Source organism: Hyperolius riggenbachi, chromosome 2, assembly GCF_040937935.1.
Source record: "Hyperolius riggenbachi isolate aHypRig1 chromosome 2, aHypRig1.pri, whole genome shotgun sequence".
NCBI classification, from domain to species: Eukaryota; Metazoa; Chordata; class Amphibia; order Anura; family Hyperoliidae; genus Hyperolius; species Hyperolius riggenbachi.
In genome coordinates, this window is record NC_090647.1 from 436119778 (window position 1) to 436408135 (window position 288358).

The 288358-nt window shown below is 44.3% G+C and overlaps 1 long non-coding RNA gene across 2 annotated transcripts; it reads right to left on the reverse strand.

The window, feature by feature from the left end:
- Positions 1-9043: 9043 nt before the first annotated feature.
- On the reverse strand, positions 9044-175299 carry LOC137544547 (uncharacterized). Of its 2 annotated transcripts, XR_011025906.1 has the most exons (6): positions 175203-175299; positions 161048-161240; positions 160747-160836; positions 54296-54438; positions 9672-9756; positions 9044-9259 (listed from the first exon to the last, which is right to left on the reverse strand). It is a non-coding gene; the product is annotated as an uncharacterized lncRNA (long non-coding RNA). The 2 variants fall into 2 exon arrangements; XR_011025907.1 differs by lacking the exon at positions 54296-54438.
- Between the last annotated feature and the right edge of the window lie 113059 nt (positions 175300-288358).

A 288358-nucleotide genomic window follows, 5' to 3' on the forward strand; every position in this document is an offset into this window, starting at 1 on the left:
ACTGTATTAGTGTAATTTGCCTTTTTAAAACAGAAGCAAATCTGCAATAATTCAGCTATAAGTGAACATTTGTGGTTACCCACAATGCACTGCTACTAAATATGCAAATTACCCCTTTACCCCCTTGGTAAGCCAAGCAAGCATCCAGAGCCGTGGGTGTACAGCTGGCATATAGCTTTAAATTTTACACAGTCATATCAAACCCACATGTAGACAGCCTGTTTCAGACTTTTGGTCCTCATCAGTACATGGCAAGGATTGATAGGGCTGTATGAGATAGGGCTTGGACCAGTACAACAGAGTAACCAGGCAGCCCAGGGTGACCCAAACCACTCAGAATTTGTATAGGGGGATAAAAGGGATCAAAAAGACCTCATACTAAAAAAAAAGCAAAGCTTGGTGTAATTTGCCTTCCTAAAACAGAAGGAAATATGCAATAATTCAGCTATTAGTGAACATTTGTGGTTACCCACAATGCACTGCTACTAAATATGCAAATAATTCCTTTTCACCTTTAGTAAGCCAAGCAAGCATCCAGAACCACTGGTGTATAGCAAGCCTACAGCTTTAAATTTTACACAGCCATATCAAACCCACATGTAAAAGCATGTTTCAGACTTTTGGTCCTCATCTGTACTTGGCAAGGATTAATATGGCTGTATGAGATAGGGCTTGGACCAGTACAACAGAGTAACCAAGCAGCTCAGGGTGACCCAAACCACTCGGAATGTATAGGGCGATAAAAGGGACCAAAAAGCCCTACTACTAAAAAAAAAGCAAAGCTTGGTGTAATTTGCCTTCCTAAAACAGAAGGAAATCTGCAATAACTCAGCTATAAGTGAACATGTGTGGTTACCTACAATGCACTGCTACTAAATATGCAAATTACCCCTTTTCCCCTTTAGTAAGCCAAGCAAGCATCCAGAGCCACTGGTGTATAGCAAGCATATAGCTTTAAATTTTACACAGTCATATCAAACCCACATGTAGACAGCCTGTTTCAGACTTTTGGTCCTCATCAGTACATGGCAAGGATTAATATGGCTGTATGAGATAGGGCTTGGACCAGTAAAACAGAGTAACCAGGCAGCTCAGGGTGACCCAAACCACTCTGAATGTATAGGGGGATAAAAGGGACCAAAAAGACCTCATACTAAAAAAAAGCAAAGCTTGGTGTAATTTGCCTTCCTAAAACAGAAGGAAATATGCAATAATTCCGCTATTAGTGAACATTTGTGGTTAGGTTACCCACAATGCACTGCTACTAAATATGCAAATAATTCCTTTTCACCATTAGTAAGCCAAGCAAGCATCCAGAACCACTGGTGTATAGCAAGCCTATAGCTTTAAATTTTACACAGCCATATCAAACCCACATGTGACAGCCTGTTTCAGACTTTTGGTCCTCATCTGTACTTGGCAAGGATTGATCTGGCTGTATGAGATAGGGCTTGGACCAGTACAACAGAGTAACCAAGCAGCTCAGGGTGACCCAAACCACTCAGAGTGTATAGGGGGATAAAAGGGACCAAAAAGACCTCCTACTAAAAAAAGCAAAGCTTGGTGTAATTTGCCTTCCTAAAACAGAAGGAAATATGCAATAATTCAGCTATAAGTGAACATTTGCGATTACCCACAATGCACCACTACTAAATATTCAAATAATTCTTTTTCACCCTTGGTAAGTCAAGCAAGCCTATAGCTTTAAATTTTACACAGTCATATCAAACCCACATGTAGACAGCCTGTTTCAGACTTTTGGTCCTCATCAGTACATGGCAAGGATTGATATGGCTGTATGAGATAGGGCTTGGACCAGTACAACAGAGTAACCAAGCAGCTCAGGGTGACCCAAACTACTAAGCATGTATAGGAGGATAAAAGAGACCAAAAAGCCCTCCTACTAAGAAAAGCAAAGCTTGGTGTAATTTTCCTTCTTAAAACAGAAGCAAATATGCAATAATTCAGCTATAAGTGAACATCTGTGGTTACCCACAATGCACTACTACTGAATATGCAAATTATCCCTCTTTGCCCTTGGTTTGATATGACACTACTTCTTCTCCTTGCTTGGACCAGCCCCTTCTTCTTGCTTGGATCGGCCCTGGGGGCAGGGCGCTACTTCTTCTTCTTGCTTGAAGGTTGAGGCACTTTATTATATATATAGATGATATAACCACACATTACACATTGATTACACATTGGTAATAATTATGTGAACACGCATTACGCATTGTAAAAGAAAAAACGAGAGGTGCCCAAAAAAGAGGTCTAAATTGCTGGAATAAAACCAAACACAAATAATAATAATAATAATAATAATAATACTGGTAAGACTCTACCAAAAGATAGTAGCGGGGGAAAAATCTATTGCAGAGTGGGAAGTTCAAAAATAGAAAATTAATCAGGAACTTATTGAATTGCACCATGTAATTCATTCATGTTGTTTGGTCCACCCTCTGCCTGCTGGTAATCATTTTTATTACTGGCAGCCATAAAAAAAAACAGCACCAACTGCCATTGTCTATAAACACACCCAGTAAAGATGTGATAGGCTAAAGGTTGGGGAAACAGCTGTTATTTCCCACAATGCAATTAGGTTCACAGTAAACTCTCAGGGACATGGCCCTGAAATGACACTGGGGGAGGAGTTTTACCACAGTATCAGCCCTACATACTCCCCCCGATGAGTCATTTGAGAAAAAATAAAGATTTCTCGTGGGTAGGTGGGATATGTCACTGATTGGTATGAAGTTAAATGCTGAGTTAAAGTTCCTCTTTAAACTATGGTTTGAGCTCTCGTCCCTCAAAGGAACATATTTTGAATCAAAGTTAAGTGGGTACTGTAAAGTTGCTATAGGACAAATAACAAATGGTGAATGAGGTAGTCCCTTTTAGAGCATTGCAAGTGGAGAGGTAATGTCTCATTCAATTTTAGATAATGTGAAATGATAAAATCTCACTCAAACATAATCACTATTTCATTGTAAGCTGGGGGCTGAAAAAGCAATAAATACATCTGGCAGGGGCTAGGAAATGCAGCATTCAGCACTTGGCTTATTTGACCTTTTCACTGCCCAATGCAAAATGTAAAATAAAATAATCTACATCTTTACTTTAAAGCACCTAATGTTGTCTCTGTTACAATTATAACAAAGCCCTTATTGATACAGTTATTGTAATTTAGAAGAAATGGAGACTTCAGTGGGGAATTCAATTTTGCAATTGTAATAAAACACTCAAGGGTAGACCTTTTCCTGTAGTGGCTTTGAAGAAATAAAAAAAAAACCTATACACCATTCAACAATACTCACTTAACTCAAACAGAAATTAGAGACTGAAAGCATGTGAGACAACCAAAAGAAACTTATACATAAAATTGTTCTGCTAAAAGCATTGAAAAGCCAGATATTATCTTTTTAAAATACAAGTTCATTGCAGGTTACCATTTTCATGTGTCTAAAAAGGTAGATTACAGTGCTTCATGTTAGGAAAGGGGGTGGAATAATGCAAATCAGAACTTTTCAACCTTGCAAGTGAAGAATGAATTCAAAACCTTTGTCTTATAGGACAACTTTATCCTCTAATGTAGCCAACTTTTATACAGCTATTTCAGCATATTTGCCATTTCTTAGCGCAAAATATGAATTATACATGAATCTATGGATATATTTTACTAGGGTACCATACAGTGATGATTCTTAGAGGTCACTGGTAAACAAAAGTTACTCTGCAAATCTAGCATTGATTTTAACACTTCCCACTGTGCACAGTGTCAGACAAACAATAGGGATTATGAAGAAATCCAATGTTTTCAGGGAAGCAAAAATCCTTGCAAGCTATAAGTGTCCATATTATTTATGCACAAAAGTTTAAATATCCTTTAAAGAACAGCTATTAGCAGTGATGTCATTAGCTCAAGTGATTCAGGGCTTATGCCCAGGAACATTGCTAGGGTGCTCCAGATTTTTTTCTTTATTTTTTATTTTAAAGGATTTTAGTGAAAATGAAACAGTAGTATAATATAGAATAGTGCATCTAGTAAAGAGCCAAACTTTATCACATGGGTGTAACTACAAAGCATGGGGCCCCCAGCAAAAGTTTGATTGGGTCCCCTTAATGTTCCCAACTCACAACTCCTTGGGTGACCCTTACACCATGGGAATCCATCAAACAAGGGTCATAAAACAAGTAGGACCATCAGGATCATCACACCCATAACATATATAACCACAAAAACACCTGATTGGGAGTATAAGAGAAAGGGAAGGTTAGTAGTTGGGGCCCTCCAACACTCTGCTGCCCCTAGTTACGTATGTGCTTTACACCTGGAAAGAAAATTGCTATTTCATTCCATAACATAACTCATATTGTAGCCAGAGCTGTGCACAAGCCCAGCTGTTTCATAAATAGAAATAAGTAGATCACAACAACCTGTTCACTATAAACCTTTATCCTCACCCACAGTCCTCTCTTTGTCGCAGTGATTCTCAGAACATCACCAAAACAACAAAAAAGGAAAGATACACAAATAAATAAATCAGAGCTCCCCACACCAAAAAGAGCCCCAAGAACAGAAAGCCTCAATGGTGTCAAAACTTACACTCTCAGTATCAATAGCAGCAATACACCCCCTGTCCCAAGCGGACTGCATCAGATATTAAATGCCCAAGAACCTGTTCCCTGCCTCTGATTCTCTATATATGTACCAAAACAACCATGAATTCTCATGGTCAGACACTCATGTGTCAGAGGCCTACTGTGAGATTCCTGAACTATTCTTCAATGCATTCTATAAAGTCAATTTCTTTCAACCAATCCAGTTGTAAGCTAAGTTCACATGCTCTTAAGTTTTGTCTATTATTTGGCTTGCCTAATCAGTTCATGGCCACACCTAGATTTTGTTAAGCACACTATATATCTACCTAATGTTTAGTGTCCAGAGATGCTCCAGATTTCTGCGCCACCAGCAATGCCCTTGAATAGAAAACATTTCTCCTAAAAAATTTGAAATAGTTTAGTAAACATTAACAAGTGCTAATTCAGGGCAGAAGAAAGAGCTATAAGGATTTTCATCTATTGATTTTACCTATTGCTAAAGCATTATTTAGAATCATTTGGTGTTGTTGGGTAGGGCTGTGTTGCCAGTAGAGATTATCAATGAGATACAATTTTTTCCATCATTAAATTGGACCATTCATGTAGTTGCTGCTGATTTCAAATGAATTATTGTAAACTGCATAGAAATGCATCAAAATATACAGGGTGGGCCATTTCTATGGATACACCTTAATAAAATGGGAAAGGTTGGTGATATTAACTTCCTGTTTGTGGCACATTAGTATAAAATGTGTTCAATGTGCTGCTCATTGTATTGGATTGTCAATGCAACCCTCTTCTCCCACTCTTCACATACTGATAGCAACACCACAGGAGAAATGCTAGCACAGGATTCCAGTATCCTTAGTTTCAGGTGCTGCACATCTCGTATCATAGACAGCATAGACAATTGCCTTCAGATGACCCCAAAGATAAAAGTCTAAGGGGGTCAGATCGGGAGACCATAGGGGCCATTCAAATGGCCCACAACAACCAATCCACTTTCCAGGAAACTGTTTGTCTAGGAATGCTCGGACCTGACACCCATAGTGTGGTGGTGCACCATCTTGCTGGAAAAACTCAGGGAATGTGCCAGCTTCAGTGCCTAAAGAGGGTAACACATCGTCATGTAGCAATTTCGCTGGCCCCCAAGGTCTCTTGATCTGACTCCCTTAGACTTTTATCTTTGGGGTCATCTGAAGGCAATTGTCTATGCTGTGAAGATACAAGATGTGCAGCACCTGAAACTACGGATACTGGAAGCCTGTGGTAGCATTTCTCCTGTGGTGTTGCTATCAGTGTGTGAAGAGTGGGAGAAGAGGGTTTCATTGACAATCCAACACAATGGGCAGCACATTGAACTCATTTTATAAGTGGTCAGAAACTTGTAAATAACTCATGAAAGAATAAAGTTACGTTAAAACCAAGCACACCATTGTTTTTCTTGTGAAATTCCCAATAAGTTTGATGAGTCACATGACCCTCTTCCTATTGAAAAAACAAAAGTTGGATTCAAAATGGCCAACTTCAAAATGGCCGCCATGGTCACCACCCATCTTGAAAAGTTTTCCCCCCTCACAAATACTAATGTGCCACAAACAGGAAGTTAATATCACCAACCATTCCCATTTTATTAAGGTGTATCCATATAAATGGCCCATCCTGTAAATCAGTAAGAAAAAGTTGCCCGTTATTAAACATCTCTTGCCAAGGGTGGTTTCATATAGTTCTTATTTTCTGGTAATAAACCATTCCCATGTTTTTCTGCAAATAGTTGACTGCTGGGAAAAAATAAATAACCACAGCTATAGGAAACTTTCATATACATCAACCGGACACAAGCACTTACACACAACATATCTCTACACTGTTATCCCTTCACTGTCTCCTGTTCACATGACACATTGACTGCAAGTGCCTAACAGTTATTTTAAAGATTATATCTTAAAATGGCATCACACAATACAATAAAATTATCTAATTTTACAGGAATTCAATAAAAATTATTGGTTGTGCCAAAAAAGTGTAAGCTTTTTTTTATTTGATCAAGAAATTCAATAGGATTTCCCATTTTTACTCAACATAAGTCGATCAGGAGTGGTGAATTTTTTGGATCAATTTTCATGAAAATTGAATGGTGTAGGTTAGGTTGTCAATTTCCTTGTGTATATACTCTCAAGCAATTTTCTAAGACTTTTCAATCTTTTTTTTTTTTTCAAAATTGGGGAAAATTGAACACGTGTGTGGTACATTGGTCAGAATTTTTTAATGTTACAATCAATCAGAAAAATTGATTGTAAACTTTGAATTGAAAAGAAATGTAAAAAAAAATTGCGTTGTGTTTGGCCACCTTAATAAGATGTTCAAATATATTTATTCAAGGTAATCATCACCAGGTATCGCATTAAACCATTTCCTACACTCAGAATGGTCTAACAAATACCAGATTCTGGATGGATGCTGCTAGCAATACACTCCATACATAAATGAGAACAAAGGTTGGACGGTTTGAGTATTAACAATTAAGTATGACTATTAATCATTTGCCTTTTGTGGCCTTGTGGCACATCCAGGCAAGCCTTAAATATTCACATGTCTATCATGATCATATGCAAGAGCATACTGAAGGGGGAGAAAGATATAAATAATATCTGGGCTAACTTAGTGAGAGTGAAATGATTTTATATTAGTTAAAGGGGTTTAACAAAGTATGGAAGTGAAACTTATACATATACAATTTTTATGTTAATTGGTTCATACCAAATATATATTTTCTATGAGACATTGATTGAATAGAATAGAATAAAAACATGTTCTAAAAGTGAGACTGACAAGCAAAAAGAGGTACCGTAATGACATATAGTAGAATAAAATATATTATTCAGGATACCTATTTTTACATTACCGTATATACTCGCAAGCAAGCCGACCCGCATGTAAGCCGACCCCCCCACTTTTACCCCAAAAAAACAGGAAAAAATGATTGACCCTCATGTAAGCCGGGGGTAGGAAACGCTGGCCGCGTGATCCCCCCAGTATGTCCCAGTATAGCTAGTATAGTGCTCAGTATAGCTAGTATAGTGCTCATTATAGCTAGTGAAGTGCCCCAGTTTAGCTAGTATAGTGCTCAGTATAGGTAGGTAGTACTCAGTATAGCTAGTAAAATGCCCCAGTATAGCTAGTATAGTGCTCAGTATAGCTAGTATAGTGCTCAGTATAGCTAGTATAGTGCTCAGTATAGCTAGTATAGTGCTCAGTATAGCTAGTGAAGTGCCCCAGTTTAGCTAGTATAGTGCTCAGTATAGTTAGTATAGTGCCCCCAGTATAGCTAGTATAGTGCCCCCAGTATAGCTAGTATAGTGCCCCCAGTATAGCTAGTATAGTGCCCCCAGTATAGCTAGTATAGTGCCCCATTATAGCTAGTATAGTGCCCCCAGTATAGCTAGTATAGTGCCCCCAGTATAGCTAGTATAGTGCCCCCAGTATAGTGCCCCATTATAGCTAGTATAGTGCCCCCAGTATAGCTAGTATAGTGCCCCCAGTATAGCTAGTATAGTGCCCCATTATAGCTAGTATAGTGCCCCATATAGCTAGCATAATGCCCCAGTATGGGTGGGTAGGTGCTGTCCCTCCCCGCTCCCCCTGCGGCCGCCGCTGCTGCTATTACCTCAGGCGGCGCCGCTTCCTCTATCCCCGTCCTCCTCCGGTAGTAACTCATTCACAGCAGCGCGCCTCTCGCTGCTGTGATGACGAGGAAACCATAGAGAGCGGCTTCCTGTAGCGTGATGCCGTTACTATGGGAACCGCTCTCTATGGTTTCCTGCGTCATCACAGCAGCGGGGGGCGCGCTGCTGTGAATGAGTTACCGGAGGAGGACGGGGATAGAGGCAGCGGCGCCGCCTAAGGTAATAGCAGCAGCGGTGGCCGCGGGGGGAGCGGGGAGGGACAGCACCTATCCACCCACCCACCCACACATGACTCGCAAGCAAGCCGACCCCCCAACTTTTGGCCCACTTTTGGGGGGTCAAAAATTCGGCTTGCTTGCGAGTATATACGGTAATTATCCTGGTTTCAGCATCAGAAATGCTTTTTATATCTATATATTTCTTTATATAAGTGTGTAACCTCATGCTCCCAGTGATGCTTAGCCAAGGCTATGATGTCACACAGCCGTCTGCCCCAGAGCACTTTACTTTGGGTAAAAAAATAAATAAATAAACAGGGATTCTCCTTGCCAGAGTAAAGGTGTAAAAAGTAAGTAAAGATGCCACCATATATTTAAAAATGTAAATCAGGATGAGGACATATTTTACAATGCGTAAACATTGACCAAATAATTTATGAAGTAATACTGTAAAAAAAATAAATAAGCAATTGTATGCATTAAATTTTCTCTTTAAGATGCAGCTACTTTATTATACAGTGAGTTATATTCAGGCTACTATATTTTTGGTTTACTTTATTTTTATGCTCTTATCTTGTCAAGTACCTCCAATAAGGCAAGTTTTCATACGCTGCTTGGTTTTTGCTCATAAATTTTACAAGACTGTTGATTTCATTGAAATATTTATCAATCTGCCAAGGTGCTTCTTGTGGGAGTCATATTTCTGTCACTCCACTTCTTCATCTTTTCTTTCTAGCAGATACAGTGTACCCATTCCTTGTGATCAATGAGGATATAGTGTACAAAGTGTAATCCAAGTCCACAGGAAAAAAAAACAAGGATAAATAATAACAGTAAGCATCAGCTACAAATTAAAAATAAAAGAGTTAAGTAATGATTTATGTTTCATAATATTGAAACAAAAGAAAACTGGTGACAGTGGTTGTAGCCTTATGTGGGTTAAGGTCATTACTAGAAAAATGCTTTAAGAAAATCCTGTAATGAATAATTACAGAGTGCCTGATGTTAGTAAACAGTCCCAAAATTCTGAAAAACCTTTAATTTTAGCAGCAAAAAATATTGTAAAATTACAGGTTGTTTGTGCTGTAATATGTACGAACAGAGCCGCCAAGCAGAGTAAAACAATGTTCTAAAAATGATAAAAAGAGGGAAGTCGAGGTGGACTTACCTCTCTCTGGTAGTGGACATATACTCAAATGCAGAGTAAAAAATATACAATTTATTCACAGGTTGTTTGTGTGATATCTGATAGCCTGCAAAAGTAAAACACAAATGCAAAATGCAGCATAAACAAATATACACAAATATACTGTACATAAAAATAAAGTGTTCATTTTTTTATTGAAAGCAGGAACATTCTCAAAAAAATGCATTTTACATCCTGCAGAGAAATTATTCAGGGAGATGGGAAGTGAAAAGGAGCAGTGGAATGAAGGCTTATTGAAGTCAACCATCTACTTCAATCAACTACTGCAATATTCCGAAGTTGAATTTCTAGCAGAGAGAGGGAGAACTTTCCAGTTCTGGCTCTTAAAGTATCAGTATGCAACTGGAGACATGGACATGAAAAGATGAGCCATGAGAAGTGTCCACCCAAGCTTAGCAAGTACCACCCAAGCTCAGCAAGGACCACCCAAGCTCAGTCCTTGCCATAAATACCAACAGAGTCATGTTTGAAGGGTTTAATTTATCTGCTGAAAATGATATTGGTTAACAGAAGCTATTAGGTGGCTTGGAGGAGCTGAAGGTAATGCTATGCAGCTTTCAAGTACAGACCGACATTTACTTTTTGATGGGCAAGAACTAGAAATTGGGAATTTGGGATAACTGAGCTTTATTAGCTGTTATAGCACAGTCATAATTAAACTTACATTCTCTTTACTGAAACCATTGGTCCACATTAATGTTGAGCGAACACCTGGATGTTCGGGTTCGGGTCCGTTCTGCCAAACATGGGCCAGATGTTCGGCATGTTCGGCCCGAACCCCGAACTCAATGGAAGTCAATGGGACCCCCGAACATGCCGCTTTTGGGGGCCCTATGGGGTCGCAGGCATAAGGGGGGAGCATGCCCCGATCGCAGGGGGGTTGGAAATTCCCCCCACCCCCTCCGCTAGCGCTCCCCCCTCTGCCCGCTTCCCCATAAAAAAAGTTTGCGGAAAGTTAATAGTACCTGGTGGCTGGCTGGCTAGCTGGCAGTGGTGAGATGAGTGAGGAGGAGTCCGACTAAGAGACGCGTTGAGGCCGGGCAGCGGGCGGTTCAGCGGTAGTACCCTTGTGGTACTTCCGCCCTTTCTCTGACCTCACGTCCTCTACGTGATGACGCATACGAGGGTACGCGTGACGCGCACCCTCGTATGCGTCATCACGTAGAGGACGTGAGGTCAGAGAAAGGGCGGAAGTACCACAAGGGTACTACCGCTGAACCGCCCGCTGCCCGGCCTCAACGCATCTCCTAGTCACTGCCAGCCAGCCAGCCACCAGGTACTATTAACTTTCCGCAAACTTTTTTTATGGGGAAGCGGGCAGAGGGGGGAGCGCTAGCGGAGGGGGTGGGGGGAATTTCCGACCCCCGCCCCCCGCGATCGGGGCATGCTCCCCCCTTATGCCTGCGACCCCATAGGGGGGCCGTATTCGGGCGAACAGGGCCCTGTTCGGGGGGCATTGAGTAGTTCGGGCGAACCCGAACTAAAAGGCTGAACACCATCAGGTGTTCGGTCGAACTCGAACAGCACCCGAACAGGGTGATGTTCTGCAGAACCCGAACAGTGGCGAACACTGTTCGCCCAACACTAGTCCACATAGAAGTATCCAGAAACTTTTTTGGCCAATAAAAAAAATCCTGACCTCTTTTGTAAATCAAAAAATTGCTACATCAGGAGAAAATCTGCCCCGAATATGAACCATAGAACACACTACACTAGTAGGTCATGGCAGGGCTGCCATCAGAAGTGGACAAACATCACTACAGTAAAGGGCCCCGGGACCCCCCAAAGCACTAGCATTAATACCATGATCTTTTTCTGCTGGAATCCTACTTTGCACTGTTTAATCACACAGACACAGGCTGGCTGTGTCTGCGTGCAGAGCGAGTGTGAGTGAATCCCTCCCCCACCCCCTGCACTTTGACAGCTCAGTGGGAGGCATGGAGAGGATCTATTCCACATTGGCTGCTCATCCAACTAGCCCTGCCCCCCACAGAGAAGAGCTAGAGATGCAAGGCAGAAGTGTATGAACAGAGAGAGGAACTAATTGTGTCAGCCTTCTTTGAACTATGCCATTACCTGCAGGGACAAAGCAGAGGGCCAGAGCAAAATGTAGAATGTGTGATATTGCATTTACTATCAGCCCACACTGTCTGCCCTTCCTCAGTATGGGCACTATTTCTGCTTGCTGCATCTCTTTTCCACATTTGCACCCTCAATGTCCCCTTATTCTGCTCCTAGCTCCTAGCACCGTTCACTCTGCTCCTAGGTCCCCTCAATTTGCTCACACCCCCTCACTCTGCTCCTAGCACCCCCCCCCCCCCCCACACACACACACACTCTGCTCCTAGCACCCCCACTCTGCTCCAACCCCCCTTTTCACTCTGCTGCTAGCACCCCCTCAATCTTCTCCTAGCACCCCTCACTCTGCTCCTAGCACCCTTCTCACTCTGCTCCTAGCACCCCCTCAATCTGCTCCTAGCACCACTCACTATGCTCTTTTCTCCCCAGCACCCTCAATGCATTTCTTAGGGAGAAACTGTCTAAATATGTTTGAGGGACTATGCCTAATTATGTTTTGAATTTGAAAGAATTCACTTGGCCAGGAGGGATCACTATGCACAGGCCCACTACATAGTTGTGATGTCACAACTACATAGTGTGCCTGTCCAGCACGTTCATTCCAGGCCATGTGAATGCAAAGTAAGTTCAGGGGTCGCTACTGACTAACAGAGGGGGTCGGAGGAGAACAGGGGAGTGGTGGGCATGAGCCCACTAAACATGCCTGCTCCCTCCGTTTTTCATTTTATTTTCCACTAAGGTATTAATGCCAGCGCATTGAGGGAAGGCCCAGGCCTGATGATGTGTGAGGGGCCACAACATTTCTGATGGCGACCCTGGGTCATGGTGCTAGATCTTGTACTGTGAGTCACCTTATAGTGTTTCTCTCCAATGCTCCATCTACAATTGATTCCGTCAGCTGGATCTCATAATTACAGCATGAATCTTCAGTTAGTGCTGCACCATCCTAGTTGGAACCAAATGCAGCCATGTACAGCTCAGAATCTGTCTAATATTATATTTTATTTTTGGTTATATATATATTTATTAAGGATTCTTCACCAGCTCTTTGTTTTACTTTAGTGGTTTTAAATGGGGGAACCATCTTTTATTACTTACTGATTGTCTTGTCCCCTTTCTGATCCACTTATGAACAAAGGATATCTGAACAAATTCTGTTCCATACTATGGCAGGGGAATAATAAAATATTCTCAACCTTCGATTGAAAAACACTTTACCACCAGTTTTTTATCTTTATTTTATTAATATTACTTTTTTTTTGTACCTATGCAAAATTTTGACCACACAGTGGATAAGTTTATAATTCAGTATTTTCTTTGGTTAGTTTTGTCATTCACCCATTATCTTCCTAACTTCAGTGTCATTATTTTCAAAACACCTTCCAAATGCTTGACAGTAACCTGCTCCTTTATTTATTAAAGCCACTTCCTAAGGTCTAACCTTAACCTCTTTCACTAGCACACAACTTGTTTCCTGCTGTTGCTGCAAACCTTGTCCCTCATGCGTAACTTTAACCCTGCTCCAACATAATGCATACATGAAAAAAGGTGGTCTGGAAAACACAGGGCTTTCCACCAGTATAAAATTGCTAAAATGACTGAACATTTGCGATATTTGACTACTGGATTCCAATAGTAAAATATTGGTAATCTTTACCAATATTTTACTTTGACTAAACCCTACTCTCCCACAGAACCCTCCTTCTAACGATGCAACCCCCCCTGGCAGTACTAAACCCTAACCCCACAGGTGGTACCTAACCCTAAACCCTAAACCCTAACCCCATAGGTGGTACCTAACCCTAAACCCTCCCCTGGGGGGCCTAAACCTTGACCGCCCCTTGCCACGGTCACTATGCAAATCTGCAATTTGCATAGTGACAAGACTCAGCACCCGCTACTGTATTGCCCAAGTTTCCTCCCATTGCCACAAATCATGGTTCTTATAATGGTAGCCTATGGCATCACCCTTTTTTCCAAGGCGCCTGGGGTGCCATTTTTCCTGTTCCGAACATAACATCCTTCCTGATGCCTAATCTTGACTTTCTAACCCTATTCTACCATTATTAGCAAGCATCCCTGTGAGACCCTCTGATGTTATAATGAAGGCATCCAATGACATTTGTTTGCAGAACAATGTATCACTTTTTAATGTCTAGTGTATATAAACTGTGTTCTAAATGATGTCAGTAAACAGGTAATCAAGTCTGAGGAAGGGTTCATAACTGAAAGCTTACTCCTTTTCTTTTAAGTTAGCCAATAAGTGGTATAATCCTGATTCAAAACTTTTTGTTATTCCTGACTTATTAAGTTAGTCTTCTCCCTACACTCCCCTTAACTCAGGCTCTCTGAGTAGTCTTTTAACCCTAAATCCTCTCACCTGACCCGTCACCCTAGTTAAATCTACCATTTCATTGTCTTTGTTTATGATTTTGGCCCCTGTTCCGTTGTCCAATACAATACTCAGCTGAAATCCTCTCAACCACATAACCAAAGTAATTTTGGAAATAGCTTCAAACATCCAACTCACTACCACAAAAGATATTTAAGATATTTTGATGAAGCACAGACACCCAAACCTAGGACTGTTTAAAAATATGTAAATACATTTTTTTATATAAATATAAATGTTGGTAATGAAAAAATACAAGAATTTAAAGTAAACCAAATAAGTCCTTATTCACTCCAAACTACAGATGATAGCATAATAAAATATAGTCACATTTATTCTACCCTATTACTAACATATGTATTACAAAAAATGCTGATGAAGATGTCATTATGTTTGTAAAAAGTGGGGAAAATGTATTTTATTTCCACAGGTTTGTTGCAGTTAATCCTAATTTGAATAATAACACAACAGTGTGGAGGGCTTTTTAAGATTTTTAAAACACTGCCAATTTTGTGGCATGGTTTTCTGGGTCAATTTAGCTAACTAATCATGTCTTGTGACACAAATGATGTTTTATTAATTAATGTTATGCCTAAAGGAGACCATGGTGTAAAGTAATGGGATCCTCACCAAATCAATGCAATTTTAATTCATTTTAAGTACCAGTGTTATCAAAAACAAATCATTTGACAACCTTTTTCAATTATGTTGTCTGACTGCTGCCATTTTAGTAATTAAATTAAATAGTGCTGAAAACAAAACAAAAAAATTGCTCATTTGATTGCTTGGTTTATAATATACAGCATGAAGCATTCTTCTGTTACCATATGTACTCGAGTATAAGCCAACCCAAGCATAAGCCGACCCCCAACTCTTATTCTCAAAACCAGGAAAAAAACTATTGACCCGAGTATAAGCCTGAGGCAGGATATGAATCAGCTATAAATTATTTTTGCTGTACTCCCTGTAAGCCCTATGTGGTTAAACAAAACTGAAATCTATTAAAAAATACTAATACTCAGTATTCCCTTTGTCCATGCCTAGTAGATGGGAAAACTGCATGAAAGTGTTAAAGTAGTCTTTTGTCCTTTGAGGTCTCTGGAAAAACATTAGTGGAAGTGAAACCTGGATCCAGATCTGGTGCAGTAAGATGGGTAGTAAATTACTATGGCCTCAATTAATAAAGCATTACCGCATACGGTAATGCTGAAAACAGCTGACTTTATCGAGCACTTAGGAAAGTGTCAATTCGTAAATGCTGTTACCGCATGAAAAGCTCAAATTACCAAGCAGTGAGATAACTTACTGACTTCAGTGGTGAACTCCTCTAGCACATGCCAGTAAATGTCAGGAAATGTCAATTCATAAAAGATTAGAGCAGGCGGTATTGACATGGAGAATACCGCCTGCTGTGAGGAGGTGATAACAGTGATAACAGAGAGCTACTGTGTAAAAAGCCAGCAGCAGAGTGATCTGAACAAACAAGGCTTAACTGAATACCCCAGGCTGTGTTTTTAACCTCTTGGGTACCTGTTTCAGATGTTATTTCACATCAGAAAGCCTGCATGTGTAAAGTTTCTTGAAGTTCTTCTAAGCTGTGGCAATTAAATATATTGTTTAGAAAGACTAATAAACAGATATAGGCCTGGTGCACACCAGAGGAGTTTTTCTAAACGTTTTGAGTTTGTAAATCTGCTGCTAATGTTATCCTATGTGTCTGTGCACACTGGAGCAATGAGGTTTTGTAAAAAAAAACCATAGCATTACATTGAGAAGAGCTTTTAGAGGTTTCAAAAGCTCTTCCCAATGTAATGCTATGGGTTTTTTTTACAAAACCTCATTGTGTGCACAGACACATAGGATAACATTAGCAGCAGATTTAAAAACTCAAAACGCTCAGAAAAACTCCTCTGGTGTGCACCAGGCCTCAGAGCATATTCAGGGCAAGGAGACACAGTATAACCATACATGCACATCTAAAGGGAAGTTGGGGATGCCCCTTTTATTGTAATGCTGTCTCTGCACGGAGAACAGCCAAATGTAACAAATCAGCCAGCTCATTAATGTAACAACTCAGTCAGCTTACGTTCCTCATACCGCTAGCTCAGTTCGGAAAATCCCCACATTTCTACCGCACCTGTGAAATTGTTTCTGAATTAGCACACAGAAGTCTAAAATACTGAATGCTGTATTTTCCCTCCCAGATTTTTTAACTCCAAAGCCTTTTATGAATCAAGACCCATGTGTTTCTTTGAGAGTGCAGTCATGTAGAAAGTCATATGCAATAAATATGAGGCAAGACACAGCTGTAGAAAAGTCCCATACATAGATGACCTCCAACAGTCAGCAGAAGTTAATGCAAATTGCAGAATTCAGTTCCTGCAGATATAGCATATGCTGGGAATATGGGTTTGCAAAGAGCAGTGTACAAAAAGGCAGCAGCAGCGATAAAAGATTGCAAGGCAAAGTCACTTTGTTAGGCACCTGTTTTGGCTTGTAACCCGCTCCGCTCATCTGCTACCTGAAATACTGGATGCTCTACCAACTGCAGCCTGAGATTCAGCAGGAGCTCCTGCAAGGATATATCAAATGCACAGACGCTATCCGCTGACAGACATGCTAGTTTGCCCAGCCTTATGAGGTCCAACCCCCCCTCCCCCCTAGTCTCCAAACCCCTCACCGGGCAGAGCAGAGCGGTATAGTATTCTCTGGCTGTGTCCCCTCCCTCCGGCATAAGCAGACTCCTGTACAGTGGGAGTTTTCACTCATCGGTCTTCGCTGTCAGGATTCCTATGCATGTCTGTCACTGTCTCACTCCTATCAAATACGTTTTCAGGATCCGCACCATCTAAAATCTTCTTTTTATTTATAGCTCATTAAAAACATCACACAAGGCATAAAAATGTGTGTATCACACCACCATGATGCACGGCGTTTCAAAATAGTTCTTTCTTCAGATAACGTCAGGTACACACTCACAATACAATCAGAAAGCTTCCTACTTATAGTACTAGGGAGGACCTGATGGAAGACTTCAAATTAACATACATCCACAAACCAATAAGGTCACTTTATACAAAAATCACCAAATAAACATTGTACAATTACAAAGATTTTCTTAAAAATCATTAGCTGGAGAGAGCATTATTAACGTTTTAGCCTCATAGGAGTATATTGCATACTCAGATACATAAACCACACTTATATGTGCAATAACAGTATCAATCATTGTACTTTACTGCTCCAATCAGCAGTGCAGGGTCAGCCAATCAAATTCAAGCCGATAATAGCTTGGCGGATGAGCTTTTTGTCCCTAGGCCTTCTCAAAGGACTAGAGGACATGATCTGCGCATGGAGGAAAAACGTTTTAGCCATTTATTTAGGAAAGGGTTCTTTACAGTTAGAGTGATTAAGATGTGGAATGCATTGCCACAGGAAGTCGTTATGGCAAACTCTATACCTGCATTTAAAGGGGGCTTAGATGCTTTCCTTGCGTTGAAAGACATCCATGGCTACAATTACTAGGTAATGCCTAATGATGTTGATCCAGGGATTTTATCTGATTGCCATCTGGAGTCGGGAAGGAATTTTTCCCTTTAGGGGCTAATTAGACCATGCCTTGTAAGGGTTTTTTCGCCTTCCTCTGGATCAACAGGGATATGTGAGGGAGCAGGCTGGTGTTGTACTTTATACTGGTTGAACTCGATGGACGTATGTCTTTTTTCAACCAAAATAACTATGTAACTATGTAACATCCGCTCAGCTTCTCATTGCCTCTGCCTTCTCCAGCCAATCCTGTATGCAGCTACAACGTCCGCTTGAGGACTACGTCTGCCGCCCACAGATCACCTCCAAAGCGACAGTGTCCACCTGATGACTTAAACCGCTGCACGCGTATATTCAATGCGGCCAATCCGCATGAATGAGCCGATCACTTGAGCGACAGCGTCTGCATAAAGACTTCAACCGCTACACACGTATAGTCAATGCGGCCAAACCCATGAATGCACCAATCATTTGTAAAGCGACAACATCCGCAATACAACTTCATGCGTATATTCAATGCAGCCAATCCGCATTATCACAACACAAAGGCTAACCAATAGGATGATGTGCGACAGCGTCCACTTCAGTTGTAAGACTGCAAAATACTCACTCAATATACATTAATACTATTATACATATGTTCAATAATTCCAAAGATTAAGGTTCACTATAAATATACATTAAACATTATGAGAATCTCCAACTATACTGTTCTCACTAGGGCAAACTACTCATTATATCATAATCTCTATTTAACCATTTGGGTTCAAGGGTATCCAGTTGTTTTATCCAATAATGTTCTCTCTTAAATCATTGCTTATGTCTATCACCCCCTCTTCTTGGGCCAGGAACCCCCTTTAACACTTGCACCCTAAGCTGCCACAATCTATGATTAAATATAGTAAAATGATGAGATACTAACAAATCCAATTTTTTATTCCTAATACTAGATTTATGGGATGCAATCCTATCTTTAAGGGCCTGGGTTGTTTTTTCCAACATACCCAACCCCACAGGGGCACTTCAACAAATAAACTACAAACCTAGAGTCACAAGTATAATGACCCTTTATTTAAAACTTGGTGCCCCTGCAGGGATGGGTAAAGGTGTCACCTTTAGTTATATAGCTGCATAAGTGGCAGTTTAAACATGGGTAGGTTCCATTTCTTGCTGATTCCTTTATTTTTTTCTTTTTTTTTTAAATCAGCCTTTATTGAAAATATTAAAGGAGCAATTACAGAGAAAATATTCATACTATTTCTTAACACCCTAACACAGCAGCAGAGCAATGCTCAACCAGTGAGCCAAAAATATAGATTTTACATAGCTTAAACATACACCACCTTTCTTTTTCCGAAATGTCATACTTGCCTCATAACCTTGAGGTATCTGGATACTATCTTCTCTTAGAGTACATGAATGACAACTGAACATGTGAGCTATTCTGGACTTTCCTATTCACTTTGTTGTATACCCCCTAATATTCTATCTTGTATCATGGAAAATTCAGCCAAACCTGGAGTGTCCAGCCACCCACTCCAGATTTTTTCATATTTATGAGGGGCATCTCTATGAGCGTATATTAATTTTTCCATCTTAAAATAAGAATTGACTTGATTAATCCACATCTTTTTTGTAGGTGGGTTCGGATCTTTCCACATTACTAATATAAGTTTTCTTGCTTGGAATAATAAACGGTGAGTAATTAATTGTATGTGGTCCTGGCTATCTACCCCTTGTAGTATTCCCAATATGCATGTTTTAACTGAGCTGGCAACCTGTTGATTTGAAATTAGTTTTATAACATCCAGTACCTCTCCCCAATATCTTTGCAGTTTTGGGCATTTCCACAGCATGTGGAGCAGATCTCTATGGTCTCTCCTACATTTTGGACATAGTGGATCCTCTCGCCTATTCATTGCAAACATTCTTTGAGGGGGTTAGTAAATTTCTGTAAATAATATTCAATTGTGACAGTTTTTGGGAGGCATTTGACGATACCAGTGGGACCGCAGCTAATATATCTGCCCATTCTTCCTTTGTCAGTTCCCCCAATTCCTGCACCCAGTGATTATAGCATTTAAGAGGGAATTTCATTAAAAATTGCCCAAGGATCCTAGCGTAGCATGTTGAAATAAATCCACTTCTTACATTGTACTGTGCTATAAGATTAAAAATAGGCGATGGGTATACTAGTAGGGAATGCGATTCTTTTTGCTTATGCAATGCGTGTGACAGTTGTAGATATTGGTATTCTAGCAAGGGTGTTCTTTCCTTTTTACCCATTAGATCTAGTATTTCAGATAATGCTTTTAAGGACCCTCTCTCTAATATATTTCCCAAGGAGGAAATTCCCTCCTTGGCCCATGTCTTCAAAAAGGTTAATTTTGATATTTCTATCATCCGTCTATTATCATGCAGGGGCATATACGTTGTTATACCCTTTATGTCTTGCATAGTGCGTAAGCGGTTCCATATTTTATGTATCATCAAGATAGTTGGGGGTGTACTAGGGGATAGTCCCCGATTGCCTGCTTCTAAAGCTGCATATATGGATCTATTCCCCAAAAAATAATTAAGTAGTAACCTGCTAGAATCTATCAGCTCTTCATTTTCCCATCCCACCAAATGTTGGACCTGTGCCGCTAAATAGTACACCCATGGGTTTGGGACTGCCAACCCACCTTCTTCTTTCGTATTTTGTAGATATTGGAGCTTTATTTTAATTCTACCCTCACCCCATATAAATTGTCTAAATATTTTGTCCAGGGTTTTAAACAGCTTAAGGTTGAGCCATGTTGGTGCATTGTGAAGGACATATAATAGCTGGGGCATGGTCACCATTTTTAGCAGGTTTATTCTTGCCACCGGAGAGAGAGGTAGTTTTGACCAGGTTTTTAGTTTTTGCCTTATTTTGCTCAATAATGGGCTGATATTATATTGTTCATATAGAGTGACATCTGGAGTAATTATGATTCCAAGATATTTGAAGGATGTTACTTTAGGGATTTGATCACAGTTAATCGGCAGAACCTCATCTAGTTTGTCTATTAGCATAATTGAAGATTTATCCCAATTTACCTTCAGTCCTGAAAATTCCCCAAATCTACTAATAGTGGACATTGCTGCAGTCAACGAATCCCCTGCGTCTTGCAGATACAGGAGGGTATCGTCGGCATACATTGCAACCTTTTCCTCCACCTGCCCCCGCCATATTTAAACCCCTGAATTAATTCATTTGATCTTATTAATTCAGCCAAAGGCTCAATCGCAATTGCAAAGAGCAATGGTGACAAGGGGCACCCTTGCCTTGTTCCTCTTTCTAAGTTAAATTTACATGTCATAGAACCATTAACCCGAAGACGTGCCGTTGGGGAGGTATATAGAATTTTTACCCATCTACAGAACACTGGGCCAAATTGCATCTCTTGTAGCACACCATGTAGATAGATCCACTCTACACTATCAAATGCTTTAGCTATATCGAGCGCCAATATCGCCCTCTTCCCTATGTTGTCTGCTTGTAACTGAAGATTCAAAAAAGTCCGCCTAATATTTATTGCTGTGGATTTGGATGGTATAAAACCCGATTGGTCTGACTTGATAACAGTGGTAATTATCTTGGCCAACCTATTGGCCAGCATTTTGGCCAATATTTTGACATCTGCAGTCAATAGAGAGATGGGCCTGTACGATCTGCTTTAAGAATGTCCTTGCCTGGTTTTGGAAGCAGAATAATTGCTGCTTCCGACATTGATGGTGCTAATGCTTCCTTAATGTAGATTTCCTCGTATACCTCCAGCAATTGTGGAAGTAATACTTCTGCATACCTTTTGTATATTTCAACTGGAAGTCCATCGCACCCCGGCGCTTTATTCGCCGGAAACGATGCGACCGCTATTTCCATCTCTTCTAATGTAATGGGTACATCCAACATGGCTCTATCCTCATCACTGAGTTTCAAAAGGGGAATAGTATTCAAAAAGCAAGCCAGTTCATCCATCTCGTAGTTTACTTTGGAGCTATATATTTCCTTATAGAAACCATACAGCTCCCCCAGTATATTCGTATTGTCCGTAACCACCTCTCCTGAACTATTCATCAACGCACCGATGTGTGTTGACGGTCCCTGTGACTTGGTGATGACTGATAACAGGTGACCCGTCTGGTCTCCTTGCTCAAAAAAGGCCTGTTTCGTAAAGAAGCGTTTGTGGTTGGCTTTAGTCATAAGATATTCATTCAGGATTTCCTGTGCCTGAAGCCAACTGGATCTTAACTCATCAGTGGGGTCCGCAATAAATGTAGCTTCCGAGTCCATTACCCCCTTAACATATATCTCATGTCTCTCTCTAGACTTCGATCTCAGAGTATTAATTTCTTTAATAAATATTCCCCTTAAGTATGCTTTCAAAGTCTCCCAGACCAGAATGTGATTAGTGGAGTCGTTATTTATCTGTAAGAAACTATTAATCTCGTGAATTATATGGGTATGTGTGGTTAGCAATGAAAGCCAATATGGATTTAGTTTCGGAGACTTCTCCCTCTAGCGGCTGACGTCACTTCCGGAAGTGACGTCAGCCGCTAGAGGGAGAAGTCTCCGATGGAACGCACGGAAGCAGGTATGTATCTGCCCGCCGCTCGCTGCCCACCACAGCCCCACAGACACTTACGAGCTGGAGGGGAGCGCAGAGGGGAGAGCCCCGAGGTGAGGGAGAGGGGGGAACTACCCCTCTCCCCGCCGACTGTGGGCAAGGCTTTCCCCTCATGCTGCCACCCCTCCAGCACCCACAAAACGGCTTCCCTGTCCTGGTAGTTTAGTAATCTAGCAAGAATCGGTCTTGGTGCAGCCCCTGGTTTAGGAGGACGTGTGGGAACTCTGTGTGCTCTTTCTATTGCATAAAGATTAGAAAAGGATTCTCTGCCAAACACTTCTATAAGCCATTGTTCTATAAATGCAGTAGGTTCCAGCTTTTCCACCTTTTCCGGAAGTCCAACGATTCTGACATTATTTCTGCGCATTCTGTTCTCCATATCGTCTGCCTTATCAGTGTTTGCAATTGAATGTTTAATTACTCTTTTTAAGTCCCTTAGCGCTGGAGCTAGAGAGTCCTCCAGCCCACTGACCCTGTTTTCCACTGCAGATGTTCTTGCTCTAATGTTAGACATGTCCTGCCGAATGAGTATTAATTCTTCTTTTAGTCCACCCGTCTGCTGAGTTAAAGATTGAATGGCCATGTTGCAGCACTGTACAGCAGCAAATATATCACTTAAAGATGGTTCTTTGGGTGTAGGAGTAGTGTCCTGCTCCACTGTACTGTCACTATTATCCGCTGCAGCAGGTACTCCTGACTAGTGCTGGGCGAACACCTGGATGTTCGGGTTCGGGAAAGTTCGCCGAACATGGCCGCAATGTTCGGCATGTTCGGGCCGAACCCCGAACTCCCCGAACATCCCGCTTTTGGGGGCCCTATGGGGTCGCAGGCATAAGGGGGGAGCATACCCCGATCGCGGGGGGGTCGGAAATTCCCCCCACCCCCTCCGCTAGCGCTCCCCCCTCTGCCCGCTTCCCCATACAAAAGTTTCAGGAAGTACCGGTCCGGTGGTAGTGGGTGGCTGGCAGTGGGCGGCACTGTGAAGTGAGTGACTGAGGAGGAGGAGTCCGGAGAGTGACGCGTTGAGGGAGGCCGGGCAGCGGGCGGTTCAGCAGTAGTACGGTACTACTGCTGAACCGCCCGCTGCCCGGCCTCCCTCAACGCGTCACTCTCCGGACTCCTCCTCCTCAGTCACTCACTTCACAGTGCCGCCCACTGCCAGCCACCCACTACCACCGGACCGGTACTTCCTGAAACTTTTGTATGGGGAAGCGGGCAGAGGGGGTGCGCTAGCGGAGGGGGTGGGGGGAATTTCCGACCCCCCCGCGATCGGGGCATGCTCCCCCCTTATGCCTGCGACCCCATAGGGGGGCAGTATTCGGCCAAACAGGGCCCTGTTCGGCCGAACAGGGGCCCTGTTCGGCGGCCAATTAGTAGTTCGTGGCGAACCCGAACTTAAAAGGCCGAACACCATCAGGTGTTCGGCCGAACTCGAACATCACCCGAACAGGGTGATGTTCTGCAGAACCCGAACAGTGGCGAACACTGTTCGCCCAACACTACTCCTGACATGCTGTCAGTTTCCCACACTAGCTCTGCAGCCTCAGCGCCATCTTGGCTAGGAGCTTCTGCCACTTGTTCCCCCTGTGCCTCTACACCCACCTCATTCGGCTGCTGCGCGTCCTCCTTCACGGCGTTCTTCTGTGTCCTGGCATCTTTGTGCGCATATTTTTCCAGCCGGGCCGCTACCTCCTCGCTGGCTGCACTCATTGCCTGTGACCGGGTCTGCTTTGAGACGGCGCCATCTTGCTTGCGCGGCGTCTCTGCTAGGCCCTTTTCAGCCTTTCCTTTGGTCATTGCGGCTGGGTTGCGGTGTCGATCAGCCCAGAATGATTGCGCCCGTTTCCCCTGGCTCTGGGGCTGTTCTTGGTTCTGATCCGAGGTCTGGTGCCTCCACGCAGGATCAATTTTCCAGGATTAAGCCGGGAGCTGTGTGAGACACGTCTGCTCACATCGCCTGCTGGCCACGCCCCCTTATTTTTTTCAGAACCAATATCACCCTTAACAATAGTAACTCTCAATGAAGGTGCTCATTTATATGACATTAGACACTCAAGTGATTGGCTCATTCATGCGCATTGGCCGCATTGAATATACGAGTGTAGCGGTTTAAATCTTCATGTGGACGCTGTCTCTTTGGAGGTGATTGGTGGGCAGCAGACGTAGTCCTCAAGCAGAAGTTGTAGCTGCATACAGGATTGGCTGGAGGAGGCAGAGGCAATGAGAAGCTGAGCGGACGTTGTCGGCTTGAATTTAATTGGCTGACCCTGCACTGCTGATTGGAGCAGTAAAGTACAATGATTGATACTGTTATTGCACATATAAGTGTGGTTTATGTATCTGAGTATGCAATTTACTCCTATGCTTCTAAAGCTTTAATTATGCTCTCTCCAGCTAATGATTTTTAAGAAAATCTTCGTAATTGTACAATGTTTATTTGGTGATTTTTGTATAAAGTGACCTTATTGGTTTGTGGATATCATGTATATTTATGTATGTTAATGTAAAGTCTTCCATCAAGTCCTCCCTAGTACTATAAGTAGGAGGCTTTCTGATTGTATTGTGAGTGTGTACCTGTGCTATCTGAAGAAAGAACTATTCTGAAACACCGTGCGTCATGGTGGTGTGATACACACATTGTTATGCCTTGTGTGATGTTCTTAATGAGCTATAAATAAAAAGAAGATTTTAGATGGTGTGGATCCTGAAAACGTATTTGCAAGGATATCCCTGTGCACTCCAAGGGTGATCACTGCACATCATTAACCATTGGTGCAGTCCCAATTGAAGAACCGTCTCACTCCTATGACACCCTGAAGTGGCGCTTCACTACTAGAGGGCGTCATAGGAGTGAGACGGTGACAGGCATGCAGAGTAATCCTGACGGTGGGGACCGGTGAGTGAAAACTCCCACTGCACAGGGAGGGGACACAGCTGGAGAATACTGTACCACTCCGCTCTGCCCAGTGGGGGGCTTGGAGATCCTCGGGGAACCTCGTAAGGCTGGGCAAACTAGCATGCCTGTCAGCAGATAGCTCCAGGCTGCTCCACTCTGCAGGTTGGGGGGGGACTGTCACCTCACTGAAATTCTGCCTGCACAATGCTGCTGGCATATACAGAAGGGTCACTCCCCATGGGGGACTGGTAACTTGGGTGGGGGACAGATCACTTCTGCCCTTCTCATATGGCAGGGGCATTGGCAGCATGACTCAATTATAAGCCGAAACCCCCACTTTTCGGCCATTTTTGTTCCAAAAACTCAATAGTATGCAAAAGAAAATTACACAAGGACTCTTGTGGCCAAATAGTAAACTTACATCTACATACATTTTTTTTAATAAAAAGACCTACATGTAATGTAAAATTAACGCCTTACCTCCCACACACTCCCATAAATGCCCAAATAAAAAATTTGCATACAAAATTTACAATAAAAAATACATAATTAGTTACCTTAGGGACTGAACTGTTTTAATAATTGTGCCAAAAAGGTATATTACTGTTATTTTTGAAAATATAGGCTTGTAAATAGTGATGGATGCAAAACTGAAAAAAATTCACCTTTATTTCCAAATATAATATTGGTACCATACATTGTGATAGGGAGATCATGTAAATGGCATAATAACCAGGGTACATGTGCAAATAAAATATGTGGGTTTTATTTATGGTAGTAGCAAATTTTGGATGCAGAAAAACTAACTCCAAGGAATGCATATGGGCCCATTTCCACTAAATACAATTTTTCCGAAGCAGAAAATTCATGCATGACATATTGCAGATTTCTGCATTATGCATTCGTTTTTCCTTACAATGATGTAATAATTTAAGCCATAGACCCTGAATAAGCATGCAGATCCAATGTCTATGACAAATCTGACAAGATTAGCTGCATAGTTGTTTCAGTTGTGTGTGTGTCAGACACTAATGACCAGAAAGATCAGCAGGATTGCCAGGCAACTGGTATTGTTTAAAATGAAATAAATAGGGCAGTTTCCATAGGTCTCACACCTTTTAAAGGTACTTTGCCCTTGGGATATGCTATGATTTGGATGAATGAGAATATTAACATAAAGAACTGAATATGATTTTAGTCTTTCTATCAATAGTAAAATAATTTAAATATCTGTTTTTTCATAGATCTGTATAAAAATTTGAATTAAAATTACTATGGACCTCAGTAACTTAAATGCATGCAGGAGAGCATTGAAAAAGAATGTAAAACAAAAATAATGTTGTTAATTCTGTTTGTATCTTTTCTTAACTTTCTGCTGTAATGTAGGAAAAATTCCGTTAATACATAGCAGTCAGTATACATAACCTATACTGACCCTGCATGCTTGCCATAGATGTCTAAGTAGTAAACCTTTGGGGAAAAAAATATTTGTCACAACGGGCTACAAACAACCAACTGAGCTTGTCCTTCTTTTAAAACCTAATACTAGTGTACAAAGATGCCATGCACTATTTAGGATGGAAATTACATACAAATAGCCAAAACTGTTTATCTAATCAGAGGTTGGAACTTCAAATATTGTTTATAAAAATAAGATTTTAGCTAAGATGCTGAAAGTAAATTAGAATGAAATCCCCTTGGGAGAAGTAGATCACCATTTTAGATTTCAGACTAAATAGAGTCAGCTCAGCAGGAGGTAGGATGACACTGCAATGACCAAGAATGACATACTCTAGAAGGAGACAAACATTTCATATACCATCATTTGTATTGAAATTGTATTATTTGCAGTGGTGCTCATCACGAGCTCGTGATCACGAGTAACTCGTGATCACGGGCCATTTTTTGCGATCACGAGGTAGTAATCGGCATTAGTGATCTGCTCTCGATCATGAATGCCAATCACAAATGCACTTGTGATTGCACACATTACCCAACGCGTGATCATGAGTTACTTATGATCACTAGTCGGTATTCGTGATTAAAAACCTACCGACAAGAAGAACAATGAGAACAAGAGGAAAACATTTTTCAAAAAGACCCTACTTTTTTAGAAAATGTATTTTAAAGTTTCAAAGGAAAAAAGTATACATTTAAATGTGGTAAATGACAGTCGATGTAGCAAACCTAATGGTAGTGTAAATTTTCATATATTAAAAGAAAGAGCAATTAATTTCCTGACGGGGTTTCCAGGGGGTCCTTATGCAGTGCGTACGGATCCCCTGGAAACCTCTTCAGAGCCGCAACTCTTTGGCCAGAGATTGCTAAACAGCCGCAATATGGCTGTGTAAAGAACCCTGGCAACTTTTCCTATTTTTTTTAACTTTTTTATTTATGTTCAGAGGGTGGGAAATAAAAAAATGACATGGGGTCCCCCCTCCTGAGGCTCTTTAAACCCTTGTCCCCATGCAGGCTGGGATAGCCAGAATGCGGATCCCCAGCCAACTGGGGCTTCGCCTTTTTGAGCTATACCAGCCTGCATGGTCTATGGTATGGGGGGGCTCCGGGGAGAGGTGCAGCCAAGCCTTCCCTTTCCCCTGGAGCCCTTGTCCAATCCATGGACAAGGGGCTCTTCCCCACCTCCGGTGCCCCAAGGGGAGGTGGGGGTCACCAACTCTCTGGGGAGGGTTCATGTTGTCATCTGGGAGCCCCCTTTAGGAAGGGGAACCCCAGATGCCTGCCCCCTCCCAGGAGAAAGGAGTATAGGGGTACAAATTACCTCTTATCCATTTCCATAAAGGGTTAAATGAAATAAAAACACAACCATGAGAAAAGTCCTTTATTGTTCTTAATGAATCAGAAACACTTACCTGTAACTTTAAAAAATTGTTCCCCTGCCAATATCCTTGGAAAAGGTCCCACGCCAATATCCTCTTTCTTGTGACCTCGGGAGGGGGGACCCCACATCATTTTTTTTTTATTTTCCACTCTCTGAACATAAAAAAAAAGTTTAAAAAATTGGAAAAGTTGCCAGGGATCTTTATACAGCCATATAGCGGCTGTATAGCGATCCCTGGACAAAGCGTTGCAGCTCTGGAGGAGGGGTTTCCAGGGGTTCCATTGCTCTTTTTTTATATATGTAAATTTACACTACTGTTAGGTTTGCTACATTAACTGTCATTTACCGCATTTAAATGTATACTTTTTTCCTTTGAAACTTTAAAAACGATGTTCTCAAAAACTATAAGGTCTTTTTTAAAATAGTTTTTCCTCTTGTTCCCACTGTTCTTCTTAACATATCCAGCAAATTTGATGTTTCTAGCATGTAAGGGGGCTTTGCTATTAACCACTAAAGTCAGTGTTTTTTTAATCACGAATCACAACTCGTGATTTGTGATTACATGCGGTTATTCGACTCAAAACTGTACTCAAGTCAGATATCCGTTTATATTTGTGATCATGATCATGAGTCAATTCGTAAGGGGTAGAGTCAAATTAATGATTACTCAAATACGTGATTGGGGGTATCTGAGCACCACTGGTTATTTGAACATTTGACTCAGGCTGTTTTACCACTTGTTGCCATTCCATGTGTGGCCAGCAGGAGCGGACAGTGTAGTGTCCACCCTGATGATCCGCCGTGGTCTGGCTGGAGCCCAGGGATGTACTTCCCCATAAGCTATACGGGGGAACGCACCCACCAACTGCACAGAAGTGTGCGTTTAGCTGGACTACCCCTACGTCGACTGGTCCCGACTAGATGAATTACCGGGCATCTCATTAGACGCTGCGGTTTTTCTGAGTTCAAGAAGTTCCCCGTCTTCATTCTTCTTCCTGGGAGCGAAATGGATTGCTTCCAGGACTTTTTGACTTAAATAAATACATTTTAACATTTAAAATTAGCTGTTTACCTCCCACATCAAAAAATACCCAAATATTTTTGCTTAGAATTACACAGTGATGTGTTTGAAAAAAAAGGCACCACTTTTTTTCTCCACAATGCCCAGCATTACCTTTCAGCTAAGGCAGCGCTGGGCAAACTATGGCATGCATGCGCTGTTACTCCGGCCTGCCGACAGGTGGCCAAATTCCTCTCCTCCCTCCCTGCAGAGTCACAAGAAAGCGGAAAGAGGGCTACTTAAAACTCATCTGATAGCCGATTCCAGTATTTTGTCTATATGGCAACAGGGTGTCACATATCATGACGTCAGGACGTGCCAGTGTAGTACACGCTTGCTGCCAGTGTGTAATATGCTGGCAGGTCCTGACGTCGTGTCATGTAATGCCTTGTTGCCATGGAGATGAGACGAGACACTGGATTCGGTGATCAGGTGAGTTTTAAAGGACCACTATCATGAAAAATTGTAAAATTTAAAATGCATAAAAACACATACAAAAAAAGAAGTAAATTTCTTTTAAAGTAATATGAGCCATAAATTACTTTTCACCTATGTTGCTGTTACTTGCAATAGGTAGTAGAAATCTGACATTACCAACAGGTTTTGGACTAGCCCATCTCTTCATGGGAGATTCTCAGGGTTTTGTTTATTTTCAAAAGCACTTAGTGAATGGCGGTTGCTCCGTCCAACTGCCAAAAAAGTGTACAGCAAGCAGGGAGGCTGGCCAGAATCTTTGTATAAATCCTTTTCAAGGAGTGCTGAGTGCAATGCTGAGAATCTCCTATGGAGAGATGGACTAGTCCAAAACCTGTCAGTAATGTCAGATTTCTACTTCCTACTGTAAGTGACAGCAACATAGGAGAAAAGTAATTAATGGCTCATTTTAATTCAAAAGAAACATACTTCTTATTTGTACCTGTTTACATATATTTTAAATTTTACAATTTTTCTGTGAAAGTGGTACTTTAAGTTCTCCTCTTTCTACCTGCTCACGACTCTGAAGCGCAGGGGGGAGAGGAATTTAGGAATGTTGCCCATTGTCTGCAGCATGCAGCCCAGGCCACGTAAAGTTTACCAAGCACTAAACTAAGGTCAGCTGGACATTAATAGAAAATTGAAGTTGTGTATGCAAAAATTGTTATCCAACTATTTTTATCCACATATAAGCCTTAATTTCTATGTGACGTAGGTGCTAACTGTGCATGGGGGTAGTTTCAGGGTAGATTCACTATACTGCAGTAAGTAGAATAATGTGCATAAAGACTTCCTTCACAATGAGTAGAGTGTAATTATGCAACACATACATACATACACACTGTACATTCATACATACATAGATACATACAATGCACTCTATACTCATGCAGTAAAAAATATCTTCTCCTCCAAAGGAGAAAACTTAGGGGGAAAAATGAAAGACATATTATTCTGTTTACTTCAGTTTAGTGAATCTACCCCGTGGTTGTTACTTAGGGAGAGCTGTGTTAGCTCTCTCTCATTAGTTTATGGACAGTGGGGATGCTCATTCTGATTCTACGGAAATTGGCAATTCCACATCGGAATACAGAAATACTAGTGCGATAATGCGGATTTCAGTGGAAACTGCGGAAATTTCCACAGAAAATCCGCTTACCGATATGTGGTAATTTTAAGTTCAGAAGACTCAGTATGAACAAACCAATCAGAGGATGTGTATTTTGGCGAAAATTTTGGTGTAAAATCCACATGACCAATATTTGGTTATTTTAAGCCAATCAGAAGACTCAGAAAGTTGGAATGAATATTGGTAAGTGGATTTCCTTGAAAAACCGCATTCTCTGATTGGTTTATTCAGAACAAGTCAATCCGTCAATTAGAGAATGCGGTTTTTCACAGAAATCCACTTACCAATATTTTGTAATTCTAAGCCAATCAGAAGACTCAGAAAAATAAGCCAATCAGAGAATGCAGGCATTTTGGCAGAAATGTTTGGCAGAAAATGTGCATTGAAATGCGGAAATCAGCAGAAAGCGGTAGCGGTAATTGGCATTAGAGGAAAGCGTAGTTTCCACGGAGTTGGAAATCAGAATTTCTGACCATCCCTAATGGACACACACTTACAGTATTTTTCTTATAGGAACTCCTGCAGTAGCAAATGACATTCTTATGAAATATAATGTAACCTAACTGCCTCTGGATTTACCCAGAAATATGGCTGTCTTTGAAGGGGAGAAGAATAATCTGAATTCTCCTCCTCCTTACACCCACCCCTTCATTTTACTAGCCCCTACATTGACTTCATGGACTGATCTGCTGATCTGGGTGTTAATAACTATTTTATTGGAAAATGTATATTAGTATTTTAATTTATTAAAAAACACAGTATTTCATGTTTCTAAACTGTAATTAAAATTGTCAGTAAATGTAATAAACTAGAAGAAAAAAACTCAATACATATGAGCACGTTTTATGTGTTAAGAAATATCACTTTTTTCAACCTTGTTATTGATTAAAGAGATATAACGTCAGGCATTATTACAGCAACATATATTGATTACTATTTATATTGATTACTATACTTCACGTAAAAGCTGGTTTAATGTGTTTAGATTGATCTTTGCCTGCACAACATAACAGGCAAGCTGGGTCTTCATAAAAAGACGTCTTTGCTCTTTAACTGTGAACACAACACTACCTTTTATTTAATGGAATAGCATTTTTAGAGCTTCCTAAGTGCAGATATTGAGTCTATTGGCATTAGATCTCAGATCAGCTACACTAAGCGGCCTTTCAGATGATAGAAAGTTACAACAGTAATATAGCTAATGGACTCTCCTGAAATGACTGCCTTGTGTTTGAAGAAAAACAAGGTATAATACCTTTTATTATGCTTAGGATACCAACCCTTTTTTTTTTATTAATTAATGGTTTACTTCATTTTTATTTTAACCAATTCACCACTGAGGGTTTTTTCCCCTTATAGACCAGAGCAATTTTCACCTTCCGGTGCATCTACCTTTCATTCGCCAATAAAATAATACCTTGTTTTTTCTTCCACCAATTAGACTTTCTTTGGGTAGTACACTTTGCTAAGAATTATTTTAGAAGCCAACAACGCATTCCACGCGGAAGTACCGGCTGGACCCGCGTGGCATCCACCACAGGGACCCAAGGCGTGCCTTCTTGCCCCTCTGATGAGGCCCCTGGCAACTATGGGCGAAATGGCTGTTAGGGCAGCAAACCTGGAACATCCCTAAGCACACCCACACTTCCATTGCAATCCATGCCTGTCACCACATGTCTACAGTAACGCAAGTATAGCCTTCACTGCTTGTTTTTCTTGCTCCTTGCATGCTTTCTGGCTTGGCTCTAAGCTTTGCAAGTTTAATGATGTGCTGATGGACTGATCAAGTCACATTTGCTTAAATGCATAGAAGTGATTTTGTTTGGACATTTTGCAGCTATCAGATATGTGTATGAAATACAATAAATGGTGTCAGTTTTATACTGAGAGTGCCTGCCAGCCTTTCCTTTTGTGTGAACAATTATTTTATTATAAATGCATTTTAATGGGGATAATGAGGAAAAAAAAGGGAAAAAGTTCATTATTTCTCAATTTTCAGCCATTATAGTTTTAAAATAATACGTGCTACCGTAATTAAAACTCACAAATTGTATTTGCCCATTTGTGCCGGTTATTACACCATTTAATTGTTGTCCATTTCACAATGTACGATGCCAATATTTTATTTGGAAATAAATGTGCATTTTTTCAATTTTACGTCCATCACTATTTACAAGCCCATATTTAAAAAAAATAACAGTAATTGTACCCTCTTGATATACATATTTAAAAAGTTAGTCCTTAAGTTAACTATTCATGAGTTTTTGTATGCTTATCTTTTATTTGGGTGTTTATGGAAGAGTGTGGAAGGTTTAGGAGTTTTAAATTATGTGTTGGTCTTTTATTGAAATAAATGTGTATAGGTGTAATTGTACTATTTGGTCACAAGATGTCCTCACTCATTTTCTTTCTGCCGCGTACTAATAGTACGTGAACAGGAAGTAATGCATGCAAGTTTGTAACAATGACGCAAGCATCTCATTAAACCCTGCGATCATTGACACGGGAACTTAGCTCAATGAATGGGAACTGCATAGCCATATATTGTTAACTCCTCTAGCTATTGACGGTAAGAACGTGCGCAGGAATGGTCACAGGAGCATGCAGAAGTTGTATATCTATGCCCCTGGATTGGGACAGTCTTCCCACGGAGTGACAAGTGGTTAAGTTAGCAGATACAGTGCTGCCCATAATTATTCATACCCCTGTCAAGTTTTGACTTAAAGTTACTTTTGTTCAACCAGCAAGTCATTTTTTGATGGAAAATGACATACAGTAAGTGTCTCCCAAAAGATATTACGATGATGTACAAGAGGCATTTTTGTGGGGAAAAAAACATTTCTCAGCTTTTATTTACATTTGAGCAAAAAGTGTCTAGTCCAAAATGATGTATACCCTTCACAAACTGTCACAGTCTGTGAAAAAATCCAAAGTTCTATATAGTCCAAGCTGGTCTAAAGCATCCTAATTACCCTAATTAATTGGGAACAGCTGTTTTAATCAACTCAACAGGTGAAAAACAGCAGCTCCCTGCAGTTGGTTTGGAGACAGTCGTGGCTAAGACAAAGGAGCTCAGTGAGGACCTGCGGCTCAGCATTTTGGCTGCTCACAAGTCAAGAAAGGGATGCCTCTTGTACGTTGTCTTATTATCTTTTGGGAGACACCTATGTCATTTCCCATCAAAAATTTAGTTGCTGGTTGAATAAAAGTAATGTTAAGTCAAAATATGCTAGGGGTATGAATAATTATGGGCAGCACTGTAGATACCCAGTCCAAAGTGTCTAATGGTTTATTGTTGGTTAGGACTGGGCTACTTCCATAGATATATTTACCACACTATGGGCCATATACAATTAACTTTTCCTCCTGAGTTTTCTGCTAGGAGATAATTTTTAATCTTCGATTTAGGATAACTTTCTGAAGTTGGCAATGGATAAAGTATGAAAAAGTATGTGAGATCTGCTATCAAAATGATTTTGAGTATTTTTTTGTTTGCTGTTGATTTAATAGATTTAATGGACATTTACAAGTTTGAAAATATCACCTAGGTGAAAAAGTTAATTGCATATGGGCCTATGGGGTTGATTCACAAGGCTTACTTATTTTTCATCTTAAAGGGACTCCGAGTACCTCTCATGGGCACGTCTTTAAAGAGACTCCGACCAGTACTGCAAAGTACTTAAAGATGCATACCTTTCTGTAGCTTGTACTCTCCTTTTTCATTTGATGCCTAAATCGCCATTCTACACCAAATAGTTTCCATTCAATTTCAATTTAAAAACGTGCCTGCCATATTGGCTATGTTACAGCTTCCGGGTCACCTCATCTTCTCTGTTAGAGAAGTGCATCACTGAATGAAGCAGGAAGAGGAAGTGACATGCATGGCCATCGCAAGAGGCTCCTCCAGAGGGGTCAAAGCACGACTTTGTTGGAAGTCGTCTGGCTTAAAGGCATACCCATGAGAGGTGCTCGGAGTCCCTTTAATTGTAGGGAGAGCTAACTCGTGAAATAGGCAAATAAGGAGAGATAATTTATGAGAGAATGGCCTAAATTCACTAAGCTTAACTCCTGTCTTTAATAACTCTACTGAGCTGTTTTACAGTTATCACCATGGTGATATGATTGTGATAGCTGTAAAACAGCTCAGAAGAGTTATTAAAGACAGGAGTTTAGCTTAGTGAATTGAGGCCATAGTCAGTTAAGGAGAGATAAATCATGAGTTAAGTTACATAAGGAGAGATGAATCATGAGTAAAAAGTCAACTGAAGTGAGAATGATATGGAGGCTACATTTCCTTTTAAACAATACTAGTTGCCTGACAATCCTGCTTATTACTTTGGCTGCAGTATTGTCTGAATCACACACCTGTAACAAGCGTGCAGATAATATTGTCAGATTTTTTGTCAGAAATATCTGATCTGAATGTTGGTTAAGGGTCTATGGCAAACATTATTAAAAGCAGTGGATCAACAGGGCAGCCAGGCAATGTGCTTTGTTTAAAATGAAATACATATGGCAGCCTCTGTATCCCTTTCACTTTAGTTGTCCTGGGGCAGCACGGTGGCGTAGTGGTTAGCGCACTTGCCTTGCAGTACTGGGTCTCTGGTTCAAATCCCAGCCAAGTCAACATCTGCAAGGAGTTTGTATGTTCTCCCCGTGTCTGCGTGGGTTTCCTCCGGGCACTCCGGTTTCCTCCCACATCCCAAAAACATAGAGATAAGTTAATTGGCTTCCCCCTAAATTGGCCCTAGACTACGATACATTCACTACACGATATAGACATATGACTATGGTAGAGACTAGATTGTGAGCTCCTCTGAGGTACATTTAGTGCCAAGGCTATATATACACTGTACAGCGCTACGTAAGATGTCGGCGCTATATAAATACTAAATAATAATTTAAAAAATTAATTTAAAGAGAGATAAATTGTGAGTTAATACTGTAAGTAAGGTGAGATTATTCAGCAGAAAAGCTTTGGGAATCAGCCCCTATTATATTCAATATTCAATTTACCTTTTCTCCTGAGTTATCTCTTAGGTGATATTCCACAACGCATTGTCAATAAAATACCTTTTAAGCCACCAGCAAGTAAGGACACTTTTTGACATTTTATGGCATTATTTACCTGAGAAGAACATTCCTGTAATGGATTGCGGAGATGCCGCCGTGCGGTCTGGCAGCGGGGCGGCTGTCTCCGCATTCAGACCGGCGGTTTCCGCACAGCAGCATGCGTCTGGTTTGCCTGGGCCTTCTAGTGCACACAGATGGAGAGCTACGTGCGCGCGCGCTAGAAGGCAAGCCTTTTAAGCCAGTAGGAGAGCGATCAGCTGATCAGGTCTATCAGCTGATCCCAGCGCACTTACTGATTGGCTGAGTGGTGCAGGGCGGCGCGGAGGAGCGCTGCAGTATATATAGATCTTGCTGGTCAGTCTCAGGTTGTCTGCCGTTGCGAATACTTACGTGTGAGCACTCAGACCTCAGTCAGATCCCACAGTGTGTTAGAACCAGGTGGACCTGGGAATTCACACTTAGCCATATTACTGCTGTGTTATACTTTAGACCAGTTCTGGGGTGTTGAGACCAAGGACCTCACACCCAAGCTTAGGATTACTGTGTCATTACTGTGTTACACTTTAGACCAGATCTGGGGTGTTGAGATCAAGGACCTCACACCCAAGCTTAGGATTACTGTGTCATTGCTGAGTTATTCTCTAGACTAGTTCCTGGGTGTTGAGACCAAGGACCTCACACCTCAGACTAGGACTGTGCTTTATATCTCTTATGACTATTTGCTCTGTCGACCTCTCTCTTGCTTTCTGCTTCGGTACCTCTGCATATCTGCCTACCTGTTGCCAAACCCTGCCTGTACCCGGTTACCGAATCAGCCTTCTGTCTCTGTACCTTATCTGCTCGTGTGTTGCCGACCTGGCCTGCCTGACCCTCCAGGCTGTCACTCATCCCTTGAGTGCTCAGTCTATCTGTACTAGCTGTGACACTATTCCACCAAGTGTCAGTTAGCTGTTAGGACTCCTGCTCCTCATAGAGTCCGGCCTGCTAGCAGCCAGTGGCCTCTACTCCTCTGGAGTCCCCTGGCTGCAGTACAGTCTATTATCTGATCACCAAGTATCACTGGTTGCAAGGTTCTCTCTATTCCCTCTCTCAAGGAGATAGTCCCTGCACAGCCGAGGGCCACCTGCCCCTCAGGTGGTTCCTGGCCGAGCTGCCTGTGTCTCCCGCCTCATGGGAGATAGCCTACAGTTACACCAAACACTTACACTTCATTTGGTGTCCTGAGGTTAGTCATACTTGTATTATTGGTGATTCTGCAGATCATCCATAATCAAGTATACATCTGTATTATTGATGATTCTGCAGATCATCAATAATCAGATTCTCTCTGTGTGCTGACACCAATCGTTACAATTTCCTCTTACAAAAACTTAGCAAGATCAAGGCCAGAGTCTACGGTGACAGAATTCCTGACACTATCAGCACATGCCACACCTAGGTCATGCCTTCTTTTTGCTTGTAAAACAAAAATTAATCACACAGAGACAAATTAAATTTTAAAAAGAAATTTTAGCAGTGCCATACAATAACCCTATATGTATCCTTATTATCCAAGGAACTGGTCGCTGCAACCACTCCACCTGCTGTGATCGGGAGCAGAACACCAAAAAGCCAGGTAAATGTAGTAAATAAGAATTCTGCTGCACCGATCTCAGGATAAAAGTTCAATTTTTATTAAGGCGATTGTGGACAAACAGCAATACAGCTCACGCAAATTGGAGCAAACTTATGGCTCCTTAGTTAGCAACTGTGCATGTGCGGCCTGGCCATGATCCCAGCATGAACACACACTTGTTGCCATAATCCTGCTGCCTATGTGTGGTTGTCATAGTACTGAACTGCACATGCGCAGGAGGCTTACGGCAAAGCGTGTGTGATCGAGACAGGAGCACGGCCAGGCCATGCATGTGCAGTTGTGTACGACTTTGACCAAAGTCACCGCACTAATGGGACTGCCAGAGGGACCACAGGGGGACCCAGAGGACGCTGAGGGACCTCACGGGCTACGGGGGGGGAGGGGGGGCTGGAGGAAGCCCCAGGTAAGTGCCGATGGTTGGTCAAACCAGCCATTAATGTTTCGTAGTCTCGGTTTTAAGGCCACTGGTAAGTTCTGGGTCATTCTGTTTAGATATTTATTTTATTGCTGTCAATATGTCTGCAACAATAAGAAAAACACCAGTATGAATGTGCCTGCATTACTGACTGGAAGACATCAAGCATATCTTTATCTGTCATGTTTATCATTTCATTTCATTTTTGCAAATAACGACAATTTAGTTCACTTAATATAAAGTCACATCTTTCAGCTCTGTTACCTTGTAGCATTTCATAACTTGCAGAATAAAATGGAACCCTTAACTAAGACAAAGATTTGGACAAACATTGATCACCTTATAAAATACAGCAATTTTAAAAGACAGTCAGACATGAGTGCTTGTCACCAAAATGCATGGGCCACTTATAAGCGATATGGCTTCACAGCAAGAAAGTCAACGTGAGTTCTTCTATGTCATAACGCTATTGTGAAGTGCTTTTGCAACCGCTCGTCTGACTGTGAGCTTTGATGCACTAGAAATGATACTGCTAAACTGGGGTCATCAGTTAGAAGAAAACAATTTCCTTCACACAGAGAAGCAGGCTTACCACTGTGCTCTTGACACAAACTGATTGGTTAAAAAGGAAATGGCAGAATGCGTGCACTTGTACACCAGTCTGAAGAATAGTGACTGCAGTGGAACGAATACTTAACACCAAAGACCGAAGGAAAAAAACGTTAAAGTAAATAAATTACCTCATAGTTTAATGGGTGCATATACCTGGGCTGACAGAATGACAGCTTCATGTTGCTCCATATTTACACTTTAATGTGCAATTGCTTTGATTTACCTGCCTTTTTAAAGAAAACACTTCCACAGAAGTGTTCAAACGCAGTGTTTTCCGCCGGCCTGGATTAGGAATTCCGGTGATTTAAACCCATATTTTGTTTCTGGGTTATAAAGTGAGATTTAAGAAGCCATCTCACTTTTGTAATTTAAAAAAAACTTTAATGCACAAATTGGTTTTCTTCGAGCTCCAAGACAGATGTGGTGACCATAAGTGACACAAAAAAAAACAACCCTAAACAACTTTATAAATATTACATATGTTTTGCAAGAACAATTAAGGTCACATATTTCAGCTGTCACTGATGGCTGCTCTAAAATACATAGTGCACAGTTGGCAAGACAGATTGAAATAAATGTAAAACAATTATATTAATCCAAGTTGATTTTTCATAGGGATGTGTACGTACTGTCTGGAAAAACATAATGTCATTTGCTTGCAGTTTATGTGTGAAACTGTTGTATATATTCATTAAATTAAGGCATCAGCTTTGTCTTAACTTCTAACACTTTGCATAGATCTTGATTAGATGCTTGTGCTTTGTGGAATCGGTTATGGCACATCTGTAGCTTAGCTAAAGTCTCTTTAGTATTCTTAGTTAGTAATATAGTGTCAACTGTAGTATTCAGGAGAGATCTGCAGCGGCCTGTAATTTGATGAATTTGCATTAGTCCCCAACATTGAACTGGTGCAAAATCATTTCTAATTGATTTGTATGGATTTACTGTACACTGCTGTATTGTGCACTTACTAATAAGAGATACAGTACAGATAGTCTGTTACAATATTATTATGTTGTTTAACCTCCTAACGACCGCGTCACGCCGATGGGTGTGAATGTGGCGGCTCCCCCAAGACCACCTAACGCCGATTGGCGTCAAGTCCTGGGGAGTGTTTTGCAGTAGATCGCATGCCGATGAACGCTCATCTCCGCTTGAATGACGATGCTCTGCTCCATCATCAGTCTTCAAGCAGCGATCGCCACTAGGAGACTGTTATACAGTGAAAATTTACAATGTACAGTGCTGCGATCTAAGGCTGAACTGGGGACAGCGGTGACACTCAGCTGTCCCCCTGGGGGGCTCAGGGAGCCATCGGCTCTCATAGGCTGATGCCTATGAGAGCCGATCGCATTATCAAATTTATTTTGAGTATTTTCTTTCTTGCTGGGGGCTTAAAAGGTATTTCATTGACAAGGTATAACTTAGGAGAAAAAGTTAAGTGCATATGGGCCCTAGTCTTAAAGCATAGCTAAAAGTCCAAAGCAGATGATTTTGGTGTTGGTGGTGCTTGGTACTCGGCACCTCTATACACCCCAATGCAAATTTGTGGCTATGGTGGGCTGTGGGGTTAGTTCAGGCATAAGCATTTGGCTATGAGATAGCCAAGCACACAGAATGTTAATCAGATCAGCTACACTGTAGCAAAACTTAGATAGTGGCAGGGATGGCTCACGGTTAAGTAAGGCATTTGTTAATGTGTAATGAATGTGACAGCACTCGTGGTGAGGACAATGCACAGAACAGTAATGAGTTTGTCTACACTGTAGGTGAATTAACATTGTAGCAGGTCAGTAGGTTAATGTAAGGGGATAGAAACAGGGTTCACAATGTAGCTGAGTCCCAAGGGTTAGTGTTAGGCAGTATGGTAGTGAGGAGAAAGGATATTTGTGAGGTATTAGACACAGGCAGTGTTGTTCTTGCATGTCAGACTACATATGAAAAGCTGTGGTGACAGGTTTCACACACAATTACAAATGTTTATGCTGCACTTACCCAAGATAAATTTCTTCTGTGCAGACAGCTCAGTCAGAGACACAAGCATCTGCAGTTCAGCTAGTGAGACTTATCTCACACACAGGGTTAACAGATGTAGTGTGAGGGAATCTCTCCTCCCCTCGTGGTTCACTGGTCCATCAGATTTGGTATCAGTGAAAAGTGAAAATATTGTAAATCCAATACTGCTGCGCTTGTAATCCTCATATGTATCCAATAGTATCACATGTGGGAGAAAAACAAAGAGAAGCAAAGATAGGGTGTAACGTATATACTAAGTACACCCAGTGCCACTTAACACACTTCCAGGAATAGTGAATAAGCCCAGAACAGACAGGGGTAGTCTCCACTGCTCCCTATAGAGTGGTCGCTTACCCACAGTACTCTTGTTTTCAAGCACAATCCCTGGCAGCCATTGCCTTGAAAGTAAACATCCTAGAGCAGGGGTCTCAAACTCAATTTACCTGGGGGGCCGCAGGAGGCAAAGTCAGGATGAGGCTGGGCCGCATAAGGGATTTCACAATCGCAGCGCATTGCCGCCTCTGCCCGCCCCTCTCACTCTTCCTTCACAGAGAGGGGCGGCAGAGGTGTCTATCCGCCGCGATTGACGTCAGGAGGGGCAGAGCTGAAGCTGAAAGCTCTGCCCCTTCCAGGAAATGCCGGCGAATTGCCCCCCGGGCGATTTGGGGGCTCTGCAGCCCTCGTTTAGCGGCGGGGATGCGGCGGATTACTTGGGAGCACTGAAGCGAACTATAAGGAAGCTTTTGCCGGTGAGGGCCACAAAATATTGTATCGAGGGCCGCAAATGGCCCGCGGGCCGCGAGTTTGAGGCCCCTGTCCTAGAGCCAGTGTAAAAGTAAACATAGCGTAATCCTGTTTATTCAGACAATAAAAACCCTGCTAAAGAACTGCTTACAGTGTATAATCTTGTAACATCAACGCGTCCGCCGGCCGGGTTTAGTTAGCTGTCCTCGCTCCTTGGTGTGTGTGCGTGCGTGCATCCAAGCTCCGCCCTACGCGTTTCGCCAGGAGGTGTGACTCATCAGGGGCTGGACGCACGCCCATTCTAGCCGCACATTTATGCACAGTGTTACTTGCACGCTGTCTATGATAGGCCAGCTATTGCATACGTCATAGTAACCATACATATTCATAGTAACCATACATATTCATGCCCTAACATTGTTATACGTCATTCTATCAGACATAAAATAAGAAAATAAAATGCACGCACATAGGAACATTACATGCGGCCCATATACATATAAAAATAGTAAAAAATTGGTTAAAAAAATAGAACCGCTCATATGCTCATACTAATAGGCTGTAAATTCATATGCCCTTGTGCTGGGCTACTGTATCATATCCACGTGGTTGCAATGATGGTGTAGCAACACCCAATATTGCAAACCACTTACAGTAATGTTTCCCAGTATTTTGTGCACTGCGGTGATGATGTAGCAACACCCAATACCGCTGCGTACACATATGAAGATTCCAGACCTGTACTGTCTTAAAGGAAAAGTACTTAGAACTATTATTCTTGGGGGGCGCAAACTGGAGACCTTTGTCCAAAGTTCTAAGCTCTGCTCTGCCCAATTGGGCTTTACTCAAATTAAAGATCCCCTACCAGTTCCTTAGCCTTTTGTGCTCTCCTTCCTGCTCTACGTCCCCTTCTGCTCTGTGTTTTATGTCTTTTCCTGGGGTGTGGGATATTTGGGCGTAGTGATTTTCCCTCTCTGGACAGTTATCCTCCTGTACTTGCTGTATAGGGTAGCTTGTAATGTTCCTATGTGCGTACATTTTATTTTCTTATTTTATGACTGATAGAATGACGTATACCAATGTTAGGGCATGAATATGTATGGTTACTATGAATATGTATGGTTACTATGATGTATGCCATAGCTGGCCTATCATAGGCAGCGTGCGAATAACACTGTGGATAAACGTGCGGCTAGAATGGGCGTGCGTCCAGCCCCTGATGAGTCATGCCCTGTGACGAAATGCGTAGGGCGGAGCTTGGACGCACGCACATACGCTAAGGAGCGAGGACAGCTAACTACTCCCGGCCGGCGGACACGCTGAAGTTGCGGTGCAGTATGATAACTGTGATATGCTCATTTACAAGATTATACACTGTAAACAGTATTTTTAGCAGGGTTTTTATTGTCTGAATAAACAGGATTATGCTATGTTTACGTTTACACTGGTTCTAGGATGTTTACTTTAAAGGCAATGGCTGCCAGGGATTGTGCTTGAAAACAAGAGTACTGAGGGTAAGCGGACACTCTATATGGAGCAGTAGAGGCTACCCCTGTCTGTTCTGGGCTTATTCACTATTCCTGGAAGTGTGTGAAGTGGCACTAAGGGTGTACTTAGTATATACGTTACACCCTATGTTTGCTTCTCGTTTTTCTCCCACATGTGATACTATTGGCGAGCACTGCTATGTAAGGCATGCATTAGCGGCTGCTTCTTCACATTAAGGTGCGCTGCTTTAGCAGTGCACCTTAATGAATCAAGCCCATAATGTGAAACAAAAATGTTGGCAATGCATTAACATCCCCCATTACCAATGGCGTGGAAATTAGGACTCTCCCTGATAGCTGACAGTCATACCATTAATTTAAAAGTTTCAGTTTTAATGTTTATCATTAAAGCGGAATGAAACCCAGCATTTCTTCTTTGCTCTAAAAACGATTTACAGCATATTATATACTACCATCATTTTTTTTTACTAGAACAGCATTCAATTAGTTAAACACAGGACTTAAAAGTTCAGTGCAGAGAAATCTGGATGCATCCTAAGGGCCGGTTCAGACGGACGCCTAGTGGCGTCTACCGCCAAGCGTTCAGGACCCATCGGCTAAACGCTCCCATTCAAGTGAATGGGAGCATTTAGCATTGCGCGGTTACCGTCGATTACCGTCGTTTGCATAAACGCGGCATTCCGATCCCGATTTAAAACGTCGTTTCGGCCATCCCTAGAAGCCGCATGCAATGTCCAGGGGCGGCTAGCCGACGTGGCTGAGAAACGCCGATCGCGACAATCTCCATACTGCCGCCACCGAACGAGATGTCACAGGACGACGCAACTTCCTGGCCGCCCCAACGCCGCCTGTCGTCCATGTGAACCGGCCCTCAGTGAGAGAGAGTGAGAGATAATGTTATCTTGTGTTTACTTAATTGTATCAAGTGAGGAATGTGACACATTCTCTGACTGTGCAGAAGCTCCTGGACACAGAGAGACACTGAAAGCATTTCTGCCTTCAATACAACATGAATAAAACCAGTTATGAATAAAAAGCAAAGGCAGCTCTCAAAGCAAAAAACTGTACTTTTAGGAACTTGTAATTTCTAAATGAATAATAATACTTATGCACAAATGCAAATATGATAACCGTATGGCCTATAAAAAGTAGGAAAACATGATTTTATTGAATATTATGTCAGGGTTTTATACCGTTTTAATACATGTGCAAACGGTCAAATTCCAATAGATCGCGGCTAAATCCACATACTATCTCCCAGGGATATAACCAGTAGGGTCTAAATTCCTGATGAACCAAAGTAGAAATCCACATGAAGAAAGAACCGGGACTAGCTGACACACTGACTACTTTACGTTGTATCAAAGTGCCAGTGTTGTCCCATGAAAAGATATCATAAAATATTTACAAAAATATGAGAGGTGTACTCAATTTTGTGAGATACTGTATATAGGTAAAAATGGTGCTATGCATTATTTATATTGCAGCCTGCAAGCATATTCCTTGATGAATCTGGATGGCTTGCTAGATTCTGCTACAGATGTCTTTGGTGCTCCAAAGGGGCAACAAATAAGGATATAGCAGCCATAGCCTGAGCATTAAGTGGCCTGTCGCCCACGCGCAAGTACTCTACTTATCCATTGATGTGATCCGTAGTGACAAACTGCTGTTGAAACCCCATGTACAAGGAACACTCTGTGATAGAGGCTGAGATAGAGGCTGAGCTATAAATAATTGATTGTACCATTATAACCTATGCAAATATTATCACGGTGCATTTGCTTCAAGTTTGGCTCTGATCTCCCATCATAGCCAGCACATCAATGTATAAATTCATTCTTGCTTCCCACACTACTGCAAACTCTGCTTTTCCTCCTTTGATAAGCTTATGCACACATGCAATGTGTATGCCTTTCAATATCTGCAAAAGAAGGGGCTTATAATTAGAGTTGCATAACTTTGTTTCTGCTTAGTTCAGGTTGCTGCCTGGCAGATATCTATACCTGCACTCCAAAATATTTGAAAGATATCTTTTTAGGGTACAGTTGTTATACTGCCCTATGTGGTTAATCTAATGGAAAAGAGTGGTCTGTACATGCACATAGGCACCCTTTATAACAAGTAAGAACTCTTAACTGTAAAAAAACATGCAGAGATAAAGCATACACTACCACCAGGTAATGTAGCTTACTTAGATAAAAGAGGAACACAAAGTGAATACAGGAAATCACCATACTATACAGATCTTTACATCATTCTACAGACAGTGAAATCCTGTGGTTGCTTTACTATACTGCAGTTTAAAGTAATTCTGTTGATACTGCCAACGTAATCATCTGTCTGCTCTGATTTGGATTAAAAACTAGTTGCTTCTTTTACATATAGCAACTTACAATAGAGGAACAAGAAGTACCGTTTTTTTGTTGTTGTTTTATTGTATTTTTTTTATTGGGGGAGGGGCTTTGTAAAATAACAGAATTATTCACAAGTGAAAAAAAAATCCCACTTGCAGATTTGCTAAAGAAATGTTTGCTAAAGAAATGTTTGCTAATGTTTGCTAAAGAAATATTACACAACTCCCAGCCATCACAAAAGTCTTGGCTATGGCTGCAGTAATCTTCAGCTATTAGCTGCCAATGCTGCTTTTCCATTAAAAATGATATAGGAATGTTTTATATAAAACCCTTCTGCAAGCTACACAATTTAGTATTTTTTTTTATATTAAAAGGAAATATACATGCAGCCCCTCCCCCCTCCTCTGAACACACACCCTGTGCATGACAACTTTACTATACTTTCAGTAAATGCTCCAATGCCCAAAGGACATTCAAAAACTGCCAGTGAGTCTTCCTCTTCATCCTCTCAACTGATATTTAGAACCCCCTTTTCAAATGCCTTATCCATTAAATGATTTATAATTGTGTCCAATCAGCCCTGCAATTTAGAGAGCCCACTGACACAAAAAAGGCCACCATAGGAAGTCTTGTGACCTTACCCTTCTAATTGAGCCACTCGACATGGACTCCAGTACAGTTCTTCATATTCATGTGTTTGAAAAATATTATAATACTAATATTTAATATTGCATTGAACATTTCAATAAAAAATAAGTATTTTTTAATGCTGAATGAATCAATGCTTTCAAGTTGTCCAAGGAGAGCAGATGGAGATTACAATGGGGCACCTGTAAGTTTGTATAATTTCTAGATACGCATTATTTAACTTTTTTGAAACTGCTTTTATGTGCGCAAAAAGCTTTCCAATGATTTTCTAACTGACACTGGAAGATAGGAATCTCGAAGTTGCTGCTAATCAATGAAATAGTGCAGGTGTAAACAATACATACTAATTGTTCCTTCTCTGTGCAGCTAATTGCTCCTACAGCAAAATGGGAGACTATCAGCAGAATATTGTTGCCATGATTTCAGTTTAAGCTTATTGGTAGCTTTTGACAGTGCTTTCTTACTGCAAACTAAAATGGAGACATGCTTTTTAAATAAAATTAAATTAGAAAAAGATTAGTGTAGCAGCAATCTATGTTTATGGCTATATTGCAGCAAAAGTATATTTTCTCTACAATTGATGATATCACTATTCTGCTGCAACCTTTTGTGAGGGAGTGGCTCACAGTGCAATCCCGACCCCTTCTCTTTCCGACTGCAAGGATTACATGAAGCTGATCTAGAGCCAGATACTTTACTGATTAGCTTATACAAATTGCAAGTAATGATTACGAAGTTAAATTGCAATTTTTTATTTAGCTAGTGCTCAGTGTAAATGTCTAAAATGTTTACCTATCAGCCACAACATTAAAACCAGCAACAGGTAGTGTAAACATCAGTATTTCTCTTGTTATTATATGTTCTATGGGATGGTATAGTATACAGTGGTGTGAAAAACTATTTGCCCCCTTCCTGATTTCTTATTCTTTTGCATGTTTGTCACACTTAAATGTTTCTGCTCATCAAAAACCGTTAACTATTAGTCAAAGATAACATAATTGAACACAAAATGCAGTTTTAAATGATGGTTTTTATTATTTAGTGAGGAAAAAAAACTCAAAACCTACATGGCCCTGTGTGAAAAAAGTGATTGCCCCCCTTGTTAAAAAATAACTTAACTGTGGTTTATCACACCTGAGTTCAATTTCTGTAGTCACCCCCAGGCCTGATTACTGCCACACCTGTTTCAATCAAGAAATCACTTAAATAGGAGCTATCTGACACAGAGAAGTAGACCAAAAGCACCTCAAAAGCTAGACATCATGCCAAGATCCAAAGAAATTCAGGAACAAATGAGAACAAAAGTACTGTAATTGAGATATATCAGTCTGGTAAAGGTTATAAAGCCATTTTTAAAGCTTTGGGACTCCAGCGAACCACAGTGAGAGCCATTATTCACAAATGGCAAAAACATGGAACAGTGATGAACCTTCCCAGGAGTGGCTGGCCGACCAAAATTACCCCAAGAGCGCAGGGAAAACTCATCCGAGAGGCAACAAAAGACCCCAGGACAACATCTAAAGTACTGCAGGCCTCACTTGCCTCAATTAAGGTCAGTGTTCACAACTCCACCATAAGAAAGAGACTGGGCAAAAACGGGCTGCATGGCAGATATCCAAGGCGCAAACCACTTTTAAGCAAAAAGAACATTAAGGCTCGTCTCAATTTTGCTAAAAAAAACATCTCAATGATTGCCAAGACTTGTGGGAAAATACCTTGTGGACCGCCGAGACAAAAGTTGAACTTTTTGGAAGGTGCGTGTCCTGTTAAATCTGTCGTAGAAGTAACACAGCATTTCAGCAAAAGAACATCATACCAACAGTAAAATATGGTGGTGGTAGTGTGATGGTCTGGGGTTGTTTTGCTGCTTCAGGACCTGGAAGGCTTGCTGTGATAGATGGAACCATGAATTCTACTGTCTACCAAAAAATCCTGAAGGAGAATGTCCGGCCATCTGTTCGTCAACTCAAGCTGAAGCGATCTTGGGTGCTGCAGCAGGACAATTATCCAAAAGACACCTGCAAATCCACCTCTGGATGGCTGAAGAAAAACAAAATGAAGACTTTGGAGTGGCCTAGTCAAAGCCCTGACCTAAATCCTATTGAGATGTTGTGGCATGACCTTAAAAAGGCAGTTCATGCTAGAAAACCCTCAAATAAAGCTGAATTACAACAATTCTGCAAAGATGAGTGGGCCAAAATTCCTCCAGAGTGCTGTAAAAGACTTGTTGCAAGTTATCGCAAACGCTTGATTGCAGTTATTGCTGCTAAGGGTGGCCCAACCAGTTATTAGGTTCAGGGGGCAATTTCTTTTTCACACAGGGCCATGTAGGTTTTGAGTTTTTTTTCTCACTAAATAATAAAAACCATCATTTAAAACTGCATTTTGTGTTCAATTATGTTATCTTTAACTAATGGTTAACGGTTTTTGATGAGCAGAAACATTTAAGTGTGACAAACATGCAAAAGAATAAGAAATCAGGAAGGGGGCAAATAGTTTTTCACACCACTGTATATAAAGGCCCATACATAGTGATGATCGTAATCAGCTAATTACAATGACGCAAATTTTTGCGTACATATTTGCAATTTTGCCTACACGCTATGATTTGTACATTTCATTGATTTTATATAGTCATTTAATTTAAATTTTGCGTAATTTTCGCCTAATTTCATGCCAGCTTTGGTAGTGAATAGCAAAGCCCTCATATATGTTATAGACACCACAATTGGTACACAAGTTAAGGAGAATAGTGGATACAAGTCAAAAAAGAATTTCCAAAAAGTCCTTGTAGTTTTTGAGAAAATGGATTTTAAGTACCTGCTGCCCGCGTCACGCCAGTAGGCGTGGCCGCGGCGGCAGCCCCAGGACCGCCTAACGCCGATTGACGGAAGGTCCTTTCCGTGTACAATGCGGGTGATAGCGCGCACATGCGCGCGCACATCGCCCGGCATCCCTTGCGGCCCCCCTGTGTCATCAGCCCGCCGGCCAATTAGCAGCGCCGGCGGGCTGCGATCGTTCAAACAGCCCAATCCTATGCGTATAATACATGTTGTTATGTAAACAACGTGTATTATACTGGCTGCTTCCTCCTCTCCTGGTCACAGCGTTCCCGGACCACCAGGGGAGAGGACGGCAGCCCTGCTCACTAAGACCCGCACGTTTCCCTGCTCGATCCCCCCCGCGATCGCCGCTGATCACCCCCCACAGCCCCCCTCACTGCCCTGCCAAGGCGTCTGACTGAGGTCTGAGTGTCATCTGGTCGCCTGTCACAGCTCTGATCGAGGTCTGAGTGACATGTGAGTGACATCTATTGCCTGTGCACTGATTTTTAACATCAGATTGATTGATTGATTGATGTATTGATTGCATTGTAATTGGTTTATGATCATCTGTGATTGCCCTGTGAGTTTACATTGGTTGGCATCTGACAGCTGCACTGTGGTTGATATCTGGTCGCCTGGCACATTTCTGATCAAGGTCTGAGTGACATGTGAGTCTGAGTGAGATCTGAGTGACATCAATTGCCTGTGCACTGTTTTTTGGCCAGTGAGTTAGCTAGGCTTTGTTAGGTAGTTAGCGCCCAGCCCACTACACCGCAGTCACTAATAAGTCGCTGATTAGCGTCATCACTGTCGCTAATCAGCATTGGTACTATATAGTATCTGTAAGTGATCAGTACTGATCTCAGTCAGATCTATATAAGTACGTTAGGGTCACCTTAGAGTAGGCTCCACTAAAAACGCAGTGTTTGCCCGATCAGGCCTGATCGTTCTGCCGCACTTGCATTCAGCCCGCCCCACCAAGTGAAAGAAATTTTTGTTTTCTGATCACTGCAAAAAACCAACACAATAGTTGCGACGCTATAAAGATCCGTTTTGATTTTTTTTTTTTTATCAAAACTGAGCGATCGCAGCTGATTACTTAACAAATACTCCCATTTGCTAGACAGGTGCATTTTTTTCCTGGGTGGTCTCAGAGGAATACCCCCTAAATTTTGCAGCCCAAAATGGCAAAAAAGATGTATTCCCTGCAAGAGGCCTACAGTATTATGGCCGAGTCGGGTGAGAGTGATTGGGACTTCTCATCCGATGAATCCGGCTCAGAATATGAACCTGTAGAGGACAGTGACTCTCTGACCGATAGTTCTGATGACGAGGTTGTGGTCCCTGCTAGCGCCAGGCGTACCCGACCCCATGTCAGTGGACCGCAGGTTGCGCAGGATCAACCTCAAGGGCAGCAGAGTGGTGCTAGCGCTGATCCAGATTTTGATGGTGAGGCATGCACCAACAGCGCAGCACATCCTGGACTTGAAACCAGTACTGCCGTAGACCCTGGTGAAGTGGCGAGCACCAGCATGGCAGTTGAAACTGGTTTGGTGGTACGTGCAGTAAGACCCCAGTCGCAGCCACCAGAAACACGGGCCCGTAGTACCCCTAGGCTCCCAGAGGTGCTGGCAAACCCTCATTGGAAGTTCCCTAATTCCACCGCACCCGTAGTGCTCCCTTTCACCGCCCAGTCTGGAGTCCAGGTGGAGACAGATCATCTAGGATCGGCCCTAGATCTTCACCGAGGATCTCTACGACTTAGTCGTGGCAGAGACCAACTATAAGGCCACACAATTTATCACCGCCAATCCGAACAGCTCCCATGCCCAGCCTTTTCGGTGGAAACAGGTCACAGTTTTCGAATTTAAAATCTTTTTGGGCCTTCTCCTTAACATGGGTCTAACTAAAAAAAATGTATTGCGGTCCTATTGGTCTACGCACCCAATACATCACATGCCCATGTACTCTGCTGCCATGTCCAGGTCACGGTTTGAGGACATCCTGCGCTTCCTGCACTTTAATGATGATACAACCTGTCATGAAAGAGGCCACGCTGACTATGACCGGCTCCACAAATTTCAGCCCCTCATAGACCACCTGTCATCCAAAATATGCAGATGCTTACACCCCGGAACAGAACATCTGTATAGACGAGTCCCTCGTACATTTTACCGGGCGCCTTGTCATTAAGCAGTACATCCCAACCAAGCGCGCCCGGTATGGGGTCAAGCTGTATAAGCTCTGTGAAAGGGCCACAGGCTATACATATCGCTTTAGGGTCTATGAGGGAAAAGACACAAAATTGGAGCCGGTCGGATGCCCTGACTACCTGGGGTGCAGTGGCAAGATTGTGTGGGACTTGGTGTCACCCTTATTCCACAAGGGGTACCATCTCTATGTGGACAACTACTACACAAGTGTGGCCCTCTATCAGCATTTGAAGATACTCGGAATTCCCTGCTGTGGCACCGTGCGGCCTAGTCGCCGGGGCTTCCCCCAATATCTCACTGCTACCCGACTTGCACGGGGGGAGAGGGCTGCCTTGTGTAATGACGACCTTCTTGCAGTGAAATGGAAGGACAAGAGGGACGTTTACCTTCTGTCGACCATTCACGGAGACACAGTCCAAATTCAGCGAGCAACTGAGGTTGTTGAGAAACCCCTCGCCGTCCACGACTATAATTTAAACATGGGAGGGGTGGACTTCAATGACCAGATGTTGGCTCCCTATTTAGTTTCCCGAAGGACCAGCCGCTGGTATAAGAAAGTGGCTATTTACTTGATTCAATTGGCAGTGTACAACAGTTTTGTTCTCTACAGTAAGGCTGGGAGAACAGCATCCTTCCTTAAATTTCAGGAAGAGATCATTTCAGAACTCCTGTATCCAGGAGGGGCCGTGGCCAATCCCCCTAATGTAGTTAGCCGGCTACATGAAAGACACTATGCTTATGCTGGGTGGGAGAAATATCTCTGTAAATGACAACTTTTTCCATTTTTTTACACACAATTGTCCATTTACAGAGATATTTCTCCCACCCAGCAAGGGTATGTGTAAAAATACACCGCATAACACATTATACTACTTCTCCTGAGTAAAGGCGATACCACATGTGTGGCACTTTTTTGCACCCTAACTGCGCTAAGGGGCCCAAAGTCCAATGAGTACCTTTAGGATTTCACAGGTCATTTTGAGAAATTAGGTTTAAAGACTACTCCTCACGGTTTAGGGCCCCTAAAATGCCAGGGCAGTATAGGAACCCCACAAATGACCCCATTTTAGAAAGGAGACACCCCAAGGTATTCCGTTAGGAGTATGGTAAGTTCATAGAAGATTTTATTTTTTGTCACTAGTTAGAGGAAAATGACACTTTGTGAAAAAAACAATAAAAAACAGTTTCCGCTAACTTGTGACAAAAAAATAAAATCTTCTATGAACTCACCATACTCCTAACAAAATACCTTGGGGTGTCTTCTTTCTATAATGGGGTCATTTGTGGTGTTCCTATACTGTCCTGGCATTTTAGGGGTCCTAAACCGTGAGGAGTAGTCTTGAAACCAAATGTCTCAAAATGACCTGTGAAATCCTAAAGGTACTCATTGGACTTTGGGCCCCTTAGCGCAGTTAGGGTGCAAAAAAGTGCCACACATGTGGTATCGCTGTACTCGGGAGAAGTAGTATAATGTGTTTTGGGGTGTATTTTTACACATACCTATGCTGGGTGGGAGAAATATCTTTGTAAATGGACAGTTGTGTGTAAAAAAAAATCTAAAAAATCTCATTTACAGAGATTTCTCCCACCCAGCATGGGTATGTGTAAAAATACACCCCAAAACACATTATACTATTTCTCCTGAGTACGGCGATACCACATGTGTGACACTTTTTTGCAGCCTAGGTGCGCTAAGGGGCCTAAAGTCCTATGAGCACCTTTAGGCTTTACAGGGGTGCTTACAATTTAGCACCCCCCAAAATGCCAGGACAGTAAACACACCCCACAAATGACCCCATTTTGGAAAGTAGACATCCCAAAGTATTCAGAGAGGGGCATGGTGAGTCTGTGGCAGATTTCATTTTTTTTTGTCACAAGTTAGCAGAAATGGAAACTTTTTATTATTTATTTTTTTTGTCACAAAGTTTCATTTTCCGCTAACTTGTGACAAAAAATAAAATCTTCTATGAACTCACTATGCCTCTCAGTGAATACTTTGGGATGTCTTCTTTCCAAAATGGGGTCATTTGGGGGGTATTTATACTATCCTTGAATTCTAGCCCCTCATGAATCATGACAGGGGGTCAGAAAAGTCATAGATACTTGAAAATGGGAAAATTCACTTTTTGCACCATAGTTTGTAAACGCTATAACTTTTACCCAAACCAATAAATATACACTGAATGGGTTTTTTTTAATCAAAAACATGTTTGTCCACATTTTTCGCGCTGCATGTATACAGAAATTTTACTTTATTTGAAAAATGTCAGCACAGAAAGTTAAAAAAAAATCATTTTTTTGACAAAATTCCTGTATTTTTTGATGAATATAATAAAAAGTAAAAATCGCAGCAGCAATCAAATAGCACCAACAGAAAGCTGTGTTAGTGAGAAGAAAAGGACGTAAAATTTGTTTGGGTGGTAAGTTGTATAACCGAGCAATAAACAGTTATAACTGCAGTGGTCTGAATTGTAAAAAATGGCCTGGTCTTTAGGGGGGTTTAGCACTGCAGTCTTCAAGTGGTTAAAAATGCAAAGAAAAATGATTTTCAAACTCAGAAAAGCAACAGTTTAAAAAACATTTTTCTTTGCATATTTAAAATTGATTTTCTCAGAAACTAATAAAGTCTTTTTGAAAAATTATTTTTATGACTTTTACCCACTATTCTACTTAAAATATTTAACACATTTTGTAGCAATAGCATGTATGGGGGCTTTGCTATTAACCACTAAAGCTGGCACAAAATTATGCAAAATGTCACGAAAAATTACATGAAATTATTATTTTCTCTGAAATTTCGTATTACAATTACAATGGATAATTGTGAATTTCGAAGCGAAATTTTGCATATGCAAAATTTCAGCTCACCACTACCCACACACACACGCCTGACTAAGGCAGCCAATTAGGGCCACCTCAGCCAATAGTCAGGTGTGTGTACAGCGGCCGCCGGCCACCACTCCGCAATCGATAAGCCTAGCAGGTCAACTCACCCCCGCAATTACATTTTGTGTGCCTCTCCCCTGCCCACCACATGACGTCATGTACACGCTGTTCCGACATCCATCAGCAACAGAAGACATCATCAGCTACATAACAGACACACGTCTGTACAGACTGGCCAGCATTGTCAGGTTAGGGTAAGGATTGAAGCAAATCAAGGCATGCAGTGGTTAATACTTACCAAAAGTGGTCAAAGAAGGACAAATGGTGAACTATCAACAAGGCCAGGGACTCCTAGGATTTATCGGAGCACATAGGGAGCACTAGCTAGCTCATTTGGTACTATCCCACTGAAAAGCTACTGTGGCACAAGTTCTTACAAAATATGCTAACCATGAAAGAAAGATGTTACAGCAAACAGTGCATCACAGCCTGTTGTATATGGGGCTGCATAGGCACAGACCTCTGAAAGACAAGACAAAGGGCAAGTGAGCATCAGAACTAGACCATGGAGCAAGCGAAGACGGTTACCTTGTCTCAGATTTCATATTTTACTTTGGGGGAGGACTGACATTCTTCACATCTCAGTCTGATCAAACAAGTGTGGTAAAGCTGGAAAGTTTGATACAAGGATGTCACACTATTTAACCACTTCACGTCCAAGGGTTTTTCCCCTTAAAAAACAGAGCAATTTTCACCTGTTAGCATTCCTTCCATTCATTTGCCTATAACTTTATTACTACTTATCACAACAAAATAATCTATATCTTGTTTTTTCGCCATCAATTAGGCTTTTTTGGGGGGTACTTTTTTCTAAGAATTTTTTTATTCTAAGTGTTTTAACAGAAAAAATAAGAAAAAATGGAAAAAAATGTATTATTTCTCAGTTTTCGTCCATTATAGTTTTAAAATAACACATGCTACCGTAATTAAAACCCACACATTCTATTTGCCCATTTGTCCCGATTATTGCAACATTTTAAATTTTCCCCTCGTACAATGTTTGATGCAATATTTTATTTGGAAATAAAGGTGCCATCCCTAGTTACAAGCCCATCATTTATAAATTATTGGTAACATACCCTCCTGACATACATATTAAAAAAGTTTAGTCCCTAAGTTAACTATATATGTATTTTTTTTTATTTATAATTTTTTTTTGAAACATTTTTTGGCAGTAACTTTTGGTGTGTGTGAGGTAGTGTTGGGCCGAACAGTTCGCCTGGCGAACCTCTCTGGGCCTCTTACTACTTCCGGGTCGCAATGACCCGGAGTAGTACGCCTGCGCTGCCCGGCGGAGCGCGTCCTAGATCGCGCTCCTGTTGCCGGGCACTCTCTGCGCATGAGCGTGACGTCACTCATGACGTCACGCACATGCGCAAAGAGTGCCCGGCAACGGGAGCGCGATCTAGGACGCGCTCCGCCGGGCAGCGCAGGCGTACTACTCCGGGTCATTGTGACCCGGAAGTAGTAAGAGGCCCATGGATTTAGAGATGTTCGCCGGCGAACGGTTCGGGAACCGTTCGCCACATTTCTAGTGTGAGGTCAAGGGTTAATTTGAAATGTAAAAATAATGTCAAAATAGGTATTTTATTGAAAAAAAATGTAGATGTAATTTTACTATTTTGCCACATGATGTCCTTGCGCCTGACTTCCTTATGCATAGTATTACTATGCAAAGAGGAAGTGATGAGTGGATGTCTTTGTTAATGGCGGCGCTGTCGCATGGATGGCTGCGTTCATTCACACAGGGACTTAGATCAATGAATGGGAACTACGTAACAATGATCGGCAGTGGTAACAAGCATGGGGGGCACAGGGGGGCAAGCAAGAATGTGCGGCAGGGTTGGACATAGTGGCTACACCCATGCAAGCAGTTATGGCATTTTGCAGGGACATAGTTACTTGCCCTGGGGGAGGGGAAGTGGTTAAGTTCTGAGGACGTAAAATATCTGCTGCTAATGTTTTGGTGCCAGATGCCACTGGGCACCTCAAAGTTCTTGTGTAGTCCTCACCTCAATGGGTTAGAGCTTTTTTATTGGCAGAAGGGGGGCCTATGTATGTGTATATGTATGTATGTGTTAGCAAGATTTTTCATTAAAGAGAGCCAAAGCCGGAATTTTATATATAAAAAAAAAACAACATACTATCAGATCGGGGGGCTGGCTGGATAAGTAGAGACCGATACAGCTGCTCCCCATGCTCCTACAGTAAGTCATCCTTCAGCTTTATTTAAAAAAATGGCCGCAACCCTGGGGTCACAACACTACAGACAAGCTCCTTGCTTCTCTTCGGACTTCACAAGGCTCAGGGAGGAGAAGAGAGGCTATAAAGCGGCAGGGAAAAGGTAGAAAATGGCCAAGGAGAGGCAGGGATGGGTCCTGGCAGCAATGGTTCCTCTCCCGCAAAGGACATCGCTTCCCCTGTTAGTCTACCAACAAGCAAATTGTTGGAAGATTTGGGTGGTTGCAGTGCAGAGCAGGAACAGAGAGCACCGAAGAGAGAAGACACAGAGGCATGTTAGTGAGCACGGAACATGTCTCTGTGTCCCATCCCCCCCCCCCTCCATCCACCTCGGGTACACTTTAAGTCATCTACACATAAAGCTTTCTCCAGAATAGATAAAGCGTCTCAACCTCAGACTTTGAAAATGTTTAGTTATAGAGCATCAGCAATGAGCTCTTTGCGTGGAATACAAAAGGTAACATATTACACCATCCTTAATTTGTCAAGAAGACAAAGCTTCAAATTTAACATTTAATAAAATCAATGTTAGACATGTTGAAGTTAATATTCAAAAACATATTATATCAATATTTCTTTGTGTGTATAATTCATACATACTATGATCTGATATGTATGAATTTTATTTTTTAAAGAACATTTGCGTTTAACTTCCTCTGCACGTCTGCCCTTCAAATGCAGTTTTTTAGTAACAAATTGTCAGTTCTTCTGATGGGAAATGTTTCAGGACTGTAGTGTCAGCACTCTTAATTTCATTTTATTAAGTAGTACATGAATTAATGAAGTCTAGCTTGACATACTTTAGATAAATATTGATAAATATAATTCTAAATAGCTGCTGTTAGCAATAAAATTATGTAATATTTCAATATGGGATCTACTGTAATAATAATTGTACACATTACAGTTTGCATAATGGTTGAAAAAATTAACTACCTTCTTTATTTATCTATCGATATAGCAAACCTAGAATAGAGTGATCAGGCAAAATAGAGTGGTCAGGCAGGAAAATAAAAAAGCTGAAAAAAGAATAAACTAAATTAATCAAAAGTATGTAACCCACGATCAAAATGATTATGATTGTTTGAGCCAATTCCACCACCGAGAACCCATACAAAACATGTTCATACACACAGAGACTACACATATATACTAGATGTTGTTCCAGCCATCTTGCATCCATCTCTTGCTCCTAAGGTTTAGGTAGACTACACCAACACTACCTACATTCCAGACCTCAAGCTCAAAGAAACTGGAAATATCAGCAATACAATCATCCAAACAACAAGGAATTGGCTCTTTCCAATCCAGTCAATCTGAGGAGTTCTAATCAGGTGTTGTAGAAAGCTTCCATGTTCTTCCAGAAATGTTAATTAATTAGGCACTAGAGGTGGCCCGAACAGTTCGCCGGCGAATTCGTTCGTGCGAACATTGCTGGTTCGATCGAACGCGCACTTTATGCAAGTTTGGCCTGCCCCCTATACTACTTAATTGGGCGAAACTTTGACCCTCTACACCACAGTCAGGCACATGGCAGCCAATCAGGCTGCACTCCCTCCTGGAGCCCCCCCCCCCCACCTTATAAAAGGCAGCAGCGTCGGCCATGTTGTCACTCTGTGTGCTGCAGTATTAGTGAGAGAAGGGAGAGACATTGGAGAGATAGGGAAAGCGATAGTTAGGAGGTCTGTTAGCTTGCTCCTTGCTGATATTTGTTGCTGAAAAGCACCACCAAAACAGCTCTTTGGAGAGCTAATGTTCTTGTGATGTGGTTTTTTTTGTGTGGCCCACTGACACTTGCATATACAGCCCTGTCTGTCACAGCTGGCCCTTGCTAATTGATATACTGTGCCAGGCCCAGCATATTCAGTGCCTACCTTTTCACTGCACCTGTGTGTGTGAAAACTGCACATTGTACTGTAATACCAGTCACTGTATACCTTTAACTGCACCTGTGTGACAGCATGCAGTTTTATATACTAGTCACTGCATACCTGTTCACTGCACCTGTGTGACCACACGCTGTTTTATATACCAGTCCGTGCATACCTGTTAACTGCATCTGTGTGACAGCTGCACATTGTATTGTAATACCAGTCACTGTATACCTTTCACTGCACCTGTGTGACAGCACACAGTTTTATATACCAGTCCGTACATCCCTGTTAACTGCACCTGTGTGAAAGCTGCACATTGTATTGTAATACCAGTCACTGCATACCTTTCACTGCATCTGTGACTGCACATAGTATTATACCAGCTATTATACCAGCTATTATTCTCTGCGGCAGTGGGGAGAGCGGGCATAGTAGTTAAAACTCACCTGTCTTCCACTGATGCTCACAGCTTTCATCTCTTTCCTCTCCCAGCATCCGACGTATTGGTAACAGTGCCCCATGTGATGACGTGATCGCATGTCACCACAGGGGGCGCTGTTACCAATACGCAGATGCCGGGACAGGAAGGAGATGGAAGCTGTGAGCATCGGCGGAAGAAAGGTGAGTTTTAACTACTATGCCCACTCTCCCCACCGCTGCACACACCTACCTATCTAACCTGTACTGCAGGGCACCTACCTATCTAATCTATATTGCAGGCTGGCACCTATATAATCTGTACTGCAGGCACCTATCTAATCTATACTCCGGGGCACCTACCTATCTAATCTATACTGCAGGCACCTATCTAATCTATACAGCGGGGTACCTACCTAACTAATCTATACTGCAGGTGTCAGTAACAGCAAAATTACCTCTGCAGCAGAGAGCGATGCGGCCACCGCTCTCGCATCTGACGTCACGGCGGATTCCGCCGCTGCCTCCTCGGCATCGTTTCCCACCAGGTCAGGTCTTTCCAGAGTCCATCAAAGCAGGGCAGCACTCGCGCGCACCAGGAGACAGGACCTTTATGCTTTGAGGAGGCGGGTCAGCTGACCTGCCGGTCAGCTGACAGGGCGGGCACTGATTGGCTGGAATCTGCTGGGCGGAACTTGTGAAGGCTCTGTCTGTATTTAAGGCCTAAACTGTCAGTGCATCATTGTCTGCTGTTGCTGAAACTTTGCGGTTAAGCTCTCAGACCTTAGATAGTTCCGATGTGCTTTGATCCGGGAGGAAACCGGGGATTTCACACAAGATAGGAATTGTTTGATAGCTATAATTATAATTGATATTATTGTCTTTATGTGTATGAACCTTGCCTGAACTCTCGACTATCTTTTGCCTCACGATTCTGTACTCTGCCTATCTGTCTTGTTGCCGACCCCGGCCTGACCTCGACTCTGCTCTTGCCTCATGATTCTGTACTTCCGCATATCTGATTGTTGCCGATCCCGGCCCGACCTCGACTCTGCTCTTGCCTTCTGATTCTGTACTTCCGTATATCTGATTGTTGCCGACCTTAGCTACCCTCTGACTACGTTCTGTTTGCCGATTTTGTACTGCTGCGCTGCCTGACCGACCAGTTACTGACTCTGCCTGTACGACCTCTCCTGTCCTGTTGATAGTCCCACAGCCAGAGGATTTCACTTGGGAGTGCTCCTGTGCACCTGAACACGTGTGATCACTCTGATTAAAGTACTGACATTTCTGTTACTATTTCTGCATTATTGGTGATTCTGCAGATCACCGCATAATCAGATATAGTTTCTGTATTATTGGTGATACTGCAGATCACCAAATAATCAGAACTCTGACACTAACCGTTACATAACAGCAGACCAAAAGTTGTTATGGAGGCTCAGATTCAAGCATTAACCGCAGCCGTAGCGCAGTTAAATGCTACTGTGACATCACAACAGGCTCAGTTGAACGCTTTGACTGAAGCCGTTAATCGTTCACAGAGATCTGCATCATCATCGCCTCCCTCTCTGGTCCGTGAGCCTAAAATGGCTCTACCTGAGAAATTTTCAGGGCATAAGTCAGACTTCAGAAATTTTAGAAATAGGTGCAAATCATACTTTGAAATGAGACCCATTGCATCAGGCTCTGAGTTTCAGCGGGTAACATTAATTAAAACCTTGCTGACTGGGGATTCGCAGACATGGGCCTACAACCTGCCTGAGGGTCATGAGGTTTTAAATTCAGTTCAGGCTTTCTTTGATGCCATGGCGGTCATATACGATGACCCAGTGTGAGAGATCGTGGAAAAACCGCCGCGTGTGCTACTGGGGAGGCGGCTGATTCCGCGTCCTGCGCGGCGGTTTGCACGCGGAAGCGTGTGTCTAGTGGCAAGGTGGAACGCGGAAAAGCCGCCACATGCAACAACAGTCAGGCAGCTGGTTCCGCGTCCAGTGCGGCGGTTTGCACGCGGCAGCGTGTGTCTGGTGTGGCTGGGTCTGTTAGTGCACACAGACTTAGGAATACACGTGTGCACGCTGAGAGGCAGAAATCTTATACTAGGCAGGGAGAGTCAGCTGACCACGCCGATCAGCTGACTCCTGAGCAGGATACTATTGGTTGAGCAATTAGGGGTGGTGCTGGTGAGCACTACTCCATATATAGTTTCTGCTGGCCAGTTGCAGGTTGTCTGCTGTTGCGATCACTACGTGGAAGCACTCAGACCTCAGTCAGATCTTATAGTGTGTTTGAACCAGGTGGACCTGGGAATTCACACTTAGCCAGATTACTTGAACTGTTATTCTGTTTATGCTCAGACTAGTTCCAGGGTGTAGATACCAAGGACCTCACACCCAGCTTAGGGAACTGTACTATCATTTGTGTTATACTCCAGACTAGTTCCAGGGTGTAGAGACCAAGGACCTCACACCCAGCTTAGAGAACTGTACTATCATTTGTGTTATACTCCAGACTAGTTCCAGGGTGTAGAGACCAAGGACCTCACACCCAGATTAGGGAACTGTATTACCATCTGTGTTATTCTTCAGATTAGTTCCAGGGTGCTGAGACCACGGACCTCGTATCCAGACTAGGGAACTTTATTACCATCTGTGTATTCTTCAGACTAGTTCCAGGGTGCTGAGACCACGGACCTCGCACCCAGATTAGGCATTGTTTGATATCTGTTATGACTTATTGCTTTTCTGACTACTCTTCTGTCTTCTGATTCGGTACCTCGCATATCTGATATTCCGTTGCCAGACCCTGCTTTGCCTTGGATACCAAATCAGCCTTCTGTCTTTGTACTTATCTGTCAGTGTGTTGCCAACCTGGCGAGCCCGACCTCGCGAGCTATCTCTCCTACTAAGAGATAGTCTCCAGACCAAATAGTGACATCCACCTTCAGGTGTCACTCACTCTCTGGCCTTCCCTATCTTCAGCCTGACTCCACCCCTTGAGGAGTCTCAGGCTGCTGGAAGGTTCCTGTGCTCTCAGAGCAGTGTCTCTTTACTGCTCATTATCACCTGCTCAGCAGGTGCATTACTCAAAGTACTACTGTTGCACCAAACACTCACATACCAAAAGGTGTCCAGAGGTTAGCAATATATCTGTATTATCGGTGATTCTGCAGATCATCAATAATCAGGTATATATCTGCATTCTTGGTGATACTGCAGATCACCAATAATCAGATTCTCTCTGCGTGCTGACACCAATCGTTACAGAACGGCAGACCCAACCCAAATGGATGCACTCCGCAGCCGCCTCGATGTACTCACCACTACGGTGGAAAATTACACCCGAGTACTGGACAGTCACCAGACTCAACTCAACACTTTGTCTGGGACTGTACAAGTTTATCAGACGGCTGTGGATACCGTGCAATCTCCTACTAGCACAGACATACGTATGCCTGTACCTGAAAGGTTTTCTGGTGACAGATCTGACTTCCGGAATTTTAGAAACAGAGTGTTATCATTCTTTGAGTTAAGACCTAATTCCTCAGGAACCATGGCACAGAGAGTAACCTTCATTAAGACTCTATTGTCAGGGGATTCCCAGACTTGGGCGTATAGTCTTCCCACGGGGGATAAGGCCCTGACCTCGGTAGAGGAATTTTTTAAAGCTATGGCTATAATTTATGATGACCCGGACATTGCCTCGACCGCTGAGCAGAAGCTCAAGTTGCTACGGCAGGGTAAAGGTCCGGTAGAGAACTATGCTGCGGAGTTTAAAAAGTGGGCAGTGTCAGCTCGATGGGACTCATTTGCTCTTTTAGACTGTTTCTTATCAGGGTTGTCAGACGCAGTTTCTGATCTAATGTTGGGTCATCCTGAGCCCAAATCCATCGATGAGGCCATTTCATCGGCCATCAGAATTTATCGTCGTTTACGATACCAAAGACAGACCCGGGGTAGGAACAATGTGAGGTACTTGTCCTACGCAGCGTCTCCTTCTGCTCTATCTCCACTTGAGTCACCCCTACCGGAATCAATGCAGATTGGTCAGTCGAGATTGTCTCAGGTGGAACGGAGATGCAGGGAAACAGAGCAGCTCTGTCTTTACTGTGCAGAGGGGGGTCATAAGGTACAGAATTGTCCCAAGAAGTCGGGAAATGCTGCCGCCTAGGTGTAGTCGGAGGTAATACCCTAGGCGTGCAGTCATTACCTCTCGATGACAAATGTTTTCTTCTCCCTTGCAGTATATACTGGCAAGATAAGACAGAGACTACTGAGGCCTTCATAGATTCTGGCTCAGCAGCTAATTTTATAGATTATAAATTTGCCAAGAGATTGGGGATTCCGATCTCCCCACTAAAACAACAGATTCGGGTCACTGCGGTGGATGATTCCCCTCTGCAAAGTAATCATCACCCTCTTTCCCAGACCCCAGACTTGGGGGTCACAATAGGGGTGTTGCATAAAGAAAGTTTATCATTTTTTGTGTTATGAATGGCAACCTCCACGATCATTCTTGGCATGCCATGGTTACAAATCCACTCGCCTCAGATCAATTGGGCTTCGGGTCAGCTAACAAACTGGTCTGCCCATTGCTATCATCATTGTCTTGCGAAAGTAACCTTTGGAAAAACCAAGATTCACATGGAGGGATTGCCAGATCAATATTCAGAATTTGCAGACGTGTTCTGTCCCAAGTCAGCAGATAAGCTTCCTCCACACCGTCCCTTTGATTGCCCCATTGATCTCAGGTCTGGTTGTATGCCCCCTAGAGGTCACCTCTATAATTTATCTGGGCCAGAGAAATTGGCCATGCAGGAATACATTCGAGAAAACTTAGCTAAAGGTTTTATTCTCCCTTCTCTATCCCCGGCCGGGGCAGAGTTCTTTTTTGTGAAAAAGAAAGATGGAGGCCTCCGGCCTTGCATTGATTATCGGGGACTAAATAAAATTACAGTAAATAATCGCTATCCTTTGCCATTAATAGATGATTTGTTTACTCAAGTCACCAATGCTAAGATTTTTTCAAAACTAGATTTGAGGGGTGCTTACAACCTTGTGCGGATTAGGGACGGTGATAAATGGAAGACGGCCTTTAACACACCCGACGGGCATTACGAGTACCTGGTGATGCCCTTCGGGTTGTCTTTCAAGAGCTGATTAACGAGGTCTTTAGAGAGGTGTTGGGCAAATTTGTCTTGGTATACTTAGACGACATATTAATTTTCTCGTCCAACCTCTCCGAGCACAGAGATCATGTTAAGTTTGTGTTACGGAAGTTGAGACAAAACATGCTGTACGCTAAGCTGGAGAAATGCATTTTCGAGGTGACCTCTGTTGCCTTTCTGGGGTACATAATTTCAACCTCTGGCCTCTCCATGGACCCTGGAAAAGTTTCAGCTTTTTTAGAGTGGCCTCAACCTGTGGGACTGAAGGCTCTCCAGAGGTTTCTGGGGTTCGCTTACTACTATAGAAGGTTCATAAAGGGGTACTCTACGGTGATCTCACCTCTCACTAGTCTCACAAAGAAAGGGGCAGATACTCACCACTGGTCCCCTGAGGCCCATGCTGCTTTCTCCACTCTAAAGAAATTGTTCTGTACTGCACCCATTTTGAGACATGTCGACACCACCTTCCCCTTTATCGTGGAGGTAGATGCCTCAGAGGTAGGGGTAGGGGCTGTGCTGTCTCAGCGTTCTGGGTTGCAGGGAAAGTTACACCCCTGTGCCTATTTTTCCCCTAGGTTTTCACCTGCAGAGAAGAATTACGATATAGGCAATAGGGAACGTCTAGCCATTAAGTTGGCCTTTGAGGAATGGCGACATTGGCTAGAGGGTGCAGAACATACCATTACTGTCTATACTGACCACAAGAATTTGGAGTACATTGAGGGCGCTAAGAGACTTAGCCCCCGACAGGCTCGGTGGTCATTGTTCTTCTCGAGATTCCGATTTGTAATCACGTATACCCCGGGTAGTAAGAACATCAAAGCTGATGCTTTGTCCAAATGTTTTGAACCCAAGACAGCACAGCACTCAGACCCGGAAACCATTCTGCCGCAGAAAGTGGTTCTGGCCGCCACTGAGACCTGGAGGGACTGGACAAAAACATTGAGTCCGTTCCAACAGGATGTACCTGAGGGAAAGCCTGAAGGGGTCAAGTTTGTACCACTGCCTTTTCGTCTACAAATACTGCAGTTGTTTCATTCCCACAAGAATGCTGGGCATCCTGGGGCCACCAGAACTCAGGACCTCATAGCAAGATGTGCCTGGTGGCCATCATTGGCAACTGACTGCAATGAGTATGTAAGAGAATGTGCAGTGTGTGCTAGAAGCAAACCCTCCCGTCAGGCACCTGTTGGAACATTGCAATCATTATCAGTCCCGAGTGAGCCATGGACCCATCTGTCCATGGATTTTGTGGGCGAACTTCCCAGGTCTGAGGGCATGACGGTCATTTGTGTGGTAGTCTATCGTTTCAGCAAGATGGCCCATTTTGCCCCCCTGAAAGGACTCCCCTCGGCCCAGGAATTGGCTGATCTCTTCATCCAACATATTTTACGGCTGCATGGTATTCCGGAAAATATAGTGTCGGATCGGGGAGTCCAATTTGTTTCAAAATTTTGGAGGGCATTCTGCCATCAGTTAGACATGGAGCTATCTTTTTCATCAGGCTACCACCCACAGACCAATGGCCAGACCGAGAGAACCAATCAGTCTCTGGAACAGTTTCTGAGATGTTATGTGGCAGATGTTCAAACTGACTGGGTCAAATTCCTGCCATTTGCAGAATTTGCACACAACAACTTGAAGAGCTCCTCCTCGGGTTTTTCTCCATTCCAGGTGGTAACAGGAAGGTCACCTAAGTTCACCCTATTGTCAGTGGCTGCCACTCCGTTTCCAGCCCTGGAAGATTGGCAGAGGTCCTTGAAGCAGACTTGGGGAATGGTAGAAATAAATCTGAGGAGGGATTTCCAGAGTCAGAAGAAACAAGCCGATAAAAGATGTTCCATAGAATGGGAATTCTTTCCAGGAGACTTGGTCTGGGTGTCCACACGACATTTGGCTCTGAAGCAACTGTCTCCCAAGTTAGGTCCCAGATTTGTGGGTCCGTTTCCTGTGAGCAGGAAAATCAATGATGTCACTTATGCCATTGATCTCCCCACCAGCATGCGAGGTGTGAGATCGTTCCATGTGTCCTTGCTCAAGCCAGCAGTGCACGTGGATTCCGCCCCCCCCCCTGTGTTGATTGTTGACCAACCTGAATATGAAATTGAGAAGATTCTAGACACCCGGCTTGTGCAGAATTCCGTGCAGTATTTAGTGCATTGGAAAGGGTATGGCATTGAGGAGAGAACTTGGGTGCCAGAATGTCGCATGCATGCAGAGGAGTTGAAAAAGGAGTTTCATAACTTACATCCTGAGAAGCCGGGCAGGAGATGTCTAGAGTCCACTCCTCGGGGGGGGGGGTTACTGTGAGAGATCGCGTAAAAGCCGCCGCGTGAGCTACTGTGAGAGATTGCGTAAAAGCCGCCGCGTGTGCTACTGAGGAGGCGGCTGATTCCGCGTCCTGCGCGGCGGTTTGCGCGTGGAAGCGTGTGTCTAGTGGCAAGGCGGAACGCGGAAAAGCCGCCGCATGCAACAACAGTCAGGCGGCTAGTTCTGCGTCCAGCGAGGCGGTTTGCACGCGGCAGCATGTGTTTGATGTGGCTGGGTCTGTTAGTGCACACAGGCTTAGGAATACACGCGCGCGCGCTGAGAGGCAGAATTCTTATACTAGGCAGGGAGAGTCAGCTGACCACGCCGATCAGCTGACTCCTGAGCAGGATACTATTGGTTGAGCAATTAGGGGTGGTGCTGGTGAGCACTACTCCATATATAGTTTCTGCTGGCCAGTTGCAAGTTGTCTGCCATTGCGATCACTACGTGGAAGCACTCAGACCTCAGTCAGATCCTACAGTGTGTTTGAACCAGGTGGACCTGGGAATTCACACTTAGCCAGATTAGTTGAACTGTTATTCTGTTTATGCTCAGACTAGTTCCAGGGTGTAGAGACCAAGGACCTCACACCCAGCTTAGGGAACTGTGCTATCATTTGTGTTATACTCCAGACTAGTTCTAGGGTGTAGAGACCAAGGACCTCACACCCAGCTTAGGGAACTGTACTATCATTTGTGTTATACTCCAGACTAGTTCCAGGGTGTTGAGACCAAGGACCTCCCACCCAGATTAGGGAACTGTATTACCATCTGTGTATTCTTCAGACTAGTTCCAGGGTGCTGAGACCATGGACCTCGCACCCAGACTAGGCATTGTTTGATATCTGTTATGACTTATTGCTACCTCGCATATCTGATATTCCGTTGCCAGACCCTGCTTTGCCTTGGATACCGAATCAGCCTTCTGTCTTTGTACTTATCTGTCAGTGTGTTGCCGACCTGGCGAGTCCGACCTCGAGAGCTATCTCTCCTAATAAGAGATAGTCTCCAGACCAGATAGTGACATCCACCTTCAGGTGTCACTCACTCTCTGGCCTTCCCTATCTTCAGCCTGACTCCACCCCTTGAGTAGTCTCAGGCTTCTGGAAGGTTCCTGTGCTCTCAGAGCAGTGTCTCTTTACTGCTCATTATCACCTGCTCAGCAGGTGTATTACTCAAAGTACTACTGTTGCACCAAACACTCACATACCAAAAGGTGTCCAGAGGTTAGCAATTTATCTGTATTATCGGTGAACGGTGATTCTGTAGATCATCAATAATCAGGTATATATCTGCATTCTTGGTGGTACTGCAGATCACCAATAATCAGATTCTCTCTGCGTGCTGACACCAATCGTTACACCCAGATATTGCAGCCACGGCAGAAAGGAATTTAAAAAGACTACGCCAAGGGCATGGTACTGTGGAAGATTACGCCTCACAGTTCAGAAAGTGGGCGGTCTCTTCCAGATGGGAACATTATGCTTTATTGGACTGTATTTTGTCAGGGTTGTCTGATTCAGTTAGTGACATCATGATCAGCCATCCTGAACCCAAGTCATTAGATGAGGCTATTTCTTTAGCTATAAAAACGGGTACGGTATTATAAACAAGGCAGGTCACGGGGGGTTCCCAGAACTGTTGTCTCCACCCCACTGGTCACGACTACTTTGGATGAGCCAATGCAGATCGGTCACTCAAAGTTGTCAGAGACAGAGAAGGCATGGAGGCGTAAGGAGGGCCTTTGTTTGTACTGTGGAGAAAAAGGGCATCTCATACAGAATTGCAGTAAGAAGGCGGAAAACTTCTCCGCCTAGGTGTAGTTGGAGGTACTACGCTAGGCGAACCTGTTTTAACTCCGAAGTTTTCCAAAGTGTTATTGCCTTGTTCTGTGACATGGAAGGGTCAGGAGTTTAGTACGCAGGCCTTTGTGGATTCGGGTTCTGCAGCTAACTTTATTGATCTGAGTCTGGTTTCTTAGTGGGACATTCCTATACTCCCCTTAGATGGGCAGATCTACATTACCGCTATTAATGACTCTCCACTGCAGAACAAGCAACCCCTCTTGCAAACTGTCTGTCGGAGTTTTGCATATGGAGAAACTGCAATACTATGTGCTAATGATGTCCTCCGCATTGATTGTTTTAGGGCTCCCATGGTTACGACAACACTCTCCCAAAATTGACTTGAACACGGGACAATTACTGGTCTGGTCCCCCGCTTGTCAATCTTCCTGTCTAGAGAAAGTTTCCCTGTGTTCCACTGAGGTTGTTATGGAGGGTGTTCCTTCTCCTTATTGAAATTCTCAGATGTTTTCTGCCCACAAGCAGCTGATAAGCTTCCCCCACACAGAGAGTTTGATTGCCCCATTGATCTGAGGCCAGGTACCATGCCCCCCAGGGGACACTTGTATAACCTCTCAGGTACAGAACAACTTGCGATGAAAGATTACATTAAAGAGAACCTTGAGAAAGGGTTTATCCGTCCCTCTAAGTCACCAGCAGGGGCGGGTGTTTTCTTTGTCCAGAAAAAACATGGTGGATTGCACCCGTGTATTGATTATAGGGCACTTAGTAAGATAACGATTCCCAACTGTTATCCACTACCCTTAATTGATGATTTGTTTTCTCAAGTTTCTGGGGTGCAAGTGTTCTCCAAACTGGACCTGAGAGGGGCATATAACTTGACTCGAATCAGACAGGGGGATGAATGGAAGATCGTGTTCAACACACCCAATGGGCATTACGAGTACTTGGTGATGCCTTTCGGGTTGTGTAATGCCCCTGCGGTCTTCCAGGAATTTGTTAATGAAATTTTTAGGGATGTCTTGGGACGGTTTGTCATCATATATTTGGAGGACATCCTGATATTCTATCGCAACCTTGAGGAACACAGGGATCACATAAAGTTTGTATTGAGTAAGCTCCGAGAGAATCGTTTGTATGCAAAACTGGAGAAGTGTCTGTTTGAGGTGTCTGAGATCGCCTTCTTGGGGTACATCATCTCCTCGCATGGTTTATCTATGGACCCCAAGAAAGTTTCCGCAGTGCTGGAGTGGCCTCAGCCTGCTGGTCTGAAGGCGCTCCAATGCTTCCTGGGTTTTGCAAACTACTATAGAAAGTTCATCAAGGGATTTTCATCAGTAGTGGCACCTCTCACCAATTTAACTAAGAAAGGGGCTGATACTTATAATTGGTCTCAGGAAGCCTGTGAGGCCTTTAATCAGCTTAAATCCCTGTTCTGTGCTGCTCCCATTTTACATCATGTAGACATCTCACGCCCATTTATTGTGAAAGTAGATGCCTCCGAAGTTGGGGTGGGGGCTGTACTGTCCCAATATTCGGGGTCTCAGGGGTGGTTGCACCCCTGTGCTTTCTTTTCCTGTAAGTTCTCGCCAGCAGAGAGAAATTACGACATCGGCAACAGGGAGCTCTTGGCCATAAAAATGGCATTTGAGGAGTGGCGACACTGGCTGGAGGGGGCAGAACATGTTATTACAGTTTACACATATGACAAGAATCTGGAATATATTGAAGGTGCCAAGAGGCTTAATCCGAGACAAGCTCGATGGGCACTCTTCTTTTCACGATTCCGATTCATAATTACGTATAAAGCAGGTAATAAGAATGTGAAGGCTGATGCATTATCCCGTTGTTTAGAACCAGAGACAGTACAGCCCTCACTCCCTGTGAACATCTTGCTGGAACATATTGTTAGCAGCCACAGAACCCATAGAGGACCTAGCAGTCACATTGCAGCCATATCAGTCTGAAACTCCAGAGGGGAAACCAGAGGGGGTGTTGTTTGTTCCGTTGCATCTGCGGTTACAGGTGCTACAGATGTTTCACAGCCACAAGAACGCAGAACATCCTGGTATAGGCAGGACTTAGGAGCTCTTGTCTCGCAGTGTATGGTGGCCTTCATGAAGAAATGACTGCAAGGAATTTGTTACCTCCTGTACCATCTGTGCTCTCAGTAAGCCATCCAGACAGGCTCCTGCGGGTATGTTGCAGCCATTGCCCACTCCCACAGAACCATGGACCCACATATCCATGGATTTTGTGGGAGAACTCCCCAATTCCGAGGGGAATACGTTGATCTGGGTTATTGTAGACCGTTTTAGTAAAATGGTCCATTTTGTTCCATTAAAAAAGCTTCTCTCGGCCCAAGAGTTGGCAGATCTGTTTATCGTTCATATCTTCCGTTTGCACGGAATACCAGTTAATATTGTGTCTGATAGAGGGGTTCGATTTGTGTCTAAGTTTTGGCGGGCCTTTTGTCAACATTTGGGCCTCACTCTGTCTTTTTCCTCGGGTTTTCACCCTCAAACTAATGGCCAGACCGAGAGAATGAATCAGTCACTGGAGCAGTTCCTCCGATGCTATGTGCCTGATTCACAGCAGGATTGGGTAAAGTTTCTTCCCTTTGCGGAGTTCGCCCACAATAATCTGTGTAACGCTTCCTCGGGGTACTCTCCATTTCAGGTGGTTTCTGGAAAGTCACCAAAATTTTGCCCCTTACCAACGTCCAATTCTCTTTTTCCAGCAATAGATAACTGGCAAAAGTCATGTAAGAGGATTTGGTCGTTGGTAAAAGCCAACCTGGAAAGAGCCTTTAATACACAAAAGAGGCAGGCTGATTGGAAGCGTTCACCTGAATGGGACTTTACTCTGGGAGACATAGTGTGGGTCTCCACACGCCACATAGCCCTAAGACAGCCATCAGTTAAGTTGGGGCCTAAGTATATTGGGCCATACCCCATTTCAGAAAAAATCAATGAAGTAGCATACAAAGTCGCCCTTCCAGCTACCATGCAAGGAGTTAAGTATTTCCACGTTTCTTTGCTTAAACCAGCTGTATACGCTGAGTCCTCTCTTCCCCCCCCCCCCCTGGTAATTATCAATGGAGAACCTGAGTATGAGGTGGAAGAGATTTTAGATTCTCATAGGGTGCTGAACTTGTTACAGTATTTGGTCCACTGGAAGGAATATGGTCCTGAGGATAGGTCATGGGTCCCGGCTCAGCATCTCCATGCTAGAGAATTAAAACAACAGTTTCATTTGTTGCATCCTGAATGTGCTTCTGGGGCGTGTCCGGAGGCCATGCCTGAGGGGGGGGGGGGTAATGTCAGTAACAGCAAAATTACCTCTACAGCAGAGAGCGATGTGGCCGCCGCTCTCGCATCTGACGTCACGGTGGATTCCGCCGCCGCCTCCTCGGCATCGCTTCCCACCAGGTCAGGTCTTTCCAGAGTCCATTAAAGCAGAGCAGCACTCGCACACACCAGGAGACAGGACCTTTATGCTTTGAGGAGGCGGGTCAGCTGACCTGCTGTTCAGCTGACAGGGCAGGGCTGACTTTTGGCACTGATTGACTGGAATCTTCTGGGCGGAACTTGTGAAGGCTCTGTCTGTATTTAAGGCCTAAACTGTCAGTGCATCATTGTCTGCTGTTGCTGAAACTTTGCGGTTAAAGAGAAACTCCAACCTAGAATTGAACTTTATCCCAATCAGTAGCTGATACTTCCTTTTACATGAGAAATATAATGCTTTTCACAAACAGACCATCAGGGGGCGCTGTATGACTGATTTTATGCTGAAACCTCTCCCACAAGAAGCTCTGGGACCGTGGTACTTTTGGCAGTTTGTTACAATCTAACAAGGTTCACAGACAGGAAATAGCTGTAATAGCTGTTTACAGCTGCCTCTAACAGCCAAAACAGCTAGCAGCAGCTACATAACCTGCCCACAGTAAAAATGTCACCATGTAATAAATGTCAGAATGTAAATCGGGGAGAGGAAAGATTTTACAATGAGCAAACACTGACTAAATCATTTATACATAATTATGGTAAAAAATGAAGCACTTTTTTACTACATTATTTTCACTGGAGTTCCTCTTTAAGCTCGCAGACCTTAGATAGTTCCGGTGTGCTTTGATCCGGGAGGAAACCAGGGATTTTACACAAGATAGGAATTGTTTGATAGCTATAATTATAATTGATATTATTGTCTTTATGTGTATGAACCTTGCCTGAACTCTCGACTATCTTTTGCCTCATGATTCTGTACTCTGCCTATCTGTCCTGTTGCCTCACCCCGGCCCAACCTCGACTCTGCTCTTGCCTTCTGATTCTGTACTTCCGCATATCTGATTGCTGCCGACCTTAGCTACCCTCTGACTACGTTCTGTTTGCCGATTTTGTACTGCTGCCTGACCGACCAGTTACTGACCCTGCCTGTACGACCTCTCCTGTCCTGGTGATAGTCCCACAGCCAGGGGCTATCACTTGGGAGTGCTCCTGAGCTACTGTGCACCTGAACACGTGTGATCACTCTGATTAAAGTACTGACATTTCTGTTACTATTTCTGCATTGACAGAAGAGTGTCCGCACAATGTCCTATAAATCAGGTTCCTTTATTATGGACGTATCCAAACAAGCTCACACATCATATAGCTGACATGTTTCGAACCAACAGGTTCTTACTCATAGCTAAACGATCAAATGGCACTATGCAACCATATATACCTTCCTCCAGTGGAGAAGTGGGGTGGGCCAAAAGGCAAACACTCCCCTTTAAACTTCACATCAAGGAATAGATATTCACAATTCAAAAGAGATTAACATCAATTGTTCAGTATCTCTCTTTGATATTACCTAATATATGGTATACCAGCAATCTGACAAGTTTCTTTAAAAACATTGATATGTAGAACAATTGATAAAATAAATAAAATCAAATTTTGACAAACAGTATGAGAACAGCAAAATATAGTAAGCAGCTACATATATCAATTTATCAGTGCTAGATTCCAACGGGAGTTCAAACCTTTAGGGGTTCTCGTACCCAGTCTAAAAATCCATAGGGCCTCACGACTAGTAAGTCGTTTAGACAAATCCCCACCCCTCTGGGCTGGGAAAACCCTCTCCAAACCATGAAAGCGAAAAGAAGACATGTCGCCACCGTGAACAAGGCGAAAATGCTTTACCACATTCGAAATATTCGTACTAAGCCAACCCGGCCCGCAGTAGTGTTCCCCAATTCTGGTGCGTAAAGGTCTCGTGGTACACCCCACATACTGCAGGGAACATTCGGTGTATGCAATAAGGTATATCACATTTAGCGTACAACAATTTATAAATTCTTTAATGGGGAACCTGCGCCCGTTCGAGGTAGACGTGGCCTCCCGTGTTCGCATATGTACATCACAGTAGTGACATGTCTTAACGCCACATCTATGTGAACCAGACAGACTGAGCCATGTTGAAGATCTAGACTTAGATTCAAACAAGCTGGGTGAGAGGGATTGGGCCAGAGTGGGAGCTCGTCTACTAGCGAAGCGTACTCCCTGTTGTAAAATATCACGTAGATCTTCATCCCCTTTCAAAACATGTCTATTTTAAAAAGGTATCTTCCTGCTAGTAGACAAGCTCCCACTCTGGCCCAATCCCTCTCACCCAGCTTGTTTGAATTAGCTGGGTGTAGAGATGTGGCGAACGGTTCCCGAACCGTTCGCCGGCGAACATCTCTAAATTCATGGGCCTCTTACTACTTCCGGGTCGCAATGACCCGGAGTAGAACGCCTGCGCTGCCCGGCGGAGCGCGTCCTAGATCGCGCTCCCGTTGCCGGGCACTCTCTGCGCATGTGCGAGACGTCATGAGTGACGTCACGCTCATGCGCAGAGAGCGCCCGGCAACAGGAGCGCGATCTAGGACGCGCTCCGCCGGGCAGCGCAGGCGTACTACTCCGGGTCATTGCGACCCGGAAGTAGTAAGAGGCCCAGAGAGGTTCGCCAGGTGAACTGTTCGGCCCAACTCTAGCTGGGTGATGTATATGCATAGCCTGGGCGTGGCTAATCAAATAAAATCGAAAACTGAAAATTGCGCAAAAGGTGGATCAGCGCAACACCAGGCCGCCTCCGAATGGCCTCCAATCAGAGGTGCGCTGAGCCCCCCCAGAAACTACAAACGCACCTTGAACCCAAACAGAAGCTCTGCATATACACCAAAAGCATGGTTGTTAAGTGGGAGCAGCTGACCAAAAACGAAATAAATTAGTACATAGCAAGGAAATGAACAGCGCTACTAAAAAAAACAGGCAAGTGCCTACCTGCAAAAGAGTGCAAGCCCCACTTGTGGAGTCGAATACACACCGAGCATACACATGACCTGTCTACCACTGGAGGAGGATGTTAGTTTCCTGTAACAGCTTGTATGCAACCTATTAAGTACTCGTCCCTCCCACTGCGAAGAAGTCGATCCTCCAGAGGATCGACTTCTTCGCAGTGGGAGGGACGAGTACTTAATAGGTTGCATGCAAGCTGTTACAGGAAACTAACATCCTCCTCCAGTGGTAGACAGGTCATGTGTATGCTCGGTGTGTATTCGACTCCACAAGTGGGGCTTGCACTCTTTTGCAGGTAGGCACTTGCCTGTTTTTAAGTAGCGCTGTTCATTTCCTTGCTATGTACTCATTTATTAGGGTGGTTTGTTTATATTTTTACAGCCTGCCAGCTAGGATCGCGGCTGGCAGGCTGTATGCAGACATCCCCCTGTTCCTCTGCAGTGAACAGGTGCTCACGCAGGCGCTCATTCACTGCTAATCTTGCGCATTGCGAGATGATGCACTAGTGCATCCTAGCGGAACAAGAGAGCCACTCTGCATCCGACATCCTGCGTTAGGCGGTTGCAGAGTGGTTAAAGCTACAGCTCTTCACTTGTTTGCAGCATTGCTGGCTCCAGCCAACCCCACCCTCTTCAGCATGGTCTGCAAACATCAGTCTCTAGTAAAACCCAGGACCCCCGAACTCCCCAGGGATGTTGTTTTGAAGCTTCAATACGAGGACACTGGGGATCTGATCTTTGAGACAGCCAGAAATCTTACTGCCCCCAGAGTGTGCTGGAATAAGTTCAAATATACCAAGATCTGGCAACCTCTACAATGTTCAAGAGACATCAGCTAAGACCAGTCACCCTAGCCCTGTCAAGAGCAGCCGTGTGCTATAGATAGGGGTTTGGCGGCCGCTTCGCCACTGTGTAGCGCAAATGTTTGCCGTGGCTATAGCAGTAATGTTATAATGAACCCCACGCACAGGTATTTCGGGGATCCGGCAATCACTGCCAGACCCTGAATTAATTCTCCCTCCGAGTTGCGACAACGCAGAGGGTGAATAGTATTTTATAAGTGAGAGTATCCTAGCCAAAGTTGATGACACTATGCTCATTATTAGTGACAATGACTATGCTCATTATTAGATGACAAATGCTCATTATTAGATGACACTATGCATCATTAGTGATGAGCACACATTTCCCATAGACATAATTTCACATGAAAATTTGCAATTACGAAGAGAAATCATAATGTGAAATAATATGTTAAGGACAATAGTGTGTACAAAAAGACTGTCGTTTTTGAGAAAATCGATTCAAAAAATGCAAAGGAAAAAAGCTTTTCTTAAACCGTCATTTTTCTGAGTTTAAAAAACATTTTTCCTTTGTATATTTAAAATTGGTTTTCTCAAAAACGACAAGGTCTTTTTGATTTTTTTTTACTTGTACCCATTATTCTTCTTAACATAAGTAGCAATTTTGGTAACAATAGCATGTATGGAGGCTTTGTTATTTACCGCTAAAGTCGAGACAAAATTAAGCGAAAATTAAGCAAAATTACAAATGATTGCATTATTATTATTCAGTATTTATATAGCGCTGACATATTACGCAGCGCTGTACAGTGTATATATATATATATATATATATATATCTTGTCACTAACTGTCCCTCAAAGGAGTATACAATCTAATCCCTACCATTGCCATATGTCTATATTATGTAGTGTAAGTACTGTAGTCTAGGGCCAATTTTTTAGGGGGAGCCAATTAACTTATCTGTATGTTTTTGGAATGTGGGAGGAAACCGGAGTGCCCGGAGGAAACCCACGCATACACGGAGAGAACATACAAACTCTTTGCAGATAGTGCCCTGGCTGGGATTCGAACCAGGGACCCAGCGCTGCAAGGCGAGAGAGCTAACCACTACGCCACCGTGCTGCCTCAATTGAATTTGCAAATCATAATCACTTAAGGGTATAATTGCAAAAAATGTCAGCAAAATTTCACATAATCGTAATTAGCTGACTACGATCATCACTGGTCTCCATGGATCACCTCCCCTAGAAACCTGAGCCTAGGGACTACTCTGTTATCTTAAACTTGCTAGCCAGCTAGCAAATGCTTTCTCTTCTTCCTCTTTCTAAAGCAGCTATTGGGTTCTGCAGAATCTTAGGATTCCGTGTGAACCCTTCAGGAGTTCCGTGTCATTTTTATGACACTTAAGTGGTATAAAATAATCTCACTTACCCATTACTGCAGATCAAAATAGTCCCACTTGCACTGTTTCCAGGTGCTTCTTCGAGTCCAAAGCCAGTTCATTAGTGCCAGCTCGATCCCTCTGCTGCGGCATTCTACACCCCTGGCCTTATGAATTTAAAAAAGGACCACAGAGGCTAGATAAATTAAAAAGAGAGACAGACTTCTATGGAGTGCTAAAGGGCTAAATTTATAAAAGAGGGGGTGCACCGACAAAGGAAATCAAGTAGTTACCATAATGGGGGAGGCATAATGGCACACTTATAATGAGCACACTTTTTAGATGGGGCAAATAAATGCTGCAATTAAGAGCTCCTTCTTGCTGCATCTGTCTCTTGTGGCTCACGGTTGCTGAACTTGTCACTTGTGGCTCATGGTCTCTGCATCTGGCTCCTGAGCAGTTATGGTTTGGTTTGGCCTCCTCAGAGGTGCTGGTCTGACCCACTCTTGGCAACATTGGCTTCTAGTATCAATTCAGATACTATTGCAACCAAACGGGCATACTTTAAAAGGAAATAAATATGGCAGATACCATATCCCTCTCATTATAGGGTCCCTTTAAGAGATATATTGTAGTCTATTTCATTTTAGTGGCAAAACTCATATACTAGTAAAACTGCACTAATAATTCAGGAAGAGCTAAATAACTGCTTATGACAATTATACTATTGAAAAATGCTACAAAATTATTTTAATTTCACCATGCTATAAAGTTATATAATAATAAAAAAAAAAACAAGTATCTATGTTAATATTTTGCTATATTTCACACAGCAGTTTCTGCTTCTTCAGTTAGTTTGTGGCATTAAAGATTTTCAGGGATATCAAAATCCTCTAAAGAACACATGAGGACCCCCTAGCAGGCATAGTGAGCTCAAATGTCCTGATGAGAATACATATTCTGCATGAAAGCATATGTCAGATCCTTCATAATGAGAATTTGATGTTTCATCCTGATAATAGAAGCAGATATCTTCATAGGGCTTTATTTGTTGTCTTTGTAATGCCCAGATGCTAAATGTCTCTATCCCGGCCAGTAAAAAAGAGACAATCGCTTTAGATTATAATTTTTCCCCACAAGGTCCCAAAAACCTAAATAGAGTACAAAGATTTATTTTTCAGTAGTACTACTTTTGTTCCTTAACTTATTCAAGTATAAATTGCAGAGTTAATTTTAGAACAGGCCAAAGCACATCCAATACCAGCAAATTCATAAGGATTTTTTATACTAATTTTTGTGTGGAAAACACACCATGAGCCCAATCCAGTTCACTTTTTCTCCAAAGTTTTCTCCAGAAGATATCTTTTCATCCTCATTTTCAGCATTCAACACTTGAAAAGGTACCAAAAAGCAGGTGAAAAGCACTATCTAAATTATTCTGAGTTTGTGTGAGAAAAGGCGGAAAAGCCGCCGCGTGTACTCAGAACAAGGCGGCTGATTCCGCGTTCTACGCGGCGGTCTGCACGCGTAGGCCTACATCTAGTAGTATGGCCGAACGCGTCCAGCGCGGTGAGTGCTTTGCAACACATGTCTGGTGTGGCTGGGACTGATAGTCCACACAGATTCAGAAGGACGCGCACGCACGTGGAGAGGCAGAGCCTTTATGACAGCCAGAAGGGAGTCAGCTGACCAAGCCGGTCAGCTGACAATTCTACCACTTCCCATTGGTCCAGCACTTAGGGGAGGCGCTGGAGAGCGCCTTGCTATATATACTGGGTGCTGGTCATTTTCTGGTTGTCTGCCGTTGCGATCACTACGTGGTAGCACTCAGACCTGTTTGTCAGAATCTGTGTTATTCTTTAGACTAGTTCCAGGGTGTTGATGACTACGGAGCTCACACCCAAGACTAGGAATACTGTGTATTATCTGTATTATCATTCAGACTAGTTCCAGGGTGTTGATGACTACGGAGCTCACACCCAAGTCTAGGAATTAGCTTAACCATCCTGTTATACTTCAGACTAGTTCCAGGGTGTTGATGATCAAGGAGCTCACACCTATAGACTAGACATTGTTGATTATTTGTTATGACCTTCTGCTTTCCTGACCTCTCTTCTGATTTCTGATTTGGTACTTCGCTATATCTGTTACTCCGTTGCCAAACCTTGCTTGCCTCAGGATTCCGAGTCTGTCTCTTTCCTCTGTACCTAATTTGTCTGTCTGTTGCTGACCTGGCCTGTCCGATCTCAAGAACTATCTCCTCTGTTTAGAGATAGTTCACAGATCTGTCAGTGACACTCCACCATTAGTGTCACTCACACTCTGGTCCTTCCCATTCTCAGCCTGACTCCTCCCCTTGGGGAGCCTCAGGCTTTTGGAAGAAACCTGTTCTTTGGGCAGTATCTCTACTGCCTGGCACCCTCTATACGGGTGCTCTCCTCAAAGTATTACTGTTGCACCAAACACTCATATTACTCAGGTGTCCAGAGGTTAGCGATATATTTGATTATCGGTGATACTGCAGATCATCAATAATCAGGTATATATCTGTATTCTTGGTGATACTACAGATCACCGATAATCAGATCCTCTCTGTGTTACACCGATCGTTACAGTTTGTTTTTGACTGCTGATCTCTGTAAAGAACAAGGGGAAAAGGGAGGGGGGGAGAGTGCACTCAACAGACAATGGCCTATATGCAATTAACATTTTCTCCTGGGTTATCTCCTAGGAGATAATTTTCATATTCTGTTTAAAATAACTTTTAAGCATTTTACAACTGAAAAAGTACCCAAAAGATAGTTAAAAAGTACTATCAACATTATTTTGAGTATTTTGTTGCTTGTTGGTGGTCTAAAAAGCATTTTATAACATGGTGTAAAAATATCACCTAGGAGAAAACGCAGGAGAAAAAGTGAATTGCATATGGGTCAATCTGAGACAGCTGGTTAGCCAACCGTGGAATAATCTCACCTGAGATTCTTGCCGATTAGCCCATATGGGTTGGTTGACTGAAGAGCTTTTGTCCCACTCAGAACTGGAGACAAGGTCTTTCCAGCAATCTTCCTCCACAAGATGTACTGGCACATATGCTCCTTCGTCCACTAAACTTCAGTCCTGGATCGGGTGTATTTCTACTCCTCACAAATGCTGCCTACCGCTATAGGCGGCCACATTCATGTGTAGGAGTGTCAGCACAAAGGTGTCTTGGATGTACAGGATGAACCAAGTTTGTGTTTAAAGGGTTACATGCTGCTCTGTGTGCTTTACACTTGTAAGCCACAGGCTGCAGGAGCTCTTAATGCCAGGAGATGGCTCAGTTTTTTTGAAGGGTAATGAAGGTGTGTGGTAGAAAGGATAAACGGCAGCTGCCGTATTGTGTAATTAAAAGTATTTATTCTAAATAAACAGCAACGTGTTTCAGACAGCTCAACTCTCTTTCATCAGGCTAAAAACCTTTTTTTTTAGCAGCTACCGTTTATCCTTTCAACCATGCACCTGCTTGTCAGTTCACAAACCTCTCCAGCTGCCTGCTGCTTGCTTGTGTAAGACACACAGAGCACAGTGGAGTTTCTCCCAGCCATTACCCCTCACACAAACTGAGCCAGCTCCTGGCATTAAGAGATCCTGCAGCCTGTGGCTTACAAGTGTAAAGCACACAGAGTAGCGTGGAGCCCTTTAAACACAAACTTGGCTCCTCCTGCACACCCAAGACACCTTTGCGCAGACACGCCTACACATGAATGCGGCCACCTATAGCGGTAGGCAGCATTTGAGAGGAGTGAAGTTTAGTAGACGGAGGAGCATATGTGCCAGTACATGTTGGGGAAGAAGATCACTGGAAAGACCTGGTCCCCGGTTCTGAGTGGGACAAAAACTCTTCAGTTGACCAACCCATATGGGCTAATTGGCAAGAATCTCAAGTGAGATTATTCCATGGTTGGCTAACTAGCTTTCTCAAATTGTCTATTGAGTGCGCCCCCCCCCCCATCCCTTTTCCCCTTGTTCTTTACAGATATCTTCACCACCCAGAGTGGCCTTTAACCTTCCTGGCGGTAATCCCGAACGTAGTTCGGGGTAAGCCGCACAGGAGGTTTTCTCAGGCCCTGCTGGGCCGATTTGCTTAATTTTTTTTTCGCTGCTCGCAGCTAGCACTTTGCTAGCTGCGTCTGCACACTGATCGCCACCGCTCCGCGCTCAAACGCCACTATCCGTCCGCCCCCCCAGACCCCGTCTGCCCCCCCCCAGACTCAGTGCCAGGCAGCGCTGAGGGGTGGATCGGGACTCCCAATGACGTCACGACGTCACTGACGTCATCCTGCCCGGTTGTCATGCCGATGGGGAAGCCCTCCAGGAAATCCTGTTCTTTGATCGGAGATCGCCGAAGGCGATTGAAGCGGGCGGGGGGATGCCGCTGAGCGGCTATCATGTAGCGAGCCCTGGGCTCGCTGCATGATTAAAAAAAAAAAAAAAGAAAAAGAAAAACCTGCTGCGCTGCCTCCTGGCAGAATTTATTAGACCGCCAGGAGGGTTAAAGGAGCAGCACCAACTAACACACTTTGCCTGAACTTTACATCAGTATTGCCAAGATTGCTACCTCTGTTGAGTACAGAGGTCAAACAACCCTTTCTTCCTTGACTGCTTGTGACTTAAAAGGCATTTTATTAATAAAATGTTAAAATATCACCAGTTACCCCTGCTATTATGATACACTGCTCAAAAAATAAAGGTAACACAAAAATAAGACATCCTAGATATTAATCAATCAAATATTCTTATTAAATGCTTTGTTCTTTACATAGTTCAATGCTGACACCAAAAACACACACAAATTATCAATGGAAATCAAATTTATCAACACATGGAGGTCTGGATTTAGAGTCACACTCAAAATGAAAGTGGAAAAACACTACAGGCTGATCCAACTTTGATGTAATGTCCTTAAAACAAGTCAAAATGAGGCTCAGTAATGTTTGTAGCCTCCACATGCCTTTATGACCCTCCTACAATGCCTGGGCATGCTCCTGATGATGTGGTGGATGTTCTCATGAGGGATCTCCTCCCAGACCTGGACTAAAGCCTCCACTAACTCCTGGACAGTCTGTGGTGCAACGCGGTGTTGGTGGATGGAGCGAGACATGTTGTCCCAGATGTGCTCAATTGGATTCAGGCCTGGGAAACGAGTGGGCCAGTCCATACCATCAATGCCTTAGTCTTGCAGGAACTGCTGACACACTCCAGTCACATGAGGTCTAGCATTGTCTTGCATTAGGAGGAACCCAGGGCCACCCGCACCAGCATATGGTCTCACAAGATACTTGGAGGTTACGGGTCACTATCAAGTATCGAAAATCCCTGCACAGTATAACTGCCTACAACAATCAATCAAAATAAATGAGTTCTTATTAGAAATCGTCATCAAGTATCAGGTCTCTCAATACTGGTGCCTTTCATAGATAGTTTCTTCTTAAATGATTATATGTATATATAATTCAGTATATATTCAGTATATATACTGAAGCAAAGTTAATAGGTTGTATTTCAACAACCCCTTTCATGTTGAAGTGTCACCCATTTAAACTGCTACACAGCTCTTGAGAATCTTGAAAAATAATACATCAGCTTTTTCGAGATCTATACTTGGAACAGAATTGTAAAACTGCGAGAAAATGCCAGTACGTAAAAAAAAATGCTGTCAGACATCACGTCAGCAAAATCTTTCACAGAAAAGACAGGTGTGTGGAGACAGATAAGTCTTCTGCCACATGAAAAATGTGACATTATCCTTGCCAATTTAATAATGTCTGCGACCAGAAATGTTAAACATCACTTTCACCTGCACATCAGCTACCATTTGCATTCAGGAGAAAAACAAAAAGCAGCCAAGCCAAATAATTAAAGCAATGCTAATAAGCATGAATGATTTATTAAAATAAATAATTAAAAATAGAAATATTGCTGAGCATGCAATGTATATCGAAAAGGCATGCAAAATAGAATTATCATTCTGTGTAGAAGCAGGTTCTGCCTGGAAAAACACTGGGGCTTGATTCAATTTCTAAAATAAAAACGTGTGTCTTCACCTGATCACGTGACATACATCAGGAGCCAAAGGAGTGCAGCATAGAGTGTGTTGCTGCCAGGAAGAGCAGAGGAGATCCGACATAGCACTGGAGCAAGTAAATATTGTACTGTTCCGCTGTGCTACTCTGCAGAGTGGGGAGGAGGAGTGAGCCCCCCCTCCCTCCCCAATAGCCTCTGGGCACCTCTGCAGTCATGGGGGATGTTTTATTGTGTAATACCTATGTCACTTTATGCCACATTCATGGATCAGGGACAGGGAACATTGTGCCATCTTCTCCCCCTCACACCCCCAGCTTAATGGGGCAACATTCTGATAGAGATGAGCCGAAGAATTTGCCCAGTGAATAATTCACCGCGAAGATCGGAGATTCGCATTCACCTCCTTGGTGGATTCCTTTCACCCCCTATACATACATCATCATTGAGCTAAACTTTGACCCCTTACTTCCCAGTCAGCAGACACATGGCAGCCAATCAGCTAGCACCCCCTCACCCCAAACACCCCACACACACATCAGAGAAGCAGCACAGAAGCCAATTTGCAGTCTGTTAAGAATTGCCGGGAGGGAAAGTGGTGGACTTCCCCTCAATAATTAGACACCAAGGTCTGTCATCGAATTAAACGAATACATTTATTCAATAGTACCCCAAAATCTGCAACGCGTTTCGTGGGAGCAGACCCACTTCCTCAGGCAATAAAACGGGGACAACAAACACAGCAATCAATGTTCAGTGAATTTAGCACCTCTGTGTGAGGCAGAGGTGCTAAATTCACTGCACATTGATTGCTGTGTTTGTTTGTTTAGTATACTACTCAATCTCTTTCTCCTCTCCTCCGTCCTATTTGTCCACTGTGATCAATGGAATTATCCGTCCTCTATTTTGAAAATGACCATTACCCTATACAAACACAGCAATCAATGTTCAGTGAATTTAGCACCTCTGTGTGAGACAGAGGTGCTAAATTCACTGCACATTGATTGCTGTGTTTGTTGTCCCCGTTTTATTGCCTGAGGAAGTGGGTCTGCTCCCACGAAACGCGTTGCAGATTTTGGGGTACTATTGAATAAATGTATTCGTTTGATTCGATGACAGACCTTGGTGTCTAATTATTGAGGGGAAGTCCACCACTTTCCCTCCCGGCAATTCTTAACAATTTTATATTAATTTTATTCTGCTGGCGCCTCTGATCACCTACCAGTATACTTGAGTCCACCCCAGGTGGAGGGGTGACCCTACCCCATTTTTTCTGATCTACAGAGAGCGACTTCTTAATCCTGAGTGAGGACAGGTCTAATCTCCTCACCTGCCTATACAGTGGTTGCCTGAGCGGTAACCCATGTTTGTGAGTATAACCATCTCACCTATTCATTTCCCTTCGTATCTCTGACATACTACACCATATTGGGCTCTCGATTTCTCTCTTTTTTACAATTTGCAGTCTGTGTTCGGCTTCTGTGCTTGTTGTTTGTGTTTGTTGCCTAGCACAGAAGCCAAACTCAGACTGCAAATTGGCTTCTGTGCTAGGCAACAAACACAAACAACAAACACAGAACATTTATATCGCGATTTTCTCCTGGCGGACTCAAAGCGCCAGAGCTGCAGCCACTAAGATGAGCTCTATAGGCAGTAACAGTGTTAGGGAGACTTGTCCAAGGTCTCCTACTGAATAGGTGCTTGCTTACTGAACAGGCCAAGCCGAGATTCGAACCCAGGTCTCCTGTGTTAGAAGCAGAGCCCTTAACCATTAAACTATCCAGCCACCGCACTATTCAGCCCCCGCACTATCCAGCCACCGCTAGGCAGATGAGACATGTGTTGTGACAGGGAGAGAGTTAGGTAAGGCTGTGTTCTGTGTCCTCAGTGCAGATTCTTGCTGCTGCCACTGTCCTGAACAGCTAAGCCCTGATCCGAAATTGATCAGGAAGTAGAGATCCTTTTACTGCCTTGCACCTCTTAAGGCTTGTACACATGCTAGAAAGAACGTGGCTGAAACATTCATTATGTGATGTCTTGACCGAAAATTTAACACCTATACAGCTGCCCCCAACATTGTTTAGTGATGCAACAGTCGACGAACAAACATATTTTTTTTTCGGCTTACAGGAGGCCGGATCATATGTCTCCTGTTATTCCTTCTCTCTTCTCCATAGGGAAGTATATTCTGCTTGGGTTTAGCTGAACAACATATGCATATAGTGTTTGTCCATTGTTTCACTATCATTAAGGGCAACATTTGTAGGGAAGTTTAATTTCAATTAGATTTCAGGAAAAATCTGCATGAAAAATTGATTTGGGGGTTTGTGTATTCGTGATTGGGGGGGGGGGGGGCTGCTTTATTATGTTGATTAAGGTCAAGACTCTACCTAATATATACATATATTTTTGGGGGGTTGGGGGGCATTGATAATTGATAATTTTAATGTTTAGCAGACTCACTACTAAATGTTGTCTTTTGGAGTAACCTAACTGCCTGCTTCATTATAATCTTACATATGGCTGTTGTGGAAAATGTCTATTTTGTTAAGTTTCATTTTTTTTATTAGATTGTGTGCAAGTGGTATTTAAAATTACATTTCAATAACTTATAGGGTTTATTATTAGGGGATTATGCAATTTTATGCAATGTACCTACAGTTTTCCTAGAAGCAGGGACGGTTCTAGTTACAACGGGCCCCTAAGCAAATAAAACCTGGGAGGTTTCTTTGAAACACCTTCCCCTCATGTAAGCAGCATTAAGAATTGCCGGGAGGGAAAGTGGTGGACTTCCCCTCAATAATTAGACACCAAGGTCTGTCATCGAATCAAACGAATACATTTATTCAATAGTACCCCAAAATCTGCAACGCGTTTCGTGGGAGCAGACCCACTTCCTCAGGCAATAAAACGGGGACAACAAACACAGCAATCAATGTTCAGTGAATTTAGCACCTCTGTGTGAGACAGAGGTGCTAAATTCACTGCACATTGATTGCTGTGTTTGTTTGTTTAGTATACTACTCAATCTCTTTCTCCTCTCCTCCGTCCTATTTGTCCACTGTGATCAATGGAATTATCCGTCCTCTATTTTGAAAATGACCATTACCCTATTACAAACACAGCAATCAATGTTCAGTGAATTTAGCACCTCTGTGTGAGACAGAGGTGCTAAATTCACTGCACATTGATTGCTGTGTTTGTTGTCCCCGTTTTATTGCCTGAGGAAGTGGGTCTGCTCCCACGAAACGCGTTGCAGATTTTGGGGTACTATTGAATAAATGTATTCGTTTGATTCGATGACAGACCTTGGTGTCTAATTATTGAGGGGAAGTCCACCACTTTCCCTCCCGGCAATTCTTAACAATTTTATATTAATTTTATTCTACTGGCGCCTCTGATCACCTACCAGTATACTTGAGTCCACCCCAGGTGGAGGGGTGACCCTACCCCATTTTTTCGGATCTACAGAGAGCGACTTCTTAATCCTGAGTGAGGACAGGTCTAATCTCCTCACCTGCCTATACAGTGGTTGCCTGAGCGGTAACCCATGTTTGTGAGTATAACCATCTCACCTATTCATTTCCCTTCGTATCTCTGACATACTACACCATATTGGGCTCTCGATTTCTCTCTTTTTTACAATTTGCAGTCTGTGTTCGGCTTCTGTGCTTGTTGTTTGTGTTTGTTGCCTAGCACAGAAGCCAAACTCAGACTGCAAATTGGCTTCTGTGCTAGGCAACAAACACAAACAACAAACACAGAACATTTATATCGCGATTTTCTCCTGGCGGACTCAAAGCGCCAGAGCTGCAGCCACTAAGATGAGCTCTATAGGCAGTAACAGTGTTAGGGAGACTTGTCCAAGGTCTCCTACTGAATAGGTGCTTGCTTACTGAACAGGCCAAGCCGAGATTCGAACCCAGGTCTCCTGTGTTAGAAGCAGAGCCCTTAACCATTAAACTATCCAGCCACCGCACTATTCAGCCCCCACACTATCCAGCCACCGCTAGGCAGATGAGACATGTGTTGTGACAGGGAGAGAGTTAGGTAAGGCTGTGTTCTGTGTCCTCAGTGCAGATTCTTGCTGCTGCCACTGTCCTGAACAGCTAAGCCCTGATCCGAAATTGATCAGGAAGTAGAGATCCTTTTACTGCCTTGCACCTCTTAAGGCTTGTACACATGCTAGAAAGAACGTGGCTGAAACATTCATTATGTGATGTCTTGACCGAAAATTTAACACCTATACAGCTGCCCCCAACATTGTTTAGTGATGCAACAGTCGACGAACAAACATATTTTTTTTTCGGCTTACAGGAGGCCGGATCATATGTCTCCTGTTATTCCTTCTCTCTTCTCCATAGGGAAGTATATTCTGCTTGGGTTTAGCTGAACAACATATGCATATAGTGTTTGTCCATTGTTTCACTATCATTAAGGGCAACATTTGTAGGGAAGTTTAATTTCAATTAGATTTCAGGAAAAATCTGCATGAAAAATTGATTTGGGGGTTTGTGTATTCGTGATTGGGGGGGGGGGGGGCTGCTTTATTATGTTGATTAAGGTCAAGACTCTACCTAATATATACATATATTTTTGGGGGGTTGGGGGGCATTGATAATTGATAATTTTAATGTTTAGCAGACTCACTACTAAATGTTGTCTTTTGGAGTAACCTAACTGCCTGCTTCATTATAATCTTACATATGGCTGTTGTGGAAAATGTCTATTTTGTTAAGTTTCATTTTTTTTATTAGATTGTGTGCAAGTGGTATTTAAAATTACATTTCAATAACTTATAGGGTTTATTATTAGGGGATTATGCAATTTTATGCAATGTACCTACAGTTTTCCTAGAAGCAGGGACGGTTCTAGTTACAACGGGCCCCTAAGCAAATAAAACCTGGGAGGTTTCTTTGAAACACCTTCCCCTCATGTAAGCAGCATTAAGAATTGCCGGGAGGGAAAGTGGTGGACTTCCCCTCAATAATTAGACACCAAGGTCTGTCATCGAATCAAACGAATACATTTATTCAATAGTACCCCAAAATCTGCAACGCGTTTCGTGGGAGCAGACCCACTTCCTCAGGCAATAAAACGGGGACAACAAACACAGCAATCAATGTTCAGTGAATTTAGCACCTCTGTGTGAGACAGAGGTGCTAAATTCACTGCACATTGATTGCTGTGTTTGTTTGTTTAGTATACTACTCAATCTCTTTCTCCTCTCCTCCGTCCTATTTGTCCACTGTGATCAATGGAATTATCCGTCCTCTATTTTGAAAATGACCATTACCCTATTACAAACACAGCAATCAATGTTCAGTGAATTTAGCACCTCTGTGTGAGACAGAGGTGCTAAATTCACTGCACATTGATTGCTGTGTTTGTTGTCCCCGTTTTATTGCCTGAGGAAGTGGGTCTGCTCCCACGAAACGCGTTGCAGATTTTGGGGTACTATTGAATAAATGTATTCGTTTGATTCGATGACAGACCTTGGTGTCTAATTATTGAGGGGAAGTCCACCACTTTCCCTCCCGGCAATTCTTAACAATTTTATATTAATTTTATTCTACTGGCGCCTCTGATCACCTACCAGTATACTTGAGTCCACCCCAGGTGGAGGGGTGACCCTACCCCATTTTTTCTGATCTACAGAGAGTGACTTCTTAATCCTGAGTGAGGACAGGTCTAATCTCCTCACCTGCCTATACAGTGGTTGCCTGAGCGGTAACCCATGTTTGTGAGTATAACCATCTCACCTATTCATTTCCCTTCGTATCTCTGACATACTACACCATATTGGGCTCTCGATTTCTCTCTTTTTTACAATTTGCAGTCTGTGTTCGGCTTCTGTGCATGTTGTTTGTGTTTGTTGCCTAGCACAGAAGCCAAACTCAGACTGCAAATTGGCTTCTGTGCTAGGCAACAAACACAAACAACAAACACAGAACATTTATATCGCGATTTTCTCCTGGCGGACTCAAAGCGCCAGAGCTGCAGCCACTAAGATGAGCTCTATAGGCAGTAACAGTGTTAGGGAGACTTGTCCAAGGTCTCCTACTGAATAGGTGCTTGCTTACTGAACAGGCCAAGCCGAGATTCGAACCCAGGTCTCCTGTGTTAGAAGCAGAGCCCTTAACCATTACACTATCCAGCCACCGCACTATTCAGCCCCCGCACTATCCAGCCACCGCTAGGCAGATGAGACATGTGTTGTGACAGGGAGAGAGTTAGGTAAGGCTGTGTTCTGTGTCCTCAGTGCAGATTCTTGCTGCTGCCACTGTCCTGAACAGCTAAGCCCTGATCCGAAATTGATCAGGAAGTAGAGATCCTTTTACTGCCTTGCACCTCTTAAAGAGGAGCTGTTAGGTATAGGGTCTCAGAGAAAATAAACACATATATCAGTAGCTAAAGATTGGCTGTACTTACATTACATATGCATTTCACTGTCCACGTTTGGATTTCACAGAATTTGTATATAGTATATGCAGAGAATGATGCTCCTGACAGCTCATGTCAGGTTCCATGTTTGTGAAGCCAAATGTGTCGTCATGTCCTGCCTGCTTCTGATCACAGAACAGCTCATACTGAATAACACTAGTTTGCAGTGAATATTAATGAGCCATGTGGCTAGGAACAATAGCGGACTCCTGCAGTGTACGCTGCCCGGAGATTTATCTGTGCTGTGGCTGGACTGAGTTTTAGAAGCTGCTGAAACTTGATCCCGTCTTCTCCTTAGCAGCCGAGGGGAGGGCCCCAGAATGCTTTGCAGTATGTTATGCGGCTTGCGTCCAGCTTAGCTCTAAGCTTTGCTGATAAGCATACATCAAAGGTAAGATAGATCTTTATCTTCAGTAATGTCTTTTTGGCTTCCTTCTAAACTGTTTAACACAGGAGACTAGAGGTTTAAATTAGCTTCTGCAGCCTGACAGTTACTCTTTAACCACTTGAGGACCCACCCTTTACCCCCCTTAAGGACCAGCGCTGTTTTAGGTGATCTGTGCTGGGTGGGCTGTGCAGCCCCCAGCACAGATCAAAGGGCACTCAGAGCGATCAGATTGCCCCCCTTTTTTCCCCACTAGGGGGATGATGTGCAGGGGGGGTCTGATCGCTCCTCCTGGCTGGCATTTTGCGGGGGGGGGCACCTCAAAGCCCCCCTCCGCGGCGAAATCCTCCCCCTCCCTCTCCTACCTGCTCCCCCGGGAGATCTGGGCTGCACAGGACGCTATCCGTCCTGTGCAGCCAGTGACAGGACGTCCCCTGTCACATGGAGGCGATCCCCGGCCGCTGATTGGCCGGGGATCGCCGATCTGCCTTACGGCGCTGCTGCGCAGCAGCGCCGTACAAATGTAAACAAAGCGGATTATTTCCGCTTGTGTTTACATCTAGCCTGCGAGCCGCCATCGGCGGCCCGCAGGCTATTCACGGAGCCCCCCGCCGTGAATTGACAGGAAGCAGCCGCTCGTACGAGCGGCTGCTTCCTGATTAATTAGGCTGCAGCTGGCGACGCAGTACTGCGTCGCTGGTCCTGCAGCTGCCACTTTGCCGACGCACGTTATGAGTGTGCGGTCGGCAAGTGGTTAAGGCTTGTACACATGCTAGAAAGAACGTGGCTGAAACATTCATTATGTGATGTCTTGACCGAAAATTTAACACCTATACAGCTGCCCCCAACATTGTTTAGTGATGCAACAGTCGACGAACAAACATATTTTTTTTTCGGCTTACAGGAGGCCGGATCGTATGTCTCCTGTTATTCCTTCTCTCTTCTCCATAGGGAAGTATATTCTGCTTGGGTTTAGCTGAACAACATATGCATATAGTGTTTGTCCATTGTTTCACTATCATTAAGGGCAACATTTGTAGGGAAGTTTAATTTCAATTAGATTTCAGGAAAAATCTGCATGAAAAATTGATTTGGGGGTTTGTGTATTCGTGATTGGGGGGGGGGGGGGCTGCTTTATTATGTTGATTAAGGTCAAGACTCTACCTAATATATACATATATTTTTGGGGGGTTGGGGGGCATTGATAATTGATAATTTTAATGTTTAGCAGACTCACTACTAAATGTTGTCTTTTGGAGTAACCTAACTGCCTGCTTCATTATAATCTTACATATGGCTGTTGTGGAAAATGTCTATTTTGTTAAGTTTCATTTTTTTTATTAGATTGTGTGCAAGTGGTATTTAAAATTACATTTCAATAACTTATAGCATTTATTATTAGGGGATTATGCAATTTTATGCAATGTACCTACAGTTTTCCTAGAAGCAGGGACGGTTCTAGTTACAACGGGCCCCTAAGCAAATAAAACCTGGGAGGTTTCTTTGAAACACCTTCCCCTCATGTAAGCAGCATTAGGGGCCATTTATTTCTGACAAATTACACACACACTCTCGGGCCCCCGAGCCAGCCTCTGGGCTCTTCCAGGTCTCCCTCCCAACTTAACTTTGGCCCCACAGAGTTTTTGGCAGGGTGGTGACTCCGTTGGGCCAGCCTGCATGCTCCTACCTTAGTCCATGCATTTCCATTGTCATCCTTACAGGATCGCCTCTCCTCCGTGACCCAACACATGTTAATACCTTAAAAGGTGCCTCCGGGCCACTGATAAGATGCAGCCAGCAGGGATGGAGACAGGAATACATGGACTAATAGAGAAGCATATTGGCCAGAACAGGTTAGTCATTAGATTTCCAAAAACTTTGCGAGGGCCCCGGGGACTAAAATAAAGTTGGGACGAAGACCTTTGGGGACTGCCAGCCCTGCCTTTAAAGGGAACCTGAAGCGAGTAAAATTATTTAAAATAAACACATGACGTAGCTGCAAATGAATATTACATACTAACCTCGCTGTCAGTTTCTCTCAGATGCTCACCATTTTCTTATTACGGTGATCCCTTCCAGTTCTGACAATATTTTGACAGACATTAAATATACCAATTACTGTCAGTTATATATCAGCAGCTATCAGTTACAACTGAATGTGCAAGGTAATGTCCATGTTTCCCTATGGCTCAAGTGGGTGATATTACAGTTTAACAGTGTGCTGACCAGGAAGCTGTTATAGGGTAATGGTCATTTTCAAAATAGAGGACGGATAATTCCATTGATCACAGTGGACAAATAGGACGGAGGAGAAGAGAAAGAGATTGAGTAGTATACTAAACAGGAGGCAAGTATGACCTGTGTATGGTTATTTTGACTTTTTATTTTCAGTTCAGGTTCTCTTAAAGGTAATAAAAGGGGAATTTTTCAAGCGTTAAAATGGGGTGAATAGGTTGAAGGCAACTGCTGAATTAACTAGATATTTATTATTTATTTATTGTATTTATAAAGCGCCAACATATTACCAAAATACTGCCACCCATAGTATCACACTGGTGTAGAATGCATCAAAACAACATACTAAGACATTGACCAAGAAACCATCACCAGTTATCTCAGTAAATGTCCCACTGTGATCTCAGATCAGGATGGTCAGCTGACATTCATTCACAATAAACTGGACTGATGTGATGTCGGTCCTACTCTGTGTAAATTAATTCAATCAATGCTTGTAAGTGAAATTCAAGGAAAGTATGAAAATATGATGACTTACATAGATATGCATGTAATGTTACTGAGAGATGTAATATTAGTGTGGGCTTTCAGCTTTCTGATACAAATCAGAATGCATAACATGGTTTTATATAAAAAAATGCTATATGCATCTGATATGAACCGTGATGGATTCAATCAACTTATCCATTTGCATTAACATTTTTATGACCAAATATGAAAATGTGCACATTTTAGAAAACAATAACCATCAGCATTCTTTTACTCTACTTGAGATGTGGTTGTGATGTTCTTTTTTTCTAGAGCAATCTCAACATTTGATTACTTCTTCAGATTTCCAGATAAGATTGATTATGTTATGAGAATCACAATGTCCTATGCATAAAATTCTGCTAGGCATTTTCACATCAAACCGGTTATGATATAACAATTGTCACTTTGCAGAAACATCCTGAATATAAAGATAAAATTGTTTCCTTTCATGCTCGAGTAGCTTACCCCATTTGATAAGATCTGTCTTTCTGTCCATTCCTCAGTTAAAGTGAGACTATATTTTGGACAGTAGGGGAATAAGTTACTTAAACTAGGCTGAGAGTCACATTTGCCTAATAACATGTCTTCTTTATAAACATGCATGCATGTTCACACACACATATCTTCTGTTGTCAGTGTTACAGGCCTCATAGCAAGATTTCAATGGTGCCCTCTTTTGTACTCAGTAGTCACTGAGGCAGGATGATTGAAACTAAGTTTCTTTACGGGATTCACCAACTCTCATAAGCATAAGCAATGTTTTCACTCCGTGTTTCTTATCAGAGCATAACAAGAACCAACAACCTACAACAGTTCAGATAATCTGATTCAGCAATACAAGTAGAATAGAGCCATCTACAGGCCAGATGTATGAGCACCACACCCCCTGCTATAGGTACAGCTGAATGATGACAAATCCACTCTATAGAGACAAACTGGATAAGATCATGCTCCCACTTTCTAGTTTAGGCCAGTAAGGTAGAGCTTACAGATGCAGAGCCTACAAGGAGGCTTTTTTGTTCAGCTCATCTCCTGCATACACCAGTATTTTTTTTTGCATGGGAACTTTGTCCTTGTTAAAGCGGATCCGAGATGAAAGACTAACTATAACAAGTAACTTGTCTATATATCTGATCTAAAGTTTCGATAGTTTACACAGCAAATATAGCTGCAAACAGCTTTAATAGAATATAATTATTTCTTCCTGTGATACAATGACAGCAGCCATGTTGTTTGTAAACATTACACAGAGGCAGGCTTATCTGCTTCTTCAGGAAAAAAAAAAACGAATCCCCTCCTCCCCTCTGCCTCTGAAATCTCTGGCTAGTAATACCTCCCCCTTCTCCTGCCCAGACTGAGCTCCCATGAGCCCTTGCTACTGTCTGAAAGTACCTTGGCTCTCTGAAAACCTGTGGGCGTGGCTTGTTTAGTTTATAGGGAATTAGAGTATTAAAACAAAAACAAAAAAGTATGTGGCTTGAGGAATGCCCTATAAACAATAGGAAAGGAACACAATTATGCAATGAGTAAAAGTTCATCTTGGATCCACTTTAACCATTGTATACAAAAAGTTATTTGCCATATGCAACACAAAAAGGCAATAAACAGACCACGCCTCATTATTCTTACTATTATGTTAATCTATAGGGGAGCCACAATTTACATACATATTCATGGCAATGCAATCATTGCCCTTCTTAATATAATGTGAGAAATATGGCAGATGTATCTTATTAGCAGATTTATCTTACTTTACATTTTAACTGTCCTGCTATATCTTGTATTTTGTTAAGGTACTTTAGTTGTCAAGAGAAAATTATTTTGGTTTTAAATACACAGCGCTTGCATTTTTGCCAGCGCTTGCATTTTTCCCAGCACTTTACAGACCCTGTAGTCATGTTTTAAAGCTCCGTACTCACCACCCGACGGGTCCAGTGACGTCCCCTTGACGATGGTCATTAGTGACGCCTCTTCCTGCAGGCGGGTATGTCCCATCTTAGAAGTTTGATCTGCTGTGATGGTTGCTATTGTGGCACGATGCTAAGCGACGATCACGTGGTCGTGCACCTGTACCCACATCATGACACTGCAGAAACGACCATTCGGCGCTCAAAAAAAGTCGGTCGACGGGAAAATTGTCAGGAAAATTGCGACGTGGGTACATAGCTTAACAGTCCCTTAGAGAAACTCACAGTCAAACTCATATCACAGTCCAGTGTCCCTATCACAGTCTCAGGCCAATTTTGGGGAAAACCGATTAACCTCCCTAGCGGTAAGGACGAGTCTCACTCGACCAGCAGAAACTTGCTGGAATCAGTATGGATGAGTGAGACTTGTCCTTACCAGCAGGGAGATTTCTAGCTTCTCTGCTCCGCCGAGCCCTGCTTTTTTTTTTTTGAGAAGGGCTTTCCTAGAACTGCAGGATGCCTGCCAGCACACTGTGGGTAGCAATCTATGCTACCATTAGTGTGCCAACGGCAGGGCTGGATTTACAGTTCAGGAGCCTGTAGGCACAGAAGTTCTGGCACCCTAAGCCCTGCCCCTCAGCACAAGCCACATCCTTTTCATAATAAATAAAACCACCACCAGGGCCAAAGTTGTATATTTTACTGCCCAAGGCCTGCTATCTCCAGCTATGTCCATTTATGGGAAAAGGGATACAATTAAGTACCAGGTTAGGGTTACCGATGTTAGTGCTATATAAATACATAATAACAATAATATGGTAGGACATTACACTACAACTGTGTTAGGATTAGATTGTGTCTCCTCCCAAAATAGACCTTAGACTATGATGGACATATGACTATGGTAAGGATTAAATTGTGAGCTCCTCTGAGGGCAGTCAGTGCCACGACTATGTACTCTGTAAAGGGCTGCAGAATGCTGTTAGAGCTATATAAATACATAATATCATAGGTAGGCCATTAACCAATGACTATGGTAGGAATTATGGCCCTTTTTCACTAGGTGTGATCTGCTTTAGAAAGCAGATCGCAGCAGTTTTGCCAATCGCTAGAGCACCGTGATTTACATGTAAATTGCGGTGCTCATTTCCCACTAGTGAGCGCTGCTTTTTTTTTCCGCACGCAATAGTGGGCTAGCACAATTCTTCTCACAATCGCGTTCCTTTCCCGATGGATATAAGGTGCCATCACATTAAGTGGGAAAAGCAGCCGGTGGGATTAATGCTACATACAGTAGAATAATATATTTTACCTTTCTTTTTGCTGGGGAGCTGATTAGAGACAAAGGGCCTGATTCACAAAGCGGTGCTAACAGTTAGCACGCTGGTGAAACGCCCTTTATCACGCCTAAACTCAGTTTAGGCATGATAAGTTTAGGTGTGATAAGTTTAGGTGTAATAAGTTTAGGCATGATAAGTTTTGCGCTAGCAAAGTCTGGTGCACTTCGCATAGAGTTTAATGGCGCTGCTTTGCGTGCGGGACTTTGCGCGCGATCTAAACTTATCTAAACTTATCATGCCTAAACTTATCACACCTAAACTTATCACGCCTAAACTTATCATGCCTAAACTGGCTTTTCACCAGCGTGGTGCAATGGTTATCACGCCTAAAGTCTCTAACTGGGTTAGCACCGCTTTGTGAATCGAGCCCTTTAGGCGTGATAACCATTGCACCACACTGTTGAAAAATCAGTTTAGGTGTGATAAGTTTAGGCATGATAAGTTTAGGCATGCTAAGTTTAGATAAGTTTAGATCGCGCGCAAAGTCCCGCACGTAAAGCAGCGCCATTAAACTCTATGCAAAGTGCACCAGACTTTGCTAGGGCAAAACTTTTGATCAGCTGTGCACTGCGGTGTTAACCCAGTTGGTGCTTAAACTTATCACACCTAAACTTATCATGCCTAAACTGAGTTTAGGCGTGATAAAGGGCTTTTCACCAGCGTGCTAACTGTTAGCACCGCTTTGTGAATCAGGCCCATAGAGAGATGTGAGAGCCAGAAGTAAGGGAAATATAAGAGGGGACCAGGAAAGAGAGAGTGAGAAGGGGGAAATATAGGAGGGGAAATTGAAGAAGTTATATTAGGCAGGGACACGCCACCATAACCCTCTGCCCGGAGATGCAGAACCCATCAGAGAGAGGAAGCCACATTATGGGAGAGGGAGAGAGGCGAGACCAGGAAGCATGTAGCTGACAAATCTGATCTAAATTGTCCAGAGCTCACACAGTGTCTCTGCCAGGGCCGGCCTCTGATATGAGCGACCGGAGCAGTCGCTCAGGGCGAAAGCTCTCAAGGGCGCATGCGCCCTGTCACTCCTTGCCACCCCTCTGTCTCTCCCTGCATCCTCTCCGTCTGTAATTAGAGCAGGACTACAAGAAAATGGTCATTTTCTTGTAGCCCTGCTCTAACTACAGATGGAGCGGAGGCGGGGAGAGAAGAAAGGGGGGGATTGACTGGGGACATACTACCTACACTGGGGGCATACTACCTACATTGGGGGCATACTACCTACATTGGGGGCATACCACCTACGCTGGGGGCATACTACCTACACTGGGGCATACCACCTACACTGGGGGCATACTACCTACACTGGGGCATACTACCTACACTGGGGGTATACTACCTACACTGGTGGCATACTACCTACACTGGGGGCAGCTATGCTACTACACTGGGGGCATACTACCCACACTGGGGCATACTACCTACACTGGGGGCAACTATGCTACTACACTGGGGGCAACCATACTACCTACACTGGGGGCAGCTATGCTATCTATATGGGGCAACTATACTACCTACACTGGGGGAATACTACCTACACTGGGGGCATACTACCTACACTGGGGGCAACTATGCTACTACACTGGGGGCAACTATACTACCTACACTGGGGGCAACTATACTACCTACACTGGGGGCAGCTATGCTACCTATATGGGGCAACTATACTACTTACACTGGGGTCAACTATGCTACCTATACGGGGACAGCTATGCTACTTACACTGGGGGCAACTATACTAGCTATCTATGCTGGGGCAACTATACTACCTATACTGAGGGCTACTATACTAGCTACCTTTACTGTGGCAACTATACTACCTATGCTTGGCTACCTACACTGAGGGCACCTACACATGAGATCCTACACTGAGGGCACCTATACATGGCTACCTACCTACCTATACTGAGTCTGAGGGCATTTTTTGGGTAGGGACGCACCACAGCTATAACGAGCGTTGCAAATTGTTGGTGCTATATATGGGCCTGTGCGTATGTGTGTACGTGCGCAAAGAGGATGGGAGGGCACCAAAATCCAGTTTCGCTTAGGGTGCAGTGAAACCTAAGGCCGGCCCTAGTCTCTGCTCCCACTCACTACAAACATCTAACAGAATCCAGCAGCATGGTACAATGTGCATCACTGAGCTCTGCAACACTGCACTGTCTGCACTATTGATTAATGATCCTGATCAGTATATATGTTACGGCCAGAACCCGAAGTCTGGCCACTTCGGGTTCTGGCCGGTCAGAATGCGAAGTGGCCGGCTCATGCGGCCAAAGTAAGAAATGTGTGTGATTATCGGACTTTGGCCGGCCAGAACGCGTTGTGATTTCACCCGGCCGGCCAAGTCCCGAAGTCCCCCTTACTGCCGGCCAGCTGCTCTCCTCTCCCCACCGCCAGAAATCTCAGCTCCCCTCTCCTCCCCCGCTACTCAGACCTCCGATCAGGGCGACCGCACCAGCGAGGCAGAGAGAGGCAGAGCAGCTGCCAGCTCACGCGAGACCCGCAGGACCCGAACACTTCAATGCAGAAGTGTCATTGAACACTTCCGCATATGAAGTGTATGGGTCCGGGCGGGTAGCGAGTGCGCTGCGCTGCTCTGCCTTTCTCCACCTCTCTGGTCGCCCTGATTGGAGGTCTGCAGCAAAGCTCCCCCAGCCCAGCAAATCACCCCCAGCTATGCAAGGCACCCAGCAAAGCCCATAGCCCCCCCCCCCCCCCCCCGACCATGCATTTCCAGCCATCAAATACCCCCCAGCCATGCATAGCCCCCCAGCAAAGCACCCACAGCCATGCATAGCCCCCCAGCAAAGCACCCACAGCCATGCATAGCCCCCCAGCAAAGCACCCACAGCCATGCACAGCCCCCCAGCAAAGCACCCCTAGCCACGCACAGCCCCCCAGAAAAGCACCCACAGCCATGCACAGCCCCCCAGAAAAGCACCCACAGCCACGCACAGCCCCCCAGAAAAGCACCCACAGCCACCCACAGCCCCCCAGAAAAGCACCTGCATTTATGCATAGCCCCCCAGCAAAGACACCTCCCCGAAGCCATGCACAGCCCCCCAGCAAAGCACCCCCAGCCATGCATAGCCCCCCAGCAAAGCACCCACAGCCACGCACAGCCCCCCAGAAAAGCACCTGCATTTATGCAAAGCACCCAGCAAAGACACCTCCCCGAAGCCATGCACAGCCCCCCAGCAAAGCACCCCCAGCCATGCACAGCCCCCGAGCAAAGCACCCCCAGCCATGCACAGCCCCCCAGCAAAGCACCCACAGCCATGCAAAGTGCCCAGCAAAGCACCCAGAAAAGCCCCCTTCATCTATGACTAATCACCACTGTAATTTGATCTCTCCCCTGTGTCACCTGACTGCCACAGCAGAGCAGCTAATTTAAAAGCACAGGATGTTATCAATATGTCTGCTCCCAAGAAAGCAGGATGTAGACACACTGCCGATTTATTGCAGGATTTGTATCAGCTGTAACTAAGAAATGCTTTTCTTTAAAAAGATTATTATGCTGCATCTTTCAGAGCAGAGAGGAAGTTCCGAGTGCCATTCACGGTGCTGGACAGGACCCAGGATGTTCTGGGATTTGTGCGTTTTGGACTTTGGCCGACTGACTTTGGCCGTTTCTAGAACTGGCCGGCCAATGTCAGAAATTCCCAGCATTTTGGACTTTGGCCGACGTCAAATCGGCCAGTTCTAGAAACGGCCGGCCAATTCTAGAATTGGCCGATTTCTGGTTTTGGCCATAACATATACGCTGATCAGAATAATTCATTAATAATGGAAGGCAGTGGGTGTCACAGGAGCCAGTTTATGCACATGGTATCTGTCACACCTGCTGTAAATCATAGTGCTGACCTGACGCTGTCCAACTCATCCAGAGCTCCGCTGATGCTGCCGATGACTGGAGCAGGAAGGAGGGTGCAGATGTGAGTGAGGCCAGCAGGGCTGCAACTCCTGTCCATGTGCTGCCTGCTAGAGACAGGGCCAAGCAGCTCTGCCTCTTTCCTGCACAGGGCAATCTCCAGCTCATGTTCGGAGCTGTGCGGGCAGACTGTTCTCTAGGGAGCTAGACGCCAAGCCCTCCTGGTGCAGAAATCAGTCCATCCTCGTCGCTTTCAGGTTGACGCTCCTGAAGCATGTGCTTCAGGCTGTGTCATAGGAGGTCCGGTGCACATAAAATAACCTAAGAAGAGAGCACCGGCGGGACCCGAGTGGGGGCGGGGCGGACCTCTTTGCCAATCTGTACTGTGCGGCTTTGATTCGTCCCCCACCTCCTCTTTATCTGATTATCCCCCTCCATCAGGGCTTTGGGGCTGGGCACCCCGGCGCAAGCAGGGCAGGCTAATTTCGCAATTGCCAGCAGTAAGTGATGCCATGACCGCCCACATGGTTCCTCAAACTCCTCGCTCCCAGCAGACGGACAATCGTGCCGCCCCCCCGCCGCCTATGCACACAGCTGTTTGCAGCGCTGCGTGCAGGCATGGAAACGATGGCCGGTGGACAGGGAGAGCGGCATAATGAATGGGTGTGTGTGTGTGTGTTTGTGTTGTCACTAGCCGCCCATGGCCGCCCGCCGGATTATAATGTAAATAAGGATGGGAGCGGCCGCTATTGCGTTTTTACTCTTTTAAATTTAAAGGGGGCATGAAAGAAATGCTGCCTTTGACCAATCAGGCGCCTGTAGGCACGTGCCTAGAGTGCCTTATGGTAAATCTGGCCCTGGCCAATGGGCATTCAGCCGCCATCCTGAGGAAACCATTCTCAGCATCCACATAGCCAGCAGAGCAGAGACGCTGCAGTATTCCCCCTGTTCACTCACCACTCTTTGTGTGGCGATCCTCCCTTTCTTACCCTCCGATTGTGGCAATTGTCCCCCCATGCAGCTCTGCCCCCCATCCTGCATAAAGTGATATGGGGACATAAATACCTGCCTAAAGGCATCTAGGGACATATATACCTGCCTAAAGTTTACTGGGGACATATATACCTGCCTAAAGTGATCTGCGGACATACAGTATATACTTGCCTAAAGTGTACTGAGGACATATATTCCTGGCTAATCTAATCTAATCATGTGCATCACACACATGGGGGATTTAAACTCGAGTCAGTTTATACTCACCATTGGCATGCTGATCTTTCATTGTGTATCTCTGATAGTGACATGTTCCCCGGCGATTGGAGTTGATGATGCTGCGTGACCCTGACATCATCAACATCTGGCGGCAAACTATTTTCTTTTTCATTACTATTATTGAACTGAACACAATAACCTGCGGGGGATTCTGAAGATTGGTGGGCACCGCACGGTGGGTGACACAGGACAGGTATTGTATAAATGCACACACAAGGGGGTACCTTTATACACTAGGGGGACTGCGGCAAGTCAGCAGATACGGACGATTCCTGAGAGATTTCAAGCTGAAATCAATCAGGAATCGGCCTGCAGTGTATGGGCAGCCGACAGATCTCTCTCTAATCAGATGGAGATTTGTCTCTTGGTCGAATCTGCCCATAATTACTAGATTTTGGGGGGAAATTTTGAAATTTGGTTTTGATTTGATTTTGTGTTTCAAGCTTTTATTATACTCAATAATAATACCCTTACTAGACACTCAGGGCTGCTCATCAGGATTCCGGATATTCGGGTAACCCGGATATCCGAGCATTTTTCAGCTATCCGACCGGATTCGGATTCCGGATACCTAGGACCAAATCCGTATAGCAAACTGCGGATATTTGGTCGCATATCCGGATATCCGTGGATACTGGTCGGATATCCGAATCCAGGTACTGTAACCATGGAGATGACGTCCATGACGATATTGAGCCAATCAGAGGGCTCACAGCCTAAGCCCAAGCAACCAATCACAGAGGGGAACCTTGGCTAGTCCCTCCTGTATATAATCTCGTCCTTGCTTTGTGACTGCCACTGAGAGACAACTCCAGTGTGTTTGGCTAAGCAAGTGCATTATCACACTGTGAAACCCAGCGTTTTTACACATAAACACCTTCACTACACTACTGGTATATTGTGTTGTAGTTAGCTAGTCTGTGTAATTTGTTAGTGTCAGTCAGTCAGACTTGGAGCTGCAGCAGCTCCCTGCTAGTTAGGTCCCGTGTCTGTGTCTGTGTGTGCTGTGCACAGTCCAGGCCTCCTGCTGCTGGCTGACCTGCTATTAGCCTTAGCTAGCTAGTAGTTACAGTTAGAGATGGGCCGAACCTTCGATTTTCGGTTTGCAGAAGGTTCGGTTCGCGGAAAAGTTCGCAATAGACTTCAATGGGGATGCGAACTTTGAAAAATAGAATAAATTATGCTGGCCACAAAAGTGATGGAAAAGATGTTTCAAGGGGTGTAACACCTGGAGGGGGGCATGGCGGAGTGGGATACATGCCCAAAGTCCCGGGGGAAAAATCTGGATATGACGCAAAGCAGCGTTTTAAGGGCAGCAATGACATTGAATGCTAAATTGCAGGCCTAAAGTGCTTTCAAACATCTTGCATGTGTATACATCAATCAGGGAGTGTAATTAGAGTTCTTCTTCACACTGACACACCAAACTCACTGTGTAACGCACCGTAAACAGCTGTTTGCGTAGTGACGGTCGTGCTGGACTGGTATGCACAGTGGCGAGAGTGTAGGTCGTGGCGGTTTTCAAGCCCATATGGTCGCCGGGCTGTCGTAGGTCAATGATAGAACAACAGTGACTGTCCAGCTGATCCAATTTGGTCTGACCACAATGAAGCAACAACCTTATTATCTTTTGTGTGCCACCCCCACCCGAGACACTCAAATAGCCGGCGGTCATTGCTTCATTGTGATACGCAAGCCCCTTCACCGCGGCAAGTTAATGATCACGAAGGGGGATTGACACATGTACATGCCTTTTGTTTTTTAGTTGCAGCCACCCGCAGTGTAGCCAGAAAAATTAGGCAGGCATGTACACGCACCAGAAAAATAAGTGTAGCGGCCGCTGCTAGCAGCGGCCTTAAAAATTCAGGAATCCGCCTAGAGTCCTGGACCCTGTTGATGGTGGCGGAGAAGGAAAGTGGCCTGCAGGCAGAAATGCTGTGTGTGGGGACTGACTTAGTCTTCGGTCGTGCAGTAGCCCTCCATGATCCATTCCTCATTCATTTTGATAAAGGTCAGGTACTGAACACTGTCGTGACTTAGGCGACTTCTCTTCTCAGTGACAATGCCTCCAGCTGCACTGAAGGTCCTTTCTGACAGGACGCTTGCGGCAGGGCAAGAGAGAAGTTGGATGGCAAATTGGGACAGCTCTGGCCACAGGTCAAGCCTGCGCAACCAGTAGTCCAAGGGTTCATCATCGCTTTTCACAGTGTCTACATCCACACTCAAGGCCAGGTAGTCGGCTACCTGCCGGTCCAGGCGTTGGTGGAGGGTGGATCCGGAAGTACTATGGCGAGGAGTTGGACTAAAGAATGTCCGCATGTCCGACATCACCCTGAGATCGCTGGAGCGTCCTGTCCTTGCCTGCGTGGACTTGGGAAGAGGAGGGTTACTGCCAGTGGTACCTTGATTGCGTTGTGCAGCCACATCACCCTTAAACGCATTGTAAAGCATCATCGACAGCTTGTTCTGCAAGTGCTGCATCCTTTACGCCTTCTGTTGAGTTGGTAACAGGTCCGCCACTTTGTGCCTGTACCGAGGGTCTAGTAGCGTGGCCACCCAGTACAGGTCATTCGCCTTAAGTTTTTTTATACGGGGGTCCCTCAACAGGCTGGACATCATGAAAGAGGCCATCTGCACAAAGCTGGATGCAGACGTACTCTTTATCTCCTCTTGCTCTTCCTCAGTGTCGGGACAAACTCCTCTTCCTCCCCCCAGCCACGAACAATACCACGGGAACGTGGAGCAGCAGAAGTCCCCTGTGACGGCTGCCGCGGCTGTTCTTCTTCCGCCGCCTCTTCCACCTCCACAGAAACACCTTCCTCATCATCAGGGTCGGACTGGGACACTAAGGGCCCACCAAGGAATCGCAATGTGGGCAGCAGTGACCAGAAAATCGTAATATGGGCAGCAGACACCTGAAAATCGTAATGTGGGCAGCAGACACCTGAAAATCGTAATATGGGCAGCAGACACCTGAAAATCGTAATGTGGGCAGCAGACACCTGAAAATCGTAATGTGAGCAGCAGACACCAGAAAACTGTAATGTGGGCAGCAGACACCTGAAAATCGCAATGTGGGCAGCAGACACCTGAAAATCGTAATGTGGGCAGCAGTGACCAGAAAATCGTAATGTGGGCAGGTTGGTGGCAGATACCCCCCCCAAAACGCAATCAGGTTGGCAGCGGGCAAAGATCGGCGGGGTGGGGCGGAAGCCACCCCCCTCCCTCACCTAGGGGCCCCCCCTCCAGAATTGCAGCCAGCGGCAGCAGCGGGGATGAATCACTTACAAGCATGATGGAGATCCGTAGCTCTGCGTGCCGCTGGCTGGTCTCTGTCTCCTGAACTGACTGTCCAATCACGCTCTTGCAGTACTTCCTGAGAGAGCGTGATTGGACAGTCAGTTCAGGAGACAGAGAGACCAGCCAGCGGCACGCAGAGCTACGGATCTCTCCGTCATGCCGTTAAGTGATTCTTCCCCGGTGCTGCCGCTGGCTGCAATTCTGGAGGGGGGGAGCGCGGAAGGGGGGCCCCTAGGTGAGGGAGGGGGGGGGAGGCTTCCGCCCCTCCCCGCCGATCTGTGCACAATGTTCCCCCTTCCTGCGCTCAGCCCCCCTCCTTTTTAGCACTGGGGCCCCCAGGAGGCGGGACGGCCGGGGCCCACCGATGGGACCATCGGTGGTTCGGTGGGCCTGTCCGAGGCTGCTCATCATCATCATCAGAGTCTGACTCCTCTTCTTCCCCACACGACTCCTCTTCTTCCTCCTCCTCCTCCCCCCTCTGTGTTGCCGCAGGTGTTGTGAAAACATCGGGTTCGGATGCAAATCGCTCCCACGACTCCTGCTGCCATAACTGTTCTCGTTCACGCTCCTCCACAGCTGTATCCACCACTCTACGCACGGCACGCTCCAGGAAGTAGGCGTAGGGGATCAAGTCGCTGATGGTGCCCTCAGCGCGACTCACCAGTTTGGTCACCTCCTCAAAGGGCTCCATGACCCTGCATGCATTTCGCATCAGTGTCCAGTTGTTGGGCCACAATATCTCCATCCTTCCAGATTGTGTCCTTGTACTGTAATGATACAGGTACTGGGTGACGGCTTTCTCCTGGTCTAGCAGGCGAGAGAACATCAGCAGGGTGGAATTCCAGCGAGTCGGGCTATCGCAAATCAGGCGTCTCACCGGCAAGTTGTTTCTACGCTGAATGTCCGCAAAGCGTACCATGGCCTTGTAAGAGCGCCTGAAATGCCCAGACAACTTCCTGGCCTGCTTCAGGACGTCCTCTAAGCCTGGGTACTTGGACACAAATCTTTGCACGACCAGATTCAGCACATGTGCCATGCAGGGTACGTGTGCCAGCTTTCCCAAATTCAACGCGGAAATGAGATTGCTGCTGTTGTCACACACCACGTTGCCGATCTCAAGCTTGTGCGGGGTCAGCCATTGCTCCACCTGTTTGTTAAGAGCAGCCAGGAGAGCTGTTCCAGTGTGACTCTCCGCTTTGAGGCAAGACATGTCTAACACTGCGTAACACCGTCGTACCTGGCATGCAGCATAGGCCCTGGGGTGTGGGGGCTGTGTAGCTGGAGAGGAGATCACGGCACCACCCAAGGAGGAGGAGGAGGATGACGACAGCGAAGAGGTAGTAGCAGGCGGAGAGGAGGTGGCTGGAGGCCTGCCTGCAAGCCGTGGAGGTGTGACAAGTCGGTCCACTGCGCAGCCACGTACTCCCTGCTTGCTGCCATCGGTCACCATGTTGACCCAATGGGCTGTGTACGTAATGTAGCGGCCCTGCCCATGCTTGGCAGACCAGGCATCCGTGGTCAGGTGGACCCTTGACCCAACGCTCTTCTCAATAGATGACACCACTTGCCTCTCAACTGCACGGTGCAGTTTGGGTATGGCCTTTCATAAAAAATAAGTGTGGCCTGGTATCTTCCACTGCAGTGTCCCAATGGCTACAAATTTACGGAAAGCCTCTGACTCCACCAGCTTGTATGGTAATAGCTGGAGAGCTAATAGTTCCGCCACGCCAGCTATCAGACGCCGGGCAAGTGGGTGAATGGCAGACATTTGCTTCTTACGCTCAAATACTTCCTTTACGGACAGCTGGGTCCTGCTGTGGGCAGAGGAGAAGGAACCGCTCAAGGGAAGAGGCGGTGTGGAGAAGGGTGGCTGTGAAGGTGCAAGGGAGAAAGCGGATGAAGACGATGCACCTGAAGGAGGAAGAGGAGAAGGAGGATGGCTTGTCTTTTGGGTGCTGCTTTTCCTCAGGTGTTCTTGCCATAGCTGTTTGTGCCTTCTCTCCAGGTGCCTTCGTAAGGCACTTGTCCCTACATGAGAGTTGGCCTTTCCACGGCTCAATTTTTTCTGGCAGAGACAACAGATGGCTTTGCTCCGATCTGAGACACACATGTTAAAAAATTTCCAAACTGCTGAGCCCCCCTGGGGTGATGGCGCTACGGTGGCATCAGCAGCTGACGTTGAAGGGCATGTTGGCTGGCTGTCCATAGCTGGTGATACATGGTGCCAGACACTGCCCCCAGCTGTTTCTGAGGACGAGCTCCCTCTGCTTCTATCATGGAGTCATCTCCTCCTACTCCTCTCTGACTCCCCCTCTGAACTGTCCCCCTGGTCATCTCCTCTACTAGGAACATACGTGGCATCCGTATAATCGTCATCATAATCCTCCTGCCCAGCTTCGCTTTCCTCAGACACCTCCTCAACTGCGCCAACTTCAGGTGGTTCATCATCTCCCTCCTCACACATTACGTCCATACTATCGCCACCTAACTCAGAAGTATGAGGTGGTGTACCTGCGCCTTCTTCTTGTTGTTGCAGTAGTGGCTGGGAATCAGTGATTTCACCACCACCACCAAATAACTCCTGCGAAGTGTCAAATGCAGCGGATGTGGTGCTTGTTGTAGCGCTGGTGTCTGCGGGAGATTTGGTGTTCTGTGTTAAAAACTCAAGCACGTCCTCACAATTTTGGGAAGTGATGGCATGTGCCTTCTTCTGAGCACTGTATTTTGGGACAGGTATGCACAAAATCACAGCAACACCACCTCGCACAGACCTGCCGGTGCCTGGTGGCCTTCCTCTGGGTCTGCCTCTACCTCTTCCTCTACCTGGTTTGTCCATTTTGTCCATCTCGGGGGGATGCTAGGTATATGCAGTGAGCTGAGTTCACTCAACACAACAGGTAGTTATATGCAGTGAGGTGGGTTCACTGAACAGTAAAGGTACTTAGATGCAGTGAGCTTTGTTAACTCAACACAACAGGTAGTTATTGCATATAACCTCACTGCATGTGAGGTGGGTTCACTGAACAGTAAAGGTACTTAGATGCAGTGGGGTGGGTTCACTCAACACAACAGGTAGTTAGATGCAGTGAGGTGGGTTCACTGAACAGTAAAGGTACTTAGATGCAGTGAGCTTGGTTCACTCAACACAACAGGTAGTTATATGCAGTGAGGTGGGTTCACTGAACAGTAAAGGTATTTAGATGCAGTGAGGTGGGTTCACTCAATGCAACAGGTAGTTATATGCAGTGAGGTGAGTTCACTGTACAATAAAGGTACTTAGATGCAGTGAGGTGGGTTCACACAACACAACAGGTAGTTAGATGCAGTGAGCTGGGTTCACTCAACACAAAGCTAGGTATATGCAGTGATGAGGTGGGTTAAGTAAACACAACAGGTACTGGGTATATGCAGTACTGGGTAGTACAATGTGCAGCTCCCTGTCACACACACAGGTTGTCACTGAATGTGCTGGACTGCTGGCAGTGGCACACACACTATCAATTAGCAAGGCTGTGCATGCAACAAAAGTGTCAGTTTGACACACAGAAAAAAAAAGTACAGGATGAGCTCTGAAAAGAGCTGTTGAGGGGTGCTATCAAAGCAATAATAATCAGCCAGGAGCAAGCTAAGCAGCCAAGAACCTAACTAATCTGTCCCTAGAAGAACAAGTCTGCAGCAGCTGTCCCTAGTCTGTCTCTAGCAGGCACACGAGTGTAATGGCCGACAAGCCTGCCTTATTTAAGGGGGGGTGGGGCTCCAAGGCTTAGTGTAGCCTGAATGGCTACAATGTGCCTGCTGACTGTGATGCAGAGGGTCAAAATTGACCCTCATAGTGCATTACGGGGCGAATCGAACTTCCGCAAAAGTTCGCGAACCACCGAAGTTCACCTGGAACCGTTCGCCGGCAAACCGTTCGGCCCATCCCTAGTTACAGTATAGGTAGGTAGGATTACTGTGTAATTGTGTAGTTACTGGCTGCAGTGCTATAGTTGTTAGAGAGTCAGAGTAGTACTGTGTTAGCTACTACAGATTATTGCAGTGCTGCTGTGCTGCTGACTGAGCAGTGAGCAGTGTCAGTGTGTCTTGTTCTACTCTGCTGTCTGTCACTCCGTGCTGATTCACAGTCCAAGCCCGCTATATTAATAAAGTACAAGTACCCCACATCATCTGTGACATCACATATAACGCTGCCTACAGAGGAGGTGCCTGCAGCAGCATCTGGCTATCAAAGCCAGAACCAGCACCTGACCCAGATGGTGGCCGACTACATGGGGTCCTACAGCGGGCTTGACACCGACACCCCTGTGGATCCCTTGGATTACTGGGTCAGAAAGGTGCTTCAGTGTAGCTAGTGGCGTGGTCACCGAAAAGCGCACTTGTCTGTCCACCCAGTCTGTGGACAGACTGACTTTTTTGAAAATGAACCAGGCTTGGGCGATTGGTGAGTTCCTGGCCCCTGTTGTTGGCAAGAGGGGGAAATGAAGTGGCTGAGTGGGAATCACTATGCCTGCCTCACCACCCTTTACCACCACAACCCCGGCTCCTGGCTCCCTCCATCTTCATTGATAAGCCAGGTTAAAAAATGTTTTACACCCATGGTACTACCAACACTAGGTGCCATGGTTATTATCTGAACACAATAGCTGTGTAATTTTTTTGGAGGTGTCTGTGCTGTCCAAGTTGTGGGGAGGCCCCAACTGTGGCAGTACGACCACTTCCTGGAACCTCTGCTTCTTAATGTTTTACCTGTGCCGTGGCACCAACACTGGGTGCCATAGCGATAATATGAACACAATTGCTGTGTAATTTTTTGGGAGGTGTCTGTGCTGTCCAAGTTGTGGGGAGGCCCCAACTGCGGCAGTAGTACGACCGCTTCCTGGAACCTAGTCCTGATGTTAATTGACAGCCATTTTTTTTTGGGGGGGGAGGGATTTTAAGTCCCCATATCATCAATTAGTTTTCCCCTATAAAAAATAATGATGCTACATGCCTCATTTACAATAAAAAATGATTTAGAAGCAATTTAAAGGCCACTTCCGGTTTTCTATCCAGATATCCGAATCCGCCGGATACTGTGGTTGGATATCCAATTCGGATCGGAAAATTTTGAGCTCGGATATCCGACCCGGATTGGATAGCGGGGTATCCAGATCCGAATCGGATCCGGATTTTGAAAAGGGGTATCCGAGCAGCACTAATGATAATTCATTGAACCACTTCTTGCACAGAAATGCTGGGGAAATGAAATTAAGCCTGGGAACCTTGTGTTACAACGTAACAGTGCTATACCATACACCACTATGCTTGCCTTGTCAGCATTGTTTTTAACTAGTTTCAATTCAAAAAAATTGTATTTTTTTTTTCTTAAGGATTCGGTGCAGTGCAGAAGACACTGTTTTATTGTTTAATGTAAAAGAAGACCTCTTTATGAGAGGTTTTTTAAGCCAGGAATTATGTATGGCATCACTTATTAAAACCATTCACCATAACAAAACTAGAGACATGCAGCAGTTGCACAGAACATCATTATTCTGCCAAAAACATGAACAGCTATATTAGGATTTTCAGTTATTTTAAAACATTGGGGCAAATGTGTTGTGGCAGTTGCATGGAGCGATTGTCTTGAAATTTAGTTCCAAGAGTTCTCTCCTCTGCACTGTCATTTTAACAGATGCTGTGTTGTAAGATATTTCCTTATGTTTTATGTTGTTTTTGATTTGGGTTAAACAGTAGGTATATTCCCAGTAGACAGGATTCTCAGCTTTATGTTTAGTTAGTTGCTCATCTAGTGGCTTTTTATGCATGCAGCTCCTTAGTGACAATGGTTTCGGCTCGGCTACAGCAAGCTCTGGGCATTTGGCTGCAATGCAGGGGGGAGGTTAGTGTTCGGTGTAGGTGGGGGTATAGTGTTAGGCCTAGATAGGGGAGAGGTAATATGAGAGTTAGGTTAGTGATTTTACTGATATTTTACTATCAACTTCAACTGGTGCCCAAATAAGTTTCTTCTGAATAGCCTAGTAGTAGATGTCATTATACACGAATAGGCTATTGTGAAAAAAAAATGGAGCATATGCTAATTATTTGTGATCAAGGATTTCACATTCAGCAGGGCACCATTTTCTGAAAGTGGTAACCCACCTACACATATAATATGCATTGGCATCATAGGTAGATACCTCTGCATACACCTTATTGTAACTTAGCAATGTGTTGTAAAGGTATCAGGCTGTGTGGGGGAAACAAATGCGAGTGCCACTTCCATAATAATACAGCATTGGGAAATACAGCTGTTTACAAGATCTCCCGCTGCATTTGGAAACATAGATATTTCTAAAACAATTTACTTATAAAACATGACTCTGCACCAAATAATAATAATAATATCTTAAAAATAAGGTATGCATGATGAATTATGAATAATTGAGAGCAAGAATTGTCTGATTTGTAAAAGAGCTGTCAATCAGGATCTACCATGAAGAATGGACTCAGGCAAGTGTGGTTCATATCCTTAGAGTTGACAGTATTCAATGTGAAAGTCCAAAAGGCTACCTCTTGCCACAGGAACTGTTCCTGCTTACTTTGGGGACATGGTCAATTATCATGCATATAATGTTATGGAATTGATGTCTATGTTCAGCAGCAATACGTTTATTTATTCCTTTATTCATACAAATGCTCTCTGGGGCAATTATAAGTTCACTTCTGTTTTAAAGGGCTCCACAGTTTTACTAATATATATTGGTTTTGTAAGTATGTGTGCATCTCAACAGATAAATGCTCTGTTAGTTTAAAATGGACCTAAACTTCCTCTCTACTCTAAAAGATAAACAACAGCATAATAACCTTTAACGAAACAAATGTCTTTGTTACACCAGATACAAATCCTGCAATAAATCTGCAGTAGGCCTACTTCCTGCTTTCATGGAAGCAGACATAGGGTTAACATCCTGCGTTTACAAATTAGCAGCACTGCCCGGGCAGATGAGATTCCTGAGCTGACACAGCTGCAGAGAGAGATCAAATTACAGTGGTGATTAGTCACAGATGAGGGGGGATTAGACAGGCGAGGGGCTAGAAAGTGTAATGGTTAAGGGCTCTGCCTCTGCCTGACACAGGAGACCAGCGTTCAAATCTCAGCTCTTCCTGTTCAGTAAGCCAGCACCTATTCAGTAGAAGACCTTGGGCAAGACTCCCTAACACTGCTACTGCCTATAGAGCGCACTCTAGTGCCTGCAGATCTTGCGCTTTGAGTCCGCCAGGAGAATAGCACAATAACAAATGTTCTGTGTCTGTGTGTCTAAACTCTCTAAATACATACAGGGCACATTTCTCTCTGTTTCCTTCTGCCCTGTGCAAGAGTTCAGGTCCACTTTAATCTTAGGATGTGTTTCAGGACAGGGAACCTTACCGTTTATCAGCCTCTCCAGGGAAACGTGTGACAAACATCAGGAGAATGCCGAACAGTGAGTTTGTTTTGGCTGTTTTTTCTGTACTGGGGCCCTAATTAAGAGTGACATGTATTGTTATGCTAGGAGTGTTATGGAGGGGATTTTCCTCCACTGGAGCAAGAAGAATCAAAGCTACATTATTTGTCAAGAATGTTTTCACCAAAAACAAAAGCTAGACATTTCTGAACTTCACTGTTTCAGCTATTCCACGGGAATGGGTTTCATACTGTTGCGTGTAACTTGGTAACTATTATTAAACTGGACCTGAACTCTTGCACAGGACACAAGGAAAACATAGAGAAATGCACCCTGTATGTATTTAGAGAGTTTAGCCTGTCTAATTCCCCCTAATTTGTGTCTAATCATAATCTCTTCCCTGTGTCACCTGACTGCCGTGGCAGATAAGGCGGATAAGTTAATTTGAAAGCACAAGATGTTACCAATATTTCTGCTTCCATGAGTCAGGAAGTAGAAACAGTGTAGATTTATTTTAGGATTCGTATCAGCTGTAACAAAGAAATGTTTTTCTGTAAAGGTTATTATGCTGTTGTGTAACCTTTAAAGCAGTGTTCCCCAACTCTGTCTTCAAGGCCCCCAACAGTGCATGTTTTGTGGAAATCCACAGAGGGAGTTAATCAGCTCTGCTGAGACACTAATTACCTCACCTGTGCATGTTTGTGGTTTTCTGCAAAACATGTACTGTTGGTGGGCCTTGAGGACAGGGTTGGGGAACTATGCTTTAGAGCAGAGAGGAAGTTCTGAATTCAGGTCCGCTTTAACCTTGGAGGGTTTTCTGAATTGGAGACCAGCAAGCAAGCAAGACCGGTTGGACATTTATTTTGTTCAGCTATGGGTGAATTTTTTGCACTGATGCAAGACAAACAAAAGCTATTTTTATTTTTGCCAAGAATGTTATCAAAATGAAAAGTTAGCGATTGTGATGGTGTGTCTTCTTGCACTCTTAAAAGACCATGATCATGAAAAGTGTAAAAATGTAAATTACATATTTATAAGAAATACATGTCTGCCAGAGTAAATTGCACCAATAAATTACGGAGTAAATTGCACCAATAAATTACAGAGTACATTGCACCAAAAAAGATTGTATCATTAGTGGGCACCTTAACTACTTCAGCCTAACTAGACATGTATAAATGTCCAGTGTAGTTGTGGAGGGTGCACCACCAGTTTGTTACTAAATGGTGCACAGAATACATTTTGGTGTGTTTTAACCACTTCAGGATCACAGGTTTTCTTCCCTTAAAACCAAAACAACTTTTACATTTCAGCGCTCCTCCCATTCATTCACTGATAACTTTATTGCTACTCATCACATGTGAATGATCTATAGCTTGTTTTTTTCGCCACAAATTAGGCTTTTCAAGGGTGATATTTTATTTTAGTAATAATGTTATTCTCTATGCATTTTAAAAAGAAAAAAGAGAAAAAAATGAAAAGATACACTATTTCTATATTTCCAACCATAAAAAAAAAGCAAGGGAGGCTAGGATTAGATCAGGGTTGATCAGGGTTGATCAGGGTAGATCAGGGGTATATAGTCCTGGTATATTTATTTATAAGTCCTGGTTTATTTATAAAATCCACTAGGTGGCAGTCAGAATACAAGTAAAGAAGATCCAGTTACCTTGTAATCCTCTCAGGAGTGATTACAAGGTAACTGTATCTTCTCAAGTGCTGGCAACATTGTTTGTAAACCTCACAAATGAATGAGCACTGCTATTGGCTTATAGCAGTGCTCATTCATGGTTACAGGCATCTGATTGGTGATGGGAGTAATTACTCCCATTCATCAATCCCACCCAGAGATAAATGAAGCTGGTGCACGCGCATGTGCACGCACGGGGGCGCGCACCCGCGGGCGGGAGCGCGGGAGCGCGCGGGAGCGGGGGCGCGCGGGAGCGCGCGCGTGCATGCGCGCGATCGTGTCCGCACAGCACAATAGCGGTTTATCAACGCCCCTGATCCGCTCATTAAGTCAATAGGGGCGTAGTTAAGCGTCTGGGAAATCCGAAAGTGGTTAAAGCTTGAACCAACGTCACGTAAGAAATAGGTAGGGACAAATTTAATCCAGCATAAAAATTAATTTTCTAAATTATGATCAAACTTGGGAAAGTATTATTAAAACTACACAAGACATATGTGGCAACATTTTAACGGTGATAAATAGTATAATAGATTTTAGGGTGTTGTAGAGTTGAGGTCCATGTCTTGTGTATTCTTTTTAGTAACAAACTGAATCAAAAGCAATCAAATTTTCATATATTCTGTATCAAAACCAAGACTTGTAAAATGAAAACCAAGTGACAGAATATAAAAGAAAATACATACAGTGGGATTTGAAAGTTTGCGCAACCGTGCTAATCGTCATGATTTTCCTGTATACATCGTTGGTTGTTACAATAAAAAATGTCAGTTAAATATATCATATAGGAGACACACACAGTGATATTTCAGAAGTGAAATTAAGTTTATTGGATTTACAGAAAGTGCGCAATAATTGTTTGAATAAAATTAGGCAGGTGCATACATTTGGGCACTGTTGTCATTTTATTGATTCCAAAACCTTTATGACTAATTATTGGAACTAAAATTGGCTTGGTAAGCTCGGTGACCCCTGACCTACATACATAGGCGAATCTAATTATGAGAACGAGTATTTAAGGGGGTCAATTTTATGTTTCCCTCCTCTTTAAATTTTCTCTGAAGTGCAGCAACATGGGGGTCTCAAAACAACTCTAAAATGACCTGAAGACAAAGATTGTTCACCATCATGGTTTAGAGGAAGGATACAGAAAGCTGTCTCAGAGATCTCAGCTGTCTGTTTCCACAGTTAGGAACATATTGAGGAAATGGAAGACCACAGGCTCAGTTTAAGTTAAGGCTAGAAGTGGCAGACCAAGAAAAATCTCAGATAGACAGAAGTGACGAATGGTGAGAACAGTCAGAGTCAACCCACAGACCAGCACCAAAGACCTACAACATCATCTTGCTGCAGATGGAGTCATTGTGCTTCGTTCAAGCATTCGGCACACTTTACACAAGGATATGCTGTATGCGAGAATGATGCAGAGGAAGTCTTTTCTCCGCCGACAGCACAAACAGAGCCACTTGAGGTATGCTAAAGCACATTTGGGCAAGCCACCTTCATTTTGGAATAAGATTGCTGTGGACTGATGAAACTAAAATTGAGTTATTTGGGCATAACAAGGGGCGTTATGCATAGAGGAAAAAGAACACAGCATTTCAAGAAAAACACCTGCTACCTACAGTAAAATATGGTGGTGGTTCCATCATGCTGTGGGGCTGTGTGGCCAGTGCAGGGACTGGGAATCTTGTCAAAGTTGAGGGACGCATGGATTCTAGTCAGTATCAGCAGATTCTGGAGACCAATGTCCAGGAATTAGTGAAAAAGCTGAATCTGCGCCAGGGCTGGATTTTTCAACAAGACAACGACCCTAAACGCTGCTCAAAATCCACTAAGCCCAGGGCCGGCCCTAGACTTTTTGCCTCCCTCGCCTGGGTCCCCCGAACTGCGCTCCCCTCCAGCCTTACATAGAAGAAGCAGCAGCCACTATTTGTAAGGGTGGGGAGGACTCACCTCTTCCCAGCGTGCGCTCCACTGACATCACTTCCTGCAGCGTTGCAGGAAGTGACGTCAGTGGAGCGCACGCTGGATCGAGGAAGAGGTGAGTCCTCCCCGCCCGTGCCTCTTACAAATAGCGGCTGCTTCTATGTAAGGCTGGAGGGGAGCGGAGGACGGGGGACCCAGGCGAGGGAGGGGGGGGTCCGACCCCCCCTCCCCGCCGCTAGGCCCAATACCCCCGTCCTGCCAGCTACCCCTCCAGCTCGGCGGCCGGCTCCCCGCACGGACGGGCGGATGCCGCCCCTGGAAATTTGCCGCCTGAGGCAAAAGTTTCACCCCGCCTCATGAGCGGGCCGGCCCTGACTAAGCCATTCATGCAGAGGAACAAGTACAATGTTCAGGGATGTCCATCTCAGTCCTCAGACCTGAATATAATTGAAAATCTGTGGTGTGAGTTAAAAAGAGCCATCAAACTTGAATGAACTAGAGATTTTTTTGTAAAGAGGAATGGTCAAAAATACCTTTAGCCAGAATCTAGACTCTCATTGGAACCTACAGGAAGCGTTTAGAGGCTGTAATTTCTGCAAAAGGAGGATCTACTTAATAGTTATTTGACATCTTTTTTGTGGTGCCCAAATTTAAGCACCTGCCTAATTTAGTTTAAACAATTATTTCGCACTTTCTGTAAATCCAATAACCTTAATTTTACTTCTCAAATATCACTGTGTGTGTCTCCTATATGATATATTTAACTGCCATTTGTTATTGTAACAACCAACCTGAAGTGCTTAAAGAGGCACTATTGCTAAATGTATCTATTTTAGACCCTTTAGCATACATATGTGTTGTTGGAGGATTGTTTTGTCACATTATGTACTCTTTTAGAAATGTTTTTTTCTTCTGTCAATAAACATTTAGAGACATGCATTGACGTCAGTTGTTTTACCTTTCCGACGCCAATGCAGCCTATACCATTCTGAAAATAGGGAGGCATCTTGTCCTGTATAGTGAGTAGCCGTTATTTTCCACCCCTCTGGCCATCTCATGTATTTTTGCCCATCTTGTAACTGCTTATCGAGCAGTTACTTAGCTTACAGCAGCCACCGTAAAGAGATGGATGCAGCCTCCTCCGTACTGCGTACTATGTTGTGAGTGGCTGTGTGTACGCTGCCCGGCTGCCAAGGACCCCCTTTTCCTATGCAGGCAATGAAACGGACACTTATTGTTGTCCGTTTCCATGGTAACCTGACCGGCTTTTTGCTCTGCGCAGGCTTGCGGTGGCGGCATCAAAGAGCTCACACAAGCCCTGTAGCTGTGTGTTGCTCTTGTTTGCAAATTGCAGAAATGAAATAAATGAATACACATCAATTTGCAAACAAGAGCAACACACAGCTACAGGGCTTGTGTGAGCTCTTTGATGCCGCCACCGCAAGCCTGCGCAGAGCAAAAAGCTGGTCAGGTTACCATGGAAACGGACAACAATAAGTGTCCGTTTCATTGCCTGCATAGGAAAAGGGGGTCCTTGGCAGCCGGGCAGCGTACACACAGCCACTCACAACATAGTACGCAGCATGGAGGAGGCTGCATCCATCTCTTTACGGCGGCTGCTGTAAGCTAAGTAACCGCTCGATAAGCAGTTACAAGATGGGCAAAAATACATGAGATGGCCAGAGGGGTGGAAAATAACGGCCACTCACTATACAGGACAAGATGCCTCCCTCTTTTAGAATGGTATAGGCTGCATTGGCGTCGGAAAGGTAAAACAACTGACGTCAATGCATGTCTCTAAATGTTTATTGACAGGAAAAAAAACATTTGCAAAAGAGTGCATAATGTGATAAAACAATACTCCAACAACACATGTATGCTAAAGGGTCTAAAATAGATACATTTAGCAATGGTGCCCCTTTAAGGATGGTGGCTTGCCTTCCTACTCACTTGCACTCTATTTTAGCAGTTGGACTGAGTAACTGCCATTAAGAGCTTTTGAAAATAAAGAAAACCGGGAGAATCCGCTAGTAGAAGAAGGACTTGTCCAAAACCTATAAGAACTGTCCGATTTTTACAACTTATTGTAAGTAATCGCATTAGCAACATCGAAAAAAGTAACTTTATACTGGAATAAAGGCACATGTATCTACTGAAGCGAAAAACATTATGATATAATGAATTGGTTGCGTAGTACAGAGCATTAATAGCAAAGAAAATATTCTCATATTTTTATTTTCAGTTATATAGTTTTTTTTATAACATTGCATCATTCTCTAATATTTGCAGTCTACACACTACTCAGCATTCTAAATGATTTTATGGAGCAACTTTTGAACTGTTCTATGCAGGAAAAAAACAATACAGTGCAAGACACTTGAGATAATAAGCTTCAGAAGACAGAGCTCTCTGCACCTTTGAAAGGCGTGGAGCTCAATGGCTCTTTTGCATAGATAACAACTGGAGTTTCTTAACTCTTCCTGTACTGGAAACAATATTAGACTTATGTCTCTGCTTCTAATGTTTTATTTCTTAGCTGTACTACAAAATCAAATCATTATATCATCATTTTTGTTTCGCTTCAGTGTCTCTTTAAACCATCTGCTGGTTTAGCCTGTGCTAAATAAATTCATTTTTGTCTTATGAGACTGTCGTCACTAAGGTAAGCCAACTCACCTTTTTAATTTTTATTATTGTTTTTAGCTCAGTTTTATTCACATCTGGTCGCCTCTTAATCCCTATTGTGCTTTTGTACCCTCCACCCCACCAAGGTTGGAGGGGTTCCCCTCTGGCCTCACATGGCTGGCACCTCATGAGAGCCAGTCACTCTTTTCTACCAAGGAGAGTGACAGCACCCAGTCCAGTTTGGGCGCCCCGAGTGGAGTCAGGTTTATTGTCTCCACCTGCTTTGAGTGGTCGGTTGCCCCTGTTGCAACCTACCTTTGTTAGTAACCTCTTTTGTCTATCATTTCTACGCATTTACCACTAACATACTATGCTATCTGGGCTCCTGTTGTCTCTCTCTGTATCTTTTTTCCTAGGGTGACCAGAAACCCCACTGTCCTACATATACTGTCATGCTGCTGTCATGGCCCAGCTGTAGCTCCTATAGTCTTTTTACCCCAGACCTCAGATTCAGACTCCTGCGTGAAGCAGGATCCCTTCAACCAGCTATGTCACATCCTTCTCCCTACTGCTAATCAAATTTGCAACAAAGAAAGTGACCTGCAGTGGTGAAGAAGTACCAGAGGGCAACCCTGACCTTTTATGGTGCTCTAGGTACAGACCTGGTTGAAGTGCCTGGAAAAATAAGGTATCAGCATGGATCGCACTGCAAAAAAAGTGGCCCACCAGCCTTTGTGTCCTATGTGAACAAATAAGGAAACGTACACACTTCTGTCAGTATTGCTGCACCTTGAGTGCGTTTCATTATCTGTGTTTCAGAAAGCAACAGCCTCAGGCCTGGAAGCCCCTGGAAAGTGAAAGGCGCTATCGCAATCGCTAGCGATTTGTGATAGCATTTTGCAAGCGATTTGGCAGGATCTCCTTGCTCCTATTCAATTCATCAGAATGGAAATGCTCCCAAAATTCTGCATGTCCTGCAATTGTGATTTCCTTCATTGCACTCGCTCTAGTGGAATCTGTCCCATCCATTTACATTGGCAGAATGTTTAAGGAAATCACTAGTGATTTAAAGCGCTCCTTAAAATCATCCTAGTGGGTTCCAGGCCTTGATGACAATTCCAGACTGATGTGTATTTAAACAGAACTGACAGCTGCATTAACCACTTCACAACTGAGGGGTTTTACCCCTTGAGCACCAGAGCAATTTTCACCTTTCAGCGCGACTTCCATTCATTCGTCTATAACTTTATCATTACTTATCACAATGAAATGAACTATATCTTGTTTTTTTTGCCACCAATTAGGCTTTCTTTAGGTGGGACATTATGCCAAGAATTATTTTATTCTAAATGTGTTTTAATGGGAAAATAGGAAAAATGTGGGAAAAAATGTATTATTTTTCAGTTTTCTGCCTTTATAGTTTTTAAATAATGCATGCTACTGTAATTAAAACCCATGAAATGTATTTGCCCATTTCTCCCGGTTATAAAACCATTTAAATTATGTCTCTATCACAATGTTTGGCGCCAATATTTTATTTGGAAATAAAGTTGCATTTTTTTCAGTTTTGCGGCCATCCCTAATTACAAGCCCATAGTTTATAAAGTAACAGTGTTATACCCTCTTGACATAAATATTTAAAAAGTTCAGTCCCTAAGGTAACTATTTATGTATTTTTTTTAATTTGTAATTGGGGAGTCTGGGAGGAAATGAGTTATTTTTTTGTGTATAACTAATGTATTTCTATATGAAAAATGCTTTAGGGTGTAGTTTTACTATTTGGCCACAAGATGGCCACAGTTACTTTTTGTTTATGCGTCCTGCAAGCGTCCGGAAGGACGCTTGCAGGAAGTGTTATGAGGCTGGGTAAAAAAAAATTTTTCACAATTATCGCTGCTTCTCGTAGAAGCAACTGATCATTGCGGGGGCTTGGATCAACGAACGGGAATGGTTTTTCCCATTCATTGATCTCCGGGCGAGCGGGCGGCGGCGTGCACGAGCGCGGGGGCGCACAGACGAGTGAGCGGGAGCGCGGACAGTGGCGGGAGCGGCGTCAGGTGCGGATTTCTCCATCCCTTGGTGTTAACAGGGTGGAAAAAGGGACGGAGAAATCCGCACCGCTGGGGGTAAAGTGGTTAATAATGAATCTGTAAAAATAAATACATGTGCATGTTTATATACAAGTACATCAGTATTGGGGTCTAGAGAATCCTTTGTTATGTATCAAGCTGCCCATCCATTTACTGGGACCAGTACAACCAAAACAATAGCATTTTTATTGGTTTTTCACAGAAGTGTTGCAGACCAAAGGGTGGTAAGGGAGCCACAGCAATGTGCGTCCCTCCAATATACGCAAAAGATCCCATCCCTGGACTTAACCTTGATGTATATGCAGCCACTTCTAGATGCTTTTATTTTTTCCTAATACTCCATGCAAGTGAAATGTCACTCTTCTGGGATTTCCATTTCACACACACAAGAAGAAGCTCGTCTGTGTATGTGTTTGTTAAGCTTTCAGGAACATCAGGGTCTCCCTTGGCAGCTTTGCAGAAGGAGGGGAAAAAAACCTTGCTTTTTAAAGTTAAAGAGTCAGAATGCATGTTTTTCTTACTGCTCTTAAAATTCCGCTGCATGCTGAAACAAGCCAGAGATTTCTGTTCTGCAATGTTCTATTTCTGTTCCTCCATGTGTACAGAACACCTTTATGTAACACTACATGCGCAGCAAATAGGTACTCACTGATCTCATTGCCTGGATAGATGTGATTTCAACAAAATGAATGGGAATTTATTCAGAGCACAGCACTGCTTTGTTTAGCAATAGTTAAACATCAATCGCCAAAAGAAAACATCAAGCTATAGTTCACATTTGATATCCTCTCTTCCTTATAGAATGCATGCTCACAAGGCTTACAGACTGATCTGACTGCCTAATTGGGCTGCAAGGGCTATTTCATCCATATTGCAATGACAGACTGTCACTGTCAGGCATCATTATTCTTTAAAGCCTCATTCATTGTTATTTTTTTTTATCCAGCTGTCTCCATGGACAGTCAATGCCTAATATAAAGCACATGCAGAGGATTTACTGCAGGGCATTTGTTGACGTCTCATTACACTCTGTACCCTTTTTTTGTTTACGGAGACTACAGAAAGACAATCTGACCCAGATATGCATAGTGCCTATAAGAAATGATGGCACAATAGCCAGTTGATGCTGATTGGAACCAATTTTATTCAAGAAGTATTTTATCATTGGAAACAGCGAGCAGTCAGGATGTAATGCTGCATGAACAACAGGAATAATCTTTTTGCATGAACAGAATAATGGAAGCTAATAAAAACATATGTCAATGAAAAGTCACAACCTCGTGTAAAGCAATTACTAAAAATGTGGCCAGTAACTAGGGATGGTGGGAAATTTCCGTCAGATCTAAAATGTCTGATTTACCAATGGGAAATCGGCTTTCCGCAGTGGTAATCGAAAAATCGCCATTCAGAAATCGGATTTTAACAGAAATCCGATTTACCACAACTAAGTAATTTTAGGTCAATCACATGACTCAGAAGCATTAAACCAATCAGAGAATCCATAATTTTTCAGCGAAAATGGGATTTCTGGGGTAATTATAGACCAATTACAAGACTCAAATATTTCAGAGTATTTTCGAGTCCTCTGATTGGCCTAAAATGTATTTTTTTTCATGGTTAATCACTGCATTTTTTGACAGGTCCAATAATACCAAGTATTTCCGATTTTCCATAATTCAGAAATTTGGAGATGCTCATTAGTATTGGACCAATCAGAGAATGCCGTGATTTAGCACAAAAATCAGAAAACCATGGAATTTAGGCCAATCAGGAGACTCAAAATTCTCAGTAGTATTCGAGTCTTGTGATTGGTCTATATTTACCAGGGCAATCTGATTCTCACAGAAAAATGCTGCATTCTCTGATTGGTTCAATGCTTACGACTCCGACAAAGCATTTAGCCAATTAGAGTAACTATTCCTAATTATACCGTACTGTAAAGTGTTGTTTTTTTATGGAATCCAAATTTTTGGATTTGTGGAAACTGGAATTTGCCAGGAAACAGAAATCAGCATTTCCAACCATCCCTATTGGTAACCTATGTGATTACCCGAAACCCTCCTCCCCCCCCCCCTCCATAAAAGGTCAGGTCTCGCCAGACATTTTACATTCTGTGTTAGTCAGTTTAGGGAGAGGAGCTGCTGCTGATACAGGGACAGTGTAGATAGGCTGTAGGCTGTATATTGTACATTACTGTATGTAGCTGCTTGCTAGGTGCTTTATGCACCAGCTAGGGAACCCAAAGGTTAATAGTCCTTTTTAGAACTCATCCATCAGTATAGTGTGCTGTAAAGTTACTAATAATATGTTGCTCTGCTCTGCTGCTGACATATTTGTAGTGCACCAGCTGGTACTAGTACTGTGTTGTAGCCTAAGCCTGTATGCTGTACTGTACTGCAAAGCTGCTCATAATATGGTGCTCTGATCATGTACAAATGTTCACAAGAATTGAATAACTTAATTAATAAAATGTAATAACTTTATAAAACAATGTAATGACATTTAACTACCTAAAGACCGGGTCACGCCCATGGGCGCGACCGTGGTGGCAGCCCCAGGACTTCCTAACGCCAATTGGCGTCAAGTCCTGGGGCCGGCTACTGCAGGAGATCGCGCGCAAGCTTCTCCTGCTTGGGGGGGCGGAGCTCCATCCCGCTTCAGGCTCCGAGCGGCGATCACTGCTCGGGAGACTGTTAGATGGTGAAACCACCATCTAATAGGGCTGTACAGCACTGCGATCTGCAGCAGCGCTGTACTGGGGACAGCCGTGTGACACGGCTCTCCCCCTGGGACATAAGAGAGTGATCGGCTCTCATAGGCAGAAGCCTATCACAGCTGATCACTGGGATTGGCTGGCTGGGGGGAGGGAGGGATTTTAGAAAAATAAATAAATATATAAATAAATAGCAAAAATTATCACAAAAAGACTAATGTAAATATTTATAATAAAAAAAACACTGTGGAGTGGGATCAGACCCCACCAACAGGAAGCTCTGTTGGTGAGGGGTCACTTGTGTGCAGAGTTGTGCGACCCTGCAGCTATGCCTTAAAGCTGCAGTGGTCAGTTAAGTAAAAATTGGCCTTGTCTTTGGGGGAGTTTAACACTGTGGTCCTCAAGAGGTTAAAATAAATTTGAAATATAATACAGTTTCTTTACATTTTTAAAACTATTTTTTATGTTGTAACACTTTGGCCACATTCACTAGGTCTCAAGCCTGCCTTGGTCAAAGGGACACAGGAAAAAAATTTAAAACCCTTATCCCTATCACTAACAGGGTTAGGCGGATGACGAGCACCAGTTTCCAAAGGGTACACAAAGACATACAATCGTTCAGTGTAGCGCACATGCGGCCCCAGACACCTAAGGGTATTACAGATGTTTTACGAGTCTGCAAGCTTGCATGGCTGAATGGTTGCATAACTAGTTAGCCCGGGGAGTGTTGGTCTTTATCGGGCATTCAGTGCATCTGGAGAAACATGACAGACAAGCAAAGTCTCCTAGCACATAGCAGGCAGCCAGTATCACAGAATGTCATCAATTCTTACTAATTTTGGACATTTATGCATTCAAAATAAGCCTCTGTGTAAATTATGTAAATTTTGCAAAACTTTTCGCCCTCGATCTCCCTTCGTCGTGCCAGTGTCTGGGTTTGAGTACACTTTGTATACCCATTTTAAAGGAATTGTGGCTGCAGGTATGCCCTGAAGATTTCAGAACTTCGACCTGCCATTAAAGTCAATGGGGCTTGCCGATTTGCGTTCACCCTGCAAACATTTTTGACGACGTTCGCTGACCTGTTCACGAACACAAAATCTTTATGTTTTTCCATGCCTATAACTAATCAGTGGTGCTTTAAAAAGGGGATATTTTGTGTCATCAGAGAGGATTTTTCTTACATAATCATTGCAGTGCTTATGAGCTTATGAGGTCATGATAACTGTATATAAAAGCTATTTATGAACTGAATCCATCTACTTTAATAATAGTGGGAGCTAGGGCAGCCATAGCCTGCTAGGATATTTCACACAATTTTCTAGGTGAGCAAATCTTGCCTTTGGTGATACTGTAGCTTATTTTAAGATTTTATGAAAATTAAAAAAGCAAAAAAAACAATTGTAAGTATTATATCTGTACAAAAATGACTGAGTGATAAAGACCAAAATTATATGAGTAGTCGGTAAGATTCTCTGACATGCTGAAGGCAAGTGGAGAAAGAGTACAGAAAAGGGAACTGCCAGATGCTGTTATTGTAAACTACCTGTAATTAATGTGCCCAATTTCCCCTACATCTTGGAGAAAGTTTAGCTGCAGTTGCACTTCAACTGACAGGATTATGTTATAAAGTAATGAAGGAAAATGATGGCAAGAAAACTCTTTCTTTGGAATCAGCAATAGTAGTACTTAATGGTGATCTAAAATGCGAGGAAAGTGTTATTTGTGATTGCTGAATTTCCTATTAAAAATGTTATCTGTCTGGCTGTTGTGCTTAGTGGCTCTCTAATACCAGAATGAGTACACAAGCTCCACCGGCTTCATGCTGATGCCAAAACATTATTATGACGGCAAGACAAGCAGTATCTTTTTTAAAGATAAAATAAACATTGCACCTTTTAATACTCATCTCACTACAAGTTTTGTACAGGACAATTGGTTGAAGGGCCATTTTCCTTCCTGGAATATCAAGCAATATGCTTTTATGGTAGCGTGCTAAAAACATTTTACTCTTGGATGTATATAAACAGTCTTTTTTCACATTTATAGGGCAATCTGAAAGGAGATGCTATAAGCAAATGTGTGTCTAACTACTCACCCACGCAAGTTAAATGAAAAAGGAAATACCTGATAAAGGTACAGAAAACAGCATACATGTGAAATAAAGGCGCCTGAAAAAGAAGGGCGCAAGGAAATGCCCCTCGAAGAATATTCCTAAACATAGCGATATTCCACTGCTGGATTCCGATAGTAAAATTTCTTTAATTTTTACCGATATTTCACTTTGCCTAAACCTAACCCTACTCTCAAACAGAACCCTCCCTCTACTGCTGCCTATATCTAAGACACCTCCCCCCTGGTGGTGCCTAACCCTAGGATTTACCCTGGTGGGGTCTAAACCTAAGATCTCCCCCTGGTGGTGCCTAACCCTAACCCCTCCCCTCCATGATGCCTAACCCTACTTCCTCAAACTTTAACCTTCCTCTACCACAAAGCTGCTGTAAAGCCTGGCAGATCTCTCACCTTCCTTTGTGGGTAGAGATAGCCCAAACTGTTCACCGGTGAACGGTTCCCAGCGAACTTCTGTGGTTCACAGTCGCAGAGAACCGCAAACTTTTGTGGTTCACGATCGCAGAGAACCGCAAAGTTTTGTGGAAGTTCGATTCGCCCTCATAGTGCATCATTAGGGTCAACTTTGACTCTACATCACAGTCAGCAGGCACATTGTAGCCAATCAGGCTACACTCCCTCCTGGAGCCCAACCTCCCCTTATAAAAGGCAGGCAGCATCAGGCATTTCACTCACTCATGTGTCTGCAGTAATTAGAGAAGGGAGAGCTGCTGCAGAGAGAGCTATAGGGAAAGCTTAGTTAGGCTCTTGTAGGCTTGTTAGCTTGCTCCTTGCTGATTCTTATTGCTAAAAAAGCACCCCTCAACAGCTCTTTTGAGAGCTAATGTTGTTCTTGTGATCTATTTTTTTTTTTGTGTGGCCCACTTGCAATTATATACAGCTGTAATGGTCTTGCGTCGTTGCTCAGATGTCTGATTATATGGTGATCTGCAGAATCACCAATAATACAGACGCTATACCTGATTATGGGTGATCTGCAGAATCACCAATAATGCTAGTATAGCAGGCAAGGAGCTGAGAGTGTAGTGATTGGTGTGACCATAACTTTAATGCTTTAATGAGGCCTCACCAGAGGGGCTGGGGAGGTATAGACTGTACACTAAGCGTGCACTAACGTACAATCTCCAGCAAGCTGGAGAAACAATACTGAAGAGGCTGAATCTCCCGAGGAGCGGGTGATTCAGAATATACTGCAGGCAAATGAACACCCGAGGGGCGTGTGAGTCAAACTATACAGCAGCCTAAAAGATACAGTAATACTAAAATAACAGATACCTAATGAGCAGGTAATTAAGGCTGAACTATAGCCTAGCAGAGCGGTTTCACCAGCGGAGCTGGCGTAGTTAACACCTCACCAGTGGCGAGGGCCCACCGGTGAGTAGAATGGTCAGGCAGGCTAGGTTCGGTAACATAGAGGTAAGTATCAGTACAGAATCGTGAGACAAGAGAGTAAACGGTAATCAGGCAGAGGTTCAGCAACAGGAAGGTACGTATCGGTACAGAATCGTGAGACAAGAGAGTAATCAGTAATCAGGCGGAAGGTTCAGCAACAGGTAAGCAGATAGGCGAAAGCACAGGATCAGAAGGCAGGATCAGAGTCAGAGTAATAGCTTAAGAGTCATACACAGGAGATCAAACAGTAAACAATATTCTAGCCTAGCTGTGAAATCCGTAGCATCAACACCAGGGAAGTAGTCTAAACAGATAACAATACAAAGTAGCAATATCCTAGTCTAGGTGTGAAATCCGTAGCATCAACACCAGGGAACTAGCCTAAGGTCTGAGCGCTAACACGCAAGCATTCACGACAACAGACACTGTAGCAATGAAGCCCGGAGGTTTATGAAGCATAGGAGACCTCACTGGCACGCCCCCCTCTCATCAACCAATCCTGGGTGCCGTGGGTCTCCTCTCACGTCAGCTGGCCAGCAGGTCAGCTGACGGGCTTCCTCCCCGCATAAAGGTCCCGTCTGTGCGCGCGCCCGCGCGCTAAGGCGACCCCCGGCAGCAGAGAAGGCTCCGTCCTCGGCGTTCTGGATGCTGGCCGGACAGATGGCCACATGGAGGCAGCTGCGGCAGCGGTGCTGTCCGCCGCAGCTGCCTCGTTTCTCACAGTACCCCCCTCTAGGCGTGGACTCCAGACACGCACCACCCGGCCTATCTGGATGCAATCTATGAAACTCCATCCTGAGTTCTTCGGCATGCATGCAAGAGAGTGGTACCCAGGATCTCTCTTCAGGACCATACCCTCGCCAGTGGACCAGATACTGTAAAGATTTACGTACTCTTCAAGAATCCAAAATTCTTTCTATTTCATACTCTGGTTCTCCGTTAAACCTAACCCTACTCTCAAACAGAACCCTCCCTCTACTGCTGCCTATCTCTAAGACACCTCCCCCCTGGTGGTGCCTAACCCTAGGATCTACCCTGGTGGGGTCTAAACCTAAGATCTCCCCCTGGTGGTGCCTAACCCTAACCTCTCCCCTCCATGATGCCTAACCCTACTTCCTCAAACCTTAACCTTCCTCTACCACAAAGCTGCTGTAAAGCCTGGCAGATCTCTCACCTTCCTTTGTGGGTAGAGATAGCCCAAACTGTTCGCCGGTGAACTTCTGTGGTTCACAATCGCAGAGAACCGCAAACTTTTGTGGTTCACGATCGCAGAGAACCGCAAAGTTTTGTGGAAGTTCGATTCGCCCTCATAGTGCATCATTAGGGTCAACTTTGACTCTACATCACAGTCAGCAGGCACATTGTAGCCAATCAGGCTACACTCCCTCCTGGACCCCAACCTCCCCTTATAAAAGGCAGGCAGCATCAGGCATTTCACTCACTCATGTGTCTGCAGTAATTAGAGAAGGGAGAGCTGCTGCAGAGAGAGCTATAGGGAAAGCTTAGTTAGGCTCTTGTAGGCTTGTTAGCTTGCTCCTTGCTGATTCGTATTGCTAAAAAAGCACCTCTCAACAGCTCTTTTGAGAGCTAATGTTGTTCTTGTGATCTATTTTTTTTTTGTGTGGCCCACTTGCAATTATATACAGCTGTAATGGTCTTGCGTCATTGCTCAGATGTCTGATTATATGGTGATCTGCAGAATCACCAATAATACAGACGCTATACCTGATTATGGGTGATCTGCAGAATCACCAATAATGCTAGTATAGCAGGCAAGGAGCTGAGAGTGTAGTGATTGGTGTGACCATAACTTTAATGCTTTAATGAGGCCTCACCAGAGGGGCTGGGGAGGTATAGACTGTACACTAAGCGTGCACTAACGTACAATCTCCAGCAAGCTGGAGAAACAATACTGAAGAGGCTGAATCTCCCGAGGAGCGGGTGATTCAGAATATACTGCAGGCAAATGAACACCCGAGGGGCGTGTGAGTCAAACTATACAGCAGCCTAAAAGATACAGTAATACTAAAATAACAGATACCTAATGAGCAGGTAATTAAGGCTGAACTATAGCCTAGCAGAGCGGTTTCACCAGCGGAGCTGGCGTAGTTAACACCTCACCAGTGGCGAGGGCCCACCGGTGAGTAGAATGGTCAGGCAGGCTAGGTTCGGTAACATAGAGGTAAGTATCAGTACAGAATCGTGAGACAAGAGAGTAAACGGTAATCAGGCAGAGGTTCAGCAACAGGAAGGTACGTATCGGTACAGAATCGTGAGACAAGAGAGTAATCAGTAATCAGGCGGAAGGTTCAGCAACAGGTAAGCAGATAGGCGAAAGCACAGGATCAGAAGGCAGGATCAGAGTCAGAGTAATAGCTTAAGAGTCATACACAGGAGATCAAACAGTAAACAATATTCTAGCCTAGGTGTGAAATCCGTAGCATCAACACCAGGGAAGTAGTCTAAACAGATAACAATACAAAGTAGCAATATCCTAGTCTAGGTGTGAAATCCGTAGCATCAACACCAGGGAACTAGCCTAAGGTCTGAGCGCTAACACGCAAGCATTCACGACAACAGACACTGTAGCAATGAAGCCCGGAGGTTTATGAAGCAGAGGAGACCTCACTGGCACGCCCCCCTCTCATCAACCAATCCTGGGTGCCGTGGGTCTCCTCTCACGTCAGCTGGCCAGCAGGTCAGCTGACGGGCTTCCTCCCCGCATAAAGGTCCCATCTGTGCGCGCGCCCGCGCGCTAAGGCGACCCCCGGCAGCAGAGAAGGCTCCGTCCTCGGCGTTCTGGATGCTGGCCGGACAGATGGCCACATGGAGGCAGCTGCGGCAGCGGTGCTGTTCGCCGCAGCTGCCTCGTTTCTCACAGTACCCCCCTCTAGGCGTGGACTCCAGACACGCACCACCCGGCCTATCTGGATGCAATCTATGAAACTCCATCCTGAGTTCTTCGGCATGCATGCAAGAGAGTGGTACCCAGGATCTCTCTTCAGGACCATACCCTCGCCAGTGGACCAGATACTTTAAAGATTTACGTACTCTTCAAGAATCCAAAATTCTTTCTATTTCATACTCTGGTTCTCCGTTAAACCTAACCCTACTCTCAAACAGGACCCTCCCTCTACTGCTGCCTATCTCTAAGACACCTCCCCCCTGGTGGTGCCTAACCCTAGGATCTACCCTGGTGGGGTCTAAACCTAAGATCTCCCCCTGGTGGTGCCTAACCCTAACCCCTCCCCTCCATGATGCCTAACCCTACTTCCTCAAACCTTAACCTTCCTCTACCACAAAGCTGCTGTAAAGCCTGGCAGATCTCTCACCTTCCTTTGTGGGTAGAGATAGCCCAAACTGTTCGCCGGTGAACGGTTCCCAGCGAACTTCTGTGGTTCACAATCGCAGAGAACCGCAAACTTTTGTGGTTCACGATCGCAGAGAACCGCAAAGTTTTGTGGAAGTTCAATTCGCCCTCATAGTGCATCATTAGGGTCAACTTTGACTCTACATCACAGTCAGCAGGCACATTGTAGCCAATCAGGCTACACTCCCTCCTGGAGCCCAACCTCCCCTTATAAAAGGCAGGCAGCATCAGGCATTTCACTCACTCATGTGTCTGCAGTAATTAGAGAAGGGAGAGCTGCTGCAGAGAGAGCTATAGGGAAAGCTTAGTTAGGCTCTTGTAGGCTTGTTAGCTTGCTCCTTGCTGATTCTTATTGCTAAAAAAGCACCCCTCAACAGCTCTTTTGAGAGCTAATGTTGTTCTTGTGATCTATTTTTTTTTTTTGTGTGGCCCACTTGCAATTATATACAGCTGTAATGGTCTTGCGTCGTTGCTCAGATGTCTGATTATATGGTGATCTACAGAATCACCAATAATACAGATGCTATACCTGATTATGGGTGATCTGCAGAATCACCAATAATGCTAGTATAGCAGGCAAGGAGCTGAGAGTGTAGTGATTGGTGTGACCATAACTTTAATGCTTTAATGATGCCTCACCAGAGGGCCTGGTGAGGTATAGACTGTACACTAAGCGTGCACTAACGTACAATCTCCAGCAAGCTGGGGAAACAATACTGAAGAGGCTGAATCTCCCGAGGAGCGGGTGATTCAGAATATACTGCAGGCAAATGAACACCCGAGGGGCGGGTGAGTCAAACTATACAGCAGCCTAAAAGATACAGTAATACTAAAATAACAGATACCTAATGAGCAGGTAATTAAGGCTGAACTTTAGCCTAGCAGAGCGGTTTCACCAGCGGAGCTGGCGTAGTTAACACCTCACCAGTGGCGAGGGCCCACCGGTGAGTAGAATGGTCAGGCAGGCTAGGTTCGGTAACAGAGAGGTAAGTATCAGTACAGAATCGTGAGACAAGAGAGTAAACGGTAATCAGGCAGAGGTTCAGCAACAGGAAGGTACGTATCGGTACAGAAACGTGAGACAAGAGAGTAATCAGTAATCAGGCGGAGGTTCAGCAACAGGTAGGCAGATAGGCGAAAGCACAGGATCAGAAGGCAGGATCAGAGCCAGAGTAATAGCTTAAGAGTCATACACAGGAGATCAAACAGTAAACAATATTCTAGCCTAGGTGTGAAATCCGTAGCATCAACACCAGGGAAGTAGTCTAAACAGATAACAATACAAAGTAGCAATATCCTAGTCTAGGTGTGTAATCCGTAGCATCAACACCAGGGAACTAGCCTAAGGTCTGAGCGCTAACACGCAAGCACTCACGACAACAGACACTGTAGCAATGAAGCCCGGAGGTTTATGAAGCAGAGGAGACCTCACTGGCACGCCCCCCTCTCATCAACCAATCCTGGGCGCCGTGGGTCTCCTCTCACGTCAGCTGGCCAGCAGGTCAGCTGACGGGCTTCCTCCCCGCATAAAGGTCCCGTCTGTGCGCGCGCCCGCGCGCTAAGGCGACCACCGGCAGAAGAGAAGGCTCCGTCCTCGTCGTCCTGGACGCTGGCCGGACAGATGGCCGCATGGAGGCAGCTGCGGCGGTGGTGCTGTTCGCCGCAGCTGCCTCGTTTCTCACAGTACCCCCCCTCTAGGCGTGGACTCCGGACACGCACCACCCGGCCTATCTGGATGCAATCTATGAAACTCCATCCTGAGTTCTTCGGCATGCATGCAAGAGAGTGGTACCCAGGATCTCTCTTCAGGACCATACCCTCGCCAGTGGACCAGATACTGTAAAGATTTACGTACTCTTCAAGAATCCAAAATTCTTTCTATTTCATACTCTCGTTCTCCGTTAATCACCACAGGGGGAGGAGGAGTAGCATCCACATAAATGGCAGGCTTCAAAAGCGAAACGTGGAATGTCCTACCACCCCTGAAACTGGGGGGAAGTGACACCACATAGGTAACATTATTCACTTTCCTTGAAATGGAATAGGGCCCTATGAATTTGGGACCCAATTTCACAGAGGGCTGCCTTAGGGACAAGTGTCGAGTGGAAATCCACACCAAATCTCCCGGTGCGAACTTCCATTCCACCGAACGTCTTTTATCGGCCTGCCTCTTTTGAGTAAAAAAGGCCTTTTTCAAATTTTGCTTCACTTTATTCCAGATGCCTCTCATAGTCTCAGACCAATGTTCCAAGGCTGGAAAAGGTGAAGTCACCACAGGCAGGGGTGAAATCGTGGGTGATCTCCCCATAACAACCTGGAACGGGGAGAACCCTGATGAAGCAGACTTTAAATTGTTGTGTGCGAACTCGGCATACGGCAAGAACTTGACCCAATCAGTCTGGGCATCGGCCACATAACACCTGAGGAATTGCTCGAGAGCCTGATTTACCCTGTCAGTTTGGCCGTTGGTCTGTGGGTGGTAGCCGGATGAGAACGATTACTTCATCCCCAATTGCTGACAGAAAGCTTTCCAGATTCGAGAAGTGAACTGGACTCCCCTATCTGATACCACATCCTGGGGAATCCCGTGCAGTCTGAAAATGTGGAGAATAAACAGCTCTGCCAGTTCCTGTGCAGAGGGGAGTCCGTTCAAGGGGATGAAGTGGGCCATCTTACTGAATCTGTCGACTACCACCCAAATGACCGTTTTAACCTCAGAGAGAGGCAGTTCGCCCACAAAGTCCATGGACACATGGGTCCAAGGTTCCTCGGGCACAGGAAGCGGCTGTAAGGTGCCGGCAGGCGCTAGCCTAGAAGCCTTGCTCCTGGCACAAACAGCACAGCTTCCCACAAACTCCTTGCAATCAGAAGTGACGGAGGGCCACCAGACACTCCGATTTAATAATTCTAGGGTGTGAGCCACCCTCGGGTGACCAGCATTTTTATGGGCATGGAATGACTCCAAAACCTTGAATCTCAAGTGGAGGGGAACAAAAAGAACCCCCTCTGGTTTACCCTCAGGAACTTCTTGTTGAAAAGGACCCAGCTCTGAGGTCCAATCCAAGTCCCAGAGGGTTCTGGATCCTGTTCACTGGTTCTGAGTACTTGGGCCTCATTGACGCAATGGGAACCTGTTTCAAACAGTGGTCATGACAGAAGGGAGACCAGCTTATCAACTGTCTGGTACGCCAATCAATATCTGGGGAATGCTTTTTTAACCATGGTACGCCTAAGATGACCGTGGATGTGGACATCTCCAATACCAGAAACTGCATTAGTTCTCTATGTAGGGCTCCAATCTGGCATACCAATTCAGGGGTCTGAATGATGGTGACAGGCAGTGGAGAATCGTCCACCGCAGTAATTTTAACCAAATTGATTGGTGAAGCTTGCTGACATAACATTAACAGCAGATCCAGAATCTACAAAAGCTTCAGTAGTGTGAACCTGACCTTCCCAGGTGATGGTACAAGGAAGTAATACACGTTTATTACTTAGAGGTATATCAAGATCGCCTAGGGTAGTACCTCCAGCTACTCCTAGGCGATAGAGTTTTCCGCCTTCTTAGGACAAGCAGAAACCATATGCCCTTTATCGGCACAGTATAAGCATAACTTTTTGGCTCGCCTTCAATTTATCTCTACCTCTGAGAGCTTGACCTGCCCAATTTGCATTGGCTCGTCAGCTGGTGGAGAGGAAGGCGTAGGAGCTGAGAAAGTACAGGAGGAATACTTTCTTGGGGCTTAGCCCGAGTTTGTTTTTGATAATGAACTCGTCTATCAATCTTGATGGCCAAAGAAATGGCCTCATCCAGAGTTTTGGGTTCTGGATGATCCAACATAAGATCAGACACAGCGTCAGACAATCCGGACAAGAAACTGCCCCCACCTGGCTGATACTGCCCATCTCCTGAACTCAGCAGCATAAACCTCAACAGAACTCTGACCCTGTCTGAGGGTTTTTAACTTCCTCTCAGACGTCACTGCCAAATCCGGGTCGTCATAAATTACGGCCATGGCTTTAAATACAATATACAATACAATAACATTTCTATAGCGCTTTTCTCCCATAGGACTCAAAGCGCTTAGGCTCTCTCAGATTCAGTAATTAAAGAACTCCTCTACTGAGACCAAGGCCTCATGCCCTGTAGGGAGACTGTAGGCCCAGGACTGGGAGTCTCCAGACAATAAAGTCTTAATGAATGTGACCCGTTAAGCTTCTGTACCTGAAGAAACGTGTCGTAATTCTAAATAAGACAAGCATCTATGCTTAAAATTACTAAAATCCGAGCGTTGCCCCGAGAATTTTTCAGGTAGGGGTACTCTCGGCTCGATCACAGAAGGGGGAGACACTCGGGTATTAGGGTCCAATAAACGGTTAACTGACTCAGCTAGTTGGTCAATCTGAGTCTGTTGAGCGTTCACCGTTTTAATGAGCTCATTAACCGTGGTGGCTAACACATCGACCCAGTGGCAGAGTGCCGCAGCTGCCTTGTTTCTCACAACAGCCTTGTCAGTCAGTCGCAGCTGGCCTTTGGCACCTTCATTTCTATTGTGCCACTGCCAGGCCCAGCACATTCAGTGAGTGTGACAGGCAGCTGCACATTTGTAATCCCAATCACTGTACCTGTTCACTGTTCAGTGCACCTACCTACCTATACCTACGTGAGCACACGCATTGTTAATACCACCAGTCATTGCACCTGTCATTGCAGTCTGTGTGTGTGTGTGACAGGCAGCTGCACATTTGTAATACCAGTCACTGCAACCTGTTCACTGCACCTTTGTAACCGCACATTGTTGTACCAACAGTCACTGCAACCTGTTCATTGCACCTGTGTAACCGCACATTGTATTAGTCAAGTCAGTGCATACCTTTCACTTCATCCCCCCCAATATGGACAAAACAAAAGGCCGAGCCAGAGGCAGGCCACCTGGCAGGTCTGTTCGAGGTTACGCTGTTGTGATTTGGTGCGGCCCTCAACCAAAGTACAGTGTTCAGAAGAAGGCACGTGCCATCAACCCCCAATATTGTCAGGACGTAGTTGACTATTTAACACAGAACACCTCATCTTTCTCAGCTTCCGCACGGACATATCTTCCTCCTCCTGCTCTGATTCTGGCACCCCACTTAACACTCAGTCGGCCGCCACTACCAAAGTGCCATCACCCCAGGGCTCAGCGGTGTGGACATTTTTTTGTGTGTCTGCCTCAGATGAGAGCAATGCCATCTGTACTCTCTGCCACCGAAAATTGAGCCGTGGAAAGACCAAGACCCACGTAGGGACAGCTACCTTACGAAGGCACATGATTACAAAGCACAAACTGCAATGGGATGACCACCTAAGGAAAAGCAGCACACAAAAGCAAAGCCACACACCGCAGTGGAAGATACCAGGCCGCAATTTTTTCTCAAAAAAGGCAATACCTAAACTGTACCGTGATGTTGAAGGGCAAGTGGTGACATCTCTGGCACACAGTGTTGGGTCAAGGGTCCATCTGACCACAGATGCCTGGTCTGCAAAGTATGCTCAGGCCTGCCCGAAGACTAAGTCAGTCCCCACACACAGCATCTCTGCCTGCACGCCGTGTGACTGCCTGCCCCAAGACCAAGTCGGTCCCCACACAGCATCTCTGCCTGCAGGCCGTGTGACTGCCTTCTCTGCCACCACCAACAGGGTCCACCAGGACTCCAGGCGGATTCCTGAATTTTTAAGGCCGCTGCTAGCAGCAGCCGCTATAATAATTTTTCTGGTGTGTGTACATGCCTGCGTAATTTTTCTGGCTGCACTGCAGCTGCAACAACAAAACAAAAGGCATGTACATGTGCCCATTCCCCTTTGTGATCATTACCGTGCCGCAGTGAAGGGGCTTGCGTATCACAATGAAGCAATGACTGCCGGCTATATGAGTGTCTCGGGGGGTCTCGGGGGGTATCACAATAAAGCAATGACCGCCGGCTATATGAGTGTCTCGGGGGGGGGGGGGGTGGCACACCAAAGATAATAAGGTCGTTGCTTCATTGTGGACAGACCAAATTCGATCAGCTGGACAATCACTGTTGTTCTGTCGATGAGCTACCTCAGCCTGGCGACCATATGGGCTTGAAAACTGCTATCGCCTGCACTCTTGCCATGGTGCACACCAGTCCGTCACAACACATACAGCTGTTTGTGGTGCGTTACACAGTGAGTTTTGTGTGTCAGTGTGAAGCAGTACTCTAATTACACCCCCTGATTGAGTTATACACATGCAAGATGTTTTAAAGCACTTTAGGCCTCCAATTTAGCATACAAAGTGATTTCTGCCATTAAAACGCTGCTTTACGTCAAATCCAGATTTTTCCCCGGTACTTTTGGCATCTATCCCACTCATTCATGCAAAAACTCAGATGTTAGACCCCATTGAAACATCTTTTCCATCACTTTTGTGGCCAGCATAAATGTTTCTAGTTTTCAAAGTTCGCCTCCGCATTGAAGTCTATTGCGGTTCGCGGAAGTTCGCAAGTTCGTGAACGTTTGCGGAGGTTCGCGAACCTAAAATCGGAGGTTTGGGCCATCTCTATTTGTGGGTACAGCAAATATCCAAGTGAGCAAGGCAAGGTTAAAGAGAACCTTGCGACTAGACTAGCGGTAGGTCTTCCCCGAGAGGACCCGTCACCGCCGTGGGGAAGTCTAGTAAGGAATAATTTGTGCACATATTTTTTATACTGAAGCTAGCGTCCTCCTTTGCTGTACCTGTTTTGAATGCATGTTGTGTATTTTAGTCCACAATTGTGGAGCTCTGCACATCTATTGCAGGTAGTCAATTCGGGTGCAGCCTCTGTTTGGAAGCGCTGCCAATGTCTCCTGCTGTAAAGAGAACCTTAACTGAGAGGGATATGGCTGTTTCCTTTTATACAATATCAGTTGCCTGGCTGTCCTGCTGATCTCTTTGGCTGCAATTGTGGTTGAATCACACACCTGAAAGAAGGATGCAGCGAATCCAGTCTAACTTCAGTCAGAGCACCTGATCTGCATGCTTGTTCAGGGACTTCGGCTAAAAATATTAGAGACACATGATTAGCAGGAGAGTCAACTGGTATTATTTCAAAAGGAAAAAAATCCATATCTTTTTCAGTTTAGGTTCCCTTTAAGCAATACAATTCACACTTCAAAAGAGGGACCCAGCAACCAGCTAAGGCAGAGCTGAATGCTATGATTGGCAAAGTCTCCATGCAGGAAGAGGCTTTTATATGGACATCACCCAATGAGAGCAGGCAGGCACATTCCAACACAGCTGAATGGTAATCACTCAATCCTGTGTTACTCTGATTGGAGGCTGCAGGCTGGTTGCAGATGGATAGGATTCTCATTGCAAATGCATGTAACATTTTGCAACAGCATGCATTCAGGGAACTCAGCACTGTCTGGCCACAGCTCAGCTGCGACAAGTCACAGGTGGATTTATGACAGCATCCTGAACTGCTCTGAACTGCAGAGTGATTGCAGATGGCAATGACACTTGTAGAGAATGCCACCCAAACTATGCAACTGAATGCATGCAGAGAAATCAGAACTGCCTGGTTGCAGTTCAACTGCAACCAATAGGGCAAGCTACAGGAGACCTCCTGACAGCCAAAGAAGTTAGTTTGAGTGCCCAGAGCTGCCTAAACTCTATCCCCTGTGCTATCAAGGCATTTTGCATTGACCTGAGGAAGCAGGCCATGACCTGTGAAACGCGTTGTCAGCTTTTTTAATAAAAACTTTTCCAGTTGAACTGGTGTCTATATCTTCTGGAGAGGAAAGCAATTACCTCTCTTTTTATTATATAATTTTGTGTCTGTATTTAAAATAGAATGCATATTGGGCGCCTTCATCCTACCCACTACCAGTCAGAACTGCTTTGGAGGTAATAGCTTTGTCGTTTTTCTGGAAAGTCTATAGTACTACAGGAGATCGACCATCCAGTATTCAGCAGGACCTGGAGTACCGAGCAGGGAAGATTAATTCCCTGCAGGCCTATACGGTGGTTGCAGGAACTGCAACCCACCTTTGTGGAGTATATATTTACTGTATATGAGTTTATCCTCCCTAAACCTAACAATACTGAACCATTCGGCTCCCGGTCTCTCCCTATTTCTCACCTAGGTATTATTGGCCCTTACAAGAATCACCAAAGAAAAAAACTCTATACACAAACACCTATGCTGTGCTCCTTTTCTTTTTACCCTGCCTGATAAAAGAAGTAATATTCAGCTATGCAACTGACAGTTTTTCCTCCAGTTGGCTCACTGATAACTAATAACAGCTATAAAACACTTTCCTAAGCAAATAACTGGGCTTGACTGACTGTAAAGGGAAAGATAAAAAGGCCAAAAGTTCATGTATTTTTGCTCTGGGACTCTTGAGACTCTGCAATTGATCAGAGACTAAAACATTAAGTCTGCTATGTAAATGGTTATGTAAAACCTTGAGATATCTAAATAAGTCATTTTCCAGGAATATGAGGACAGATCCAATTGTTTATCCTCATCAATTGTTTATTTTCATCTCGGGTTCACTTTAAGGGGAAAAGAAATGTGGTTGGGAAGTGGTTAAACACTGGTATATATATAAGAAAGCTGCAAGTCTAACCATGACTGCCTAGGTACCTGAAACCCCATTTTACAATTAAAACATCCTCAAGTGAACATTTAAAGCAGCAGATAAACAGAACAAACAAGGAGGCTGCCTCAAAATTCTTTATGGGTCCACAGTATAGTCAGACATCAGCTATGCCTTAAAGGACCACTATCGCAAAAAGAGTTAGCAGTTAAAATCTGACAGAACTGACAGGTTTTGGGCCAGTCCATCTCCTAATGGGGGATTCTCTGTGTTTTCTTTGTTTTCAACAGCATTTCCTGAACAGCAGTTTAACTGCCAAAATAGTAAGATACCAGCCAGTCTCCCTACTCACCGGCACACTATTTTGTCAGTTAGACCTTGCAACTACTGTTCAGAAAATGCTCTTGAAAACAAAGCAAACCCTGAGAATCCCCTATGAGGAAATGGACTGGCCCAAAACATGCCGGTTCTGTCAGATTTTAACTGCCTACTTTTTTCACGAAAGTGGTCCTTTAACAGCTGCTACAAAACCTTTCAAGGTAAGATAAATACAAATGGCAGTTTGCTTATACCAGTTTATTACTTGTGTGGGCAAGTTGCAATGGGTGAATGAATTGATCAGTACTATGCACAGACAGGACTAAACTATTAAAAGGCAGGAAGCAAGAAAAAAATCAAAGATATAAGGAGACATGGAAATCCTTGAAAAATAATGAACAATAAGCCACAATACAAAGGAGTTATATACTGTATAACAATATAAATGAAAGGGTAAGCTATATGACTTAGGTGCAGAGACATGATAAGTTATGAAGTGTGCAGAAAACTGATGTTAACTGGCACATACTACTTGCATAAAGCCATTAGGATAGTCTAATGAATGGATTTGGCTATTTAAGACACATCTATTAACCTCTTGACGACCAGCTAACGCTGATTGGCGTAAACTGGTTGTCTGAGGGTTTTCATGGAAACGGCCGCTCGTTCGAGCAGCCTTTCCATGTCAGTTCACGGAGGGTGTCTCCGTGAACAGCCGGAGAGCTGCCGATCGCGGCTCGCCGGCAAAATGTAAACACGCGGGGAAGAAATCCCCGCTGTTTACATCATGCGGCGCTGCTGCGCAGCAGCGCCGTGACATAGATCGGCGATCTCCGGCCTCTGATTGGCCGGGGATCACCGGCATCTGATAGGCAGAAGCCTATCCTATCAGACGCAGGACGGATATCCGTCCTGCACCGCTCAGAGGGGAAGGGAGAGGGAGGGAGCGGGCGAGAGGGCGGAGAACGCTGCGGAGGGGGGCTTTGAAGAGCCCCCCCCCACTAAGCAAATGCAGCCGGCGGCGATCAGACCCCCCAGCAGGACATCCCCCTAGTGGGGAAAAAAGGGGGGTAGTCTGATCGCCCTGCTGCACTCCTGATCGGTGCTGCGGGCTGTAGAGCCCACGCAGCACCGATCACTGAACAAATCCCTGGTCGTCAAGTGGTTAATTATTAAGAGCTGTGTAAAATAACACATAAAGCCATGGAATTTATTTCAGTACCTACTGTATTTGCAGTAGTTTGGACAATGAACAGCTTAGGGTGTTTCAGCATGGCACTATCATAGCATGCTACCTTTGTGTTTAGCACAATTCTCTCTCCCCGGTGCATATCCTCACTAACTTCCAGATACCAACCCAATCATAATCTCTGGTCTGCACGTGAGCTTCTTTTATCCTCTTCTATAATTACCTTCTCACAATCACATGTACAAGACTTTTCAGTGCTTCACCCCTCCTCTGGAATACCCTTCCACAGCACATCCGCCACTCTCGCACCTTTGCAATCTTAAAAAACTCACCGTTTCCGACAAGCATATGCTCTATCTTAGGCCATGCACCCTTCGACCTCGTGTCTAGTTCTACTCCTTACTAAATAACCTAATCACACACTGCCTGTATATATACTGTATACTTCCCCACCTCTTGTTTCCCCCCTCCATTCCTTTAGATTGTAAGCTCGCAAGGGCAGGACTCTCTCACTCTTTTGTGTCTTGGAATGTTATTTATTTAATAGCTTGCTTTCTGTTATACTGTACATTTTATTTATCATGTTACATCTGCTATTGTAATCACAAGTTTTGTATTTTGTACCAGTATCCATATTTGATGTATATCATTGTCTGTATCATTATGTACCCCTTGCTTGTTTTTCTACTTTGTACAGCACCGCGGAATATGTTGGTGCTTTATAAATAAAAATAATAATAATTCTGCCCTGCTCTGCCTGCACTGGTCAACCATTAGTTCTCTTACTTACTATGAAGTCTGGGTATGTCTAGGGACAGATAAAACAATTAAGTAGCAGACCATAGACCTTGGTAGTTAATATCAGTATGTATACTGTGAGGAGAAACGGAGAATCCTATGAAATATACATTTCTTATGCAGAATGTTTTACTGCAGCTACAATTAAATGGTTGTTTAACGCTTTATTACTCTGGCAAGTCTAGCAGAATTTTATATATATATTATATATTATATATTTTTGAATAGCTTCTAAAATCACTTCACAGAGATTTGGTTTTTCAAAATATGATCACATAATTCAAATGAGATTAAAATCTCTAAATCTTATTTTAGTGATTTCTCACCTTTGAGCATATTCAGTAAACTCCAGTAAAGTTGCTATGCTTAGGTAGCGCTGTTAGAGTTACACTACACAACCCATGCTACCTTGTCAGCATACGTAATGGTAAAATTGCTGTGTGCTACCTGCGCATGTCAAATTGAACAGCGTTTACTGAATATGACCCAATAAATGGTAGTGAGCTTTGAACAAACTGCTTCAATATGGTACCATGGATTTGTAACTTCTCATCAGGAATTGATCTTTTTAGTTCCAAAGAAAAATTAGCTTTTTAAGTCTTCTTTCTTCAAGTAGGTATTGTAAATATGGCCTCTGGCAGGAGAAAAATAATTTTAATTTAATTATTGTCTTTAAAATAAAATTCTTTTAATTACACAGTTTTGATTTCTGCATAGATTCAGGTTTCGTATAAAGTTTTACATGAAGTTTTATATTTAGCCACTTTGCTCTTTGTTTTTGTATTATCACGCATCCAAAAGGTAATAAGGATATAAGTTATCAAAATGAAGTCATATAAAACAACATCTAAAAATAGCAAAGTACCTATCTTTTTACTACTCACAACAAGTACCAACCATAATTTTCAAATAAATCACTTTACACCTGGGTCTCAGAGTGTAGCTTACCGAGAGTTATTAAATGCTCTTGACATTGATGGTCCCGTCTAGGAAAACTCATGGAGAAGCATGTAATCCGTTTCAACAGGTGATACATATGTAAATCTCTAATCTGCAAGTCATGATCATGTGTTAAAACAGGATGTGATAACAGCAAATTAGAGCTTTGCAAAACTATCTGATCAAACCAATCCCATGCTTCTGTATGAGTTCTCCTAGACATGACAATCACTAGTTCCTGACTTGGAGCTATCCTCATCCTTTCTGTTGCCCAGACTCATACTAACTATTTAATAACGCAAAAGCAGAGCCTCAGTGAACAACTGAGATGCGAGTTTAAAGTATTAAAAGATGCAAGTTCTGGTACCAGAGAACAAATCCATCAAGGGTACTCTTTCACCCAAGACAAGGAGGGGAGGTGAGTTTAACACTTTCTTGTTTCAGGATGATTTTGGGTGATAAAGGGACACATTTCTCATGAGCAAAGTAAATTAAATCCTACAAGAGCTACTGGTTAGGGATGAGTGAGCGAGATTGGTAAATTCAATCTTTGGGCCCTTCTCATTTACCAAAATTTCTTATGACACAGCCAATGAATGATTCGAAATCTTGTTGCTTTCTCATTGAAAAATTGTGGGCAAAATGTGGGGGTGGTGCAATGCCAAAATTTAATTGGTTCCAGCAGCCAATGAGAAGAGGTAGCTTGTTTGGGCAGCTCTTTGGCAGTCAAAGACACACTTTAGATTTAAGTAGTCCCAAACAGTTATTCATTATTGTCTGGGTCTAATAACTAGTGGGAGTATAGGTGTTCCCAGATGCCATATGCCTGCCTTTCAGCACTTTGGATCACTTTTGCCAGGCCACTATTTTTTTCTATTGTAGCCCCTGCAAAAGGGCACTTGTCCTCCGAATCTCCTTTCCATAGGACAGGGTTAGAAGATAATTAGAAGATAACCAAACAGCGAGTCTGTATAATGATCATTCCTAAGCTGTCACCCAAAATGATCACAAATTATTGTTTCAGCTTGTGTTTATTATAAATGTTTTTGTAGGTTTAGATCTCAAAACTCCAGGTAGATGGCTACCAAATCAACCATCAGATAGATCCCTCTCTGTTCAAGTCTGATCAGAGAGGAATATATTGGCTGCCCAGTGCCCACACACATGTTGATTGTTTTCAACATGAATTCAACTGAAAATCTGTGGAGCCGCTGCCGCCACCAACTGCCTCGTGGCTTAAGAAATCCCCCTACCTGTGCTCCCCTCCAGCCCGTAGCAGTACTCTCACCTGTTTGGCTGGCGTATGTCCTCCTGGAGCCGTAGGTTTAACTTCATGGCGTTGGTCTCCTCTCCTCCTCTCTGTGTTCTCTTCTCCTCCATGTCATGTGGCAGGCTAAAGTTCAAACACCAGAGCTCCGAAGTGTGTGCTGCCGGAGCTCTAGTGTTTGAACTTTGGCTTATGTCACAGGAAACGAAACATAAGAGAACACAGGGAGGAGGAGATTTGTGCCATGGAGTTAAAGTGGATCTGAGATAAACTTTTACTCATTGCATAATTGTGTTCCTTTCATATAGTTTATAGGGCATTCCTCAAGCCAAATACTTTTTTTGTTTTGCTTTAATACTCGAATTCCCTATAAACTAAACAAGCCTCGCCCACAGCTTTTCAGAGAGCCTTGGCACTCAGTCCCAGGTAGCAAGGGCTTATGGGAGCTCAGTCTGGGCAGGAGGATGAAGAGGTTACTAGCCAGAGATTTCAGAGACAGAGGGGAGGGGAGGAGGGAGGAGGAGGGGGGGGAGTGACATTTTCCATGGGCAGAGGGCTGGAGATGCTATCAGCTTGCCTAAGTGTAGTGTGACATACAGAACATGGCTGCCCTCATTTTATCACAGCAATAAATAATCATAAACTTTTGAAGCTGTTTGCAGCTAGATTTGCTGTGTAAACTAAACTTTAGATAATATATATAGACAAGTTACTTGTTATAGTTACTTTTTCATTTCAGATCCGCTTTAAACCACTGGACCAGGGAGGACACACGGCAGCGGGACAAGTGAGAGTACTGCCACTATAGTTTGTCAGTGGTCGTCAAATCGAATGATACTAGTGCTGTACTCCCAACCCACCGCCTATTTAGCAAATGTTTCCATCTTGCCCAATCGGCTGAATTGATTGATTTTGGATGGAAATCGATCAGGCGACATTTGTGTTACTGATTTCACAGCGGATTTGATCACAAATCTGCTGTATGTCAACGGGTGAATCGACTAGTGTATGTCCATCTTGAGACCTCCTGGTAGATTGTAATCAAACACAGTAGAATCAGTGGTTTAAAGTGTACTCGAGGCAACATGTGAAGTGATGAGAAAATTAAATCTAGCCCTGGAAAACCTATAAATAACCAGGCTGTTTTACTTGTTTTATTTTGCTGCCTGAAAGAGTAAATTTTTAGGCATGGAAGTGACAGCTTCTGTCTTGTCGGTACTTTGTCGGGAATATAGTTAAAATCACTGATAAGAAAATTACAGTCATAAAAGTTTTCCTGGCAGAATACAACTTCTGAGAAAAGGGGAGATAGATAAAGGTCAATAGTTCATATATTTTCATTTAAGGACAGCTAATAGGCTGCCACTGAGCAGAGAAAACAAAACATTCCATCTACTTTGTACATGTTTAAATATAAAATGAAACCATGGGATATCGTTTTTCTACTTTTACTAGGCATAGAATGACTATTACATACTTTCATCAAAATGCAGTGCTTCTATACAGGCAAAGTGGGTAATTGTCCAAGAGCCTGGAGGGACCACCCAAGGTGCCCCCCCAACCCAACTTAACTGTGCTCACCGAGGCCCCTTTTCCAGGGCCAGTTCAAGTAGCAATTGGGCCCTGGGCCAAATTAGCCTGGGGGCCCCCCAAAGACACCCCCAACCAAAAAGCATCAATAGGGTCCCTTTGTTGCAGCCAAATTTCCCTCCTGGGCCCCTGAGCTGGCTGCTGACACTCCCTCAATCACCTTCCAACTTAACTGTGCTCCCTAGGACCTCTGCAGTGTCTATGTCAGTGTAGTGTCTCACCTGCCCGCCAGCACAGATGAGACGCTACTCTGCCAGATACTCTGCAGAGTCCCTGGGGAGCAACAGTAAAGATGGGGAAGGACACCTTGGGGGCTCCTACAGGCTCTGGGGCCCTGGGGCAATTGCCCATTTTTTCCTGTGGTAGCTCCAGCTCTGCCCTTTTCTTTGGCAGAGTAGTGTTTCACCTGTCCTGGTGGGAGCACTCTTCTGTCAGTTCATGGCTCCATACACTCACCAACTTCATCCTTACAGGGTCACCTCTCCTTGATGACCTGACAGCATGGGACAGGTGAGACGCTACTATGCCAATGACATTGCAGGGGCCCTGGGGAGCACAGCTTAGTTGCTGGGGGATCTGGGGTAGTGGCAGCTGGGTCAAAGATCTTCAGGGGATATGTGGTTGCACATTGCAACAAAGGGCCTCTAAAGCTGCTTTTTGGTTGGGGGAGGGGGGATGTTGGGGCCCCCCCTTTTAATTTGCCTGTGGGCCCATTGTAACTAGAATCGGCCCTGAAAAACGCATTGCCTCAAAAAACAATGCATGTTAGGGCAGTAAAGAAAGGTATGCATACATTTTACAGGGATACTAGTGCTGCAAACAGGAAGGGCAAAGAAAAGGGCCGGGCCGAGGCATAGGCTGGAGAGGCTCCAGCCTCAGGGCGCAGTGTAGGAGGGGGTGCACAATTCATTCAGCTGTCATTCCTAATTGTGTATGAAGCAGAAAGAAATAAGAAAAGGGGATACATAGCAGTGACTGCAAGCCATATAACTAGATATTAAGGTGTTGGGGAGGTTGTGGGCCCTGTGGCGCCTCTTAGTCTAATAGCAATCAGTGTGTGACAGCTGAGGTGGGAGGAATGGAGGGGCGCACTTTGGTGTCTCAGCCTTGGGTGCTGGAGGACCTTGTCCCTGCTCTGGCAAAGAATAACTGATAATGCCACCCACACATACAACAATCAGCTCTATAATATGCCGCACATTTGAGAAGTGAAGCATTTACGGTGTTTGTTGAATACATTAAAGAAATTGATTTGTCTTTTATTCCCCGGCAGGTTTACCCTGCCCACAAATTACAATTATTTATCTCTGTACCTGTCCTTCTGTGCAGAAAGAAATGGCTTGATAGGTACTAATCGTTTTCTTAACCATGAAACGCTAACATGTATTTGTCTCGGAAGACTGATAATAATAATATCAGCTTTGCAAGACTGACCTCTAGTGGAACAGACTAGGAATTAAAATAATAATTTGCAAGTTTTTTTCCTGACTGTTCATGTCAAAATTCTAAATAGCAGATGTCCCATAAAAGAACATGTTGTGTATACATAAATGTTAACTAAGAACCAGAGAGGAAAATGTACGTAAAATCTTATCAAAATCTGTGACCAGACATAAGGTATCACAAATGAACAAATGGCTATGAATGTAGTATAAAACAGGAACATAAATGTGCTAATGTAATGCTGCATTAAAGCTTAGCTGCTGAATAATCAGGGCACAGGAAGCATCACTGACCTTACATGTGGGTTTGATGTGGCTGTGTAATATTTAAAACTATAGGCTTGCTATGCACCAGCGGTTCTGAATGCTTGCCTGGCTTACAGGGGCCAAAAGAGATAATTTGCATATTTAGTAGAGGTGCATTGTGGGTAACCACAAATGTTCACTTATAGCTGAATTATTTCAAGTTTCCTTCTGTTTTAATAAGGCAAATTTCAGCAAGCATTGCTTATAGTAGGAGGTATTTTCGGTCTCTTTTAGCCCCCTATAAATTCCTAGTGGTTTGGGTAACCCCAAGCTGCTTGGTAACTCTGCTGACCTTAAAATGATTGAGAAAATATACTTTTATGTACAATCATCTACAAAGGTCATGGCACCAGTAGTATGTGAGGAGTTACTCTGTGGTTTCAGGCTTCCAGTAATACCAACAGGCTTTTCAGGGTTGTAGCAATAGCCATAGAAGCCATAGCAGCTGCTATGGGGCCTTGGGGCAGAGGCGGCCCAGGTTGTACTTGATGTGTTCACTATTAACTTGCCTTTATTTAGCTCATACACAGTGTACATTGCATGGGAATGTAAATTGCCCAGTCAGCTCATATTCATAGGGTAGGGGCAGGTGGCATTGCTCAGAATTGCCTAGTTCTGAGGGCCCCTCAATTTTTTTTTGCCATTTTTATAGTACTGATGTCACTTCTTTGTCATATAGCTTTCCTTCTGTGAAGCCTGCAATCTAATCCCTACCATAGACATATTCTTCTGTTCCTTCCATAGTCTAAGCATAATTCTGGGAGAACTACAGTGTAATTAAAGTATTAGTACATTTTTGGGGATGTGAAAGAAAGTTGGAATAGGTGGATGAAAGCCACATACAAACACATGCAGATAGTGCTGTAGTTGGGATTCAAACCTGAGGCTCTTGCACTGTAAGGAGAGAGTATCTACATTATGCAACAATACTGCCCTGTCTTTTCTTCATTACGTTTTTGATTTACATACTTGTGTGCAGTATGCAGACACTTGCTAACAAAGTCAAAAAATATCTAATCACCAGAAAAATGCTGTTATTTATGTAGCTATGGTGGCAAGTTGGCATGATGCAGGGTTGTCCAACACGAGTCCTCAGGGGCCATAGCCATGGCCCTTGGCCCTTGAGGAATGGAGTTGGGCAGCCCTGGCATAGTGAATAGCACAGTCACCTTCTCAGCGCTGGGTCCTCTGTTTGGATCTCAGCCAGGGCACTATCTACATTTAGTTTCAACATTTTCAACATTGTAAAATAATGATCAAAATGTATAGCAATTTCCAAGTTATTAAAGGGTGAGAGAGCCCAGCCCTTGTGAGCTTACAATCTAAAGGAACAGGGAGGAAACAACAGGTGGGGTAACATACAACATGTACCTAGATGTCGTGTGTTTTAGGCTAAGATGATCAACCCCCCCAAAATCAATGTATTGTTAATTCACTGGGCATGCTGGAGTGAACAGTTTCTCAGCTAAATCAATGAAAGCGATTACATTAAATGGGAAGATTGAAACATGTATGGTTAGCCTCATCCAGAACACATACAAACGATTGTTAAGGGTGAGCTTTGGGCTCATCTCCAGCCAATTATTTCTTGCACAGAGTGGTCACAGGGTGCAAACCTTTTCCACTTTGTTATTAGTGTTGCTGTACCTGATGAGAATAATTTCCCTAGCTTCCTGTTGCTATGATACAGTCGGGTCAGTTAAAAATGGCGCACAGCGCCATCGGGATAAAAAGGGCGCCCCATAGACTTACATTATATAACGCTATTTAGCGTTATAAGTGTTAAAAATGGCGCAGGCAGTGTGCCTTACACTTATAACGCTAAATAGCGTTATAAGTGTTCAAAAATGCAGCGGGGGTCGGGGGAGGAGAGAGGCAGCGGGACACTGGAGGGACATAGGCATCGGGGGAGGATGTGCAGAGGCATACGTTACCTTGTCCTGGGCCGCCGATCGCTCCTTCCCTCTGCTCCTTCACTTCTTCCATTCGTTTACTGTAGTCCTGCAGCCGGCCAATCACCATGTAGCTTCAGTCTCCTGCAGGATTGCTGCAGGACTACAGCATACGAATGGAAGGAGCGGAGGGAAGGAGCAATCGCCGGCCCAGGACAAGGTAACGTATGCCTCTGCATACATCCGCTGTCTATGCCCTCTAGTGTCCCGCTGCCTACACTAGCAGCCCCCGCTGCCTATACTAGCAGCCCCCTGCATGTTTTTCATGGCACACCGCTCTGCAATCAATGTAGCATAAAACGAAATTTACCGTTTTATTGTATTTACATTAAAACGGTAAATAGCGTTTTATGATACATTTATCGGCAGAACGGTGCGCCATTTTTCTCCCTGCGCCATTTTCAGATGGACCCGATACAGTAGTTTGACCAGGAAAAAGTTTCCACTCAAAAAAGAGTTTTCTTCTATCGTTGCTGAATAGTTTTAACCAGTTCCTCTTTCTAGAAAGGAAGTGAGAACTTTTTTTTCCGAAACAGATTGTGAACTTTTACCACTTTGTTGAACAACTATAATAAAAGTGTTGAATGGCATTAAGCTTTACGTCTATTCTGGGACGACTTTATTATACAGCTATTCGTGTATTAAAAACTCTGTGTTACAGGGCTTAAACTGAAACTTTCATATCTTTACAGATACCAATGCTGCATTATGTAATTCATAAAACTATGTAGATTAAAAGAATGAAATCAGCATAAATACAGCGAGAAAAGGGGGAAAAACAGTGCTTTAGGTATAAACAGTGTCAATAGCAGGGAACCTGGCAAATTATTACACTGAAAATTTGAAAATGAATATAGCTTTATAAAACTACAAAGGCAAACAGTTGATGTGAACATATACTGATAATAACCATGGATACCAGCAGAATAAGACTGTATATAAAATGTTTTCAAAAATTGCACTATGCTAGCTTTAAACAATTTCATTCAATTAGGCTGCTTACACACCAAGACGTTACAGGCGCACGTTAGTGCGCCTGTAACGCTCCCCGAACGCATAGCAATGTAACACAAGTGGGCTGTTCACACAGCCCACGTTGCGTTACATGTAATGCTGCACGTTCGGTGCAAAGTGCAGCATGCTACGGCGTTGGAGCGGCTATAGCCGCGTTAGACTGTTTGCACATGCGCAGTGGGGGGCGGAGAGGAGGCGGGGAGAGCCAGCTACAGTAGCCGCGCACATGGCTACTTAATATTCACTGCACTGGCGGCAGCTGATTGGCCGGCGGGACCACGTGATGCGGAGTGTCTCGCTCCGCATCACGTGGTCCCGCTGGCCAATCAGCGCCACTCTGGGAGACATTATAGGAATCGAGCCGCCGAACGCGGCTCACTCTACCGTCGGCTTTTGCAGCACCATACGTTGTGTTAGGTGCACGTTATGCGACCTTAACGTGGCACCTAACACAACGTCTTGGTGTGCAAGAAGCCTTAAAGTAAGATACCATTTATGACAGAATGATAATGGTTTAAAGCAAAGCTGAACTTAAAATAAAATTGTGAGATAAATATTTTTATGTCCCTCGCTCCTTCCCTACGAGTCAGCGACGGTCCAAGCAACCTCAAGATGGCTTAAGGAAGCCCCAGGTAAGTATGGAACCTGAGACTTTTTTGTCTCAGGTTCCCTTTAAGTAGTAATGGCAAATAGAACTATCCTGAAATCTCACCACTCTAAAGCCATGTACACATTTATGAGGCGTGTTACTCTACAGGCATCACTTGGCCTCGACCCAGTTTCATCTAGCTTGTGTACAAGGTGTTATTATCTGTTTAACCATTTAAGGACCACGGTGTTAAACCCCCCTAGTGACCAGGCCATTTTTTACTAAATGGGCCACTGCAGCTTTAAGGCCTCGCTGCACATGTCAGCACATAAGTGATCCCCCCTTTTTCTCCTCACCAACAGAGCCTTCTATTGGTGGTGTCTTATCGCTCCCTCACTGTTTTTTTGTTTGTTTGTTTTTGTAAATATTTTTATTTTATTTTTTAATAAATGTACTTTTTTATTATTTTTACCTCACTCCCTCCCTCCCTTCCCCAGTCAGCCTATCACAGCAGATCGCTTCTGTGTCCCCCAGGGGGACAGCCGTGTCACACGGCTGTCTCCTGTACAGCGCTGCCTTAGATCACAGCGCTTCACATAGTTATAATTATTTTGCGAAACCGCCGTCTAACAGTCTCTGCTTGGAGACTAAAGGTGGAGTGAAGCTCCGTCATCTGAGCGGAGACGATGCATGTGTGCTCTCCTGCATGCCCCATAGGAAGCCATTCACACCAATCGACGTGGAGTGGTCCTGGGGCTGCTGCCGCGTTCACGCTAATTGGCGTGGAGCGACTGGCAAGCGGATAAAACCTGCAATGTTAGAGAGATAATCTCAAATTTTTACATAGAGATTAGCATTTTGCCTGATTTAATATTTTCACAAAAATATTCTAGGAAAAAAAGTATACATTTAAATGCGGTAAATGTAGCAGCCTAACGGTAGTGTAAATTTACCCATGTCAAAAGAAAAAGCAATGAATTTCATGACGGGGTGTCCAGGGGGTCCAAACGTAGTGCGTACGGACCCCCTGGAAACGTGTGGAAGTGGAAACACTTTGGTTAGGGATCACTATACAGCCGCAATAAGGCTGTATAAGGATCTTTAGCTATTTTTCTAAGCATTTTTTTGTTCACAGTGTGGGAAATGTAAAAAATCACTCTTACGAATTTTATATCCTGGATATAAGGGTCCCCCCTTGTATCCATCTCACTTATGTGTTTCATGCCCCGGATATAAGGGTCACCCCTTGTATCCATCCCCCTTATGTGTTTCATGCCCCGGATATACCCCATATATCCACCCCCTTATGTGTTTCATGCCTCAGATATAAGGGGGAATCTTTTTATGTCCTGGATATAAGGGTCCCCACTTATGTGTTTCATGTCCTGGATATAAGAGTCGCCCCTTAAATTCCCCTTATGTGTTTCATGCCCCGGAAATAAGGGGGGAGTGTTTCATGTCCCGGATATAAGGGCCCCCCCTTATATCCACCCCCCTTATGTGTTTCATGCCTCGGATAGAAGGGTAGAGTGTTTCATGCCCCGGATATAAGGGTCCTCCCTTATTTCCACCCCCCTTATGTGTTTCATGTCCCGGATATAAGGGTCCTCCCTTATATCCACCCCCCTTATGTGTTTCATGGCTTGGATATAAGGGTGGAGTGTTTCATGTCCTGGATATAAGGGTCCCCCCTTATATCCACCCCCCTTATGTGTTTCATGGCTTGGATATAAGGGTGGAGTGTTTCATGTCCTGGATATAAGGGTCCCCCCTTATATCCACCCCCCTTATGTGTTTCATGGCTTGGATATAAGGGGGGAGTGTTTCATGTCCTGGATATAAGGGTCCCCCCTTATATCCACCCCCCTTATGTGTTTCATGCTTTGGATATAAAGGGGGAGTGTTTCATGTCCCGGATATAAGGGACCCTCCTTATATCCGCCTCCCTTATGTGTTTCATGTCCCGGATATAAGGGTCCCCCCTTATATCCACCTCCCTTATGTGTTTCATGCCTCAAATATTAGGGGGGGAGTGTTTCATGTCCTGATATCAGGGTCCCCACTTATGTGTTTAATGCCCCGGATATAAGGGTCCCCCTTTATATCCCCCTTATGTGTTTCATGCCTCGGATATAAGGGGGGAGTGTTTCATGTCCCGATATCAGGGTCCCCACTTATGTGTTTCATGCCCTGGATATAAGGGTCCCCCTTTATATCCCCCTTATGTGTTTCATGCCTCGGATATAAGGGGGGAGTGTTTCATGTCCCGATATCAGGGTCCCCACTTATGTGTTTAATGCCCCGGATATAAGGGTCCCCCTTTATATCCCCCTTATGTGTTTCATGCCTCGGATATAAGGGGGGAGTTTTTCATGTCCCGATATCAGGGTCCCCACTTATGTGTTTCATGCCCCAGATATAAGGGTCCCCCCTTATATCCAGGGATGCTCACCGGATGAAATCTGGATGAAATTCAAATGAGTTTCATTCGGATTTCATCCAGATAATAAAGCACCTCAGCGGGTGTGCGAGAGGGGGTTAAACATACCCAACAGGCATCTTCTTTAACGCGTCTCACAGCGCTTCCCACTCTGCATTCCAAGCCACGTCATGTGACTACTACGCTTCCTCCTTCAACCCGGAAAGAGGAAGCGTAGTAGTCACGTGACCGCGGCTTGGAACGCAGAGTGGGATGCGCCGTGGGACAGGTTAAAGAAGATTCCTGCTGGGTAAGTTTAACCCCCTCTCGCACACCCGCTCAGGTCCTTTAATTACCTGGACGAAATCCGACTGAAACTCATTCGGATTTCATCCGTTGAGCATCCCTGCTTATATTCCACTCATGTGTTTCATGTCCCGGATATAAGGGTCCCCTCTTTTAATCCCCTTATGTATTCATGCCCCATTATGTATGTCCCGTAGCGCAATGCTGTCAGACGTGCTGGCTCTGCCCCAAGTCTGACAGTAGAGCCAGCACTTCTGACAGCATTACGCTACGGGAACTGGCCGGGACTGAGGTAGCGTGGAGAATCCAAAAGAATGCCGCCGCACGGACAAGTGGGAAGTGGGACGCTGCATTAAACTCGCTAAGGGGGCGGACATTCTCCCTAAAGAAGGAGACACACTTGTTACAAGCCCTGGGCTGTGTAAGCGTAACTTAAATCGTAGGCAGAGGCTTGTGTGTTATATGCATGCAGTGACATGATGTTTTTATGGTCTTATATTTTCTGGATGGAATAAAACGTTACTGTGGGAAGCTTTCCACTGTTGTGCCTGTGTAACGATTGTGGAACTTCCTCCGTGATCAGCGCACAACGCGTGCGCTGACACGGCGGAAATCCTCCACAAGCGTATAATTGCAGGAACCCAGCAAAAGGTGCTACGCACCCGTAGAGGGAAATTCCTGTCGGCAGATGGCGTTGTGGAGTGCAGAGGAACCAATCCTCTGTACCTCCACAAATGCCAGACAGGAATTGTACGAAGTGCAGAACGCAATCGCAAGAGAAGCGAGTGCGAATGAGAACGAGCAAAGGGACAGGTTGTATGTGTGTGCACCAAACTAGTCGTCAACCCGCGACGGTGCACACACCACAGCAGATAAGAAGTAGGAACGCGATCGCGAGAGGTGCGATCGCCAGACGTGACACAAGGCTACAGCAAGGTGGAGCACGAGAGTAGCAAAGGTACAGCAAATCATACAATGAGGAGATACGGAAAATAACAAACGCTAGCTAACCGCGAACACCGCACTCATTCGCAACAGTGCACGCGGTTATGCGCGGTCTCCACGTGATAAGCACAATAGAGACAAGCACGCCTAACTAACCATCGACAGACAAACATGAAACAGAGGACGCGAACGGTTGCTTAACGGTTACCTCACCGAGCCTCCAGCAAGCGTTCGTAGCAGACAAGACAGACACACGAAAACAGGGACAAGCGAAAGATAGGATCCACAGCACTAGCGAAAGTGGCTAGCGCGATCCAGGAAGACAGAACAGAAGGATCCACAGCACTAGCGCAGGATGCCAGTGCGATCCAGGTAGACAGAACAGAAGGATCCACAGCACTAGCGCAAAGCTAGTGCGATCCAGGCAGACAGAACAGAGTAGCAGACCAGAAGGATCCACAGCACTAGCGCAAGGCGATTGCGATCCAGGAAGGCAGAACAGAAGGATCCACAGCACTAGCGGAAAGTGGCTAGCGCGTTCCAAGGAGACAGAACAGAAGGATCCACAGTACTAGCGCAAGATGCTAGTGCGATCCAAGTGAGACAGATCAGAAGAGATAGCTGGTAGCAACCGCTGCACCAGCTATACTCCAAGAACAGAGATCAGAACGATTTCCTGTCGACCACCGCTGGGACAGGACAATCGCAACAGAACAAACAAAACAGATAAGCAATCCTAACTGCACTAGGGGAACCTGCCTAGCGCAGTTTCAGAAATTACTCTAAGCTGAGCGTTTCACAGGAAGGAATCCTTATGACAAGCCCAGCATTGTGGGAAACACATAGTACTTATAGTACATGCCTCCAATGAATGTGGCCAGGCAATTTGCATGACAACGTATGCAAATTCCTCTGCAAGCACAAGCTGCAAAACTGACAGAAGCTCTTCTTTCCAGAGTCCTGCAGCATGCAAACCTAAACAATGGTCAAAAAGCTGCCTGCCTGCACAGGCAGCTGAGCAGATCATTACAGCCTGTTTGGAGAGAAGAGTGTATGATCAAAAGCTCATACCCCACCAATCAGGGACACTAAGGGCCCACCAGGAAAGCTTCAGCTGGGGGCCCGCCAACCCCCGCCCCAATTTTGGGCTCACATAAGCATGTACTCTAGAAATATTGCACTATATATATATATATACATAATTGGGTAGGACATTAGATTATGGTAGGGAATAGATTGTGAGCACTTCTGAGGACAGTCCATAACAGGGAGATGTCCACATACGACGCGGTCATAATGGGTTATGGGCAGACTTAAAAATACACAAAATAACACAAAATTCACAAAATAAGTAGCGGTGTTATTCACAGAGAGTGGGTACGACCAGATACATTTTAGATAAAATAATCAAGTAGTTATGTGCCTCATGATAATTCATTAAGTAGTCAAATGCCGCAAAATAAAACAATGAATTAGTCAAACACCTCCAGATAAAATAATTAAGTAGTCAGGTACCTTACAATGAACAAAATAAATAGCCAGGTGCATCAAAATAAATTAATTTAATAGCCAAATGGGCCCTGTATACATAAATTAAGTAGCCATGTTCCCCAAAAAGCATAAGTGGTCATATGCCCATATATATCAGTATTAGGTAGCCAGTGCTGGCTCGGGAGGGCTGGGTGCTTTGCTGGGTGGTCTTAGAGTATGCAGGGCCAGGGCCTGAGGCAAGTGTCATATGAAGGTAGGCAGATCTATAAGTGTCCCCAGTGTAGGTAGGAAGGTCTACAGATGTCCCCAGTTTAGGTAGGCAGGTCTGTAGGCATCCCCATTTTAGGTAGACAGGTCCAGGGGCAGACTGACTATTCGGGCACTCGGGCACGGAGGGGCCCGCCAGAGCACCATGAGCAGGAGGGGAGGCAGCCGGTAAAGGGGAGCAGTATGTACAGCAACGGAGAAGGGGGGAAGTTTCCCCCACCTTCCCTCACCTTGGGGCCCCCCTTCCTGGCTCTCCCCTCCGGTAACTCGGCAGCTAACAGCGGGCGGGGACTTACCACCGTTCCTCCAGCCGCAAGGGATGCTCTGCTCTGTGCGCGGTTAGTCTGGTCTTCAGTAGACCAGATTAGCCACGCACAGAGTAGAGCTCCCTCCGGCTGCTGGAAGAACGGCGGTAAGTCGCTGACCGCTGTTAGCCGCCGAGTTACCGGAGGGGAGAGCCAGGAAGGGGGGCCCCAAGGTGGGGGAAATTCCCCCCTTCCCCACGCTCTGCACACCGCTCCCTTTTACTGCGCTTCTCCCCTCCTGGGGGACACCTATAGACCTAGCTACATACTGGGGACACCTAAGACCTTTGCTGCATATACTGGGGACATCTATACACATTGCTACATATACTGGGAATACCTATACACCTGGCTACATATACTGGGGACACCTATAGACCTGGCTTTACTGGGGACATCTATAGACCTGGCTGCATATACTGGGGACACCTATACGCATTGCTACATATACTGGTTATACCTATAGACCTGGCTACAGATGCTGGGAACACCTATAGACCTGGCTATCTATACTGGAGACACCTATACACCTGGCTATCTGTACTGGGGATACCTATAGACCTGGCTTCCTATTCTGGAGACACCTGTAGACCTGGCTATCTATACTGGGGACACCTATAGTCCTGGCTACCTATTCTGGGGACACCTATAGTCCTGGTTACCTATTCTGGGGACACCTATAGACCTGGCTATCTAAACTGGGGACACCTATAGACCTGGTTATCTATTCCAGGGACTCCTATAGACCTGGCTACTTATACTGGGGACACCTATAGACCTGGATACCTGTACTGGGAACACCAATACACCTGGCTACTTCCACTGGGGATACCTTTAGACCTGTTAACTATACTGGAGGCACCTATTTTGGGGTACCTGCTGCCAGATTAACTATTTTTGGGGAACCGATGCTTCCAGATTATGTGTATTTTTGGGAAACCGCTGCCAGATTGTGTATGTTGGGGGAACCACTGCTTCCAGATTATGTGTATTTTGGGGGAACCACTGCTGCAAGATTACATGTATTTTGGATGATCCGCTGCCAGATTATGCATATTTTGGGCAACCGCTGCCAAATGATGTGTATGTTAGGGAAACTGCTGCTGCCAGATTATGTCTATTTTGGGGGAACGACTGCCATATTATCTGTATTTTGGAGGAACCTCTGCCAAATGGCGTAGATTTTTGGTGAAATTCGGTTAGATTACATGTATTTTGGGGGGAAACACTAAGGCAGAGCTCAAACTTCCTCGACAGACCTTTTACATCACTGCCAAGGTCATGTATATTTTGCCCCACCCATGGCCACGCCCACATTCTGTTGCGTGACCACACCCATCAGGGCAACACCAGGCCGCCTCCGAATGGCCTCCATCAGAGATGCGCCTAGCCCCCCCAGGAACTACAAACGCACCTTGAACCCAAACAGAAGCTCTGCATATACACCAAAAGCATGGCTGTTAAGTGGGAGCAGCTGACCAAAAACGAATTACATTAGTACATAGCAAGGAAATGAGCAGCGCTACTTAAAAACAGACTAGTGCCTACCTGCAAAAGAGTGCAAGCCCCACCTGTGGGGTCGAATACACACCGAGCATACACATGAGGAGGATGTTGGTTTCCATTAACAGCTTGCATGCAACCTATTAAGTACTCGTCCCTCCCACTGCAAAGAAGTCAATCCTCCATGGGAGGGGCCTAACACTAACTAAATCCTAACCTATGAATATGCATAGCCTGGGTGCGGCTAATCAAATAAAATCGAAAATTGAAAATTGCGCAAAAAGGTGGATCAGCGCAATACCAGGCCGCCTCCGAATGGCCTCCATCAGGGATGCGCTGAGCCCCCCCAGGAACTACAAACGCACCTTGAACCCAAACAGAAGCTCTGCATATACACCAAAAGCATGGCTGTTAAGTGGGAGCAGCTGACCAAAAACAAATTACATTAGTACATAGCAAGGAAATGAGCAGCGCTACTTAAAAACAGACTAGTGCCTACCTGCAAAAGAGTGCAAGCCCCACCTGTGGGGTCGAATACACACCGAGCATACACATAAACTGTCTACCACTAGAGGAGGATGTTGGTTTCCATTAACAGCTTGCATGCAACCTATAAAGTACTCGTCCCTCCCATTGCGAAGAAGTCAATCCTCCATGGGAGGGGCCTAACACTAACTAAATCCTAACCTATGTATATGCATAGCCTGGGTCGTTTTTGGTCAGCTGCTCCCACTTAACAGCCATGCTTTTGGTGTATATGCAGAGCTTCTGTTTGGGTTCAAGGTGCGTTTGTAGTTCCTGGGGGGGCTCAGCGCATCTCTGATGGAGGCCATTCGGAGGCGGCCTGGTGTTGCGGTGATCCACCTTTTTGCGCAATTTTCAATTTTCGATTTTATTTGATTAGCCGCACCCAGGCTATGCATATACATAGGTTAGGATTTAGTTAGTGTTAGGCCCCTCCCATGGAGGATTGACTTCTTCGCAGTGGTAGGGACGAGTACTTTATAGGTTGCATGCAAGCTGTTAATGGAAACCAACATCCTCCTCTAGTGGTAGACAGGTCATGTGTATGCTCGGTGTGTATTCGACCCCACAGGTGGGGCTTGCACTCTTTTGCAGGTAGGCACTAGTTTGTTTTTAAGTAGCGCTGCTCATTTCCTTGCTATGTACTAATGTAATTCGTTTTTGGTCAGCTGCTCCCACTTAACAGCCATGCTTTTGGTGTATATGCAGAGCTTCTGTTTGGGTTCAAGGTGCGTTTGTAGTTCCTGGGGGGGCTCAGCGCATCTCTGATGGAGGCCATTCGGAGGCGGCCTGGTGTTGCGCTGATCCACCTTTTTGCGCAATTTTCAATTTTCGATTTTATTTGATTAGCCGCACCCAGGCTATGCATATACATAGGTTAGGATTTAGTTAGTGTTAGGCCCCTCCCATGGAGGATTGACTTCTTCGCAGTGGGAGGGACGAGTACTTAATAGGTTGCATGCAAGCTGTTAATGGAAACCAACATCCTCCTCTAGTGGTAGACAGGTCATGTGTATGCTCGGTGTGTATTCGACCCCACAGGTGGGGCTTGCACTCTTTTGCAGGTAGGCACTATTCTGTTTTTAAGTAGCGCTGCTCATTTCCTTGCTATGTACTAAATTATTAGATCTTACTCTGTAAAAAATAACATGAAATGTGGGCAACGCTGATACGGGCCCCATCATCTCCTATTGCCCGGGGGCCCCATGAATTACCAGTCCACCCCTGGTCGGGTTTATAGGTGCCCCTAGTATAGGTAGCCAGGTCTATAGGTGTCCCCAGTTTAGGTAGGCAGGTCTATAGGTGTCCCCACTATTGGTAGCCAGCCAGGTCTATAGGTGCCCCCAGCCTGGAAGGGGCGGCATTGGGCACAGAGCAGCAGGGAGGGGGATAGCCTCCCCCTTCCTTCACCTGTGCCCCCCCCCCTTGCATACTCCCCCCTCCAGAATTGCAGCCAGCCAGCGGCAGGGGTGGGAATCACTTACCGAGAGTCAGAGAGCTCTGCGTGCTGCTGTTGTTCTGGTCTTCTGCACTGTCCAATCACGCTCTCACAGGAAGTACAGTGAGAGCGTGATTGGATAGTGCAGAAGATCAGACCAGACTAGTGGCACGCAGAACTATCTGACTCTTGGTAAGCCGTCCCCCACTGCTGCCGCTGGCTGGCTGCGCTACATTCTGGAGGGGGGAGCGGGGAGGAGGGCCCCAGGTGAGGGAGGGTGGGGAGGCTTCTGTTCTGTGCCCACTGCCCCCCCTTCATGCACTGTGCACCTTCTTCTTCATTACTGGGGCCCCCGGGGGCAAGAGGCCCACCGGGCAAAAACCCGAGCTCCCGCCGGCCCTGTCCGACACTGCCACCAATTCTCTATGGTGGAGAGGATCTGGTGAGCAGTTTAATAGCACAGATGGGGGAGTGTGGTCACGCACTGGTCACCAAGTGTGGTTGTTCACTTTAGAAGCTCTGAATAATGTAAACAGTATAACGCTATGTGGAGTTGCATCTTGTTATAGGTTGCATAGATTGGAGAATGCAGCAGAAAAACTTTGACTAACTCGAAAACCTTGTAAGCCTGCGCAGTACGCTCTGGTCCACGTGGTGGTGATTGACAGCGCCGCTCACGCAGGTGCAGTACAGGCCGACCTCCAGGTCGGCCTGACATCATCACTGCGGATCGGGAGGCAGAGGCGGCTAATGGCTGACGGCAGAGCTGCGGCGAGGGAGGGACATGCTGAGAGCTTGGGGCTAGACGAAACCCCGGGAAAGTAGCACTTATTTTGCTATAACATGCCTGATAACTCCTTTAAAGGGAACCAGAGGCCCCAGAAAAAAGATTCTATACATACCTGAGGCTTCCTCCAGCCCCATACGCACGGATTGCTCCCACGCCGCCGTCCTCCGCTTCCTGTATCTGGCGGTACCGGGTCCCGTAGTTTCGGCGTGTCGGCCAGTCGGCGGCAGCACGCGGCCAATTGTCCTCATCACAGGGGCTCCCGGCATACCCTTACGCGTGCAGCTGCCTACTGCGCAGCCGCACGCGTAAGGATATGGAGGGAGCCCCTGCACATGCGGACAATTGGCCGCGTCCGCCGGAAGTGAGGGGACCTGGTACCGGCGGATTCAGGAAGCGGAGGACGGCGGCGTGGGAGCGATCCGTGCGTATGGGGCTGGAGGAAGCCCCAGGTATGTATAGAATCTTCTTTCTGGGGCCTCTGGTTCCCTTTAAGAGTGGGACAAACTGACAAAAAATTATATCTAGACTATGTTAAAAGGGAACCCAGACAATCAAAGCAATGTCAGGCTATTATTAAAATATACTAGTCAACAGACAAAATCTGAAATATTTATTCAAGTATATGCATACCAAATGTATAACACAGACAAATAGTCTACAATTTTGAAAGGTAAGGTCTCACAATGAACATAAAGTGAAGTAAAGCTATACGTGTATGTGAATTTGCTCAATCTGTGTGCCAACTGAAGACGTACATGTTGTAGAGTTGTTCTGCTTTGGTGGCTTTTTTTAGCATAAAAACATTGTTTGATACACAATGCTTGCCAGCTATATTCTAGCTCAAGAAAGAGGCTTTTTCAATGTTTGGAACCTGCATTTTAAGTAGCAAGCAGAAAGTTCCAGGCCAGCATTTGTCAGTGATGGTTGTTGCTCCATATCCATAAGTTAAAGCAGCCCTGAACTCAGAACTTCCTCTCTGCTTTAAAAGATAAGCTACAGCATACTAACCTTTAAAGAAAAAAAAAACATTCCTTTGTTACAGCTTACAGAACACCTGCAATAAATCTGCAGTGTGTCTGCTTCCTGCTTTCATGGAAACAGACAAAGGGTTAACATCCTGTTTTTCAGTATTAGCTGTGTCTGCCAAAGACTGCAGAATGTTTGTGTTGACACAGCTGAGAGATCAAATAACACATGTGATTACTTGAAGATGATGGGGAAATAGGGCTGGTTTTCACTGCAAGAGCTTTTTATAAGCGCTTTTGATTTTAAAAGCTCTTAACAAGGGGTTTTCAAATCATTAGCACTAAAAAAGCTCTTGCAGTGTGAAACAGCCCATAGACAGGCTCTTCTCTCTCAAAATACACATGGTTAATTTCTCTCCATTTTCCTTGTGTCCTGTGTACGATTTCAGGTCCACTTTAAGTTTTCTGTAAGCTTAGGAACTTGACAGGGTTGCTTTAAAGAAGGCTGGCAACTTGTATGAATAATGGCTTGCATGTCTAAAAGGGAACTGCTGTCGCTGATTCCCAGTATGGCATGCATGGTGTAATGTGAAACAAATGATGTCTGCATCCTATATTTTCTTCTTTTCCCAATCTCATTCTGCTTCCTGTCAAAGAAATTTCCAGACTTTCACGATCTAAATTTACTGAACAATAGGAGGGCTTTTAGCTGCCACTGGGACTATCCATTGTGGAGAAAGAAAAATGTCTATCCAGAGACTCAAACATTAACAGACAAATTGGACAGGTTGTATATGTGTTGGTGTGCCTTTATCTCCAGCTCCATCTTATGTCTTTGTGAAAGATGTTCCAGCTGTATGGGAAATCCCACAGAGGATACTAAAACCAATTCAAGCTGTCTACATGTTTTCTGTGACCATTTACATATTTTAAACTTTAGCTTATATACGTTCAAGCAAACACTTTTACTTGGATATTTACCTATTTGCTGCTGCACTCACCTGATTGATGCTTGGTGACAACTAAGCACATGGGTATTTGCCTTTCTCGTCACTCTGTTTACTCTGTCTTGATTCTGACACTGTCCGTCACTTTACGAGTAGATGAACGATAGATATGTTGAATGCACCAATGAAATATTAATGCGTTCTGAATGATTCATTACAAATTTGTGCAAGAGCAAGAACATTTTATTCATGTGGACAAGATGGAAGCTATGTCAGAAAATAAGTTCATCATAAACAGGAAGAATATGTCATTGCTGATAATATATGCACTTTTGTATAATAGTGTTTCACTCACCTGAGAAAATTTTCTGTGACATTTTCAAGCGAAATCAGATTTTGAAGTATGAAAAAGAAATAGATAGCTGTGAATGGAAAAAAGAAAGCTCCTCTCTTTTGAAATTTGTGGAATTTCATCCAGGAAGTCCTCAAGTTAGGGGATCCACTCAACCTCTGACAGCCAGTCAATGAAGGAACCAGGTGGCTCAAGCCTGAATAATGTATGAAGAAGGTAGGCTCTGCATGATGACCCATAGGTTGCAAAACTTAATTGATTCAGGTAAAAACCAAAACAAAGTTTGCTAATGTGTTTCAGACACGACTGATACTTAATCAGAACATAGGTTTTCAGTGTGAGGTAGGACATATACTGTATATAGGAAAATGAGCACAACCTCACTAACAATGAACTCCCAGACACCTCTACAAAGGGAGGTCTAGCACATAAAAGACGAGAACTCCTCATAACATACTTTTAAAAACAAAGCAATAACCTATGCTAGGCTTGTAGCATGAGCTGCACTACTGTTCATATACCAGATGGTACCAATGCAGGGGATAGGTGACTTGCATGTAGAAAGTCATTTATCTCCTGGGATTTAGGCCCTTTTGTCTTGAAGATAATGCTCTTGGGAAAACTACCAAAACCTTATAAATCCTCTATAATAAAACCCTTGTGTCCCTGCGTCACGCTGCACAGCACAGACTCAGCCTCACCGAGACAGGAGGACAGGGACGGGGCCAGGGAGCTGGGTGGGCGTGTGAGCTGGCAGCCGGGTGTGCGACGGGTGCACACAGATGTGCAGTAACAGGCGGCGGTGAGAAAACACAGACCTAGAGCCCGTTCTTAAATGGGCTTGGGTCTGCTAGTATCATTATCATATCCTTCAAAATAGCTAGAAATTTCAAACAAATTCCAAAAAAACTGAAAGCAATTCTGCACATCAGCCTCTTCTAATGCAAAAATGCAAATTTAATGTGAGTAAATGAAAGGGAAGCAGGAAATGTGGGTGCATGAGGCAAGCAGACAAAAAGCACACCACCATTGACTTTCATGTTAAAGAGACACTGAAGCAAATTAATTTTGTCCTTTTTACCTTATAAATCACTTCAGTGCTCTCAGCACAAGTAAACCGCCGCGTCCCCGCCGCAAAACGAGGGCTGCAGAGCCCCCAAATCCCCGGGCGACAATCTGGCCGGCATTTACACAAAGAGGCAGAGCTTTCAGCTTCAGCTCTGCCTCTCCTGATGTCAATCTCACTCTTCCTTCACAGAGAGGGGCGGGGAGAGGCGGCGATTGACGGCAGGAGAGGCAGAGCTACAGCAGAAAGCTCTGCCTCTCAGCGCAGCAAAATCCACGACCAAGTTGGTCGTGGATGTTTGCACAGGATTTGGGGGCTCTGCAGCTCTCGTTTTGTGTCGGGGATGCGACGGTTTACTTGTGCTGAGACTACTGAAGTGAATAATAAGGTAAAAAGGGCAAAATTTATTCGCTTCAGTGTCTCTTTAAATATAATTTAAAAGGCGCCCAAGGGGAAATCTGGGCCTCCAGTGAATAAAGTTTACAATGGGTGCCCGGTGATTAATGACATTTACAAACAAACTTACCATATAATAACATTTAATATATAGGGTCTTAACGACTTGCCGACCGCCTACGGCAGCTTGATGGCGGCAAAGTGGCAGCCCCAAGACCACGTAACGCAGAATGGCGTCGGGTCCTGGGACACTGTTTTGCCGGGGATCGCGTGCTGGGATGCGCGCGCATCCGCCGCCAATAGGCTCCGCCCACCCGCAACATCAACACTTTGTAAACATTACAAAGCATATTATACACTTCCTATGCGGCGATCGACGGGTTAACAACCCGCCGGTGCTTTCGATTGGCCGGCGGGTTGTTAACCCGTCGATCGCCGCATAGGAAGCGTATAATATGCTTTGTAATGTTTACAAAGTGTATTATACAGGCTGCCTCCTGCCCTGGTGGTCCCAGTGTCCGAGGGACCACCAGGGCAGGCTGCAGCCACCCTAGTCTGCACCCAAACACACTGATCTGCCCCCCCCCCCTGATCGCCCACAGCACCCCTCAGACCCCCCCCCCCCCCTGCCCACCTCCCAGACCACTGTTTGCACCCAATCACCCCCCTAATCACCCATCAATCACTCCCTGTCACTATCTGTCAAGGCTATTTTTTTTAGTCCCTAAACTGCCCCCTGGGGACTCCTGATCACCCCCCCCCCCACACACACTCCGCAGTTTCTTCCCAGACCCCCCTCCCTGTGTACTGTATGCATCTATCCCCCCTGATCACCTGTCAATCACCTGTCAATCACTCATCAATCACCCCCTGTCACTGCCACCCATCAATCAGCCCCTAACCTGCCCCTTGCGGGCAATCTGATCACCCACCCACACCATTAGATCGCCTGCAGACCCGACGTCAGATCACCTCCCAAGTGCACTGTTTACATCTGTTCTCTCCTCTAAACACCCACTAATTATCCATCAATCACCCATCAATCACCCCCTATCACCACCTGTCACTGTTACCCATCAGATTAGACCCTAATCTGCCCCTTGCGGGCACCCAATCACCCACCCACACGCTCAGATTGCCCTCAGACCCCCCCCTTATCAATTCGCCAGTGTATTATTTACATCTCTTCTTCCCTGTAATAACCCACTGATCACCTGTCAATCACCCATCAATCACCCCCTGTCACTGCCACCCATCAATCAGCCCCTAACCTGCCCCTTGCGGGCAATCTGATGACCCACCCACACCAATAGATCGCACGCAGATCCGACGTCAGATCACCTCCCAAGTGCAGTGTTTACATCTGTTCTCTACCCTAAACACCCACTAATTACCCATCAATCACCCATCAATCACCCCCTATCACCACCTGTCACTGTTACCCATCAGATTAGACCCTAATCTGCCCCTAGGGCACCCAATCACCCGCCCACACCCTCAGAATGCCCTCAGACCCCAGCCCTGATCACCTCACCAGTGCATTGCTTGCATCTATTTCCCCTCTCTAATCACACCTTAAGACACCCATCAATCACCTCCTGTCACCACCTGTCACCCCCTAGCACACCTACCCATCAGATCAGGCCCTAATTTGCCCCGTGTAGGTTCCTGATCACTCGGCCAAACCCTCAGATCCCCCTCAGATCCCCTTCAGATCACCTCCCCAGTGCACTGATTGCATCTATTTTCCCCTCTAACCACCCCCTGAGACACCCATCAATCACCTCCTGTCACCCCCTAGCACTCCTATCCATCAGATCAGGCCCAATACAACCTGTCACCTAAGAGGCCACCCTGCTTATGATCGGTTCCACAAAATTTGCCCCCTCATAGACCACCTGTCATCAAAATTTGCAAATGCTTATACCCCTGAACAGTCATTTTGAGAAATTTGGTTTCCAGACTACTCACGGTTTTGGGCCCCTAAAATGCCAGGGCAGTATAGGAACCCCACAAGTGACCCCATTTTAGAAAAAAGACACCCCAAGGTATTCTGTTAGGTGTATGATGAGTTCATAGAAGATTTTATTTTTTGTCAAAAGTTAGCGGAAATTGATTTTTATTGTTTTTTTCCCAAAGTGTCATTTTCCACTAACTTGTGACAAAAAATAAGATCTTCTATGAACTCACCATACACCTAACAGAATACCTTGGGGTGTCTTCTTTCTAAAATGGGGTCACTTGTGGGGTTCCTATACTGCCCTGGCATTTTAGGGTCCCTAAACCGTGATGAGTAGTCTATAAAACAAATGCCTCAAAATGACCTGTGAATAGGACGTTGGGCCCCTTAGCGCACCTAGGCTGCAAAAAAGTGTCACACATGTGGTATCTCCGTACTCAGGAGAAGTAGTATAATGTGTTTTGGGGTGTATTTTTACACATACCCATGCTGGGTGGGAGAATTCTCTCTGTAAATGGACAATTGTGTTTAAAAAAAAATCAAAAATGTGTCATTTACAGAGATATTTCTCCCACCCAGCATGGTTATATGTAAAAATACACCACAAAAAACATTATACTACTTCTCCTGAGTACGGCGATACCACATGTGTGACACTTTTTTGCAGCCTAACTGTGCTAAGGGGCCCAAAGTCCAATGAGTACCTTTAGGATTTCACAGGTCATTTTGAGACATTTGGGTTCAAGACTACTCCTCACGGTTTAGGGCCCCTAAAATGCCAGGGCAGTATAGCAACCCCACAAGTGACCCCATTTTAGAAAGAAGACACCCCAAGGTATTCTGTTAGGTGTATGATGAGTTCATAGAAGATTGTATTTGTTGTCACAAGTTAGCGGAAATTGATTTTTATTGTTTTTTTTTCACAAAGCGTCATTTTCCGCTAACTTGTGACAAAAAAAAATCTTCTATGAACTCACCATACTCCTAACAGAATACCTTGGGGTGTCTTCTTTCTAAAATGGGGTCACTTGTGGGGTTCCTATACTGCCCTGGCATTTTAGGGTCCCTAAACCGTGATGAGTAGTCTAGAATCCAAATGCCTCAAAATGACCTGTGAATAGGACGTTTGGCCCCTTAGCGCACCTAGGTTGCAAAAAAGTGTCACACATGTGGTACCGCCGTACTCAGAAGAAGTAGTATAATGAGTTTTGGGGTGTATTTTTATACATACCCATGCTGGGTGGGAGAAATCTGTCTGTAAATGGACAATCGTGTGTAAAAAAAATCAAATAATTGTCTATTTACAGAGATATTTCTCCCACCCAGCATCTGTATGTGTAAAGATACACCACAAAACACATTATACTACTTCTCCTAAGTACGGCGGTACCACATGTGTGGCACTTTTTTGCACCCTAAGTGCTCTAAGGGGCCCAAAGTTCATTGAGTACCTTTAGGATTTCACAGGTCATTTTGAGACATTTGGCTTCAAGACTACTCCTCACGGTTTAGGGCCCCTAAAATGCCAGGGCAGTATAGGAACCTCACAAGTGACCCCATTTTATAAAGAAGACACCCCAAGGTATTCTGTTAGGTGTATGATGAGTTCATAGAAGATTTTATTATTTGTCACAAGTTAGCGGAAATTGATTTTTATTGTTTTTTTTTTCACAAAGCGTAATTTTCCGCTAAATTGTGACAAAAAAATTCTTCTATGAACTCACCATACTCCTAACAGAATACCTTGGGGTGTCTTCTTTCTAAAATGGGGTCACTTGTGGGGTTCCTATACTGCCCTGGTATTTTAGGGTCCCTAAATTGTGATGAGTAGTCTAGAATCCAAATGCCTCAAAATGACCTGTGAATAGGACGTTAGGCCCCTTAGCGCACCTAGGTTGCAAAAAAGTGTCACACATGTGGTATCGCCGTACTCAGAAGAAGTAGTATAATGTGTTTTGGGGTGTATTTTTATATACTCCCATGCTGGGTGGGAGAAATATCTCTGTAAATGGACAATTGTGTGTAAAAAAAATCAAATAATTGTCATTTACAGAGATATTTCTCCCACCCAGCATCTGTATGTGTAAAAATCCACCACAAAACATATTATACTACTTCTCCTGAGTACGGCGGTACCACATGTGTGGCACTTTTTTGCACCCTAAGTGCGCTAAGGGGCCCAAAGTCCAATGAGTACCTTTAGGATTTCACAGGTCATTTTGCGACATTTGGTTTCAAGACTACTCCTCGCGCCCCTAAAATGCCAGGGCAGTATAGGAACCCCACAAATGACCCCATTTTAGAAAGAAGACACCAAAAGGTATTCTGTTAGGCGTATGGTGAGTTCATAGAAGATTTTATTTTTTGTCACAAGTTAGCGGAAAATGACGCTTTGTGAAAAAAAAACAATACAAATCAATTTCCGCTAAATTGTGACAAAAAAAAATCTTCTATGAACTCACCATACTCCTAACAGAATAGCTTGGGGTGTCTTCTTTCTAAAATGGGGTCATTTGTGGAGTTCCTATACTGCCCTGGCATTTTAGGGGCCCTAAACCGTGAGGAGTAGTCTTAAAACCAAATGTCGCAAAATGACCTGTGAAATCCTAAAGGTACTCATTGGACTTTGGGCCCCTTAGCGCAGTTAGGATGCAAAAAAGTGACACACATGTGGTATCGCCGTACTCAGGAGAAGTAGTATAATATGTTTTGGGGTGTATTTTTACACATACCCATGCTGAGTGGGAGAAATATCTCTGTAAATAGACAATTGTGTGTAAAAAAAAATAAAAAAAATATCATTTACGGAGATATTTCTCCCACCCAGCATGGGTATGTGTAAAAATACACCCCAAAACACATTATACTACTTCTCCTGAGTACGGCAATACCACATGTGTGGCACTTTTTTTGCAGCCTAACTGCGCTAAGGGGCCCAAAGTCCAATGAGCATCTTTAGGCTTTACAGGGGTGCTTACAATTAGGCACCCCCCAAAATGCCAGGACAGTGAACACACCCCACAAATGACCCCATTTTGGAAAGCAGACACTTCAAGGTATTCATAGAGGAGCATAGTGAGTCCGTGGCAGATTTCATTTTTTTTTGTCGCAAGTTAGAAGAAATGGAACTTTTCCATTTCTTTTTTCAAAAAAACTTTTTTTTTTTGGTCACAAAGTGTCATTTTCCGCTAACTTGTGACAAAAAATAAATTCTTCCATGAACTCACCATGCCTCTCACTGAATACTTTCGGATGTCTTCTTTCCAAAATCGGGTCATTGGGGGGGGTATTTATACTATCCTGGAATTTTAGCACCTCAAGAAACATGACAGGTGGTCAGAAAAGTCAGAGGTGCTTCCAAATGGGAAAATTCACTTTTGGCACTATAGTTTGTAAACGCTATAACTTTTACCCAATCCAATAAATATACACTGAATGTTTTTTTTTTTTTATCAAAGACATGTAGGAGAATAACTTTTGCGCTCAAATGTATAGGAAATTTTACTTTATTTGAAAAATGTCAGCACAGAAAGTTAAAAAAAGTCATTTTTTTGGCAAAATTCATGTCTTTTTTGATAATTATAATAAAAACTAAAACTCGCAGCAGCAATCAAATAGCACCAAAAGAAAGCTGTATTAGTGACAAGAAAAGGAGGTAAAATTTATTTAGGTGGTAGGTTGTATGACCGAGCAATAAACCGTGAAAGCTGCAGTGGTCTGAATGGAAAAAAAGGCTCTGGTCCTTAAGGGGTTTTATGACTGCAGTCCTTAAGTGGTTAAGGACAGCCTTTGCAGTACAGAGATATAAATGTTTGCTCAAGTAGCAACAAGCAATGTATCAATATTAAAATAAAAACCTCCCCACCCGGGTTATGTGGGAGGTACTAGTGTGAACCACAGTGGTGTGCTGGGGTCCTTGCTGATCCCCCACCTCCCTGTGTGTATGTACGTCTCAAGGAGGGGTGTAGCCATCCAGCACACAGGTAGGACAAGGAGAGTGTAATACAACTGGGTGAGAAGATATGTCCGAGGAGCAGTGTTATCAACCACCTCAGGTCCCATGTGATACTCTCACAGCAGTTGCTCAAACAACATACTAGGAAATACATACATAGGACTTGATTCACAAAGCTGTGCTAACTGTTTAGCACGGGTGTGCTAAACAGTTAGCACGTGAAGTGCCGTTCGCAGACTTTTACACGTGCAAAGTGCCGCGATCGTGCGAATCGCGGCACTTTGCGCGCCCAAAAGTCCGCGAACGGCACTTCACGTGCTAACTGTTTAGCACACCCATGCTAAACAGTTAGCACGGCTTTGTGAATCAAGCCCATAGGGTGCAAATATATACAGTGACACAACTTTAAAGTGGCTAATGTTAACCTGGCTTTACTGATGGCCCTGACTATCTATACTGGGGGTACTAATACCTGGCTATCTATACTAAGGGAACCTATACCTGGCTATCTATACTAGGGGCACATATAAATGGCTATCTATACTAGGGAAACCTATACCTGGCTATCTATACTAAGGGAACCTATACCTGGCTATCTATACTAGACGTCACTCTGAGGAAGCCAAGTTGATTGGTGAAACATGTAAGTGGGAGGAGTCCCAGGAGGCCGGCCTCGCTCACCACCAGCAACACAGGAGCGCTCGATCCCCGCTGTGATGCCAAAATCCAAGTAGGAAGCGGGTAGATCGCGCTCACCGCTACCGCCAGACCACGCCACCTGGGAGGCGCAACAGCGTGATATATGGGAATAGCAAACCAGGTGAAATCAGCGCACAATCACCGTGGACCGCAGAGTGTTGGGGACCTGCGGATGTCCGGAGGTGTAAGTCATACTAAGTATGCAGATTCACCAGGAGTACAAGTAAGCTGTGGAATAAGTTTGCTTCTAATACAGAGATATCCTAAGACATACTTACTGTGGAGGAGAATTATTGCGTTTAACGGCTGGAAGTGTATCCAATCTGTGTTCTTTCTACAAGGACCTTTTTTTCTATATTGGCCATTCATTTTTTGAGTGCACTCAGGTTTTGAACTATCCAGCATCTTGTTATTTGCAACTTGATATATTCTCTAACCTCTTTCATGAGGTTAAAGCTCACTTTAAAGCTTTCAGCTTTGCCTTAAAGGGGACAATTACATATTATGTGCCAGTCGCAACACCCATATATTTAGAATTGCTGCAGCATTCTAACCGATTTATCTGTGTGTGGTCTGAATGTGTATTGCGGATGTATGTGTGGAGGGGTGACTGAGGCACCCTGGGATCCTCATATTTTAAGTGATTTTAACTGTCTGTTGATTACTGTGAATAGGTCCACAATAAAGAATTTTTGCATTTTTGAATCATGTTGAGGTCCTGCTTTCAAAACTTCTTCGCTCTGTGGTTACTAAGTTATGTACTTTAGTTTTTGGGGCCCAAATAATTGTGTGTGTTCTTTTTTGAGGCTCTCATATTACACATCCAAATCCTGATTCTAATCCATTTGAGGACTGCCTCCCCCTTGTGTTTGTTTATATCTATACTAGGGGCACATATAAATGGCTATCTATACTAGGGAAACCTATACCTGGCTATCTATACTAAGGGAACCTATACCTGGCTATCTATACTAGGGGCACATATAAATGGCTATCTATGCTAGGGAAACCTATACCTGGCTATCTATACTAAGGGAACATATACCTGGCTAGCTATACTAGGGGCACATATAAATGGCTATCTATACTAGGGAAGCCTATACCTGGCTAGCTATACTGGTGGCACCTATACCTGGCTATACTGGAGGCACCTATGACTGGATATACTGGGGACACATATACCTGGCTATCTATACTGAGGGCACCTATACTTGGCTACCTATACTGGGGGCACCTATACCTGACAATCTATACAGAGGCACCTTTACCTGGCTATCCATACTGTGGCCATCTATACTTGGCTACCTATTCTGGAGGCACCTGTACCTGGCTACTTATACTGGCGCAATTATCCCTCATTATCTATACTTGGGGCAACTATGCCTGGCTATCTATACTGGGCGAAACTATACATGGCTACCTATACCGGGGGCACCTACAGTGGTTTGCAAAAGAATTCGGCCCCCTTGAAGTTTTTCACATTTTGTCATATTACTGTCACAAACATGAATCAATTTCATTGGAATTCCACGTGAAAGACCAATACAAAGTGGTGTACACGTTAGAAGTAGAACAAAAATCATACATGATTCCAAACATTTTTTACAAATAAATAACTGCAAAGTGGGGTGTGCGTAATTATTCAGCCCCCTGAGTCAATACTTTGTAGAACCACCTTTTGCTGCAATTACAGCTGCCAGTCTTTTAGGGCAGTGTTTCTCAACATTTTATTGGTATGTACCCCTTTTAACACCCTGTACCCCCTAGCGTAGTAAACATTATCACAAGTACCCCTTGACAAATATATATTTAACCAGAGTACATTATAATTGGTTCTAAACAATTTCCAAGCATTTAATATTGCTTTTAATTAGCTAAAATACTAATTTGGAGTTGTTTATATAAGATTTGTAATTTTCTAAAACTTTAAATGTGTTATTCTTGGCTAAGTATATGAAGCCCGAGTACCCCCTGGAACCATCAGAAGTACCCCCTGGGGTACGCGTACCACACGTTGAGAACCTAGGTTTTAGGGTATGTCTCTACCAGCTTTGCACATCTAGAGACTTAAATCCTTGCCCATTCTTCTTTGCAAAACAGCTCCAGCTCAGTCAGATTAGATGGACAGCATTTGTGAACAGCAGTTTTCAGATCTTGCCACAAATTCTCAATTGTATTTAGATCTGGACTTTGACTGGGCCATTTTAACACATGGATATTTTTTGTTTTAAACCATTCCATTGTTGCCCTGGCTTTATGTTTATGGTCGTTGTCCTGCTGGAAGGTGAACCTCCGCCCCAGTCTCAAGTCTTTTGCAGACTACAAGAGGTTTTCTTCCAAGATTGCCCTGTATTTGGCTCCATCCATCTTCCCATCAACTCTGACCAGCTTCCCTGTCCCTGCTGAAGAGAAGCACCCCCAGAGCATGATGCTGCCACCACCATATTTGACAGTGGGGATGGTGTGTTCAGAGTGATGTGCAGTGTTAGTTTTCCTCCACACATAGCGTTTTGCATTTTGGCCAAAAAGTTCCATTTTGGTCTCATCTGACCAGAGCACCTTCTTCCACATGTTTGCTGTGTCCCCCACATGGCTTGTGGCAGACTGCAAACGGGACTTCTTATGTTTTTCTGTTAACAATATCTTTTTTCTTGCCACTCTTCCATAAAGGCCAACTTTGTGTAGTGCACGACTAATAGTTGTCCTATGGACAAATTCCCCTACCTGAGCTGTAGATCTCTGCAGCTCGTTCAGAGTCACCATGAACCTCTTGACTGCATTTCTGTTCAGCACTCTCCTTGTGTGGCCTGTGATTTTAGGTGTACGGACTTGTCTTGGTAGATTTACAGTTGTGCCATACTCCTTCCATTTCTGAATGATCGCTTGAACAGTGCTCTGTGGGATGTTCAAGGCTTTGGAAATCTTTTTGTAGCCTAAGCCTGCTTTAAATTTCTCAATAACTTTATCACTGACCTGTCTGGTGTGTTCTTTGGACTTCATGGTGTTGTTGCTCCCAATATTCTCTTAGACAGCCGTCACAGAGCACCTGTATTTGTACTGACATTAGATTACACACAGGTGCACTCTATTTAGTCATTAGCACTCATCAGGCAATGTCTATTGGCAACTGACTGCACTCAGCCCAAAGGGGGCTGAATAATTACGCACACCCCACTTTGCAGTTATTTATTTGTAAAACATGTTTATAATCATGTATGATTTTTGTTCCACTTCTCACGTGTACGCCACTTTGTATTGGTCTTTCACGTGGAATTCCAAAAAAATTGATTCATGTTTGTGGCAGTAATATGACAAAATGTGGAAAACTTCAAGGGGGCCGAATACTTTTGCAAACCACTGTATACCTGGCTAGCTATACTGGGGCAACTATACCTGGTTATCTATATTGGGGGCACCTATACCAGGCTACCTATACTGGGGCATCTATACAAGGCTACCGATACTGGGGGCACCTACACCTAGATACCTGTATTGGTGGCACCTATACCAGGCTGCCTTTACAGGAGGCACATATACAGGCTATCTATACTGGGACACCTATAAAAGGCTACCTATACTGGAGGCACCTATACCTTGCTACCTATACTAGGGACTCCTATATCTGGCTACCTGTACTGTAAGATTTTTTTTAATATCCTGCCTAGCCTGCTTTCTAATTTCTATTTGGGGGGGGGGGGCATTCAAAGTTTTGCAGGGGGCCCAGAAATTTCTAGTTTCACCCCTGGCGTGGCTATGAGGAAGGTAATCTATCTTTGGTTAAAACATTTGTCCACCCAAAATATTTTTACACACTGTACCTCATCACTCCCTGTGTGAATAAGGAATGTGACTACATTTTATTTCCTTTAAATTTAAAGTTTAAGGATTTCAAAAATATGTTGGGTGTTCACACAAATATCATTGTTTGAGGCCAGTTTCACACCAGCAACCAGTGTTTTCCGATGCGGTGTAATCAGCCAACTGCACCACACTGCAACACTAAAAACAGCCTTTGGAGATACATGCGGTAATATGTGTATTGAAAAAAATATGCTTACGTGCATGCGCACTGCAACATGCACGCAAAACAGTTTAGAATATCTACTGCACCATTGACTTACATTACTTCCAGTAAACGCATGTCGCCGCGCATGTTGACCCGTAATGCACTGATGCTTTCCTGTCAGATGCGATACTTCCATCGCACCGCATCAGATATGAAATGTCCAATAGACTTTCATTGTTTTAGCTTTACACTGTGGTAAAAATGGTAATGCAATGCAAGGAAAATGTGCTAATGTGAAAGGGGTCTGAGTGTTAATTTGAAAAATTCAGTGAAACTGTAATCATCACATATACAGTGTGTTTTTATTGTATGCTATAGCAGGGGTCGAGTGGGGCGTGGATGCAGGTGGACGACGTCCACTTGCTTTTTTCAGAAAGTGGACTCCGTCCACCCTGGCATCTGTGGAGGGAGAGAGCGCAGTGGAAGGAGAGCTGTGAGCAGCGGTGGGGAAGGGGGGCCATTTCCCCCCTCCTTCCCTCACCTTGGGGCTCTCCATCCCCCGCTCTCCCCTCCAAAAGTAACAAATGGGCAGCTGACAGCGGGCGGGAGTCGAAACTTACCTCACTCTCGTCCCAAAAGCTGAGTAAGTAGTGATGTCCGGTTCATTTGAGCCGGTTCTTTCCTGTGAGTTGTGTGATCCGGCTCATCACACTGAACTGAATCAGTTCAGTGGATGAGACAGGAACTGCAGCTGAATACTGCAGCTGCAGTTCCTGTCTCCTCCACTGAACTGATTCAATTCAGTATGATGAGCCGGATCACTGAACTCACAGGAAAGAACCGGCTCAAATGAACCGGACATCACTACTTACCCGGCTTACCCGGAAGGAAGAGGTAAGTCACGCTGCTGTCAGGCTCCCACAAATTTTAGTTCTGGAGGGGTAGAGGGAGGAAGGGGGAGCCCTGAGGGGGGAGGAGACATTCCCCGCTGTGCCCACCAATCCCTCCTCTCTGTGCTGCCTGACTACATATACTGGGGATATATACACCTGTCTACATATAATGGGGACATATACTCCTGGCTACATATACTGGGGATATATACACCTGTCTACATATACTGGGGACATATACTCCTGGCTACATATACTGGGGACATATACTCCTGGCTACATATACTGGGGACATATACTCCTGGCTACATATACTGGGGACATATACTCCTGGGCACATATACTGGGGACATATACCTCTAGCTACATATACTGGGCACATATACCCCTGACTACATATAGTGGGGACATATACCCCTGGCTACATATACTAGGCAACTATACCTCTGGCTACATATACTGGCACTTATACCCCTGACTACATATACTGGGCACATATACCCCTGGCTACATATACTAGGCAACTATACCTCTGGCTACATATACTGGGGACTACTATACTCATGGCTACTTATACTGGGGACACTTATAGACCTGGCTACCTATGCTGGGGGTACCTATTTTGGGGGAACTGCTGTCAGATTATCTGCATTTTTGTGGAACCGCTGTTATGTATTTTGGGGAACAGCTGCCAGAATGTGTATGTTTGGGGGACTACTGCTGCCAGATTATATGTATTTTGGGGAACTGCTGCCAGATTGTGTATGTTTGGGGAAGCACTGCTGCCAGATTATATGTATTTTGGGTGTTACTTGTATTTTGGGTGACTCACTGCCAGGTTTTGCGTATTTTGGGGAACTGCTTCCAAATTATGTGTATGTTGGGGGAACTGCTGCTGCGACATTGTCTATTTTGGAGGAACCACTGCCATATTATCTGTATTTTGGAGGAACTTCTACCAGATTATGTGTTTTTTTGGTGAAATGCTGTCAGATTACATCTATTTTTGGGGGATACACTATGGCAGAGCTCAAACTTCCCTGGCAGACCTTTTAAATTACTGCTAAGGTCATGTATATTTGGCCCCACCCATGACCACGCCCACATTATGTTTGACTACGCCCAATTTTTTGGCACGCCGCGCTGTGCGCGGCGCAGGGCTTTTTAGGGTGAGTCCACTCACCTTTTTTTCCAGGACTAGACCCGTTATGTAGATGATTAATTTCACTGATATCACATGTTCCCAGCTTGTCATTCTGTCTTCACATGTATGTACCTTAGTGACCTGTACAGTATAGTGAAAGAAAATAAGTAATGCCTGCAACACATGAATTTACAAATAAGGCGTCAGTTTATAAAGCATTACCACATTTGGTAATGCTGAAAACAGCTGAGTTTACACAGCATTTACAAAAATGTAAATTACTGAAAACAGTAAACATCTCCAACACATGTCAGCAAATGTCAATTCATGAAGATCAGAGCATGCGGTAAAGCCCATGTTCTCTATTTACTGGCAGCTCTTATCTGTCGAAAACCAGCTTTGAATGCCTTCCGTGTGGATAACCCCATGATTCACAGGAGCAGAGAGCCAACAGGAACAGCCTCTGTGTCCTGCAAGTTCCTGTGATAGGACGCGATGCCTTCTATGGAGGTTACAGTTTTTCTACCCCCCAGGCAGTGAGAAATCGAACCAAAAGAGCGTTCCCCTGTGGCCGTGCGGCTGTTTAACCCCTGAGGTTCCTGTTTGAAAATGCGAAGGAGTTAGTGGGGAAATCACCTAAGCAGGGCATGTGTAATGTCTCTTGGAGTTCATCTAAACTGTGGCAATTAAATAAAATGTTAAGAAAGACTAATAGACAGATTCAGAGCAGATTCAGAGCAAGCAGAGGCAGTTTTACAAACATAAAGTGTAGAGAAACCGAGAGCCCAATATAGTGTAGTATGTTAAGCATAAATTAAGTAAAGGTTATCATGAGAAAATTATACTCACAAACATGGGCCAGCACAGAAGAAAGACCTCTGAGCATGAGGAGTAGGTAGGTAGAAGCTTTACAGTCTAGGTGGTGGGGGTTTAGTGGGGGTTGGCATTTAACAAAAGAACTGCCTGAGGGAAGAAGGTGTTCCGATGTCTGCTGGTTCTGGATCGAATGGTTCGGTAGCGCCGGCCCAGCGGGAGAGGCTCAAAGAAGCAGCTGCCAGGGTGAGAAGAGTCACAGGAAATCCTGTTGGCCCTCTTCCTCATCCTGGCGGTGTGGAGGAGGTCAAGGGATGGTAGGTGTGAACCAATGATCTTTTCTGCCTCATTGATGATTCTTTGCAGTTTTTGTCTATCGCTCTCCGTTGCGCCAGCATACCAGACGATTATGGAGGAGCAGAGAATGGACTCCGTAGTCGCAGTGTAGAAGCTGGTCAGCAGCTCCTGAGGGATGCCAAATTTTTTAAGTTGGCGCAGGAGAAATAGCCTCTGCCGTGCCTTCTTCTGGATTCTGGCAGTGTTTTGCCCCCATTTTAGGTCAGTGGATAAGGTTGAGCCTAGGCACGGCACAGTTGGTACTCTGGAGACCACTGTCTTGCCTATGTTGACAAGTGGAATGGCAGGAGGGTTTTTCCTAAAGTCAACAACCAGTTCGACAGTCTTTGTTGCATTGAGGGTGAGGTTGTTACTCTTGCACCAATTACAGATTCTCTCTATTTCGCTGTGATACTTGTGCTCACTGTTGTTGTCAATGAGTCCAATGATAGTTGTGTCATCAGCAAATTTGATGACCTTAACAGAATCTGTGGAGGAGGTGCAGTTATTGGTATACAGGGAGAACAATAGCGGGGACAGTACACACCCTTGGGGTGCACCCGTATTGGTAATTCTCACGCTGGAGGAGCAGTTGCCGAGCTTGACCTGCTGCATTCTATCTGAGAGGAAGCTCCTGACCCATGCACAGAGTGTGGGGTCAACAGTGAGCTGCGCCAGGTTGTCGATCAGAATGTCCGGGCAGATCGTGTTGAATGCAGAGCTAAAGTCCAGAAACAGGATTCTGGCATAGGAATCAGACCTTTCGAGGTGCTCCAAGATGTATGCGAGGCTAACATTGATGGCATCCTCTATGGACCTCTTTGCCCTGTATGCGAATTGGAGTTGGTCAAGCCGTGCGTTGGTGGTGTGTTTGAGGTGAGCGAGGACTAGCCGCTCCAGGATCTTCATGATGGTGGATGTTAAAGCCACGGGTCTGAAGTTATTGAGGTCAGTGCTACCTGGCTTTTTGGGGACTGGAATGATTGTGGACCTCTTGAAACAGGAGGGAACTGTATCTTCCACTAGTGACCTCTTGAACAGAGAGGTGAGCACAGGAGCTAGCTGATCCGCACAGGTTCTTAAGCAAGATGATGACACACCGTCCGGGCCTGAGGCTTTCCTGGTGTTCAGCTTGCGAAGGAGCTTAAGAACTTCTGATTCCTGAACTGTGACTGGTGCAGTGGCACAGCAGTCGCCCAGTGCCAATTCCATTGACCCCGAGTCCACAGGCTGCTTGAGGTGACGCTCGAATCTGCAGTAAAACTCGTTGAGCTCCTCAACCAGCTGGATGCTAGGTCATGCAAATAACACATTTTGTTTTTCGTGATAACTGTGAATCCTGCTTTATTCTTTATGCTTATTCTTTACACCTCAAACTAAAGTATTTTAAATATATTAATCCAGCAACAGATCTTTTGCGAGAAACCAACATTACTTATATATAGCATATGGTGCTAAAGTCCGGCAGAGTGCCGATCAATCAATTGACAACAGAAAATAAAGCATGAAGGAAAAATAACACAAGGACACGGAGAGCCCAATATAGTGTAGTACGTATGGATCACGAGTGGATAGGTGAAAGGTAAGTAGAGAATACTCACAAACCAGGGTTACCTCTATAGGCAACCACTGTGACGGCAGGTGGGGAGAATAAGCCTTTCCCCACTTAGGGCTAAGATGTTGCTCTCTGTAGATAGAAAGATACGTGGAACGTTTTCCGCTCTTCCACCAGGGTGGAAATGACAATAGATGCAAGTGAACAGAGGCGCCAAAAGAATAAAACAATATGCTAAAAGTTTTAAAACATGGACGTGGTGGAGGTGGACTCAGCCACTCCAACTCCAAAGGACACTGAAATAAGTCCTTTTTCAAGTAAGCAACAAACTATTTATACACTCCACAATACATACGACATGTTTCGCGGGCTGCAAAACGCGTTGCCTCTGCTAAATAAAAAATCTTTTGTTATATACAAGGATTTCATCATTGAGGTAAGCCACCTCATATTACTTTTTGTTTTTAAGATATTTTTAGACGCTTTTATTCAACCAGGGCGCCTCTTTCCCCCTATTGTGCTGTCTTTACATTGCTTATTCAAGGACTGTGTCCTGCCAAAAGCTGACAGACTTCCCAATCTTCTATTCCGTTGCCTGTTATTTGATTATAGATTGTGTCTACCTGTTGGGGTGTGTGTGTGTGTGCATCCGTGCGTGCCTGCGTGCGTGCGTGTGTGTGTGTGGGGGGGGGGGGGGTGAGTGTGTGTGTGTGTGTGTGTGTGTGTGTGCGTGCATGCGTGCGTGCGTGCGTGTGTGTGCGTGCGTGTGTGTGTGTGTCAAATGCTCTTTGGGTGAACAGATCTAAGCTTTCATGAGATTCTTTACATTTCAAAAAAGAGGAAAAAGGTGCATCATGGTGTCAGATTGCTGTGTACCCTAGAAAATCATATATAAGCTTCTATAGTGAGTAGTGACACTCCTTTTGTATGGTTCTGATCCAGTTCTGCATCATGCCTGAAGAAGAAACTTACATTTTTAAAAGCTTACAAAGAAATCTTGTACAGTTAGTCATTAAAGGTAATACCAAACTAAAGAACCTTTGTTGTTCGGATTGCCTCCATGACGAACATCAGATCACACACAACTAGTATATAAAGAGGTGATTATTAGCAGCCTAGCATCAGTAAAGAGCTACTACTACAGCCACTGTTATGCCACCGAAAGTTTTCTCCCTTCTTGCAAACCCCCTTGTCTATACCAAGGACAATTGTTAAAATGTGGTTTAAAATAAATGAAAAGAGACAATAAAATGTAAAAAAAAAAAAGATGCTAAAATTATGGCTGTGAAGCACTGAAAGGAGAAGTGATGTGTAATGCTGAAGATAGCACAGTAAAAACAACACATTTTACTCAAGGATGTACCTAAATATACCTTTCTAGCACTGAGGCAGTTAATTTATTGCACCAGACAAGTAAGCATTCACACAGCCATTATGAGCATTCATTTAGCAATTCAAACAGCCAGTAAATCTTCTACAGGGAGTCTTTGCATCCGGTCTAATAGCAATTTGGAATATAGACCCTGTATGTGTGATGCTTACTGAGACAGACATCTGTTAAAGCAGTTACAATCATTCATCTGTGTCATCATGCCCATGAATATCTATATATTGCAGTGTATTCTAAATTTATTTAACGTAAACAACTGGTTGAGAAGAGACATCCAAATATCTGAGCTTTTAAAAGCATCTAGTAGCAGGATTTTTGTTTGATGTCATGACTTTTCTGTTCAGCTTTAAGCAGCACCACAGATGTAGTTAAAATGCCTGGAGGGTGCTCAAACAAGACATTTTACCATTCTAAAAGGCTTTTTTTTGTATTTCCTATGTATTGTCTAGCTTGTTATGTTATTGTGAAAAATGCTTATAAGCATTAAAAAGAGCATTTTTTATTTACTTCAGAATTTTGATTTTTGTAAGAATTTTTATTCTGATAAGACATTTCCAGTCTTGTGGAACCAAATATAAATATGTAATTATTAATTATGAGTCTGTAAAGAAAATGAAATAGTTTGTAGTATATTTTTGTTACTAAATGCGGTGAACAAACAAAACAAAAATGAAAAAAATGATGTATTCCCTTTAAAATGTAAACTATTCTATCACTGTCTTTATAGATTTGAGCCTACAAAGATGTATTTTTTAGGGACAATCCGTTTCTATTGGAAATTGCCATGAACATAGATGCTGCACAAAGCTTTCTGCAATTTAATGAGGAATTTCCTACACTGGGCAAGTTTAACCATCTGCTGGCTACCGCTGTAACCAAATGGCAGCATTAGTATCCTCACACATTTTAGCATTTGACACAAGTTACCTGGCAGCAGGAAACTGCCTCGTGTGGAATCTGAATATGGCTGCAGCAATGCAGATGTCACTCCATGCAGTGTATACCTTTCTACCTCCTGTGCTCTACACTAGCAAGCCTTTGGCAGGCACATGAACAGCTGGCAGTCCATGAAATCACTGCCTGCAGCTGTCTGTGTGACACAGACCTAAAGGCTGTTTTATACTGCAAATCACAAAATCTAATCGCAATGCAACTTTGGTACTAGTCTACTTTAGGGGACCCAGTTGGAATACCAATAGACTAGCACACACACACACACACGCACACTTTGCAAAGAATTGCGGCGCTCTAGAGCAATTAAAGCTAATGAAATCTGTAAACAAAATAAAAAAAAACCTGATATTTACCATCAAGAATGAAGCCCCGGAATACAGCAATCCTGCGGTGGCCATCTTCCCCGTCCCACAGAGGATCCACAGCGCATAACCGTAGTAGTGGGTGGGCTACTGGAGTACTGCGGGTCACGCTACTAGCATATCTTGCAGTACTTATGCACGTAACTAATGGTAATATTGCTGTGCCCTGTGTGTGCTTGAATATTACCGCGGTTTGATGAATCAACCTCCTTAGCTCTTAACATTAACCCTTACCCTTTATCTTTTTCCATCTTAACCCTAATCCTTAACCACCCCTCCCCTCCTTAACTCCTAACCTTAACCCTAACCTTTAACCTCCCCCTTATTAACTCCTAACCTTAATCCTATCACTTAACCTCCACCATTAACTCCTAACCATAACAGAAACTCAAACCTCCCCCCTCTTTAACCCCTAAACTTAACTCTAACCCCTAACCTCCCCCCTCCCTAACTCCTCACCTTAACCTCTGCCCTCCCCTTCTTAACTACTAATCTTAGCATTCCCCCTTGCCCTTCTTAGCCCCTAACCCTCAACTCCTAACCCTTAACACATGACCACTAGACCCCCCCCCCCACACACACACACACACACACACACACACACACACACACACACAAAACAAACCTTATCATTAAATAACAGCCGTCCGCTATGCAGACTATTTGTTCTTCATACCTTAGATACCATGATGTGCACAAAAATCACTGGCGTGGGAGTGGAGGTGGGTGTTAGGGCACAGGTGGGACAGAACGATGGCTGTTTCATGTCTCCTTGGTATGCTTGGCCGTGTATATGTCCATAGGCTCTACGGATGTATACACGACCATGCATCCCGAAAGGATACAAAATGGCCATTGTTCTGTCCCCCACCTGTGCCCAAACACCCATCTCCACTCCCACGCCAGTGATTTTTGTGCACATGTCGGTATCTAAGGTATGAAGAACCTGTGATTGTGATGACTATTGTACAATTATAGTGCAAGCTGGAGCTGGAAGCCTATCCAATAAAAGCCACTAAACGTCACTGTTGGTGCCCGACGTGCTTCTATGAATTTCACCAGCAGACAGGAATAGCTTAAAGTGGACTATGGAAGATGGCTGCCACAGAGGAATTTGAAGTATTTTAGGGCTTCATTCTCGGTAAGCATAGGGATTTTTTTTTCTTTTCTTTTTTTTCATTAGCCAAGGTATTTGGCTGCAAAGGGATGGCATTTTTATTAATTGTAACAGCACCAGAGTGGCACAATTCATTGCGAAAGTGTATATGCAGCACTAGTCTATGGAATTCCTGCTGGGTCCCTTAAAGTAGACTAGCGCCACAGCTTTTTTTGTTATGTTAAAATGCAATTTTTCCACCATTTTCTCAGCAAGTGTATTTTGTGATTTTCTCTGGCAGCTAGGAACACAAGGAGAAATGCAGAAGAAATGCAGTATGCAGGAAAAATGGATTGCAATCAAATTGTAGTAGTATAAAAGGGTGCCTACAATTTTCTTTACTGTATGCCTTTGGGTTTTGCAATTTGCATGTGATAGGAAATAGCTCACAAAACGCAGTTAAACAAATATAACAGCCTATCAGTAAACTGGTTTCAGACCTTGATGATTGAAATGTACGCCCTGTTTGTGTCCTGTTGTTCCTGCCAGGACATACATTTCAATCACCCCCGCCGCGCGTTCTCATCATGCTCACGTTTGCTCTGCTGAACCCACTCGCTCTGCTGTCACGCTGACAGCAGAGCTTCTGTATCTCGGTCAGGCACCACTTTCATTTGCTCCTGGCCCCATAATTATTGTGAGCCAATCACAGTAATAACTGTGCAAAATAGGAAAAAGCCGCTTTGGTCCTTAAGAGGCCAGAGCCATCCAGTACGAAAATGGTTATTTTGTTTTCTGTTCTTTGTTTTTTTAGTTTAGTTTTGTTTTTGTTTTTGTTTTTATTTTTTTATTTTTTCTTTACTCATTTTTAGCAACTAGACTAAAACCACTGAGTGGAAAACAAATTCACACTCTTATCTATCTTTTTTTTAAACAAACAAACATTGTTGATTGACTGCGTTTTATTTGAACATAAGAACAAAGTAATCAATTTGAAATACTGTTTGCCCTTAAACTTTGTAATATTCAGTATATATACTGTATATAGCCAAACTGAAAACTCTGATGTCCACAGTGGTTTAGCAAAACGGCTGCATTGTAAGGTCGCTTTCCGCACTGCAATGCACCACCTATGCAACATTCACAATGTGGCATCCCAATCCATTACCACAAAACGCGCACAATAACAGTGACAGTGAAGCATACTTTTATTGACTGTATGCTTCACTGCAAGCAAAACAATGTGTGGATAACATGTGGGATGGCTTTTCCATTCTGCTGTGTTCCTGCTGTTTACAGGGAACGCAACACAACACTCACTGTGAATGTAGCCTGAGTCTTTTCAACAAAATTAGCTTCCCCTTAAAGGACAACTGAAGCGGGAGGGATGTGGAAGCTGCTTTATTTATTTACTTTTAAGTAATACCAGTTGTTTCCTGGCTATCTTGCTTTTCCTCTGCCTCCAATACTTTTAGCCATAGACCCTGAACAAGCCTGCAGCAGATCAGGTGTTTCTGACATTATAGTCAGATGTGACAAGATTAGCTGCATGCTTGTTTCTGATATTATTCAGACAATACTGCAGCGAAATAGATCAGCTGGAGTGCCAGGCAACTGGTATTTAAAATGAAATACACATTGCAGCCCCCATCTTCTTCTCACTTCAGTTGTCCTTTAAGCTTTCATCCATTAGCAGATTCACTGTAAATGTTATTGTGGGGCTGCCCTAAGTAACATTATGAAAATGCTTTGCCCTGAATGTCATCCAAAGAGCAGTGCTGCAAGACACCCTTTTACACTGTGATGCTTAGTCTGTGGTGCTTACTAAAATACTAGAATCAATAACAGCAAACTATAAAGATGAACATTAATTTGATGATCACCAGTTCTGAATGCTACTGTAAAAATGGAAACAAATGCAATAAGCATTATTACATAGCATAGCACAGTGATTTGCAAATTAGTCTATTCTTTCTCTTAGAGACACATCATTTCTTTAGTGCCGTAATAATTAATTTATATCTAACAAGCTCATGCAAAAGCAATCAAGTGTAATGTCTTCTCTTCAGTGTTGGTTTTAGCACAATGGTTTTCCTTCACCAGGATATTTGTGTACCTCTACCACCATCTAGTGTCCATAGATATGCATTACTATAATAACAATTACAAGGCCTGCAAAAAAAATAAAATTAAAATACAGTATGTCCTTTTTTTAAGATGAATCAGCTGTGACCCAAGTGCAAATTTATAGTGGTGTTCTGGGTTGTGTCTTCTTGATTCAGTTGTATCACATTTCTATGGATAAACAAAATAACTCAGCTTTTTTGTAGATTTCTGCAATGTTTGAGGGCAATCTTCCCAATGTTTCACTAAAAATATTATCAGCAATTCAACAAACTTTCTATAATACAGTTTTTTCATTTGAGCTGAGATGAAAAATGTTTTTTGTTTTGGATGAGGCATAGTTGACTTTTTATTGCTCCAGTTTTCCAGTTTTTCTCCTATTTTTTCAGTCTATCCTAATTTACCTGCTTTGTCACAGTGCAAGTTTGCATCACAAAATGTCATGCCAATTATTGGACACAAAAACAAGTTAAATTTAGCAAAACAGAAAGCGGAAAATTGTATACTTACCTGACGGTAATTTTCCTTTCCCAAGCATCCATGGCAACACTACGGGTATTAGCCCCGCCCCTATAACCCCATAGGACAGATAACTATAAGTGTCTGATTGCCCTCCCAGCTGGTGTCTTGTAACTAGTATCTCACCGAAAGAGGGTGGGCCGCCGTGTTGCCATGGATGCTTGGGGAAAGGAAAATTACCGTCAGGTAAGTATACAATTTTCCGCTTTCCCCAAGCCTCCATGGCAACACTACGGGATTTAACTAGCCACAATAAGAGGGAGGGACAAAATTTGCAGGTGAATCAAATAATATTTTATTTTAACAAAATTATATAGCAGAACTGGAAGATATTACCGCTCTTCCAAACTCTAAGGTAGTGTTGGTGGTAACATCTACATGATAGTGCTTAATGAAAGTATTTATAGAAGTCCAGTTAGCCGCCTGACATATTTTTTCAGGTGAGACTTTTGCTTGAGCTGCCCAGGAAGTCGCCATCCCCCTGGTGGAATGCGCTTTGATTTCCTTTGTTGGCTCTAGGTTGGCATTCCTATAGACATTCTGAATAACTCGGACCAGCCAGGCCGCAATTGTTCGGGTAGCCGCAGCTTCCCCCCTTCTATAGCCTGAGCAAACGATAAATAGTTTATCAGACTTCCTTATATCTTTGGTTGCTGAGATATAGGCCCTCAGGGCTCTAGACACATCCAGTGAATGAAGTTTTGATGATCCCTGTTCGGTAAAGTTCGGTAGAGACCATTCCTGGTTCAGATGGTAAGAGGATGGAACTTTGGGCATAAACCCTTGTACCAGTCTTAATTGAACCCTGTCCGGGAAAAAAACCAAATAAGGCTCGGCATGGCTTAAGGCTTGTAGCTCGGATACCCTACGTGCAGAGGATATCGCCACCAGGAAAACTGTCTTCAATGGAAGATTAACCAAGGAACAATCTTCCACTGGTTCGAATGGTGCCTTTGCAAGGAAGTCCAGTACTAAAGGCAAGTCCCAAGACGCAAACATAGGTTTAATTGGAGGGCGGAGTTTAAAAACTGCTGACATGAACTGTTTAACAAGAGGATGGAACGCCCATTTCTGACTAGTTAATGCGGAGATGGCAGAAATTTGGACTTTGATTGAATTATAGCTAAGTCCTTTATCTACTCCGGATTGGAGAAAAGACAAGAGCTGATGAACCAAGGGATGTACTGGATTGAATTCGTGGGAGATGGCATGAAGCAAATAGATCTTCCAGATTCTCTGGTAGGTAGTGTTTGTGGAATTTTTCCTTGCTTGGAGTAACGTTGATATTACTGACTCCTCACAACCAATCTCTCTTAGTTTCCCCCTCTCAATCTCCAAGCCGTCAACTTCAATAGTGAGGGGTTGGGGTGGCACACTGGTCCATGGGACAGGAGAGTTGCACTGCATGGAAGGTGAAGAGGTGCATCCGTCGCCATCTGTAGAAGAATAGGGAACCAGGGCCTCTTTGGCCAATATGGCAGTATGGCTAGGAGAGTTACCCGTTCTCCCATTAACCTCAGCAGTAATCGTAGGATGAGTGGAACTGGAGGGAAGACGTATGCCACCTGAAATCTCCAAGGTGCCGTTAGGGCATCGGTCTCCTCTGCCTCCCTGCTCCGAAACCGACTGAAGAATCTGCGACATTTCCTGTTGGACAGTGTTGCCATCAAATCTAGTTCGGGAACCTCCCAATGATTGCAAATCATCTGGAATGTCTCGTCGTTCAGGCTCCATTCGTTGTTTGAGATCTGACTCCTGCTCAAGTAGTCCGGTACTATATTGGTAATCCCTGGTATATGGATCGCTGAGAGAGAAATCAGATTCTTCATTGCGAAACTGAATATAAGCGCCGCTTCCTGCAACAGAGCCTGACTGCGTGTACCTCCCTGGTGCCTCACGTAAGATACTGCTGTCGCATTGTCCATTCGTAAGAGGACTGGTTTCCTGACGATTATTGTCTGAAAATGACGGAGAGCACAGTAAGCCGCTCTGAGTTCTAGACGATTTGCCGACCACCTTTCCATAAAGACCGGCCATCGTCCCTGTGCCGTGAGGATGCCACATGTTGCACCCCATCCGGTTGAGCTTGCATCTGTTGATATAATTACTGGATGTACTGGATACAGCGGAGTTTGGCGTTGCAGATTTTCCTCTGTGAGCTACCACCTTAAGTCCTTTTTCATATCTGACGTCACTACAATCGACTGAAAAAGGTTTTCGCCATCCCATTGATTGAGGAACCCCTGTTGTAGTGACCTTATGTTCCAATGGGCCCATGGGACCATGGGGATAGTGGATGCCATTTTTTCCAGAACTCTGAGGCAATACTTTGCTTGCGTGTGTGTTGAGAGAGGAAGCTGAAGAATTCTTTGTTTTATTGTTGGGATTTTTTCCAGTGGGAGGCATACGGCATTCTGGTCTGTGAGAAACCGAGCCCCTAGATAGACCATATCTTTCGTCGGCTGAAGTTGACTTTTCCGGTAGTTTATAATCCACCCGAATCGCTCCAGAGTGTCTATGAGAACCTTTCGTTGGGCCTCTATTTGCTGCTTTGAATCTGACAGAAGTAGTACGTCGTCGAGGTAGTGGTGGACTCTTAACCCCTGTAGTCTTAGGATAGATACCACTTCTACCAGGAGCTTGGTGAATGTGCGTGGTGCTGTGCAAATACCAAAAGGCAGGCAAACGAACTGGTAATGGCAATTTCCTATGCAGAATCGAAGATATTTTTGCAAGGAAGCTTGAATAGGGACGTGTAAATAAGCGTCCTCTAAATCGATTGACAGTAAAAAGTCCTTTGGCCTTACTATCGAGATTATGGTCTGAAGCGACTCCATCTTGAACCTGTCCAGATGAATAAAGGAGTTTAGCAGCTTCAGGTCCAAGACTGGTCTCCAATCTCCTGATTTTTTTAGGACAAAGAACAGTGTTGAATAGAACCCGAGTTTTCTCTCCTGTTTGGTCACTTGAACAATTGCTTGTTTCGTTAGCAGGTCTTGAAGATATGTTTCCAGAATTTCTCGTTTCCTGGGACAGACTGGTAATTTTGTTCTTCTGAAGTGATTTTCTGGAGGGTTTCTTGTGAATGTCCAAAAGTGCCTGGTTGAGACTGTTCTCAGGACCCACGGGGAATTGATGTGCTGTCTCCAAACCTGAGCAAAGAGCTTTAATCTTGAGCCCACCGGACCCTCTCGGACCTTGCAAACGTCAAAAAGACTTTTTGTTGGGTTGACCAGAAAGGTTACCCTTCTGTTTAATTTGTCTGTTGAAAGTTGACTGGGATGGTTGCCAATTTCTTCTAAACCCTCTGCCTGGTTTATATGATCTAGCATTACGGTATCTAGAGGATTGAGATTGTGCCTGGGGACCTGAAGATTGTCTGCCCGGCCTTCTGTCTTGAGGGATAAGCCCAGACTTGCCTCCAGACACTTTGTTAATTGCTTTATCCATCCTTTCGCCAAACAATGACTTGCCGTCAAACGGTATCTTGCACCATAACAATCGTGATGACGGATCTGCTGACCAAGATTTGAGCCAAAGGGCTCTTTTACCCGTAACCGAGTAAAGCATTGACCTTGCCGAGGATCTTAGTATATCGATCGCTGCCTCTCCGATAAAATCTCCTGAAATTTTTAAATCTTCCAAAGCTGAGATAAGGGCATCTTTATCTGCGTCTTCCCTAATACCTCTTTCAATATTTTCCGTCCAGAATTTGATTGCTTTGGCCACAGAAGTAAGCGCAATGGCGGGTTTGCATGCTCCACCAGACGTCATGTAAATTTTCTTAAGGTCGAAATCTAATTTCCTTTCCAAAGTGTCCCTAAAGGAGATGGAATCTTCTAATGGAAGCGTCACATGTTTCGCTAAGCGAATTACGGACGCATCTACTATGGGCGCATTTTCCAATGGCTTGCCTTGCTTCTCTGGGATAGGATATAATTTAGCAAATCTGTTGGCTAACGGAGGCTTTTTTTCAAGTTTTTGCCATTCATCATCCATAATAGCTTGTATCTCATCCATAACCGGGAAGGTAGACTTCTACCTCGTTAAGTGTTTATAGTACTGCTTTTTCATTTTTTCTTTTGATCGCCCTGTTCCTCCTCATCCGACTCTTCCCATTCGATTGCTTCCCTCACTGCCCTGATAAAGGGTTCTACAAGGGCAAAATCGAATCCCAACTCATAGTCGTCCTCCTGAGAAGAGGCCGCTAAAGAAGTTGAAGGGATTTCCTGAGGTACAGATTGCGGTGTAGACTGCGGAGGCATATTTGACAAGAAAGTTTGCATTGAGTCTTGCACGGCTTTCTGGATCATTTCTGTTACATCCACAGGTTCCTGGACTTGATCCTTTCCTAGCTCATTAAAGCAGGTCGAGCAGACCAGTTTGCCGGGAACCACCGGACTTTGACTTTGAGCGTGCTTTCCTGCTTGATTCAGTTTTAGATGCTCTTTTCCGTGCTCTTTCTCTTGAGGCGGATCTATCTCTAGAAGAGCGTCTCTTCGGAGACCTGGAGGATCTTCTTTTGTATTGTGACCTGGAGCTGGCAAGAAAAATAGCCAGTTTTAGCACTCCTTAAATATATACCTTTAAAACTTACCAATGACTCCCTTACCTATGATAGCGCTGGTCTGTGTGTGGCCTATGGGCATCCATAGTGGCTACCGAAAAGCAGCAGCAAGCTGGAAGAAACAGAGCAGAGAAGTGAAAATAGATTAAAATTAGATTAAAAATTAGGATGCATAGACCTGCGCAGCTTCAGAAGGGTTTGTCCAACAAAGTACCTGTCCCCCGGAAACAAGAGTCTCCCACAAGTCCTGCCTGCGTCCCCTCGATCCAGCAGCCACCCGAGAAAGGAAGCTGCTGGCTAAAATAGTGGATAGCGCGTCATTAGGAAGCGCCTACACACTGCTCACACTAGGGTGACGCATCTCCGCCTATCAGAACGCCGGAAACCCGACTTCCGGCGTTACGGAGCGCTCCACCACCTCTCGGCCAATCAGAATGAGAGTATCCCGAACTTCCGGTCCTGCAGTCCGCTCCACCGCTATACTCGGCAGGTGGAGCGCACGCCCAATAGCCTGCGCCATTAGGGAAAAAGAAAAGAAGCAGAAGCAAAAACGAGTGAAGGATGCCCACCCCAATCCACACCTTTAGTATGGTAATATCAATCATTATGCCCATAACACTCCTAACACCTTTAGCATTTTCTAAGGAGATAAGCATGCAGAAGGACCCCCAAGACACAGCAGAATGGGGTCGCTGTCATAACACTCGTTTAGAGTGTAATAGAGACAGCCTTGCTACAGGGGAGGCAACCTGAGCGAGGGCTACATGATGCAGCCGGCAAGGGAGTAAAAATAAAATGTTGTGCAGTATGAAACCTGCAATCCGTCCTATGAGGTGAGACAAGGAAAAAAAGACACCAGCTGGGAGGGCAATCAGACACTTATAGTTATTCTGTCCTATGGGGTAATAGGGGCGGGGCTAATACCCGTAGTGTTGCCATGGAGGCTTGGGGAAAGAAACATTCTTTACACCTGGGTTCATACTAGAATCCGCCATGGATGCAATTACAGCTGCAAGTAAGCTTTTAGCCTTCTCATGTTTGACTCAATACTGCAAAATTTTTTCTGTCATGGGCCCATATGCAATTCACTTTTTCACCTAAGTTTTCTCCTAGGAGATCATTGTTAAACTTTGATTTAAAATAACTTTTTAGCACTTTACAATGAAAAAAGTACCACAAAGTATGTGAAATAGTACCATCCAAATTATTTTGAGTATTTGTTTGCTTGCTGATGGTGTAAAAGGCATTTTATTTACAAGTTGTGAAAATATCCCCTAGGAGAAAACTCGGGTGAAAAAGTGAATTGCATATGGGCCATGGACCATTTTTAGCTTTTTTAGCCACCAGCAAGCAAGATAATATTTAATAGTGTTTAATAGTGTTTACAGCACTTTTTCAACTACTTTTTGGTATTTTTTCAATTGCAAAGTTCAGAAAAGTTATTTTAAAAAAAAGATATAAAAATAATCTCATAGGTGAAACATTTAACCATTTCAGGCCCCAGGTATTTTTCACCTTATGCATCCGAGCAATTTTAACCTCCCATTCATTCGCCAATAACTTTATCACTAATTATCACAATGAATTGATCTATATCTTGTTTTTTTTTCCGCCACCATTAGGCTTTCCTTGGGTGGTACATTTTGCTAAGAATTATTTTTTTCTAAATGCATTTAACAGGAATATTAAGAAAAAAATGGAAAAAAATAATTATTTCTCAGTTTTCGTTCTGGTTATTACACCATTTAAATTATGTCCCTATCACAATGTATGGCGCTAATATTTTATTTGGAAATAAAGGTGCATTTATTCAGTTTTGCGTCCATCACTATTTACAAGCTAATCATTTAAAAAATGTTCGCAATATACCCTCTTCACATGCATATTTAAAAAGTTCAGACCCTTAGGTAACTGTTTTTTTTTTTTTTAATTGTAATTTTTTTTTCATTAAAAATTTTATTTGGGTGATTTTTAGTGTTGGAGGTAAACACTTAATTTTATTGTAATAATGTGGGTTTATTTTATTTAAAAAAAAATGTATGTAGATGTAGTTTTACTATTTGGCTACAAGATGGCCACAGTGATTTTTTTTTTTTAGCCCTGGAAGCGAAGTGCTTGCTTCCAGGAAGCATAAGAAGGACGGGAACCTTGTTTTTTGTCAGAAAGACCGCGGCCTCTGATGAGAAGCCGTCGGTTTTACTGCCGGGGACTTAGATCAATGAAAGGGAACTATTTTCCCATTCCTATTCAATGATCTCTCTGGGCTACCGGGGGGTGGCACGGGGGCGGGAGCGTGCTGAAGTACAGCAGCAGCCGCCTGGACGTGACAATCACGTTCAGGCAGCTTAAATGGTCAAAATACATGCAAACACATACAAATAAGATGCATGTTTCTTCCAGAGTAAAAGGAGCCATAAATTTCCTAATTACCTTTTCTCCTATTTTGCTGTCACCATCCAAAGAGGTGTTACCATTATCTTTTGTTTACATTCCTTTGTCCGCTACAATTAAACATTAGTAAAGTGCTGAAACTGAGCTCTCCCTGCTTCCAGTATGCATGCAGCTTAGAAGTGATCACTAGATAGATTTTAATATATAAATACAACAGCTATGCAATAAAATGTAATGGCAGCTTTCAGAGCAGATAAATAGTCCTTTGGGAACTTGTAATCAGTGGTGCTCATCCAATAGTTGGGTATCCGAACTACACAGATAATCCAAACTTTTTAGCCCTATCCGAACTTTGGATTGGATTCTGGATAGCTGTGAAAATCCGAATAGCACTATCTGAGTTAATTTGGATTTCTATTTGAAATCCGAAATCTTGGTCGGATTTTTCATTGTGGTATCCGAGCAGAAGGTTTTCAAGGCAAAATTCAGGAGAGAGAGAGAGAGAGAGAGAGAGAGAGAGAGAGAGATTTTACCTACCAAAACGGAAGCATTTTCAAGGCCACTTCCGGTTTTCTATCCGGATATCCGAATCCGACCGGATATTGGGTTCGGATATCCGATTCTACTCGGATAGCCAAAACTTCGGATTCGGATATCCGATTCGGATCCGGATATCTGGTTATCCGGATCCGGATCAATTCGGATTTTAAAAAGGGGTGTCCGAGCACCCCTGCTTGTAATATGTAAATTGACAATATTACTTGTGCACAAAAGCAAATATGGTAACTGTATGGGTAACAAAAAGTAGGAAAACACTTTTTTTTATTGAAGGTTATGTCTGAGTTTTTTTCTAACTTTGAAGTCATAGAGGTCACAATAAAATCAAAATTGGTTTTAATGTCACTTCATTCTATACAAAGCCTAAATACAAATGGCCATACACATAAGCAATGTTTTGGCATGTGTCATTTGTATTATTAAAAAGTCCATGGACAATAGTTCTGTGCAGCCACTGCTTGGCAGACGTCGTTTCTATTTGTGTTTTATGATATAATAATAATAATCCGAACATTTGTATAGCGCTTTTCTCCTGTCGGACTTAAAGCGCTCAAGAGCTGCAGCCACTGGGACGCGCTCAAGAGGCCACCCTGCAGTGTTAGGGAGTCTTGCCTTGAACTCCTTACTGAATAGGTACTTGACCTAGCCAGGATTCGAACCCTGGTCTCCCATGTCAAAGGCAGAGCCCTTAACCAGTACACTATCCTTCTTTTAGAGGATGTGAAATGAATTGCTTATACGCACTAGATCATTCAGAGGCTATCTGAACCAGATTTCAGAATTAACTTCAGAAGCATTACATAAATAAACTTTGTGGTGGAACAAATAAATTGTAAGTCTTTCACACTCCGTTCAGGAGATGTAAACTTAAGGGCAAGTCCCAGTTGGTGTGAAGTGACTTAAAAATTACATTTAAGACATAACATTTATACCAATAAAATACCCCAGGTTTGCAATGTTTGGAGTGCGTTAAAACTATGTTTTGCAGGTTCTAATGTCCTTTTTTTCACTCCTGTATCATATCCTCATAATGAGACATGGGACAAATATGAAAGTGCATCACAATATTGTCAAAGAAGATTTGCTCATCAGAGTATAATTCAGAAAGTGTAATTGCCTATCGCACAACTAAAACTTCTCAGTGGCTGCTTGGGGAAATAGGACACCCTCTGCCCTGCTGGCAAACAACGGTTAAGGTATGCCTGAACTGAGAGTGATATAACTTTCAAACAATACCAGTTACCTGGTGTAATGATCGCTGCTGCAGCAGCTATTACTGGAAGTAGTAGTGCTGCAGCTCAGGCAGTTCTGATCTATTTCCATGCAAGCTGCATAGCTTTGTCTGTCTTTCCCTGCTGTCAGCTTGTGACTGATTATCATTCACCTGTGTGGGAATCTGCATGTCTGCTCCCATTGGATGACCTCAGTATAAAGATCTGCTTCCTGCAGGGTTTCCTTGGGTTTTCATAGCTTCAGTGTAAGCCAGTCTTGCTGTCGCTTTAGCCCCCGATCGTGTTTCTTGTTATAAAGATACTTTGCTGGTCTTTGCATCATATATTGGTTCATTGCCAATATATATGCATACCAGCACGTTTATTATTTTCCTTGTATTTGTGTTACGTTAATACATCAGTGTCGCTGATGTATACGTACACGAACTGTTTATATCCTGTGTGCAGTTAGTCAGCTTCCAGCACGTTTTGGTAGGTTGCGCGTACCGTGACCACCCGTGCTGAGGTAGTTACCCTGCTCCTGGTTCTGCTTGTGGATTGCGTTCATCTCTGCGAAGAGATAACGAATCCTTCTGAATCCTGTTCTGTTACCGTTTGTGGATTGCGTTCATCTCTGCGAAGAGATAACGAATCCTTCTGAATTCTGTTCTGTTACCGTTTGTGGATTGCGTTCATCTCTGCGAAGAGATAGCGAATCCTTCTGAGTCCTGTTCCCTGTATTGCTCCAGTCTAAGTCAGTGTTCCAGCTTATGTCATATATCGGTTCATTGCCGATATATACATATGTTAGTCAGACGTTACAAATAGTTTCATTGATAGCTGTAATTGTAATGCGCTAGGAAAACATACTTATTGTATATTTATCTGTGTTACGTTCATCTATCTTAATCCTGCTATTTTCTGACTATCCTGTCCTGTCTTTGTGAGGCACGCCATCGCCGCATCGCATTGGCTGCCTCATTCCAGTCTGTCTGGTTTTGGACGCTTGCTGTCGCTAAGTAGCCGCTAGCTAGCAAGCGTTCATTCTGTCTACCTGTCCTGATCTCCTCAGTTCTGGTTTATGCACTCAGCGCTACTTTGCGCTGAGACGTTATAACGAAAGCATTGTTTGTGGCTGTCAGATCTGCACCGGCTCTGTGCGCCACAATCTCCTATTGGAGTCAGTCCTCCCCTCCACTATACTAGGGATAGCCTGTTTCCTGGTGCTAGTGTGTGTACCTCCTCCACGCCAGCTCATGCGTTGCATGCTGACTGTGGAGAATACACCACCAAGCCTTACATTATGAAAACCCCATTACCAATCCCCATTGTGGGGGGGATTCCCAGAAAGTATGACACTGTTAATTATGGTTCCTGTTCCTTTAAGAAATTTGAAGAACTTAGCTCTGAAACAGAAAATGAGTTTTTCTCTGAATGTGCCAGGTTCCTGACCAATCCTGATCTCCAAGCGACTCCTGTTTCAACCTGGGCACTCCAACTAAGTTATATTTTGTTTAAAGGGGAATTATTCCAGTGGGCATTTGATGTTCTCAATCATTCCGATTTGAAAGATAGACCGCTGGAATTTCTAGCGTTTGTGATCCATAACTGGTTGCGCATAGATCCATTGCCTTTTCCTCTTAATGAACTCCTGGCAGCAGGCCAATCAGCTACTCCTTCAATTGCTTGCAAAAATGTTCAGCAAGCAGAAAGTGTTACTGATAATTTTCCTGCAGCCTTGAATAAATCACCAAGAACAGCAGGGAAAACAGCAGGGTCTAAGGCCAAACGCAAACGTTCTAAGAAACGTGTCCGATCTGCAGAGTCGTTATCCTTAGCGACTGAGACCTATAATGAGATTCTGCCATTAACAGATAATGAAATGCAATTGTCTTTCAGGGGAGTTAAATGGACTTATGAAACTACTAATGAACTTTCCTCCCTGGCTAGGGAAAATAAAGATTTTTGTTTAAAAAAATTATCTGAGTATGATTATGAGGAGATATTACAGAGTATTGAACAAATCAACTTATTTGTAAAGCAAGGAAAGTTTGCATACACTACAGTTCAGCACTTGCTACAGGTATTGGAGATTCTTAGGAATAAGGAATCTGCCAATCACCTGCTAATTAACCCAATATATGTCCCTGCTACAATCATATCTGCAAACCATGATCTGCCTGTTAAGTATGCTTGGAATCCTCCATTTGAGAAAGGAGAGATGGAAGCTCTGGTCAATGAATGGAAGAATGATTCAAGTTCATTTTGTCAATTTTACAGTGCAAAAAGAGAATTGGTATTGAATGCATGCATTAAGTCTGCCTATAACCTAATAAAAACTGGTGTGTGTGAGTATGACTTTGTGGCTCCATTGATTGATGTGTGGGAACTGATTTTGGATGATTTTTTTGTGACTCCGAATTCGCAAATTTGGCGTTCTGACCCGCCTGCTTCAGCACCTTTGGCTGATTCAGCAGGTGATTCGGAGCTCTTTTTGTGTGAAATTGAAGTTCCTGCAATTCCACCCTGTACCATGGATAACTCAGTGTTACTTCCCAGTAAAACAGAAGCCACTGATACATTCTTAACCTTGCCCTGCGCAAATTTTTCAGCAGAGAATCCAGAGGTCCTGCTGACTTCTGAGTCCAGCCTAGCCAGTACTCATGACTCTTTGTTTAGTGAAACAGACACCAGAAAAATCTTGCCTGTCTCTGCAAACACTTCTGCAGAAATTACCTGTGTTAATAAAGTTCAACTCCTGTCTGATCCAGCAGATGCGCAAACATTGTGTCTTGATCTTCCTGTTTCTACACCTCGCTCTAGTTTCGTGAATAGCTCAGAGCATCTGCTATGTGAACCTGAAATCGCAGAATTATTACCTTGTTCAGAAAATTTTCCAATAAATTTGCCCTGTACCATGAATTGTGCAGTAGATCTCTCCAATGAAACTCAGGTCACAGAATCATTATGCTGTCCAGCAGGTGCTTCCATGGTTTTGCCCTGCAATATGGACTGTTCAGTGATCCTGTCCAGTGAAGCTGTGGTCGCAGAGTCTTATGCTTCACCCAGTATTTTGGATACTTTAAACCCTCTAGCAGAGGAGGCTGAAGCACTGCTTACCTCAGTTGGTGTTGCAGTAATATTCACTTGTCTAGCAGCTGTTTTGGAATTACAGTCTGCTCTAATAAAACTTGATGAATTTCTGCCCAGCAAAGCAGAAGCCATTGAAATATTGTCCTCGTCAGCAAGTGTGTCAGATACCTTGCCCTGTACACAGTCTGATTTAACCAATGTTGTTGAGTCCCTCTCCAGTGTTGTAACAGCCGAGGAACTCCAGCCCTGTCCCCTGAATGTTTCAGAAGTCTTGCCCTGTAACATGGATAATTCTGATTCTCTGGTCAAAATAATAGAAATCTCAGAATTTCAGTCCGGTCTGATGAGTGTTCCTGAAACCCAGCCCTGTATCCTGAAAGATTCTAGTTCTCTGGCCGCTGTGGCAGAGGTTCCAGAGTCCCCTTCCTGTCCAGGGAATTCCTCAGTTTTGCCTAGTCCAGTGGGGGCTGCTGCAATACTGACTTGTTCTGCAGCGCCTCATGAGCTCCAATCCAGTGTATTAAATGAGTCTCTGTCCAGTCCAGAGGTAGTTGTGGAGTCCCTATCTGGTTCAGTGCATACATCAGAAGATTTGTCCTGTTTTGTTGGTGCCCCTGAATCTGATTTGTTACTGACTTTGCTGGAATCAGCGACATCTAAGTCTGATCCAGCATTCTCGTGTAAAAGTCCAGTGGTTGCAAAGTTTAGTCATGATGATTTTTTTTTGGCCAGTCCTGGTTTTGGTCCTGTCTTGGTTGACCCTGAGGCTCACAGTTCCTTGACATGCCCAGAGGTTTCTCTTGTGCCGGTGTGCCCAGATGTTCTTTGTGTGCCAGAATGCCCAAGTGTGTCTAAGGTGTTAGCGTGCTCTAATGCTTCCTTAGTGGGAACATGTTCTGATGTTGCCAGTCTGCCTGCATGCCCAGAGATGGTTCTGGTCCCTGAAAGCCCTGATATTGATGTTTGTCCTTGTGGCCCTGACTCGGGAATTGCCCTAGGTTCCATAGGGGTTCTTGATAGTTCTCCATGTGAGCCTAAGGGGCATTCTGACCTATGGGGATCTCTTTGGAGCTTCAAGGTGTTCTGGGAGGTCTCTGAGAAAACTTGTCCTGGTGCCTTGGACTGGTTCAACAGTGGGTTTTGTGTTGGTAAAGACAGTACCGGTGGGCATTGCAAAGGCTTTGGCGTTTCTGAACGGTTCCTGGAAGACGGTGGGTATCGCTCAGGGAATTTCGGAGGGCTTTCTTCTGGAAATCATGGTTCTGATGGGTGTCACACTGGGGCTTGTGGTACTGATGGGCGTGGTTCTGTAGGTTCTGGTTCTGATGGGTCCAGTCTTGTGGGGACTGATTCTGGAATTCGGTCTTGCCGGGCTGTCCCAGTCATCATGAATTATCAGTCAGACTGTTTTGTTGGGAATTTCGGTTTTGAAAAGCGTCTGGAATCCGCTTTTAAAGGCGGGGGTACTGTAATGATCGCTGCTGCAGCAGCTATTACTGGAAGTAGTAGTGCTGCAGCTCAGGCAGTTCTGATCTATTTCCATGCAAGCTGCATAGCTTTGTCTGTCTTTCCCTGCTGTCAGCTTGTGACTGATTATCATTCACCTGTGTGGGAATCTGCATGTCTGCTCCCATTGGATGACCTCAGTATAAAGATCTGCTTCCTGCAGGGTTTCCTTGGGTTTTCATAGCTTCAGTGTAAGCCAGTCTTGCTGTCGCTTTAGCCCCCGATCGTGTTTCTTGTTATAAAGATACTTTGCTGGTCTTTGCATCATATATTGGTTCATTGCCAATATATATGCATACCAGCACGTTTATTATTTTCCTTGTATTTGTGTTACGTTAATACATCAGTGTCGCTGATGTATACGTACACGAACTGTTTATATCCTGTGTGCAGTTAGTCAGCTTCCAGCACGTTTTGGTAGGTTGCGCGTACCGTGACCACCCGTGCTGAGGTAGTTACCCTGCTCCTGGTTCTGCTTGTGGATTGCGTTCATCTCTGCGAAGAGATAACGAATCCTTCTGAATCCTGTTCTGTTACCGTTTGTGGATTGCGTTCATCTCTGCGAAGAGATAACGAATCCTTCTGAATTCTGTTCTGTTACCGTTTGTGGATTGCGTTCATCTCTGCGAAGAGATAGCGAATCCTTCTGAGTCCTGTTCCCTGTATTGCTCCAGTCTAAGTCAGTGTTCCAGCTTATGTCATATATCGGTTCATTGCCGATATATACATATGTTAGTCAGACGTTACAAATAGTTTCATTGATAGCTGTAATTGTAATGCGCTAGGAAAACATACTTATTGTATATTTATCTGTGTTACGTTCATCTATCTTAATCCTGCTATTTTCTGACTATCCTGTCCTGTCTTTGTGAGGCACGCCATCGCCGCATCGCATTGGCTGCCTCATTCCAGTCTGTCTGGTTTTGGACGCTTGCTGTCGCTAAGTAGCCGCTAGCTAGCAAGCGTTCATTCTGTCTACCTGTCCTGATCTCCTCAGTTCTGGTTTATGCGCTCAGCGCTACTTTGCGCTGAGACGTTATAACGAAAGCATTGTTTGTGGCTGTCAGATCTGCACCGGCTCTGTGCGCCACAATCTCCTATTGGAGTCAGTCCTCCCCTCCACTATACTAGGGATAGCCTGTTTCCTGGTGCTAGTGTGTGTACCTCCTCCACGCCAGCTCATGCGTTGCATGCTGACTGTGGAGAATACACCACCAAGCCTTACACCTGGCAGTCCTGCTGATCTCTTTGGCTGCTGTAGTGTCTGAGTCACATACCTGAAACAAGCAAGCAGCTAATCCAGTCAGACTTCAGTCTTAAAATGATCTGCATGCATGTTCAGGGTCTATGGCTAGGAATATTAGAGACAGAGGCTCAGCTGGACAGCCAGGCAATCTGTATTGTTTAACTACTGTATATCAACCTCCATATACAATGGGATGCAAAAGTTTGGGCAACCTTGTTAATCTTCATGATTTTCCTGTATAAATTGTTGGTTGTTATGATAAAACATGTCAGTTAAATATATCATATAGGAGACACACACAGTGATATTTGAGAAGTGAAATGAAGTTTATTGGATTTAAAGAAAGTGTGCAATAATTGTTTAAATAAAATTAGGTCCAAAAAGGAAAAGGGTAACGTGTGGCACTTCCCACAATAGTCGTGAGTGAAATGTGCTACACAGCGCAAAATGTATATCGCTGACCTGCTCAGGTCTGACTTTTACCCTGTGGCTATGTCACAAAGATATGTGCTCCGCTAGTCAGGGCCGGTTCAAGTAACAATGGGGCCCTAGGGCAAGATTAGCCTGGGGGCCCCCAACAGACACCACCCCGACCAAAAAGCGTCATCAGAGGCCCTTTGTTGCAGCCAAATTTCCCTCCTGGGCCCCTGAGCTGGCTGCTGACCCTTCCCCAATCATCCCCCAACTTAACAGACTCTGCAGTGTCCCTGGGGAGCAACAGTTCAGATGGGGGAGGGACAACTTGGGGGCCCCTACAGGCTCTGGAGCCCTGGGGCAACTGCCTATTTTTTCCTATGGTAGCTCCAGCCCTGCCGCTAGTAAGTGGAGAAAAGTACAACCAAATGGTAGCAAAACCAGAAAAAAAGCTTAAGCGTGCACCTTCTGTCAAGTAGATTTATTATCCTCAGCAGTGACAGCCAGTGTATCAAAATGACAGCCAATAGTGACACTGAAATTCATGGTACAATCCAATGTGAAAAACCATGGTGTACAACACCTCTTACATATCCATGAAGGCAGGCTCAGCAATACTGGAGGTGGGTGCAGGCACTAGATGGTGGGGCGACGGCCGTTTCGCGTCAGGTCGGCGCTTGGTCACGCGTACCACTATTATTAAATACAATTACGCACGTGCATAAATTTTGGCACTGTTGTCATTTTATTGATTTCAAAACCTTTAGAACTAATTATTGGAACTCAAATTGGCTTGGTAAGCTCAGTGACCTCTGACCTACATACATAGGTGAATCCAATTATGAAAAAGAGTATTTAAGGAGGTCAATTGTAAGTTTCCCTCCTCTTTTAATTTTCTCTGAAAAGTAGCAACATGGGGGGTCAAAACAACTCTGAAATGACCTAAAGACAAAGATTGTTCACCATCATGGTTTAGGGGAAGGATACAGAAAGCTGTATCAGAGATTTCAGCTGTCTGTTTCCACAGTTAGGAACATATTGAGGAAATGGAAGACCACAGGCTCAGTTCAAGTTAAGGTCCAGCAGACCAAGAAAAATTTTGGATAGACAGAAGCGACAAATGGTGAGGGCAGTCAGAATCAACCCACAGATCAGCACCAAATACCTACAACATCATCTTGCTGCAGACTGAGTCACTGTGCATCGTTCAACCATTCAGCACATTTTACACAAGGAGATGCTGTATGTGAGAATGATGCAGAGGAAGCCTTTTCTCTGCCCACAGCACAAACAGAGCCGCATGAGGTATGCTAAAGCACATTTGGACAAGCCAGCTTCATTTTGGAATAAGGTGCTGTGGACTAAAGAAACTAAAATTGAGTTATTTGGGCATAACAAGGGGCGTTATGCATGGAGGAAAAAGAACACAACATTCCAAGAAAAACACCTGCTACCTACAGTAAAATATGGTGGTGGTTCCATCATGGTGCGGGGCTCTGTGGCCAATGCAGGGACTGGGAATCTTGTCAAAGTGGAGGGACGCATGGATTCCACTCAGTATCAGCAGATTCTGGAGACCAATGTCCAGGAATCAGTGACAAAGCTGAAGCTGCGCCGGGGCTGGATCTTTCAACAAGACAACGACCCTAAAAACTGCTCAAAATGCTGCATTCATGCAGAGGAACAAGTACAACATTCTGGAATGACCATCTCAGTCCCCAGACCTAAATATAATTGAAAATCTGTGGTGTGAGTTAAAGAGAGCTGTCCATGCTTATTTAAACTTGAGTGAACTAGAGATGTTAAGAGGAATGGTCCAAAATACCTTCAAGCAGAATCCAGACTCTCATTGGAACCTACAGGAAGCATTTAGAGGCTGTAATTTTTGCAAAAGGAGGATCTACTAAATATTGATTTCATTTCTTTTTTGTGGTGCCCAAATGTATGCACCTGCCTCATTTTGTTTAAACAATTATTGCACACTTTCTGTAAATCCAATAAACTTAATTTCACTTCTCAAATATAACTGTGTGTGTCTCCTATATGATATATTTAACTGACATTTTTTATCGTAACAACCAACAATTTATACAGGAAAAACATGATAATTAACAAGGTTGCCCAAACTTTCGCGCCTCACTGTACCTCTCAGTTCAGGTGTAATTTAAAACCAACAGCATAAAGTAGAAGTGCCTAGTGGGGAGAGTATACATACATTTAGACAGTTTTTATGTTTATAAATAAATTTATATATTTTATAACCTGATGGTGGTGGTGATGATGATGATGATTATTATTACTATTAAGGTTATCTATGTATAGGATTAATATATATGATAACTGAATTTATACTGCAGTTTTATATCACTGTTTTATCATGTTATCACTATTGTACATGTTATTTAAAATATGGCCATAAGATGGCAATAGATTCCACTCTGAGCAGTTGTGCATAGTGAGAAAAAGTTAATGCTATAGGTGTTTGAGCATTATATGACCAGTTTGGAGTAGGGACAGTCACCTGATGAAGGGGAAGGCACCCCATGACACGTATTAAGGTAAATCCACTCAGTAGCTGAGAACTTAGGCTGTCCATTGAACGACTAGCTCTGCTGGAGGAAGAGGCTACAATGGAATAGAGATGAGGGAATGGCATCGAAGGTTGCTGCATGCTGGTTGCTGCATGCTTGTCAAGCTACACAGTTCCAATAGCATGTTTTATATGTTTTGATAAAAAGTTGCCATAATTAAGCACACATCTGTTCCTTGTGTTTTTCCAGTATTTCCATGTGTTGGAGCTGCCTGGATTGTGGTTGACACTGAGTTTATTCTCTGTGGAAGCTACAGTAATCCCATTGGGAACTGTTCTTATTCGGGTAGATGTAAGTTGTCATCTCATTTATGTAAGCTTGCTTGCTTTCCCCCTGGTTGCAGCTGGTTGAAACCTTCTTTACTCTAGAATGCAATCTTATTATATAGTATCGTTTGTCCAAAAGACGTAACAAAAGTTCTTTAGGTTGTACCTTTAATGACTAACTGGATATAGTTTATTGCAAGCTTTCAAAACGTTATGTTTCTTCTTCAGGAATGATTCTGAGCTGGACCAGAACCATATAAAGCTATGTCTTACATGCACAAACTTAAACAGCAAAGCCTTCGTTATCCAGATCTCAGGCAACTGGACGTCTCAACTAACCGGGGTTAACAGGAACTTTGTTTTGGGGGTGTTTGCAACCTTTTAAATACTTGCAGCCTTCCTCTTGCTCCCAGTGGGCTAATAGCAGCCTTCGATTTCCATGCACTGCTCTGAGTGACACACCAGCTTCTGTGCATGGGAAACCAGAAAGCTGCTAGGAGCTCATTGGGAGCAAGAGGAAGGCTACAAGAGGTCGCAGGAGACTCGGTATTTAGAGAGGGGTTATATCCATGTACACGTGTATCAGGCATCAGGCCATCCTTGCAAGTACCGGATATTGGGGAATTCGCTGTATATGATTTTCAACCACTACTGTGGGATCACCTCCATCGACTTTCATTAACCACTTCCCGACCGCCGTATAGACAAATGGCGGCCGGGAAGTGGACGCCGCAAGGACCGCCGTATTGACAAAATGCGGCGGTCCTTGTATGGGCATGGGCGGAGCGATCGCGTCATCCGTGACGCGATCCTCCGCCGGGAGTCGGAAGCCCGGCATTTTGCCTCTGCTCGCCGGCCACTTAGCAGAGCCGGCGAGTGGAGGAATCCGATACAATAGCCAATCGGAATGTATAAGGCACTTTGTTAGGTAAACAAAGTGCCTTATACGTGCTTCCTCCTCGCGTCGTGGTCTCATTGTTGCAGAGACCACTAGCGAGGAGGAAGCACTTCGTAAGTAGCCAGCACACAGCGTTTTTTTGCCTAACAGCCCCCCTGATCACCCACCCCAGGCCTCATACCCCCCCTGATCACCCCAGCAGACCCCTGCCTAGCACCCTTGCACCCCTGCAAAACCCCCACCCCCCCACCTGCCACTAACTAGCGACGCTGCCCCTTAGTTTAGGTCCCTAACTGCCTCCTAGTCACCCCTGATCCCCCCCCCTACCTTTAGATCACCCCAGACCCCATCCCAGACTACCCCCCTGTATACTGTATACATCTGTATACAGCTACCTTACCCCCTGATCCCCCTCTGATCCCCCTCTGATCACCTGTCTATCACCTGTCCATCACCCCTCAGCACCCCCACCCATCAGAGCAGACCCTAACTGCCCCGTGGGGGTAACCGATCACCTGCCCAGGCCCTCGATTGCCCTCATACCCCCCTTCTGATTACATCCCCTGCTCTTTGTTTACATCTGTCCTCCCCAGCAATCACTAACTGATCTTTGATCAGTAACCCCCTGTGTCTGCCTCTCATCAGATCAGGACTCAGTCTGCCCCGTGCAGGCTCCTGATCAACCCCCCACCCCCTCAAATCGCCCTCAGACCCCCCCCCTAATCACCGTCCAAGTGCATTGTATTTGACTGTGCTGCGCTTGTATTCAATTGTGCTGCGCTTGTATTTGATTGTGCTGTGATTGTATTTGATTGTCCCGTGATCTGCTTCGATTGTCCCGTGATTGCTTGATTGCCTGAGACCCCACTTCCCTCCACACCGAACCCCACCCTCCCCCCCCACCACACCCAACCCCACCCTCCCCCCCACCACCTCCAACCACCACCTTCCGAGTGCATCAGATTTGCTTGTGCTGTGATTGGAGTCGATTGTGCTGTAATTGTATTTGATTGTCCCGTGATCGACTTCGATTGCCCCGTGATTGTTTGATTGCCTGAGACCCCACTTCCCGCCACACCCAATCCCACCCTCCCCCCATCACCTTCCGAGTGCATCAGATTTGATTGGGCTGTGATTGGATTCGATTGTGCTGTAATTGTATTTGATTGTCCCGTGATCGACTTCGATTGCCCCGTGATTGTTTGATTGCCTGAGACCCCACTTCCCGCCACACCCAATCCCACCCTCCCCCCATCACCTTCCGAGTGCATCAGATTTGATTGGGCTGTGATTCGATTCGATTGTGCTGTAATTGTATTTGATTGTCCCGTGATCGGCTTCGATTGCCCCGTGATTGTTTGATTGCCTGAGACCCCACTTCCCGCCACACCCAATCCCACCCTCCCCCCATCACCTTCCGAGTGCATCAGATTTGATTGGGCTGTGATTGGATTCGATTGTGCTGTAATTGTATTTGATTGTCCCGTGATCGGCTTCGATTGCCCCGTGATTGTTTGATTGCCTGAGACCCCACTTCCCGCCACATCCAATCCCACCCTCCCCCCATCACCTTCCGAGTGCATCAGATTTGATTGGGCTGTGATTGGATTCGATTGTGCTGTAATTGTATTTGATTGTCCCGTGATCGGCTTTGATTGCCCCGTGATTGTTTGATTGCCTGAGACCCCACTTCCCGCCACACCCAATCCCACCCTCCCCCCATCACCTTCCGAGTGCATCAGATTTGATTGTGCTGTGATTGGAGTCGATTGTGCTGTAATTGTATTGGATTGTCCCGTGATTGTTTGATTGCCTCTGAGACCCCACTTCCCACCAACCCCAATACCTCTCAAATACTCCCTTTTTGCTAGGTAGGTGCTCTTTTTTTCTGGGTAGTCTCGGAGGAAAACCCCATAAATTTAGCAATCCAAAATGGCAAGAAGGGGGCTTTCCGATGACGAGGTATACAGGTACATGGACCAGTCGGATGAGTTCTTTTGGGAAGAATCATCCGTCGAATCTTCCGGGTCCGAATTTGAACCTGTAGAAAGCAGTGGTTTCCTGACCGAAAGTGATGACGAGGCTATGGTCCCGGCTAGAGCCAGGCGTACCAGACCCCAAGTCGTTAGACCGCAGGTGGCGCAGGATCCGCCTCAAGGGCAGCAGGGTGGTGCTAGCGCTGTTGATAGTTTTCTTGGTGAGGCAGGCACCAGCAGTGCAGCATCTCCTACACTTGGTACCAGTACTTCTGTAGACCCTGGCGAAGTGGTGAGCGTCAGCATGGAAGTTAAAACTGGTACGGTGGCAAGTGCAGTAGTACCCCCGTCGCAGCCACCAAGAAGAAGACGGGCCCGTAGTACCCATAGACTCCCAGAGGTGCTGGCACAACCAGATTGGCAATCCCCTGATTCCGCCGCACCCGTAGTGCCCCCTTTCACCGCCCAGTCTGGAGTCCAGGTGGCGACAGCTCATCTAGGAACGGCCCTAGACTTTTTGCAGCTGTTCATCACCCAGGTTCTCTTGGACTTAATTGTGGTTGAGACCAACCGTAAAGCCACACAATTCATCACCGAGCACCCGGAGAGCATGTATGCCCAGCCTTTCGGGTGGAAACCAGTCCAAGTTTCCGACATTAAAATCTTTTTGGCCCTTATCCTTCACTTGGGACTAATGAAACAGAATGTATTGCGGTCGTATTGGTCTACGAACCCAGTACATCATGTTCCCTTGTACCCTGCTGCCATGTCCAGGACACGATTTGAGTCCATCCTGCGCTTCCTGCACTTCAACGACGACGAAACCTGTCATGAAAGGGGAGACCCTGCTTATGACCGGCTCCACAAAATTCGGCCCCTCATAGACCACCTGTCCTCAACATTTGCAGATGCTTATATCCCTGAACAGAACATCTGCGTAGAAGAGTCCCTCTTACGCTTTACCGGGAGCCTTGGCATAAAACAGTACATCCCAAGCAAGCGCGCCCGGTATGGGGTGAAACTGTATAAGCTCTGTGAAAGGGCCACAGGCTATACATGTCGTTTTAGGGTCTATGAGGGAAAAGACTCAAAATTGGAGCCGGTCGGATGCCCTGACTACCTGGGGAGCAGTGGAAAGGTTGTGTGGGACTTGGTGTCACCCTTGTTCCAGAAGGGGTACCATCTTTTTGTGGACAATTATTACACAAGTGTGGCCCTCTTTCAGCACTTAAAGTTAAAAGGAATCCGATGCTGTGGCACTGCGTGGCCTAGTCGCCAGGGCTTCCCCCAACGGCTCATTACCACCAGACTTGAACGGGGGCAGAGGGCCGCCTTCCGTACTGAAGACCTGCTCGCGGTGAAATGGAGGGACAAGAGGGACGTTTACTTTCTGTCCACCATTCACACAGACACGACAGTCCAAATTCAACGGGCAACTAAGGTCATTGAAAAGCCCCTTGTCGTCCACGAATATAATGTCAACATGGGAGGGGTGGACTTCAATGACCAGAGGTTAGCGCCCTATTTAATGACCCGGAAAACAAGACGCTGGTATAAGAAAGTGTCTTTTTGTCTGATTCAATTGGCAGTTTACAACAGCTTTGTTCTCTACAGTAAGGCTGGGAGAACTGGATCTTTCCTCCAATTTCAGGAACAGATCATTCTGGACATCCTGTATCCAGGAGGTGCCAGCCCCCCCCCCCCCCCCCAGATGCAACTAGCCGACTGCATGGTAGGCATTACGCCTATCAGATTCCGTGTGCCCCAGGTCAACGCATCCGAAGAAAACGTTGTCGTGTCTGCAGCAGGACTGGAAGAAGGAATGACACCAGTTTTTATTGTCCCCGCTGTCCTGACCAGCCTGGCCTATGCGTAGGGCAGTGTTTTGAGAGGTACCACGAGCAGGTACACTATTAGAACCTAGGGAACTCCAGACACAGGAGTAGGCACACACTCAGTGGTCTTTTGCACATTGTCGCAGGGAGAGGAGAGGTAAGCTTGAAAACCAAACGGGTAAGCATAAAAGTGGGAAGAAGGATCGGTTTCCATGCTTGATATTGCTGATCTGTCCTGGGTTGGCGATATAAGACGGCATGTTTGAATTTCCCTTGAGTGTGGACACCCCCAATTTATATGTGATTTGGGCCTATGATGATGCTTTAATGCCACACAGAGTCATCTCTATTGGCAGGCATATTGCTGTATCCTACAGGCATAATGCTGTATACTAAAGTTCTGAGGCCCAGTCACATAAGTTGGTGGCTCACCCTGAGTGCAGGGTGGCACGGGGTGTCTCTCTCCTGAGGTTATCACTGCCATTGATGTGGAGGAAGATCTGCCATTGATGTGGAGCAAGGTATGTTTGCCGTTCATTTTTCCTTTCAGCCCAGAGTGCATTACTTGTATACCCAATATAAGGAGTATAGCAGAAACTCCTAATACTGGCCATACATGTAATGATTGCAGAGACCCTAAAATGCCAGGACAGACTCCACAAATGACCCCATTTTGGAAAGAGGACACCCTAAAGTATTATGTGAGGTGCACGGTGAGTTCATAAAAGATTTTAGTTTTTGTCACAAGTTAGCAGAATTTTTTTATTTTATTTTTTTTTAACAAAGTGTCATTTTCCGTTTACTTGTGACAAAAAATAAAATGTTCAATGACCTCACCATTACCCTCATGGAATACCTTGTTGTGTATTCTTTCCAAAATGAGGTCATTTGTGGGGTTTGTTAACTGTCCTGGCAAGTGGGCGGGGTGCTAAATTGTGAGCACCCCTGTAAAGCCTAAAGGTACTCATTGGACTCTGGGCCCCTTAGCGCAGTTAGGGTGCAAAAAAGTGCCACACATGTGGTATCGCCGTACTCGGGAGAAGTAGTATAATGTGTTTTGGGGTGTATTTTTACACATACCCATGCTGGGTGGGAGAAATACCTCTGTAAATGACAATCTTTTGATTTTTTTACACACAATTGTCCATTTACAGAGTTATTTCTCCCACCCAGCATGGGTATGTGTAAAAATACACCCCAAAACACATTGTACTACTTCTCCCGAGTACGGCGATACCACATGTGTGGCACTTTTTTGCACCCTAAGTGCGCTAAAGGGCCCAAAGTCCAATGAGTACCTTTAGGATTTCACAGGTCATTTTGCGGAATTTGATTTCCAGACTACTCCTCACGGTTTAGGGCCCCTAAAATGCCAGGGCAGTATAGGAACCCCACAAATGACCCCATTTTAGAAAGAAGACACCCCAAGGTATTCCGTTAGGAGTATGGTGAGTTCATAGAAGATTTAATTTTTTGTCACAAGTTAGTGGAAAATGACACTTTGTGAAAAAAACAATAAAAATCAATTTTCCGCTAACTTTTGAAAAAAAATAAAATCTTCTATGAACTTACCATACTCCTAACGGAATACCTTGGGGTGTCTTCTTTCTAAAATGGGGTCATTTGTGGGGTTCCTATACTGCCCTGGCATTTTAGGGGCCCTAAACCGTGAGGAGTAGTCTGGAAATCAAATTCTGCAAAAATGACCTGTGAAATCCTAAAGGTACTCATTGGACTTTGGGCCCTTTAGCGCAGTTAGGGTGCAAAAAAGTGCCACACATGTGGTATCGCCATACTCGGGAGAAGTAGTACAATGTGTTTTGGGGTGTATTTTTACACATACCCATGCTGGGTGGGAGAAATAACTCTGTAAATGGACAATTGTGTGTAAAAAAATCAAAAGATTGTCATTTACAGAGGTATTTCTCCCACCCAGCATGGGTATGTGTAAAAATACACCCCAAAACACATTGTACTACTTCTCCCGAGTACGGCAATACCACATGTGTGGCACTTTTTTGCACCCTAACTGCGCTAAAGGGCCCAAAGTCCAATGAGTACCTTTAGGATTTCACAGGTCATTTTGCGGAATTTGATTTCCAGACTACTCCTCACGGTTTAGGGCCCCTAAAATGCCAGGGCAGTATAGGAACCCCACAAATGACCCCATTTTAGAAAGAAGAAACCCCAAGGTATTCCGTTAGGAGTATGGTGAGTTCATAGAAGATTTTATTTTTTGTCACAAGTTAGTGGAAAATGACACTTTGTGAAAAAAACAATAAAAATCAATTTTCCGCTAACTTTTGACAAAAAATAAAATCTTCTATGAACTCACCATACTCCTAACGGAATACCTTGGGGTGTCTTCTTTATAAAATGGGGTCATTTGTGGGGTTCCTATACTGCCCTGGCATTTTAGGGGCCCTAAACCGTAAGGAGTAGTCTGGAAATCAAATTCCGCAAAATGACCTGTGAAATCCTAAAGGTACTCATTGGACTTTGGGCCCCTTAGCGTACTTGGGGTGTAAAAAAGTGCCACACATGTGGTACCGCCGTACTCGGGAGAAGTAGTATAATGTGTTTTGGGGTGTATTTTTACACATACCCATGCTGGGTGGGAGAAATAACTCTGTAAATGGACAATTGTGTGTAAAAAAAATTAAAAAATTGTCATTTACAGAGATATTTCTCCCACCCAGCATGGGTATGTGTAAAAATACACCCCAAAACACATTATACTACTTCTCCTGAGTACGGCAATACCACATGTGTGGCACTTTTTTGCAGCCTAACTGTGGTAAGGGGTCCAAAGTCCAATGAGCACCTTTAGGCTTTACATGGGGTGCTTACAATTTAGCACCCCCCAAAATGTCAGGACAGTAAACACACCCCACAAATGACCCCATTTTGGAAAGTAGACCCTTCAAGGTATTCAGAGAGGGGCATGGTGAGTCCGTGGCAGATTTCATTTTTTTTGGTCGCAAGTTAGAAGAAATGGAAACTTTTTTTTTTTTTGTCACAAAGTGTCATTTTCCGCTTACTTGTGACAAAAAATAATATCTTCTATGAACTCACTATGCCTCTCAGTGAATACTTTGGGATGTCTTCTTTCCAAAATGGGGTCATTGGGGGGGGGGGTATTTATACTATCCTGGAATTCTAGCCCCTCATGAAACATGACAGGGGGTCAGAAAAGTCAGAGATGCTTCAAAATGGGAAAATTCACTTTTTGCACCATAGTTTGTAAACGCTATAACTTTTACCCAAACCAATAAATATACGCTGAATGGGTTTTTTTAATCAAAAACATGTTTGTCCACATTTTTCACGCTGCATGTATACAGAAATTTTACTTTATTTGAAAACTGTCAGCACAGAAAGTTAAAAAAATCATTTTTTGGCCAAAATTCATGTCTTTTTTGCTGAATATAATAAAAAGTAAAAATCGCAGGAGCAATCAAATAGCACCAAAAGAAAGCTTTATTAGTGACAAGAAAAGGAGCCAAAATTCATTTAGGTGGTAGGTTGTATGAGCGAGCAATAAACCGTGAAAGCTGCAGTGGTCTGAATGGAAAAAAAGTGGCCGGTCCTTAAGGGGTAAAAAGCCCTAGGTCCTCAAGTGGTTAACCTAGTGGTTTTGGAATTGCCGGTGATTACAAAATGCTGCTAATGGGACCTAGGCCTAAATATAAAATTTCCAACAGGTAAGAGGTCATTAAAAAAAAACACAGACAATGCACAGACAAAACAGTTGGGGTGCGAGAACACAACTTCCCCATGTAGGTGTGGTGGTTGGGGGTCTACCTTAATATAGATTTTGGCTTAGAACATGTCCAATGGAGGTAATAAGCCTTGCAGTACTTGTAGTTCCTCTTCCAGATATATCATATCAATTGTTTCAGACAAAGCTTGAATTTGACCTTGCTAAAGCACATCACGTGTATAGGAGCAGCAAAAGTTTACATGTGGCACTTCCTAGCAGTTATACTTCAGTTCAGTTACATGATATAAGCTTCTATAACTAAAATGCTGCCTCTCACCCATTCAAACACACTTCATTGGCTAGCCTCTTAAGTCTAGATGCAGGAGTACCCCTACAAACAGCTAACCACTATCAATTGGTGATGCAGTGCATACAACGGGTGCAGTGGGTGATATGTGTGACATCATCAGCGCATAGTACTCCAACCTATCATGTACCTGTGGATGAGGAAACCACAATGTTGAGGACAGCAACTCCTGCTACTTATTAACTGAGAACCCTTGGGTTGAAACAGGGATCTACAGTGAACAAGTGGCAGGAGCACTGGCTTGATGACTGAGACCACAACATTGAAAAAGCACCCCCATAAGCAACAGGTCAAAGACTTCAGATTCAGGCCGGGAACAGATGCAGGTTGAGCAAGAAGATGGGTACTTAGACAGACAGGCTGTGGCAACAAGTCAGGTTATTGGACAGGCACAAGGCAGGTAACTGAGTGGGTAGCCAGACATGCCGAGGTTGGCAATAGAGCCGGTAGTAAAAGTCGGCAAAAAGTGGGTAGCCAGACCAGCCAGAATCAACACAGGACAAGGAATAGGCACACACTAACTCAGGTCACAGGAGTACACACTCACAGAACAAGCTGCAATACTACAGCACTGGATAGTGGCACTCTGCAGACTTAAATAGGCCATTTGGTGCAAATCACATAACGTAACATGCACATAATCACATACATGCAAACACGCACACAAGACAAGGAGATGTACGCACAGGGGGTATGGTGCAGCGGGTGACTGACAGGAGGGGGGTGTCGCCAAGGCCTCCCACAGAGGCCATGAGCAGGAGGGGGAAGCAGCGCAAGAAGGAGAGGCAGCGGGGACAGTGGCGGGGAGGAGGGCCAGACCCCGCCACTTCCCTCACCTGAGTCCCCTCCTTCTAGCGCTTCCCCCTCCAGATTAGCAGACAGGAACGGCGGGCGAGGAATTACTCACCTTCTTCCTGTGTTCCAGACACTGGTCTCTGCCTTCTCCACCGCTCACTGTGCTTCCTGATCAGTGGAAGCACAGTCAGCGGGAAGAGAAGGCAGAGACCAGTGATGCACACTACAACCGCGTCACACGGAACTACATCACTAGCCGATTCAGTGGGGAGCAGGGCATTTGCAGCCAAACCGCCAATATTACAGACTGAAGATCGCCGCTGGAGGAGTCACCTCGCAGGTAAGTTCACTATTTTTTTCAACAGGTGCCAAGACTGACACCAAGAATGTCAAGGGTACTATTCTTATTAAAGATGAACTGTTGTGATGTATTTTTCTTCGTTTTATGAAGGTTAATCTTCTTTATGGTTGGACGTGGTGTCCGTGTTGGATTATCTGGTGTTCTGATTTTTATCGTTGCACTGGGAGACATCTTAAGCTCACTCCAACCTGAATTATCGCAAATTCTTTCTGTTTTAGGAAAGCAAACTTTTGTTTTTCTTAACATCTTAGCAAGGGGGCTTTTAGGACCATTGTAGTCCCTTACACACTCCAATGAGTTCTGGGTCACCATGAGCTTGCTGGTTAGTCTGTACCTCTCGGATTTACAAGCCCTACTCCATAGAGCCAAATTAATCCATGCCATGCACTGATGAGGATCAAACAATCCGAAACAGTCTGTATGCATGTTGGATTATTATGGCTCTGTACAAATTAACAAGTTGACACATCATTGCATTCCAGTGGTTCTGGAGGTGTGTTTAGCTTCTAAGGGTACAATGGTTAATTTGCATATATTCAGCATTGTTGCACTGGGAGACATCTCAAGCTCACTCCAACCTGAATTATCGCAAATTCTTTCTGTTTTAGGAAAGCAAACTTTTGATTTTTATTGAAAAGGGATTTTTTTTGAGGTGGTATTTTGGAAAAGGTGAACTTGTGTGAATTAGTGGGGACCGGGGTGTTTGTGTTGGGGGTAATGTTCTGGGTTGTCCCATGTTTTGATTGTACAGGGTTGTTTGGTACATTTGGGATCGAGGCAACACAATACTATCTAAACTCTGACACTGATATGCCACAGGTACAAAAAATGTTCCTAATACAATGGGCTCGATTCACAAAGCGGTGCTAACCCAGTTAGAGACTTTAGGCATGATAACCATTGCACCATGCTGGTGAAAAGCCAGTTTAGGCGTGATAAGTTTAGGTGTGATAAGTTTAGGTGTGATAAGTTTAGGCATGCTAAGTTTAGATAAGTGTAGATAGCGTGCAAAGTCCCGCACGCAAAGCAGCGCCATTAAACTCTATGCAAAGTGCACCAGACTTTGCTAGAGCAAAACTTTTGATCAGCTGCGCACTGCGGTGCTAACGCAGTTGGTGCTTAAACTTATCATGCCTAAACTTATCACACCTAAACTTATCATGCCTAAACTTATCACACCTAAACTTATCACACCTAAACTTATCATGCCTAAACTGAGTTTAGGCGTGATAAAGGGCTTTTTACCAGGGTGCTAACTGTTAGCACCGCTTTGTGAATCAGGCCCAATGTGTGGAATTCATTTTAACACATAATTATTTTTCCTTTATGGACACCATGTACCGTCAAGTAGAGGGCACGGCTATGGGCAGCAGTTTCACGCCCAGCTATGCCAATTTGGCCATGGGACTACTTGAAACATTATACATTTATCACAATAATCCCTTTTGGGAACATATAGTACTGTATAAATGCTATATAGATGACTTGGTGTTTATCTGGAGGGGTGACTCATCCCTTATATCATTATTCTTGGATCACCCTAATTCCAATAGAGCAGGTTTATCCTTCACAGCACAGTATAGTCACACATCTATGGAATTTTTGGATCTAGTCCTGTTCCATGAACATGGACAGATTAAAACCAAAACACACTTTAAAACAGTCAATTCTAACAATTATATTCATTTCAACAGCTTCCATTACAGATCATGGTCGCTCAATACCCCATATAATCAATTTCAACGCATTCATAAAAACTGTAAATATTTAAAGGATTATAATACACAATCAAAAATTCTGGTAAAAATGTTTTCAAGAACGCAAGTACCCGAGGAAGCTCATACAGAATGCAAGATCTAAAGCCAGACACCCGCAAGTGACAATCAACATAGATACCATCGCACATACAGGATCTGAAAATGCACTCAGGTTCATCACGAGGTATAGTGCCCAACACAAGGCCCTCAAAGATATACTTACCAACAGATGGGAGATCCTGCGACAGGGCCCTTTTTTTTACGTGAATCTATCCCTGAAAAACCGATCATGACCTACCGCAGGGCACCCAATCTTCGAAACCTCCTGGCCCCAAGCAAATTTAAGACAAAAGATTCCAAAGCCACACAACCAGCAGGTTCCTATGCGTGCCAAAAGAAGCGATGCCTGGCATGCAGCTTTATTTCCCATGTAAAACATATTGTAGCGTTCAGTAACACCAACACCTACCCCATTCTCAAATACATTGACTGTGAAACCAGATTCGTGATCTATGTGGCATCATGCCCATGTGGATTGCAGTATGTGGGCCGCACAACTCAGCTTTGGCGGGAAAGAATAGGACAACACAGACGCAACATTGAAAAAGGTTTCCCCAATCATAGCCTCTCCCGACACTTTGATAGTACTCATAATAGAAATCCAGCAGAGGTGTCTTTTACAGCAATAGTAGTAAAAATGTTTCTGTACCGTGTTAGCCAAACAATATATGTAGGTAGAAAAAAACAAAGTCTTGTAAAAGTAATACCTTTTAATGGCTAACTGATAAAGTTAAATAATGCAAGCTTTCTGGGATCTAGTCCCCTTCTTCAGGCATATTTCTAGATGTTAGCTGTAGTAAAACACTGATGTAGGGAAGCTGCATGTCTTCTTCATCTTCATGCAGCTTCCCTACATCAGTGTTTTACTACAGCTAACATCTAGAAATATGCCTGAAGAAGGGGACTAGATCCCAGAAAGCTTGCATTATTTAACTTTATCAGTTAGCCATTAAAAGGTATTACTTTTACAAGACTTTGTTTTTTTCTACCTACATATTTTACAGCAATAGAAACCATTAACCCTATGGGTACAAATGCATTTCAAATATTAAAGAACAGAGAGATCTTCTGGATCCAGACCTTGAGGACATTGGTACCCACAGGTCTAAACGAACAATTTGAGAAAACCTTTTAGCCTCTCCCCCCCCCTTCCTCCCCTCCCCCTCCCCCACACAACAGCACAATAGGGTCACCCTGTTTAGTACAGTTACGGCCAATAACAACCAGAGTATAGTAAGATAGTAATAGAGATTAGCTCACAGTCGCTCTTTTTTAACTTATATATGAAAAATTATATAATCTTATGCACATTTTAGCATTTTATGCTTCTTATGTTATTAATTTCATCCCCTTTTTATGCTGGTTTTTATTGCCAGCTCAATTTGTGTACTTATAGGTATTGGCGTATCGATTTGCACAGTTGTCCCAATCTTTCTCATTTGTTTTCAACTGTACTAGTGGTATGTGTAATACTATCCTTGCACAGCTATTAGCAGTGAAAGGGGCTATGTTTTTGGGAACAAAGTACACCACTAGATGATGCTATGATACTACTAATAGACTACATCTCAGCATAAAATTAGCCCAATAGTTTTTTCTATTTATTTTTCTATTTATGTTCCTCCCAAAGATGAATAATTAACATGGCTATATTGTAGCACACATGCAGCCATATAATTAATTTTTTTATATATGCTCCTTACTCTGGAGCGAATTGGATACACTACTTGTATCCTGTTTTTTTGCACATATGCATATATGGGTATAATATGTAAATATAGTAGTGCATATGTTCTTTGTTTTGTTTTATTTACTTTGTGTATTTATTTTTCACTTATCCCTTGTCCAATACACATATGAAGACCTCTTCTTCTTTTTTTTTCCAGCTAAGCCCTGTTTAAACAGGGAGGCCGCAGGGAGTGTGCCCTTAGGTGACACGCTTCCGCTTAGCCACACGCAATCCTATTACCATCCAGAGGTCAGAGCGGAGAATTCCGCTCTGACCAATGCCCTCCTCCAACATGGCAGCCGCGGGTAGTGTGCCCACAGTTGGCGCACTTCCGCAGAACCGCACGAGACCAATCAACATGACTTCCGCTCAGACCACGCCCCCTATACGGGACTCCCGCCGGCCTTACATTAGGAGATCTGTAATGAGTATATCAGACGTCAGTGCAGCGCCCGCTCGTAACAAAGGCGCTGTGCTTTGCTGCACAACTTCTGAGGTAAGAACTGATTGATTCACACTGCAGGGGAGCACAAATATAAGGTATTACACCACCACCTTAGAGATTATCGCACAAGGGGAGATACAATACAATCTATGGACATTGGCATTAATGCATGTAGTAGAAATGTTTTCAATACTGTATGAGCTAAAGGGAGTGTTTCTACTAGCAAAGTAGGCATATCCTGCTTGCATGCGCTGTTTTATACTGATTATGTTTTTTTATATTCAATTTATATTTATATTGACATTTTAATTTATATTGATATTTTTATTTTTATATATATTTTATATGGTCTTTTATTTGTGCATTACAGCTGCTCCTTTTTTGTATTTTGCCTGAGGAAGCGGGCTTGAGACCCACGAAACGCGTTGCAATTGTTTCATTTGGAGTACAGATTACATTTTTGCCTATACTAATCACAGTGGTTGTGTTTGGATTCTGGGGAGGTAAGTCAACCCATACCCCCATGATTTAATTGTTTTTATAATAGTTCTTATTTTATTCTGCTGGCGCTACTGTATTTTTTGCATCTTAGGAGGATCATGACTGGTGAGTTTCGGGCCCCTAGGCCAAAGGTCTAGGCCCCTAGGCCTAGGGTCACAAAAACCTGTTTATTTTGGCAATGTTAATGGTGGAGATTCTGACGAACATAAATCACAGCCATGGCCGTTAGCAAAGTCTGAATTTCACGACATGTCTCATGCAGGTAGAAGGCATATTGTTGTACTTGCACTCCAATGTTGGGTTCCCTAAATCTCTGCAAACCAGAGTTACGGGGGTGCAAAAATGCTAAATTCCCCCATAGGCTTTTATTGGGCCTCCTATATCACTTTCCAAAATCTCACATTTTTTCAAAGGGCGATGGCTCAGTAGTGGCACATTTTCTAGCATTGTAGGGACTCTTAGGGGGATCATGACTGGTGAGTTTTGGGCCCCTAGGTCCAAGAGGGCGTAGCCTAGGGTCACAAAAACCAGTTTATATTGGCAATGTTAATGGCGGAGATTCTGACGAACATAAATCGCAGCCGTGCTCCATGGATCTGGAGTATGAAAATGTATTTAACTTTCTTCACATTTGTGGCCTCGGAAGTCCTTTAAAAAAATGTTTTCTTTTTATTTATTTTTTTATGTGCTGTGTGTGAGAAATCTGAAAAAAATGGTGTGGGGTCCCCCCTCCCGAGCCTCTGTAACCCCTTGTCCCCCATGCAGGCTGGGATAGCCAGAATGTGGAGCCCTGGCCGACTGGGGCTTCGCACCCTGAACTATACCAGTCCGCATGGTGCATGGTATGGGGGACTCCGGGGTGGGAGGGGCGGCCAAGCCTTCCCCTCCCCCCCGGAGCCCTTGTCCAATCCATGGACAAGGGGCTCTTCCCCACCTCCGGTGCCCCAGGAGGAGGTGGGGCAACGGCTCCCTGGGGGGGGGGGTTCATGGTTGCATCTGGAAGTCCCTTTTAAGAAGGGGACCCCAGATGCCCACCCCCCGCCCAGGAGAAATTAGTATAGGGGTACAAAGTACCCCTTACCCATTTCCACAAAGGGTTAAATGAAATAAAAACACAACCATGAGAAAAGTATTTTATTATTCTAAATTAACCATAAATACTTACCTGTACCTTTAAAAAAAAAATTCCCACACCAATATCCTCGGTAAACGATCCAACGATTACAGTATCCTCTTATCTTGCGATCTTCAATTAAGTTGATTGAAGATCTCCGACGCCTCCCACATAGCAGAGAATGCGTCCTTTCGGACGCATAGCTGCCGGCTCCTGCTGTCTCTCCCCACCTCTCACCTAGCCTGCCACCCGGTGCACCCATGGGTGCACCAGGTGCCAGCCTAGGTGAGGGTGACAGGTGAAGGCAGGTGGGGAGAGACAGTAGGAGCCGGCAGCTATACGTCCTGCTCAGGACGTATTCTAAGCTATACTAACAGTTCATGAATCATCCGTTCTTTTGAATTAATCGGTTCTTTTTTTAATGAATCGACTCTTTTTTCTTTGAAACTTTAAAATCGATTTTCTCAAAAAGTATAAGGTCTTTCTGAAAAAAAAAAAAAATCCTCTTGTAGTCACTGCCCTCCTCTACATACCCCGCAAATTTGGTATTTTTACTATGTAAGGGGACTTTGCTAGTATTAACCGCTAAAGTCGGCGGGCATTAAAGTCTATGGGCGAACCAAACTTTTTTTGAAAGAAGTTCCTGGTTCACTGTGAACGCGAACCACCCAAAGTTCGCCTGGAACCATTCGCTGGTGAACCGTTCGGGCCATCTCTAATCATGTGTACTGTGGAAAAAGTAGCCAGTTGTTTTTTGAGGGAAATGCTGACAGATTACGTGTATTTTGAAGGAATCACTGCCAGATTACATGTATTTCGATGAAATTGCTGCCAAATTACAGTATGTGTATTTTTTTTAGGGAAACTGCCAAACTATGTGGCGGGGGGGGGGGCTAGCAAATCCACTTGTTATATCAGTCCTTTTGATCTATACATGTTATCCCACTATTCGTACCGTAGGAACCCCATTTGTTGTAGTCAGCCCTACACCTCAGCCCTCCAGTCTAAAAAAAAAATGGCCCTCCATATCCATGAAGTTGGACAGCACTGTTGTGGCAAGTTAGGCATGGAGATGGCCCAAACGGTTCGCACACGAACTTATTCGCGCGAACAACGCAGATTCGCGTTCACGGCGAAACGTAAACCTTTAGCACGTTCGACCCGCCCCCTATACTATATCAATAGGCTAAACTTTGACCCTCTACATCACAGTCAGAAGACACATGGCAGCCAATGAGGCTGCACTCCCTCCTGGAAACCAACCCCCCCCCAGTCTGCAGCGGGTCGGCCATTTTCTCACTCTGCCTGCTGCTGTCATTAGTGAGAGAAGGGAGAGAGGTTGCTGCAGAGATAGGGAAAGCTTAGTTAGGCTCTTGTTAGCTTGCTCCTTGCTGAGATTTGTTGCTGGAAAGCACCACTAAAACAGCTCTTTTGAGAGCTAATGTTCTTGTGATTTTTTTTTGTGTAGCCCAATGACACTGTATATACAGCCCTGTCTGTCGTAGCTGGCCCTCGCTAATTGCTATACTGTGCCAGGCCCAGCACATTCAGCACACCTTTTCAGTGCACCTGTGTGACTGCACATTGTATCATACCACCAGCAGTCACTGCATACCTTTTCAGTGCACCTGTGTGACTGCACATTGTATCATACCACCAGCAGTCGCTGCATACCTTATCAGTGCACCTGTGTCACATTGTATCATACCACCAGCAGTCACTGCATTCCTTTTCAGTGCACCTGTGTGACTGCACATTGCATCATACCACCAGCAGTCACTGCATACCTTTTCAGTGCACCTGTGTGACTGCACATTGTATCATACCACCAACAGTCACTGCATACCTTTTCACTGCACCTGTGTCACATTGTATCATACCACTAGCAGTCACTGCATACCATCTCACTGCACCTGTGTGACTGCACATTGTATCATACAACCAGCAGTCAATGCATACCTTTCACTGCACCTGTGTGACTGCACATTGTATTATACCAGCAGACACTGCTAACCTTTCACTGCACCTGTTTGACTGCACATTGTATTATACCAGCAGTCAGTGCATACCTTTCACTGCACCTGTGTGACTGCACATTTTATTATAGCAGCAGTTAGTGCATACCTTTCACTGCACCTGTGTGACTGCACATTTTATTATAGCAGCAGTTACTGCATACCTTTTCAGTGCACCTGTGTCACATTGCATCATACCACCAGCAGTCACTGCATACCTTTTCAGTGCACCTGTGTGACTGCACATTGTATCATACCACCAGCAGTCACTGCATACCTTTTCACTGCACCTGTGTCACATTGCATCATACCACCAGCAGTCACTGCATACCTTCTCGCTGCACACGTGTGACTGCACATTGTATCATACAACCAGCAGTCACTGCATACGTTTTTCACTGCACCTGTGTGACTATACATTGTATTATAGCAGCAGTCAGTGCATACCTTTCACTGCACCTGTGTGACTGCACATTGTATTATACCAGCAGACACTGCATACCTTTCACTGCACCTGTTTGACTGCACATTGTATTATACCAGCAGTCAGTGCATACCTTTCACTGCACCTGTGTGACTGCACATTTTATTATAGCAGCAGTTAGTGCATACCTTTCACTGCACCTGTGTGACTGCACATTGTATCATACCACCAGCAGTCACTGCATACCTTTTCAGTGCACCTGTGTGACTGCACATTGTATCATACCACCAGCAGTCGCTGCATACCTTATCAGTGCACCTGTGTCACATTGTATCATACCACCAGCAGTCACTGCATTCCTTTTCAGTGCACCTGTGTGACTGCACATTGCATCATACCACCAGCAGTTACTGCATACCTTTTCAGTGCACCTGTGTGACTGCACATTGTATCATACCACCAACAGTCACTGCATACCTTTTCACTGCACCTGTGTCACATTGTATCATACCACTAGCAGTCACTGCATACCATGCATACTTTTCACTGCACCTGTGTGACTGCACATTGTATTATACCAGCAGACACTGCATACCTTTCACTGCACCTGTTTGACTGCACATTGTATTATACCAGCAGTCAGTGCATACCTTTCACTGCACCTGTGTGACTGCACATTGTATTATAGCAGCAATTAGTGCATACCTTTCACTGCACCTGTGTGACTGAACATTTTATTATAGCAGCAGTCACTGCATACCTTTTCAGTGCACCTGTGTCACATTGCATCATACCACCAGCAGTCACTGCATACCTTTTCAGTGCACCTGTGTGACTGCACATTGTATCATACCACCAGCAGTCACTGCATACCCTTTCACTGCACCTGTGTCACATTGCATCATACCACCAGCAGTCACTGCATACCTTCTCGCTGCACACGTGTGACCGCACATTGTATCATACAACCAGCAGTCACTGCATATGTTTTTCACTGCACCGTGTGACTATACATTGTAATATAGCAGCAGTCAGTGCATACCTATCACTGCACCTGTGTGACTGCACATTGTATTATAGCAGCAGTCAGTGCATACCTTTCACTGCACCTGTGTGACTGCACATTTTATTATAGCAGCAGTCAATGCATACCTTTCACTGCACCTGTGTGACTGCATATTGTATTATACCAGCAGTCAGTGCATACCTTTCAGTGCACCTGTGTGACTGCATATTGTATTATACCAGCAGTCAGTGCATACCTTTCACTGCACCTGTGTGACTGCAGTACTGCACATTGTATTATAGCAGCAGTAAGTGCATACCTTTCACTGCACCTGTGTGACTGCACATTGTATTATAGCAGCAGTCCGTGCATACCTTTCACTGCACCTGTGTGACTGCACATTGTATTATACCAGCAGTCACTGCATACCTTTCACTGCACCTGTGTGACTGCACATTGTATTATACCAGCAGTCAGTGCATACCTTTCACTGCACCTGTGTGACTGCAGTACTGCACATTGTATTATAGCAGCAGTCAGTGCATACCTTTCACTGCACCTGTGTGACTGCACATTGTATTATAGCAGCAGTCAATGCATACCTTTTACTACACCTGTGTGACTGCACATTGTATTATAGCAGCAGTCAGTGCATACCTTTCACTGCACCTGTGTGACTGCACATTGTATTATACTAGCAGTCACTGCATACCTTTCACTGCACCTGTGTGACTACACATTGTATTATACCAGCAGTCAGTGCATACCTTTCATTGCACCTGTGTGACTGCACATTGTATTATACCAGCAGTCAGTGCATACCTTTCACTGCACCTGTGTGACTGCAGTACTGCACATTGTATTATACCAGCAGTTAGTGCATACCTTTCACTGCACCTGTGTGACTGCACATTGTATTATTCCAGCAGTCAGTGCATACCTCTCATTGCACCTGTGTGACTGCACATTGTATCGTACCATCAGCAGTCACTGCATACCTTTTCACTGCACCTGTGTGACTACACATTGTATTATTATACCAGTCAGTGCATACCTTTCACTGCATCTGTGTGACTGTACATTGTATTATGCCAACAGTCAGTACCTTTAACTGCATCTCTGTGACTGCACATTGTAGTATACCAGTCAGTGCATACCTTTCACTTAAATGGATGGCAGACTTGCACTCCATAACAGATTCTTGTTACAGGATTTCAAGTGTATCCATCTCATCATTATACAGTAGTCACTGCATACCTTTCACTGCATCTGTGTGACTGCACATTGTATTATACCAGCAGTCAGTGTATACCTTTCACTGCATCTGTGTGACTGCACATTGTATTATACCAGCAGTCAGTGTATACCTTTCACTGCTTCTGTGTGACTGCACATTGTATTAGTCAAGTCAGTGCATACCTTTCACTTCACCCCCCAATATGGTCAAAACAAAAGGCAGAGGCAGAGCCAGAGGCAGGCCACCCGGCAGGTCTGTTTGAGGTCATGCTGACGTGATTTCGTGCGGCCCTGGACTAAAGTACAGTGTTCACAAGGCACGTGCAATCAACTCCCAAGATTGTCAGGACAGAGTTGACTATTTAACACAGAACACCTCATCTTTCTCAGCTTCCGCATGGAACCGTGACATACCTTCCTTCTCCTGCTCTGATTCTGGCACCTCACTTAACTCCCAGCTGGCAGCCACCACTGCTACTACTAGCACCACATCCGCTCCATTTAAGAGTTTGCAGGAGTTATTTGGTGGGGAATTAACTGATTCACAGCCATTATTGTTACAAGATGACGGCGCTAAGCATGTTACACCACCACCTCATATGTCTAAGTTAGGCGCCAGTATGGATGTAAGGTGTGAGGAAGATGAAGTACCTGTTGTTGGTGCAATTTTGGAGGTGTCTATTACAAGCGAAGCTGTGGAGGATGATTAGGATGATGATGATGATGATACTGCCAGCGATGTCATGTGGGATCCTAATAGACATGATGACCAGGGGCCAGTTCAGAGGGGGAGTCAGAGAGGAGTAGGAGGAGACGAGTTGCTGAAAGAAGCAGGGGGAGCTAGTCATCAGAAACAGCTCATGGCAATGTCCGGCGACATGTATCGCCACCTATAGACAGCCAGCCAACATGCCCTTCAAGGTCAGCTGCTGACACCACCACCAAAGTGCCATCATCCCAGGGCTCAGCAGTTAGGACTTTTTTTGTGTGTCTGCCTCAGATGAGAGCAATGCCATCTGTACTCTCTGCTTCCAAAAAGTCATGGAAAGACCAAGACCCGCTTAGGGACAACTGCCTTATGAAGGCACATGGTGAGAAAGCACAAACAGCAATGGGATGACCACCTGAGGAAAAGCATCACACAAACACAAAACCACCCTCCGTCTCCTCTTCCTCTTTCAGGTGCAGCATCTTCAGACACTTTATCCATTGCATCTTCACGGCCACCCTCCTCCACTCTGCCTCTCACCTTGATTGGTTCCTGCTCCTCTGCCCACAGCAACAACCAGCTGTCCGTGAGGGGAATCTTTATGTGGAAGAAGCCAATGTCTGCCAGTCACCCCCTTGCCTGGCGTCTGACAGCTGGCTTGGTGGAACTGTTAGCTCGCCAGCTGTTACCATACAAGCTGGTGAACTCTGAGGCCTTCCGAAAATTTGTGGCGATTGGGACACTGCAGTGGAAGATACCAGGTCGCAATTATTTTTCAAAAAAGGAGATACCCAAATTGTACCGTGATGTTGAAAGGCAAGTGGTGTCATCTCTGGCACACAGCATTGGGTCAAGGGTCCACCTGACCACAGAAGCCTGGTCTGCAAAGCACAGTCAGGTACATTACTTATATGGCACATTGGGTCAACCTGGTGACCACTGGCAAGCAGGGAGTACGTGGCTGTACAGCGGTCCGCTGCACAGCCACATACTCCCTGCTTGCCAGTGGTCACCAGGTTGACCCAATGTGCCGTATAGGTAATGTACCATGCCTGCCTAATTGTTCTGGCTGCACTGCGGCTGCAACAACAAAACAAAAGGCATGTACATGTGTCAAGTCTCCTTCATGATCGTTACCTTGCCACGGTGAAGGGGCTTGCGTATCACTGACCTATATGAGTGTGTTGGTGGGCACACCCAAGAAAATAAGGTTGTTGCTTCATTGTGGGCAGACCAAATTCGATCAGCTGGACAGTCACTGTTGTTCTGTCATTGAGCTACCTCAGCCCGACCATATGGGCTGGAAAGCCGCCATCTCCTGCACTCTCGCCAACGTGCGCACCAGCATGGCCATCTGTTTGCGGTACATTACTCAGTGAGTTTGGTCTGGCAGTGTGAAGCAGTACACTACTTACACTACCTGCTGAGCCCTGTCTACACACGCAAGATGTTTTCAAGCACTTTATGCCTCCAATTTAGGAATGCAATTTGATTTCTGCCCTTTAGGGATTATAACCCTGCTGTGCGTCAAATCCGTAATTTTCCCCGGGACATTTGGCATGTATCCCACTCCGCCATGCCCCCTTTCAGGTGTTAGACCCCTTGAAACATCTTTTCCATCACTTTTGTGGCCAGAAACAGTGTTTGTAGTTTTGAAAGTTCGCCTGCCCATTGAAGTCTAATGCGGTTCGCGAAGTTCGCTGGTTCGCAAACTTTTGCGGAAGTTCACGATCGAGGTTCGTGAATCGAAAATCGGAGGTTTGAGCCATCTCTAGTTAGACATACTTCAATCTGGAATCTTTCAAAAGGCGGTTCAAAATCACTTTTACCCAGAGCAGAAAATGCCAAGTCATTCTGAATCCTCACAATTGGTTGTGCTTCTTGCATGGTAAATATCCCGCTCATCATCATGAAGCTATTCCTCATATTAACTAGCTGCAGTACAATCACTCAGCATGGGTGGTGTAGTGGATAGCACTCTGGACTTGCAGTGCTAAGTTCCCAGCTCAAATCCTAGCTATGGCAACATCTGCAAGCTGTAACAATCGGTGTCAGCACACAGAGAGAATCTGATTATTGGTGATCTGCAGTATCACCAAGAATACAGATATATACCTGATTATTAACCTGCCTAGCGTTCTGGACGAGCTGAGGTCGTCCAAAGAAAACTTGCTGGAAATGTTCTGGATGAGCTCAGCTCGTCCTGCACTTTCCCCTCTCACGCTGTGATCAGCAGCGCTGCAGCAGCCTCTGAAGGCTGCTGCATGCTTCTCCCTAGGGAATCCCTAGGGAGAGAATGTGCTAGGGCGAGCGGGGGGATCCCCCTTCTGTGCGGGGTATTTTGGGATGGGGAATCCCCCTCTGCGGGTGAGGGGATCCCCCTTCTGTGCGGGGTATTTTAGGCTGGGGGATCCCCCTCTGCGGGTGCAGGGATCCCCTTTCTGTGCAGGGTATTTTGGGCTGGGGGATCCCTCTCTGCAGGTGGGGGATCCCCCTTCTGTGCGGGGTATTTTGGGATGGGGGATCCCCCTCTGCAGGTGGGGGTAGAAGGGCGGGGTAGAAGGGGGAACCCCCACCCGCAGAGGGGGATCCCCCAGCCCAAAAGTGAGGATCGAGGGGGGGAGATCGGGAGGGAGGGGACATCTGGCACCCTATACTCCTGGCTACACCTGGCACCCTATATACCTGGCTCCCCAATATACCTGGCTACACCTGGCACCCTATAACTGGCTACACCTACCTCCCTATAACTGGCTAAACCTGGCACCCTATATACCTGGCTACACACTTGGCTACCCATAACTGGCTACACTCCTGGCTACCCTGACATCTGGCTACACTCCTGACTATCCTGACATCTGGCTACCCTGACATCTGGCTACACTCCTGGCTACCCTGACATCTGGCTACACTCCTGACTATCCTGACATCTGGCTACCCTGACATCTGGCTACACTCCTGACTATCCTGACATCTGGCTACCCTGACATCTGGCTACACTCCTGACTATCCTGACATCTGGCTACCCTGACATCTGGCTACACTCCTGACTACCCTGACATCTGGCTACCCTGACATCTGGCTACCCTGACATCTGGCTACACTCCTGGCTACCCTGACATCTGGCTACACTCCTGACTATCCTGACATCTGGCTACCCTGACATCTGGCTACACTCCTGACTATCCTGACATCTGGCTTCCCTGACATCTGGCTTTACTCCTGGCTACCCTGACACCTGGCTACATGTGGCTCCCTATACACCTGCCTTCACATCTGGGTCTTATACTCACCATTGGCGTGCTGATCCCTCGTCACATACCTCTGATAGCTTCCCCAGTGCCGTCTTCCATGTCCGTGTACGGATTTTGCTTCTCCCTCAGCGATGACATGTCCCCCGCCGATCGGGGTTGATGACACCAGGGTCACACAGCGTCAACATCTCACTGCAAACATTTTTTTTAAGTTGAATTCAATACAATAACCTGTATTGAATTCAATATTTTTAAAAAATTGATTGGAAAAAAAAAAGGTTGAAAATTATTGGAAATTAATTGAACCACTTTTTGCACGGAAATCCTGGGGAATCAGAACGCCAGGGAGGTTAATGATCTGCAGAATCACCGATAATCCAAGTATAACTAACCTCTGGACACCTATATAGTGTGAATGTTTGGTGCAACAGTAATGACTTTGAGTTGGACCACCCGAGGAGCAGGTGGTCTTTAGCAGTATGGGCGATACCGCCCTCTGGGAAGTGCAAAAACCTTCCAGCAGCCTGAGACCTCCAAAGGGGTGGAGCCCCAGGCTGAAAGCAGAAAGGACCTGTGAGTGAGTGACACCTGAAAGGTGGATGTCACTAGCAGGTCTGGAGAGAGAGATAGCTCTCAAGGTCGGGCAAGCCAGGTCGGCAACACACGGACAGACAAGGTACAGAGACAGAAGGCTGATTCGGTATCCAAAGGCAGGCAGGGTTGGCAATAGATAATCAGATATGCGTAGGTACCGAATCAGAAAGCAGAGGGATAGTCAGAAATGCAATAGGTCATAACAGATATCAAAACAATGCCTAGTCTTGGGTGTGAGGTCCGTGGTCTTAACACCCTGGAACTAGTCTGGAGTATAATATGATAGTACACAGTATCCCTAGTCTTGGGTGTGAGGTCCGTGGTCTCGACACCCTGGAACTAGTCTGAAGTATAACACAATGATACACAGAAGTAATCTGGCTCAGTGTGAATTCCCAGGTCCTCCTGGTTCTAACACACTGTAGGATCTGACTAAGGTCTGAGTGCTTTCACGTAAGTGTTCGCAACGGCAGACAACCTGAGACTGTAGCAGTAACTATATATAGAGCGGCGCTCTCCGGCGCCAGCCATCAGTGATCAACCAATAGTCACTTGCTCTGAGGTCAGCTGACCAACCTGGTTAGCTGATCCCTCCTCGGTTGTCATAAAGGTTCTGCCTCTCAGCGCGCGCATATTCCTCAATCTGTGTGAACCCAGCCACACCAGACACACGCTGCTGCGTGCAAACCGCCGCGCTGGACGCGGAATCAGCCGCCTTGCTGTCAGTACACACGGCGGCTTTTCCGCGTTCTATTACACAAGCAGTTTGAATGTCCCCCCCCCCATGTCTGCGTGGGTTTCCTCCGGACACTTTGGTTTCCTTCCACATCCCAAAAACATATAGGTAACTGCCTTCCCCATAAACACACAAATGAATCACAAATCAAATTTACTCCACAAAACCTAGCTAACTAGACAACAAACACCACATTTACAAAAACATAGCAGACCAAGAATTGTTTTCTTCTAAAACAAATCAAGAGTTTCACTTTAACCATCATTTCAGATGAGGAACATTACCCAAGCTTGTTCTGGGAGAGAGATAAAGTGGTAATTCTGCTTGTTTTATTTGACTCGTTTGAAGATTGATGAAAAAACTACATTAAAAAGGCCCATAAAATGGAGTCAGATATATGAAGCAATGGAAGGCATTTCCCTGCATGTTATGGCCTTATAATTTGCATTATGGCCTTATCATTTGCATTTGCATGCATAAAACTGTAAAATATAATACATTCACATTACATGAAATGCAACAGCTTTTTTCTATTGCTTTTGTCAATATCATACTGTATGTACTCTGTGCACACTGCTGATCTCTGTGCCCTGGGAACCTGTTTTACTCAGTGCAGAGGGAACAGGTGCCCAGGGGACAGAGATCAGCAGTGCACAGAAAAGATGGATTAAGATGACACAGGATTGTGGCGAATGTCTGCAGCAATGGTGAGGACGCTGCTGGGAAATCCCTCTCCAAACCATCTACACTCTTCCTCACTGTCTCTAGTATTACAAGATTCATCCCAGCGGATCTGGCCTGTAGATGACTGTTAAACAAGCTTTTTGGAAGAAACCTGTGATTGAGAAGCCTGAATTTGAATATTGGTGCCACTGAGCATTGAGCGATAGACCCACCTGGGTTTGAGGTGGCTTCAATCTGGTGAGGAGTTACCAAGAAGGGTTGTGCAGTGGTGGGACGCACCAGAGTGGTGGACACAGGTGTTAACTTGTGCACTGGTGGGAGTACCCAGTGAAGCTAACAATAATGTACTATGAGTAGTATGTTTATTTCTTTGTAGATCATATGTGGAGTGCACAGTCCATTATTTACATATGTATTTCAACACTGGAAGATTGGGACAGCAGCCCACGCAATAGTGGATTCTGGAACTGAACTATAATGTCTTAGTACCGGTAATCGGTTCTTTGAACATTGAGACAAAATTATTCTTGCCAGTCTTCATGGATGTGTTAGGTGACCTTTTCACAATTTTCTTTGTAATATGAAACATGGCAATGTACAGCATATCCATCATTGTTTAAAAATTATTACTATTAATTTATAAAGCGCCAACATATTTCTCGTCTGGACTACTGCAACATACTACTCCGTGGACTACCTTCTAACAGACTGGCCCCACTCCAGTCGGTACTGAACTCAGCTGCTCGTCTCATTCATCTTTCTTCTCGATCTTCCTCTGCCGACCCTCTTTGTCAAGCTATTCACTGGCTGCAAATTAACCAGAGGATTCAGTTCAAACTCCTAACCCTAACCTACAAAGCTCTCCACAATCTCTCTCCCCGGTACATATCCTCACTAAATTCCAGATACAAACCCAATCGCAATCTCAGATCGGCACATGATCTTCTGTTGTCCTCCTCTAGAATCACCTCCTCACATTCACGCTTACAAGATTTTGCATGCGCTTCACCCCTCCTCTGGAGTGCCCTCCCACAACACATCCGTCGCTCGCCAACCTTTGTTGCCTTTAAACGCTCTCTAAAAACACACTTGTTCCGACAAGCATATGCGTTACCTTAGGCCACTTCCCTTTGTCCTAAGACCAAATTGCACTCCTACTAGGTGTCCTAAAACACACAGCCTCTATATATTTGCTGCATACTACCCCTCCTCTTGTTTCCCCCCATTCCCTTTAGATTGTAAGCCCGCAAGGGCAGGGTTCTCTCCCTCTTTTGTGTTTTGGTAACCATTATACATTTTATTCATCATGTTAATTTTATCACTGTCATTACCAATTCTATAATTTGCTTTTGTATCATTCTTTGTATTTTGTCACTAATTATGTATCTTGTATTTTGGTGTAGAGCATTGTCTGTATTATTATGTACCCCATGTTTGTTTCCTACTTTGTACAGCGCCACGGAATATGTTGGCGCTTTATAAATCAATAATAATAATAAAAATAATAATAATAATATTATTGCGTGGCGCTATACAAAGTCACAAACAAACATTGGTAACAAAATTATACAGACAATGGTATACACCAGTGTACAAAATACAGTGTTGGTACAAAATGCAGAATCAGTACAAAGTACAGAATTGGTAATAACAGTAACATAGTTAATATGAATAACTGTGTAACAAAGTCCAAAGCATAAAAGGGTGAGAGAGCCCTACCCTTGCGTTGCGAGCTTACAATCTAAAGGTGAATCTGTTTCCTATGAACCACCACTGAGAATATATATTTATATGTATGTATACTGTATATATACACTTACCTAAAGGATTATTAGGAACACCTGTTCAATTTCTCATTAATGCAATTATCTAATCAACCAATCACATGGCAGTTGCTTCAATGCATTTAGGGGTGTGGTACTGGTCAAGACATCCTCCTGAACTCCAAACTGAATGTCAGAATGGGAAAGATAGGTGATTTAAGCAATTTTGAGCGTGGCATGGTTGTTGGTGACAGAGGGACCGGTCTGAGTATTTCACAATCTGCTCAGTAAGGCCCAGTGCACACCGAGCGGTTTTTGGAGCGATCCGCCGGTCGCATCCGCCTGGAAAAATGCTTGGCTAATGTATTGCAATGGGATGGTGCACACCGGTGGTTTGAGGTTTTTGCCAAGCCGCAAACGCGCCTCCTGCTGCGCGTTTGCGGTTTGCTAAAAAACCTCAAACCGCCGGTGTGCACCACACATTGAAATACAATAGCCAAGCGTTTTCACTGGCTGATGCGGCTGGTGGATCGCATACAAAATCTGCTTGGTGTGCACCCGGCCAAATATCTGCTCTCTGCTCCCAAAGCCGCTAGCGTTTTGACAATCTGCTAGCGGTTTTGGTGTGCACTGGGCCTTACTAGGATTTTCACGCATAACCATTTCTAGGGTTTACAAAGAATGGTGTGAAAAGGGAAAAACATCCAGTATGCAGAAGTCCTGTGGGCGAAAATGCTTTGTTGATGCTAGAGGTCAGAGGAGAATGGGCCAACTGATTGAAGCTAATAGAAGAGAAACATTGACTGAAATAACCACTCGTTACAACCGAGGTATGCAGCAAAGCATTTGTGAAGCCACAACATGCACAACCTTAAAGTGGATGAGCTACAACAGCAGAAGACCCCACTGGGTACCACTCATCTCCACTACAAATAGGAAAAAGAGGCTACAATTTGCACGAGCTCACCAAAATTGGACAGTTGAAGACTGGAAAAATGTTGCCTGGTCTGATGAGTCTCGATAGTCATAATTTGGCGTAAACAGAATGAGAACATGGATCCATCATGCCTTGTTACCACTGTGCAGGCTGGTGGTGGTGTAATGGTGTGGAGGATGTTTTCTTGGCACACTTTAGGCTCGTTAGTGCCAATTGGGCATCATTTAAATGCCATGGGCTACCTGAGCATTGTTTCTGATCATGTCCATCCCTTCATGACCACCATGTACCCATCCTCTGATGGCTACTTCCAGCAGGATAATGTACTATGTCACAAAGCTCAAATCAATTCAAATTGTCAAATTGGTTTCTTGAACATGACAATGAGTTCACTGTACTGAAATGGCCCCCACAGTCACCAGATCTCAACCCAACAGAACATCTTTGGGATGTGATGGAACGGGAGCTTGGTGCCCTGGATGTACAACCTAAAAATCTCCATCAACTGCATGATGCTATCCTATCACTATGGGCCAACATTTCTAAAGAATGCTTTCAGCACCTTGTTGAATCAATGCCATGTAGAATTAAAGTGAACCTCCAGACTAAAAATAGACTCAGCAGCACTGAAAAGGCCTGCTGTTTCTTTAACAGTTTCACAGCATCAGAACTTTGTTTCTCTTATACAAGCCTCATTTTTAGCTGCACAGAAGAAAACTGCCCGGGCAGTTTTCCCCTTATGCTGTGCAAAGCATGATGGGATTTCTGATGTTGTTGTTCTCGTTCTGCTGTTTTGGTGCAATTTTTTTTTTTTTACATTTTGAATTTGACATTTGAAGCCTAGTGTGTGCAGCTGGGAGGGGTTATCAGGACACAGGACAGTTGGAACTGTGTCTCATGCTCCCTGTCACCTCCTTTCAACCAAAAAGATGGCTGCCCCCATGACAAAGATGGCAGCCCCCATGAATCACAAACATTTGTCTGTTCTTTTAAAACAGGGTGGGTAAAAGATTATATTACCTATCTATTCTAATTAACATAACTAATGTAACTTAATAACAGTATATTTGTTTAGGCTGAAGTTCCCCTTTAAGGCAGTTCTGAAGGTGAAAGGGGGTCAAACACCGTATTAGTATGGTGTTCCTAATAATCCTTTAGGTGAGTGTATATACTATACTGTATATATATATACATATATATATATATATATATATATACATATATATATATATATATATATATATATATATATATATATACACATACATATATATATATATATATATATATATATATATATATATATATATATATATATATGGGGGCTGCAGCACACAACAGGAAAGCAGTGACAGGGGCTCTTGGTTATGCTTTAATGCATTTAAGCTCACCAACTGCGCCAAAGTGTCCCCAATCTGCTGAGTCCTACTCTAACCAGGCAAGAATGCTAGTTTTTATCAGTTTCATTTTCCCCTGTGAGCGTGCATAACCTTGCCCACCTCTAGCACAGTTAAGCATATAAATGAGCAGAGCTCAGAGTTAAGTCAGTAGCTAGAAGAAGGTGAAGTGTTTTTAATTTCCTTTTTCACATTTAGTTGGCCCTTGGGCTTTTGGCATGGTTCCCACTAGAACGCTGATAAAAACTAGCATTTTTGCTAGTTTAACCAGAATGGGGACAAAGTGTTAATATCCTAATGTTAATGTATAAACATCCATGTACTCATGATCTGTTGCTCACCATAACCAATCAACAAACATCATACCAAATCAACTTCTCCTGAAAACATATAGCATATAATCAGACTTTAAAGGTACACTGAAGTGATAAAATTCACTTCAGGGTTAGAAAGTTATCTAAAAGAGTAAAGGCTGTCGATAGTATAGAGCCTTCCTGTTTCTCCATCTAGCCTGTTACTCCTTGTTGTCTACTGATAAAGGTGTTTGACTTCCTGGGTACTCTTGGGTGAGCTCGGATTTATGCATGCATACTAGCTATTCCCTCATTTTTGGAAATACTTGGGGACACGAGTGGTTCCAAAGAGCTGTTCGGATTGGACAGTTTTACCGACTGACAGTGGAGGAATGATGGCCCAGATGGAGGAACAGAAAGGCTCAATGCCATCCAGTGAGTTTCTCACTTCAGGTTTGATTCAACCCTTTCCAATCCTACATAGCCAGCCTTTGACCTGTGCGACCAGAGCGGTCGCTCAGGGCGCCGGCTTCTAAGGGGCGCCTAATAGCTGGTTACCTATACTGAGGGCACCTACACCTGATTTCCTATACTGGGGGCACCCATAGCTGGCTATAGGTGTAAATATTGTAAATATTGTAAATATTTCCTTATTTCTTTTTTAATTAATATTGTCTTTTTTTATTATTTATTTTCCTTCCCTCCCTCCCCTCAGCCAGCCAATCATGGTGATCGGCTGTCATAGGCCTCTGCCTATGAGAGCCGAGTGCTCTCTAGTGACCCAGGTGGACAGCCGTGTCACAGATTGCAGCGCTGTACAATGTAGTTAGATGGCGGTTTTGCCGTCTAACCATCTCCTGAGCGGCAATCGCCGCTCGGAGACTGAAGGCAGATCTTTGCTCCATCCACCAACAGGAGATGCACGAACAGCCTGCGTGTGATCTCCTGCACTGCGAGCCCCAAGAACCTTACGCCGATCGGCGTTAGGCGGTCCCGGGGCTGCGGCTGCGGCCACAACCTTTGGTGTGTGTCACGCCAAAGGTCGTGGCCGCAGCCGCAGCCCCAGGACCGTCTAATGCCGATCGGCGTAAGGTTCTTGGGGTTCGCAGTGCAGGTCGGCAAGCAGTTAAAATCGATTTTCTCAAAAACTAAAACTTCTCTTTGAAATTTTGTTTTTACCTTGTAGCCAGCCACTTCTCACCTTTATAATCCATGGAATTTTGGTGATTGTAGCATGTATGGGGGCTTTGTTATTAACGTTAAAGTCAAATCCATGATCATGGCCACGATCACGGATTCTACATGCAATCACGGCTAAATTCTGAGTCAAATTCGGAATTTCGTTTCAAATCCCTATCACGCCGTATCTGGATTTTGATACTGCCGTGACGGATTTACTCGAATTTGTGATCGAGGGCACCCAAACAACACTAATGCCGCTAGGGACGCTGTTTCCAGATAAAATCTGGCACAACATCAGCCCCTTTCAATCAAAGTGGGTGCATTTTGGCTTGCTGGATCTAGTCCAGCACAGCATCAGGATATGTGTATACCATCATTACCACGCTGCGCAACATAATATCATTATTACGCTAGTGCATGTGCAATAGGGACAGGTTACAGCACATGCAAGCTGGCACCGTCCCTGCCCCTCCCCACTGATGCTGGGTAGCCACCACTCTCTAGTATAAGGAGTCGGAGGTAGAAATCCAGATCACCTTGCAGGAGCACTCCCACAATCACGGACGTTTCACCACCCCACAGAAAAGAGTAAGTGCTAGGGAGGGACATGTAATCACAAAAAATGGATTGGAAAGGGTTAAGGAAAACCTAAAGAAAACTAAACTATTATTTTACTACTGAACAGTACACACCTAAATTATGTTAGCCATAAGAAAGTAGTGTAGATATTTGAACTACATAATAGGTAGCCTTTTCTCCATTATCGAGATGGGATCAAAGCATTTTACAGAGTACCTAAGATGATTAACATAATTAACAGGAACTGAGAAACACAGCAAAAACATTACAAAAAATACCCTTCCCTTAAAATTGCATGTGTCGTTGAGGGCGGGGTGGGGAGCATCATTACTTACCTACAGGGTGCTTCTCCCCCTGTCCTCGGCCTGTAAGGGATGCACCTCAGGAGATTTGTGCGCACAAGTGCATGTTGAGACATGTTGTCCGTGGATGTGAGTTCAGACCTAATGTCTAGAGTGCTCGGACACTATGGAGAGAATCGTTTAACCACTTCAGCCCAAGAGCAATTTTCACATATAGGTGCTGCTCCCATTCATTCGCCAATAACTTTATTACTACTTATCACAGCTAAATGATCTATATATTGTTTTTTTCAGGACAAATTCGGCTTTTAATGTGTGTTAATTTTGTTTAGTATTCGCCTTATTTTCTATGCATTTTCAAAGGAAAATGAGGGAAAAAATTTAAAAAACAAACTATTTCTCCATTTACATCCATTATAGCATTACATTAAACAGTGCTGGCTATAAGTTAAACCCACTAATTTTATTTGCTCATCCATTCTGGTTATTGCAACATATAGATGATGTTCCTAGCACAATGTATGGGGACAATATTGTACTTAGAAATAAAGGTGTCTTTTTTCAGTTTTTTGCTTTCTCGTTGTACACAATCAATGATTACAAGGCCTTATTTTGAAAAATAATAGTAATATACCCTCATGGCATACATATTTAAAAAGCCAGGTTCCTAAGGTAACAATATATGTTGTTTCTTAAGTCTTTTATTTAGGTACAGAATATGCAAAATTTAATTTCTTTTGATTCAGTTTGTGACTAAAAAAAATACAGGAGACATGCGCCTAAAACTCTTTAAACTCAATTCTACTACTTATCACAGTTAAAATGATACCATATATGTCTCTTGTATTGTTGCTAAAACTTTCCCAAGTTTGATCATAATTCTGAAAATGACTTTTTATGTTTGACTGAGTTTGTCCCTACCTATTTTTCATGTGACGTGGTCCACAGCTTTTAGACACGCCAAAATGTATTCTACAACTCGTCATGGTTAAAATGATACCACATGTGCCTCATTTAGTAGCAAACTGGTGGTGCACTGTCTACAGATACACTGGACAAATATATTCGTCCAGTTAGGCTTAAAGGAGTCATGAGGGCACAGAGAGTAAAATGATTGGTACTTACCGGGGGCTTCCTCCAGCCCCAAGCTCCCAGGACCTCCCTCACCGCAGCTCTGCTTGCAGCCGTTCGCCGGAGCTCCGACCAGGTCCCCGGCGATGATGTCAGAGTGACTCGGCGGTCGCTCTGTACGGCGCCTGCGCGATCGGCGCTTCAATCACCACCACGTGGGCCGGAGCGGACTGCGCAGGTCCGCTCCGGCCCACGTGGCGGTGATTGATAGCGCCAATCGCACAGGCGCAGTACAGAGCGACCTCCAGGTCACTCTGAGGTCATCGCCGGGGACCGGGTTGGAGCTCCGGTGAACGGCTGCGAGCAGAGCTGCGGCGAGGGAGGTCCTGGGAGCTTGGGGCTGGAGGAAGCCCCCGGTAAGTACCAATCATTTTACTCTCTGTGCCTGATGACTCCTTTAAGTACCAGTAGGAATGGACACTGAGATGCTAATTATTCTGAGTTGGTGAAAAAAAAGGAAACAAATTCCATGCCCTTCAGTTGGGGTTCAAATCTGTAGCTCTAATTCTGCAAGGCAAGAGTGCTTCTCAGTTAACCACTATTTGGCAGTATTATCTTGATAGGGGTAAAAAATTCAAATTCAGCTCTTCTAATAGATCACGTTCAATATGCAGCCTATTTTGCATGGGTTAAAAGTCATTTTAATGCGTTTACTTTAACTTTTCCATACACTACAGCTCCAGTGGTGTATTTTCAAAGCCATAGGTAAGGCCTTGTTCACATCTAAAATAACTGATGCCAGCGTTTTTCGTTTTTGCATTGCAAAGGGAGAAACAGAGGTGTGTGCATCTAACCAGTTTCACCTGACTTATATACTGGCTGCCTCAAGTCTATTGACTCATTCAAATTTGAAATTTAACTGACTCTCGTTTAATTAAAATGGCAGAGCGTTGCAAACTGCAATCGCCTACCAGTAGTGCAGGATCTAAGGCTAACTCCCTGACATTCCTGCAGGAGTTGGCCCACGCAAATACTTGCATCTCAACAGGGGCGCCTCGTGTAGGCCTCCTTGTACCCCCAGGAAATGAAGGGCAGCGCAAACGCCCCCACAAAGCATCCACTGCCCGGGAGCGCCGCAACTGCCCCCCACAGGTTAGGGGCGAGAACGCATGAACGGCATACTCCCCAGGCGTGGCCTACGCCCGGAGAGAACCATCCACGCTGCCCCCCAAAGGATAGATGCCCTAACCTTGCGAATATTGCTTACCTGTGGTGCATATGCGCATCCTGGGAGCAAACACACCAAAAAGGGGCGAGGGGGGGGGACACAGACACCCCCCCGGTGCAACACTACTGCCGGGGGACCCATCCGCGCCCCCCCCCCCCACCAACACCCCCAAGAAGAAAGAACATACTGCATTGCAAAGGGAGAAACAGAGGTGTGTGCATCTAACCAGTTTCACCTGACTTATTTACTGGCTGCCTCAAGTCTATTGACTCATTCAAATTTGAAATTTAACTGACTCTCGTCTAATTAAAATGGCAGAGCGTTGCAAACTGCAATCGCCTACCAGTAGTGCAGGATCTAAGGCTAACTCCCTGACATTCCTGCAGGAGTTGGCCCACGCAAATACTTGCATCTCAACAGGGGCGCCTCGTGTAGGCCTCCTTGTACCCCCAGGAAATGAAGGGCAGCGCAAACGCCCCCACAAAGCATCCACTGCCCGGGAGCGCCGCAACTGCCCCCACAGGGGGGGGGGGCGAGAACGCATGAACGGCATACTCCCCAGACGTGGCCTACGCCCGGAGAGAACCATCCACGCTGCCCCCCAAAGGATAGATGCCCTAACCTTGCGAATATTGCTTACCTGTGGTGCATATGCGCATCCTGGGAGCAAACACACCAAAAAGGGGCGAGCGGGGGAGGGACACAGACACCCCCCCGGTGCAACACTACTGCCGGGGGACCCATCCGCGCGCCCCCCCCAACCAACACCCCCAAGAAGAAAGAACATACTGCATTGCAAAGGGAGAAACAGAAGTTTTTCGTTTTTGTGTGTGATTTCACCCGGAAATAATAATACAATGTATTTATTCTTAAAAGCGCTGGGGAAATCACTATACAAAGGGCTTTATTGAGCTTTTTGGGATTTCCCTATATTTTCCATTGAGGCAAATCACCCCAAAAAGGTGCAGATAGCGTTTTGGTGAGCGGATCGGAATCGAACCACTCTTACTGTATGTAAACACTGTCATAGGGATTCATTGCACAAGCGCTTTTAAGGCAATTTTGAATATCGTCAGTGCTTAAAAAAAGGCGAAAACGCCCTAGGTGTGAACAAAACCTTATTGAAAATTTTACACTAGGCCTCCGTACCACAGTATGTGTAATAATCATATAATAAAGATGACCAAACCAGTTTTCAAGGACAGCCACTGTGTAAGGGACTGGTGTAGGGGACTGGTGTATGGAAAGGAATTGGAATGATTTGGCTTATTATTGATGATAACTACTCAAAGCTCATAGAGGTGACCACAACCGCTGCAGCAATAAAGAGCTAATGTAGCAACTGGAAGAGGGCCCCACGTGAACCCCCTCAAATCCAGGGACATTAAAGCAGTAATAAACTCTGACATAATATTCAATAATAATGTTTTCCTACTTTTTATATCTGAAAGTTATCATATTGGTTTTTGTGCATAAGTATTATTATTCATTTAGAAATTATAAGTTCCAAAAGTACAGTTTTATTTGCTCGGAAAGCTGCCATTGCATTTTTTTCATAACTGGTGTATTTATATTGTAATGTACCCAGTAATGATTTCTGAGCAGTGTTTAAGTTCTGGACACATTAGAAGAAGTTTCTGCACACAGTCAGGGAATGTTTACATTCCTCTCTGCTACAATTAAGTAAACACAAGATAATGTTATCACCAGTTCCGATGTGGATCTCCCTACAGGGAGCATTCTATTGAAAAAGTAAGCCCTGTGTTTTAACCCTTTGAATGCTGTTCTTCTATAAAAAAAAAATGTGGTAGTATATTGTATGCTGTAAATAATCGTTTAGAGCAAAGAAGAAATACTGGGTTTTATATCACTTTAATGCAGTCACACATTTGCATCCCCTATAGCTGCACCACGGTGCATCACTATTCCATTCTGGTTTCTCACTGTGTTAAACATATAGTGAAAATCAGTGGTGTTGTGCAGCAAAGGAGATAAATTATAAAGTGCTTTTTACCGATACTAACTTTTCTCTGTAAAATTCTCTACCTATTATATTACTATTATTATTATTTATAGGGCACTAGCATCTTCCGTTGTGCTGTACATAGTAAAAAACAAACATTGAGGAGTGTAGATACAAGAGCAGCTCAAAACTCTGTACAATCAAGGCATCCATCAATTCAAGTACAAATACATACATAGTATATGCGTGGTTTGAGACATCCCCGATACTGGTACATGTTGTTCATATGATACCTTACAGCCCAATAAAAAAACTAGGAGGAGGTCTCTGCCCTTTGCGGGCTTATAATCTAGAGGGTAGTGAGTTGAAGACACATGGGTTAGCAAATAAGGCAGTAAGCCTCTAATGCTACCACCAGCAAATTAAAAAGATGTGTTTAGAGAGTATTTCCAGGCTCAGAGCATGACAAACCGGTAGCAGGAAATGTGGGTGCCCGCGGCTAATGGACACTTTGAGCACCCCATAGGCGCTAAAGCAAATATCGTTAATACGGTGGCCAAAGCTGAAATTTGCCCTACAAATAATTTTCAACATTAGAACATTAAGGTTTGTTAAATATGTTATCATTTTGGAAAAGTGATACATAAAATTGTTATAGTTTGTGTTATATTATATTGTTTGTATGTAGAAATTTTACGTTATCAAATATTTTATCATTTTTATGTACAAATGTTATGCTATCAAATATTTTATTGTTTGTATGTACAAATGTTATGTTTGTAAGGGTGTTTTTGCATGGGGGAACGGTTAGGGTTAGGTGTCAGGAAGAGTGCTTATGCAGGGGGTTAGAGTTAGGCACCACCAGGGGGTTTTAGGGCTAGGCATCACTTGGGGGTATTAGGGTTAGGCACCACCAGGGGGGTCTTAGGGTTAGCCACCACTGGGGGGGTCCAAGGGTAAGGCACCACCGTTGGGGGTTAGGGTTAGGCATCAGAAGTGTGTGACAGTAGGGTTGGACTAATCTGTAGTAAAATATCAGTAAGATTTTCTACAGTTTTATTTTCGTTAATAACAATTTTCATTTAGCAATATTATTATGATAATATACATCATCTACACATTAAAAATGAAGAATATCAGTAGAGATTAACAATATTTTTTATTAACGGAATGGATATTAACAATATTTTTATTAGCGAAACCCAGTGCCCATTTTTCCTACCGCTCTTTTTTATGCACGCAACAAACCGACTATTGTAGAGAGTTTTAAAGAGAGGTGATGCTTGTGAAAAGCCCTAGATGCGGGACTGAGAGGAGGTGACCAAGCTAGAGGCCAAAAGGGTCTCCTGGGAGGAGCAAAGTTTTTGGGTGGGTACATGCATATCAAGCAAATACCGAAACATTTCATAATCTAAACTCTTTATGTGAGCATTAGTGCAACATTTGTAAAAGCCTTGGCATTACATTCGTTTGGCCAGGATCCATTATCAATCTAGTATGCAGGGAAACAGATCCAGCATGTCACAGATGTCCAGGGTTTATGCATTGAATGCAGAAATACCTCGAAAATGTAAACTTTTCTTTTAAGTAGATGATTAATTAGCTAATAGAAAAGTGTTGCCAAGACCAAACCCTAATGTGGTCGTTTGTGAGCATTTCTTTTTTCCATGCAATGCAAATTGCAATGCTCCAGCTGTTGATGACTAAGTAGGCTGAGAAGCATCAGAGGCTCTATTGTTACTAGACAGCTGGAGTTCTAAATGCTTTTCATCCCTGATCTAATTCATCTCTTCTTTGTTTAAAATAAAAAAATAAAAAAAACGCATTGTCTAGATTAGAAAAAAAAAACTAGACATTGAATGCACCACAGTTGCATATATCAACAGCAAACTAGATAACAGCCACAGAACTTTACAGAAAAGAAAATACTGAGCTGACATATTTAACATAGATGTATCAGCATTGACAAAGTGATGGAGGTTTTACTTTTTTTCCCTCGGAATTAAAAATTGTTTTGCTCCAAATGAAATACATTAAGAAGATTTAACATCTATTTTTTGGAAATGTCAGCAATGCATATGTGTACAAGAGCAAATTGTTATTAACTCATACACGGTGCCACATCACAGAGGATCAGCATAAAATGGCCAAAGGAATGAAGTGTATTGAAGTTATTTATGTATTTATTTTTATGTTTTGTTTGGACCTGAATGATGAAATTGGTGTATATTTGCAGTCATTGAAAAAATGTTATCACAAACTTAGTGAAGAAAATGGCTGTGCACGGCTGGGAATGGCAGACTGTGAGAGGTACCAGTTGAAATGGGTGGCAAAAGTGCGCTGCCATAGACTTCTTAGGGTTAGGCTCCACCAGGGGAGTCTTAAGGTTAGGCACACCAAGGGGGGGTCTTAGGTTCAGGCACCACCACGGGTTAGGGTTAGGCACCAACAGGGGAGGGTTCAGAGTGTGAGAGTAGGGAGAAGTTAGGTCATAGTAATCACTTTTCTCAGCTATATGTGGCGTCCTTTTATAACCGAAATCACTCTTCTCGGCTAAATCCAGCATCCTTGTATAACCAAAATCACTTTCTTTGCTATATCCAGCACCCTTTTATAACCAAAATCACTTATCTTGGCAATATCTGGGGCACTTTTATAACGGAAATCACTTTTCTTGGCTGTATCTGGCGCCCTTTTATAACCAAAATCATTTTTCTCGGCTATAAATAGCAACGTTTTATAACCTAAATTATGTTTCTTGGCTACATCTGGGGTGCTTTTTTTCCCCTTTTCAAATGAATGTGACTGAGAATTTACTGTTAGTTCTTGACTATGACTATGCTACAATTACAAACACAGCACTCTGCATCATACACATACATGGGGGAAGGCACTCTTTGCTTCACAAACATACAGGACGGAGGCACTCTGCATCACGTGCACAGTGGAGGCTAGGGGGAGACATTGAGGAGTTAGCTTATACTCATAAGGCCTTATACTCGAGAACATATGGTATGTAGAATAATAAGCTGGCCTCCAGATAGTGTAACCCTACCTATTTACTCTGAAAATGTAAGAGTAGACAAAACACCCCATGAAAAACAGTGTTTTATAAAAAATAAACTTCTTTACTTAATCTGTAATGCAACTGTAACTTATCTGTGACCTTTTTCTTATATGTTGCTTTGTAGAATGCCACTCCTGCCATCTTTTTAGTTGCTTCCTTGCCTCTTATTGAGCAGGAGCCTTGGCATATTTGAATTTCCACCTGGGTCTTATCATACGTCCATTGTTGTGAACTTGGATTATTCAACAAGCTTAGCTCTGCTATCCTGGTGAGTACCAAACTGCAAGAGGAAGAGTGAGGTCATTTGTCTTTGGAGGGATGAGAAGCACACTTTTCTTTAAAAGTATTTATTGAACTTGTTTTCTTCTTGTACTTCTTTTCAATCACTGTGTATGTCTGTGCAAACTGCTATAAAAAGGAAATAGCCATGGCTTGAGCTGCAGGGCCACAGAAAATTTTTGGTTGATGAAAGTGAATGTAAGTTACCTGTCCACCAGTCAGTGCAATCCATGGCAATGAATATAGACACAGGCTCACACATGTACTGTTTCCCCATTTGTTTTAATGGAACAAGGCATGGCTATTAACCACTTCGGGACCAGCATCCTCTGCCCTCTTAAGGACCAGAGGGTGCTGGTCCAGTAAACCGCAGCTTCCCGACAAATCGCCGCTAAAATTCGCCGCTCCCGCCGGTCACGTCCCTCTGTCCCCACTGCAGGCTGCTCTCTCTGCCGTCGCTATGACGGCAGAGCGCTGTGTGCCGGTCAGGAGCCACTTTCATTGGCTCCTGACCCTGTCACTCAATTTAAACCTATAGGAACAGCTTACTGGAATGACAGGGCCAGGAGCCAATGAAAACGGCTCCTGCCCGGCTTACAGTGCTCTGCCGTCATAGAGGTGGCAGGGCAGCACATTGCGGCAGGGACAGAGCAGCGACAGCGGTGACGGGCAGGGGTGCGCGGTGAATGGGACGTAGAGTTTACGTCCGGTCAGAACCGAAGTGCCCCTTGCCCACCATAGATTTATACTGCGGGGGTCCGCAGGTAGTTAATGCTTCCAGGCACAGTTCCTTAACTTTAGAACATCATGGTTGCTGTACTGTCATTGCAGGTTGTGTAGTTCCTATTCATAAACATTCCATGTGTTGATAACACCACCCATTGTCTGAGGAGTAGGCAGAGGATATTGTGGTGCTTACTGACACACAAGAATCTGGTACCCTGGTACTTCAAGAAGGACCCTTGCACAGACCACATATGAATGAATGATTGCTATTAAAATTCAATACTGCTCACACTACAAGGTCAAAATGGGAGAATTCATATCAGTAAGGGAGAGGAAATGCAAAATGTGTCATTACAAGGAGGTGAGCATGAGGTACTTGCATAAAGCCTTACCTTATGACAACAAGGATAACTTTAATGGCTCTGTAACCCATAGCAGCCAGGCAGGAAGTAGCAACATCAGTCCAGCCACCAGCAGGAAATGTTTCACTAAAGCCTTGGAAACATTTTCAGGCTACAGAGATCAGGTCATGCATCTGATATGGATCTCAGGCAGCACTTGTTAATAATGGTTAACAAATATGTTAGCTTTAGATCCATCAACTATGACCTTGAAACTAAGTGAAGACCCACTGAGCTACAGGGTGACCAAGAGTCTTCAGCACAGCTGGGAGCTTGTGACTGATAGATGCATCCTCCTTTCCACTTTGATTAAAATGAATCTCAAAGGACTTTTGCACCTCTCTTGCAACCTGGTACTAATTCTGGCAATTTCATATTGCGAACATCAATTAAACAGCCTTCTTCCTCTGTTCTGTGGCATGCCTATTCTGTGGCATCTCTTCCAAATGCATTACTACTGCAGAGATAAAGACCCCCAGTGGGGTAGCCTAGGAGCTAGGAGCCCCGGTGTGAGTTATACATGCCCCCCCCCCCCCCCTGCGCACTTTATACATAACAATTGATACGGCGCACCAAAACCTGCCAAGGACAACCACAGTGTCAGAGGTGCAAGAAGGGCATGGGGAGCAGCTTGTTAATGATTATTATCATTCAAAGAATCTATAGAAGTGATTATTACAAGCACAGGACCAATAAAGAACTAATACTGCAGTTGAGGGAGGGCCTTATGGAGCCTCTCTGGCCCAAGGGCCCGATGCAGTGGCAACCTCTGCAAACCCTATTGCTACACCACTAAAGACCCCTCCTGATGCCTTCCACCTCTGGCCTTTCAAAATTATTCTTACTTTGCTTATAGACTCATCTCCTTCACTGGGGCCTCACCCTGTTGTTTGAGATTACTTATTCTTACAACTGCAAATACCCCTCCAACTCTTTACTTCCATTACTCTGTAGCATACCACAATCTTGGTAAAGAAGACTCCAGCAAGAGCCTTCCACCTCTACCCTGAGACTTATATAGTTTGTATCTGCTGTGAGTCCAGGGCAAGTTTTTGATGATCCCTGCTAGGGCCTTTTTCAGTTACAAAAAAAAAAAAAAAAAAAGAAAGAACATTTTTGCACACTGTCAATTTACACATATTGAGATACAGTTTGTTTTTCCTGCATCAAGGTTTTGTTTTTTCCTTTTCAGCAATGGCAATAATAATGATGAGGAGAGCAAAGTATGCACAACCTATAATGACGCAGTCCAAAAAATGAGCCACAGTGATTTGTTAACAATGCATATCTATTTCTTGGGTTAGCTCTGTGTGGTTGCATGGCTTGCAAAGTAGCTTGGGGAAGTTCAGACTGAATGATCAAAAAAATATGTTTTTTCGCAACAAACTGCCCAATGTTGTTTATGAACACTTCAAAGCAAAATCTAAAGTCCATGTTTTCTAATTAAAATTGATTTTCCAGGTTTCATCTGATCATTCCTCATTTGAGGATACCATTGTACCTTTTCAATGTATTATGCAGGTAGCATTGAGGATAGGGTTGCTTTAGGTTTGGGAAGAGCATTTTTTTTTCATTTTACTGCAAGAAAAATAAATATGCTCAAAATAGTATCATTTAGTAATGCTGACTCATACATGATTTAGGCTGGTTTTACATCTGGTCATTGTGTTGTGGTTTGATGCTCCACCCCATTGCATCACACCACACGCAAGAAACTTAATTCACATGACCCTGCCGCAGAGTACGGTGATAGGGTAATCTGCATAGCGCCACTAGCCCGCATGCTCCTCGCCACCACTCTTTGCCCCTCGCCATGTGAAGTACTCGCTGTTGGATAGAAAGAATATCATTGGGATTCCTGGGTTTCCCATCATTCCACGCATGCATGCCGTACTGCCGCTGCCAACATATTTAAAATCCCTGCGTCGACCCATTGACATACATGACTTCCACCCCCGCCTCATAACAGTGGAATTACTCCCGTTGTTGAGTTTGTGGAGGCCTGGCGGCCAATCGGGCACTTCCAACACAATGTGCGCTAGGCCCCATTGCCTTGCATTGTCATTGTGTTATCCTGCGGTAAAACAGGGTAACACAATGCACACTTGCAAGGCAAGTGTAAAAGGGCCCCAAGGGAAATGTGCTTTGGATTGCTGGATCACTTTAAATTATTACTTTTCTTGCTCATCTAATTTGGCACTTTTGAAAAATTAATTCCAAGACATTATCTTCCTTGGTTTTTGGGATAGCCAGTTAATGTATTCTCTTCTTTAGATTTTTAGTCTGTCTTTCTGACTTTACACCAATGATTACATTGTGGTATGCGAATCAAACGAAACCCTTTACCCTATTTGCGTGTAAGACAATTTCATGCAGCATGCAAATAAACCCTGCAATTTAGATAATATAAAAACATGCAATTGTATCTCAATCAGAAAAGTGTATCCTAATTTTTAACAGATTTCGAAAATGTGCTGCCCTGTCAAACCAGTTTCTTGCGCTTCACGCCTAACTAAACATCTCCAAACAGAAAGAATTGGAACAAATTGACTGTTATTTATATGGTATTGTTTTTACCATGAAATTAAATGGCTCCCCCTAATAATTACTCATGAAGCAGATTTCCTGTGAACAAAGTCTATGACAGAGAAAATACAAGTGTTTAAGGATTTTCGGAATAATGACTTGAATGCTTCCTAATGTACGTAAACAAGAGCGTGCACAGAAATTGCACCATTTATTCTAATGATGACAAGCTAATTGTGGTTCACACAGAACATCTCTATTACATCTTCTCCACTACTAATGAGATGACTTGTTTATTTCAGTGGATCCCTGGATTGCAAATTGGCTTGTATGACCTTGACAGAAAATAACTGATCTGTAGTGATAGTAAATACTCTGTTACAGTTAAAAGGTTAAACTGTAATTCTATGGTTTCTTTTACTTTTCATTTTGATGCTGATTTGTAAGAGGTAAACTCATTTATCACAGGCATCATATCAGCATATTGCTGGGATTATTAAATAAATGGTTCACTTGAGCATCTTTTTACAACCTCATAAGAGTTCTTCAGTACAGGATAAATCAAGAGCTTCGTAGAGAATGTTTCATATGACCTCAGTTTCAAAGGGCACTGGAAGCATTGTATAGTACTGTGTACACACTGGGCATACACACAAATACCATTATACGCTGCATAATTATTTCAAGCAAGTTGCTAACATTGTCTATTTACCACAATCTTAGGCCCAGTGCACACCGAGCGGATCCGCCGGCCGCATCCGCCTGGAAATCCGCTTGGCTAATGTAATTGAATGGGCTGGTGCACACCGGCGGTTTGACATTTTTAGCAAACCGCAAACGTGCCTCTTGCTGCACGTTTGCGGTTTGAAAAAAACCTCAAACCGCTGGTGTGCAACAGCCCATTCAATTACATTAGCCAAGCGGATTTTCAGGCGGATGCTCAGGCGGATGCGGCCGGTGGATCGCATGCAAATCCGCTCGGTGTGCACTGCCCCAAATCTCTGCACTGCGCACCCAAAACCGCTAGCGTTTTGTGGATCTGCTAGTGGTTTTGGTGTGCACTGGGCCTTATATATGACTGACTCCCAAGGTAGCCATGCATACAAGCTTACATTTAGTAAGAAGTGCCTTCACTCCTTAAAGTGAACCTGAACTCTTGCACAGGACAGAAGGAAAACATAGAGAAATGCACCCTGTATGTATTTAGATAGTTTAGCCTGTCTCATTCCCTCTCATCTGTGACTGATCACAAGTTGAAATGTGGTATCTTCAGCTGTGACAGCTGGCTGCCACATCAGAGAGCTAATTTGTAAACACAAGATTTTAACAATGCTTCCATGGAAGCAGGAAATAGACAGATTGCCAATTTATCGCAGGATTTGTATCAGCCGTAACAAAGAAATGTTTTTCTGTAAAGGTTTTTATTCTGTTGCGTAGAGGAGGAAGAGGCAGAGAGGAAGTTCTGAGTTCAGTTCCACTTTAACTACACAAGACTAAAATGTCTTGCATACGCTATAACCCTGGCCCCAAAATTACTACTTTGGGACATTTCTTCTGAGAATTGAATGTGTGTATAGTTTCTTCGAGCACCTATTTTTGTTCACTAAGCTACGGGACACTCCTCACTCATTCTACACCCATCATTACCACCTCACGATTCCATTGAATGGCACATGTCTGTGCAAAGCCTTTTCACAGAAATATCGCCCTAATGATCCACTAAGAAATGTTAGAGTAACAGAAGCTGAGAAGATGTATGAAGCCTTAGGGCCTGTTTCCACTACATGCAGATTGTATGCAGAATGGATGCAGAAAAACTGACTGCAATGAATGCCTATGGGAAAATCTGCATCAGAAAAATTGTGTTTAGTGGAAACAAGCCCATAGACATTCATTGGAGTCAGTTTTTCTGCATCCATTCTGCATCTAATCTGCGTGCAGTGGAAACAGGCCCTTAGGGTCAGTTTCCACTAGAACCCATAGCCGTTTCTGATTTGCCCACAGCTCACGTTGAGCTGTACATTTCTTGAAGGTGTCCTAGGGAATGCTATTCCAAATTATGTAGCACAGAATAATTTTATTTCTGTTTGACAGCATGGTTTTACTAAAGATCCTGTCTCATAAACATGCTCAGCTTTATGAAGTGGTGAATGAAAATGTAGATTTTGGGAAAGCAATTGATGTAATATAGCTGGACTTTGCAAAGGCTTTTGACACTATTCTCCACACTAGCTTGGAGCAAAAACTGAGGATACAGGGACTAAGAAAAAATGTGTGTATGTGGATAAAGAACTGGTTAAGGGATAGAAGGCAAAGACTGGAGTTAAATGTTAAACATACTCAAAATGGAAAACTACTAGCAGTGGGGTACTGTAGGGGTAAGTACTTGGTCCAATTTTTTTCAATTTATTTATTAATAATTTAGTAGATATAATGTAACAATCTTTGCAGATGATACCAAATTATGCTGAATTATAAACACTAAGACGGATAGTGACATGTTACAGCAGGACCGACAACATGGCCATATGGGCAGGCATGAGACAGATTACATTTAATGTTAATAAAGGTTAAGTCATGCACCTTGCATGTACCAATGCAAAGCACCATACAGTATAAAATAAATTACAGCTGGGAACATCAGACTTGGAGAAGGACTTGGGAATACTGGTTGATAACAAGGGATTCAGGTTTTCAGGGATTCAGAAATCTGCAGCAAGCTGCACAAATTTGCATAGCAGTGTGATCTGCACCACAAAGCCATTGAAAAGATAGGCAGCTTTTCCCTGCCCTTCTCCCTTCAATTTTGTGCTAAATTTGGCACTAGCGAAAACAGCCCCTAACACTAACCTCTTCTCTTTCATTTAACTAAACCTTCTTGCTAGGTGATCATGCATATCATTTATAAAGAGTAAACAGCTCCAATACCCTAATTATACCTATATATTTTCTCTTTATGTCTGGAATTTCTGGAAACTATTCAGCATTCTGCAAAATAAGTGAATACCAAAGACTCAGACTGAAAATAAACGTAACTTTCTGTATCTCTTACTAACCTCAGTTAAGCTAATCCAATAAAATACAGCAAACACTAACCATGAAACGTAAGTAATTACAATCTACCTGATAAGTACTGTAAGAACTGTAGGCGCCTATTTCTAATGTTGTTAAGTGTGCAGAGATCTCCAAAAGGCAGTATCCAATAATATCTTATGTGGTGTCCTACCTTTTAGGGTCATTGTTCTAGATATGTAAATCAGGATTCGGATAAAAAGTTCAAAAATATTTATTTGTGCGCTCGGCGAGTTTCACCGTAAAGACTGCTTCCTCAGGTCAGTAACGTGCCTAACACCCTGTGAAACGCATTGGCCTTTTATCCGAATCCTGATTTATATATCTAGAACAGGAACCCTAAAAAGTAGGACACCACATAAGACATTGTTGGATACTGCCTTTTGGAGATCTCTGTACGCTCAATAACATTAGAAACGGGCGTCTCCAGTTCTTACAGTACTTAGCGTTTACCCCTTAGCTTTAGGGGAGGATTGGTTTAAAAGGGGTTTTCCCGTGAACCACAGAATCCTTTTATTGGAGCAGCGACCAACATCATACCATACAAGGCCGAATGAGGATGGTACTTCCCCACAAGCGCTGACGAGTGGTTGCCTCACCCAGCAACCCTTGTTTGTGAGTATACTTCTTGCCTTTTATATACTGTCCTGGTGACCTAACGATATTACGCTAGATTGGGCTCCCGGCTCTCCCTCTGCTTTTTCTCTACGATTTAACTACCTGATAATTATAGTTTTAATCCTCCACATACTTTCATACCCCTTGTGAGAAAACATGAGTCATCCTACAAACACACAGAGACACCAGATATTAAATATACACATAGGAGAATGAATTACAATAGAATTGGCCAACGCTTACACTAAATATGGGATAAACTACAGGGACAGTGGAAAGCAGGAATACACTATAGAGGATATTGAAAAGCTACAATAAACTACAAATGACATTGGAAAACCAGGATACACTGCAGATGCCCTACAGGTACATTGGTATGCTGGAATACAATACAGGGGACCTTTGAAAGCTGGAATAACAACACTCAAAATCTGGAAAACTACATTAGGAACTCTGGAAAATTGACACATATTCTGTCAGGGACAATGGACTGTTGGGATACACTACAAGAGACATGCAATGGTGCAATACCCTACAGGGCACTGGAAAGCTAAGATAAATTACATGGACTCTGAAAGCTAGAATATTCTACAACACCAGTAAGTTGGAATCTACAGTACTACAGGGGAAATGGAAAGCGGAGACATACTGCAGGGAACAATGGGTAGCTGGGACAAAATACAGTGGTGTAGCTAAGGAGCTATGGGCCCCGGTGCAAGTTTAACATGGGGCCCCCCAAGCACTCTATACATAACAATTTATATGGCGCACCAAAACCTGCCAAGGATTTCCACAGTGTCAGAGGTGCAAGAATGGGATGGGAAACAGTTTGTTAATGACTACTACTATTTAAAGCATCTATACAAGTGATTATTATTACCAGCACAGGATACATAGCGAGCTAATATTGTGATTGAAGAAGGGCCCCTTGGTGCCCCTCTGGCCCAAGGGCCCCGATGTGGTCGCTACCTCTGCACCCCCTATTGCTACACCACTGATAAAATACATAGGGCACTGGAAGCTGGAATATACCACAGTGCACACTGAAAAGCTGGAATACACCACAGTGCACATTGAAAAGCTGGAATACACCACAGTGCACACTGAAAAGCTGGAATACACCACAGTGCACATTAAAAAGCTGGAATACACCACAGTGCACATTGAAAAGCTGGAATACACCGCAGTGCACATTGAAAAGCTGGAATACACCGCAGTGCACATTGAACAGCTGGAATACACCACAGTGCACATTGAAAAGCTGGAATACACCGCAGTGCACATTGAACAGCTGGAATACACCGCAGTGCACATTGAAAAGCTGGAATACACCACAGTGCACATTGAAAAGCTGGAATACACCACAGTGCACATTGAAAAGCTGGAATTCATCACAGTGCATATTGAAAAGCTAGAATTCAACACAGTGCACATTGAAAAGCTGGAATACACCACGGTGCACATTGAAAAAGCTGGATTTCACCACAGTGCATATTGAAACACTGGAATTCACCACAGTGCACATTGAAAATCTGGAAAAAACTACAGATGACCCTGGAAAGCTTAGACACGCTACAGAAGAGTGGACTGGAAAACAGTTCTTTTAACACTTAAAAGCTTGAAAACAGCACAAGAAAGCTAGGATATACTAGGGACACTTAAGTTTGTATATACTACAGAGGACTTTAGAATGCTTAACTACAATACAATTGGGCACTGGAAAGATTAAATAAACTACAAGGAAAGTGAAAAGCTGGGATACACTACATAGACACTGGAAAGCTAGGTCAAACTTGGAATGCTGGAAACCTTGATTACACTACAGAGGATACTTGAAGCCTTGAATACATGACACGAGCACTGAAAAGCTGTGATACACGAGGACACACTATGCTGGGGGAATGTTGACCTGATTTACCAATTACAGATATAAGGAAAATCTCATGCTCTCATTAACCTCCCTGGTGGTAACCCCATCCTGAGCTCAGGGTAGGAAAAATTAGCTGCAAGCGGTAAGCCCGAACTTAGCTTGGGGTAGAGAATTCCCTCATTTGCATTGTGTTAGGAACATACTGAGGACATGGAAGACAACAGGCTCAGTTCAAGTTAAGGGTTGAAGTAACAGACCAAGAAAAATCTCGGAAAAACAAAAGTGATGAATGGGGAGAACAGTCAAAGTCAACCCACAGACCAGCACCAAAGCCCTACAACATTGTTTTGCAGCAGATGGAGTCACTGTGCAACCATTCGGCGCACTTTACACAAGGAGATGCTGTATGCAAGATTCCCAGTCCCTGCACTGGCCACACAGCCCTACAGCATGATGAAACCACCACCATATTTTACTGTATGTAGCAGGCGTGTTTCTTGGATTGTTGTGTTGTTTTTCCTCCATACATAAAGCCCCGTGTTATGTCTAAATAACTGAATTTTACTTTCATCAGTCCACAGCACACTACAAGCGGCTCTGTTTGTGCAGTTGGTGGAGAAAAGGCTTCCTCTGCATCACTCTCGCATACAGCATCTCCTTGTGTAAAGTGCGCTGAATGGTTGAACGATGCACAGTGACTCCATCTGCAGCAAGATAATGTTGCAGGTCTTTGGTGCTGGTCTGTGTGTTGACTCTGACTGTTCTCACCATTCGTCGCTTCTGTTTATCCGAGATTTTTCTTGGTCTGCCACTTCTAATCTTAACTTGAACTGAGCCTGTGGTTTTCCATTTCCTCAATATGTTCCTAAATGTGGAAACAGACTGCTGAAATCTCTGAGACAGCTGTCTGTATCCTTCCCCTAAACCCTGATGGTGAGCAATCTTTGTGTTCAGGTCATTTGAAAGTAGTTTTGAGACCCCCATGTTGCTACTCTTCAAAGAACATTAAAAGAGGAGGGGATACTCTTTCTCATAATTGAATTCACCTGCGTATGTAGGTCAAGGGTCACTGACCTTACCAAGCCAATTTAAGTTCCAATAATTAGTTCTAAAGGTTTTGGAATCACTAAAATGACAACAGTGCCCAAATTTATGCACCTGCCTAATTTTATTTAAACAATTATTGCGCACTTTCTGTAAATCCAATAAACTTCACTTCACGTCTCAAATATCACTGTGTGTGTCTCCTATATGATATATTTAACTAACTTTTTTATCGTAACAACTAACGATTTATACAGCAAAATCGTGATGATTAATAAGGTTGCCCAAACTTTCGCATCCCACTATATATATATATATATATATATAGAGAGAGAGAGAGAGAGAGAGAGAGAGAGAGAGAGAAAGAAAGAGAGAGAGAGAGAGAGAGAGAGAGAGAGAGGGAGAGAGGGAGAGAGGGAGAGAGAGAGAAGGAGAGAGAGAGGGAGAGAGAGAGAGAGAGATCTCCCCTGTGTCACCTGCCATGGCAGATAAGCTTATTTCAAAGCACAGGATGTCAACAATGTAGCCATTTGGTTTCAAACTGCTTCTGAGCTAATTGCATTTGCCTTACTGTTAATGAATTTTGCCTGGATTTTGACTACTCTCTGCCTGCGGCCTGCACTGACCTCTGCCTGGATTTTGTCTACTCTCTGCCTGCCGTCTGCACCGATATCTTCAAGAAAATTAGAGATATCAAGGGAACATTTACACTAAAATGGGTGTGATAAAAGATAAAAAATGGTAGGGACATAACAGAAGTGGAAGGAAAGGTAGCAAAAATATACAGAAAAACTGTACAAACAAGATCTGATTTTTGAGCTAGAGCAAGACATTCTAGAGCAGTGCCGTCCCACTGGTGGCCCGCGGACGGCCCCCAGCATGCCAGAGCTCTTTCTGCTGTCCACCAGCTCCTCTCCGCTCCTCTTTCATTTTTTTTTTACTTTGCCGCATGGGGGTGGACCATCTGCTCTTTCCTCTCCGCGCATGTCCTCCAAACTGGGAACTTCCACCCTTCCCATCAGACATCACAAATAATTGATGTATGAGGTGGTGTGGGAAGAAAGGGGGCAGAGAAAGTTGTTTTTTATTGGTGTGGGTGAGAATGAGGGTGGCACAGGTCTAAAAGGTCTGCCAACCCCATAAGATAGAATTAATTAAAGCTGGAATTAAGATTGCTGGAAGAAATATCAGCAACCCTAGATATGCAAACGATACGACTCTTATGGCAGAAAGTGAAGAAGTATTAACCACTTGCCGACTGCGCCACGCCAATTGGCGTGAGCAGTGCGGCAGCCCCAGGACCGCTCCACGCCCATTGGCGTGAACGGCCGTCTATGGGGCTAGCAGGAGATCTCGTGCACGCTGCGCGCGCATCTCCTGCTCGGGGGGCGGAGCTCCGCCTCCCCTTCAGTCTCCGAGCAGCGTTCGCCGCTCTGGAGACTTAGACGGCGAAAGCGCCGTCTAATTATTTTGTGACACGGCTGTCCCCCTGGGACACTGGGAAGCGATCCACTGTGATAGGCTGAAGCCTATCACAGCCGATCGCGCTGATAGGCTGGCGGGGGGAGGGAGGGAGGGAGGGTTGTAAATAATAAAAAAGCAGCATTTAAAAAAAACCACATAAATAAATATTTATATAAAAAACAACAAACACTGGGGGGACGATCAGACCCCACCAACAGAGAGCTCTGTTGGTGGAGAGAAAAGGAGGGGGTAATCACTCGTGTGCTGTGTTGAACTGCCCTGCAGCTTGGCCTTAAAGCTGCAGTGGCCTATTTAACTAAAAATGGTGTCACTAGGGGGGTTAACACTGCGGTCCTCAAGTGGTTAAGAAACATCTTGATGAGGGTGAAAGAAAAGAGTACAAAAATTGGCCTTAGGCTCAATGATAAAAAATAAAAAAAAATTAAGATCACGGCATCAAGACCCATTCTCCTGACGTATAGAGAGGGGAAGGAATAGAAGCAGTATCAGACTTTGAGTTCTTGGGCTCAAAAATCACTGCAGATGGAGAATACATCCATGAAATTAAAAGACGTTTACTCCTTTGAAGGTGAGCAAGTACAAACTTGGATAATAAAAAGAAAAGATGTCACCTTGTCTCGAGGATCATATAATCAAAGCCATGTTTTTTTCCAGTAGTAATGTATGGTTGTGAGAGTTGAACCGTAGGGAAGGCTGAGAGCCGAAGAATCGACGCCTTTGAAATTGTGGTGCTAGAGAAGACTTTTGAGAGACTGCAAGAAGATCCAGTCAGTCAATCCTTAATGAAATTAGCGCTGACTGCATTGCAAGGAGAAATACTGGGGATGAAGCTATAATACTTTGAAATCACAAAGAGAAGGCGATATTCATTGGAGAAAACCCTGATGCTGGGAAAGAGCGAGGGCAAAAGGAGAAGGGGACCACAGAGATTGAGATTGCTATATATTATAAAGGAAACAACAAACATGAGCTTGGAAAAGCTTTGAGAGGCATTAGAAGATAGAGGGGCCTGGCGTGCTGTGGTCCATGGGGTTGGACATGACTGAATAGCAGCTGAACAACAACAAAATAGTATTCCCTGTGTCACTCTAAATGAGCTCCTGTGCCCCTATAGTTCCCCCTGTATTGTCTCCCATTATAGTACTGCCTGTAGCTTTAGTGATAACTGTTAGTATTTTTCCTGGTGTGCCAGTGGTACTCCCTTCCCCTTATAGCTTTGCCTTGTGGTCTACTGTCTCTTTCTGTTAGATTTTGCTGGGGGGGGGGGGTGTCTAGTGGTACTTGATTACCCCTACCCCCATGCAGAGATAGGCAGATAGGCAGCAGGAAGCATACTCCGTAGGTATCAATCAATCAATCTCTCCTTATGTCAGTGACAAGTAGTGCTCTTCTGCCTGCAAGTTAGCCTCATCCAGCTGTAAGAACCAGGTCCTACCTTCAAGCTAGGATCCAGTACATGCAGCTAGAGGAAGTTCACTGCACTTCCAAAAACAAGAGTTGCATTTGTCACTGTAATGGGGAGAGCTGAGATAATAATTACCCAGCATCAATTCCATCTGCAGATGTCTGCGAGAGGTGGGGCTAGGGAGGAATTGGAAACCAGGAAGTGATCTCCTTGTTAGTCCTCTAAAATTCTTTGAGGTAATCGGCACAGCCACTTGCCAGCATGTGCACTGTGCTAGTATGCATGCTATGCTCATTAATTGCAGATGATGTATCTACATCCTTGTATGAAATCCGATGGCACAGTGGGCATATATATACTGTAGAATCAGCAGCACAACTGGATAAGAACTTGGCAAGAATTTTAACTGGTTGTTCGATAAAACTTAACTCTTCGCTCTTCATTATTACTAAAATGTTTTACATGTTGCTGTTTATGTCCATGCTGGAGAGATTTATCAACTTCCTGTCAAGACAGGTGGTGAAGTAAGTCCTCCCATAGGCATACATGCAAAATGGGCACTGGGGAGATTTGGTCGCCGGAAGTAGCCACTAGTAAAATATCAGTACATTTTACCAATATTGTACAATCGCTAAAATCTAACCCTTGTAAAGTTCCTACCTGCAGCATGTCCTGTCGGTTGCAGTGGAGCTGCAACCAAGCAGTTTTGATTCTTCTGCTTGCATGTGGTTGCTTAGTTTTGATTGCATTCGCAATAAGTCTCATTGCCATCTGCAGTCACTCTGCAGCTCAGAGCAGCTCAGGATGTTGTCATGAATCCACCTATGGCTTGCTGCAGTTGAACTGCAGCCAGACAGGTCTGGATTTCTTACATGCATGTTATTGTATAATTTGGCATGCATTTGTGATGAGTGTCCTTTCCATTCACAGGCAGCTTGCAGCCTTCAATCAGCCTAACACAGGATGGATTGATTATCATTCAGCTGTGTTGGAATTTGCATGTCTGCTCTCATTGGCTGATATCCATAGAAAAGCCTGCTCCTCCTCTCACACCTTGCCCGTCATAACATTCAGCTTTGTCTTAGTTGATTGCTATGTTCCTTGTGTGATTTTTGAATTATTGTATTGCATTACCTTGCCTTGCCTGCTTGAATGTTCACTGCACCTGTGGGGGTATAGCAAAGTATTTTCCTATCTTGATAGTTTGGAGACTGTCTTCACCACGTTGGTGACTGGTAGTATACTTGCTAGTCCTGTTCCTGTGGACGTAACTATAGGCTGTTGTTGCTATTAGTTACGCTCCTACTTGTTTGCCTTGTCCGTGTCTGTGTGGATGTTTGCTATCACTGAGGCAGCGATTAGATTGGCAAGCATTCCGTCTGTCTGTCTTTTGTCTGTCCTTGTTACTCAGTGTGGTGGACACCAGATGCTCAGTGCTGCGGTCGCACTGAGCAAGCATTGTGTCTTGTTTATTGTGGTGGTTATCGGAAGCTCAGTGCTGCGGTTGCTCTGAGCAATCTTGCTCCCTTTTTCATAGCTCCTGGTGTGTTCTGTGTAATCTCCTCCACAAGAGCATTCCGCTCTATTACCTAATATCACCCAGCTGCATAGTCTTGCTTGCTCTGGTGGTACTCTGGGTTTTCTGGGTTTTCTCAGCCTTAGCCGCTATACCTTGCATGTTAAGACCTGGGGCAACTAAAGTCAGGAGACATATTCAGTGTCCTGTTCAAGCGGGGGCTTGTCTATAGGTGAAGACGGTGGGCCGAGCTTAAGAGCTACGACACTAAATTAGGGTATAATGGCTGAAGGAAAACAGGAGACCTGCCTGCCATTACAACCCTATTCTAACACAGAGCCCTCCCTTAACCAATGTCTAACCCTAACCAATCCACCTACTGATGCCTAACCGTAACTTATCCCCCACTAAAGCCTAAATCTAACCTACTCCCATTCTCCCCCCAGCAATGCCTAACCCTACCCGCCCCCCACTGCAAGCCAGCCAATAACTGTGCTCAACGCTGAAAAAGAAAAATATTGGGCTCTGCAGAAGTTTGGGAGCCCCACAGGCACCCATGTTAATATCAGTAAATTATGGTAATTTTGGCACCCTCGGCAACCATGAAAATAACGGACAACAGGGCCTTCTTCTATAGAAACTGCAGCTACAAGCAGCAGGTGGCCCCGGCGCCCGATATTCTATCAGGTGCATTGGACACCCATATCTGCTAATCCCTTTCAACACTTTTCAGACCTTGAGCAAAAATACCATGTAGTCACCAAGAAGAGATTAGTAGTACAGTAACATTAAAGACATGCTAGTGGAGTTGTGAGCTATGTACTATGCTGCCTATAATCTGATCTCAACTAGTATTATTGCAAAGAATTTACATCTTTTTTTCATTTTTTCTTTCATATATAAAACTAGTTGTCTGAATTAAAATGAATTGCTTAATTCCCAAACATAAAATAAAAAAAATAAAAAAAAACTCTTGTAGCTTTCTTAACAATTCTATATGCTATTTCTAATTTGGAAATAGAAAACTGGAGTTCGCCTTTAAGCTGCCCTGACTGTACAAAACAAAAATCTATCTTTCCTGCTACTCTTATTGCTTACATTGTTAGCAGCTAGCAGCTTTCAGCATGCTGAGCTGAAGCCTGTTTTAAAATGTATCATTCTTGCCGTTTGGAATTTTTATTTAATCAGACAGCTATTGAATAATTTTTTTCTTTGTTACGCACCTGCATATACTACATCCTCAATACATTGTATGTGCTAATTGAAGAACACAGGTGAGCCCACTTAATACTTTGCTTAAACAGCATGGTTTTGCCTCTTATCAGTTACAAAGATGTGTTGGCAACCCAGAAAAATCCTTCAGATTTGTGGCTAATCTCAAAGAATTGTGAAAGACATTTTCTCATATGCAACAGTGGGTTTTTCAATTTTCAGAAGCATATTTCCATATTTATAGCATGTTTTGTTTTATATTTATAAAATGATTTAACCATGATAAGTTTGTTTTTTAGAATATTCTTCTGATATAATGATATGAGCATACAAAACATACGTAAAACAATCACAACAATATAATGCAGCAACGACAACACAATATAAAAAAATACCTATTGGTTAGCAATTTCTGATTTGGTTTCTTACCTTTTCCAGAATGTTGAAGAAATGGATATGCATAAGGTCAAAGAACAGATTAATCATTAATGCTCCTTTTTTGTCTGTTGTGTCGCAATGGACAATATCCTCACATCACCATGCAATGCAATGATATTCCTAGGATTCTATCACACTGAGTGTGGTGCAGAAACTTCCATTGGGATAATGCACAGCATGCTGTGAGTTTAGAGGATAACTTATGCGTTTGCAGTGGCAGGGAGGCATACTTTCATTGCACTGTATGCCTCATTGTATGGTCACAACACAACGCTAACACGCAATGCGACTTTTTGGTTATGTTCTGTTGTGATTGCATAGAAATTGCATTGCAACATGCTTAATGTGAAAAGAGTTTAAAAGGTTTGAAACTTCACCGATCACCGTAAGAATTGTAAGGGACAAGAAAACTAGACCCTCCTTAGAATGAGAGTTTTAGCGCAATCGCAAATGCTAGGTGTTTTTTGAAGCGGTTTTTCAAAGTGATTTCAGGCATGTGCCTAGCGATTTTCTAGGTATGCCGAGCGATTTTTTGGAGCATTTTAGTGTAGCGGTTTTTTTTGGGTTTGTTTTTCTTTAAAGTTTGACCTAAGGCTGCTTACACACTAAGATGTTACAGGCGCACGTTAGTGCGCCTGTAACGCTCCCCCAACGCACAGCAATGTAACACAAGTGGGCTGTTCACACAGCCCACGTTGCGTTACATGTAACGCTGCACGTTCTCCGGAAAGTGCAGCATGCTACGGCATTAGAGCGGCTATAGCCGCGTTAGACTGTTTGCACATGCGCAGTGGGGGGCGGAGAGGAGGCGGGGAGAGCCAGCTACAGTAGCCGCGCACATGGCTACTTAATATTCACTGCACTGGCGGCCGCTGATTGGCCGGCGGGACCACGTGATGCGGAGTGTCTCGCTCCGCATCACGTGGTCCCGCTGGCCAATCAGCGCCACTCTGGGAGACCTTATAGGAATCGAGCCGCCTAACGCAGCTCACTCTACCGTCCTCACTTGCAGCACCATACGTTGTGTTAGGTGCACGTTATGCGACCTTAACGTAGCACCTAACGCAACGTCTTGGTGTGCAAGTAGCCTAAAAGTTACCAACTGTACCAAAAAAGTGCTTGGAAAATCACTCTGTTCTGCACTTTTTAGAGCGATTTTTGAATTTTCCTATACTTAACATTGAGGCTGAATCGCCTCAAAAATGCTGCATGACCCGCGTTTGCGTTTCTCTAAAAATCAAATCGCTCTGGTGTGATTTAACCCATAGAAAAAACATAAGCCAAGCCAACCGCTTTTCAAACCGTTAGTGTTTTGAAAAGTACTCAGAAGCACTCTAGGTAGTGGCTGAAAGGAGTAGTGGTTAAGGGCTCTGCCTCTGACACAGGAGACCTGGGTTCAAATCTCAGCTCTGCCTGTTCAGTAAGCCAGCACCTATTCAGTAGGAGACCTTTGGCAAGTCTCCCTAGCACTGCTACTGCCTATAGAGCGCGCCCTAGTGGCTGCAGCTCTGGCGCTTTGAGTCTGCCAGGAGAAAAGCGCGATATAAATGTTCTGTGTTTGTTTCTGTGTTAGGTGTACACCAGCCCTTAGTGGCACAAGATCTATGTCCCACCTGTAACAAAAGCTTTTTTTCTTTGTCATAGCCAAACATAGAGATTTGTAAATCCAGTCTAATATAATTCACACAAGCTAGTTAAATTAAATGGTTACATGCCTCAACCCTCTTTATGCAGATCCAAGCGAAGCAGGCACCACCTTCAGTAATTTATTAGCTCTTTATTGGAAAAGTCATTAAAAGTGACAAGTCATGAGTAAAAATGGCTGTAGCGACTGACAGCCCGCTGTTTCAAGCTCAGTTGCTCTTTCTCAAAGCCAGAAGCTATATACACAAACAGAGGAACAACTCCTTCTTAAATAGGAATTATACAAGTAATTAGCCAATCAGCTAGCTGGCCAATGGGAGCGCTCAGTAGAGCTGTGGACTTGATGGGGAACTGAAAACATTGACATCACCAAAATACGCCTCTCAGTCTTGCTTCCGCCCAGCGCCTGCGTACACGGCCGTCCGGATGCGGAAAAATGTATGCATTACACGCGGAAAATCATCCAGGCATCAATATTATACGTGTGCATAAGGCCATCCGTACGCCGAAAACCGTACGCGTCTAACGCTGAAAATCTCACTCACATGCGGAAAAACAGCCGCAAATGAAGCTGAGGGTGAGATTTACAAGTAAAAGTGCAGCATATATTAACATCAGAGGACATGTGGGATGGAGGTGTAGAGGCTCTCGACGTCCAAAGTTACCAAAAGGGTACCCTCCTCAACAGGACCAAAAAGATCTTAATTTGTCTAGAAACATCCCTGTGTCCCGAATGTAGGACTCCAGAGAGGTCACTAATGGTTGCAAAATTCGATCCGCTTATTATGCCAAGGGCACAAATACCGAACAGATGGGGTACAGGGAGCATCTTGTTGTAAAAAATTATAAAGGGCATCATCAATGATTGCGCCAGCTTTTGCCTGATTTAACACCTCCTTAATACGTAGTTGGATTCTCTTAAGTGGGTCAACATCAACCTTGGAGTACGCATCAATCTGTGCTAATTGTTCCAGAATCTCTTGAACATAATATTGGCTATCCAGAATAACCATGTCAAGATGGAGAGCGGTTTCTCATCAGCGGGCAGCAGCGCTACCGCTGTGCCAGCAGCTGACGTCATCGCCGCCGCCGGCCCGGCATGTCAGGGTCCGGCGGCGCTACCTAGCAGGACGGGGCTCTCGGCACTTCACAGGGCAAGGGGCAGCCCGCGCGCACACGAAGTGCCAGAGTATTTATGAGCTCAGGAGACAGGTCAGCTAACAGGCCGGTCAGCTGACTCCAGTCTCCCTGTTTCCCTTCACTGATTGGTTGGAGGAGTCCTGGGCGGGCAGTTTGAACTGCCCTAGGATATTTAAGGCTGGATTTGACAGTGCTTCCTTGTCTGTTGTTGCGAACATTTCAGTGCTAGCGCTCAGACCTTAGTCAGATCCTTGTGTGTTTGAACCGGCAGGACCCCGGGGATTCGCACTTAGCCTAGGATTATTATTATCATTATTATTGTATTTGTTTATTACTGTGTATGACCTTTTGCCTGTACCTCTGATTATTCTCCTGCCTCACGACTCTGTACTTTCGCCCATTCGCAGGGCAGCATGGTGGCGTAGTGGTTAGCGCTCTTGCCTTACAACGCTGGGTCCCCGGTTCGAATCCCGGCCAGGTCAATATCTGCAAGGAGTTTGTATGTTCTCCCCGTGTCTGTGTGGGTTTCCTCTGGGCACCCCGGTTTCCTCCCACATCCCAAAAACATACAGATAAGTTAATTGGCTTCCCCCTAAAAATTGGCCCTAGACTACGATACAGGCACTACACAACACATACATCGACATAGTCATATGGTAGGGATTAGATTGTGAGCCCCTCAGAGGGACAGTTAAGTGACAAGACAATATATACTCTGTACAGCGCTGCAGAATATGTCAGCGCTATATAAATACTAAATAATAATAATAATAATCTGATCTGTTGCCGACCCTCTGCCTGTCTATAGACTCTGATTCTTGCCTCACGATTCTGTACCTTAGCTATACCTGATCTGCTGCCGACCTCTGCCTGTACGACCTTGATCCCACCAGTGGGCCCTTGCCACTGGGGGGCACCACCTATTAGGTGCTTACGCTTTCTTCCTTAAAGTGTGCACCAATCACTTGTATTACACATTGAATAAAATACTGACGTCAGTTAAAGTTCTTAGCCGTACACTGATAATTGTTACACATCACCACTGGATAGACTTAATAGGAAGGATGAGCTGGCACGCAGGGAAGCATGGTGGATTCGAAAGCTAAATGTTATGGGGCAAGGTGGGTTAAATCGAGAATATGACCTCAGTTTCTGTATATGAGTTGTCTTCTTGATTGTCTGTTCTTGTTCGCTGTTCTTTTATTGGTTGGCCTATGTGATGAGCTCGGTACGGCTGTGTTCCTATACATTTTTTTCTAACCTTTTCTTCCTTTTTTAGGAAACTCCCAATGACCATGCTGAACGCTCAGCGATGTGTCGTATTTTGTTATTTTTTCAAGTTTTATGGTCGTAAGTATAGCGGTCATTGACCTTTCTGAGAATGCCTTTTTTGCCAAATCACAGTGCCACTCATATTTAGAGTGACATATTGGGTTTTGTGATGGCCTTTTGGGTGGTCCTCCGATGTTAAAATATGCCGCGCTTATACTTGTAAATCTCACCCTCAGCTTCATTTGCGGCTGTTTTTCCGCATGTGAGTGAGATTTTCCGTGTTAGAAACGTACGGTTTTCCAAGTACGGATGGCATTATGCTCACGCATAATATTGATGCCTGGATGATTTTCCGCGTTACGTTTTTTTGCATCCGGACAGCCGTGTACACATGCGCTGGGCGGAAGCAAGGCTGGGAGGCATATTTTTGGTGATGTCATTGTTTTCAGTTCCCCTTCAGGTCCACAGCCCTACTGAGTGCTAGTGTTGGGCGAACAGTGTTCGCCACTGTTCGGGTTCTGCAGAACATCACCCTGTCCGGGTGATGTTCGAGTTCGGCCGAACACCTGATGGTGTTCGGCCAAACCGTTCGGCCGAACTAAGAGCGCATGGCCGAACGTTCCCCGAACGTTCGGCTAGCGCTGTGATTGGCCGAACGGGTCACGTGGTTCGGACCCGAACGCGCTCTGATTGGCCGAACTGTCACGTGGTTCGGGTAAATAAATACCCGAACCACGTCATATCTCCGCCATTTGTCTGTGGGTTTAGCTTTGGGTAGGCAGGCAGGGTAGTTCGCGCTCCAGCCACGCTAGCCAGGGTCCCCCCAGTCATTGTGTTGCTGCTGAGAATAGTAGTACACCGCTCGCTCAGCCACACTATATAGCATTGTGTTTACTGCCACTCTGTGTACCTCGCTCAGCCACACTATATAGCATTCTGTTTACTGCCACTCTGTGTCTGCTGGGAATAGTAGTACACCGCTTGCTCAGCCACACTATATAGCATTCTGTTTACTGCCACTCTGTGTACCTCGCTCAGCCACACTATATAGCATTCTGTTTACTGCCACTCTGTGTCTGCTGGGAATAGTAGTACACCGCTCGCTCAGCCACACTATATAGCATTCTGTTTACTGCCACTCTGTGTACCTCGCTCAGCCACACTATATAGCATTCTGTGGCCTTCTCATCCTGCGCCTCCTCCTGTTCCATCACGTCTGCTGCTGCTGGGTTAGCGTTGCCGGTCCCTGTTTTTGGAACCTCTCATCTTTATTACATTTATGACTGCATGGCGGTAAAAAGCATGCTATCCGCACGCTTCTTGTCCTCATGCAAGGCCTGTGTTGTTGTGTCTCAAAGCGTGGCCTTCTCCTCCTGCGCCTCCTCCTGTTCCATCACGTGTGCTGCTGCTGCTGCTGGGTTAGCGTTGCCGGTCCCTGTTTATGGAACCTCTCATCTTTATTACATTTATGACTGCATGGCGGTAAAAAGCATGCTATCCGCACACTTCTTGTCCTCCTGCAAGGCCTGGGTTGTTGTGTCTCAAAGCGTGGCCTTCTCCTCCTGCGCCTCCTCCTGTTCCATCACGTCTGCTGCTGCTGGGTTAGCGTTGCCGGTCCCTGTTTATGGAACCTCTCATCTTTATTACATTTATGACTGCATGGCGGTAAAAAGCATGCTATCCGCACGCTTCTTGTCCTCATGCAAGGCCTGGGTTGTTGTGTCTCAAAGCGTGGCCTTCTCCTCCTGCGCCTCCTCCTGTTCCATCACGTGTGCTGCTGCTGGGTTAGCGTTTCTGGTCCCTGTTTATGGAACCTCTTATCTTTATTACATTTATGACTGCATGGCGGTACAAAGCATGCTATCCGCATGCTTCTTGTCCTCATGCAAGGCCTGGGTTGTTGTGTCTCAAAATGCGTGGCCTTCTCCTCCTGCGCCTCCTCCTGTTCCATCACGTGTGCTGCTGCTGGTGCTGGGTTAGCGTTACCGGTCCCTTTTCCTGGAACCTCTTCTCTGTATTACATTTATGACTGCATGGCGACAAAAAGCATGTTACCTGTGCAAAGAAACATGACATTTTCCACATTTAAAAGACAGTTTTTCCTTTGAAACTTTACAATCAATTTTCTCAAAAACTGTAAGCTCTTTTTCAAATATTTTTTTTCCTCTTGTACCCACTCCCAAGGTGCACATACCCTGCAAATTTGGGGTATGTAGCATGTAAGGAAGCTTTACAAAGCACGAAAGTTCTGGTCCCCATTGACTTCCATTATGTTCGGAGTTCGGCGCGAACACCCGAACATCGCGGCGATGTTCGGCAAACGTTCGCGAACCCGAACATCTAGGTGTTCGCCCAACACTACTGAGTGCTCCCATTGGCCAGCTAGATTTTAAACTGATTGGCTAATTACTTGTATAGTTCCTATTTAAAGAGGAGTTGTTCCTCTGTTTGTGTATATGGCTTCTGGCTTTGAGAAAGAGCAACTGAGCTTGAAACAGCGGACTGTCAGCCGCTACAGCCATTTTTATTCATGACTTGTCATTTTTAATGACTTTTCCAATAAAGAGCTAATAAATTACTGAAGGTGGTGCCTGCTTCGCTTGGATCTACATCATTTGATCATCGGTACAGTGATCTTAAAGCTACGGCACACCCCATATCCTCTTGCATGGGTGCTCCTCTACTTCTGTTGTTTCAACCCTCTTTATGACAGCAGGCCATTTAGAGTTTTTGTTATTAATGCTATAAAAAAAACAATTGGGCCTAAGGTATTCCACCACCAAGTACAGTGGGTAAACTGTTTCTTTACCTGAACATGCTATAATATGGATTCAGGCTACTTACACACCAAGACGTTGCGTTTTAGGGGACGTTATGGTCGCATAACGTGCCCCTAACGCAACGCATGGTGGTGTTGAAGTTGGACGTCAGATTGAGCCGCTTTATGCAGCTCTCAAAGCAGCCGCTCCAGGTTAGACATAGGAAGTCGGGTTTTTAAGGATTTGGATCATTTGAATCGGATCATTGAAAAGATCCGGATCTTTGAACTGAATCATTTTAATCATTTTACTAGGGAAGCAGACTGGGTGAAATGACTAGCAGGACAGGACTTTCCCTGCACTGTACATTCTGTATGTTCCTGTTTCTTCCAGACAGACATCCACTGTGAACCGAATCTTTCATTGAGATGATCCGGATGATTCGACTCACAAAAAAGATCTGGATCAAATGAACTATTCGTTCATGATCCGGACAACACTACAGTCCTACCACGAGTCTCTGCAGTGCAGTGAATATTAATTAGCCATGTGGCGGGCTGTGGAGGAGGAGGGGAGACCTCCTCCTCCAACATTACTGAACATGTGCAAGCAGTCTAACGCTGCTTAGCCCAGTATAACGTACAGCATGCAGCACTTTGTTTAAACGTGCTGCGTTACTATGTAAGGCAACATGGGCACTGTGAACAGAACAATTGATTTTACAGTGCTGTGAGTTAGGCTGCGTTACTGGCTGCTGTAACGTGGGACTTTAACGTCCCACTGTGAAACCAGCCTCAAAGTAATCAGTATCTAAATACTTTAGAGAAGTATTTTTAGGACACATGGGTGTCGATGTTCTCTACAGGATCAGTGGTTTGTTTTTACCAATGGCATTGATTAGGGGTTGGAGCATACCAGTGATTTGTATTATTATTTATTATTTATATAGTGCTGTTTTTTTCTGTAACATTTACAGATTATACAGTATAAGACCATATTCACTAAACATCTGCAAAGTTGCCATTTACCGATCTTTAGAGGAAATGGCCCATAGACTTTTTCACTCACCACCCCTTATAATTTATTTCCTATCATAGTTATATGTCCATCAAAGTCTAGGGCCAATTTTTGGGTTAAGCAAATTAACTTATCTATATGTTCTTCTAACTCAGCGGGGTTGATGTGCAAGTAAACAGAGGATTCCTCAGTTCCTTAATGCAATATAAAATACTGCATCGGTGTCCCCACTATGCAAAGCATGCACACAGCACTGGCGATCCCCGGTGTCCATAAGAAATATATAAATACAGAGGGGCTTCAGCACACAACAGGAAAACAGTGACAGGGGCTCTTGGTTACACTTTAACGAGCTTAAGCTCACCAACTGCGCCAAAGTGTCCCCAATCTTGTGAGTCCTACTCTAACCATGCAAAAATGCTAGTTTTTATTAGGGTTCTAGTGGGAACCATTCCAAAAGCCCAAGAGTCAACTACATGGGAAAAAGGAAATTAAAAACACCTCACCATCTTACTAGCTACTGACTGAACTCTAAGCTCCACTCATTTATATGCTTAACAGTGCTAGAGGTGGGCCTGGTTATACAGGTTCACTGGGGAAAATAATAAATACTGGGGGATGAGCAGCACAAACCAAATTATATACAATGCTATGCAAAGCATGCACGCAGCACTGGAGATCCCCAGTCTCCATAAGAAATATATTAATACAGAGGGGCTGCAGCACACAACAGGAAAACAGTGACAGGGGCTCTTGATTTGTGCTACTCATCCCCCGATATATATTATTTTCCCCTATGAGCTTTTGGAATGGTTCCCACTAGAATGCTAATAAAAACTAGCATTTTTGCATGGTTAGAGTGGGATTCACCAGATTGGGGACACTTTGTTGATGTTGGTGAGCCAGGGAAACAAACACACATTGACAGGCACACGGGGATGGTCTGTACACTTCATACTTATAATAATCACGGTTTCATTACTGTTAGTATGGTGCTGACTCCTGCATACCATCTATTCCATATGGGGGTAATTCTTGCATTTCCCATAGAAGTGGTTGTTGCATTGTATATGGGGGTTATTGCAGTACTCCATATGGGGGGATTTCTGAATTTCACATAGAGGCAATTGTTGTTTTTCATATAGGGGTGGTTGTTGCATTTCAAATGGAGGTTATTGAACTTAGGAGCGATTGTATTTCCTACAATTGGCTTATACACGTGTCAATCACATTTTCCCGATTTTTGAGGGAAAAGTGGGTACCTTGGCTTATACATGGGTCGGCTTATACAAGGGTATATACAGTAGATTGAATGGTCTATTGTCTCTCAATAGCAGTTTATTAAGTGTCCCAGAGTTGAAGTACATGAACTATTGACCTTTTTATATTTCTGTAACGATAGGTGTCAGCAACCAGAGAGAGAATCTGATTCTTGGCGATCTGCAGTATCCCCAAGAATACAGATATACCTGATTATTGGGGATCTGCAGAATCGCCAATAATCAAATATGTCTAACCTCTAGACACCTGAGTGTGTAAGTGTTTTGGTGCAACAGTAACCTTTGGACCACCGGGTAGCAGGTGGTCCAATAAGTAGAGAAGACTCTACTGCAGTCAAGGACACCTGGAAAGGGAGTCCCTGACTGATAAGGAGCAGTGTCCCCTCTGTAGAGCAGGGGACCCCTGCGGAAAGGCTGGACACCCTGCGGGGGGTGACAGCCAGAAGGTCAGACAGGCCGGGTCGGCAACAGAGAATCAGATATGCAAAGTACCAAATCAGAGATCAGAAGAATAGCCAGGAACGCTACAGGTCATAACAGATATCAGAACAAGGCCTAGTCTGAGGTGTGAGGTCCGTGATCTCAACACCCTGGAACTATGCTAGAGAATAACACAGATGATATACAGTATTCCTAGTCTGGGGTGTGAGGGCCGTGATCTCAACACCCTGGAACTATGCTAGAGAATAACACAGATGATATACAGTATTCCTAGTCTGGGGTGTGAGGGCCGTGATCTCAACACCCTGGAACTATGCTAGAGAATAACACAGATGATATACAGTAACTGGCTAAGTGTGGATTCCCAGGTCCTCCTGGTTCCACCACACTGAAGGATCTGACTAAGGTCTGAGTGCTAACACATAGGCATTCGCAACGCCAGACAACCAGCAACTGAACAGCAGGAGATATATATAGTAAAGCACTCCACAGCGCCGCCCAGCTCCCATCAACCAATCACTGACTGAGCAGGGATCAGCTGACCGCCTTGATCAGCTGATCTTCCTCCTATTGGTATAAAGAGCTTGTCTTGCAGCGCGCGCGCGCGTAGCTCTCCATCTGTGTGCACTACTAGGTCCAGACAGCCCAGACACATGTTGCTGCGGGGAAACCGCCGCACTGGACGCGGAATCCGCCGCCTTACCGTCAGGACACGCGGCGGCCCCCACGCCATTCCTCCCATGTGCACCACCAGTTCCAGACAACCCAGACGCATGCTGACACGGACAAACCGCCGCATCAGATGCGGAATCAGCCGCCTTACTGTCAGAACATGCGGCAGCTTTTCCGCTATTCATCACAGTACCCCCCCCCCCCCCCCCGAGGAGTGGACTCCGGACACTTTTCACTAGGCTTTCCAGGATGTAAATCATGGAACTCTTTCTTCAAATCCTCCGCATGCATGCGGCAATCTGGCACCCAAGATCTCTCCTCTATGCCATATCCTTTCCAGTGGACCAGATACTGCACGGAATTCTGCACCAGGCAAGAATCCAGAATCTTTTCAATCTCATACTCTGGTTGGTCAGCCACCAACACAGGGGGGGGGGGGGGGGGGGGAGAGGAGTCCATCTGTACAGCTGGTTTCAACAGGGACACATGGAACGATCTCACACCTTTCATGCTGGGTGGGAGATCAACAGCATATGTGACATTATTAATCTTCTTGGCCACTGGAAATGGTCCTATAAATTTAGGACCTAGCTTGGGGGACAATTGTTTTAAGGCCAAATGACGAGTGGATACCCACACCAGATCTCCAGGGGAGAATCTCCACTCTACCGACCGATGTTTATCTGCCTGCTTCTTCTGGGTTTGGAAAGCTTTCCCTAGGTTCCTCTTAACCATTCCCCAAATCTCTTTCAAGGTCCTCTGCCAGTCCTCCAGAACTGGAAAAGGAGTTGATGCGACTGGCAAAGGAGCAAACTTAGGTGATCTACCTGACACCACTTGAAAAGGGGAATACCCAGAAGAAGAGCTTTTCAGATTGTTGTGCGCAAACTCTGCAAACGGCAAAAACTTTACCCAATCCGTTTGCGCATTAGCAACATAGCACCTGAGAAATTGTACCAGGGATTGGTTAACTCTCTCGGTCTGGCCATTGGTCTGAGGGTGGTAGCCTGATGAGAATGCGAGTTCCATGTCTAATTGATGGCAAAAGGCCCTCCAAAATTTTGAGACAAATTGGACTCCCCAATCTGACACTACATTTTCCGGAATGCCATGCAGCCGGAAGATGTGCTGGATGAAGAGATCAGCCAGTTCCTGGGCCGAGGGGAGTCCTTTCAGAGGGACAAAGTGCGCAATCTTACTGAAACGATTTACTACCACCCAAATGACCGACTTGCCTTCAGACCGATTGAGTTCACCCACAAAATCCATGGAAATATGAGTCCAAGGTTCATTGGGGACTGGCAAAGACTGTAACGTGCCCACGGGGGCCTGACGAGAGGGCTTACTCCTCGCACAGATCGTGCACTCCCTTACAAATTCCTTATAATCAGACACCAAACTAGGCCACCAGGCACATCTAGCCAGTAGATCCTGAGTTCTGGTGGCCGGCATTCTTGTGAGAGTGAAAAAACTGTGGAATTTGTAACCGAAAGGGCAGTGGCACAAACATGACCCCCTCTGGCTTCCCCTCTGGAACATGCTGTTGATAGGAACTCAAAGTGGTTGACCAATCTCTCCAAGTCTCAGTGGCTGCCAGGACTACCTTTGGAGGCAGGATAGTTTCTGGATCAGTAGACTGCACTGACTCGGGCTCAACACACCTAGAGAGTGCATCGGCCTTGATATTCTTACTTCCAGCAGTATACGTGATTATAAATCTAAATCTAGCAAAAAACAGGGACCACCGGGCCTGACGGGGGCTAAGTCTCTTAGCCCCCTCGATATACTCCAAATTCTTATGGTCTGTGTAAACCGTGATAACATGTTCTGCACCCTCCAGCCAGTGTCGCCATTCCTCAAAAGCTAGGAGCTCCCGGTTGCCGATGTCATAATTTTTCTCGGCAGGTGAAAATCTGCGAGAAAAGTAAGCGCATGGATGTAGCTTGCCCTGCAATCCTGACCTCTGTGACAACACCGCTCCTACCCCCACCTCTGAGGCATCAACCTCCACAATGAAGGGAAAGGCGACGTCAACATGCCTCAGTATTGGGGCAGAACAGAACAGCTTCTTTAAAGTCGAGAAGGCCGTATGAGCCTCAGGTGACCAATGATCAGTATCAGCCCCCTTCTTGGTGAGACTGGTGAGAGGAGAGATGATGGTAGAGTACCCCTTAATAAACCTTCTGTAGTAATTGGCAAACCCCAGGAACCTCTGGAGTGCCTTCAGCCCCACAGGCTGAGGCCAGTCCAGCACAGCAGAAAACTTCCCTGGGTCCATTGAAAGACCAGAAGTGGAGATGATGTAACCTAAGAAGGCTACCGACTCTACCTCAAAGAGGCATTTCTCTAGTTTGGCATACAGCTGATTCTGTCGTAACCTCTCTAATACCCGTCTGACATGCTTGCGATGTTCAGCGAGGTTGGACGAAAAGATTAGTATATCATCCAAATAAACCAGAACAAACTTCCCCAACACTTCCCTGAAAACTTCATTGATTAACTCCTGGTAGATGGCTGGCGCATTGCACAACCCGAAGGGCATCACCAGGTATTCGTAATGCCCATCGGGTGTGTTAAAGGCCGTCTTCCATTCGTCCCCATCTCTGATGCGAACCAGATTGTATGCACCCCTGAGATCTAGCTTAGAAAAAATCTTGGCGTTGGTCACCTGTGTGAATAAATCGTCAATCAATGGTAAAGGGTAGCGATTTTTCACAGTGATCTTATTCAGTCCTCTGTAATCAATACAGGGGCGGAGACCTCCGTCTTTTTTCTTCACGAAAAAAAAACCCTGCCCCTGCTGGTGACCGAGAGGGACGTATGAATCCTTTCGCCAAGTTTTCCCTGATGTATTTCTGCATAGCTAGTTTCTCTGGCCCAGATAGGTTATAAAGATGACCTCTGGGCAGCATACAACCAGATCTCAGATCGATAGGACAATCAAAGGCACGATGGGGGGGGAGTTTGTCTGCTGACTTTGGGCAAAGACATCAGCAAATTCTGCATATTGTCTTGGTACACCTTCAACCTGAACGTTGGTATTACCCAGGGTTACTTTCGCTAAACAATGATGATCACAGTGGGACGACCAGCTCGTTAGCTGACCCGTAACCCAGTCTATCTGAGGTGAGTGGATTTGTAACTAGGGCATGCCAAGAATGACGGTAGAGGTTGCCATATGCAAGGCCAGAAATTGCAGACTCTCCCCATGTAAAACCCCCACCTTGAGATGCACATTAGGAGTCTGGGACAAGGGCGGTTACTCTGCAGAGGAGAGTCATCTACTGCAGTGACCAAGATTGGCTGATTCAAGGGAAGCATGGGTATACCCAATCTTTTTGCAAACTCGTAATTGATAAAATTAGCTGCTGAACCAGAATCAATAAAGGCTTCCGTAGAAGCTGCCTGACCCTCCCATGTGACCGAACAAGGGAGTAACAGACGATCATTATGTAGAGGTAAAGACTGCGCACCCAGGGTATTACATCTGACTACACCTAGGCGGCAGCGTTTCACGTCTTCTTGGGACAGTTCCGCACTATATGACCCTCCTCTGCACAGTACAGACAAAGCTGCTCCGTCTTCCTACGATTCTTCTCTGAACGAGTTAATTTGGAGTGACCAATTTGCATTGGCTCAGGTGGTGGTGAGGTAGGTGGAGACATGGCATAAAAGACATACCTAACCCTGTCTTTACCACGGGTTTGCTTTTGGTATTGTAACCGACGATCCACACGCACTGCCAGAGAGATTGCTTCCTCAAGTGACTTAGGTTCAGGGTATCCCAACATCAGTCCAGAAACTGCGTCTGACAACCCCGATAAAAAACAAGCTAGTAGTGCAAAAGCCCCCCACCTAGACGACACTGACCACTTCCTGAACTCAGCTGCATAGATCTCCACTGGATCCTTGCCTTGATGCAAGGTTTTTAGCTTCCGCTCAAAGGTAGACGCAATGTCTGGGTCGTCATAAATTATGGCCATGGACTTGAAGAATTCTTCAACTGACCTAAGTGCTTCATGCCCTGGTGGTAAATTATATGCCCAGGTTTGAGCATCTCCTGAGAGTAAAGTTTTGATAAAGGTAATTCTATGTGCCTCTGTCCCTGACAGATTAGGCCTCAATTCAAAATATGACATCACACGATTCTTAAAATTCTGAAAGTCAGATCTATGGCCAGAAAACTTTTCCGGTACAGACATTCTCAAGTCTGTGACTGGAGGGGATCGCACTGAATTGACAGTCATCTGTAGGACTTGAAGTGACCCAGATAAAGCAGAGATCTGGGCCTGCTGACCGTCCATCACTCTGATGAGATTTTCCACCGAGGTGGTGAGTGTGTCCAGACGAGTGCTAAGTGCATCCATATTGTTTTGGTCTGGCGTTCTGTAATGATAGGTGTCAGCAACCAGAGAGAGAATCTGATTCTTGGCGATCTGCAGTATCCCCAATAATACAGATATACCTGATTATTGGGGATCTGCAGAATCGCCAATAATCAAATATGTCTAACCTCTAGACACCTGAGTGTGTAAGTGTTTTGGTGCAACAGTAACCTTTGGACCACCGGGGTAGCAGGTGGTCCAATAAGTAGAGAAGACTCTACTGCAGTCAAGGACACCTGGAAAGGGAGTCCCTGACTGATAAGGAGCAGTGTCCCCTCTGTAGAGCAGGGGACCCCTGCGGAAAGGCTGGACACCCTGCGGGGGGTGACAGCCAGAAGATCAGACAGGCCGGGTCGGCAACAGAGAATCAGATATGCAAAGTACCAAATCAGAGATCAGAAGAATAGTCAGGAATGCTACAGGTCATAACAGATATCAGAACAAGGCCTAGTCTGAGGTGTGAGGTCCGTGATCTCAACACCCTGGAACTATGCTAGAGAATAACACAGATGATATACAGTATTCCTAGTCTGGGGTGTGAGGGCCGTGATCTCAACACCCTGGAACTATGCTAGAGAATAACACAGATGATATACAGTATTCCTAGTCTGGGGTGTGAGGGCCGTGATCTCAACACCCTGGAACTATGCTAGAGAATAACACAGATGATATACAGTAACTGGCTAAGTGTGGATTCCCAGGTCCTCCTGGTTCCACCACACTGAAGGATCTGACTAAGGTCTGAGTTCTAACACGTAGGCATTCGCAACGCCAGACAACCAGCAACTGAACAGCAGGAGATATATATAGTAAAGCACTCCACAGCGCCGCCCAGCTCCCATCAACCAATCACTGACTGAGCAGGGATCAGCTGACCGCCCTGATCAGCTGATCTTCCTCCTATTGGCATAAAGAGCTTGTCTTGCAGCACGCGGCGCGTAGCTCTCCATCTGTGTGCACTACTAGGTCCAGACAGCCCAGACACATGTTGCTGCGGGGAAACCGCCGCACTTACCGTCAGAACACGCGGCGGCCCCCACGCCATTCCTCCCATGTGCACCACCAGTTCGAGACAACCCAGACGCATGCTGACGCAGACAAACCGCTTTCCGCTATTCATCACAATTTCTACTCTGCCCTCAGAAGTTGTATTCTGCTAGGAAAACTTTTATGGCTGTAATTTGCTTATCAGTGATATTTACTGTATTACCCACAAGGTACCGACAAGAGAGAAGCTGTCACTTGCACACCTGAAAATTAACTCTTTCAGGCAGCAAAAGAAAAAAAGAAAAACAGCCTGGTTATTAATATGTTTTGCACTGTACGTATACATGTTGTTCTCATCATGTCACATGTCACCTTGGGTACACTTTAACCACTTGCCGACCGCCCACTACCAATTGGCGGCAAAGTGGCACCCCCAGGACCGCGTAATGCCGATCGGCGGCGGCACCTGGGGGACTAATTAGCCAGGGATCGCGCGCAAGGATGTGCGCATCCGCCGGCATTAGGCTCCACCCACCCGTGACGTCAACCCGCCAGCTGTTTAGAAGCACCGGCGGGTGGTTAACCCCCGTTCCGCAGCAAACAAAGTGTATAATACACTTTGTAATGTATACAGGCTGCCTCCTGCCACCAGGAGCAGGAGGCAGCCCCCCTAGTAAACACAACAGCACACTCATTCTGCCCCCCCTTCCCCCTGATCACCCACAGCACCCCTCAGGACCCCCCCTCCCCTGATCACCTCCCCAGCCCACTGTTTGAACCCAAATCACCCCCTAATCACCCATCAATCACTCCTTGTCACTATCTGTCAACGCTATATTTTATATCGGGTCCTAAACTGCCCTCTGGGGGCTCCTGATCATCCCCCCCCCTCAGATCCTCCCCAGACCCCCCCCCCCCCCGTGTACTGTATACATCTATTCTCCCCTGTAATCACATACTGATCACCTGTCAATCACCTGTCAATCACCCATCAATCACCACCTGTCACTGCCACCCATCAGATCAGACCCTAACCTGCCCCTTGCGGGCACCTGATCACACGCCCACACCCTCAGATTGCCCGCAGACCCGCCCTCAGATCACCTCCCAAGTGCACCCAATTACCCGCCAACACCCTCAGATCGCCCTCAGACTCCCCCCCCCCCCCCCCCGATCACCTCCCTAGTGCATTATTTTCATCTGTTCTTCACTCTAATTACCCACTGATCACCCATCAATCACCCGTCAATCACCCTGTCACCACCTGTCACTGCTACCCATCATATCCATCGGATCAGACCCTCATCTGCCCCACAATCACCCGCCCACACCCTCAGATCGCCCTCAGACCCCCACGCCCCCCTCCCCCCCGATTACCTCGCCAGTGCATTGCTTGCATCTATTCTCCCCTCTAATCACACCCTGATCACCCATCAATCACCCCGTCACCCCCTGTCAACACCTGTCACTGCTACCCATCAGATCAGACCCTAATCTGCCCCTTGCGGGCACCCAAACACCCGCCAACACCCTCAGATCGCCCTCAGACTCATCCCCTGATCACTTCCCCAGTGCATTATTTACATCTGTTCTCCCCTCTAATCACCCACTGATCACACATCACTCACCCCCTGTTACCACCTGTCACTGCTACCCATCAGATCAGACCCTAACCAGCCCCTTGCGGGTACCCAATTACCCGCTGACACCCTCAGATTGCCCTCAGACCCTCCCCCCCCCCTGATCACCTCCCCAGTGCATTGCTTGCATCTATTCCCCCCTCTAATCATACCCTGAGGCAACCATCAATCACCTCCTGTCACCACCTGTCACTCCCTAGCACACCTACCCATCAGATTAGGCCCTAATTTGCCCCGTGTGGGCTCCTGATCACTCGGCCAAACCCTCAGATCCCCCTCAAACCCCTTGCGATCACCTCCCCAGTGCATAGATTGCATCTATTCTCCCCTCTAATCACCCCTTGAGACACCCATCAATCACCTCCTGTCACCACCTGTCACCCCCTAGCACTCCTATCCATCAGATAAGGCCCTAATCTGCCCCCTGTGGGCTTCTGATCACCCAGGCCAAACCCTCACCCGCCCCACTGCAGTGACAGAATTTTTTCTCTGATCACTGCTGGTCTCTACGACTTAATTGTGGCTGAGACCATCCGTTATGCCACACAATACACAACCGCCAATCCAAGAAGCTACCATGCCCAGCCTTTTCGGTGGAAACCACTCCAAGTTTCCGAACTTAACATTTTTTTGGGCCTTCTCCTTAATATGGGTCTAGTCAAAAATAATGTATTGCGGTCTCTTTGGTCTATGCACCCAATACATCACATGCCCATGTTCTCTGCTTCCATGTCCAGGTCACGATTTCAGAAAATCCTGCGCTTCCTGCACTTCAGTGCCAATACAACCTGTCATCTAAGAGGCCAGCCTACTTATGACTGGTTCCGCAAAATTCAGCCCTTTATAGACCACCTGTCATCAAAATTTGCAGATGCTTATACCCTGGGCCCTGAACAGTCATTTTGAGGCATTTGGTTTCCAAACTACTCCTCATGGTTTTGGGCCCTTAAAATTCCAGGGCAGTATAGGAACCCCGCAAGTGACCCCATTTTAGGAAGAAGACACCCCAAAGTATTCCGTTAGGTATATGATGAGTTCATAGAAGATTTTATTTTTTGTCACAAGTTAGTGGAAAATGACACTTTGTGAAAAAAAACAATAAAAATCAATTTCCGCTAACTTGTGACAAAAAATAAACTCTTCTATGAACTCACCATACTCCTAACGGAGTACCTTGGGGTGCCTTCTTTTTAAAATGGGGTCACTTGTGGGGTTCCTATACTGCCCTGGCATTTTAGGGGCCCTAAACTGTGAGGAGTAGTCTAGAAACCAAATGCCTCAAAATGACCTGTAAAATCCTAAAGGTAGTAATAGGACTTTGGGCCCCTTAGCGCACCTAGGCTGCAAAAAAGTGTCATACATGTGGTATCACCATACTCAGGAGAAGTAGTGTAATGTGTTTTGGGGTGTATTTTTACACATACCCATGCTGGGTGGGAGAAATATCTCTGTAAATGGACAATTGTGTGTATAAAAATCAAAAAATCTCATTTACAGAGATATTTCTCCCACCCAGCATGAGTATGTGTAAAAATACACCCCAAAACACATTATACTATTTCTCCAGAGTATGGCGATACCACGTGTGACACTTTTTTTGCAGCCTAGATGCGTTAAGGGGCCCAAAGTCCTATGAGCACCTTTAGGCTTTACAGGGGTGCTTACAATTTAGCACCCCCAAAATGCCAGGACAGTAAACACACCCCACAAATGACCCCATTTTGGAAAGTAGACACCCCAAAGTATTCAGAGAGGCATGGTGAGTCCGTGGCAGATTTCATTTTTTTTTTTGTCACAAGTTAGCAGAAATTGAAACTTTTTTTTAAGTTTTTTTTTGTCACAAAGTGTCGTTTTCCGCTAACTTGTGAGAAAAAATAAAATCTTCTATGGACTCACCATGCCTATTTATACTATTCTGGAATTCTAGCACCTCATGAAACATGACAGGTGCTCAGAAAAGTCAGAGATGCTTCAAAATGGGAAAATTCACTTTTTGCACCATAGTTTGTAACTTTTACCCAAACCAATAAATATACACTTATTGGATTTTTTTTTATCAAAGACATGTAGCACAATAAATGTGGACAAAAATGTATATAGAAATTTTACTTTATTTGAAAAATGTCAGCACAAAAAGTAAAAAAATCCTTTTTTTGACAAAATTCATGTCTTTTTCGATGAATATAATGAAAACTAAAACTCACAGCAGCAATCAAATAGCACCAAAAGAAAGCTGTATTAGTGACAAGAAAAGGAGGTAGAATTCATTTAGGTGGTAGGTTGTATGAGTGAGCAATAAACTGTGAAAGCTGCAGTGGTCTCTGGTGTTCAATTTCCCCAGGATTTCTGAGCAAAAAGTGATCCAATTAATTTTCATAACCTTTTTTTTCCTGTAACTTGCCAAAATGTGTCAAGCAAGGGTCTAGTATACAGTGCAGGAGAGTATTGACATGTATGCACATCAATACTGTTCACAGCAAGTTTTGTATCGACGGGAGGTTAAGAGGTTTTAAAACTGGAGTCCTTAAGTGGTTAATAATGTTTTTGGGATGTGTACAAAACCAGGTTTTTTTTATTTTTTTGCATTTTTTTTTTAAAAAAAAAGAGGAACAGATAGAATAAAGTTCATAACTGCTTTCCCATACAAGAGTCACAGTGATCCCATGACAGTATCAGCAGAATTGGGCTACGCTGTATTGAGGGATTGGTGTATCCCCCAGCACCAGCTAGTTTACTTTAGACTAAGAATAACAGATTATTCTGTCCATCCTGGGGTTAGCATGACAACATCTTAAAAAGGGAGAGAACTCAATGATAGAGGCATATTGCTTATAAGAGCCTCATTTAAAAAACTTAAAGCACATTTAAAGAGTAACTGTTAGGCATGAATTTAAAAATAGTTTTGTATATCGCTCTTTAACCCATTCGCGTTCCGTCATTTTCACGTGAGAAATGTTCACCTCCCATTCATTAGCCTATAACTTTATCACTACTTATCCCAATGCACTGATCTATATCTTGTTTTTTTCCGCCACCAATTAGGCTTTCTTTGGGGAGTACATTTTGCTAAGAGCCACTTTACTGTAAATGCATTTTAACAGGAAGAATAAGAAAAAAATGGAAAAATTCATTATTTCTCAGTTTTCAGCCATTATAGTTCTAAAATAATACATGCCTCCATAATTAAAACTCACGTATTGTATTTGCCCATATGTCCCGGTTATTAAACCGTTAAAATTATGTCTCTATCACAATGTATGGCGACAATATTTTATTTGGAAATAAAGGTGCATTTTTTCCATTTTGCATCTATCACTATTTACAAGTTTAAAATAAAAAAAAATAGAAATATTTCATCTTTACATTGATATTTAAAAAGTTTAGACCCTTAGGTAAATATTTACATGTTTTTTTTTATTGTAATTGATCCCCATAATTGATTGGCAATACAGAGAAGTTACTGTCAGACAGGAGAGAGAAGACGGGAGATGGCGGAGAACGGATCCAGATCCGGAGGCGGGAAGACCCTATGCGGACAGACGGGAGACTAATCCCGCCGGAGGGGAACTTGCCGAGGCTGCTGACAGAGAAGAGAGACGTGTGGTAATGTATTTTTTTTATTACAAGCACCACTGCTGCGCATCTCTGCATACAAGTGAGGGCAGACCTATACCTACACTGGGGGAAGACCTATATCGGGGGGCGGACCTATATCGGGGGGCAGACCTATACCTACACTGGGGGAAGACCTATATCGGGGGGGCAGACCTATACCTACACTGGGGGCAGACCTATATGGGGGCAGACCTATACCTACACTGGGGGAAGACCTATATCGGGGGCAGACCTATACCTACACTGGGAGAAGACTTATATCGGGGGCAAACCTATACCTATATGGGGCAGACCTATACCTACACGGGGGAAAACCTATATGGGGGCAGACCTATACCTACACTGGGGGAAGACCTATATCGGGGGGGGGGGCAGACCTATACCTACACTGTGGGAAGACCTATATCAGGGGCAGGCCTATACCTACACTGGGGGAAGACCTATACTTGGGGCAGACCAATACCTATACTGGGGTCAGATATATACCTGTACTGGGTGAGGAACTATACTAGGCGCTGAGCTATAGCTAAACTGGGGGCAGATCTATACAAAGGGTAGACACATACCCACGCCGGGGGCAGACCTATACCTATACTGGGGAAGACATACCTACATGGGGGGGAGAAGACCTATACCAGGGACAGACCTCTACCAGGTGCATACCTATACTGGGGGAAGACCTATACCTACACTGGGGCAGACGTGCACCTATGCTGGGGCAGAAACATACCTATACTGGGGGCAAAACTATAACTATACTGGGGCAGAAGCATACCTATACTGGGGGTAGACCTATACCTATGCTGGGGGCAGATGCGCCCCTATACCGGGGACAGAACTATACCTATACTGGGGGTATATGTATACCTATACTGGGGGTATATGTATACCTGTACTGGGGGTAGATGTATAGGTCTGCCCCTAGTATAGGCACACGTCTGCCCCCAGTATAGGCATATATCTGCCCCCAGTATAAGCATACATCTGCCCCCAGTATAGGTGTAGGTCTGCCCCCCGGTATAGGTCTGCATCTGCCCCCAGTATAGGTCTGCATCTGCCCCCAGTATAGAGCTTCAACCAGTACAGTTATATATCTGCCCCTAGTATTGTTATAGGTATAGGTCTGCCCCATTAGCTTGCAGAGATGTGCAGCGGTGGTGCCTGTAATAAAAAAAATACATTACCACACGTTGCTCTTTTCCTTCTTCCTCTTTCAGCAGCCTCAGCAAGCAATGCGATGGGGTTCCCCTCTGCCGGTCTTCCGTCTGTCCACATGGGGTCTTCCCTAGTCCGGGTCTGGGATCCGCGCTCCGGCATCCGCCAACGATCTCCACCGTCCTTCTCGTCACCAACGCAAGCAGCCTCCTGTTCACTCTGTCGGCAACTACAGATGACGTCGGTGACGTCTCTGTATTGCCAATCAGGGAGGAGCCGAAGCGTGGCTGCCTCTCCTCGCCCTCCATAGGACAGTACATGCAGCCTCCTGTCTCTCCTCCCCTCTCCATAGGACAGGACAGTACATGCAGTCACCTGCCTCTCCATAGGACAGGACAGTACATGCACCGTCCTGCCTCTCCTTCCCTCTCCATAGGACAGTACATGCAGCCTCCTGCCTCTCCTCCTCTACATAGAACAGTACATGCACCCTCCTGCCTCTCCCCCTCTCCATAGGACAGTACATGCACCCTCCTGCCTCTCCTCCCCTCTCCATAGGACAGTACATGCACCCTCCTGCCTCTCTTCCCCTCTCTATAGGACAGTACATGCACCCTCCTGCCTCTCTTCCCCTCTCCATAGGACAGTACATGCAGCCTCCTGCCTCTCCCTCTCTCTATAGGACAGTACATGCACCCTCCTGCCTCTCCTCCCCTCTCCATAGGACAGTACATGCACCCTCCTGCCCCTCCTCCCCTCTCCATAGCACAGTACATGCAGCCTCCTGCCCCTCCTCCCCTCTCCATAGGACAGTATATGCAGCCTCCTGCCTCTCCCCCTCTCTATAGGATAGTACATGCACCCTCCTGCTTCTCCTCCCCTCTCCATAGGACAGTACATGCACCCTCCTGCCTCTTCTCCCCTCTCCATAGGACAGGACAGTACATGCAGTCACCTGCCTCTCCCCCTCTCCGTAGGACAGTACATGCAGCCTCCTGCCTCTCCCCCTCTCCATAGGACAGTACATGCACCCTCCTGCCTCTCTTCCCCTCTCCATAGGACAGTACATGCAGCCTCCTGCCTCTCCCCCTCTCTATAGGACAGTATATGCACCCTCCTGCCTCTCCTCCCCTCTCCATAGGACAGTACATGCACCCTCCTGTCTCTCCTCCCCTCTTCATAGGACAGTACATGCACCCTCCTGCCTCTCCTCCCCTCTCCATAGGACAGTACATGCACCCTCCTGCCTCTCCTCCCCTCTCCATAGGACAGTACATGTACCCTCCTGCCTCTCCTCCCCTCTCCATAGCACAGTACATGCAGTCGCCTGCCTCTCCTCCCCTCTCCATAGGACAGTACATGCACCCTCCTGCCTCTCCTCCCCTCTTCATAGGACAGTACATGCACCCTCCTGCCTCTTCTCCCCTCTCCATAGGACAGTACATGCACCCTCCTGCTTCTCCTCCCCTCTACATAGGACAGTACATGCACCCTCCTGCCTCTCCTCCCCTCTCCATAGGACAGTACATGCACCCTCCTGCCTCTCCTCCCCTCTCCATAGGACAGTACATGCACTCTCGTGCCTCTCCTTCCCTCTCCATAGCACAGTACATGCAGTCGCCTGCCTCTCCTTCCCTCTCCATAGGACAGTACATGCAGCCTCCTGCCTCTCCTTCCCTCTCCATAGGACAGTACATACACTCTCCTGCCTCTCCCCCTCTCCAAAGGACAGTACATGCACCCTCCTGCCTCTTCTCCCCTCTCCATAGGACAGTACATGCACCCTCCTGCTTCTCCTCCCCTCTACATAGGACAGTACATGCACCCTCCTGCCTCTCCTCCCCTCTCCATAGGACAGTACATGCACCCTCCTGCCTCTCCCCCTCTCCATAGGACAGTACATGCACCCTCCTGCCTCTCCCCCTCTCCATAGGACAGTACATGCAGCCTCCTGCCTCTCCCCCTCTCCATAGGACAGTACATGCACCCTCCTGCCTCTCTTCCCCTCTCCATAACACAGTACATGCAGCCTCCTGCCTCTCCTCCGCTTGACATAGGACAGTATATGGCTAGGTACACACCATACATTTGTCTGGCAGATTTACCTGCTAGTTCGATTATTTTCAATGTGTTCCATCTGAACTAAAAAAAAGGTTTTCAAAGCAATTTTTCTGATGAAATTGTGTTCACTTCTATGAAAAACAAACGGCAAAACCATTGAAAATCAGAACATGTTGGTAATAATCGATCTGGCTGATAAATCTGCCTAATGCTGGACATACACGGCACGTTTATGCGCCGGAATCTAGCCGCTGGTGTTATAATTTGCATGGAGTTTGTGCGCTGCACCTGGAGCAAACAGAAACAACGCACAAACCCGCAACCAGGCAGAGATGTCACTGTTTAGGAAAAGACTGACAAAACCAGGAATAAATGAATAATAAGAATTTATTATTAAATAACAATAGAATAATGCTGTGCATTAACCTCATGCATGAAACCAATCAGCATAGACTAGCAGGCAATGTATTCTATACACATACATGCACTGCAACCAAATAATACAGGTAGATACAAACAATGAGCATACAGAAAGGTATGAAAATCAGGGTTTATACAAGGACCTCTCTGCATAAGCGAGTTATGCAGAGTAGGTCCAGTGTATAGACTGTGTGCACACGGACCCTGGATCCAAATAATAAGCACAATAGATATATATGCAAGATAACAATCGAGGAGGAGACACACGGATAGTCAGGCAAGCAAGGTCATACACAGGAGATCAAACAGTACAGTAATCGCTAGGCAAAGGAGTAGTCGGTATACAAGGCACAAGGTCAAAACACGGGAGATCAATACAGCAGGGAATCAAGGAACAACACCAGGAACAGGGAACTCAGGGCAGGATGGCTAGGATCAGGAACAAAGAGCTAGCAAGCTCTGAGTGTTCAGGTGTGGCCTAAATACCATGCTGAAAGGCCATGTGATAGTCCAGGCCTCCTCCCTGTCTGTGAAGACATCTCCAGAGAGTCCACCCTCTGCTGGTGGGCAGAGGAAAGTTCAGGCTGTAAATTCATAGAGGCTGGTGACATCTGCTGGTGAAGCAGAGGTAGTACATACAGAAATCTACCAGCAGATGCAGATTGTAACAGCTGGCTCGATGCTGGCGCATCCCCGCTCGTCCGCGTGCATCGATTCCCGCTCGTCCCCGTGGGCACTTCCTTATCAGCGATTTGTTTTCTGCATTGTCCGCCCGCGGGGATCAAGCACGGTATCGACCTGCTGCGGTGATCGGACAGGTTGAATATTATCAATCGAGCCATCAGCGGCTCGATTGATAATATAAAATGTGCCGTGTATGCCCAGCATAAGAATTGTATGGTGTGTAGCTACTAGCTAGCATTTAGAATGCATGGAAGGAGGCTCTCAGCTGGAGGCTGGCGCAATTATAGTGGTTGACATAGGTGCTATTTTACACAGATACGCCCATGACAAACTGCAACAATATAAGTGTGCAGAGGAGTTGTGACATGACATGTTTGGTCTGTCTATCATTAGCCAGTAACTGCTCATGCTGTCACACACCTCTAAAGAGGATTTGGTGTGCATGAAAAGTAATGTGTAACGAAGGATGAAACCAAGTGCAGTCTTTAGGCTATGTCACTGCTGCAAAAACGTACATGCAGACAGGATTTCAGTAAGTTGGGAAATCACTCATCCTCTTCAGCAGTTTTTGACATCCTGTCCTCAGACATAAACAAGCTTCACAGAGTCGCACATTGATGATGTATGAGAAGCCATACTTTGGTGGGAGTGTCTGAGGGCTGGGAAAAGGGAGTGCTAATGCATACTAAATCAGAAGGAGGAGGGCAAACAGTAAGGGAGGATATGACATCACGATTGGCTTCACACACAGTCATCCTAAAATGGAACCTCCCAGGAATAGAAATCTCTTTATTTACTATATACAACTCGCTGCAAAGCAAAACATGGACAGTGCAATGCATATGTTATGTAAGTACAGCGAGTATTTATCTACTTATATATGTGTTTTTTTTTCCGGAGACACTATGCCTATCAGCTCCTCTTTAAAGCAGATCCAAACTGATCCTGCCTTGCAAAATAATTAACATTACATTTTAAAATTAAATTCTGAACCCTAACACCCCCCCCCCCCCCCTCACCCCCACCAGGATCATGTTGCATGCTGAAAAAAAACTAGTACACATGCTCCCTGAATCGCAAACACAAATACAATTTAAAATAAATCCCATAAGTTTGCCTGCATTTTTCATGCATTTTCATTTTCAAGAATGGTAGTAGCCTACATTTGATGCAGCTACCCAATTATCAAAAATGTTAAACAATGGTGGAGGGGTTGCTAGGTAGCATTGTTGTATTTTCTATTTATAATGCTGTGGGTTCAAAATGTTCAAAGGTTTTAAGAAAACCTGTACTGAAAAAAAGTTCCCCTGGGGGTACTCAACTCAGTAGGGGGATGCCTCTGGACCCTATCGAGGCTTCCCCCATCCTCCTGTGTCCCACAACGGTCTCGCTGCAGCACCCGAAACGCACAGGCGACAAATCCGACAGCCTGTGCAATATTTACGGTTTCGGGCTCCAGCGGGGGCGCTGTTGCGGCTCTTCTGACGGAGATAGAGGAAAATAGCCAATCTTCGTCGGGTCCGCTCTACTGCGCAGGCACAGATGACTTGCGCCTGCGCAGTAGAGCGGCCCGACGGAGATTGGCTATTTTCTCCTATCTCCGTGGGAAGAGCGGATACTGCGCCTGTGCTGGAGCCAAAAAGTAAATATTTACATCGCCGCCGCTCCGGGAGGATTTTCTCCGCCGCCGTGGGACCAAGGAGGACGGGGAAGCCTCAATAGGATCCGGAGACTTCCCCCCACCCAAGGTACCCCCAGGGGAGTTTTTTTCATTACAGATTTTCTTTAAGTTAGTTTGGTTCCTCTTTAACCTCTTGAGGACCGCAGTGTTAAACCCCCCTAAAGACCAGGCAATTTTTCATTAAATTGGCCACTGCAGCTTTAAAGGGGAACTGAAGAGAGAGGTATATGGAGGCTGCCATGTTTATTTCCTTTTAAGCAATACCAGTTGCCTGGCAGCCCTGCTGATCCTCTGCCTCTAATACTATTAGCCATAGCCCCTGAACAAGTATGCAGCAGATCAGGTGTTTCGGACTTTAAAGTCAGATCTGACAAGACTAGCTGCATGCTTGTTTCTGGTGTTATTCAGATACTACTGCAGAGAAATAGACCAGCAGGGCTGCGAGGAAACTGGTATTGATTAAAAGGAAATAAATATGGCAGCCTCCGTATACCTCTTACTTCAGTTCCCCTTTAAGGCCAAGCTGCAGGGCCGCACAACACAGCACACAAGTGATTCCCCCTGCCCTTTTCTCCCCACCAACAGAGCTCTCTGTTGGTGGGGTCTGATCGCCCCTCCAATGTTTGTTTGTTTGTCTGTGTTTGTTTATTTATTTATTTTTATATAAAATGTGTGTGTTTTTTTATTTCATTGTAAACCCCCCTCCCTCCCTCCCCCCGCGAGCCAATCCCGGTGATCAGCTGTCATAGGCTTCAGCCTATGACAGCCCATCACCTCTGTGTATCAGGAGGGGACAGCCATGTCACACAGCTGTCCCCAGTACAGCGCTGCTGCTGATCGCAACGCTGTACATGTAATTAGACAGCGATTACGCCGTCTAACAGTCTCCCGAGCGGCAATCGCCGTTCAGAGACTGAAGGCGGAGCTCTGCTCCGCCCACCAAGCAGGAGATTCGTGCGCACCCTGTGCGCGATCTCCTGCAAAACAGAGCCCCAGGACTTTACGCCGATCAGCATTAGGCGGTCCTGGGGCTGCCGCCGCGGCCACACCCATCGGCGTGACGCGGTCGGGTACAGGTTAAGTATACTAAAACTATTAAGATTATTTAGGATTTTTAGCTTTATTTATATACTTGTGCTATATCTCCATAATGCATACGTATTATTGCATTAACTTTGCACTATAGAGTTGATTCACAAAACCATCCTTGTGAATATTCTCTCCTTTTCTGTTTATCTCATGATGTATCTCTCCTTCATTTTCTAAATCATGGTATACAATTTTCTCTCCTATGTTTTTTTTTTTTTTAACTTTTGAGTTTCTTTATTGCTAAATGTTATAATTCAGCAGAATTAAAATACAACTGCACAGGTAAGGTAAAGCCATGCCTTCTTGGCTAATTAACTTTAATTAGACTGATATTTGAATGTTATGTGACAACAGTATGAGCATCTGTTGGTGAAAGTGGTCTGCAGATTTCAAGGCAAACTACTTCGGTACACGTATTAGATATTAACCTGTACAATCACTTTCTATTTAGTTTATTAATTTATTGTTACGTATCCCAGGGACACACTCATCAATTTGCAGAATCACTGTTAATTTGTATGCTGCATAATTAAATTTCCAATTTCCAACAAACCCTCTTGAGAGCTTTTTTACCTGATTCCCACCAGCTGGGAGATTGATTGGCAGTTCAGGTCACTGTACAATGTCAGATAGGGCTAAGCATTAGTATGAAATAGTATGAAATGAGTAGCTACAGAACTTTGGCAATGTGCATACATTAATCCTATCTCTTCACAATTGGCCCAGTGATTATGTATTTTATAAACTTGTGCTCAAAACCCTATCAAATAGCTTTGCTCTAATAAAAGTCATTTCATGGAAATTCTCCTGTAAAGGATATGTATTCCTTTAATGTTACTTACAATGTCCTTGTTTATAATGAGCCATTCAGTTGCAATCAGCTTTAGAATTTCCACAGCAGGTGACTCAACACTTCTCGTTCTTTCCTTGTGATTTCATATTTTATTCTGAGTATGAGCAATAACAATTCTTTTCTCTTTGCCCAATTTAACCATATTATATCCCCTCACTAACTTGGCAGACGGCATTATTTCACTGTTCTTAATTTTAAACTTGATGACCTTACGACTGTTAATAATGGATCTTTCAGTCAAAACTGTCCAACTATGCCTCCAATTAAGCCTAGTCTATCATTAGAACTGCTAGTATAAACAGCTAACTTAAATGGTTCATAAAGACTAATTTACAACTCAGCCTTCACTCTGTCCTTCCCAAAGGTGATTTTTCTTCATCTGCTTTCATGTGTGCATCCATTCATCCTGTATGCATTTTGTGGCATTTTCAAAGTCTTCCCCACCTCTACAAAGCTGAACTAAAGCCATGAAAGGAAAACAGAATAAAGCTACAAGACATTTATTTAGGGCATCAGATTAACTTTTTTTCCAAAATCAGCTGCTTGATTTGCTTATAAAAATTTAAAAAAATACGCTAAAGTGTTTGTGCTCAATCTAATGAGCACAGATGATGAATGACCCCATAGAGATGTAGGATTTTGCCAGTTAAAACTATTTTTCTTGATAGTTCATATACATTTTCTCCACCTAACCTTCATGTACTATAGAACAGGGAGGGGGACAAGAGGCAGAAGGTGTATGGGAAAAAAAGAAGTCGATCAAAGATACATGGCCTGGTTTATTGCTTATTGCCAGTGGAAGAAATCAGGAAAAATCTAAGTTCATGTTTCCATT